This window comes from Caretta caretta, chromosome 12, assembly GCF_965140235.1.
Source record: "Caretta caretta isolate rCarCar2 chromosome 12, rCarCar1.hap1, whole genome shotgun sequence".
NCBI classification, from domain to species: Eukaryota; Metazoa; Chordata; order Testudines; family Cheloniidae; genus Caretta; species Caretta caretta.
The window spans coordinates 2,303,165-2,546,957 of record NC_134217.1 but is presented as its reverse complement, the minus strand read 5'-3'; the positions used below and the strand labels follow the sequence as shown (position 1 = coordinate 2,546,957).

General features: G+C 51.7%; 3 protein-coding genes across 15 annotated transcripts; 2 read left to right on the top strand and 1 right to left on the bottom strand.

Moving 5' to 3' along the window:
* Positions 1 to 5,440: 5,440 nt before the first annotated feature.
* Positions 5,441 to 144,659, top strand: CARMIL2 (capping protein regulator and myosin 1 linker 2). Of its 7 annotated transcripts, none has more exons than XM_075118249.1 (42): positions 5,441 to 5,565; positions 10,028 to 10,119; positions 10,439 to 10,489; positions 15,288 to 15,347; positions 18,507 to 18,628; positions 20,204 to 20,301; positions 21,260 to 21,330; positions 24,002 to 24,075; positions 40,885 to 40,960; positions 41,051 to 41,139; positions 42,773 to 42,867; positions 47,148 to 47,234; positions 52,881 to 52,990; positions 53,926 to 54,003; positions 56,120 to 56,196; positions 63,467 to 63,571; positions 64,779 to 64,848; positions 66,504 to 66,585; positions 69,742 to 69,838; positions 71,093 to 71,150; positions 73,947 to 74,119; positions 85,068 to 85,136; positions 88,600 to 88,693; positions 88,785 to 88,880; positions 89,865 to 89,993; positions 93,412 to 93,525; positions 95,865 to 96,040; positions 100,110 to 100,197; positions 101,151 to 101,282; positions 101,827 to 101,893; positions 109,386 to 109,654; positions 117,889 to 117,992; positions 121,519 to 121,644; positions 121,785 to 121,853; positions 122,055 to 122,460; positions 123,936 to 124,055; positions 131,903 to 131,939; positions 135,745 to 135,816; positions 137,056 to 137,376; positions 140,536 to 140,643; positions 143,122 to 143,238; positions 143,627 to 144,659. In XM_075118249.1, the coding sequence occupies exons 1-42, from the start codon at positions 5,526 to 5,528 to the stop codon at positions 143,779 to 143,781; spliced, it is 4,674 nt and encodes a 1,557-aa protein (XP_074974350.1). In that variant the 5' UTR covers positions 5,441 to 5,525; the 3' UTR covers positions 143,782 to 144,659. The 7 variants fall into 7 exon arrangements, 6 of the variants coding, with proteins under 6 accessions (XP_074974350.1, XP_074974349.1, XP_074974352.1 ...); XM_075118248.1 differs by having other exon boundaries at positions 121,782 to 121,853; XR_012664514.1 differs by lacking the exon at positions 143,627 to 144,659 and having other exon boundaries at positions 121,782 to 121,853; positions 137,213 to 137,376; positions 143,122 to 143,151.
* Positions 144,660 to 145,503: 844 nt separating this feature from the next.
* LOC125620562 (uncharacterized) lies at positions 145,504 to 195,251 on the bottom strand. Of its 7 annotated transcripts, none has more exons than XM_048816430.2 (15): positions 194,893 to 195,166; positions 192,607 to 192,702; positions 190,351 to 190,480; positions 165,224 to 165,339; positions 163,074 to 163,164; positions 157,316 to 157,395; positions 154,305 to 154,349; positions 153,455 to 153,540; positions 151,966 to 152,129; positions 151,460 to 151,547; positions 150,749 to 150,826; positions 150,540 to 150,635; positions 148,402 to 149,261; positions 147,393 to 147,469; positions 145,504 to 146,426 (listed from the first exon to the last, which is right to left on the bottom strand). In XM_048816430.2, the coding sequence occupies exons 1-15, from the start codon at positions 194,958 to 194,960 to the stop codon at positions 146,366 to 146,368; spliced, it is 2,136 nt and encodes a 711-aa protein (XP_048672387.1). In that variant the 5' UTR covers positions 194,961 to 195,166; the 3' UTR covers positions 145,504 to 146,365. The 7 variants fall into 7 exon arrangements, with proteins under 7 accessions (XP_048672387.1, XP_048672389.1, XP_048672390.1 ...); XM_048816432.2 differs by having other exon boundaries at positions 153,455 to 153,489; positions 194,893 to 195,164; XM_048816433.2 differs by lacking the exon at positions 194,893 to 195,166 and adding an exon at positions 194,242 to 194,273.
* On the top strand, positions 181,179 to 183,113 carry LOC125620564 (uncharacterized). Its single transcript, XM_048816439.2, has 2 exons — positions 181,179 to 181,934; positions 182,522 to 183,113. The coding sequence occupies exons 1-2, from the start codon at positions 181,352 to 181,354 to the stop codon at positions 183,040 to 183,042; spliced, it is 1,104 nt and encodes a 367-aa protein (XP_048672396.2). The 5' UTR covers positions 181,179 to 181,351; the 3' UTR covers positions 183,043 to 183,113.
* Positions 195,252 to 243,793: the final 48,542 nt, after the last annotated feature.

Here is a 243,793-nt window from a genome sequence, read left to right as displayed (position 1 = left end):
ATGTGCCACAATAGGGAAATGCAGTTTAACATTTGAACTGACCTGAAATATAATATTCATCTTGATTTTTCCTGATGGAAAATGGAATTTGTTTTGTCAAAATCTAAATTTTTGCACAGAAAAGTTTGATTTTGCAGAAACTGCATTTTCCATTGGCAAATCATTTCTATGAGAAATCCCTGACTAGCTCTGTGCTTATGTTGGCAGCTGGACAGATTCAGAATAAGGAGCCTGTTGGTAACAATTAAGGTAATTAATCACTGGGACAACACCCAGGGATGTGGTGGATTGTCTGTTGCTTGCAGCTCTAAACCCAGACAGGTGCCCTTGTCTAAAGGATCTGTCCTAGCTCAGCCAGAAGTAATGGGCTTGAGGCAAGCATCCCTGGGACAGGGTCTCTGGCCTGTGTGAGGTAGAAGCTCAGACTAGAGGGTCAGAATGTTTCTGTCAGGCTGTAAAATCACTGGATCTTGCTGAGGGTCCAATCCTGCCACCGAGCACTGGGGCCTCTGGGTGCTTTGCACCATGTAAACAGCAGCATGGAAAGCCTGGCTGGAGTCTCCAGCATTGTGACCCTTTAGGGGTAGACACTCTGCTTGGGTTGACATCTGGGGGTTTGTTTGTATTCATGCTGAGTCTGTTTGCTAAGCTTGGTTTGCTCCAGCTGTTTGTCTGGCTGGTTTCTTGGGTAGAAGTGGGATCTGTGAAGGAACCAAATTCCAGAGCCAAGGGCTCCCCACGGCAACGATAGTGCCTGTCTGGCTGTTCCTCCTAGGACTGGCAGCTGGAGGGCCCAGCTGTGCCATGGTGGAACATGGGCATGGTGGAACATGTGCCATGGTGGAACATGGGCAGAGGTAGCTGGGAACCAAAACACACAGGGCTTTTGCACATTGAAGGCACGCGATGTTGCCTGCAGAAGCAGCTAGTACATGTCTGTTTGCTGTGGTAATAACCTACCCACTGCCAGCCAGCAGGCAGGGCGTCAGCTTTGCAGCAGTGTGCCGGGGCTGGAGCCCACTGCAGTGACCCAGTCTGGAAGTCATGGAGGGCTGGTTCTCTTGGGCAAGGTCTGGTGCCAAGCATGCAGGCCCCAGTCACCTCACACTGGAGGTGGCCCAAGGACTGTGAGTAACCAACACTCCCTCGGGCTTGGCGAAGGCGGCTGGCTGAGCTGCAGGGTTAGGATTTGCCCACCCCTTCCTGCCATGAGGGGCAGCAGAGAGTGTTTGCCAGCCCATAGGGTATCACCTGGCCTCTGGCCTGCAGAGGGGACAGGAAAGCCTGCAATAAGCTGCTGCAGCCATAGGCTTGGTGCCAGCTCCAGGGACTCCCCGTGACTGCACAGCCCCAAGGCCCAGGGCAGCTTGGGCCTCTTTGGGCATCAAGGGACGAGGACGTAGGGCAGGGGGCTGCAGAGCTGGTTTGTGGGGCCCTCAAGGTGGGAGGAGACCACGTGCGTCTCTCCAAGCGGGAAGAGCTGCATGCTTAGCTCCTTGAGCGGGGGCTGGGATACCCCCTGTGGAATAACAATGCCCCAGAGGCTGTGGGGGATGCCCCAATGCCCCAGAGGCCCAGGTGGCCTCTCCCAGGGGCTGCGCTGGGCCTTTGCAGCAGTGGGACATGGGCAGAGATGCCTTGGGGTGGGGGTGGGGGCAGAGGGCTCAGGGCCTGCTCCCGGCCCATTGGGATTGCTGGGGACTGCTGGCCGTAGGGGTTGGGTGCCAGGCTGAGCTGGCCCTCGGGAATATGGCATGGCTCCGTTTGAGGCCTCAGTACGTCTGTGAAATCTCAGCTTGCATTTAAAAGAACAATTCCTCTCCTGGTGGGCGTGAAGCCCCCACTCCGCCTGGCTGAGCCTGCAGACGGGGGCCTGCAGGGGAGCCTGGGGCTTCAGGAGCCACCTGAGAGGGGAAGGAGGTTACAGTGCGGCGGGTGGTGACAGGCCTGCCGGGGGAAGCTGGACGGAGAGCCAGGGAGGGTGGCCGCTTGGAGCAGGAAGGGGAGCGCCAACCCCTGACGGGAGACCAGAGGGGAACTGAGAGGCTGGGTGGGCAGGGCACTGGTGCCCAGCGGAGCAGGCCGGGCTGCTCAGTACAGGGCCCTGGGCTGGAATCGGAGTGCTGGAGAGGAGGTTCCCCCATGGCCCCAAGGAAGGGGAGGCACAAGCCTGTCACAAGGGTTATAGAGCCCAGCAGGGGGGTGGCAGGCTGAGGAATAGCCCCCACCAGGGCGGGAGGATTTGGTTTGTGTGAGGGACGGTTGGGGACTTTTAGCTGGGACAGTGGTGACCTGGAAGGGGTGGACGTAAGAGATCGACCTGGCCGGGCAGGGGTTGCTTGTATTGGCGGGAGGCAGGGCGCAGCAGTCCTGGGTCTCTATCCCGGTTTGTCCTAGGTTCCTGTAGCTCATGCTGCAGGGCTTCAGCTGGCCACCATCAGGGGTCAGGAAGGGGTTTTCCACGCCCCACCCCACCCCCAGTGTCTTCTGAGGGGGGGTTCAATCTCCTCCTCCTGAAGCAGCAGGTCTGGCCAGACCTGGAGCTGGCATGCTGGGCGGGGGCAGGGCTCTGCGGTGGCACCCGGTGCTCTCTCCCTCGGGGGCTTGGCTGGCTGGTTCCTGCTCACAGGGTCGGGGCTCACTGTTGGCCATGTGTGGGGGCTGGCCGGAATTTCCCCCAGGTCAGGTTGGCAGGGATGTGGGGGTTTGTTGCCTGGCTTGGCAGCGGGTGGGGGTCACTTGGCAGGATTGTTGGGGTTTAGCTCCCTTTGTTGTTTTCCGGCCATTGTGGGGCCTCGGGCACTGGTGACCCTCACTCCCCATTCTCTGCCTGGCACAGGGCAGTCCTCTCCTGAGGGCTGTAACGCTTGGTCTCAGTCCAGTTGTTGGGGTTATTGCATGAGTGCTGGGGGCCTTTGCTATGCAGGGGGTCAGGCAGGATGCTCTGGTGCTCCCTTCTGGCTTTGAACTCCATGACCACAGTACCAGAGTGATCTTCAGGCAGGCGGGTGCACTAGAGAAGTGAGAGCTGCTAGGCCATACCTGGCCACAAGGAGATGCCTCGCAGTAAGTAAACTCGTTTACAGGGAGAACTGCACCAGTTGGCCCAATGGGGACGTTAACTCTGAAACCTAACAATGCCCTCTTCACTGCTTATCAGGCATGTAGCAATGTCCAGCTATTCTGGGATTGTGGGCATGGCTTGTGGTTGGCGGTGGGGTTTGTGTGGAGCGCCTCCCCATTCTGACCCATGCTAGGTTGATTGCATTACCCAATTTCAGAAACACATTCAAATCCCTTCTAAGAAGGTGCCAGCTCACCATCCCTGCCTTGGCCCTAGCCCCAATTTTCACAGCATCACCAAAGACGTTGCACTGAGATGTCTCACAGCGTGCCCGGGGATGGCAAGGCTGGTGCCCAGCCAGACCCCTGCTGCAGTGGGCTCTGTGCCTTGGGACCTGCTGTTGAGGAAGCCCTGCTGCTGCCCCCACGTGCCATCCTGGGTGTGCAGACAACGCAGCTGAGCCGCAAGGCTCTTGGAAGGAGGGGCAACAGAGACAGCCCCTGCCCATGCAAAGGGCGCTGCATGCCTTCCATGTTGCTGCAGCTGAGCCTCACCCTGGAGGGACTTGTGAGACAGAGTGTGTCCTTCACTGGCCGCAGCCCAGCTGGGGAGGGTTGTGCTTGGTTGATCATCTATGCCATTGCACCATGAGCTGTGGTTTGAGTCTCCGGAGGCAGCAGCCCCTGTGGGAAGATGACTTCCTGCAAAGGTGTATCTGCTGCTTTCACATGTGAAAAGGGTGAGAAAAGGCCACCTTGCCTGCACAGCCCCACCAGCCCTCTGGGGAAGACCCTGACGTCGCTGCAACCTGGCACGGGTGGCCCTTCTCCAGCCGGCCACGTGCTCAGGGCGCTGAGCGGCCAGAATCCTCCTTCCCTTTTCCTTTCAAGATGGCTCAGGCTAGGAAGATTCCTGCCCCTTGCTCGGGTGAGACTGTGACCCATGGAGGGCAGTGAAAAATTCCAGACTCTGCCCTTCTCTTTGCCTCCCACATCTGTGTGTCTAGTGAGGCCCCCTCCCTTGTGTTAGTGACATGCACCCTGAACGCAAGCACCCCCACGCTTCCCAGCTGGTTGCCGCTCCAATGGCTCGGAGCGGGCTGCCCGTCGCTTGGGCTGAGGTTTGCAAAACTTGGCCAGTGACTCTGCATGTCCTGTTCACATGCGTGATGTGGCCCGATAATCAGCAGTGCGTTAATGGCACCTGCAGCCATAGGAGCTGTGGGTGCTCAGCATGCCTGAGGGGCGGGCCCAAAGCCCCTCCCATTGGCTACCCAAAAACCCAGGGTCCCTCTTTGAAACAGCCAGCCTTGGCTTTCTCCTAGTGCAAAGCTGAGGAGAGTGAGGGACTGAGCCTGCCCATGCTCCCCAGGACTCCAGCAGGGCAGGCGAAGGCAAATCAGCCACCATCCCCCTCTCATTCTTGTCCTGTCCGACTCCTGGCTGGCAGGAATCCACCAATAACCAGCTGAGGGGCTGGAGAGGGAGGCACGTGGAGGAGCGGGGAGCAGATATCAGGGTGAACTCCAGGGGAAGAGGCTTGACGCTGGGCCTGTGATGGACAGATGCTGCTCCCCGGCTTGGGAAATGTGTTCCCTGTGCAGACTGTCCCAGCTGCCCTGGGAGATGCAGGTGCCCTTGGCGTGCTGAGCTGAGGCCAAGTCAAGGGGGAGCCGCTTTTTGTGTCCTGAGGTGTGAGCAGCAAAGCAGGAGTTAAGGAAACCCCCTCCACACCCCACTGGAGATCTCAGCCTGGGCTGTGGGGAGGGGGCCCATCAATAGGGGCTTGATATCTGGAAAAAACTCTGCTCAAAAAGCCCCAACGGCTGGAATAGTAGGGAGCTGAGGGTGGGGCTGGAAGGTCACTGACAGAGCTGTGTGTGAGCGGAGCCCGGGAGCTGGGAGAGCCGGGATTCGGGGCAGCGGCAGGGTTATATGTGTGGGGAGCCCTGGAGTGGAATAGCAGGGGGCTGTGGGTCAGGACTGAGGAGCGCTGGCAGAGCTGTGGTGTGGGAGAGCTCAGGGCTGGGACAGCAGGGTGAAGGGGGGAGATGGTGGATTAGGATTAAGGGGAAAGGAGAAATAACTGTTTCCACACTTGTGTTGAGCTCCTCTTCCCTGCCAAGCCAGAGCAGTTTGTGGGCTGCTGTCCCGTGGCGTTTGTCTCCTCGGCAGGGCACTGTTGTTTCGGCGAATGCCGTCGCCGTCTCTGGGCCTGCGTGGGCTGCTAGCTTAGACACTTTCATTTTGCTCCACTTGCTCTCTGGCTGAATCGTGGCTGAGGGGCAGGAAGAGGCAGCTTGGGGGAGGAGGGGTGCAAAGCGGCGACACTACCGGTTGGTAAGTAACCTCATCGTTTCCTCTGAGCAGGGCCAGTTTCATTCTGACTGCAGGCTGGGCTGAAAGATGCTGCTCTGGTAGCCCGTGCAGCTACCTTGGCCAGTCTCCCAGGAGCCCCAGAGATGGCTCTCTCCCCAGTAGGGATCCCATGCCACCTGCAAGGTAAGCAGCACCCTTTTCAGAGCTTCCCAGAGCCACTGAGGCCACGTGGAAGGTGGTGAGGCCTGGCTTGCTCCCTGCGCTCTCTGTGCCTGCTTTGTCTCTGGGGCCAGCTGCACAGGACGGGAGCTGGGTCTTTGTTTCTTTATTTCTCTAGATGTTGTAGAGGGGAGAGCAAGGGGCTGGGACTCAGGACTCCTGGGTTCTCTCCTGGCTCTGATGCTGATGTACTGAGTGAGCTTGGGAAAGTCTCTAGGACCAAAAATTTCCATTCATTTAGGGTGCGCAGCTTGGGACATGCTCTTCAGAGGAGCTGACGATCCTATTGGTGCTAACGTGATTTACCGGTGCATAGCCCCGCTGCAGACTGGGCTCTGAGTCCCAGCAGAGTCCCCACAATCCACCCCTGAAGTGGCCGCTTTGGAAAACCTGGCCTCACCAATATTTGACTGAGCATGTGAGGGTCTCTGTCTGTAACGTGATAACTTTTGAACACCTCATCTGATCCAGGCCAAAGTTTCAGGGAATCTTCTCGGCATCTGTGGGCAGACCCCGACTGGTCCTCACCAAAATCAGAAGAATGGAAGGGGAAAATTAGACATCACAGGGTGGCTGGCCCCTTTAAATGAGCCAGGCCCAGTGCCCCTGTGCCATGCAGCTGCTCCCAGTTTGGCCAGCTGAGGGGACAGGGCAGCACCTGGGGCTCTGAAGGATCAGGGAAGATTGCAGAGGGAGGTGGTCCCTTGCCGAAGCTGTAGGAGGTTCAGGGGGAAGCGAGGAAGAAGATCAGCAAGAGGAGTTTGCTGGCTGACCTCCCCAGGCTGGAGAGCCGGGGCTGAAGGCCAGGGAGCAGCAAAGGGAGCTGCCTGTGAGGGCTGGAGAGGGCAGAGAGCCAGGGGAACAGTGTCAGGGCCACCTGTGGCTTATCTGAGATAAGGCTAATGGACTGGGGGGTGAGGGGTGCTCCCCTGGTGAGAGGCTGGGGGCTTCCCCCTGAGAAGAGTGGGATGGCACTCCAGCTGGGAGGGCAGGGGTAGCTGTCCTGGGGGAAGGTGGATGGGGCTGGAGTACGGTATGTGCTATATCTGCGAAGTAGATGCCATGGGGTGGTAAAGGCTATATGTGCTGGGGATACGTGGACTTGGATTGGGGTTGGCGTGGATTACTTGCACTGCGTTTCTGTAATAAACCCTAACCCCCGTGCTCTGACCCCACTCCCTGGCAGGAGCGCCGGGTGGAGGGAGGGAGGGAGACTGCAGGCCAAAGGGGTGGGGAGAAGCCCCCACTTGCTCTGATACAGAGCCCCATAAACTATAATCCGCCTCTGCCAGGGAGGGGTGTTATGAAGGCAAGGCCTGCCTGAAGGGCCCTGGGATTAGGGAATCTGGGGAGAAGGGGGAATGGCGAACTGTTCACAAGGGGGCGCACGGAGCCCCTGGCATCTAGGTAGCAGACCCAGCTTCTGCTGCTGCCCCCTGGGTAATTGGGTGCAGATCAAAGGGCTAGTTGATAGCAGCCCTTCTTGGTAAGTTACAGACTCCTAGTTCCTGTTCATCTTAAAAAGACTATGAGGAGAGGAGTCCTTGTGGCACCTTAGAGACTAACAAATTTATTTGGGCATAAGCTTTCCTGAGCTACAGCTCACTTCATTGGATGCATGGAGTGAAAATATAGGAGCAGGTATAAATACATGAAAGGATGGGGGGTTGCTTTACCAAGCGTGAGGTCAGTCTAATGAGTTAAATCAATTAACAGCAGGGTACCAAGGGAAGAAAAATAACTTTTGAAGTGGTAAGAGAGTGGCCTATTACAGACAGTTGACAAGAAGGTATGAGTAACAGTAGGGAGAAATTAATAGTGGGGAAATTAAGTTTAGGTTTTGTAATGACCCAATCACTCCCAGTCTCTATCCAGGCCTAATCTGATGGTATCCAGTTTGCAAATTACTGACACCCTAATCTCCCTAGCAGACAGAAAAGAATTATGAATGGTGAGAAGGATGGGTGGGGGTGGGGGAGTGACAAAACCCTGAGCTGGGGGAAAGAGGAACTGGGGAGCCACACAGAGATCTTTGTATGCAGGGGGGAGAACGGGGGACGGGCCATGGGGGACACAGCCCCTGGCATGGGGGAAAGGTGGAATGGGGACACACCCAGCCCCTGGCATGGGGGAGGACATAGAGGGCATGTGGTGGAAGGGAGAATAGGAGGAGAATAGGGCATTGTGGTATGGGGGGGGGGAATGGAGGGCACACACAGAGCTTCTGGCAGCAGGGGTCTGTGCAGTGTGCTCGGATAACGGAAGCTACAAAGCATCCCTCACTCTGGGGTTTCGGATCTGCACAGACAAAGGCCGTGGTTGCAGACAGTCAGTAGCCGGAGGAGCCATAGCTTAGACCAGCAAGAGCAAGACGCTTAAACTCCACTTCCCCCACAGCCACCAAGCCATGTACCTAGAACAGGGACCAGCAGCCAGGAGTCTAACGGCAAGCCAGCCAGATCAGAACAAAAAACTTGTGAACAGAGCCAGGTCTGATGTCTGCTCCTGCCACTGGAGGAGCTGGCTGTGTACCCCATGAGGCAGGGGTGCAATGGGTCTCCCTCTGGGCCGGGTCACAGAGGGCGTGTGTCTGTGTCAGCCCCCAGGCGGGGAGCCTGGCACTCTAGTTCAGCCTGTGGATGTGGGTGGAGGCCCCTGGTTCAATCTCTGGTGTTGGCCAAGATGGCGTCTGTCATAGCTGCAGCCCTTCCAAGTTTTCCTGGCAAAGAGAAATCAGCCAGTTAAGAGAGACCGGGAGGGAGCGGGGAAGGCTGGAAGGAGGGTCCAGAGAAGCCCAGGGTCTCAGAGAGGTGAGATCTCTTCTCCCCCGATCCCCACATGTCTGGGGAGAAGCTAATTCAGACATTGTGGTAATATTAGGGTCACAGTGATCAACTGAGTTTCATGTGAGTGCAGCCAATTGGTACAGGAAGATGTGTCTACACAAGAACATTTTCTTTGTGATGTAAGCCAAGGTCTGACCAGACAGCTCAAAACTCTGCACCGCCAATGTCTCTTCGGGTAGATGTAGTGACCTCCCTCTGGGATTGTCTCAGCATCTGAAGTTGCCAAAGCATCTTGTCCCCGATCTTCGCGTATCTGGATGGAATGGACATAATTGTTGACGATTTAGCAATTGGGGAAAAATGATCACAATGAGAGACTGTGTAGTGATCTGCCGTGTGACAAAGAAAAGGGCTTTAAACTGAACGGGAGCAAACTCCTGGTTGGTCTGAGCAAGATTCCTTACAAAGAACATACAGGGATGAAGGAGGTCGACTGGACACAAGAAAGGTGGGAGGTAATTTCACAAATAGCCCCCAGACAAGGAGGCCTCAAAGCTCCCAGGAGAGTCAGGGGTCCTCAGGCAACATATCTAAGCAATGCATCCTTGCCATGTTACAATGACATTCTGTGCTTGAGCACTGTCCAAAATGGCACTTGGGTGACCAGCAAGGGAAAAGCTTTTGGGAGTGAAAAAAAAATCCTCACAGAGGCACGTTTACGGCAAGTCTGAGATGCAGAGTGAGCCTGAGGGGCTGTCTACCCAGGGTGTTAGCTCCTGGCAAGCCAGGGAGGGACTACAGCACACCAGCTTGCTGAGCAGTAACAGCCTGTGTGGACACTGCTACAATGTACTAACAGTTCTGTAGTGCACTGGGACAAACAGCAATGTCCATGTGGGACATTACTTCATGACAAGCTATTGCTCTGTAGAGCTTCACCCGGGCTTCTCGTATTCTAATGACCCATGTAGACAAGTCCTGAGATCTCCATGAGTTTGAAAACAAGAAGTGGGTGTGTGATCAGAAAGCCCTTGAGGTTCAGTGCTGGAAGGCTATTAATAGATGTCCAAGAAGAGGCAGAATGATCCTCTTGTGTGTCCTGGGTCGGACCATCTCCCCAGACCCCCCCCCGGACATCTTCAGGTGTGTCAGCCATTTGTGGTGGTTATTATTGGTTTTGGAGGGTAAGATGTAACGATAGTCATTGCTATCAGTGGATACCAGCCGCTGTCATGTGACAAGGGAATTAATGTATTTCCATGCCATGTGACTGGCAGCAGGACATGAAGAAAGGGTTCAGATTGATACAATGGTTTAGGGGATTGAGATCCATTAAAATCAGCATGTCTAAATCCCCTAGACTGTTTTGAAAATCTCACCCCGGTCTCTCTTACCTGCACCCCCAGATGTTATCCTCCTGTTACCCCCTCCATGAGCCCCCTGTAGGGGCATGGGGAATTCAGTTGCTGGCCAGACTCTGCTGAGAATGAAAAGCAGGGGTTAGCTAGTGCTGGCTCTGACGTAGATGGCATCTCACAGGGCGCTTTGGGGAGACCCCAGTTTTTTTCACATGGGCCACTGACAGGCTGATCAGCCTCCCTATCTCTGCCAGCTTGTTTGATTGGGTGTTGTCTTTTCAGACAGCATCACCGCCTTGCTGGGGCCGAAGGAAATAATCCTGGTGAAGCCTGTCCAGCTGCAGGTCAAATCCAAGTATGAAGACAACATCTTGGTATGTTCTGGTAACTCAGGAATTGCATCCCAGTGTTCTGGGTCTGAGCCTAGAATTCCCAGGCTTGAGTCTCTGAAATGTGCTGGACACGCAGATGGGCAGCAGCTCTGCAGGTTAATTATGTGCCCACAGATTTGTTCTGATGTCACCTAATGCTCGGTAATTTTACCCTCCTAAGGTAAAAATGTCCAAGCAGGGGGCTAGAATGGAAACAGTTATGTGCCCTGAACTCCTCCTCCAGGGTTGGTAGGGAGTATAAATGCACAGCACTTACCCTTTCAGTAATCATAGCTGTGACTCTGATTTCCCTCCTGTGCAGGTTTTAACCCCCTGGAGGGCATATGTGCTGCAGGTGATGCTCCCGGTCAGGGTAAGTGCTTTCTCTGCGTGCAACACTTTGGAGACTGACATAGAATCATAGAATATCAGGGTTGGAAGGGACCTCAGGAGGTAGTCCAACCCCCTGCTCAAAGCAGGACCAATCCCCAACTAAATCATCCTAGCCAGGGCTTTGTCAAGCCTGACCTTAAAAACCTCTAAGGAAGGAGATTCTACCACCTCCCTAGGTAACCCATTCCAGTGCTTCACCACCCTCCTAGTGAAAAAGTTTTTCATAATATCCAACGTAAACCTCTCCCACTGCAACTTGAGACCATTACTCCTTGTTCTGTCATCTGCTACCACTGAGAACAGTCTAGATCCATCCTCTTTGGAACCCCCTTTCAGGTAGTTGAAAGCAGCTATCAAATCCCCCCTCATTCTTCTCTTCCACAGACTAAACAATCCCAGTTCCCTCAGCCTCTCCTCATAACTCATGTGTTCCAGTCCCCTAATCATTTTTGTTGCCCTCTGCTGGACTCTTTCCAATTTTTCCACATCCTTCTTGTAGTGTGGGGCCCAAAACTGGACACAGTACTCCAGATGAGGCCTCACCAGTGTCGAATAGAGGGGAACGATCACGTCCCTCGATCTGCTGGCAATGCCCATCCTTATACACCCCAAAATGCCATTGGCCTTCTTGGCAACAAGGGCACACTGTTGACTCATATCCAGCTTCTCGTCCACCGTAACTCCTAGGTCCTTTTCTGCAGAATGGCTGCCGAGCCATTCGGTCCCTAGTCTGTAGCGGTGCATGGGATTCTTCCATCCTAAGTGCAGGACTCTGCACTTGTCCTTGTTAAACCTCATCAGATTTCTTTTGGCCCAATCCTCCAATTTGTCTAGGTCCCTCTGTATCCTATCCCTATCCTCCAGCGTATCTACTTCTCCTCCTAGTTTAGTGTCATCTGCAAACTTGCTGAGGGAGCAATCCACACCATCCTCCAGATCATTTATGAAGATATTGAACAAAACCGGCCCCAGGACCGACCCTTGGGGCACTCCACTTGATACCGGCTGCCAACTAGACATAGAACCATTGATCACTACCCGTTGAGCCCGATGATCTAGCCAGCTTTCTATCCACCTTATAGTCCATTCATCCAGCCCATACTTCTTTAACTTGCTGGCAAGAATACTGTGGGAGACCATGTCAAAAGCTTTGCTAAAGTCAAGGAATAGCACGTCCACTGCTTTCCGCTCTTCCACAGAGCCAGTTATCTCATCATAGAAGGCAATTAGGTTAGTCAGGCATGACTTGCCCTTGGTGAATCCATGGTGATTGTTCCTGATCACTTTCCTCTCCTCTAAGTGCTTCAGAATTGATTCCTTGAGCACCTGCTCCATGAGTTTTCCAGGGACTGAGGTGAGGCTGACTGACCAGTAGTTACATGAAAAGCTTAATGCTCCTGGGAAAAGTGCAGCTCATGGATCTGGCATATGACCTTTAAAAGCAAAATGGATGGAAGGTGATCTCTAGTGTGGGGGTGGGTGGGGAAGTAGTGGGGTCATGGGGGGAGTTGGGGAGACAGGTAACCTCTTCCAAAGCTAGGAAACTGCGCAGGTACTAATTTTCCAAGCTACAGCCCAGTCAGCATTCAATCCCACAGGCAGAGTGTGGTGAGAAGGCACCTGGAATATGCACAGTCCATGTCCAGTCCAAACTCCCTCCCCCTGGGGCTTAGCTTTGTTAGGAGTAACACAATAGAAGCCTTGGTCTAAGCTGGGCTGTTCCTAGCATTTCCCTGCAGAACCCTTGATGTCTCTGACCCAGGTCACAGACTCAGAGAATCTCAGGGTTGGAAGGGACCTCAGGAGGTCCCCTAGTCCCACCCCCTGCTCAAAGCAAGACCAATCCCCACCTAAATCATCCCAGCCATGGGTTTGTCGAGCCTGACCTTAAAAACCTCTGAGGATGGAGATTCCACCACCTCCCTAGGTAACCCATTCCAGTGCTTCACCACCCTCCTAGTGAAATAGTTTTTCCTAATATCCAACCTAAACCTTCCCCACTGCAACTTGAGACCATTACTCCTTGTTCTGTCATCTGCCACCACTGAGAACAGTCTAGATCCATCCTCTTTCGAACCCTCTTCAGGTAGTTGAAGGCTGCTATCAAATCCCCCCTCGCTCTTCTCTTCTGCAGACTAAATAACCCTAGTTCCCTCAGCTCTCCTCGTAAGTCATTTGCCCCAGCCCCCTAATCATTTTCATTGCCCTCCGCTGGACTCTCTCCAATTTGTCCACATCCTTTTTGTAGCAGGGGGACCAAAACTGGATGCAATACTCCAGGTATGGCTTCACCAGTGCCGAATTGAAGGGAATAATCACATCCCTTGATCTGCTGGCAATGCTCCTACTAATACGGCCCAATATGCCGCTGGCTTTCTTGGCAACAAGGGCACACTGTTGTCTCATCCAGATTCTCATCCACTGTGATCCCCAGGTCCTTTTCTGCGGAACTGCTGCTTAGCTAGTCGATCCCCAGCCTGTAGCGGAGCATGGGATTCTTCCATCCTAAGTGCAGGACTCTGCACTTGTCCTTGCTGAACCTCATCAGATTTCTTTTGGCCCAATCCTCCAATTTGTTTAGGTCACTCTGGACCCTATCCCTACCCTCCAGCATATTTACCTCTCCCCCAGCTTAGTGTCATCTGCAAACTTGCTAAGGGTGCAATCCACACCATCCTCCAGATCATTAATAAAGATGTTGAACAAAACCAGCCCCAGGACCGACCCCTGGGGCACTCCACTGGATATGAGAATGATTGGGAACAATTTCCAACTTGTCAAGCTCGTTTTGAATTCGAATCCTGTCCTCCAGAGTGTGTGGAACCCCTCCCAGCTTGGTGTCATCTGCTCATGATAAAAGCATACTCCACTCCGCTATCCAAGTCATTGTTGAAAATAGTGACTCATACCAGACCCAGGACGGAGCCCCGTGGGACCCCACTAGAGATGTTATGAGTGGTCAGGAGAAGCTGGTAGCAACAGTTATTGTGTCAAAGGGCTTTGGCCTAGGCCTGTTGAAGTCACTGGGAACTTTGCACAAGCGCATTACCTGAGTAGCCAGGCAGGCTTCTCATAAAGGCCCCCAACGGCTGAACCTTGCCCAGGAGCATGAGTGATATTGCTGGTCTTGCAGTGCATTATGGGCTGGAAAAATCTCACCCTCATTGCTCAGCTGGGCCAAACCCACACTCAAGCCTGCTCCTGGCCCCTCTGTGAACACCCTTCATCCCTTGCCCCTTCCCAGAACCAGCATCCCCATGCCCAGCTCCCGCCTTGTCCCTCCCATGAACTACAGCCCCTTGCAGATCCCAGGGCTTTGTGTAGAACTGACTGCTCCTGTAGTTGCATGACATTCCTGATCTCTGCTGCATCAGCAGGAAGAGCGGGAGTCCCAAGGGCAAGTTCTCAGTAGGAAAGTTCAAGGATTTAGACCCCGGCCTCACCCTTTCAACTGCACCAGCACAATAAGGGTTTCCCAGTGAAAGCTCCATTGAGCCCCCAGAATTTTCCTGCTAAAAGGGAGGAGCGGGGCAGCAGGGGAAGCCACTCTAGGCACTAACACAGCTGGCCTCACATGAAGATGGGAGCTGAGGGAGACGGTCGCTCTCCTTGTCAGCCTGACACATGCTAACAATGTGGCAGTGAGCAACTCCGCAAAGTTAGCTGTCTGTCAAGCAAAGCAGACAAGGAGGAAGTGCCTGCGGAAGCTGCAGCTGGGTATAAACAAGGGGGCCCTGGCCAGGTGGTGCATCTGTGAGCACTCGGCGTAAACTCATATGCGACTGGGGCGTGCAAACACAATCCCCTGTGTCCAAAGGGAGGGGAGCTGGGGCCAGGTTCCTGGAGCACAACACACGCAGAGCATTGTGTGCAGAGAGGGGCTGAAGAAGGATCTCGAGTTTCTTTTTTAAACTTTCCAAGTTTCCCATGCGCCCACTGAAATCTCCATCGCCTTTCCCCCGCGGAGGAAGTGTAGCAGGGAGCATAATGGAAAGCAAATGGCTACAGCCTGAGTGACAGCTCTGAGTGGTGTGAACCGCCTAGGTCAGCTCGCCGGCCAGTGACAGGCAAAGCCGGTCATGCCAATGCTGTTCACTATGTCTCCGCTATCAAAGTGTGTGTGAGGGGGGAGACCTGCTCCTGGCTGGTGTGTGCTCTGGTGGCTCCTTGGCATTGTCTCTGGCCCTCTCTCTGTGATGGGGCACAAAGGCCGGGGAGGAGGTGCTGGCTGGCTGAGGGAACAGAAAGGGCTCAGCATTGCTTGCCCTTGCTGAGATGGGGTTTTTGGGGTGTCCCAGAGGGAAGGTGGGGCATGGACACTGACACTCCGGGGTGTGGTGCACCCACCATGCCCATCAGCTGCAGCTGGATTGGTGGGTGCCTCTGGGAGCTGGGCCCTGGGCTCCAGCACACCACCCTGCATGGGAGACTGGCTCCGTGCTGTTGGGGTGGGTGAGTGGGGAGGGAGCTCAGGCTGGGAATTAGGCGTTCGGTTTGAGGTGACTGGAAGGGGGGTCAGGCTGGGGTTGGGGGCCAGGGTGCAGGGGGCCCAACAGGGAGAGTGGGCTGGTGCTGGGATGGATTTAGGACTGTGGGGGGTAGCTTATGTCCCACTGCTGGCAGGGGCAGGACTGGGTTGGACTCCGGCAGGTCGGGCAGCAGGGGCGCTGTGCCACACTTGGCCCCTGGCAGCCCGTGTGGGTGGCAGCCTGTGTGGGTCACAGCCTGCATGGGGGCTGGGCAGGGGCCTGGCCATGGTCTGACTCTTTTTTCCCCAGGTGTGGAGCAGCTTCAGCTTCCTGGAGGTGAGAGAGATCGTGATCCAGGAGCCCAGCCTGGTGAGTGCAGCCAGGGGCCACCCCTCAGGACCCAAAGTGACAGCCCATCCCCCCCCATCGGGACAGCTCATCCCTCTCTCATCCCTGGCTGTCAGGACAACTCTCCCCCAGCCACCTTACTGGGACACCCACCCCCATCAGGACAGCCCCAGGATACTCTCCTGCACCCATCCTCTTGGAACACCCCCCCCCATCCAATCTTATGGGGACATCCCCAGAGACCCTGGCCTGGCAGGGACCTCCTGGGGAAGCCCCGAGTCCGGGCAGATGGAAGGCGCTGCTGCAGAGGGGGAGATCTGGCACTGGCCCGGTGCCCTCCCCAGGGGAGGGACCTGAGTCTGCCCAGGCCAGCGCCTCCCCTGGTGTCCCAGAGCACTGTGAGTTGAGTAGCGCCCTAGAGCCAGGGATGGGAAGGTGCAAACATCCATCCCAAGAGAGCGTTCTCCCCACTGCTGCAAAAAGAGCCAGTCCCTGCCCATGAGCAGCCCTTGGCAGCACCAGTGAGGAGCAGCCTTCCTTCAGTGCTGGGGAGGCAGGACCCCATGGTACCAGGTGCTGGACAAACGCAGAACACAGAGACAGTGGTGCTGGGGTAGGCTTGAGGTCTCTTGCCAACTGTGATGCTGTGGGTAGTTTCCTGCCTCTCCGTGACTCTGTTTTGGTAACATTAACTGAGCTCTAAGATCTAGACTAAATGTTCATTCCTATTTATTGGCTGGCAAACAAAGCCCCTTACTGAAATGCTATCCTTACATTTCCCAGTACCCTTGCCTCTAGGAGCCAGGGTACAGCCCATATAAATCTAGAATCAGTCTGAACAGACCCGTGAGCTGCGAGGTCTGAGTCGCAAAGAGAGGGCTGGCTTTGTTTGTCTGAGTGATGCTACTTTCCAGTGGGACTGGAAAAGCTTCAGCTCCATTTGTACCTCTAACTTCAGTAGAACAAAAGGGGCTCGTGCATGTTGCAGGTCCATGGCAGTGTAAAATGTTTGGCAGGAAAATAAGAGAGTTCACGTTGTTATCTTTTCTTGCGTCCACAGCTTCTCCTGTGTTGCAGGGTCTTGGTGTGTGTCATGTGTGTCTAGATTATCCAGGCCAATCCAAATTTAGCTGGAGGGTATGTTAAAACCTGGTAAAGCCTCTTACAGAGGAGATTATGTATCTGGCAAACCTGAACGTTGCCTGACCTGTAAAACAGGCAACATAAGAAAACACCATTCTGAATGCTTTGAATGAAGCCCCAGTCAGACCGCAGCCGCTGTTAGCCAGCACAGTTTGCTATTTGTGTGATTGATGTAAATGTTGCTGCGGCTGTGGATAACCATAGTCTAGAAGTTGCTGCTGTTTGTTGGGAGTTACGTAGTCAGTCCCTTCAGCAATCCGGTTATGTGTTTCACTAGAACCTTGTTTGTGGAGTGGGAAATGGGAAGTCTATTACAAGAATCACATGTATCATTAACAAAGACATTGCTAGAGAGGATTTGCAAAGGATGGTCACAGGAGTAAAAGAAGGAAGGACTTGGGTGGACTGGAAATGTATATGAGAACTAGAAGAAGTACGTTAGTCAAACATGAGTTATTGGACTCGGTACAGGAGTAAATGGGTAACATTTTGTGGCCTGTGTAGCACAAGGAGTCAAACTAGTTGATCTAATGGTCCCGTGTGGCTTCACAAAGAATTTACTGGACAAAATTCAGATGCAATCTCAGAGTTCAGAGGCTCTGCTCCCTCTGCTATTGGCCTACTGCCCCTGGTGACCCCCCAGAAAAATAGCAATTGACTTGTCTTACAAAGCTATGGTGAGAATTTGCCAGGCTTAAAATACTCATCATGCTTACCTTGATGACATGTGAAGAACAAATATTTTAGTCATCTGTCAGAAACGTGCGTCCACAGAGCAGCTAGACTTTGGCAAGGCTGGCCTCTGAGAATTGTGCTTTTCCAGATTAAGTGCAAAGTATTCCTTTGTTTTTCATGTAGCTAATAATCCTCTGAAACAGATTAGCTACAGGAAGACTGGCTTGGGCGATTTGCTCCTGGCTTCCGGGGGTTACATTTTCCAGGGGATTTCCCAGGCACTTCCCCTGCCTTTGGAGTTTGCTCCGGTGGGTGAGGTGCTGGAGCTGCGTCTGGAGGCCTGCAGAGAGCAGCAAGAGGTGAATTTATTGGATTTAGTGCAGTCTTGTGAAATCCTCCTGCCCTGCGGGGCCAGTGAGTTATTCTGATGGGCCAATAAAGCATGATTAATTGTTGTCTTTATTCTCATGGCAAGGGATGGGGGCAGAGTGAGAAGATTTTTGTGCCTGGGTTTGTACGTTTTCATGAGAAATTTGCCAAACTGCTGTAGCATAAGGATGATTTAGTTGTTTATTTCCTGATGATATGGCTGCTAGTTTATTTCTGACAGTTTGTTATGGAGGCCCCATTTGGAATCTCACTATTAAGACTGTGTTGAGTTCTCCACTGAAAGCCAGGATTCAGCCAGTTTGTTGTGTATGAAAAATCCTTGTCAAAATTACAGCCCTGGCTTGTTGAGCATGGAATGAATTTTCTCAGAATTTAGTGAATCCATTAATTATGTCAGGAGTTAACATTTAATCTAAAAATGGATCCTTTCATAAATGCGACACCCTGTACCTGACCTTTTTATTTAACCCTAATGCTTTTGGTAACAGGGTAACACTGATTGCAAGTAGTGAAGCCAGGAGGGGGGAAATCAAGTCAGGTGTGTCTTAAAATCAATTTTATCCGGAACCACAAACCAATGGTTATTGCATGGTGTCACAGCAGGGCAGAGTTAAGGTTGTTTGGGTGCCACAGTTGCACATTTCTATCCCTTAACTGGTTTGCATTTCTTTTAAGTTTAGCCTTAACTTAGGATTTCCTGGGTTTATAATACTTTGGTTTTAGAGCACGTACAGTACCTGTAACATATTCTATGCCAAATTGCTGATAATTTTTCTCAAGCTTAGCGCCATTGAAACTTAGTCTTTGTCTGAGAATTATAAGTAATAACACTAGGGATATTTAGCACAGCAAGAGCTCGCCATCTTAGCACACGGCTTCGCTCATTTGCTCCCTTTGTGGTAGCATCTGAGGGGTTTTATGAAATGTATTTTCTGCTTGCTGCCTCAAATGTCATTCATCTCATCCCCTCAGGTTGTCATAGATACAGATACAGCCTCTTACGCCTTCCGGCTTGTGTCGCTGGACGACTTGGAGCAGGTGGTCAGCCATGTCACCATGTCGCTTAAGAAGGTCTTTCCAGACTCTTCCCCTGGGTAAGGCTGTTCCTGAAACGTTTGGTTAGTGGTTATAATGGGACAGCCTGCCTTGTTGCTGGCGGAGCTCTGATGAGATCTCCGAGAGCTCCCCGACCCTATATTTGCTTGTACAGTAACTCCTTGCTTAACGTTGTAGTTATGTTCCTGAAAAATGCTACTTTAAGCGAAACAATGATGAGGAAATTGGATTCACTTAAAAGAATTAATGTAAATGAGGGGGGGGGGTTAGGTTCCAGGGAAATGTTTGTACACAGCAATGATGATTGTGAAGCTTGGTTGAAGTGGTGGAGTAAGAGGGTGGGTTATTTCCCAGGGGATGCCTTACTGCTAAATGATGAACTAGCATTCAGCTGAGCCCTCAAGGATTAACACATTGTTGTTAATGTAGCCTCACACTCTACAAGGCAGCATGAATGGAGGGAGGGGAGACAGCATGGCAGAGAAAGACAGAGACATGTACTGTGTATGTGGGAGAGACGTGCATTGCCCCTTTAAGTATGCTGACACCACTCTAAGTACATTGCCCTTTTAAATAGATCAGCAAGTTGAGATAAAAAGAAAAGGAGTACTTGTGGCACCTTAGAGACTAACAAATTTATCTGAGCATAAGATTTTGTGAGCTACAGCTCACTTGAGATAGCAGCTGCTACCAGCAAGCTCCCTCTGTCCTGAGCCCTGTCCTGAACCAACCCCGGCTCTGTGGAGATGGGCTAAAGGAGCAGGGGGGGCAGGAGCAGGGGGGAGCGGGACACCCTGACATTAGCACCCTTCCCCTCCCAACTTCCACAGCAAGCAGGGGGCTCCCAGGAGTGGCTCCCAGGCAGAGGGCAGGAGCAGCACACAGCGGTGTGGGGAGGGACAGCTGAAGTGCCCGGCAATTGTTAGCCTGCTGGGCGGCTGCCCCACAGGGAACTTAGGGGAGCAGGGAGCTGCTAGGGGGGGCTGCTGGTCCACCCTGTTCCAAGCCTCCGCAGCTCGCTGCAACGGGCTGCTCTTCCTGCCAGCAGTGGACAAAGCAGGCGGCTGCCAAACAACGTTCTAAGGGAGCATAGCGCAACTTTAAACGAGTATGTTCCCGAATTGATCAGCGAGGTAACAATGAAACAGTGTTAACCGGGACAACGTTAAGTGAGGTGTTACTGTACAGAATTTAAATTTGGGGCCAAATGTATGTGTGTTACAATGTTCCTCTAGTACAAAGGCAGTTGGGCTAGTGGACAGAGCCCTGGACTCGGTTCTATTCCTGGCTCCACCACTGGCCTGTTGGGTGATCTTGGGCAACTCACTTCACCACTCTGCGCCTCAGTTTCCCCAACTATAAAATGGGGATAATGATACAGCTCTCCTCTGTAAAGTGCTTTGAGATCTGCTAATGGAAAAGTGCTAGATAGGAGCTAGGGATTATAAAAAAGAACGCATAAAGGGTATGCAGGATTACAAAGTAAATTCATATGAAGTGTTCCTAATAGAGTAAGCTCACCTGTTTCCAGTCAATATAGCCAATATGTAGGATTGAGAATGTTTTCTACCTAGCACCCCATTTCTTTACTTACCCTGGATTATTTTTCATAGAAAACTGCTCAAAAACTATCCCCCCAGTTTGTTCGAGAGAATTCGAAGGATAACAGACTCCCTGGAGGAAATGCTGCAGAATAACCAAGGACCCTGTGGTAATCAGACTGTGCTTTGTGCACGTACATCACAGAAAAGAGAAATACTGTGAAGAGCCCTCACACACCAAGGGTTGCGAGACTTAGTGGCTTGGGGTGGAGTTTTCAAAAGCTCTGTTGACTTCAGTGGAAGCAGAGCTAGGGGAATGCAAAGTGCTTTTGGAAAAATCCCACCTTTGCTATACAGCAATTAACTTCCATCAGGAAGAAAATAAGTGATAGCTAACACTAGTGCCTGCAGCCATCTGCACGTTAGGCACGGTGCATAACCTTGGCAGGAATCTGACCATTTGGAGTAGCTCTGGCCATTGTCATAAGGTGGGAAAAATATTTACATGACATTGGCACCAGTCCTGCAAACACTTCCCTAAATATTGTATTCCCATGAGTAGCCCCACTGAAGTCAGTTGCGTGTCTGAGGTAGGGTTCCTGTGGGGAAAAAATTGTATGTGACCATGTAATTAAAGGTTACCCCATGATTACACACAAGGGGGCATCATTAATGTTGCCTGTGCATTTCCTAACTTTTCCAGACTTAGCTTTGCAATCTTTTTTTTATATATATTGCAATATTTTCTCCTATAATTTATATAAGAAAAAGTTTGTAAATGGAATTCTGTGATCAAAACATTCTGATTTAAAATCTTTTAGCCCGAGAAGTTTGTGTATTACAAATAATGTCTTGGTCCAGTAAAAGAGATTAGATAACAATGAAAGAAAGAATCAAGATAAGTAATTAATGAGTCAGTCAGCACCAAACAGAGAGGCACCCAATCCATGATTCAGCATTGTGCTGGGAGAAGCGAGGGTTTAATTGGACTTTTAATTCTAGCCCTCTCTTTTCTGGATTCCAAACTGTATTAGTTTCTATCCTTCCCCAAATGTCCCTTTTTCTCTTTCTACATTCCCTCCATGAGCTGCTGCTAACGTTTCTGTCAATATAATCTTCCATTTGTAGGTGGGTTTTCGGAGACATATGCTGCTTTATGTGACTACAACAGCTTTACCTTCAGAGAGGAGATCCAGTGGGTAAGCTTGTATGGAAGCAATTTCAACAGGTCATTTTAAGGTCATAATGTTAGGGGAGTTATCAGATGGGTTTTGTACCTATCTGAAACAACACCTGCTGTGTCTCCAGTGGGTTATAAGCTATCCTTTGGGGGGCACAAGGGGGAGAGGGCTATATTTTTGTTTAATTTAGGCAAATTTTGCCCCCTTCGCTTGTAGTGGAGTGTGCTTGCATGATTGTCAAGGAAATCTCAGCAGCAACACCAGTCACTAAATAATCAGCATTGGAAATTACATTGCACTGTTTGCACTGGAGAGATACAGCTGGACAAAGGGAGCCAAGCAGATGAAAATGCTGTATAACAGCATTTGAGAGGATCTCATGAAAACTCCTGAAAATAACTTCATATTAGGTGGGATGTGAGCTCTGTCCAGGGGCTTGGGAACTGGCTGAAGAGCAGTAAATTCCCTGTAAGGAGCTGGGAGGAGGTGCCTAACGACATGGTGCCAAGATCCGTGGGAGGTCGTCTTTTTAGCATCTTTGTTAACTGTCTGGAAGCATGGAACCTTCACCCCACTCGAGATGATACTAAAGACATTGCAAACAGCAATGTGGAAAGAACAATAATTCAAAGGGCTCTGAAATCCAGGAAGAAAATAGGCAAGTGAGATTGAAACCAAGAGAGATTTTTAACTGTTGCCCAAACTATCAAGGGATGCGGTGAACTCTCCATGTCTTGATGTCTTCAGTTCCAGGCTGGCTGCCTCTCTGGAAGATGTGCTTTAGTCCAACACAAAGACTCAATACTGGGGTAGCTGGGTGTTACACGGGGGTCCAAGTAGATGATCTAATGGTCCCTCCTGGCTGTATGCATCATAATAGTTCTGGGGAAGAATTACATGGAACAGATCCTTGTGGGCAGGGAGGTCCATGGAAAAAGAGCTGGGTGTGATCAGGAAGAATCAGGTTAGACCCAGCTTTGTAAGGCAACATGTTGGGTATAAAAGAACTGTGGCATGGCATTTAGGGCTGAGTGCCCTCCATCTAGGAGGAAGATGGCAGCCCTGCCCCTTGCGGTCTGTGTCCGTTTTCAAGCTACTTTGGGCCATCCAGCTAGCAGCAAGCTGATGCTCAGCGAAATGAGAGAACAGATGAAGGGGTTGATTTGATAAGAGATTAAATGAACTCCATCACAGTATTTCATAACGTGCTGACTAAAGACGGAGGGTGAAGCCTTTGGGGTGAAATTGAACAAAGGGAAACTGAGGCTGACTATGAGGGGAAAGTGTCCCAGTGCTGTGAGATCGGTTGAAGTGTGGAGGAGCCATTCGAGGCCAGCAGGCAGCAGTGAGGAGTCCTCAGGCTTCAGCCTTTCTTTTTTGGGAACGTCTTCAGAGACATCTCCTTCTCCTTCTCATCCTTCCAGCCAGTCCAGGCAGCTTTCAGAGCAGCAATGCCCTGCGTGTCGTGGGGATATGGCTGGGCCCAATCCTTGGCAAGGCCCTGTCCCTAAAATGAATCCCCCAGTCACTGGGCATACTCCTACCGTCCCCCTGCCCCAGCCCAGGAGGCTTATGGCCAGGGGTGAAAGTAAAACACAGGACTTACTGGTTTGGGGTCCAGTGCCTCTGGCGGAAGGGGCAGGGGTTGGGGGGTCAGCATTCCCCAGCCAGCCCATCTGCGCTGCCTGGCCCACACCGCCCAGGGCTCCAGCGGCGGTTTAAAGAGCGGTGGCGAGTGTCAATGACGTTAAAGCGCTTCTGTGGTAGTGCTTTAAAGTCAGCTGGGTACGGGCCGGTACCGGTGGCCACTTTTTACTGGTACACCGTACTGGCCCGTACCGGCTTCCTTGCACCCCTGCTTACGGCACAGGCTAGGCCTCAAGTGGGCCTTGAAGAGTTTTATGATGATCAGTGTCTGAGGCCTTCCCTCTTTGTGGCCAAGGCCAAAGAGCTTCATGCCTAGACACCAGCACTTGACCCAGGTCTCCCTCAGCAGCCAGATCTTCTCTTAGAGATTCAGGTGCCCACAAAGAAAGGGGCCCAACCTCACAGAGATCAGATGCCCTCATGTTGGCCAGCTCGACACGGTTGGTCTGTGGCAGGCGCATTCTTCAGACTCCAAGCGGCTGATCTGTGACTTTTTTATGTTGGAGGGAGGTTGGTGGGGATAGTGGGTGTATCAGGGATGGGTTTCCCTTCCTTTGCTGTAACTTCTCACTGCTGGCTGCTTCCCCACTCAGGAGGGTCAGTGGATGGTCTTGTCCCCTGCAGAGAGCTACCTCTTCTCTCTGCTAATTCCTCTTCTCCTAGAAAGCCCAGCAGGTGATCCAGCCGTACTCTGGGACCTCTGCTCTCTTGCTCTGAAATAGCCCCGGTTTTTGTTCTCTCTCCTATGTTCCCATGAGTGTTAAATTCAGCTCTGGATGATGTGATTGTGGAGAGCTCGTGCAGCCTGGTTGATAGCTCTGCTGCTGCCCCCGAGCCTGCTCGGGTGAGGACTCCCCTCTTTCGAGGGGTGCTGGGTCAGCTTTCCAGGAGGAGGTCAAGAATGTCCTGTGGTGTGATGTCTGGCGAATGCAGACCATTCGAAGCTGACGCTCAGCATGTGTCCTGACCAGCGCCATGTTGCGCTGTAATCCTGCCTTGCAGCATTTCTCTGGGCTAATATGCTAACCTGTCTGTCTGTTAGGATGTGGACAATATCTACCATAGCCAAGACTGCCGGGAGTTCAACCTGTTGGACTTCGCTCACCTAGAGAGCAGGTGAGTTGCTGCTGAAATCTGTGATCAAGATCATGCAAGACAAAGACGAGTAGCAAAATATGTTGTACTTGTAGCTACCCTGAGAATATCGTTCTACACAGTGGCCGGCGGCCCTTTTAGCTAAATGTGCCCGCAGAGCAGCATTTCCAAGTGGATTTGTACAGTACTCTGAAAAGTGACTCTCTAAAACTGGCCTCTTCGTACTCCCAGGCTGGCTCCTCATGTGTACTGGAGTCCAGTCAACTGGCTTTAGTGACTGAGGGCTGGTCTACATGCAAACTGGCCTGGAAATAATGAAATGGGGTAATTCACCCCTTTGTATTTTCGCGTGATTCTGTCTGTGCGCACTCTTAGCTCAATCTGTGTGTGTCTTATTTGGATTTAGTTTTGTCAGTGGGGAAAAATAAGATTTAAAATCTTTTGTTTTTTTTCCACTGACAAACTAAATAAAAGGAGGACGCTCGTCAGCTGAACTAAGAATGTCCACATGCAAAATTGCCCCAAAAGAACAAAAGCTGTGAGTTACTTTGAGTTATTCTGGTGACAGTTTGTTTGTAAACAAGCCCTAAGATAAATGTTTGTTGTTCTTTTTACTCTGGTTATCTCTACAGGGCCAGTCCAGCCATGGGAGAGTAGAAGTGTGAATCAGCATCATTAATTTGCCAAGGTGCCTGTTAGATTTTCAAGCGGCAATTTAACAAGCTCTGTTTACTAATTTGATAAATGCTGTGGCCGCTACTGGGATGGAATTGAAAAAGGATAACCCCTTTTCATAATAATAAGAAACGCTATTTCTTTGAGGAGCTCTTTCATTGGCAGGTCTCAAAGTGCTTTACAGAGGACTCAGGGCCACCATACTTATTTTAGCGATGGGGGAAGTCACAGTCTCACAAGGTCACCCAGCAAGCCAATAGCCCAGCCAGGAATAAAACCCAGGTCTCCCACGTCACAGTCCGTTGCTTTACCCATTAGGCAACACTGCTTAGCACAGTACTTTTACTGAGTTCAGGGAGCACTCATTTGCTAATGTTAGGTTCTTTTCTGTGCTACTTTTGATAGTACTTTTCAAATCAGGGCACTTGGTTGCTCTTAGCCAGTCAATAGGATTTTTAATTCACCAAGAATCACTTAGGTCTGCAATTAGTAGGTTTATAGATCAAGTTGATATACATAAAATATTTGAAGCCTGTACCATGTGCAAAATATACATGCACTCTAGTGAGCAATTAACACCGACCGGTGTCGAGGCCCAGGGGCCAGCAGCTATATACAGGAACAATACTAATCACTAGTCTTTCAGTTGTTCTGCTACTTCTGTTGATATCCAGTAGATGGCGCAGGTGTATAGTAGACTCCTTTGATCCTTTTGTTATCAGAGGCTTTTTATGTTTCATTCATCTCAAGGGTTGTATTATGTAAGCGGGGGAATAGTCCCGCTATTGTGGGGAACTTTTCTGTCTTACACGCTACCCCGGTGAAGTGGGCTAGCAAAAGGATCTGAGTCCTCGCTCCCACTCCCTGTACCCAGAAGCCTGCCTGACCTCAAGGGCTCCCCTTCCACTCTCCTGTGTGGCAGAGTCCTCGTAACCCCAACAAGGCTGGGCCCAGGATTCCTGGGGGGCTCGACCCCCAATGTTGTCATGGTCACCTAGGATAGAGGCTAGGGTGTCCCCACTCTGGAGTGCTCTCTCTGCACTGGACACTTCCCTGACCCACTGATCATTACCTACAGTTCAAAGCAAATACCATTTATTAAACAGCAATCAATTAAAAAAAAAAAAGGAAAAACTGGGAAATGTTAAAGGAAAACCCATCACCCTGCTCTTTGGCATGGGGACACCACAACCAGCGTCTCCGGGATGTCAGGGAAGTTCAGTCTGTTCCTCACACGTCCCAGTCTTCCTTCTCAGGCCCTGGCCTTGCTGCAGAGATGCTGCGGGTCGGACGCTTGCTCTGGCAGTGGCCACACACCCTCAGGCTTTAGGTGGCAGGACCCTTCTTCCCAGTGTCAGCACCCCTGTCGGGGTTACGATCCCACTCCGAGTCTGGCCTGCCAGGCCTCTTGGCTGGGCTGTCTCCCTGCACTGAGCCCGCTGCCCAGGGTCCCCCTCGCTCTCCCCAGCTGCTCACCGCACCTGGCTCCAGACTGCTCCAGCCCGAGCCTCAGCTCCACCACTCTGCCTCAGCACAGCTGCTGCTGCTGCTCTGCCTCCAGCTCCCTGGGCTGCTTCTCTGGCCCCTCTGGCTCTGGTTGCTGCAGCCCTGCTCCCAGCACACGTCTGCTCTGTGGGCTGCTTCTGGGACTGCTCCCAGCACTGAATCATAGAATCATGGGCACCACCAAAAAACCCCTGGGCAGGTCACCTCATCCTACCAAACCAAGCAGTGCTGGGTCTCAGAGAGGCTTACATGGAAGACCCCACTCCTTCATGGAGGTAAGATCCATTTACTAATAGACTCATAGAATCATAGACTTTAAGGTCAGAAGGGACCATTATGATCATCTAGTCTGACCTCCTGCACAACATAGGCCACAGAATCTCGCTCACCCATTCCTGTAACAAACTAATCTATGTCTGAGCTATTGAAGTCCTCAAATTGTGGTTTAAAGACTTCAAGGTGCCAGAGAATCCTACAGCAAGCGACACGTGCCCCACACCTCAGCGGAAAGCGAAAACTCCCTGGGGCCTCTGCCAATCTGCCCTGGAGGAAAATTCTTTCCCAACTCCAAATATGGCGATCAGCTAAACCCTGAGCATGTGGGCAACACTCACCAGCCAGACACCCAGGAAAGAATTCTCTGTCGTAACTCAGATCCCACCCATCTAACATCCCATCACAGACCATTGGGCATATCTACCGCTAGTAGTCAAAAATCAATTAATTGCCAAAATTAGGCTATCCCATCATACCATCCCCTCCATAAACTTATCAAGCTTAGTCTTGAAGCCAGATATGTCTTTTGCCCCCACGGCTTCCCTTGGAAGGCTGTTCCAGAACTTCACTCCTCTGATGGTTAGAAACCTTCATCTAATTTCAAGTCTAAACTTCCTGATGGCCAGTTTATATCCATTTGTTCTTGTGTCCACATTGGTACTGAGCTTAAATAATTCTTCTCCCTCCATGGTGTTTATCTCTCTGATATATTTATAGATAGCAATCATATCTCCCCTCAGTCTTCTTTTGGTTAGGCTAAACAAGCCAAGGTCTTTGAGTCTCCTTTCATAAGACAGGTTTTCCATTCCTCGGATCATCCTAGTAGCCCTTCTCTGTACCTGTTCCAGTTTGAATTCATCCTTCTTAAACATGGGAGACCAGAACTGCACACAGTATTCCAGGTGAGGTCTCACCAGTGCCTTGTATAATGGTACTAACACCTCCTTATCTCTACTGGAAATACCTCACCTGATGGATCCCAAGACCGCATTAGCTTTTTTCACGGCCTTATCACATTGGCGGCTCATAGTCATCCTGTGGTCAACCAATACTCCGAGGTCCTTCTCCTCCTCCGTTACTTCTAATTGATGCATCCCCAATTTATAACAAAAATTCTTGTTATTAATCCCTAAATGCATGACCTTGCACTTTTCACTATTAAATTTCATCCTATTACTATTACTCCAGTTTACAAGGTCATCCAGATCTTCCTGTAGGATATCCTGGTCCATCTCTGTATTGGCAATACCTCCCAGCTTCGTGTCATCCGCAAACTTTATTAGCACATTCCCGCTTTTTGTGCCAAGGTCAGTAATAAAAAGATTAAATAAGATTGGTCCCAAAACCGATTCCTGAGGAACTCCACTAGTAATCTCCTTCCAGTCTGACAGTTCACCTTTCAGTGTGACCCCTTGTAGTCTCCCCTTTAACCAGTTCCTTATCCACCTTTCAATTTTCATACTGATCCCCATCTTTTCCAATTTAGCTAATAATTCCCCATGTGGAACCATATCAAATGCCTTACTGAAATTGAGGTAAATTAGATCCACTGCGTTTCCTTTGTCTAAAAAATCTGTTATCTTCTCAAAGAAGGAGATCAGGTTGGTTTGGCACGATCTACCTTTTGTAAAACCATGTTGTATTTTGTCCCAATTACCATTGACCTCAATGTCCTTAACTACTTTCTCGCTCAAATTTTTTTTCAAGACCTTGCATACTACAGATGTCAAACTATCAGGCCTGTAGTTACCTGGATCACTTTTTTTCCCTTTCCTAAAAATAGGAACTACGTTAGCAATTCTCCAGTCGTATGGTACAACCCCTGAGTTTACAGATTTATTAAAAATTCTTGCTAATGGGTTTGCAATTTCATGTGCCAGTTCCTTTAATATTCTTGGATGAAGATTATCTGGGCCCCCCGATTTAGTCCCATTAAGCTGTTCGAGTTTGGCTTCTACCTCAGATGTGGTAATATCTACCTCCATATCCTCATTCCCATTTGTCGCCCTACCATTATCCCTAAGCTCCTCATTAGCCTCATTAAAGACTGAGGCAAAGTATTTGTTTAGATATTGGGCCATGCCTGGATTATCCTTAACCGCCACTCCATCCTCAGTGTTTAGCGGTCCCACTTCTTTCTTTGTTTTATTCTTATTTATATGGCTATAGAACCTTTTACTATTGGTTTTAATTCCCTTTGCAAGGTCCAACTTGTCATGGCTTTTGACCTTTCTCACTTTATCCCTACATGTTCTGGCCTCAATAAGGTAGCTTTCCTTGCTGATCCCTCCCATCTTCCACTCCCTGTATGCTTTCTGCTTTTCCTTAATCACCTCTCTGAGATGCTTGGTCTACAACTCCTGCCTATGAATTTTTTCCCCTTTCTTGGGATGCAGGCTTCCAATAGTTTCTGCAACTTTGATTTGAAATAATTCCAGGCCTTCTCTGCCTTTAAATACACAAGTTCTTCAGTCCAATCCACTTCCCTAACTAATTTCCTTGATTTTTTAAAGTTAGCCCTTTTGAAATCAAAAATCCTAGTCACAGATCTGTTTTTGTTTATCCTTTCATTTTGTTTCAACTGAATTAGCTCATGATTGCTCAAACCAAGGTTGTCCCCTACAACCATTTCTTCTATGAGGTCCTCACTACTCACCAAAACCAAATCTAAAATGGCATCCCCTCTGTTGGTTCAGCAACTACTTGGTGAAAGAATCCATCAGCTACTGCATTCAGGAAAATCTGAGCCTAGTACTTGTCCTCCAGTCTATATCTGGGAAGTTAAAGTTTCCATTGATCACATAATTCCCATTAGTATTTACTTCATTAAAAACATTAAAGAGGTCTCTATCCATATCCAAATTAGATCCTGGCTGTCTGTAGCACACCCCAAGCACTATCCCAGGGCAGGCTCTAGTAGCTTTCTTCCACAATGTGATTTTTGCCCAGACAGATTCTGTCTTATCCTTTCCATCACTTCTGATTTCTTTACCGTCTATCTCATCATTGATATACAATGCTACTCCACCACCTTTGCCTTTATTTCCGTCTTTCCTAAACAGCACATACCCTTCAATACCTGTAGTCCAGTCATGACTCCTATTCCACCATGTTTCTGTTATCCCTATAATATCTGGTTTCACTTCATGCATCAGTAGAATCATAGAATATCAGGGTTGGAAGGGACCCCTGAAGGTCATCTAGTCCAACCCCCGTGCTCGAAGCAGGACCAATTCCCAGTTAAATCATCCCAGCCAGGGCTTTGTCAAGCCTGACCTTAAAAACCTCTAAGGAAGGAGATTCCACCACCTCCCTAGGTAACGCATTCCAGTGTTTAACCACCCTCTTAGTGAAAAAGTTTTTCCGAATATCCAATCTAAACCTCCCCCACTGCAACTTGAGACCATTACTCCTCGTTCTGTCATCTGCTACCATTGAGAACAGTCTAGAGCCATCCTCTTTGGAACCCCCTTTCAGGTAGTTGAAAGCAGCTATCAAATCCCCCCTCATTCTTCTCTTCTGCAGGCTAAACAATCCCAGCTCCCTCAGCCTCTCCTCATAAGTCATGTGTTCTAGACCCCTAATCATTTTTGTTGCCCTTCGCTGGACTCTCTCCAATTTATCCACATCCTTCTTGTAGTGTGGGGCCCAAAACTGGACACAGTACTCCAGATGAGGCCTCACCAATGTCGAATAGAGGGGAACGATCACGTCCCTCGATCTGCTCGCTATGCCCCTACTTATACATCCCAAAATGCCATTGGCCTTCTTGGCAACAAGGGCACACTGTTGACTCCTATCCAGCTTCTCGTCTGCTGTAACCCCTAGGTCCTTTTCTGCAGAACTGCTGCCTAGCCATTTGGTTCCTAGTCTGTAGCGGTGCATGGGATTCTTCCATCCTAAGTGCAGGACTCTGCACTTGTCCTTGTTGAACCTCATCGGATTTCTTTTGGCCCAATCCACCAATTTGTCTAGGTCCCTCTGTATCCTATCCCTACCCTCCAGCGTATCTACCTCTCCTCCCAGTTTAGTGTCATCTGCAAACTTGCTGAGGGTGCAATCCACGCCATCCTCCAGATCATTAATGAAGATATTGAACAAAACCACCCCAGGACCGACCCTTGGGGCACTCCACTTGATACCGGCAGCCAGCTAGACATGGAGCCATTGATCACTACCTGTTGAGCCCGACGATCTATCCACCTTATAGTCCATTCATCCAGGACATACTTCTTTAATTTACTGGCAAGAATACTATGGGAGACCGTGTCAAAAGCTTTGCTAAAGTCAAGGAATAACATGTCCACTGCTTTCCCTTCATCCACAGAGCCAGTTATCTCATCATAGAAGGCAATTAGATTAGTTAGGCATGACTTGCCCTTGGTGAATCCATGCTGACTGTTCCTGATCACTTTCCTCTCATGCAAGTGCTTCAGAATTGATTCCTTGAGGACCTGCTCCATGATTTTTCCAGGGACTGAGGTGAGGCTTACTGGCCTGTAGTTCCCCAGATAACGCCTTCTTCCCTTTTTTAAAAGATGGGCACTATGTTAGCCTTTTTCCAGTTGTCTGGGACCTCCCCCGATCGCCATGAGTTTTCCAAGATAATGGCCAATGGCTCTGCAATCACATCCGCCAACTCCTTTAGCACTCTCGGATGCATTGCATCCGGCCCCATGGATTTGTGCTCGTCCAGCTTTTCTAAATAGTCTTGAGCCACTTCTTTCTCCACAGAGGGCTGGTCACCTCCTCCCCATGCTGTGCTGCCCAGTGCAGCAGTCTGGGAGCTGACCTTGTTTGTGAAGACAGAGGCAAAAAAAGCATTGAGTACATTAGCTTTTTCCACATCCTGTGTCATTAGGTTGCCTCCCTCATTCAGTGGGACAATCAGTGGATTCTTTCTTGCTCCCGTTAGGATCCTCTTCAGCCTTAGGTCCACATCCCGTATCTTAGCACCCAGCAGACAGCACCCCCTTCTGTTCTCTGGATCAGCTCTGGTTACAGGCCTGTATATCCTTCTCAGTAAGGAGTCCCCAGTCACGTAGATCTGCCTTTTCCTGGTGATGGTGTGATTCTCTGGTCTATCCCCTGTTCACTCTGGCTGCAAGTCCTCTTGATTCCTATTCTTCCTTGCAATCCTATGCAACCCATCCCGTATCCTCCTGGGGCTCATATTTGGTGGTGTTATCTCCATTGACTCTTCCCCTCTTCCTATAGGACTAGCTGCTCTTCTCTTCTTCCTTGCCCTCTCACCTTCAGTGACCACCTGCTTCATTTTCCAACTCCACAAACCTGTTCCTGAGTTCTATTTCTCCTTCACTAGCCCTTCTTTTCCTCTGGTTTTCTTAGTCACATGCTTCCGCTGTTCACTTTCCTCACCCAGCAGTCTCCTCTCAGAGTTCTTTGGTCCTGCTTCCATCTGCAAGTCTGAGCTTTTCCCTTCAGCCTCCTCACGTCTTTGCTCCATCATCCCCTTGAACCCCCTTCTAAACTCAACCAGAGTTTCCACCTGCATCTCCAATCCTCGGATCTTCTGTTCCATCAGCTCTATCAGGCGGCACTTCATGCAGACGAAACTCTTTTCAGGTCCCCCCTCCAGGATCATGGACATACCACAGCTTCCACATGCCATCATCTCCATTGTGTCTTCCACTGCCTGGGTACTTCCCACTGCTGCCTCTGTGTCTGTCACAGCCTTCCCACCTAAGTCTTGTTAGTCCGGGAAACACAAACCAAACCAAACCACCACCACCCACAGCAGAACAAACCCCCAATGAGAACCACAACGCTGCCAGATCACCACCCCCCCTTCACTAGCCTGTCTGTTCCTCTGCCTGGCTCTCCTAGTCTTCCCCCCAAACTCCCCTGTTTACAGCTCTGTGTGCTGGCTCCTGGGCTGCTTTTCTGGTTCTCTCTGGCCAGCACGGTTCTGCTCCCCAGACCAGCTTGGGCCCCGGTTCTCTCCTTACCTCAGCCGCACTCTGTCTGGCCCAGGCAATAGCTCACACGGAGGACAGGACCCCCCTGGCCTCCTGACTCCCGCATTAGCCTGCCCACCCTGTCCATCAGGCTGACCTGGAGCACTGGCCTCTCCCTATCACCCTGGGGACTGTCAGTCTCCCGGTCCTGACTTCCCATCGACCCTTCCCCTTTCTTTTGGTACTGGGAGCTAGCAACCAAACCCCCCCACTGAGTTTTAGTAAGGGGACAACAGTCCACTTACAATTAGTGTATTACCCAGAAAATTAATTGGAATTTCTCCCTTCCCTGCCCTATTTTTTAGCAATTTCTTTCCACTGGTTAGATGCACATACCTGTCTGTGTTCCTTTTCCTTCTTGCGCCATACAATTGATGTCATTTGCAGAGCGCCCCAGTTGGTTTAGAAAGAAAAGCAGTTCCTCTGTATTTAGTAGATATGGTCTCTACCTTCTTTACCTATATTGGATACCTTTAATTTCACATCCTTTAGGGCTGACAGCAAAAGGGGACATTATAGTGAAGGAACTGGACAGATTATTTACCTATAGAGAGACAGATCTGATTAATAAGGCAGACAAATATGCAGTTTTTAACCTTTCACATTTGTCTTTTTCGGCTGTCACATCTAAAGGATGTGAAATTAAAGGTGTCTGATATATACACCAATAGTATAGTTCTGCTATACATATATGAATGACTTCTTTGTGGGATCCAGAAGTTTTGACCCCAGAGCCTACAGCTTTCTGGGTCATACAGTGAGCTATTTCTGACTTTCATCCCTCTCTAAAACCTGATGAACTCCTGGAACACAACGGGCCATATGCAGAGGCAAACAGGGCATAGCCGCCTTTGTCATCCTTTGGCTGGTTTTTTGGAGTCTGAGGGAAAGAGGCTATTGCTAGATTTAAAAAACCCACATACAAGAATTAAGGTTCAAGAATAACCTTGAGGTCCAGTTTAAAGGTTACAAGCAAAACAAAAGCATTTGGGGTTAGCACAGAGGAGTTCACAAGCTATAAAGAAATAAAAGGGATAAACCTAATCCCATCTTCCTAAACATTTCCTGATCTACTTATATATCTGGGGGTTTCAAATGAGTAGTCTCTAGGTATGATTTAGATGATTTTTCATACCTGGCCCCAAGTTTCTTACAGCATAGTTCCAGCCCTGTCTCTGCTTCTCTCCGAGAACAACAACAGACAGACAAAGGGGAAGTTTTTTCCCTATTTTAAAAAAAAGGAAAAGGAGTACTTGTGGCACCTTAGAGACTAACCAATTTATTTGAGCATGAGCTTTCGTGAGCTACAGCTCACTTCAAAGCTCATGCTCAAATAAATTGGTTAGTCTCTAAGGTGCCACAAGTACTCCTTTTCTTTTTGCGAATACAGACTAACACGGCTGTTACTCTGAAACCTTTCCCTATTTTAAAAAGTTCTAGCCTTCCCATTGGCTCTTTTGGTCAGGTGCCCACTCCCTTCCTTCTACCTATGCAGGGAGACTTTTTAACCCTTTACAGGTAAAGCAAGTAGTGAACAACTACTAATAGGGATTTTATAGCTAACTGGCTGGCTGCGTGCCATAAAAGGGAGCTACCCCCCTCCCCCCTCGGTCATTTATCACTGCTGTCAAGCGATTAAAAACCTTAAGTGCAATTAATCACGCTCTTAAACAATAATAGGTATACCTTTTATTTAAATATTTTTGAATGTTTTCTACATTTTCAAATATATTGATTTCAATTACAACACAGAATACAAAGTGCACAGTGCTCACTTTATATTTATTTTTTATTACAAATATTTGCACTAAAAAAACCGAAAAATAGTATTTTTCAATTTTGCTAATACAAGTACTGTGGTACAATCTCTTTATCATGAAAGTTGAACTTACAAATGTAGAATTATGTATGAAAAATAACTGCATTCAACAATTAAACAATGTAAAACTTTAGTGCCTACATGGCCACTCAGTCCTACTTCAACCAATCACTCAGACAAACAAGTTTGGTCACAATTTGCAGGAGATAATGCTGACCACGTCTTGTTTACAAAGTCACCTGAAAGTGAGAACAGGCATTCACATAGCGCTTTTATAGCTGGCATTACAAGGTATGTACGTGCCAGATATGCTAAACATTCATATGTTCCTTCAGGCTTCAACCACCATTCCAGAGGATATGTGTCCATGCTGATGACGGGTTCTGCTCAATAACGATCCAAAGCAAAGCGGACCGACGCACATTCATTTTCATCATCTAAGTCAGATGCCACCAGTAGAAGGTTGATTTTCTTTTTCGGTGGTTCGGGTTCTGTAGTTTCCATATCTGAGTGTTGCTCTTTTGAGACTTCTGAAAGTATGCTCCATACTTCGTCCCTCTCAGATTTTGGAGAACACTTCAGATTTTTAAACCTTGGGTCGACTGCTGTAGCTATTTTTAGAAATCTCACATTGGTACTTTCTTTGTGTTTTGTCCAATCTGCTGTGAAAATTCTTAAAATGAACATGTGCTGGGTCATCATCCGGGACGGCTATAACATGAAACCTAGGGCAGAATGCGGGTAAGACCGAGCAGGAGGTACACAGTTCTCCCCCAAGAAGTTCAGTCACAAATTTAATTAACACATTTTTTTTAATGAGCATCATCAGCATGGAAGCATGTCCTCTGAAATGGTGGATGAAGCATGAAGGGGCATATGAATGTTTAGCATATCTGGCACGTAAATACCTTGCAATGCCAGCTATAAAAGTGCCATGCAAATGCCTGTTCTCACTTTCAGGTGACACTGTAAATAAGAAGCAGGCAGCAGTATCTCCCGTATATGTAAATAAACTTGTTTGTCTGAGCGATTGGCTGAACAAGAAGTAGGACTGAGTGGACTTGCAGGCTCCAAAGTTTTACATTGTTTTGGTTTTGAGTGCAGTTATGTAACAAAAAAAATCTACATTTGTAAGTTACACTGTCATGATAAAGAGATTGTATGAGGTGAATTGAAAAGTACTATTTTGTTTATCCTTTTTACAGTGCAGATATTTGTAATAAAAATAATATAAAGTGAGCACTGTACACATTGTATTCTGTAGTAGAAATCAATATATTTGAAAAAGTAGAAAAACATCCAAAAAAATTTAATAAATTTCAATTGGTATTCTGTTGTTTAACAGTGCGATTCATTTTTCTGAGCTAATTGCATGAGTTAACTGCAATTCATCGACAGCCCTAGTATCTAGTTAAGGCATAGTTAAGATCTCTACCTCTCGCAAGGGGGAACTGGGTTCTGTTCCTGTGGGCCCTACAGGGTCAGCCCTGCCTCAGAGCAGGTGCTGGAGTCTGTTCTGGCCAACACATCATCAACGGAGCTGCTTACTAAATTCCCTTGCAAACCTGCTGAAGAGAATGTGGCCACATGGAGTACGTCTACACTGCAATAAAAGACCGGCTGGCCTGGGTCAGTTGACATGTTGTGCGGGGCTATAAAATTGCAGTATAGATATTCGGGCTCCAGCCAGAGCCTGGACTCTGTGACCTACCCCCTTAGGAGGGTCTGAGAGCCTGGATCCCAAACGTTTACACTACTATTTTTAGCCCTGCAGCCTGAGCCCTGTGAGCAGGGGTGAAAGTAAGTCAAGTGACTTACCTGTACACTGAGGCCAGCTCTGGCCCCTGGAAGGGGCGGAGCCTAGCGGAAGGGGCAGGGCTGAGGGGGTCAGAGCCAGCCCCAGCCCACCCTGTAAGGTAAGTGCCCCCTCCCCTCCCACTGGGGTAGCAGCCCGGGGCTCCGGTGGCTATTTAAAGGGCCTGGGGCTCCCCTGCTTCTACTGCCCCGGTCCTTCAAATAGCCGCCGAAGCCCTGGAGTAGTGGCGGTGGGGCTCCAGCAACTCTTTGAAGGGCCGGGACGGTAGAAGTAGGGGCGCCCCGGGCCCTTCAAATAGCCGCCGGAGCCCCGCAGCCGCTACCCCAGGGCTCCAGCAGCGGGGCTCTGGAGGCAATTTAAAGGGCCTGGGGCTCCAGCCACTCCTGGGAGCCCCAGGACCTTTAAATTGCCCCCTGGGGAAGCTGGGCTGCCCCAGTATGGTGCACTAGCTCTTGCCGGTACGCCATACCGGGACGAACAGGCTTACTTTCACCTCTGCCTGTGAGTCAATTGACTGCCCAGTAAATCCTCAGCAGGGCCGGCCCACAACATTTTGGCACCTGAGGTAGGGAGCTCAAATGATGCCCCCTCTTTTGGGCCAAAACTTTGAAAGGTCTCAATTCTGCCTTCTTCCCATTCTACTCCTCTCATGGTGCTGCTCTGCCACCTACCCCAATAAAGGAGAACTCACAACTTAAAATGCCTTGTTCACAACACTTCACTTTCAAACGCCTGAACAGCAAATGTAACCTTTCTTGTCTGGCATGTTTATCTGTTTGAATAATCAAAGTGGGGCTTTCCGTGCCTTCTTGGTTGCAAAGATTTGAACTGCTTCCTGCTGAAGGTCCACAGTCTGGGCCAGCTCATGCTCTGTTGAGATGGTTGCAAGGCCGACCAGCCTCTCCTGTGTCATTGTGGAGCGTAGATATGTTTTTCTTAACTTCAGCTTGGAGAAGCTGCATTCTCCACTGGCAACTGTTACAGGAAGTGTTAGAAGTATGCGCAGAGCAACAAAAGCATTTGGAAAGAGGGTGGTCATCTTATTTGTGCACATATATTCCAGAACAGCCTTTGGAGTTGATCCTGCTGAAATGTATCTTGAAAGGGCTTTCAGTTCATCACCTAAATTACTCGCATCAATATTGCGCATGTCATCATGCGTCTCTAGTGCCCTGCATTGCTGCTGTAGGTCTTCTTCACGTATAGTGAGGAGTTTTGGAATATCCTACAACATCCCAAATATACTGCTGTGTTCCTTGAGCTGCATGAAACGTTCTTCAGCGGACTGTATTGCACAATCTAGCACCTGGTTAAAGAATTCAACTTTGAATTATTGTCTGGAACACATGAGTTATGAGGAGAGGCTGAGGGAGCTGGGATTGTTTAGCCTGCAGAAGAGAAGAATGAGGGGGGATTTGATAGCTGCTTTCAACTACCTGAAAGGGGGTTCCAAAGAGGATGGCTCTAGACTGTTCTCAATGGTAGCAGATGACAGAACGAGGAGTAATGGTCTCAAGTTGCAGTGGGGGAGGTTTAGATTGGATATTCGGAAAAACTTTTTCACTAAGAGGGTGGTGAAACACTGGAATGCGTTACCTAGGGAGGTGGTAGAATCTCCTTCCTTAGAGGTTTTTAAGGTCAGGCTTGACAAAGCCCTGGCTGGGATGATTTAACTGGGAATTGGTCCTGCTTTGAGCAGGGGGTTGGACTAGATGACCTTCTGGGGTCCCTTCCAACCCTAATATTCTATGATTCTATGATTGGGGCCTCTTATGAGGCATGGGATAATCCTATAATCAAAATGTCTTCTTTGGTGACTCTTGTATTCTTGAATGGGTGGGAAAATAGCTTCAGTGTGGAGTTCCTCTGCCAACTTCTGTGCACTCTTCAGAACGTTTTGAAATCCCTCATCTGACCAGTAAGACTGTAGGTATGACTTTGCTTTGTCCAGTTGTTCCATTGCTCCAGATATATCAAGGTCAACACCTTAGAGTCTCTTGCTTACAACATTTATTTCAAACAGTATGTCATGCCACAACACTAAGCCACATAGAAATGTGAAGTTATGTATGTTTCTGGTGATTCCATTTCCCTCTGCCACTGTTCTCCCACGAACAGTTCCTGTCATAGCATTAGCCTCCATAATGGCAACTGTGGCATCATCTATCTTCCCAATTTGGTGTTTGATAGGCTTTATCGCCTCCACTCGACTTTCCCATTGTGTGGCACTCAGTGGTTTTAGTGTCAGGGAGGATGTTCCCAGATGTTCTCTAGAAGCTGATGCTGCATCACTGACCACCAAGTTCAATGAATGAGAACTGCATGGGACAAAAAAAGCTCGAGGGTTTAATTCTCGGATCCGTGTCTGCACTCCTGTTCTTTCCTCTCACGTTGGCACCATTATCGTAGCCCTGACCTCTCATGTCAGCTATCGCAATTCCCGTATCTTCCAGCTTTTTAAGAAGCACATTTGTCATACCAGCTCCGGTAGCATCATCAATGCCAATAAATTCTAGAAAATGCTCTCTGACAGTCACCATTGTAGGGACATTTTCACTAGGTTCTGTTGTTACAAAATGCACCATTAAAGTCATTTGTTCTGTATGGCTGATGTCAGGTGTGCCGTCCAGAATAACAGAGTAATATCTTGCTGGCTTCAGATCTGCCACAATCTTCTGTTTGACTTTTGTTGCCAGTAACTGTATGGTCTCATTTTGAATGGTTTTTCCAAGGTAGTGGTGTGTGTACCACGACTTGGGAGTTGACTCTTCTTAGATGCTCCTGGAGTACAGCATCAAACTCAGCCATCAGCTCTACAGTTTTAAGGATGTTTCCATGGTTTGGCACATACAGCTGATCTGCAGTGCCATGCAGTGCTAGGTTTTGGGTCGCAAGCATTCTCACAATGGCAATGAGCCTTTTCAGAACATTTTGCCAGTAAAGAGACTCTGATGCAATCTTCTCTTGATGCTGATCATCCATGGTGGCCTTTAACCTTAGTAAAAAGAAAAGGAGTACTTGTGGCACCTTAGAGACTAACCAATTTATTTGAGCATGAGCTTTCTCTTTAACCTTAGTCTCATCTCCAGCTCTTTCCAGCTGTGGAATGCTCTCTGGTGATTTGCTGCCTTCTCATGGCATGCCAGATTTCTAGCCAGATTTTTCCAGTCCTTTGTTCCTGTAGAACCCAATGTGGCTGGAACATTAGACTGGAAGAGTTTGCAACAAAACCAGTATGCAGCATTCTGGGTTTTTGAGTACATAAGCCATGGCCTCTCCACTTTGTCACCATTGGGGATTTCACGCCAGTAACGTGTTGGATGGAAACTTCTATTTTCATTGTCTTTAGGGAACATGTAGTTTTTCACTTGCTGTGGCCCATGCAGTAGAAGGAAGTTCCTCAGGCTACTGCTCAAGCGGGTCCACAGTCCTGGATCCTCTGGACTCAAGGAACTAAACTCAGCAGCAGCTGTTTCTTGCACCTCCACCACACTCTTCTCTGATCTACACTTTTCTTCAGGAGTGTGCATGGTTACATCCACTTGAGATGGAGATATGGATGCTGCAGCAGCTGCCAGGTCACCTGCATTCTGACTAACTGGAAGATCAGGCATCTCCTCACCACTCACATCCTCACTGGGGCCAGAAGGCTCTCCGTGAACATTTGTGTCTATGTATCTCAGGAGAGCTCCTTCCTGCTTAGATAGAAAAGCTTCCTTTGCTTTCTTTCTTTTTCTGAATGCTGCCCCAGAGGGGCGTTTTCTTCTTTCACTCATGGCTGCTGTTCTGTGCTAGAGTGGCTCTCAACACTCAGCTGAAGGGGAGAAATAAGCAGGCTGGTAGCAGGGCCTGAGTGAGGGAAGAGATCAGCGTCTTAGGGCCTAACTGGCTGCTACTACTCCAGTTGACGGTCTGTTCTCCTCAAGTGGGTTCAGGGAAGCAGCAGGACACAGGAAGCTCCCTGAGAAGCTGGGGTTAATCAGTCCAGGCTCCTGGGGGGCTAGAGAGGGACATAAGAGGCTCCTCCTCCTCTCTCTCCCTGCAGCTCCTGCTGCTTTCTGTTATTCCTGCTCCCCTTTTCTTCTGCCTGCCTGTTCTGTCTCTTGTGCCCCCCTCCCTCCAGCACAGCACTCCCCCATCTCTGTGCGTCTCGAGCGGAGAGGATACAGATGCACCAGCAGCAGACACCATTTTCTACACTCTGTCCCCGCCCCTCCCGCACAGTCTGGAACCTGAGACTGCTGCCTCAGTTCGCCTCATGGTAAGGCCAGCCCTGATCCTTACCCACCTGGCACAGCAGAGCTTTCCCCCTTTGCCATCCTGGACTGGCACTTTCAGGTCGTGCACTCTCGGGGAGCACAAGCATAGCTGGATGTCCTGGTTGTCCTGAATTGCATACAGCTCCTCTGTGCTTAGCAATGCAGGGGATGTGTCCCACTGTGGATGGCTGGTTCATTAGGGCCATGCCTGGGCTCAACAAACAAACATAGAAGCACTGATGAACTAGAGAAGCACCTAGAGCGGTTGTGATGTGTGGCAGGATTTCACTTGCTTCTCAGCTTGCATAGCCAAGGATGTAGTAGGTCTAGTCCAGCTTTAAAGCAGTGGTCAGAGTGCAGAATACTCCAGCTTCTATGGGTGAGTCATGGCTTTAAAACAACATGTGCAACCTGGCTCAAGGGTTATTCACCATGTCTCCAATCACAGTCAGTCTGTGCCGTAACTCTTGCTAATTGTTTTGTTGTTGTGTCCCACTGCAGAGACGTAGCCCTTAGCATCACGGCGCTCTCGTTTAACCTGTGGTTCACAAAGCTGTACTGCAAGGACTTCAGGCTGGTGAGTACGAAGAGCTGTGGCCAGGACACTAATGAAATGCTGTCCCTTAAGTGATGACACAGCTTTCAAAGAGTCTTTCCTCTCTCCTAGAATCTGGAGATTTCCGAACAGCTTCTGTACATGCTCAGCAAATCGGTGAAACTGGAGGAGCTGGTGCTGGAAAACAGTGGGTTAAAATTGTAAGGAGAGGGCATTTGTACACGTTCTGCCTCTTGTAAAGGATTCTGGGTAGCATCATAAAAGCCTGCACGGGCAGCAGCTTGCTGCATGTTTTCACCAGCTGTTCTGTGCCTTGTCCATCGTCGGCTGGTAGAATAGCGGAAACGCAGGGCTGACGCTGAATTATTGTCTGCATATTAAATTATCAACTGATGCTAAATCACCTGCCCTTGGCTTCTGGTCACCTTTAAGGCAGGGGAGGGCAAACGACAGCCCGCGGCCTGGATCCTGCCTATCAGGACTTTCAGGCTGGCCCGCGGGATTGCCAGTCCTGTGGTGCAGTGGGGCTAGGCTGGCACCACGGGAACGGCTGGCACCACGTCCCAGAAGCAGCCGGCACCATCCGGAGGGCCGGGGGGGGCAGAGAGCTCTGTGCGCTGCCCTTGCCTGCAGGCATTGCACCCCACAGCTCCCATTGGCCAAGAATGGGGAATCGCGGCCAATGGGAGCTTCGGGGGTGGTACCTGCAGGCAAGGGCAGCACGCGGCGGAGTTGCCTGCTGCACCCCACCCCCAGGAGCCATTGCCACACAAGCCCAGAGCAGGGAGGGAGCCTGCCTTAGCCCTGCCCTGAGCCCCCTAACCCCCTGCCTTGAGCCCCCTCCTGCACCCCAACCCCCTGCCCTGAGCCCCTTCCTGCACACCACACCCCCTCCCGCACCCCGCACTCCCTCCCAAACCCCTGCCACAGCCCTACATTCATGGCCCTGCATACAATTTCTCCACCCAGATGTGGCCCTCGGGCCAAAAAGTTTGCCCATCCCAGTTTTAAGGGGATGAATTTAAATATCCAAAAACTGGGAAAGGGAAAAAAATTGTCATAATAGAGTAACAGTAACTTGCACTGTAGGCATGGATGATGGCTAGATTATTATTATAGCTGGGAATTTCAGAGGTACCCAGCTCCCAGCAAAAATCCATGGGATTAGTGATTTAGGAGCATTTTCGAAAGCTATGTATGTGTTTTCGGTAATGTTAGCTCAGCTGTATGTCTGGATCCATCCATAGGGCCGCTTCGCATTGGGAAGAGCTCATGGATGTGACAGGGTGTGGCCCATGAAGGCAAACATCTTTGTTGTGTTCCTGCTGTTGAGTGTTTAAATTTGCAGCCCTGGTTTTGCAGTAATGTGTTTAACTATAATTTTGAGAGAAGAGAGAGGGTTCCCCTCTGCATGACTCAGCCAGGCTCTGAAGTTCACCTGACCAGGGAATGGCCCGAGCAGGGGAATTTCACACTTCTGCTACTCTTTGGCTGGAGACGACTTTCTGCTGTGTTACAGGAGAACTGCAGCCAGCATGGCAGAGAAGTGCCATCTCTGGGATGGCGGCACTGCTGAGAGAGCTGGCTGCCACCTTTGCTGCAGCATGAGCGATCGCTCAGCACCCTAGGGACCGACAGGTGTAATGCATCCGACCTCCACCACTTAGTGCCTCTCCTCCCCCACCCCCAGCCTGGCCCTGCCCCAGAGGCACCATGTGACCCCAGCGCTATTTTCCTGTGACGGGCTGTGAGACGTTTGGTGCCTGGCCCCTGGCCGTGTTGGGAATACTCGAACGCTGGATGTGTTGTAAAGTGAGATCCATTCCCTTGCAGTGAATTTGCCCAAAGGATGGCCCAGGCGTTAAGAGGAAACCCGGACTCAGCTCTAAGCACCATCAGCCTGGCTGGCAACCAGCTGGAGGACAGAGGTACCTTACGCTTCCGTCCCAACAGACACGGCCCCTTCAGAGTGTCCCAGCTGCTTCTGACAGTGTGCAGGGTTTACGGCCCGTCCTTTTCAGCCCCTCTGGTTCCTGTCCCGCCTCTGCCCAGAGGCCATTTGGAGCTGGCTGGGTTTGAGACACACCTCACCCCACATCCAGCCTCCCTCCCACCTTCGCTCTCCTCTTGAAAGCAGCGGCTGCACTTCCCAAGGCAGCGTGTGTGGCCTGTGAATCCCTGATCTCGTCCCCACGTGGAAGCGCTTCCAGCCATGGGCGGCGAGTTCAATGGGCCCATGGTGCTCGGGCACCAGGAATATTCCTGTCCCAGGGGCCCGGCTCCAGCAAAGTTTCCCACCTCCCCTCTCCAACACACACACACACTCCCCCCACGTTTCCCCCGGCCCCACCTACCGCCCCCAGGCAATTTAAAACAGCCCGGGGGCTCCCGCCACCACCCACAGCGCAGCGGGGCTGAGCGGCTTCCTGCGCGCTCGCTCCACGTGGCAGTCGGCAGGTCCTTGCAGCCCGTGTGAGGGGGTGTGGCACTGCGCGCTGCCCCCCCCACACCCCTGCAGCCAATGGGAAGACAGCAGCGTGAGGAGACCCCTCCGGCCTGCCCCGCCTAGGAGCCGCTGCCGGAGGAGGTGCCCCAGGTAAGCATCGAACCCGCCCATCCACTTCCAGAGCCTGCACCCACACCCCCTCCGCAAACACACCCTTCGGCCCCCAAATTTCCTCCTGCACCCCCACCTCCTCTTGCCCCCAAACTCCCTCCCAGAGCCTGCATCCCTCACCCCCTCCTGCACCCTGAACCCCCTCCCCCCTAACTCCCTCTTGCACTCCCACCCCTCCCCTGCACCTACTGTTGTCCCCAAACTCCCTCCCAGAGCCTGCACACCCACCCACCCCCGCCCCCTGCCCAGAGCCTGCACCCAGCACCCAAACTTGTTCCCAGAGCCTGCATTCCAGACCCCCTTCCCACACCAACTCCCTCCCAGAACCCGATCTCTCACCCCTTCTGCACCCAAATTCCCTTCCAGAGCCTGCACCCCTCCTGCACCCCAATCCCCTGCCCCTGCCCCGAGCCTGTACCCAAACTCCATCCCAGAGCCTGCATCCCAGACCCCATCCCCCACCAAACTCCCTCCCAGAACCTGACCTCTCACCCCTTCTGCACCCAAACTCCCTCTCAGAGCCTGCCTCCCCACCCCTTCGTGCACCCCAATCGCCTGAACCCCAGACGCCCCCCCACAAACTCCCTCCCAGAGCCTTAGGCAGGTGTGTGTGGGGAGTTTGGGGGGGGCATGTTTCTGGGCACCACCCAAATTTCTACAAACCTGCCTCCCCTGCTTCCAGCGAAGGGTTGGGTGTGTGGATAAAGCACAGTAGCTATGCCAGCAAGCCTGTAGCTTGGGGCGTGTGGTGAGGAGCACTGGGACACACACTCACCCGCTAATGTCTCGCTCCCTGGCCCGCAGCCTCTTCGCTTGTCCTGGAGAGGGCAGATGTGTGAAGTGCGTCTTGAGAACAGTGGGCAGGCTCAGTCTGTGCTGCCCCGCACAGGGCTCTTGACTTCCTTCTGCTTCCAGCAGGCCCTCAGCTGAGCATCCCTGAACCGGCAGCCGTGGTGCCCATCTTCCCATGGGAGTGCAAGGAGGGAGAGAGCGAGTGCTAAGGCAGGGTCGCTGGGGGGCTGGGAGGTTGATAGATTGTGAGTTTTGTGTATTTAATTAGTGTCACCGCAGGGGAGAGGACCTAAATTCTAACCCTATTTAAAGATAAATCCTAACGACTTGCTAGAAACCAAGAGATTCCTTTCTGGCTAGGCACGAACTCACACGTTCCTTACAACACAACTAGTGCATCTCCGTCTGAACTGTCTCCTCGCCCTCCCACGCTGCAGCCTTTCGGCTGCTTGCTCCATTCCTTTTCAATGTGTGACGCCCCCCCTTCCATCAGGACCAAGGCAGGGGTTTGGCTGGATTAGAGCAGGGCATTACTTCATTGGGTTAGGTACCCTTGCTTTTGGCAAGTGCCTTGTACCTGATGCTTCCTAGGCAGGTAAACCCTCCTGGCGAGCTGCCAGCACTGACCAGCGGGTGGGGGAAGATGCCTTCCCCTCCTTCCCGGCCCTAGCACGAAGGGTAACATCCTTTGGCCTGTTTGACCTCTGGCTCATGTTGCTGCACTTGCATGAATTGACACCAGTTCTTTGCCTGTTACATTTTACTGCCTATTTATCACTTTCTTAGGGCTTGTCTGCATGGGGAATGCAGGGCAAGCTAGTGGGAATTGAAGGCATACTGTCCCCAGCTTTATCCCTCCCTGTGTAGATGAGCCCTTAGTGTTGGCCCCCTAGTTCCACGGTAGCTCTGCTGTTTCCTCGGGAAGAACTCTTTCCCTCTCTCTCAGAGAAGCGGGTGCTGTGAATGGGGGAAGGTGGGAACAAATTGATGAGCATGCCAACGTAACAAATCCCCCAGGTGCTGTGTATATGGGGCAGTCACAGACTGTGTGTTGTGGCAGAGAAGGGGCTGGCAAGTGTCTGTTTAGTATGTACATAGATGGTGCATGGGACACTTCTCTAAGCGCTGCCTGCAGGGAATGCTCATGCCTCGGGTGTGGGAGCTGGTAGGGGTCTGGCAAGCAGCGTACATCGGGGCTCTGCATGCCCCTGCTGTGTCCAAGTGCCTTCCTGCCCCGCCCTAGGAACAGAAGATGACCGTAGCTCTTTCAGCATGTTTTCCGCAGCGCGCAGCACCTGTCCCTGGCCCCGTCAGCCCCTTGCTGGTTGATTTGTGTTTGTCATGCTGCGCGTTACCGTCAGGAGGGCTCGGCTCTCGGTCAGACACCGGCTCGGGAGAGCAACCCTGTGAGCTGTACTGAGGTCTGTACTGGAGGCTGCGTCCCCAGTGCTGGCCGCAGGGCCTACGTGGCAATGCCGGGGGAGCCCCTCGCGGCAGTTGCTGCGGCTCTGTGAGACGACCGCCTGTGTGGATCCACACGATGTGTCTGAGCTCACCGCGGCTTGCGGTGTGGTGATGAGGCCTTGCACCATATGCCCTGCTGTGGGGCAGGAGAGATACAGCCCCAGGTCCCTAGCTCTCCGGGCCCTGGTGTGTCTGTCACCCAGAGATGCCATGGAAGGCAAGTGTTGGTTTTCCTGCAGCATGCGGAGTCGGGGGCAGCACGTGCCTTGGGCTCTAGGCTGCTGTCTGACCTCCTTTGTGTCTGATTTTAGGGCTGGATCCTGCAAACACATAGGCTTGCTCTACACATAAAACTTATACCAGGATAGCTGTGTTGATCAGGGGTGCAGGACCCCCGCCCCAGCAAACCCCCCAGTGCAGATGCAGCTCTGCTGACAGAAGGTGTCTGTCAGTGAAGGTAACGTCGTTTGGGGCAGTTCCTTCGCTGGCAGAGCTCTTCCTCCTGGTGGCGTGTGCTGTGTCTAGACTAGGGACGTGGCAGCTGGGAGCATGTCTAGCTGGGCTGAGAGACAGACTTGTGCTAACTTCGTGCAAGCTCAGGCGCTAACAGGAGCAGTGTGGTGGTAGTGACGTGAGTGGTGGTTCGGGCTCGCAGCCTGAGCCCACCTGACCCTCCTGGCTCTGAGCTCGGGTGCTAGCTAGCCTGAGCTGCCGCCTGCCACAGCACCTGCTCTGCTGTTTGTAGCATGCCAGCTCAGGCGAAGCCAGCCCAGGTCTGCCTAGCCAGGCTGGAGGCTCGCTTCCAGCTGCAGTGTAGCAAACCCTGAGCGGCCATGCTGACATGGGCTCTGCAGTGGAGAAGTGGCCTTACTCCTGGGCCTGAAGTGCCTGGGCCTCGCACAACACCCAGGCCAAGGTGTTTACAGGATTGATCCTTCTCTTAGAGAAGCAATGCTTGGGGGGCCACGCAGAGTCATGTGCCCCTCCAGATTTCTGCTAGCGTTTGCGGGCCAGGGCCCCTCCGTGTGCAGCAGCTCCTGGAGCTGGTGAGCTGCAAGCTGCGGCCGCTGGGAGAGGCGGCAGCAAACAGCTGGGAGCTGCAGGGTGGGGCTGCTGAGGGTAAGGGAGGAGTGTGACTCAAGCTTTAAATTGTGCCCCCCCCATCAGCATGTACCAGTTGTCTCAACTTACAGGCCCCTTGGGATGGGGACTTGTGGCATCAGAGCCGGAAGCATGCAGCTGGTGGCTGACAAGCGATGATGCTCTATGGCTGTGGGTGCAATGGCTGAGCCCCTGTCGCCTGTCTGCTCTCAGGCCCCTCTGCTCTCTCCTCAGGGATAACTGCATTCAGCCAGTACATTGAGAAACGCACCAAGGGCCTGCGCAGCCTCAACTTCTCTAGGACTTCGCTGACTGCCAAAGGTATATACAGATATAGAGAAGCATAGATCATAGAATCATAGAATATCAGGGTTGGAAGGGACCTCAGGAGGTCATCTAGTCCAACCCCCTGCTCAAAGCAGGACCAATCCCCAAATTTTTGCCCCAATCCCTAAATGGCCCCCTCAAGGATTGAACTCACAACCCTGGGTTTAGCAGGCCAAGGCTCAAACCACTGATCTGGAAGGGACCTCGACAGGTCTCTAGTCCAGTCCCCTGCACTCATGGCAGGACTAAGTATGATCTAGACCATCCCTGAGAGGTGTTTGTCCAACCTGATCTTAAAAACCCCAATGATGGAGATTCCACAACCTCCCTAGGAAATTTATCCCAGTGCTTCACCACCCTGACAGTTAAGAAGTTTTTCCTAATGTCCAACCTAAACCTCCCTTGATGCAAAGTAATCCGATTGCTTCTTGTCCTGTCCTCAGAAGAAATTTTTTTCTCCCTCCTCCTTGTAATAACCTTTTAGGTACTTGAAAACTGTTATCATGTCCCCCCTCAGTCTTCTCTTCTCCAGACTAACCAAACCCAGTTTTTTCAGTCTTCCCTCGTAGGTCATGTTTTCTAGACCTTTAATCATTTTTGTTGCTCTTCTCTGGACTTTCTCCAATTTTTCCACATCTTTCCTAAAATGTGGTGCTCAGAACTGGAAATAATATTCCAGCTGAGGCCTAATTACTTCTAGTGTCTTGCTTACAATACTCCTGCTAATGATGTTCGCTTGTTTTTCAACAGCGTTACACTGTTGACTCATATTGAGCTTGTGGTCCACTATGACCCCCAGATCCCTTTCCACAGTACTCCTTCGTAGGCAGTCATTTCCCATTTTGTATGTGTGCAACTGATCATTCCTTCCTGTAGTAAGGTAGACACCCACTCCTGCCCTGAGGGGCTTAAAACAGTCCTGGAGAGGGCTGGGGCTGTGGGCTAGAAGCTGGGCCGATTGGGGAAGTGGCCACAGCTAGGCCATGCCCCAATCAGGTCACAGCTGGCCTGTATAAGAAGGCCAGGGCAGCCAGAAGTAGACTCTCTCTTCCTCCCTTTAGAGGGAGAAAGGCCTGGTTGCTGGGCAGCTTGAGAGAGAGTGTACCTGATGTGGAGCAGGGCTGGGGGAAGGCTGGAGGGGCTGGGGAGCTCCAGCCTGAAAACCCCCCAGGCTGCAGGCCAAGAGTAAGGCCAAATAGGTACTGGGGTTGCAGGGGGCAGTCCACGGGTAGGCAGAGGCAGCAGGTCCAAACCCCTTCCCCTGTGATGAGTGGCTGATACACTGCAGTCTGCCCAGGGAGCGGGGCTAAGTGAGGACTGGCAGTAGCCAAGACTGAGATGAAGTGGGGATAGTGGGTGGGGGGTTCCTCTGGGTGGGGAGACCCTGAGACTGAGGGGTTATTGCCAGAGGGGCAGCACCCCAGACAAAAGGGCACCGGGTCCGGGAGGGATATGGGGGGCCAGTGACAGGTGGGGCACCGACCTGCAGAGAGCGCTCCAGAGGCTGGTGAGCTAATTCCCAAGGACGACCAGCAGGAGGTGCCGCAGGGGTCAGTCCCACCTGCTTAGAAGTGGTGGAGAATGCGGGCAGAGACAGTCCGCCCCTGATATAAGGGAAGGCAAGGACTAGGACTAGGACTAGTGTCTTGAGAGACATTGGGTGGAGAAGATAGAACCCAGACATCCTGGGGTGTATTTTGCGGAGGCCCCAGGGGTTAATGTTGGTTGGAGTCCGGGGTCAGGGCCCGGGCCAAAGGGGGTTGATGACCCACAGGGACTATGGGAGGAGCAGAGGGCCCTCCGTAGACAGTTGGGGCAGCTGGCGAGGGAGCAGCGGGCCCTAGTAAGACTCCTCCGCCAGGAGTTTCAAGGATGGTGGGGGATGCTGAGTGTCCGGGCCAGGAGGCCAGTGGCAGAACAAAGGACGTGTTACGCCTGCAGAAAACAGGGACATTTGAAAAGGGATTGTCCCTACTGGGACAGGGGCAGGGCACCTCGCCTGGAGGAGAGACAGGGACAATTCCTGCGGACAGTCGCTGGGTGAGGGAACGTGGGTAGCTGCCAACCTCTTGGGCCTGTGGGCAGAAGGGCCACTCGCGGTGGGCATGCCCAGGCCAGAGGTACACGGAAAGGTCCAGGGCAGCGAGGAGGCAGAGGGCCTGTTGGGGCTGCCGGACACTGGGCCACATAAGGATGCACTGCCTCAGGGGAACTGAGGAGAGGCTGGAGGAGGTTCATGTGGGCCCGGAAGGACCAAAACTGAAGGAGGTGACAGCCCGGATGGAGGGAACCCTGCAGGAGGTGGGCACCCAGACAATCAAAGGGCCAGTCACCGAGGATGAGACCCAGACCATGTGGGCCCAGTGGGAGGCCAGGACTCAGGTGGGGGGAGCCCATGTAACAGTGGGAACGCAGACCCAGGGGGAAGAGGGTCTGGAAAACCCGGATGTACAGGCATGGCTGGAGGCCGCAGATCGGGCCCGCCGGAGGGTGGAGACCCAGGTCCAGGAGATGTCCCAAGCCTGGGAGGCTGCAGAGAAGAGATGCACAAGCCTGGAGGGGTGACCATGGAAGGCTAATTTTGGGGAGCCCAGGCTGAGGGGCCCCCTTCCCCCAGGGGTGGAGGTTTTGAGGGGGTGTGTGTAGCAGGGTAGACACCCGCTCCTGCCCTGAGGGGCTTACAACAGCACGGGAGAGGCCTGGGGCTGTGGGCTAGAAGCTGGGCCGATTGGGGAAGTGGCCACAGCTGGGCCATACCCCAATCAGGCCACAGCTGGCCTGTATAAGAAGGCCAGGGCAGCCAGGAGTAGAGACTCTGTCTCTCTGTGTCTCTGTCTGCCTTTAGCAGGAGAAGGGCCTGGTTGCTGGGGAGCTTGAGAGAGTACCTGAGGTGGAGCGGGGCTGGGGAGCTCCAGCCTGGGAACCCCCCGCCCCCCAGGCTGCAGGCCAAGAGTAAGGCCAAATAGGTACTGGGGTTGCAGGGGGCAGCCCACGGGTAGGCAGAGGCAGCAGGTCCAAACCCCTTCCCCTGTGATGAGTGGCTGATACACTGCAGTCCACCCAGGGAGCGGGGCTAAGTGAGGACTGGCAGCAGCCAAGACTGAGGTGAAGTGGGGATAGTGGATGGTGGGCTCCCCTGGGTGAGGAGATCCTGAGACTGAGGGGTTACTGCCAGAGGGGCAGCACCCCAGACAAAAGGGCACTGAGTCCAGGAGGGACACGGGGGGGCCAGTGACAGGCAGGACACTGACCTGCAGAGGGTGCTCTGGAGGCTGGTGAGCTAATTCCCAAGGACGACCAGCAGGAGGTGCCGCAGGGGTGAGTCCCACCTGTTTACACTTCTGATGTGGAGGACTTTGCATTTGTCCTTATTGAATTTCATCCTATTTACTTCAGACCGTTTCTCCAGTTTGTCCAGATCATTTTGAATTTTAATCCTGTCCTCCAAAGCACTTGCCACCCCTCGCAGCTTGGTATCGTCTGCAAACTTTATAAGCGTCCTCTCTACGCCATTACTTAAATCATTGATGAAGATATTGAACAGAACCAGAACCGATCCTTGTGGGACCCCACTCGTTATGCCCTTACAGCCTGACTGTGAACCGCTGATAACTACTCTCTGGGAACGATTTTCCAACCAGTTACGCACCCACCTTATAGTAGCTCCATCTAGGTTGTATTTCTAAAGTCAAGATATACCACATCTATCACTTCCCCCCCCACCTCCCCCCACAAGGCTTGTTATCCTGTCAAAGAAAGCTATCAGGTTGGTTTGTCATGATTTGTTCTTGACAAATCCATGCTGACCATTATTTATCACCTTATTATCGTCTAGGTGTTTGCAAATTGATTGCTTAGTTATTTTCTCCATTATCTTTCCTGGTACAGAAGTTAAGCTGGCTGGTCTGTAATTCCCCAGGTTGTCCTTATTTCCCTTTTTATAGATGGGTACTATATTTGCCCTTTTCCAGTCTTCTGGAATGTCTCCCGTCTTCCATGACTTTTTCAAAGATAATTGCTAATGGCTCAGATATCTCTTCAGTCAGCTCCTTGAGTATTCTAGGATGCATTTCATCAGACCCTGATGATTTGAAGACATCTAACTTGCCTAAGTAATTTTTGACTTGTTCTTTCCCTATTTTGGAAATGATCCTACCTCATTTTCACTGGCATTCACTATATTAGACGTTTGGTTTTCACCAAGAAGATTGGTGGTCATGGAAACAAAGAAGTCATTAAGCACTTCTGCCGTTTCCACATTTTCTGTTAATGACTCTCTTCTCCCCCCCCCCAACGCCCATTGAGTAACGGGCCTACTCTGACCTTGGTCTTTCTCTTGCTTCTAATGTATTTGTAGAATGTTTTCTTGTTTCCTTTTATGTCCCTAGCTAGTTTGATTTCATTTTGTGCCTTGGCTTTTCTAATTTTGTCCCTACATACTTGTGTTATTTGTTTATATTCATCCTTTGTATTTTGACTGAGTTTCCACCTTTTGTAGGACTCTTTTTTGAGTTTTAGATCAATGAAGATCTCCTGGTTAAGCCAGGGTGGTCTCTTGCCGTACTTCTTATCTTTCCCACGCAGTGGAATAGTTTGTTCTTGTGCCCATAATAATGTTTCTTTGAAAAACCGCCAACTGTCTTCAATTGTTTTTCCCCTTAGACTTGCTTCCCATGGGATTTTACCTACCAATTCCCTGACTTTGCTAAAGTCTGCCTTCTTGAAATCCATTGTCTTTATTGTGCTGTTATCCCTCCTACCATTTCTTAGAATCATGAACGCCACCATTTCATGATCACTTTCACCCAAGTTGCCTTTCACTTTCAAATTCTCAACCTGTTCCTCCCTATTTGTCAAAATCAAATCTAGAACAGTCTCCCCCGTAGTAGCTTTCTCCACTTCCTGAAATAAAAAATTGTCTCCCATACATTCCAAGAACTCATTGGATGATCTGTGCCCTGCTGTGGTGGTTTCCCAACAGATGTTTGGGTAGTTGAAGTCCCGCATCACCACCAAGTCCTGTGCTTTGGATGTGTCTCGATGGGGTTTGCGTTGGTTTCTGGGATGGGGGCAGGGCTCACAAAACCTCCTCGCTGCCTTTGGGACCCTTTACAGGAGCCAGAGGGCTCCAGGCTAGCATGGGAAACCTTCCCACAAGAGTGTGAAAGAGGGTGGCGGGGCTGCCCTGGCCTGCATTTCCCCTGGAGCCACCATGCTGGGCCCCAGGCCTCTTCGGGCAGTGTCCCTCTGCATTCCTCTTGCCAAGGGGCCAGGCCTCAACAGCCCAGTCTAGCCCTAACTGTGGAATGACTGATCTTGGTCCTAGGCCCTCTTGGCTTGGGCGCTGCCCAAGTGCATGTGCAGGGGGCCCCTTTTCAAAGTCAGGTGGCCAAAGAGCTCTGGTGGGTGCTGTGGACACTATGTGGGAGGGCTGGCTCTCAGAGTCCCAGCGGCTCCCAGGGGGGTTTAAGGAGAGAATTCCGCTGTGGGATGGTCCCTCTTCACCTGCCATGTCTCGGCAGTCTGAACCAAGCAGGGCTCTGGGATTGCAGGGTTTCTAACATGACAATGTCCTTCTCTGCTCTGCATCCACTCTTGGGTCCCCACCATGCTCACCGGCTTCTCCCTTCCCTCGGGCAGGAGCGAGCACTTTATGCCAGTCCCTTGCATCTAATGGAATCTTCAGCGCCTCACTTCAGCACCTGGATCTCTCGGGGAATCCTGGCATCTTTACCACGGACGATGCCAGCGTACGTATAAATAGCTCCCTGCAGGTAGGAAGGTCCAAGCCAGAGAAACGCAACTAAAACCTGAGCAGCGTGTACAGTGAGCTGAGATGTCTCTTCTCTCTCCCTCTCGCTCTGGGCAATGGGAGGCGTGGTGGCAGCTCAGATGTACCTGCTGGGGTGGGGCTAAAAGTAGCAGAGACCCCATGGCAGCACAGGTCAGGGCAGGCTTGCTGCATGTGGGTGTTAACTCAGGTTGCTAGCCCGCTCCGGGGTCCATGCTGCTCTTGGTCCCCAAGCTAGCTAGGCTAACGCTAGTGCAGATAAGCCTCCCCGACCTGCAGTCACATCTCTGATGGGAGTGAAGACTCTTTCTAGCGTGTGTTGCATTTTCTGGAGGTTTAACGATTTAGGTCAGAAGAGTCTGGCCCATCAGCTGGGTCTGTTGTTGGGGTTTGGTCAGATTTTTGGGCTGCCCCCTTTGACATTTGATGCCAAAATGTTCAGAAGGGGCTATTGCTTTTTGGGTGCCCACTTGAGACCGTGCCCAGCCCCCACAGCTCCTGTGGACTCCTGTGGGAGCTCAGTGTCTTCAAAAGCCCCCCAAATCAGAGGCCACTCTTGGCAAATCTATTGCAGGTCACTTTGGCCAAGCAGCCAACTCCATTTCTGCTTCCCCTGGCGCTGCTGCCCAGGGGAAGGGGCTGAGTGGGGAGGAGGAGGTGCTTGGGGGAAGGGGAGTCTGGGTTCACCCCCAGGCTGGTTTGTTTCCTTCTCGCTTTCTTGGGCTGAACGTTAACCCTGCCAAACCCCAGGAGAAAGGCTGTCTGCCTGTGAGCCAGGCTCACTCCTGATTCCTGGGCAGAAATGTCCTGCAGTCAGCCCCAGGTGCGAGGAGATGCTGCCTCTAGAAAAACCCTTCCAGCAGACCCTTAAATCCACGTCTTCTCTCCCCACAGAGCTTGCACAGCTTCCTCAGCCACGCGAACTCGGTGTCTCATCTCAACCTGGCCAACACAGACTGTGCTTTGGATGCAGTAAGTAGCAAGGGGCTGTTCTCCACTCATCTGTGCCGAGGGGACCTTCCTTCTTGCCATCTGCGTCACTGCAGCCCCTGCCGTGTGCCTGGCCCTGCAAACCAGAGTCACTGTGCAGGGTGTGCAGCCCAAGAGGCAGATGAGTATATTTCTGCCTCCCAGGGCTGGCCTTTCCCATCCCTGGGCCTCGGTCCTCCTTAGGCAGAGGCAATTGAGCCGCTGGTGCCTGCGGAACTCCCAGGCCTGGTCCTAGCCCTAGCTGAGGCAGAATGAAATCGTAATTTGCTGTGGTGTACTGGAAGTCTCATGCGTTATTGATCAGGAATGAATGAATGCAGCAGGTACTTCCCCTTTGGATGTAAATCTTGGCACTGGCATCCAAGGTTGGAACAGCCTCGGTGCTGTAATTTATGGCTGGACCTTAAATTACATCAGATATTGGTGCTTTGGGATAGCTCCCTCTGCCAAAGTCATGCTTCCAGATGAGCCTTCCAACTCCTTGTATTTCCCTCACTGTCCCTGATGCATGTAGGTCTGGTTATTTACCTTGGAAAGGGGGCAGGATTGTAAAATGCTGTTCTGCTCTGGAAAGTGGAAAGAAAAGGAGTACTTGTGGCACCTTAGAGACTCTAGTCTTAGTCTCTAAGGTGCCACAAGTCCTCCTTTTCCTTTTGCGAATACAGACTAACATGGCTGCTACTCTGAAATCTGGAAAGTGGGTCTCTGTGATCAGCCAGTGTGCTTATTTAAACAGCCAGCCCTGCAGACTCCTTTGGGGACTCAGTCAGCTGGTCTCATGTGCCTGCCTTCTGCAGGCCAAAACACACCTTGTGGGACCCCTGCCCCACTGTCTCCAGCTGCATTGCACTTTGCAGCCTCTAGGTGCGTAGGGCCTGGTTTTCAGTGGGAGCTGCAGGTGCCGATATCTCTGAAAATCAGACCGTTAATCACCCATTCTGTGGCTGGCTAAGAGGGACTCTGGCTCCGGCTCCCTCTCTCTGGGCTGGACCTGCCCTGTAAGGCCTGCGGAGTAAAAAGCAGCAAACGTGTACCCAACTCACTCGAGTTGGCAGCTCTGCCCCTGAGATGCGCTGGGAGCCATTTTGGACCACTGTCGCTTTCTATAGCAGAGCCGCATGTCCTAGCATGCAGGGACTTGTCTGTGTCAGACAACACAACCAGTGGATTGCAGAGGGTTAGTGACAGAGGAAGGCTGGCCTAGTGGTGAGAGTGCTAGCCTGGGACTTGGGCAACCTGTCTCAATTCCCTCCCCCGCCCCATCCTTCACCTAGGCTCTATGCCACTATTTCCCCCTGTGTACAGTGGGGGTAGTAGCCCTGCCCTACCTCACGGGGTGTGCTCAGATACTGTGGTGATGGGGGGGCTGTATAAATTGCTTAGCTGGATGGATAGAGATCACACATGGCCAGGCCTAGTGGTCAGGGTCCTTATCGCCCATCTGTGGTGTGTGATTGGTGCTGTCCAGTACCCAGAGGCAGCCTCAACCCCCTTGCCATGACAGCAAGGCTTGTGCCCAGCAGCCTGGCTGAGCAGCAAATGGCTCTCTGAGCCAGGTGAGAGGGGAGCTCAGTTCTGCCAGGGCTATTGCAGCATTTCTGCCTTCGGAGAGTTAGCCCTGGTGGCCTTTGTGGGATGGTCTGGGCGGAGAGGGAGGGAGACTTGGTTTGCGTGGGCGAAATGACAGAGGAGGGACAGGGACAGCCAACAGGGGAAAGACTTGAAGGTGGGGGGAGCCAGGTGGCCCTTCCTGGTGTCCCCACTGAAGGGGGAGTAGCTGGGGAAAGGAAGCCCTGTAAACAGGGTAGTGTAGTCAGGGGTGGGGAGGACAGCTCCCAGCTGTGCATGGTGCTTGTCTGCAGGGGGCATGGTCTCAGAAACATGAGGGTGGGGAAAGCTCAGGACGTCCTGTGGGGGGCAGGATGCCCCAGACCTGTTTTTCCCCAATATGTTCCATCACTCTGCTGTGTGATAGGGGTTGTGTCTAATGTGGGGAGGAGGGTTCATGGCCTGTGGAGCTATGCTGAACACTGCCTGGCTTAGAGCCCGCGCACTGGCCCGGCCTGTTGTCTCATACACTTCTAATTTCCATTTCAAGCTGTTTGGTGCATTGGCCCTCGGATGCTGTGCCAACCTCGCCCATCTGGATCTCTCCAAAAACGTGTACTCGCACAAGTAAGCCTCAGATTCACTCCCTCTGTCGTCCGTGTCTAGTGACGTCTGGCCCCAGAGATTTTGTGTGTGTCTGCTGTAAGCCATTGTGTCTATGGCTGAATGCAGTGGCTGCCCAATGCAGTGACCGTGACTTCTTGGAGCAGTTAATCATAGAATATCAGGGTTGGAAGGGACCTCAGGAGATCATCTAGTCCAACCCCCTGCTCAAAGCAGGACCAATCCCCAATTTTTTTTGCCCCAGATCCCTAAATGGCCCCCTCAAGGATTGAACTCACAACTCTGGGTTTAGCAGGCCCGTGCTCAAACAGCTGAGCTATCCCTCCCCCCATGGGGGGGGGAACTCCCTTTCCAGGCTGCTGTGGCCGTGCTTAGTAACCTGTTTGAAAATAGCAGGGGGAAAATAAATCCCATCCCTCCCTCTGCGTGCACAGCAGCATGCGGTCCTGGGAGCAGACATAACATGCTAATGGGTGCAGCAAAATGACTGATTTCAGTTTAGCTTGAGCCTCTTCCTGATCAGTTAAAGCCAAGCCAAAATCAGCCTCGCTAAACTCAAGTAAAAGCGTCCACACGGCCTTTTTGCATCGGCATAACTAAATGGGTTTAGACTCGCCCCTTAAATTAAGCCGATGATGCTTCCTCCTGAAGAGCAGCCCGTAGGTTGCAAGTCCTTTTGGGGGACAGACCCCTGGGAATGTGCTGTAGGAAGAGCAATGTGCAGGACAGAAATGCAAAGGATCTTTGTGAACATTAATTTTGATGACCATCGAAGGGTATTTCAAAAATAATTTACCTATGCATTTTTTTATATTCTAGTTTATATATTTCTCCCCCGCCCCCTCCTCTGGCACCTGCTCGCATTAGAGGGCGGCTTCTCTTGTCATATCGACCTTATTTGTGCCTCAAGAGTTGGAGGTTTTCATGCCGGTCTCAGTGTGGCAGCAGGTGTGGTTTGGGGCTGACCGGTGGGAGATGTAGGTTCATTTCCTACCCGGGCCGCCCACACCCTGAGTACACTGCTGTTTGTAGACACGAATACTTCCCTCCCACGAAAGGTTTGTGCCCTTTTCAGCTTCTTCACAATAGCTCCTTTTTTCCCAGGGGTTTTTTTAATCTTAGAACTATCCTGAGTATCAAGTCTTGTTGTCTGTATCTTTGCTGGAGGGCTCCCTGGATGACCAGAGAACTGGGGTGGGATCTCTCTCAGCCCAATAATGAAGTGACTGGTCTGTTTGAACCTTTCACAAAGATTTTTTTTCTCCCAACAGTTCCGTGGGCATTTTAGTTCAATAGATATTAGCAAAAACGAGCAGAAAACAAAAAGCTCTAATGACTCAATTTCCTTGCCCTGCTCAATAGCTCTGCCTTTAGAGTCATAGAAGATTAGGGTTGCAAGAAACCTCAGGAGGTCATCTAGTCCAACTCCCTGCTCAAAGCAGGACCAACCCCAACTAAATCATCCCAGCCAAGGCTTTGTCAAGTTGGGCCTATAACAGGGTGCAACTCACCACTGCGGCGCCTCCTGCTGGTCATACAGGAATTAGCTCTTTTTACCAGCTCTGGAGACCTCTGCCAGTGTCTCACCGTCACTGGCCACCATGTCTCTCCCAGACCCCGGTGCCCTTTTACCCAGGGTGCTGCCCCTCCAGGCAATACCCTGCAGATCTGGGTCTCCCCACCCCAGGGAACCCCCCACCCTCTATCCCCAACTTGCCTCAGCCTATGCTCTACTGCCAGTCACCATCTAGCCCCCTTTCACTGGGGCTGACTGCAGTCTGTATAAGCTAGTCATTGTAGGCAAAAGGGGTTTGGACCTGCTGCCTCTGCCTACCCTTGGGCTGCCCCGTTGCAACCCCAGTACCCTGTCTTAGGCTGTCTGCCAGGCCTGCAGGCTGGGGCTTTTCCAGTCTGGAGCCTCCCAGCTCCCATGGCCTTCCCCAGCCCCACTTCACCTCAGGTACCCTGGTATGCTCCCCAGCAGCCAAGCCCATCACCCTCCACAGCTAGAGGAGACTCTGTGTGCTCCTAGCCCACTGCCCTCTTATAAGGGCCAGCTGGGCCCTGATTAAGCCAGCTTCGGCCTGATTGTGGCGTGGCCCCCAGCAGAGGCTGCTTCTCCCAATCAACCCCGCTTTTCCTTTCCTGCCACAGCCCTCTCCCCGGGCTGTTTTAAGCCTTTTAAGGCAGGAGCGGGTGACCACCCCACTACAGGGCCTTAAAAATCTCTGAGGATGGAGATTCCACTAGCTCCCTAGGTGACCCATTCCCGTGCTTCACCACCCTCCTAGTGAAATAGTGTTTCCTAATATCCAACCTAAACCTCCCGCACTGCAACTTGAGACCCTTGCTCCTTGTTCTGTCATCTGCCACCACTGAGAACAGCCGAACTCCATCCTCTTTGCAACCCCCCGCTTCAGGCAGTTGAAGGCTGCTATCAAATCTCCCCTCACTCTTCTCTTCTGCAGACTAAATAACCCCAGTTCCCTCAGCCTCTCCTCATAAGTCATGTGCTCCAGCCCCCTGATCATTTTCATTGTCCTCCACTGGACTCTCTCTCCAATTTGTCCACATCCCTTCTGTAGCGGGGGGACCAAAACTGGACGCAATACTCCAGGTGTGGCCTCACCAATGCCGAATAGAGGGGAACGATCACGGCCCTCGATCTGCTGGCAATGCCCCTACTAATACAGCCCAATATGCCGTTGGCCTTCTTGGCAACAAGGGCACGCTGCTGACTCACCCAGCCATAGGCGGAGCTATATGGGCCCCTGGTGCCCCACAAGCAGCTCCCTGTCCCCGGAGTCACCGCCTGCTGTGGAGAGGCCCCAGCGCTGACCGGCTCCCAGCCCCTAGGCCAGGAACCCCCGCCAATGGGAGCTGCAGGGGCCGACGCCAGAGCTGCCTGGCTGTGCCTCCACGGCGTGGGGGGAAGGGAGCCGCAGGCAGAGAGAGCGGCAGGAGTCTGTCACTGTCCGACAGACACAGCCAGGGGGTTGTGGGGACGGATAGATGGAGCCGGGGGTGGGGGAAAGGAGCCTCGATGGGCACCCCGGGCTGGCATAAAATACACAGTACAGAGGGGGCTTCCTGAGGGGGCTATAGCAACACCCCCCCACAGAGCAGATCCAGGCTGTGGCTGGCTCCATCCAAAGACCCCCACAACCCTCTGCCCCCCCTGAGAGGGCCCCAATGGCCTCTGTGCCCCTGTCACCCCTCACCAGAGAGCCTCCCCCTTTTGTGCCAGACAACTCCCCTCCCCCACGGCCTCCCCTGCTCCAGAGCTCCCTACAGTCTCCCCCTTTGCCTCCCCCCCACCTCCAGCCCATTGGCCGGGAGGCTCCCAGTCTATTGGCCAGCGCTGCCAATGGGAGCTGCACCTGAGGCAGGGGGCCTGCTTCATAGGCGTGCACAGCACTTTTCATTAGGGTGCGCACCCAGGGAATTTTATTTATCTATTTATTTTTAAAGGCGAACATTTAGCACACACTTTTCCACACTGAAAAAAACCAGTAACCTAGTTAATAATTATAATAATAATGATATCCACCCATAGAATTAATGAAGAATGTGTGTATACTGTATATGAGATTATTATATGAGAAATGAAAATAAGCTTGCTTTGGGATTCTACAAGGCACTTATTTAACTACTTTTGGTACCCTGAGTAATGATAACACTTATTGCAAATCACATAAACAGGGATCTCATGGTCCCCTTCCTTCACCCCCTTGCAAAGGCACAGGTGTTAGTGCTGGCTGACCTAGGGCTGCCGAAAACCCTATGGGCAAAACATACGGAAAGAAGAGGGTCAATTTATACAGAGGGCTGAGGGGGGACTCCCACAGTGCATTAATTAACACTTAATAAATTCATCAAAATTAAATACATTACTGAGATAAGAACCTGTAATGGCAACTTTACTTCATGAGAAGCTCCAGAGAAAGAAGACCTAGAGGGAGTAATGGTAGGGGGAATCCCAGGGAAACCAAAGGGGCTGGTAGAGAGAGCAGACAGAGAACAAGGCTGGACGCAGAGTGGCTGCAGGGTTGGCCCAGTCTTCTGCATCTCACCTGTGGGTGGAGACACCGATCTCTAGCACTGTAAGAGGGAACAATAGAATGGAATGCCCAGACGAATGAATGACTAGAGTACAATTTCCTAAGGGACCCATACCCTTGCAGAGCTTTTCTAGCTCTGACATTTACATTTCTACATGGTTTGGCCCACAGAAATAAAAATTTGCACATCTTCCATGTGTTTTTGGACCAATGGGAAAAAAACCAGTTAGAATTCAAGTGACTTTTAAAAGATGCAGACCTGCCTGGCCGTGCCTCCAAAGCACCGGCAGAGGGAGTCACAGGTGAGCAAGCCCCAGTCATTATGACCACAGGCCCAGCAATTCTCTGGGTATTTAATTTCACTGAGGCAAGTAATTCAATCTACTCTTCCTTTCCAGACAGTTTGTGGCTTTTTCTGTAAGAAAACTTACAATTTCTTTGCAAAGAAGTCCATTTATAGTTTTTTCACTTGAAGTATATTTTCTGGTTGTTCATAAGCTCATTTATTTTGTTAACTCGGTTTCTTAGACAATTTTAAAAGTCACTTGAATTGTACTTGTTTTTTTCCATTGGTCCAAAAACACATGGAAGATGTGCAGACTTCTCTGTCACTGCCATTTTAAAATGAAGATTGATGTCTTTCTAAGACCTGCTCTCGCTTAGCCAGCTGGTCTGGGCTTGGTGCAGGAGTCACTGGCTAAGGATCTCTGGGCTGGGCTGTGCTGGGCTGTGCTGGAGGGCAGATTGGCTGGTCTTAAGGGTTCTCTCAAGCCCTAGCAGCTCGGAATGCTGCCAGCGTAGCACCGTTTTGCAGATGCTCCAAATAAGGTTGCCAACTTTCTACTTGCACAAAACCAAACACCCTTGCCCCATCCCTCCTCCAAGGCCCCACCCCTTCTCTGAGGCCCTACCTCTGCTCACTCCATCCACCTTCACTAACTCGTTCATTTTCACTGGGCTGTGTGACAGGGTCGGGCTAGATAGCTGTAGGAGAGTAATAGAAGGCAGATATATCAGCCCCAGGTTAAGTATGTCCCTTTTCCCTGTGTAAGGTAAAAGGGAAGGTTCCAGAACAATCAGGAACCTTCTGGAGACCATTAAGATGACAGGCTGATTAGAACACCTGCAGCCAATCAAGAAGTTGCTAGAATCAATTAAGGCAAGTTAATCAGGTCACCTGGCTTTAAAAAGGAACTCACTTCAGGTCCTGTGGTGAGGATAAAGAAGGGGTTGGGAGGAGGCCAGGGGGAAGTAGCCCAGGGAGTTGTAGCTGTCACACAGCTGTTCCAAGAGGCACTCTAGACAGCTGCATCCCACAGGGCCCTGGGCTGGAACCCGGAGTAGAGGGTGGACCCGGGTTCCCCCCAAATCCTCCCAACTCCTGGTCAGACACAGGAGGAGTTGACCTGGACTGTGGGTTCGTGAAAACAGCCAAACTGAGGGCTGCCGTGAAGCTCCAAGGCGAGCAAATCCTTGGCCAATAAGCACAAGACCCACCAAGGTAGAGGAGGAACTTTGTCACAGCTGGGGCAGGGGGTTTGGGTGCGGGAGGGGGTGAGGGCTCCAGCTTGGGGAGCAAGCTCTAGGTTGAGGCCAGAAACGAGGAGTTCAGGGTGTGGGAGGGGGCGCCAGGCTGAGGCTGTGAGTTGGGATGCGGGAGAGGGTGAGGGCTCCAGCTGGGGTTGTGGGCTCTGGGGTGGGGCCAGGGATGAGGGATTTGGGGTGCAGGAGGGGGCTTCAGCTGGGGGGTGGAGCTGAGGGTTTCAGAGTATGGGAGGGGTCTCCAGGCTGAGGCAGGGAGTTGGGGTATGGGAGGGGGTACAGGCTCTAAGCTGGGGGTGTGGGTTCTGGAGTGGGGCCAGAAATGAGAGGTTCAGGGTATGGGAGGGGGATTGGGGCAGGGGGTTGTGGCTTGGGGGTGGGGTGAGGGCTCCAGCTTGGGGTGCAGGCTCTGGGGTGAGACTGGGGATGAGGGATTTGGGGTGCGGGAGGGTGCTCTGGGATGGGACTGAGGGGTTCAGAGGGTGGGAGGGGGATTGGGGCTGGGACAGGGGGTTGGGACATGGGAGGCGGTGAGGGGGACAGGCTCCAGGCAGTGCTTACCTCAGACAGCTCCCAGAAGTAGTTGCATGTCCCCCCTCCGGCTTCTACACAGAGGCACAGCCAGGCACCACTGTGTGCTGCCCTGTCCACAGGCGCCACCTCTGCAGCTCCCATTGGCTGTGGTTCCTGGCCAATGGGTGCTGTGGAGCTGGTGCTTGGGGTGGGGACAGTGCGCAGAGCCCCCTAGCTGCCCCTAGGCATAAGAGCCGCAGGGGAGACATGCCGCTGCTTCTGGGAGCAGCGTGGAGCCACGGCAGGCAGGGAGCCTGCCTTAGCCCTGCTGTGCTCCCAACTGGACTTAGAATCATGGAAAATTAGGGTTGGAAGAGACCTCAGGAGACCTTCATCTAGCCGAACCCCCTGCTCAAATTAGGACCAGGGCCAGGACCAACACCAACTAAACCATCCCAGCCAAGCCTTTATCAAACTGGGCCTTGAAAAGCTCTAAGGATGGAGATTCTACCACCTCTCTAGGTGACCCATTCCAGTGCTTCACCACCTGCCTAGTGAAATAGTGTTTCCTAATATCCAACCTAGAGCTCCCCCACTGCAACTTGAGACTATTGCTCCTTGTTCTGTCATCTGCCACCACTGAGAACATCTGACCTCCATCGTCTTTGGAACCCCGCTTCAGGCAGTTGAAAGCTGCTATCAAATCCCCCCTCACTCTTCTGCAGACTAAATAAGCCCAGTTCCCTCAGCTTCTCCTCATAAGTCATGTGCCACAGCCCCCTGATCATTTTTGTTGCCCTCCCGCTGGACTCTCTCCAATTTGTCCACATCCCTTCTGTAGGGGGCCCCCCAAAACTGGACACAGTACTCCAGATGTGGCCTCACCAATGCCAAATAGAGGGGAATAATCACTTCCCTCGATCTGCTGGCAGCAGTGCTGACCAATGCTGCCAGGGTCCCTTTTCGACCGGGTGTTCCGGTCCAAAACTGGACACCTGGCAACCCTAGCTCCAAACCGACGGACTCTGTGATTTGGGGCTGGTGTCCGGGCTGTGTTACTGTCGACAGAGGCCATGGCCGAGTTGAGGTTAATTGAAATGGCAGAAAGGGGGCTGAGACAATATGCTGGGATCCGATGCCTCTTCTGTTTGTTTTAGAAAGCTGAGAGATGTCCCTCCAGCCATCAAACTGTTTTTCAGCAAGGCGGCTGCCCTCCGATACGTCGGCCTGGCGTGTACCAAGCTGCCGCCAGAGGCCGTAAGGTAAGGGGCCTGTTTTCCAATGCACTTAGGGACAGAATTGCAAGGGTTCGGCACCCGCAACTGGGGACAGATTTACAGCGGTGACTAGCCTCCAACATCTCAGCCCTAGTGATGCTCAGCCTGTACTCTGCAAATTGAACACAGGTGCGAATAGCAAGGTCCTCGAGAGGGCGCCTTCTGGTTGCTGGTTGCACACGTGTATGTACACAGCGGGTGGGAAAACCAAAGCTGCGGGTGTCCTGGGGAGTCTTGCCTGTGGCCATGGCTGGGGGAGCCTTAGAGGATTAAATTGCTGTGGTTTGCAGTCGGGGGGTGCCAGGGCTGGCTCTAGGTTTTTTGCTGCCCCAAGTCTGTGTGGTTTTAAAAAAAAAAAAAAGGGTGGCTGGAATGTTGCCCCTGGAATTGTGCTGCCCCACGGATGTGCTTGCTTTGCTGGTGCCTAGAGCTGGTCCTGGGCGGGGGATGTGTAGGGTCGGAGTTACTTGGGCCAGAGATAACCTGCCTGAAACCACAGTCAGAGGGGTTTAGCCGATAACAGGCTATTGATTTAGTAAATCCCTATTTATTAAGCCCAGCTAATATATCTAGCAGCCTCCTCTGGGGCAGGGAGTTCCCCAGACATCCAAGTGCAGGCCCCGCCTGATTCACCCTCCCCCATCATTCAGCACTGCCTGCCCTTTCCCCAGCCCCTTCAGTCCTGCTGACAATAGGGCGAGTGAGCATGCAGGAGACAAAGGAACAGAACTGTACTTGTGTCAAGGGGCAGCGGGAGCCCGTAGTGTGACCCCAGACAGGAGTGGTGACAGAGACTCCCTGGAGTCCAGCAGGGCCATTGCAGGTGCTGTGGATTAGCCGCAGAAGGCGCTCAGGTGTCATGCTGGTGGATGGCAGGGGAGAACCTAGGATAGCTAGGGCGGCTGGTGGGATGCACCTTTGGCTCTCCTAGCACCACGCACTGTTCCAGAGGGGCTGCAGGGCCAGGGAGCAAGAGCCAGGGCTGCTTCTACCCCCAGCTGCCCCAAGTGACCCCATGTTGTAGCCCCAGTGTGCACCCTGCCCTGCAGGGTGAGTGAGAGGGGAGTCACTGACTGTTCCCGAGGGTGTTTCCATGGGGAGGCTGGCAGCATATCCAGCTCCCTCTGCCTGCTGATGTGAGTGCTGGGTTCACAGCCTCTTGAAACGCTGGTTACTTTCTGGTTCATTGCAGGGCCTTGCTGCAGGGGCTGGCGTATAACTCTCAGATCAGTGACCTGCACCTGGACCTCAGTAGCTGCGAGGTGAGGACATGGCACGTGACCCAGTAAAGCGGAGCGACAGCTGAGTTCCAGCTAAACCATGACACTGCATCTGAGCCCCACAGCCCCGGGTGAAGAACTCCCGGGGCTGGGCAGTAAGTGTAGCTCTCCCACCAGAGCACAGAGGCTGGGCAGAGCAGTAGGACTTCATGGAGTTGTAGCCTTCCACCAAGGCCAAATTTTCAGCCCATTATCGAGTAGTTTAATTGTTACGTGGATGTTACGATCTAGGCATTTACGAGGAGTGCCTGGGCAGAAGCCAAGCCAGGGGGGAGAGCATCATCCTGTGTAAGCCACTGACCTGAAAAGACAGGTTTCAGAGTAACAGCCGTGTTAGTCTGTATTCGCAAAAAGAAAAGGAGGATTTGTGGCACCTTAGAGACTAACCAATTTATTTGAGCATAAGCTTTTGTGAGCTACAGCTCACACGAAAGCTTATGCTCAAATAAATTGGTTAGTCTCTAAGGTGCCACAAATCCTCCTTTTCTTTTTGACCTGAAAAGAGTTAACTGTCTGAAAGGAGCCCCTCCTGCGGTGCCTGTGAGATAGCCAGGGCTGAGCCAGTTTTCTGCTGCTTCTGAGCACTGCCCGGTGCTGGCACCAGGCTGGGGAGCATTGCAGCTACGTATTCTGACTACAAATGGGCACTCCCACGGCAGGTCCTGCAATCCCAAGCCTCTCCCACCTTCCCTCCCATCTGTGGGCCTCTTCCTGAGGGTTTCCTAACACTTCTGCCGTGTTCACGATTTCCCCCCAGCGCCTTCGGAGGCTGATGGGAATGAGGATCCTGGCTGTGCTAACGGGAGTGGGAGTCGGATCGGGGTTAAGGTGGCTGCAGCAGAGCTGAGACATTAGGCCCGTCACACAGGGTCAAAGCTTGAAAAGCACCTAGGTGGTTTAGGCACCCTAATTCCCATGGAAAGTCACTGGGATTTAGGCTCCTGAAGGACTCTTGAAAATGGCTCCTCAGTCGCTCCTAAACTGCTTTTTGGAAAGTTACCGTGAATCTCTCTGGTCCAGCTCCTCAAAGATAGTTAGGCACCTAACTCCCCTGGATTTTCTGGGCCTCTAGGCCTCAGTTTCCCCATCTATAATAATGCCCACCCACCTTTGGCGACAGCTTTGTGCTCCATGGCTGAAAAGTGCAAAGGGTTTTTATTTATTCCTTCCTCCACGTGCTGTGTCTCTGCCCTGTGCCGGCAGCGGTGGCTTTGGTTCTAACCTGAGCCCGGGGCATGCTGTGCGAACAATCTGCAGGCAAAAAGAAAAGGAGTACTTGTGGCACCTTAGAGACTAACCAATTTATTTGAGCATGAGCTTTCGTGAGCTACAGCTCACTTCATCAGATGTAGTGATGATGAAGTGAGCTGTAGCTCACGAAAGCTCATGCTCAAATAAATTGGTTAGTCTCTAAGGTGCCACAAGTACTCCTTTTCTTTTTGCGAATGCAGACTAACACGGCTGTTCCTCTGAAATCTGCAGGCAGTTCATGGTGGGGTTCCGGGTTAGAATGTTTGCTCTTATTGCAGGATGATCCCAGGGGCACTAAGCACTCGACTTTCCCAACTGTCATGTTCTTGGTTGTGAAAATCTGAATGTTCCCTTTACTCTTGTTCTGTTTTGTCTTTCATTTAAAGTTGAGATCGGCAGGTGCCCAGGTGATCCAAGATCTGATTTTTGATGCCAATGCAATTAGGAATTTGGATTTATCAGACAATGGTAGGTACATAGTTTCTTTGACTTACAGTGAGCTTTGTCACCGTGGCTGGAAGTGTCTTTTCCTCTTAACCTTGGCAGGAGGCTGTGTGCTGCCATTCTACAGAAGCCAAGATAAGTCCCCTGCCAGAACAATGACTGAGGAGGTCAAGATCCCATCAATTGTTGTTTAAATAACCATTTAAAAGATGAGACTTGTTTTGATGAGGGGTGACTGAGGCTCTCTGAGGTGCCATGTGTGGTTATATACCAGGGGTGGACAAACTTTTTGGCCCGAGGGCCATATCTCCATATAGGAATTTTATGGCGGGCCATGAATGCTCATGAAATTGGGGTTTGGGTGCAGGAGGGGGTGAGGGCTCTGGGGTGGGGCTAGAAATGTGGAGTTCAGGGTACAGGAGGGGGCTCCGGGCTGGGGCAGGGGCTTGGTGGGGTTGGATGAGGGCTCTGGGGTGGGGCTGGGGGGTTTGGGGTGCAGAAGGGGGCTCCAGACTGGGACTGAGGGGTTTGGAGGGTGGGAGGGGGACCAGGGCTGGGGCAGGGGTTGAGGTGCGGGGGGGGTGGTGAGGGCTCCAGCTGGAGGTGCAGGCTGTGGGGTGGGGATGAGGAGTTTGGGGTGCAGGAGGGTGCTCCAGGCTAGGACTGAGGTTCAGAGGGTTGGAGGAGGATCAGGGCTGGGACAGGGGGTTCAGGTGCGGGAGGGTTCAGGCACAGGCTCCAGGCAGCTCCCGGAAGCAGCGGCATGTCCCCCCTCCGGCTTGTAGCCCAAGGCATGGCCAGGTGGCTCTGCTGCGCATTGCCCCTTCCTCAGGCGCCGTGCCTGCAGCTCCCATTGGCCGCAGTTCCTGGCCAATGGGAGGTGTGGGGATGGCGCTTGGGGCGGGGGCAGCGTGTGGAGCCCCCTGGCTGCCCCTAAACATAGGTGCCAGCGGGGAGACATGCCGCTGCTTCTGGGAGCTGTGCAGAGCTGCCGCATGTGTGCACGGAGCAGCTGCGGACCCTGCTCCCTGGTTGGAGCATGGTGAACCCCAGACCCCGCTCCCCCATGGGAGCTCGAGGGCCAGATTAAATTGGCACGCGGGCTGGATGTGGCCAGTGGGCCGCAGTTTGCACACCCTGTTCTATATGGTATTGCTGCCATCCCTGCCCTTGCTGCTTTGTATCGCTATTCGTAGGCATGCTTCCCCGTTTCCATGGTGTACTTCTTCCATTACTCCAAGACTCCATTGCTTTCATTTGGTGCTTCTCTTCTTGTACCTGTTACTGACAAGTGCTAATGGGGCAGAAGTGGCTGGCTGGCTGGCACGCTGTAGCTGCGTTGTAGCTAGACCTGGTACATTTTGTTCCGGTGGAGCATTTTTCCATCAGAAAATGCCATTTGGCTGAAATAGAAACTATCTGTGGGAACATGTCAAGTTCAATGGAATTTTTGACATTCTCCAAATGCTTTGGGTTTTTTAATGAAATCAAAAGCAAAGGTTTCATTGACCCCCAAGTTCATGTTTTTTTTTTTTTAAATTTCATTTCTCGGCAGATTTCTTAATTCTTCGGTTTTGTTTCAGTTAGGAACAAAAACCATTTTTGACATGGCAGAATTTCTTGTGGTTCCTGCACTGCTCTGGTAGTGTGGCATGTGCCCATTTCTCCTTCTGAGTTTGGGACACAGGAGCAGCTTAGAGAAGAGCAATTCTGTGCTAATGGGGCCGTTGTGTGAAGTAATTTTCCATCTGTCTGGTCAGTGGTGACAGCTGTGTGCAAATGACCGACCTGGTTACCTGGCCCGTTGGCTGCCTGCTGGCCAGACACCAGACTCCTCAACAAGTATATTGGCACTCTCACAGGGCATTGCTCCAGAGTCGCTGGTTGGTTTCTAGTGTGCCCCAGCACCATTCTTTTTTGGGATGGGTTTCCAGTTCTCTCCTCTCCTGGCCTGGTTTGGTTTTGTGTGTGTATTTTGCTCTGGTAGGACTTCACTGGAAATTAGCAATGACAAATCAACTTAAAAAGGGCTTGTGAAGGAGGGAACTCCCTTCTCGAAATTCCCTGTGGCACTTCCCTTTTTATTGTTTCTGATGGAAGATTTCCCAAGTCTCTGCATCTCTTGACCTGCTAATGGGATTTGGGCGAGTAGCGTGGTGACTGGGGCTGACTGGCTTTACCACTCAACATGCCTGTGGAGGGAACGCGTAGAACCCTGCTGGGCTTGTCACAAGGCAGTTGCTTTGGCTGTATTTTCTGTATTTGAATTCTGGCTGGCTGCTATTTGTTGGTGTTTAAGGGACTCTGTTCTGGGCGAGGAGGCAGACAGCTTTCCCCGTGGGCAAGCCCTGCTTCTTGGTTCTGTGAGGGCTCCTGTGCCACCCCGCCATGCTTCTGTTGTCAGAGCCCACCTTGTTGAGCAGACAGCCCTCTCTGAGCTAAGTAACAGTGCGTGTCTGGCGGCCAAGGTGGGGGGCCTGATCTCCTGGGTTGTAGACCCCTTCCCTGCAGTCAGAAGCATCATCTCATTTCACTTCAAGCCAGGAGGGGAAGCACTGGGAGAGAACTGGCACTGTAGGCCCCTCCGTCAGCAGCCAGGAATCCTCCCAGCTGCCAAGCAGCCCCCCCATGCATGATTATGTCCCCCCTCCCCTAGGCTTTATTCCGTCTGTTCAGCCAGGTGCCCTGGGAGGAGCAGAGGCAGGATTGTTCTGCTGGCTCTCTCCACTCCACACAGGAGCTTAACAACCAGCCCTGGAGAAACATGGCCGTCTGAAAGCAGAGCCTGGGATTGGTCAAGCTGCGTGGGGGAATAGCCCACCAGGATCCCCCACAAACCCATCCACTCTGCAAGGGCACTAGCCTCCTCGGGCCAGCGAGTCACCATCTGCCAAGGCTGTGGTGCCCTGAAGGTGGCCAGGGGACAGATTGAGTAGTTTGTCCATCTCCGTGGGCCTGTTCAGGTAGGGATGCGCCCCTCAGCGTAAGGTTTAGCAGCATCTGGTGCTACGATAGCAAAATCTGGGCTTTTCTCACAACTCTCCTGCTGCAGGTGTGGCCGGCAGTTGCCACGTCTAACTCCTCTCCTCCCTGTTCATGCCAAGTGTCCTTGGGGCATTGGCAGTCACTAAGTGTCAGACACTGGTCACGGATTGTCATTGCTGCTTTTGTGTTTTGTAGGCTTTGATGCTGACATGGTCACGTTGGTGCTGGCGATTGGCCGAAGCAAATCCATTAGGCACGTCTCCTTAGGAAAGAATTTTAACATCAAATCCAAGTAAGTGTCGTGTGACTCATGCATGTAATGAAGTGAACTTTAACAGGCCTGGGCCTAATCCCCGATTTTTATACACACTAGGTATGTTGCAGGTAGTCAGATTACATTTATTTACTGCAATGACTGCTCAGACTGTAGCTTTGCATTGTTAATCACCATTTGGCTTTGTGTGTACTGGGCCTTTAAATTATAATGCTCTTGTAAATCAGAGGTATCAAAGCCATGGAATCATCTCCTAGAAATGTGGGGCTGGAACAGACCTGGAAGTCAGCCAGGCCAGCCCCCTGTGCTAAGGCAGGGCCAAGGAAACCTAGACCAGCCCTGAGAGGGCTTTGGCCAATCTGTTCTTAAACACCTCCAGTGACAGGGATTCCACCACCTCCAGTCCAGTCACAGCAGTACTGAATTTCCATGGACTATCATGAGTCCCAAAGGCCTGCGGTGTTTGCCTCAGTACTCAGCCCGATGCAGGTTTAGGGATGAGCTCTTGCTGCCTGAATTCAGACTGGAACAAGTGCAGAGAGAAGCTTCTGGGGTGATCAGGGGACTGGAGAGAGCCTGTTGTGAGAGGAAACTAAAAGAGCTTGGCTTGCTTAGCCATGAGAGATGGGCTGATTGCTCTCTGTAAATAGTGGGAGGGGTGGGACGGGGGAGAAGAGCTGTTTAAGCTAAAGGATAATGTTGGAACCAGGATAAACTGGCCAGGTGTACATTTAGGCTGGAAATTAGAAGGTTTCTTACCATCAGCGGGGAGGCTGTTGCAGCACCTCACCCAGCAGGAGTAGTGGTGCAAAGGACCCAGCTAGTTTGAAGATGGGACCTTGATACATTTATGAAGGGGATGATCTGACGGGGTTGCCTGTGAGTAGCAGGGGACTGGACTCAATGGCCATCCCTGCCAGTCCTTTGTTCTTGGGTTACTGCCCAGTTGACATAATGCAGCAGCGCTGGGGTCTCAGGGGCAGGGACACTGCAGTGTGGTCACCCCCTCTTAGGCCAGCCAACAGGGAGGTGTAATTGAATATCTCTGAGAATGTTGCGGCCTCTCGGGAAAGTGCTCATTGCCACAGGCTGACTGCAACTAGGAAAGGCTGGTGGCTTGCAGGAGAGAGGGAGGTGCATAGGTGAGCCGTGCAGTCAGAGTAATGTCCAGCCGCAATGGAACACTTCCCAGCTTGGTGCTGACTTGAGCCCACATCAGGCTCTGCTGTGCGATGGGGAAACACAGATAACCCCTCTGTATCTCCTCCGCAGGGACAATCTGGCCGATGTTCTCCACCGGATTGTTCAGCTCACGCAGGAAGACGACTGCGTAAGTGCTTGCTGTGGTGCCTGCCCAGAGCCCCATAACTGAATCACTCGCGCCGTTTCCTCTGAATTATTACTATTCATTTCAGAATCCCCAGGCCAGCTGTGAGACAACTGGCCATTTTGTGTTTCAGTTCAGATGCAGAATGTGGGGGAGTTGCTGTCTCTCTCTTCCATGGAGTCTCTCCCTCTGTGGTTGGTGTTAATCTGAAAGGAATGGTTGGACTGAGAAATAAATGCTTTTCTCTCTGTGTTTGGGAGAATATAGGAAAGGAATCAACAGCTGAGGGAGCAGGAGAGATGTGTGTTGTACGTAGGGGGATGGATAACAGCCCAGAACAAAGGTGATGCCCCTCTGCCATGTACATTGGTCAAACTGGACAGTCTCTATGTAAAAGAATAAATGGACACAAATCAGATGTCAAGAATTATAACATTCATAAACCAGTCGGAGAACACTTCAATCTCTCTGGTCATGCAATTACAGACCTAAAAGTTGCAATATTACAACAAAAAGACTTCAAAAACAGACTCCAACGAGAGACTGCTGAATTGGAATTAATTTGCAAACTGGATACAATTAACTTAGGCTTGAATAGAGACTGGGAGTGGATGGGTCATTACACAAAGTAAAACTATTTCCCCATGTTTATCCAACATCCCCCCCCCTCCCCTGGAGGATAGGGATAGGATACAGAGGGCCCTGGACAAATTGGAGGATTGGGCCAAAAGAAATCTGATGAGGTTCAACAAGGACAAGTGCAGAGTCCTGCACTTAGGACAGAAGAACCCCATGCACCGCTACAGACTAGGGACTGAATGGCTAGGCAGCAGTTCTGCAGAAAAGGACCTAGGGTCCTTTGTTCTAGGGGTTACAGTGGACGAGAATCTGGATATGCGTCAACAGTATGCCCTTGTTGCCAAGAAGGCCAATGGCATTTTGGGATGTGTAAGTAGGGGCATTGCCAGTAGATCGAGGGACGTGATCGTTCCCCTCTATTCGACACTGGTGAGGCCTCATCTGGAGTACTGTGTCCGGTTTTGGGCCCCACACTCGCTCCTCTCCCCCGTCACTCGCTGGATCCTCTCAAGGAGCCTTCCTGCAGGTAGGAGGCAGCCCCAGCTGAGCAGGGGCTGATGCGGGTGAATGACCTGGTGTCTCCCCCAACTGGACTTTTGGTTCAGGTGCAAATTAGCATCGAAACCTGGGCACCTGGCAATCCTAAATGGCACCCGAATGCAGAAGCCAAAACCCGGCCTGTCTGGGTGTAACCCGGACAGGTGGCAATGTTAGTGTAGACACTTACACAGGGAGACCGACGTAACCTGCCCTGTGACACCCTCACTCTGTAGTTAGCCCGGCCTCAGCTGCTTAGATTTCATTTCACTTTTGTTACTCCTCCTTGTCAGCCTGCTAGTCCTCTGGGCATCCATAGCGTCTTCCAGGGAATAGAGGCTAGGCCAGACCTGAATTTCTAATTTGAAGAAACCCCTTTCAGGCCTATCCCCTGTGAAAGAGACACAAAAGGGGCAAGGGCACTGATGTTATTTAATCTTTGCAGGTCTCCTTTAAAGGAGAAAACCCACTGGTGCATTACAGAATTGCTGCCACAGGCAGAAAAGGTCTGTGCAGCCCAAATCCCATTAAACAGGCCTTTCCCGTTCATGTGATTACCAGGTCATTAGTAGGTAAACGACAGCTTTATCCTCTAGGATTGCCCCCTCCTCCTGCTGAGGTACAGCAGGATCGAGAGGCCAGGAGTGGCTCAGACCTGCCCTGTGTTGTTGTCTCTGCTTTCTTCCCCCTGGCTCTTGCTGCTTTTCTGCCTGTGGTAGGGCCAAATGATGTCTGTCTATACTTGTCTGGCCCCTATCACAGGAGTATCTGAGTGCCTCACAATCAGTAGTGGGTTCACCCTCACTGTACTCTGGGGAAGCAGGGCATGTCTAGTGCCCCACCTACAGATGGGAACCTGAGACACAGAGAGGCTAAGTGACTCACCCAGGGTCACACATGAGTCAGTGGCAGAGCAGGGCTTACTTCACCATCCTTCTCCCTGGCACAGGGACACTGGAACAGGGAAGAGGGGTGCACAAATTCCCCTCTCCCTGCCCCTCGGTGTCTTTGTCCAAGGGCAGCTCTGCTTTGGCTTTGCCCATTCCCCAAGCATAGAGAACACTGGAGCTCCTGAGCAGGGCAGGGCTACCTGCAGGCCTCTCGCCGGCTCCTGGCCTCATGCAAACCGCTTCCAGGTGCCTCCCTCCATGTCCCACCCCATGTGATCTATGAGCCTTGGCCTGGCCCTAGCTTTGTATTCATTAGCTTGTCCCCTGCACTGACTGGCTGCCAAGGACTACAGGCCACCAGAGCTAGAGCACAGCACACAGACCCAGCCCAGAGAGGGCAAAGAGCTCGTGAGCCGCACAGGGCATTCTAGGGGGCAGGGATTTCCCAGCTGGTCCCATTACGCAGGTGGCCCAGTCTGTGTAGTTAGATGCGGGGGAGGGCGACCTGCTTCCTGGTAAAAAGAAAAGGAGGACTTGTGGCACCTTAGAGAGACTAACAAATTTATTTGAGCATAAGCTTTCGTGAGCTACAGCTCACTTCATCGGATGCAACTCACGAAAGCTTATGCTCAAATAAATTTGTTAGTCTCTCTAAGGTGCCACAAGTCCTCCTTTTCTTTTTGCGAAGACAGACTAACATGGCTGCTACACTGAAACCTGCTTCCTGGTAGAGCCCTAGGGCCCCTGCAGCACCAGCACCTGATCATTTCTCCCTCTGGCATTTGTCTTCCAGCCTCTTCAATCCCTGTCCGTGGCCGAATCGCGACTGAAATTGGGAACCAACGTCCTGCTGAATGCGCTGGGCAGTAACGCCAGCCTCCGCACGCTGGACATCAGTGGGAATACCATTGGCGACTCTGGAGCCAAGATGCTGGCCAAAGCCTTGCAGATCAACACACAACTCAGGTAGTGTGTGTGAGTGTGCACGCGCGTGTGCGAGAGAGAGGCAGGCAGGCGGATGCTGGTAAGTGCTGAGTCTCAGCACAGCATGCCGGCTCTTGTGAGGCGCTGCCGGGCAGTGTTTCCAGAGGAGAGGGGAGGCGTCTGCCTCAGGGGTTTTGCTGAGCAGGAGAAAGGTGCTGTGTAAAGGCCCTAGGAATGCACGGGGCTTCCATTGAATAGAGCAGGTGGCTGGAGAAATTTCTACCACTTGTTTAATGAAAACATACTGAGACTGATCCTTCATGGCAGATCCTGTCTCCTCCCCGACCCCCACTCTGCCTCGTACCCACCCTCTCCTCCCAGCACTGCCTTCCCAGCAAGCTCTCCTAGTTCTCATATGCTCCTTGGCTTTGTTTTCACCTCGCAGAGCTGCTCACCTGTCCACGCGGGCCACTTGGCCTCTCTGTCCCCCCGCATGGCTGTCCTGTGTGCTGGGCACTCCCTGGCTCTGAGCCATTGGCACCTCAGCTGCGCTGGGACGTCTGCCACCGGCAGTGCCTCGAAGTACAGTGAGCTGTGACATGTGGTTTGACATGACGTCCCCCCACCCATCTCTTCTTCACCCCCTTCAATTCCTCCCACCCTCAGTGTACTCTTCCCTCCTCTCCCACTGCCCCAACCCCACTCCCCCGAGGATCCCTATAGCCCCTGTCTGGTCACTGCCTCTGTCTCATCTCCATCTGAGGTGCTTATCCGGTGCCCTTCACTGTAGTCTCTGTGCAGCCTGTAATAGATTTATTCCCCTGAACCCCGGTGCTTTTACCCTCGGAGATAATGGAGAACCGAGGCCTAGAGAAGTTAAGTGACATGCACAGGGTCACTCGGGATGTTTGAGGTGGACCAGGAATTGAACCTGGATAGCTCACAGCTGCTCTATCCCCTGGGCCATCCTTTCCCTCTCAGCCATTGGGTGCCTCTCAGTCTCAATGTCCTGCAAAGCATTCTCGCTCTCCTATTGTGAACAGCTGCATGACGTCTTCTGTATGCACATCAATCCTGTGGAGTGTGGGTCTGATCCGGCTGCCCAGGAAGCACCTGTGAATGCTGCCCTGGGGGCAGCTTTACATGTTTGTAACCATCAGCTGGTGTTAAGAGGGTGCGCTGAGCCCCCTAGTCTATGCCCATTTAGATGGACCGTTTGTACATGCTAATGCAATACAAGTTGATTATTGGCGACGTACTCCATAGGAATGAAGGACCGAGTAAAGGAAACGCCTGGATTATATAATGGCTAAGCCTCCATGCCAGGCGTATGGCAGATCAGCCTTGTGGTGCTCTGCAATTCAATGTCAAGCCAAGTGCCAGTCAGGGCTGATTACTCCATTGCCTGGCAGCGCTCCGCACCCTCAGTGTCACAGTGCGGATGAGGCAAGCTTCAGCAACGTCTCCGAGAAGGAAAAGCCAAGGTGCTGTATCCTGGGCTCGCAGGTGCAGGAAGGAAGCTGCACTGTCCTTGTCCCTCTGCAGCACTGTCCTTGTCCCTCTGCAGCACTGGTGATCTACTGTGGCTGGTAGGGAGGGCATGGCCAGCCGGGCTGGGAGGGGAAAGGGGCACTCACTCTCCCTTCTTGGGGCAGTGGTAACACCCGCTCTAGGGCTTCCCTCACGGCTGAGGAGGCTTGGGGCCAGCCACAGTAGATCCCTGCACTGCCAGGGCAGTGGAGGGACAAGGACAGTGCCTGGCTGATGGGGAGCCTGTGGCTCTGCACTGCCATTTCCATAGATCTTTGACTTACACCAAGAGTCCGGCCACGTCCCTCCCTGCGTCTTCAGGGGGCGTCACATTGACTATATCGCTCTCCCAGCTGCCCAGCTGTTCCTCACCTGTACCGGGGGAGTCTATGACCCCCAGTGCCTGATGGGAGTCAGTGCATGCCCCAGCAATGCCACGGCTTCCTTCCTGCACCTGCGAGCCCGGGATACACAGCCCTGGTTTTCTCTTCTTGGAGGCGTTGCTGAAGCTTGCAGCGAAGAGCCTCATCCACACTATGATGCTGAGGGTGCAGAGCGCTGCCAGGTAATGGAGTAATCAGCAGGGCTGGCCTTACCATGAGATGAACTGAGGCGGCCACCTCAGGTGCCAGACTGGGCTGCAGGGGGGAGGGGGGCGCCACGAGGACCCAGAGTGTGGAAAATGGTGTCTGCTGCTGGTGCATCTGTATCCTCTCTGCTCGAGACGCACAGAGATGGGGGAGTGCTGTGCTGGAGGGAGGGGGGCACAAGAGACGGAACAGGCAGGCAGGAGAAAAGGGGAGCGGGAATAACAGAAAGCAGCAGGAGCTGCAGGGAGAGAGAGGAGGAGGAGCCTCTTATGTCCCTCTCTAGCCCCCCAGGAGCCTGGACTGATTAACCCCAGCTTCTCAGGGAGCTTCCTGTGTCCTGCTGCTTCCCTGAACCCACTTGAGGAGAACAGACTGTCAACTGGAGTAGTAGCAGCCAGTTAGGCCCTAAGACGCTGATCTCTTCCCTCACTCAGGCCCTGCTACCAGCCTGCTTATTTCTCCCCTTCAACTGAGTGTTGAGAGCCACTCTAGCTGGCACAGAACAGCAGCCATGAGTGAAAGAAGAAAACGCCCCCCTGGGGCAGCATTCAGAAAAAGAAAGAAAGCAAAGAAAGCTTTTCTATCTAAGCAGAAAGGAGCTCTCCCGAGATACATAGACACAAATGTTCATGGTGAGCCTTCCGGCCCCAGTGAGGATGTGAGTGGTGAGGAGATGCCTGATCTTCCAGTCAGAGTGCAGGTAACCTGGCAGCTGCTGCAGCATCCATATCTCCATCTCAAGTGGATGTAACCATGCACAGTCCTGAAGAAAAGTGCAGATCAGAGAAGAGTGTGGTGGAGGTGCAAGAAACAGCTGCTGCTGAGTTTAGTTCCTTGAGTCCAGAGGATCCAGGACTGTGGACCCACTTGAGCAGTAGCCTGAGGGACTTCCTTCTACTGCATGGGCCACAGCAAGTGAAAAACTTCATGTTCCCTAAAGACAATGAAAATAGAAGTTTCCATCCAACACGTTACTGGTGTGAAATCCCCAATGGTGACAAAGTGGAGAGGCCATGGCTTATGTACTCAAAAACCCAGAATGCTGCATACTGGTTTTGTTGCAAACTCTTCCAGTCTAATGTTCCAGCCACATTGGGTTCTACAGGAACCAAAGGACTGGAAAAATCTGGCTAGAAATCTGGCATGCCATGAGAAGGCAGCAAATCACCAGAGAGCATTCCACAGCTGGAAAGAGCTGGAGATGAGACTAAGGTTAAAGGCCACCATGGATGATCAGCATCAAGAGAAGATTGCATCAGAGTCTCTTTACTGGCAAAATGTTCTGAAAAGGCTCATTGCCATTGTGACAATGCTTGCAGCCCAAAACCTAGCCCTGCATGGCACTGCAGATCAGCTGTATGTGACAAACAATGGAAACTTCCTTAAAACTGTGGAGCTGGTGGCTCAGTTTGATGCTGTACTCCAGGAGCATCTAAGAAGAGTCAACTCCCAAGTCGTGGTACACACACCACTACCTTGGAAAAACCATTCAAAATGAGACCATACAGTTACTGGCAACAAAAGTCAAACAGAAGATTGTGGCAGATCTGAAGCCAGCAAGATATTACTCTGTTGTTCTGGACGGCACACCTGACATCAGCCATACAGAACAAATGACTTTAATGGTGCATTTTGTAACAACAACAGAACCTAGTGAAAATGTCATAGAATCATAGAACATAAGGGTTGGAAGGGACCCCAGAAGGTCATCTAGTCCAACCCCCTGATCGAAGCAGGACCAATTCCCAGTTAAATCATCCCAGCCAGGGCTTTGTCAAGCCTGACCTTAAAAATCTCTAAGGAAGGAGATTCTACCACCTCCCTAGGTAACGCATTCCAGTGTTTCACCACCCTCCTAGTGAAAAAGTTTTTCCTAATATCCAACCTAAACCTCCCCCACTGCAGCTTGAGACCATTACTCCTCGTTCTGTCATCTGCTACCATTGAGAACAGTCTAGAGCCATCCTCTTTGGAACCCCCTTTCAGGTAGTTGAAAGCAGCTATCAAATCCCCCCTCATTCTTCTCTTCTGCAGGCTAAACAATCCCAGCTCCCTCAGCCTCTCCTCATAACTCATGTGTTCCAGACCCCTAATCATTTTTGTTGCCCTTCGCTGGACTCTCTCCAATTTATCCACATCCTTCTTGAAGTGTGGGGCCCAAAACTGGACACAGTACTCCAGATGAGGCCTCACCAATGTCGAATAGAGGGGAACGATCACGTCCCTCGATCTGCTCGCTATGCCCCTACTTATACATCCCAAAATGCCATTGGCCTTCTTGGCAACAAGGGCACACTGCTGACTCATATCCAGCTTCTTGTCCACTGTCACCCCTAGGTCCTTTTCCGCAGAACTGCTGCCTAGCCATTCGGTCCCTAGTCTGTAGCTGTGCATTGGGTTCTTCCGTCCTAAGTGCAGGACCCTGCACTTATCCTTATTGAACCTCATCAGATTTCTTTTGGCCCAATCCTCCAATTTGTCTAGGTCTTTCTGTATCCTGTCCCTCCCCTCCAGCGTATCTACCACTCCTCCCAGTTTAGTATCATCCGCAAATTTGCTGAGAGTGCAATCCACACCATCCTCCAGATCATTTATGAAGATATTGAACAAAACCGGCCCCAGGACCGACCCTTGGAGTACTCCACTTGATACCGGCTGCCAACTAGATATGGAGCTATTGATCACTACCCGTTGAGCCCGACAATCTAGCCAGCTTTCTACCCACCTTGTAGTGCATTCATCCAGCCCGTACTTCCTTAACTTGCTGACAAGAATACTGTGGGAGACCGTGTCAAAAGCTTTGCTAAAGTCAAGAAACAATACATCCACTGCTTTCCCTTCATCCACAGAACCAGTAATCTCATCATAAAAGGCGATTAGATTAGTCAGGCATGACCTTCCCTTGGTGAATCCATGCTGGCTGTTCCTGATCACTTTCCTCTCATGCAAGTGCTTCAGGATTGATTCTTTGAGGACCTGCTCCATGATTTTTCCAGGGACTGAAGTGAGGCTGACTGGCCTGTAGTTCCCAGGATCCTCCTCCTTCCCTTTTTTAAAGATTGGCACTACATTAGCCTTTTTCCAGTCATCCGGGACTTCCCCGGTGTCCCTGCAATGGTGACTGTCAGAGAGCATTTTCTAGAATTTATTGACATTGATGATACTACAGAAGCTGGTATGACAAATGTGCTTCTTAAAAAGCTGGAAGATACGGGAATTGCGATAGCTGACATGAGAGGTCAGGGCTACGATAATGGTGCCAACGTGAGAGGAAAGAAGAGGAGTGCAGACACGGATCCGAGAGTTAAACCCTCGAGCTTTTTTTGTCCCATGCAGTTCTCATTCATTGAACTTGGTGGTCAGTGATGCAGCATCAGCTTCTAGAGAACATCTGGGAACATCCTCCCTGACACTAAAACCACTGAGTGGCACACAATGGGAAAGTCGAGTGGAGGCGATAAAGCCTATCAAACACCAAATTGGGAAGAAAAGGAGTACTTGTGGCACCTTAGAGACTAACCAATTTATTTGAGCATGAGCTTTCGTGAGTTACATCCGATGAAGTGAGCTGTAGCTCACGAAAGCTCATGCTCAAATAAATTGGTTAGTCTCTAAGGTGCCACAAGTACTCCTTTTCTTTTTGCGAATACAGACTAACACGGCTGTTACTCTGAAACCTGTCAAATTGGGAAGATAGATGTTGCCACAGTTGCCATTATGGAGGCTAATGCTATGACAGGAACTGTTCGTGGGAGAACAGTGGCAGAGGGAAATGGAATCACCAGAAACATGCATAACTTCACATTTCTGTGTGGCTTAGTGTTGTGGCATGACATACTGTTTGAAATAAACGTTGTAGGCAAGAGACTCTAAGGTGTTGACCTTGATATATCTGGAGCAATGGAACAACTGGACAAAGCAAAGTCATACCTACAGTCTTACTGGTCAGATGAAGGATTTGAAAACGTTCTGAAGAGTGCACAGAAGTTGGCAGAGGAACTCCACACTGAAGCTATTTTCCCACCCATTCAAGAATACAAGAGTCACCAAAGAAGACATTTTGATTATAGGATTATCCCATGCCTCATAAGAGACCCCAAACAATAATTCAAAGTTGAATTCTTTAACCAGGTGCTAGATTGTGCAATACAGTCAGCTGAAGAACGTTTCATGCAGTTCAAGGAACACAGCAGTATATTTGGGATGTTGTAGGATATTCCAAAACTCCTCACTATACCTGAAGAAGACCTACAGCAGCAATGCAGGGCACTAGAGACAGTGTTGACACATGATGACATGTGTGATATTGATGCAAGTGATTTAGGTGATGAACTGAAAGCCCTTTCAAGATACATTTCAGCAGAATCAACTCCAAAGGCTGTTCTGGAATATATGTGCACAAATAAGATGACCACCCTCTTTCCAAATGCTTTTGTTGCTCTTCGCGTACTTCTAACACTTCCTGTAACAGTTGCCAGTGGAGAACGCAGCTTCTCCAAGCTGAAGTTAAGAAAAACACATCTACGCTCCACAATGACACAGGAGAGGCTGATTGGCCTTGCAACCATCTCAATAGAGCATGAGCTGGCCCAGACTGTGGACCTTCAGCAGGAAGCAGTTCAAATCTTTGCAACCAAGAAGGCACGGAAAGCCCCACTTTGAATAATCAAACAGATAAACATGCCAGACAAGAAAAGTTACATTTGCTGTTCAGGCGTCTGAAAATGAAGTGGTACTTAAAATTTTTGAACAAGGCATTTTAAGTTGTGAGTTCTCCTTTATCAGGGTTGGTAGCAGAGCAGCACCATGAGAGTAGAAGAACAGGAAGAAGGCAGAATTGAGACCTTTCAAAGTTTTGGCCCAAGCGAGGGGGTGTCATTTGAACTCCCTACCTCAGGTGCCAAAATGTTGTGGGCCGGTCCTGCAGGTGCAGTGTTACTCTCACTGGAGGATGGCTACCAACTTTGGCTCCCCTCTATGCTGCGTGACGGAGGGGAGTGGGCTGGCCAGGTGGTGACGGCCAGGTGGTGACAGCCAGCTTTGCTGCCTTCTCCCTGCTGCTTTGGTGCCTATGGGTCACTGGCTCTCTCACTGCAGGGCCACAGGGCTCCAAATCTCCTGTCCAGTGGAGCTGGGAGGTGGAAGAAGTGCCTTTACCCAACAGTGGGGCAGAGATGGGGAGCCTCCCTGATCCGGAGCACCTGTTAGTGAACTCATTGCATTCATGCCTGCATTTCTTCTCTGAGGAGAGAATTGCAAACCTCTCTGGCTGGGCACGTTCTCCAGGCCCGGCAGAGCAACGTGGGAGCTCGGCCTTATGCGTAGATCCCTCATTAGAGTGAGGCAGCTTAATAACTGGCTTCGCTAGCCACAGCGCGAGGCTGGGACTGCTGATCCCTATCTAGCCACCAATAGTTCTGTGTGCCCATTTCTGGCTCTCCAGTTCTCTGGCATGCAGCTCGCTAGCTGTGCCTCCTGGGCCCCGGCCTCTTGAGCGTTCGCTCCTTGCCCGGCACCGGCTGACAGACATCCTTTGCCGAAGCAATAGGAACGGTGTCCTGAGCTATATAGCCCAGCCTCAGAGGGGTGGAGCTGGAAGACCACAAGCCCTGCAGGCAGGTGGTGGGAGGGGCTAGGTGGCCAGTGGAGAGCCATTTCCCCCCCCAGAGGGGTTCTGGGATTAAGCACCTGGCATTCAGCAGCAGAATGATCTCCCTTGGGGAGCAGGGTCACCTCTCACTGCTGTTGCAAGATGAAGTTTGCACATCAAAACAAGGCAAACCTGGGGCTGGGAGGTCTCTTTGAGCTCATGTGCCGCGCTGTACGTCACTGTCTTGTGACCGGCATGGCCATGTCTGCCTGCCACAGGGGTTAGCCCGGCCCCCAGAACAGCTGACAAAAACTCTCCTGGCTGAATCCTGAGCCCCTGGTGAGGGAAGGGAAAGTCACAGCTCCCTCTGTTCAGATCCTTCCCGAGAAGGAAACTCCTGTGGGGTGCCTGGGGGTTACAGGGAAAAGATCCTTCTTCATCCTGTGATGTTCTTCCCCCCGCTCTGAAATCTGCATTGGGAGCCTGTAGCCAGCCCACAGCTAGGGCTAGGCCATTTGCAAACTGGCAGGAAGAGAACTCCGTGGGGTTTAATTCACACCTGTCACTTCAGGCTCTGTGTGGGCGCGCTCTGATTGCAGTTTTTCTGTTTCCATTTTGCTTAAGGCAGTGAAAAATCCCAGTCTCTCAGCCCTGTTCTTTAACCCTCTGGTGCCTGGAGCTTACTCACTGCAGTATTGCCAAAGACCTGTCAAAATCAGGGGTCAGGCCCCCAGAATCACAAGATTGGCTTTAAAATCATGAGATTTTGAACTTGTGGGTTTGGTTTCTTTGGCGCCTGGTGTCCAGGCCTGTAGGTGGCATGCAGGCCGCGTTTCCATGCTTTTCTCCACAACCACCAATGCTAGAGACTTTTTAAAAAAATGTATTTTTAATGCAAGGTGAGATTGTCTATGTAATCGCATGACTCCAGGAGCTGGGGGCTTTAAGAAAGACACCAAAGCTCACAGGAGTCATGATGCATCCCAAGAATTGGTGACGCTGCTCTTGTGCGATTTGGACTCTCTTCTCTGCAGTGGGCGATTGGTGAAGCTAACAACCCCAGGCCAGGGACACCTGCTTAGCCCATTGCACATGCCAGCTGAAGGGTCAGAGCTTTCAAAAAGCCGCGACCTGAGTTTGGCTTCACTACTTGTGCAGGGCAGCTCATCCGGCCTGTGATACCGTCCCCTGCTTACTGCTTGTGACTGAGCTGCTGGAATCGCCACAGAGTCTGCCACAGGGCAGGCCTCCCTGACCCAGCCCCGCCAGCATGGTGAGTGATCACACCAGAGCCCAACAGGGTCGCCTCCTGGGGACATGCTGCATGGGCCGTTGCAGCAGCTGCCTGGCTCTCCAAGCCCTTGGTGAGATCGTGCTGTGCTGCTGGCATGACAGAGAAGATGCATGTTGCCCCTTCTCACTTCTCACTTTCCCGCCTGGCAGGGCAGCAGTGGTGGCTTCACTGTATCATCCCTTGCTCCCTGGGTGCCTTGTCCTTCTACAGTCGCTGCAGGCGACTGGTGGCGGGTTCTCGCTGGAAATGGACACAGCAGCCACGCGCTGTGGAGCAAAGAGATCTCACTGAGACCCCACTCGGCACCCTGCAGCCAGCATGGATGTTAACTCACCGGAAAGTCCCTGAATGGGTTGGGCTGCTCCATTTCCCAGAATCACTCCACTTTTCATTTTGGAGGTACTGGGATACTGCAGGGAGGGGCCAGATAAGTCCCCAGAGAGAGATTTGCCAAAGGGATGGGTTCAGCCAGTCCAATAACACCATTCTAAACCCCAGCCAAAACCCTGCTCTCAGCCCCCCAAAACTTGAGGGCAGTTCAGGTCTTTAGTGTCCCTCATGCTGGAGAAGAGACAGGCCTGTGCTCTGTATAAGGAGAATTCCTCATTGACTCAGTCAGCCCCTGGAGTTTTCCAGCTCCCAGACTAACACAGCCTATGGGCCATACAGGATCTCCTTAAACCTTGGCCTGGATTTAGCAGCTCAGGAAGGAGCTGCTCATTACACTAGAGCTGTGGTTCTCAGCCAAGGGTACGCATACCCCTTGGGGTACACAGAGGTCATCCAGAGGGTACAGCATCTCATCTAGTGTGACAGGGTCGGGCCAGATGGCTATAGGAGAGTAACAGAAGGCAGATATATTAGCCTCAGGCTAAGTAGGTCCCTTTTCCCTGGGTAAGGTAACAGAGAAGGTTCCAGAACAATCAGGAACCTTCTGGAGACAATTAAGACTGGCTGCAGGTGTTCTAATCAGCCTATTAAGAAGCTGCTAGAATCAATTAAGGCAGGCTAATCAGGGCACCTGGGTTTTAAAAAGGAGCTCACTTCAGTTTGTGGTGTGTGTGTGTGAGGAGCTGGGAGCAAGAGGCGCTAGGAGCTGAGAGTGAGAACGTGGACTGTTGGAGGACTGAGGAGAACAAGCATTATCAGACACCAGGAGGAAGGTCCTGTGGTGAGGATAAAGAAGGTGTTGGGAGGAGGCCAGGGGGAAGTAGCCCATGGAGTTGTAGCTGTCACACAGCTGTTCCAGGAGGCACTCTAGACAGCTGCATTGCACAGGGCCCTGGGCTGGAACCCAGATTCCCCCCAAATCCTCCCAACTCCTGGTCAGACACAGGAGGCGTCGACCTGGACTGTGGGTTCAGAAAAACAGCCAAGCTGAGGGCTGCCGCGAAGCTCCAAGGCGAGCAAATCCGCCAATAAGCGCAAGACCCACCAAGGTAGAGCAGGGACTTTGTCACACTAGATACTTGCCTAGTTTGACAACAGGCGACATAAAAAGCACTAGTTCAATCAGTACAAACTAAAATTTCATACAATGGCTTGTTTATTCTGCTCTATATACTATACGCTGACATGTAAGTACAGTATTTGTATTCCAATCCATTTATAATTATATGGTAACAATAAGAAACTCAGCAATTTGTCAGTAACAGTGTGCTGTGACCCTTTTGTATGTTTATGTCTGATTGTGTAAGCAAGGAGTTTTTAAGTGAGGTGAAACTTGGGGCTACACAAGACAAATCAGCCTGCTGAAAGGCGTATACGGTCTTGAAAGGTTAAGAGCCGCTGGGCTAGAGGATCTGACCCAATCTGTGCAGTGAGCCCCTCTCTCTGGAGTGGGCTGAGCTGCTGAATGTTGGAGAACTTTGTATCTGGAGTGCAACCTCCTGGCTCAGACAAATCTGTACTTCTAATATGCTGAAAGCAAGTGCCTTGCAAGGGGGAATTGTTCACTGGGGTTCATCCTCTTTCTTCTCTTCCCAGGACAGTAATTTGGGACAGAAACAACACCACGGCCCATGGATTCCTTGATGTTGCCCGTGCTTTGGAAAGGTAGGGACGGTGTAAAGCATGTGCTTTAACTCCTCAGTGACATGCAGATTTCATTGCCTAGTAGGGAGTTCTATGTTGGGACCTTGGGATCGTTCACGGAAGGGATTCCCGCTAGCCCCTAACCCTGTGAAACTAGACAGGTGATACTAACAGAACCAGCAGGGCCTAAGTCAGATGCCAGGAGGCTAGAGCACAGGTGGGTTCGCCCTTGGGATGAGGGTTGGCCTGTTGGCTTTTCTACCATCAAGGCAGTGGGGACAGGCTGTGTCGAGCGTGTTGCTTCTGGCAAGCAAGATGCTGGCTGTGGTGGAGTGAAGCCTCGTTAATTGGGCAGGCAGCTGGTTGGATGCAGGACGTGAGCCAGATGCGAGAGGAAACTGAGATGTGCAAGGTGCTATAGCTAGAAGGCAGGCCTGGGAAGAGCCCATGTAACAGAGTGCTATGCTCCACCCTTCTCTACCATCTTGCAGCCACAGATCTCGGAGTGCTGCTTGACCATTAATGAGCTAAGCTTCAGCCCGTCCCCTGTTTGGCAGACAGGATGATCTGAGGGGCTGAGAGTCCGAATTGCTTCATGGCTATTTTTAGCACCACAGTGCAAGCCTGAATCTGTAGGGCTGTACTCTGAGATTGGCAGCCTTGGGGTTTTTGGCAGTGTAGACGTACCCTATGTGTCCGTGTGGACCTGCTGCTGCTTTGCGCTAGATGCTCTGCAGTGCGCTTTGATCTGCCTAGCTTTGAAATGGGCATAGATTAAAGCACACTAGGACATTGTTCGTGTGCGAGGCAGCGTGGTCCACGCTGACAGCTAGTGTGTGACAGGTTAGCACATGGTGGATTTACCTGCCAGCTTGCCGTGAATTAAGTGTTCATGCGGACAAACCCCGAGGTGCTAGTGACGGTGAAGTGCCTCTATCTTTAGATTTCCCCAGACGAGACACCTTAAAAGGTTCTAATTTGCAGCCCTAAAAAGTGGGACCCTTCAAAGTATCACAAGCTGGGTACCCAGTATCACGACTCCACTTGTGAGCATGTGGGCTGACGCGGATGAGGCCTGCAGTCTTGTGCTCCGTGGCTCATGGTGTCAATAACGTGGCTCTGACACAGTGGGCAGGGCACTACTATCCCCATTGCACAGATGGAGAACTCGGGGCTCAGTGACTTGCTGGGGTCACCCTAGCAGTCTGTGATGAGCAGAGACCCTCCGTCTCCCAGGGCCTCGGCTAGTGCGTTACCCACTGGACCAGCCTTCCTGCAAACAATACTGCTGCCCGCATACAGCATGACAGTGAGGCGCCTCCAAAGGCTTTACAGAAAAAATGCCCACTTAGACCGTGAAAGGATTTCTTCTCCCACGAGCACTTTGGTTGTGGTGCAGAGCTGGGAAGTGATAATGCATTGGAGAGTGGGGAGGAAGCAAGATCATACGGGCGCTGGGAATCTGAAGTCCTCTACCTTTTTCCTTTGGATTTCTCTGCCTATTACAGTGGGTTTCAACCTTTTTCATTTACTTCCCCCTAAAAAATTTGGAATGAAGGTGCAGACCCCTCTGGAAATGTTAGACATAGTCTGCAGACCCCTGGGGATCTGCGGATTCCCAGGTTGAAAACCACCGCTCTATTACAATGAATAGCACACACTGGAGATTTCTGATCCAAGCCTGGATCCAAAGTTGTGACCCTAAACCATCTATAACCCAAATGCACACAAAGTTGTGATGCCATCTCATGGCTTCACAGCATAATGTAGCCGGTGCATCCAATCACAGTCTCTCTTTTACATGGGGGAAAGACAGACGTAGTCTGGGTTTGCTTCACTTTCCATTTTTGAGCATTGTGTCCGTGCAATAGAAAATTGGCAGCATTGTGGAGATTTAGGAGAGAGGGGGTCTTGCGGCCAGAGGAGATTCAGGGATGTGTGCACAGTTCTGACGTTGTCAGTGTTCCTTCCCCCCTCTGAACTCTAGGGTACAGATGTGGAAACCCACATGAAAGACCCCCTAAGCTTATTTCTACCAGTTTAGGTTAAAAATTCCCCAAGGCACAAAGTCTTTGCCCTTGGATTAAGTAAATGCTGCCACCACCAAGTGATTTAACAAATAATCAGGGAAAGGACCACTTGGAGTTCCTATTTCCCCAAAATACCCCCCCCAAGCCCTTACACCCCCTTTCCTGGGGAGGCTTGAGAATAAACAAGATGAGCACAAACCAGTCTTGGATTTTTAAGACCCCAAAAACCCAATCAGATTCTTAAACAGAACTTTATTAGAAGAACAAAAAAAGATAAGAGAACAACTCTGTAAGATCCGAATGGAAGATAATCTTACAGGCAGATTTAAAACAGAGAATCCCTCTAGGCAAAACCTTAAGTTATAAAAAGACACGAAACCAGGAATACACATTTCCTCCATCACAGTAAATTTCACAAGCCAAAACAAAGAAAACCTAATGCATTTTCTAGCTAGATTACTTACTAACTTTACAGGAGTTGGAGGGCTTGCGTCCTTTATCTGTTCCCGGCAAAGGTATCACAAAAGCCTTTCCCCCGCCTCAGATTTGAAAGTATCTTGTCCCCTCATTGGTCATTTTGGGTCAGGTGCCAGCCAGGTTACCTGAGCTTCTTAACCCTTTACAGGTAACAGGACTTTGCCTCTGGCCAGGAGGGATTTTCTAGCACTGTGTACAGAAAGGTGGTTACCCTTCCCTCTATAGTTATGACAGATGCTGTGTGAACTCAGGTGTGGCGCTGCCCCTCAGATCTAGTCCTGCGAGATGGGGATAAGAATTTCACTCCACGGTGACATGCTTCCTGTGAGACCTTTGGCAAATCACTGAACCGTCCCCCTCACAGTCCAGTCTGCCAATAACTTTCTCCCTGCAGGGACAACTAGGAGCTAACCGCCTTGTTGAGAGGCACTCAGACCGCCTGGGGATGGTGGCCATTTGGGGACCGAGGCCAATAAAATGGGCAAGCCCCCTGAGAGGGAGAAGGGCTCTGAGCTCCTCAGTGGCCAGGTGCTATAGGAGTGCAGCGTGTCGCTGTTATTTACCCAGGCAATTCTGCAAGACTTCGGAACCAAGTCAGTTTGTTTTCCAGAGGCGAAGTTCACCCTGCATGGGGCTGCAGCTGAAAGGGGCACAGACGGAGCCATTGTGGGTTGGTGGGGAAATCTCTCTGCCCTTAGTACTGGCCCTTCAGGCTGAAGGTTGCCAAGTGGCCTGTAGGTGTCTGCAAAGGTGCTGAGGGCTCTCTGCCTGGTGGGGGATGAATGCAGCAACAACCCCCGTCCCCTGTGGGTGGGACGGCAGCACAAGGTGTTGTGGGGATGCGGTGGGCTCAGAATGGACGGGGGCGGGGTGCCCGCCGGACCCATCCCAGCTCTGTTCTCGTTGTGGAGCTGGGGCAAGCACAGCCAAGTCCAGGTTGTTCCAGTGACGCTAACTCCAGCTGTGTCACCCCCCAGGAATTACACCCTGCGATCCATGCCTTTGCCCATGAGCGACATGACTCAGGCTTATCGGAGCAATCCGGAGAAGACGGAGGAGGCTGTCCACAAGGTAGATCTCTGGGGCCGGCATGGGGTGGGAACTGGTCCTTTCAGCTCAGCCTCCAACCCTTCCTGCTAACTGGGCCTCTTGCCTGCTGCAGATGCAGTCTTTCCTGGCGAGGAATCAGATGCGGCGGACCCTGCCTAAGCAAACCTTCCGGCTGCAGCAGGGAATTGTCACCAGCTCCTCGGAACAGGTCAGAAGGATTCCGGGCCAGCCACGCTTGCCTGCTTCTCTGTAAGGGGTCGGCCAGAGGGCGTGGGCGTTGCCAGCCAAGGCAATGAGCCGTCAAGTCCAGTACCTGCCTGCGCACTGGACATCTGTGTACATGCAGGGCCTGCTGGAAGCCCACGGCAGTGGTGGAAAGCTTCCCCATGGGCTCCAGCGTGCTTTAGACGCTCTGTGTGCATTTCCTTGCAGTCCCTCCGGTGGCAGGGGCTGAGTGCTGTCCCTGCATGCCTGCCATCCTAGTGGCAGTAGTGAGCACACTCCCTGCTGCAGACTTGCCTGGCCAGGGGAGAGTCAGGGACTGGGGTGGGAGGAGGAGGATCGCTGCAGGGTAGTGCGGGGAAAGCGGGCGTGGGACGTGGCACTAAGGAGGGGTGGGGGAAGAAGGCAGACAGGGCTCTAAGGAAGATCAGGGAAGAAGAAGAAGAGTGGCCCATTGGGAGGTATGGAGGGAAGAGAGTCAGGCCAAGGCTGGGTGAGGTATGAAGCAGGGGAGAGCCTGGAGAAGCCAGGCCAGAGGAGGGACAGTATGGTCTGGGAGAACAGGGGAAGAACGAGGGATCCTGGCCGGACAAAGAGAGAACTGTGGAATCCCAGGGGTAACTCACGGACAAACCCCACTGCTGGTTCTGAGCCTGCTTCCTGCCCATATGCTGGGGCCCCAGCCTGTCTGATCCCAGTTGGAGGGTCCATAGGCTGTCCCATCCAGGCTCTCAGCATGCATTGCACACTAACAAAGGACCACTCCCAGCCCCGGGGTGAGTGCCATGAACCCCATTTCCTGATGGGGAAACTGAGGCACGGAGGGGTTAACTGGCCTTGCCAAGGTCACAGAGGTAGGGAGAGTCTGGGTCTGCTTCCGCCCAGCCCTGTGCCCTGCCACCAAGGCTGGCTTTCCTGAGGGCCTGCGGGTGTGCGTGAGTCACACACTGACGCGAGTGCTGTGCTCTAGATGGTGAATGAGATGTGCACCAGCCTGCAGAAGCACGTTGACATCCTGAGTGCCTGTCTGGGCCGAGAGGTGGAAGCCAGCGTCTTCTGTGCAGAAGAAGCAATTCGGAAAGCAACCCTGTCCGTCAGTGTGAGTCTCCACGCTGTGCCTGCTGCTCTGTGTGTTCTGTCCTCCCGCTTCCCAGGCCCAGCCCAGCTGCTCCTTAGCTGCAGGCTGCAGCCAGGCCCAGCCGCGCTATTGTCAGCGGAGTCCAATCCTTCCACGACAAACCCCAAACTGGCTCCTTGGCTCTGGTGCCACAGACAAAGGACCATTGGGACGTTAGCTCTGGGGCGGAGGCTGAGTCATTCTTCCAGCTGTGCCATGACCTGGACCATGGCCACCCTCAAAACAGATTTCAGAGGAACAGCCGCGTTAGTCTGTATTCGCAAAAAGAAAAGGAGGACTTGTGGCACTTTAGAGACTAACCAATTTATTTGAGCATGAGCTTTCGTGAGCTACAGCTCGCTGTAGCTCACGAAAGCTCATGCTCAAATAAATTGGTTAGTCTCTAAAGTGCCTCAAAACAGAGAATTTCTCAAGTCTTTGGCCGCAGCCCAGAACCAGCAAGTAATTACCCTAGCCAAGTTCTCCGCAGGGGGCCAAAAGATTAACTCTGATTTAAAAAGCCAGTAAGATTGTGACCAGTAACATGAGCCTGGCTCACAGCTGGTTCAAATAGGATGGCTGCTGGAGAACAAAACTTTCCTTTGCTTCTAAAGGGAATGGTTAGGGTTAGGGTTAAAGGGAGTGGTTAGAGTTAAAGGGAAGGGGAAGGGTTAGGGTTAAAGGGAAGGGTTTATTGGGTTTTTCCCAGGGGGTGCAGGGCTAGAAATGTGACTGGATCAGGGAGGGGGGTGGCACAAATCGAGCATGAATGATGATTGGGGGCAATCAAGTAAGCTGCTGGTAAATGAGCCCACTGAGATGAAAGTGCTCGCTACCCGTAACCAGGAGGAGGAGAATTTTCTTTGCCAGATCTTAGCCTGGGCATGGAGAGTGGGGAGCAAATCAAGTTAATTGGATTCATGTATTAATGGGGGAGAGGAGCTTCATGGCTCTTGAGCCCCTGAAGGCCCCTGCCAATCTCAGTACCCGCTCTGTTGGGTCTGCTACGGGGCTGCTTTGTGTGGGCTGGAAGCGGAGGAGAGTTTGGGGACAGGGGAAGGACAGATGGGGCGGGGAGGAGCAGAATCCTGGCATTGCACCCCTCCTACCATCCATGCACTGCTCATTATAGACTCTCTGTGACACGGGGTGGGGGGGGGCAAGCCTCCATATCTCTTTGGCGCAGCCCCATGCTTACGGGGAGTGGCAGATCCTGAGGAGCCTACAGGGGGTCATTTGGAGGCTGGCATTCTTCCCAGGCTCGCTGGGTGGCTGGTGGCCCAGGGGGAGGGGCAGCCAGAGAGAGGCTTGTGGGTGGTCCTGGGGTGCACTGGCCTCCTGACTCTCTCACGTGGGGGCCCCACCAGCCTCCCTTTATTGTCAAGGACAGACTGGAGGCTCCAGCAAGCTTCTGAAGGCTCATCAGGCGCCGGGTGCCCTATGCAGGGAGTGCCTGTTTCTGTGCGCCCCCGGGATCTGCAGGGACGGGGCTCCCCTCCCACAAAGAGGCTGCCTGTTTCTGTGTGCCCCCAGGATCTGCAGGGATGGGGCTCCCCTCCCACGAAGGGGCTGCCTGCTTCTGTGCGCCCCTGGGATCTGCAGAGATGGGGATCTTCTCACCTGCACCTCAGGAGAGCCACAGAAAGGGCCAGGGGATGCCTGGTATGTGCTGCTCCCCACGGTCCATCTTCCTGCCTCCCTTCCTGCAGACCTTGTCACATCCCTAGGGAGGGACCTCCTCTCCTGGGCTGGTCCTGAGGAGAGTGACACCACCAGGGGCTTTGCCCCTGCACCCCTTGGGCAGGCAGCTGTGCCCCACAACCCCCCCCCATGTTGAAACTACCGAAAAAATGAAGGAAATTCTCAAACTTTGAAGGCTGATCTCAGCAATGGGTGGCGAAAATCCTTCTAAGAATCTTGCCACTAGTAAAACAAACCCCTTTGCTTGGCCAGGAAACCATCAGCATAACAAACACCACTCAGGACACTCCCATGGCCAGGGCCTTGCCTCTGCCCCCTGCGAGAGGAGTTTGTCAGGGTGGCTGCTCTGGGCCCCTGGCTCCGCAGTGGGGAGCTACCCACCCTGGTTTCCTGGGCTGGAGCAGTGTCCGCACTCTCCTTCAGCTGCACACCGTAATGCAGGAGAGAGGGATCCTAGCTGACATGCTGGCGTGTGTGAACTTTGCTGAGACGGCGCCGTCTGTAGCTTCCCACCTGAGGGGAACTGACGGGGATTGTTCCTAAGAGAGAAACCCTCCACTCCGGCTCAGAGTGAGCACAGGGGTCCGTGCAACTCCTGGGGAAGAGCCCCAGAGGTGTCTTTTGGACCTTGTTCCTTGGAGCCAGTCTCGCTCCTGGATAGGCCCATGCAGCAGCAGCAGCTCCAATTCCTGCCTGCTTTACAGTCAGCCCCTTGAACCGTCTGAGAAACAATTATTGGGAGCTGTAGAAAAAACTCTCGCAGTTCCCGCAGCGAGTCTGACCATCCATTGCTCCAGCAGACACCGGAAGGGGGCCCTGCAGGGAACGGTCCCTGTGTTGGTTCCCACCTGTTTCAGTGGTGGTGATAGTTTTTTCTCTCTGCCTCTCCTGGCACTAAGCCCCCTCTGCTGAGGGCTGGTACTACCCAGGCAGGTTCTCAAACCCCAAGGGATTAATGGCTGTACTCAGTGCCTAGATGTCTCTGCAGTGGGATAATCGCAAGAGGATTCTTGTTGGCTTCCGGGGGCAGGCGGCGGTGAAGGGCTCCAGTGAGATTTAATCCAAGATGATGCTGTCAACGCTGTGAAGAAGCCAGAAGGGATAAGGAGGGGATCAGCATCCAGGGAGCAATGTGGCCTGCCCTCACACTATCTGTTAGGGGAAGAGGAATAGGCAGCAGCCAGGAAATAAAGAGCGATCAGCAAAGAGCCAAGAGGGAGTCAGGGATTAAAGAGAGAGCTCAAGACGCAAGAGAGGCCGGGAGCGTCTGGAGCGGCAGGTTCAGCTCCCAGCTCAGGGTGACAAGTGGAGATTGCAGGGCAGGCCGTGAAGCTGCCCCACCCTTTGACCTTGGGTAGCGCTCCGTGCTTCAGGGAGCCTCACTACCTGGAGCCGTGAGCAGAGCCATGGGAAGCCCAGGGCTGCCACAGCGGAGGCTGGGGGTCAGGAGTGACAGGTGTTGGCAGAGCCGTGGGAAGCCCAGGACTGGGACAGCAGGGCAGGATTGAGGGCATACTCGGAGCCGTGGGGGAGGGGGAGACCCTGGCTAAGGCTTGCTTTATGTGAAGTGGCAAATACTATTGCAGTGAAGGGCTAAGGGTTCAGAGGGTTCTGCTAAATCCCTGATGGGGAAAGCTTCCTGGGGAGAGTGGGGGCTGTCTGTGTCCATTCACCTCTGGGATTTCTCTTCCCATCGCAGCTTTTGCCGCTCCTGTATGAGACCGGGAACACCCCGTACCAGAACTGCCAACTGCAGCACAAGCTGGAATGTCTGACTGAAGCAGCCTTGCAGGCCTGCAGCCGGGAGATCCAGGTAGGTGGCTGGACTGCAGGGGGTGCCGTGGTTCTTGCCGATCAGCCACAAGGTGGTGCATTGGGTGATGCCACCTGCCTTGGCGTGATCAGATGCAACAGGCTGAGCAATGCTTGTAAAGCGGGAGGACGGCAGCGCGGCTGGTTCCTGGTGCCTCTGCTAGGCTGGAGGAGCGCCTGTCGGGAGGGACAATCTCCCTCACTTCACCCCCTTCTCGCACCTTTTGCCCATGCAGAGGGGTGCTGAGCAGTCGTCTTTTGCCTCCACGTCACTGCTCACTTCCCTTCTCCGGGGTGCCCTGAATTAGCCGTGCAGTGAAGGGGGTGAGGCCAGGTGTGAGGGCAGCTGAGTCCATCGGTCTGCCCCTGACTGGGTGCTCAGTGGTGCAGCTGGCAGGCAGAGCTGTGAACACATAGGGGAGCGAGGCTGGGAGCCTGAGGCGGGAACACTTGCCAGTGCTGGGGGTGACGATGCATTTACTTGGTGCCGTCGCCCACATCCCCTCAGGGTGAAGGGGTTTAGCTCCAGGCTTTTCCTTTATTTTTCTAGCTCCCCCCAGACTTTGTGCTGTATCTGTTGTTCTTCCTGTGCCTCCCACCTGCTGTGCGATTGATTCCATTTCGCCAGCTCCCTGGATCTACGGTGCTGTGAACTCCTGGGCATGAATCTGAAATAATCCGACCGCCCTCCGTAGAGGCTTGTGGATTTACCTGGGCTTTTCACTGGCATAACAGAGAGAAGAGCCTGGCCCAGGAGGCGTGCAAGGGCAATTCTTGAGCTAGCCAGAACAGGGCAGGCTCTCAGCCAGCGCTCCCTTCTGCAAGGCTATCCTGCTGTAGAGGCCGCTGGCTGCCCGCTTCTGCCCTAGGGCTCAGCTCTGGCTAAAAGCACTGAGAGGTGCTATGTAGCAGGGGCTTACCCAGCTGGGGATCAGGCCTGTCTGCTGCCTCTGTTTCTCCTGCTTAAGATCCCCAAGAACCTCACCTAGGCTCATGTGTCCAATAACATCTCCCTAGGGGCTGGTGTATTAACACAGTTCAAAATGAAACACACAAACTCACCCCCGTTTGGCTGCAGCTCTCCACGGGCACTCAGCCAGGGAGCCTAGAGAGAGTCTCTGATCAAACTCCCCAGCAGGCCTGGCTGTGAGTCGCATGCTCCCATCACATGACCCCTGGACTCGCACCCTGCATATGGGAGGTGGGCTACAGCTTGTACAGGTGAGGCTGAGCTCCAGCCTGTGTTGTGACGCCCTATACATTTTACAGAGCCTTTGGCATTGAGGGAAGTGTTGGTTCCGGCTCAAACGGACCTGCTGCTATGCAATCAAATCCACTTTTGCAGCTGTAGGTGCGGAAGAGCTGACAGAGGGCACATCTGGGGGGGATTTCTTCCTGCAGTAGAAGTGCAAAGTGTGCAAAAATGTATTGTTCAGGGGTTAAAGCCAGGCCTGCAGTACCCATCTGAGGGCACCCTTAGCTTTCCCCCAACACCCAGGAAAGGAATGAAATGACTCATTCTTTTAAATTCTGAGATTTTGGGCATGGGGGGGGGGGCATGAGGAAGTTGCCTGTTGCAAGGGAACAGCCATGAGCTGCAGATACATTTCCTGCACCACGACCTGTTTTATTTAAAAAACCCGCCCCTCTTCGGTGGGCAGGGGATCCACCCATGCTTTGGTCAGCTTGGGGCCATGTGGCAACTTGTTAGCCCAAGGACCACCTTTGGCTCCCTTGGAATGGAGATTTCCCCCTCCTCTTTAGGGGTCATTGTGCTTGGGCCCTTTTTGATTGGCTCCTTTATGGCACAGGAAGATGGATTTCTTTCTCTTTAAAGGAGGGTTTTTTGAGCTGTGATGTCATAAACCACCTAGTTCTCCAGACCTCCAGAGAGTCCTCCAGGATAAACAGGAGGACAAGACCTGAATTTCAAACAAACAAAAACCCTTCCATTCTGCCCTCAGCCATCAGAAAGAAGGCACAAGCTCTGTTTGTTTCCTTTGCAGGTCACCTGTAATACAGCAGTATGGAGGGTAGAGGGTACGGGTCCAGCATGCATTGTTCTGTCTTGGACTTGCTGGGAGGCCATTCAAATCAAGATGGAGCATTGCATGATGGGGCATGTGGTCTCCATATTAAAAATGAGGAGAGCCCACAATTCAGAACTCAGCAGCTCCTCTGGCTGCTCTTGACACGTTTGCTGTAGAGGGCTATTCCTTCGTGGAGTAATATTTGCGTGCGGTGGGTTAAGCACATAGCAGGTGCATAGGCCATTGACCAAGCTGTGTTCGAGAGTGACCCTCCTTCAGTGCTGCTCCTCTGCTTTGATTTATGGCCCAGGCTATTATGCAGGCCGTGCTGGATACCACCCAGAATCTGTGTCCTACAATTCTGCGGAAGAGTGGCCTTCGGGACCGGCTGGTCCACACGATCTGTGAGCGAATCATCCTTCAGGACCACCTCAGCCTGAGCGCTGTCCTGGACCAGCTGGTCACTGATGTGTTCAGCAAGCTAACGTGAGTGAGAGAATCTCTGGCTTTTGTCACGCATTTGAAATATCACCACAAAACCAGCCAGGTAGCCAGGTGCAGCGGCTGCTCCGCCATTGCTTGGGAGCAGCTATGGCACGTAGCTGAGATAAATTATTTCAGCTGGCGCCTGGCCTTGCTTCACTTCTATCCTAGATAGCCGCACCAGAGGAACAAGCTGATACGAGGCATTTCTGGCGTGCTGTGAATTTATGCAGCACTTTACAAAGGTAGATCCGGCCAGCCCCTTGCAGCGTGGGCTTACAACTCCGCGTTGGCACAGCTCTGCTGCCGAAGTGCTTTAATGAAGACGCTCTGTGCCGACCGGCTCAAGGGGGCAGATTTCTCACAGCCCTGAGTGACGTCGTTATGCCAGAGTAATTCGTAGTGTAGACCTGCCCTAAATAAGGCCAGCCAAGGGTGTGGGGACTGCTGAAGAGGCAGAGGGAGAGGGCAGGGAAGAGCAGGGAGGGTGTTGGTGCATGCCCTGAAGAGGGAAAAGGAGGCAGAAGGCCAGTCTCTACGCTCGCGTGCCTGTGTAAACCCAGAGTAGCTCCCTTGTCCTAACTGGGCGCAGGATCTGTCCCCAAAGGGATCGTTGAGTGAGGAGCCTGGGAAGCGCGTGGGGCCAGAGCGGAGCTGTAGAGCGGGCAGGTGATGAGGCGGGGCGAGGAGATGGGTGGGAAAGCCGTGGAGTTTAATAGTGATTCCCTGGGTGTGCTGCCACCTCTGCTTTTCTCCGGCTGCCTGTGGCCTGGCAGCCGCCCCGAGCCCAGGGAGCCTCCTCCGCCAGAATAACAGCAGGGCGGGCAGGGGCAGCTCCTGCTGCTGCTGAGCTGTAACTAGCCAGGGCTGCTCCCCGGGGCCAGCCTGGCAGCTGGCAGCACAGCGAGCGGGCCGCCAGCCAAGCTGTGGCTCTAGGACCTTCCTTTCCGTGGGATTCCCGTCCGGCCCTGTGCTGTCCAGAGCCCTGCCCATTCTGACTCGGCTCTGCACCAGGTGTCACCCAGCGCTGTCCTGTCTCGCCTCCCCAGGGACACTGGGAGCAGTGACCCGGCTGGCGGGGCGAGTTGGCACTCGCATGGGTAACGTTTCATCACAGTTTTATGTCAGCCTGGCCAAACAGTAGTAGCCCGTGCCTCCAATCTGCTTGCCCGCCTTCCCCCAGGAAGAGAGGGGAGCTGGTGTTTTATTTGTCTGGCAGAAGCGCAGGCTCGCTCCGCAGTGTAGTGAGCAAATCCAGTGTAGCAGGGACCTCCATGCAGCTCCCTGCCTGGGCCAGCATTCGTTGGCCTCCACTGGGATTTGCAGCTGAAGTCACAGCTGGCTGCCGAGGTAGCATGTTGTATTGGGCAGGCTGCTCCCTGGCACCAGTCTCTCCCCTCTCCGCATGTCAGGGCGTGGGCATCACAGAGGCTCTGCACCGTGCATGTGGGGCAGTCTGTGACATAGGACTAGTCCCGTCTTCGCACCCCCCACCCCAGCCTCCTGGCCTCGGGACTAGCCTGGTCAGCACCCATCAGAGCAGAGTTCTCAGGCTGGGGCTGCTGCTTCACGGATGAGGTAGCAGGGAAACTGGGTGCGTGAATTCTGTCTGGGAGTCAGACTCCATCAGGCCCTGTGTGGTTGATAATTCGCTTCCACCGTAACCTTGAGGGTGGGGGAGAGGGTCGTCTGTTTGTAGGACTAAATCGCTCGGCAGCAGTTCTCGGCTACAGTGATTGGCTCCCCAGCGCCTACAGGGAGGCTGGGCTGCCCTCTCTAGTTTGCTGTCTCTGAGCAAATGTATTTCATGTCCCCTGTGCAAATTAAAATGCCGGCCCATTCCCCTCTAGCAGATGTTCCCGGGCATCCTTCTTACAGGATAGCTGGGCCAGGGCCAGGCCTGGGCTTCGCACTCACGCCAGCCTTTGATCTCCCTTTAAGGAACTAGGGGCTTGCTCCTGAAAGGAGCAAAGCATCTACCCCTCAGCACCCTGCAGGGTCGCATCTCGGATCCAAACAGAGAATAACAGCATCTCTCATGGGGCAGATGTAGCTTCCCAATTCAAGGGGTGCATTATACCACATCTAGCCCTGCTTCCTCCCTCCCCAGTGTCTGTAGGGGGAAACTGCCCTGGTTGGGATGATTTAGTTGGGGTTGGTCCTGCTTTGAGCAGGGGGTTGGACTAGCTGACTCCCGAGGTCCCTTCCAGCCCTGATATTCTGTGATCGCAGCCCAGAGTGGGCAAAGCAAGTGGACGGGGCATCCCTGCCCAAGTGGCACAGGCTCCTTGTCCCTCCCCTTGCACCACAGCTCCCTGCCAGATGGACCAGAGCAGCCTGGCTTCCACTTCCCCGCCCTGCCCAAATCCTTACCCCTCCCTGCTGGCTCAAGGCTTCCTGCCAGGCTCCCAGTGCAGATTCTGGATCTGGGCTCCCAGCCACTTGTGATGCATGTGTGGGAGTTTCCAGGTGAGTGCTAACCAGTCGAATAATCCTTGGCGCTCACAATCCTCTCTCCTTGGCAATCCATACCTGTGTTTCAAAAACTGCTGGAGCTGAGCCCCTGACAAAGGAGTGCAGCATCATTGTCCCCATTTTATAGAAGGGGAAACAGAGGCAGGGAGGTGCAGTCACATGGTGAGCGTGTGGCAGAGTTGGGCCTAGAACCTGGGACTCATAGGTCCCAGTCCTCTGCTCAATGCCCTAGACCAGACCAGGCCAGGGTCAAGGTGTCTAGGCCTCAGTTACGATGTCAGATTGAGACAAGATTGACGCTGGGCCCGCAGTTCACGTTCCCTCCTTGGTTTATTTGCACGGAGGGTCTTGTGGGAGCTGCTTCCTGGGAACCCATCCCTTCACTTTCCTGCTGTACAGAAGGCTAAGCTGTTCCTCTGCCACAGGGCCCAGGCTGTGGGAGGTGACTCTGATTTCCCCCCTTTTTGCCTGTGCCCCATTGCCTAGGAACCAAGTGCAGGTGATGTGAGGGCGGCAGCTTTGGCACGAGCAGATTGTGTTCAGGCAGCCTCTGCGTGGGTCTGCCCACTCCCTGCAGCTCGGCGGAGCGGTGCCTGGTACCACTTTCCCTTTGGCGGGGCTGGGGGTCTGTGCTCGGGCCGTGTCCTGGTCTTGTGGGTGCCTGTTGCACAGACCACATGCCCTTGGGTTGCCTGGCGAATCTGCAAGCTGCTGGAATGGTCTGTTAGCTCTGCTGCTCCTGGCTCACTATCAAAGGTATTTGGGTCTGGAGAGCAGCTGTCGCCCCCGCAGCCCAGCTCAGCCCAGCTTGAGCTTGCATATGGGGCAGTACAAGGTCTAGGGCCCTCAGTCCCCTGGCCACCCAAGCGAGGGCAGGATGCGGCGGGGCTCTGGCCTTGTCAGATTAGCCCACAGTGCAGGGCTCCCCTTTGGATGGGGTCATAAACCTTCCTCCTCCGGTGCCCCAGGGGCTCCCTCAGGGTGATGCACCGCCCCCAGCATGGCTGGGGAGCTCTGACCCCTCCTGTGGGGCTGCCCAGGCAAGGGACTCTGGGCCCCTTGGAGTAATTAGTGCATGCAGAAGAGGCTGGTCTCGCTATCCCCATGATGGGGAGGCTGAGAGGTGCGGGGAGTCTACGGCGGGGCTGGGGACTGATCCTAGGGGCCATGTTCAGCCTGTCAGGGCATTTCCTCTCTGCTTTCCTGGCTTCCTGTCCCGTGCCCTCGCCCCAGCGCCAGCCTTGCCCTCCACGCTGCCTGGCAGGCTCTCTCCCAGCACCAGCTGCAGTGGCTAGAGGCTAGCTTGGCTTGTACTTCGATGTGAGCTCTGCGGGGCAGGGGCTGTATGTGCAACACCTGGTACCATGGGGCCCGGCTCACGATTCCGGCTCCTTAGCATGAGTGCGATGCGGGTGGGGGCCTGGTTAGCCCTGCTTCCTGGCCTGTTCTCTTGCATCTTCCCTGGCTGCAGCACTGGCTTACTGGGATGGGAACTGGCTTCTGTGGCCTTCCCTCTCCCCTCCACTGCTCCCATGGGATGGGGGGCTCAGCCCCCCCCCTCCCCGCCACGCACTAACCGCCCTGTCTCTTCTCGCAGCGAAATCAGGCTGTCTGTCATTGCGGCTGTGGCCGACGGGCTGATCCACGAGGTGCTGGAGGACCTGACAAGTGCTCAGTGCAGGCTGGTGAGTAGCTATGTTTGTTCTCTCCTTCCTCCGGGGCTCTGCCAGGCAGAGAGGTGCCAGCTTGAGCACACAGCCTCTCCCTTCTGCTCCTAGTGCCGGCGGCCACATGGATGGCCCACTTCCTGGTGCGGCCCAGGGGTCTCAGGGTGCCCGCTGTACTGGTGGGGCTAGACTGGGCTTTGCCCGGCACGGGGCAGCTGACTGCAAAGACTCTCCCCTGCTGCAGTCCTAGGCAGCTGCCAGGGCTAGCACCCGCAGCTGAGCCAGCCTTCAAAGAGGGCAAGACTGGAGCTGTGGCTCTTGCCTCCTCTCCAGGGTCTGCACAGGGTGAGGCAGCTGCACCCTTCCAAGGGCCCCGGAGGCACCGGGCCTGCCTCCGACCTGAGTCACTGCTCCACCACACTCCTCACCAAGGGCTCTGACTTAAAGCCACGATTAATCCCTGGCGTGCCAAGGCCATTGACCTCGGGCATTGCCCAGTCTAGTGACGGGGAGCAGCTGTTGTGCAGCCCCTGTTCAGAACTTCCTCTCGCTGCTTTTCTCCTAGGCCGGCTTCTCCCCCAGGTATTCCCCCTCCCCAGCAGAGCAGCTGGGCTTGTTGCCCTCCCCTTGCTATGGCACCATCCTGGGATTGACTCTTTGGTGCTATTTGTCTCCTGCCCCTTTCAGTGCAGGGCCAGGAGCCACCCTGTGGCTGAGAGCGGTAAGGAATTGCCAGGGGAAAACCAACACCAGCTGGATTTTTTGTGCCAGGTCTCTGTGTCTGAAGTGGGCTCTGCTGGCACCACACCTGGGCTGTGAGGGGGAAGTTTTGGCAGGCCAGAAGCCTGCTAGCAATAGAAACATGGATGGCACGTTACTGGAGCTCATAAGGAGCAGGGCATTATTATACATAAATTATTCCCCCGATGAAGCACGGCAGGGCACATTCAAGGGCTACTTAATGGTTTTAGGCAGAAGATCTCGCCAAGCAACCTCCAGATCTTCATGTGCTACAGGCAGACAATATTGAGGAAGACGATTTTCAGCTAAAGAAGAGCAGGAATCTGCTGGATGTTGCTGAGAAAAGCTTTGCAGCTGAGGAGGTATGGCTTGGGATCCTTCTCTCCCCTTCATGCTAATGTCCAGGCTGACACAGTGGGTTAAAGATATTAAATCAAGATCCAATAGAAGGAGATGTTAAACCTTTCCCTGAGCTCTGAGCAATATTAATTGTGCTCAAGGGGTGCTGATCTGTCCAGACAAAGACAATTAAAATAATTGCCGGTACAATCGTTCATAGATTTGGGTGGTTCTCTGGGAGTGTTTGGATTTCTATAGCCTTCCTGATTTAGTTGGGGTTGGTCCTGCTCTGAGCAGGGGGTTGGACTAGATGACCTCCTGAGGTCCCTTCCAACCCTGAGATTCTATGATTTGGAGCCCATTTTAAAATGCAAATGTATCAGGCCCAAAGCCTGTAATGCAGCTGCCAGATTTTGTTTTGTAATCTTGGCTTTTGCCATCTCAGCCCCTCCAAGGCCCGGTTATTCAAGAAAGGCGAATGGAATTGCTCTCCACTTGCAATTAGCCCTGTGTACGTTTTGCAGAGCACTGCATGCTGAAAAGCAACATCTCCCCCTCTCTCTGCAGTATAAGATGGCTCTGAGGAGGAAGAACAAGCACTTCAGGAGCATCCGGCCCATGCCTGCCATGAGAAGTAAGGCTGATGCAGAGATGTTCTCTGCTTACAACTGTGAGTCAGTGGCTACTCTGACATCTGCAGGGTTGGTCATTTTTAGGTGTCTATTGTGGCATCACAGATGACATCCAGGTGTCTATCATCAATCCCTGGTAGTGCAGGTGTCAGATGACTTAAATTCTGGGATGGGGGTGGAGGGAGGGGCTACAGAACCTATGAGGACAGGAGACAGACCCTCTTCAAAGAGGGATGCAGGTCAGATGGTCAAAATACAGGGACGCTGAGCAGAGAGGCCTGGAGAGTGCCAGCTGCGCTAAGTAGGAGTCCCAGGGGGCAGTGAACTTTGCCCAGCGAAACTCTGCCAGGGTATGCACATGGGAACGAGACAAGGTCCCAGCCCCTGGCCAGCCGCGGAGCAGTCCTAAGGTGGTGGTGACAGTCCTCCCACCCAGTGTGGCTAGTATTCAGCTCTCCTGTCTCCTCGGTGGGGTTCGTGGTGGTGCGTTTCAGTTATGGACTCTAGAGACTGGCCTAAGACTGCAGGTTTGTTTCCCGCGGGCAGCCAAATAGATATGGGGTGGGCCTGACTTTTGATGTAGTCTGGTTGGCGCAGACGTTGCCCGGCCCCTGAACTGGACACAGGCTGCCTCTCCATTGAAGAGCTTTATGGTGACTTACTGCATCTGGAGCGAACCCTTCTCCAATAGAAGTCAATTGTAAAACTCTCATTGACTCCAATAGGAGCAGTGCTAAGCCCTCTACCCTGGCCATCTTGGGGCTTTGGCATTACCGGTTTCACTGATCGCCTCACACCAGGTGTTGCTTTTGAGTCACGTTGCTATAAGTCAGCCAGGCGATGTCAGAATTACCCACAAGGCTGCTGGCACCGTGTGGATGCAGATCTGGGAAGGGATCTCGCTTGAAATTTGCCTTTCCAACAGCTTGCACAGCTCGCCTGGTTCCAGAGAGCCAAACTCCAGAGCTTCTGCGGGACAGAGTGAACCTGGTATCTCTCTTTTATGAGAACAAACGCAGCAGATCAAAGCCATGCTTCTGTGACTGATATACAAACATCTTGTTGCCTGGATATATTCGTCTGCATTGTCCCCAAAGTCTTCCTCCTTCTCTAGTGGTTTTAGCACCCTGTGGCCACAGCCCCATATTTTAGCATGGTTTAGCTTCCAGGCCTCCGGATCAGCAGCAGGCTTGGTGCCAGTCAGCCTGGGACAGTGCTGGTATCACCCCTCATGTGGGGTCGCTGGCCCAGTTGGTTCACCTGTTTCATGTTGTGAGGCATGGTTTTAAGTTCCCCTTGAGTCCATGGGGAGGCGTAATAGGAAGTGCCGGCCCCTTGTTTAGCATAAAATGCCTGGGGCCAGTGACTGGAGCCATTGTAAGGAATTGTGACATGAAATGAAATGACTCCTTTCCCAAGATGCCCTGGGGCAGCCCCATGAATATCTGTTTAGAAAGGCGCACATGCAGTTTTTAGCTCTCTCTGAGTAATAACCCTGTGTGAGGCATCTGTGACTCATGGCTCTGCTCTGGGGTGAGGAGAGCGACTTCTCGAGCCACTCAGCCCTACTGCTGAGCCCCAGATCGATTTAGGGCTTGTGGGAATCTGAAAATCATTGCTAGTGCTTTGTCCCATGGGGGGAGCATTTCCCATTGTCTGGGTCTGTAGAAATAAGCTTTATCTGATTTAGTCCACAGGCAGTTGCAGGGAGATGTTACTACTTCCCTGCTCCGAGGGGAAGGTCTGTCCGGTGCGCAGCGTAGATCAGGCAGATGAGTATCAAACGATGGTGGAACACACCCCGAGAATCTGCAGTGCTCGGGAGAGGCGGGCGCGGCTGCCATCTCTCCATGGTGACGCTGGCAGAGCAGCTTTTGTCAGCTCCAGGTGTCACCCTCCGACTGCAGCACAGAGAGGGCACAGGGAGGTTTGTAGCAGGTCGGCCCCAGGCGTTCTTGTCACAGAATCTGGCCAGTTGGAAAAATGGATTTGCTTAAAGGGAAGCTTTCAACAGGCAAAACATCCTGTACGAATATCCATACCCAACAGCTTTGTGTGCTGGAGTCGCCGTCTGCTACAATGGAACAGGAGCAGAACCTCCCCCAAGGGCTCTTAGATCTAGAGGGAGGAAGGACTGGGCTGGGCTCCCCTATGAAGCTCTGATACGTTGCTTTGCAGTGAAAGGAGGTTTGTCTGTGCCAGGATTGCAAACATCTAGGGCTCGAGCTGCATGTTTCCCTCTCCAAGGAGTGGAATCCCCTGTGTGTGAAGGGCTCTCTGCAGCCTATGCCCCAAGCTGCTGGTCCTTCAGGATCCTGCCGCCCCCAGCTCCCTGATGTGGGCCTGATGGGGGAGGGGAGTTAACCCTGAGCCCCGGTTATTGGTGTCCTGCCCACAGGACAGTGTCCATCATTTATTCTGCCCATGTGGTGGAATAAATGAGCCAACAGGGAGGTTGGGTGCATGTGAATCTCTCACACTCACACACCTTAGTGAACTCAAGGGGTTTCATTGCAAATCCAGCAGCTGGGAATATGCCCTGCGTATGGGACCATTCCTGGGGCTATCCGCTGAGTGTGTGGCACTCTGTCTTTTGGGGCAGCTGTCAAACAGCTGTGGTTCCTTGTTTCGTGGTGACGCAAGGATAAATCCAGGAATTGTTTGTAGAAGATTCCACGTTCTGCCTTCACTCCAGCGGTTTACCGCGCTTGTATGGGCGAGCAAACCCAGTGGAGACGGCTTCTGAAAATGTCAGCGAAGGAGGCACTGTCTGATGGCATTTGGCCTGCCTTTCCCTTCCCTGCATGCTGTGCCTTGCCATGGGATGCTTCAGGTCTTACAGTCTGTGCTGGGAAGCCAGCCTCCTGGTGACAGTATCGCTTGACAGGAGCTCACTGGAGGAATGAGGGGGAGGATGTGGGCTGTTTCACATTAACCAGCGGGACCTGGGTGTTCGGCAGAAGCAGGGTCTGATCCTGGTGTGATTCCGAGTCCAGCTCTGGAGGGATTCGCTGGCCATGTATCACCGAGCCCAGTGACAGCGTCATGGGCCCCACCTTGGGAGAGAGTGTTGACCATGGGGGCCCTGAATAGGCCCCAGCGCACAGTGAGGAAATCCAGAGCCAGCAGCAGCCTCTGTAATGCAAATAAAAGTAGCCGGAATGCTGCCTAGCCCGCGCTGCTCTAACAGGCACCGACTCTGGCAAAAATAAAAGCAGCCGCTGGATTTCCACTCCGCTTTATGCCTGGGTCTCTGCGGTAATGCAGTCATGCTGCAGGGTGTTTATTCCCATTCCGGCTCGGGCGTTTTCATGTCAGATTTCCAAGGTTTCTGCTCGCATTTTTTTCCCCCAAACCTTTTGTTACTTGAGTTACTTTGGGCTGTGAGAGGGAAAACTCTGCAAAGGACCAGATCATTCCATATCTGTTAGCATTGCCCCTGGAGCTGCGGGCCATATCCAGGGCTGGCCAGTTGGCTAACAAGCTTCCTTGCAGTACACGTGGGTCTAACCCCTTCCGCTCCAGAGTGGGGGGCTGTGCTTGGGGAGTGGGGTTGGCTGCCCCGACAGCTTGTAGACTCCTAGGGTATGTGCTGCAATGGGGCAGCATAGCTAGGCCATGTACCATTTCTAGTGCGTGGGGTCTTGGTGTTACCACAACCAGCTAGAGGACAGCAGTCATGGAGGAGCACCGGTGGCTTCTCTGACTGCCCACTTACCTGGGAGACCGGGGTCTGGTGTTCAAGCATTCACAGTTACAAGTACTGGGTATAATCCTGCCTCTAAAAACAAGGAGCTGACAAAGCTCACTGCACCTTCTGTTCTCTCCCAAAGGGCAGAGGGTGCCTTTCGCCGGTGAGTGGGACACAATGGGGCGCAGGAGTTAAACTCATCTCAGTAGGGCTGCTGGGTGGGGGTGCTGGTCCCTGCTCTGTGGGGAATGGGGTTCTTTTTGCATCTCCCTGCTTGGGCTGGTAAAGGTTGGGAGCAGTCGTGGAGGCAGCGTGCCCAGTCTGCAGGAGAGGGAGTGAACAGAGGCCCTTGCCATTTGGGAAGATGCAACCTGCCAACTGGAGGGTGGAACCTGGGATGTTAAAGGAGCAAATAGAGGTCGCTTGGGCCTGTGAGCTCCATGAGCCCCTTAAATGTACACCTGCCAGTTCTAGGGAGTATTAGAACGGCTGCACTGGGTCAGATCAATGGTCCGTCTAGCCCAGTGTCCTGTCTTCCCATGCCAGGTGCTTCAGGGGGCATGAACAGAACAGGCAACACGTAGTGATCCATCCGCTGTTGTCTGCCCCCAGTTTCTGGCAGTTGCAGGCTAGGGACATCCAGAGCATGGGGTAGCATCCCTGACCATCTTTGCTCATGGCCACTGATCCTCCATGAACTTACTTAATTCTTTTTAGAACCCAGTTATACTTTTGGCCTTTACAACATCCCCACAAGTTCCACAAGTTGGCGCTGCGATGTGTGAAGAGGAACTTCCCTTTGTTTGTTTTAAATCTGCTGCCTGTTAATTTCAGTGGGTGACCCCTGGGTTCTTGTGTTGTGTGAAGGGGTAAATAACACTTCCTGATCCACTTTCTCCACACCAGTCATGATTTTATAGACCTCTCTCATCCCCCCCCTTAGTTGTCTCGTTTCCAAGATGAACATTCCCAGTCTTATTAATCTCTCCTCCTACTGAGGCTGTTCTGTACACTGAATCATTTTTGTTGCCCTTCTCTGTATCTTTTCCAATTCTAATATAGCTCTTTTGAGATGGGGTGACCAGAACTGCATGCGGTATCAAGATATGGGTATACCACGGATTTATATATCAGCATTATGATATTTTCTGTCTGTCTTATCTATCCCTTTCTTAATGGTTCCTCACATTCTGTTCGTTTTTTTGACTGCCGCTGCACATTGAGTGGATGTTTTCAGAGAACTACCCACAATGACGCCAAGATCTCTTTTGAGTGCTAATAGCTAATTCAGACCCCATCATTTTAAATGTATAGTTGGGATTGTTTTCCAATGTGCATCACTTTTCATTTATCAACATTGAATTTCATCTGCCATTTTGTTGCCCAGTCACTCAGTTTTGTGAGATCCTTTTGTAGCTCTTCAGTCTGCCTGGGACTTAACTCTCTTGTAGTTTTGCATCATCTGCAAACTTTGTCACCTCCCTGTTTACCCTTTTTTCCAGGTCATTTATGAATATGTTGAATAGGACTGGTACCAGAATACACCTTGGGGGATACCACTATTTACCTCTGTCCATTCTGAAACCTGACCATTTATTCCTACCCCTTGTTTTCTGTCTTTTAACCAGTTACAGATCCATGCAAGGACCTTCCCTCTTATCCCCGTCTTGTGCCAGAATCCATCGCTCCACGTTCCTAGCCCCGAGGGGCTCTTTGTACATAATGTACCACGTGGGACTGCAGGTTCAGGCAGGGGGAGGTGGCCGCTGGGGCAGAGAAGGTTCTTCCCACATGGAGCATTCTCAGTGTAGCATCAGCCACTCAACAGCGAACCGTTCCCACTGGGGGACCCAGACATGCACTCTGTTCCTGCCAGTGCTGGGCCCCGGAACGGGCTGCCCTAAGGCAGCAGGCCGGTCTGTGGTGTTGCTGGAGCCCCCACAGGTGGCACTGGATTAGAAGATGTGTCCTGTACCCCAGGGCCTGCAGTGCTAGCTCTTTGCACTGGCATGGCAGCCGCGTCGGGCACGGCCCCTCTCTGCCCTGCTCATGAGAGCTGCTGGCTCATTTGGGAATGGTTCTGATGGCCCCAGCAGCGGGATTTGGAGGGAGTCCAACCCCAGCTCCTGCTCCTCTCCTGGAAACGGTCTCTCTCTCCTTCCCCACCAGCTGGCTACGGGTGAGGAAGGGACTGACTTAAGAAAGCAAACGCCGTTGAGCCCAGCGAGGAAATGCCCTGCCTGCTAGTAGCGCCCCCTTCTAGCTGCACTAGGCCCTGATCTCCTGCTTAGCGCTGCATCAGCACAGAGCTGATCGCGGACAGCCACACGTCGGTGTTTAACTGCATGTAGCAAGGAGGGCCAAGCAGGAGAGTCTGAGCAATGCGGACTCTCTGGAACCCACTGTGTGGTCAGGTCAGTAGAAATACTAGCCTTTGTGCAGCCACCCTCCTGAGGTCTGTCGGTCGGTCTGCATGTGATGGGGGTGTGTAATGCGCAGCACTCCAGGTTGGTTGCCTGTTGCCTCTCAGAGAGACACTCACCCTGGTACCTTGCTTATGCTGCTGAACAGACGCAGGCCCTGATCCTGCAGTTGGATCAGTGTAGTGGGCCCCAGCACTGCATGGGGTCTGATCGGAGTCATTGGTCTCTTTGTGGGCACAGGGTTTGCCCTTGTGGCTCCGATGGCTGGTTCCGGAGCAGCCGTTTTTGAGTGGTATCGATCCTACCCGGGCCACTGCCAGCTGCAAGGGTGATGGGAACCTCTTCACTGCCAGCAGGCATACAGGCTCCAGAGAGAAGGTGCTGGTCCAGGCCGCCAAAGGACAGTGCTGACCTGACCCGCCCTCTGCTATAGAAGGTCCTTGGTGGGAGCATAACCATTGCATCTCCCCAACAGAACCCCTAGGGGTGGGAGGCAGGGGCATCCCCTCTAGCCCTTCCGGGGGTGAATTCCCCTCGAGCACAGGCAGGTGAGTGGGAGCAGGGAAGTGGGACTTGGCTGATCTGCCCCACCCATTGTAGCTCCCCCCTTGGGTACTCTGCTGGGATGTGATTAATCTCTATTGGCGTGTGTGCTGTTTCAGGGTAATACAGTATCACAGATAAAACTATTGTTAATTATTATTTTATTATCGGTTGTGTTTGTCAGAGTGCCTGGGAGCCCTAGCCAGGACCCCACTGTGCCAGGCGCTGTACAGCCACAGAACAAGGAAACAGCCCCTGCCCCAAGACCTTATGTCTAACACACTAGCCTGTTAGACCAAGCTTATTGGGACTGAATGCATGATCTCGGTTATCAGTCCAAGTGCCACCTGGCTAAACTGGGCTCTGTTTGTTTGAATCGATTCTTGCTAGTTTTGTCCACTTAAAAGTTAAAAGGAGAGCAGCAATTTCTCCCCTGGCAGCTCTTCAGCTGCCTGTGCCCAGAGCAGGAGCGAGCCCTGACCAGTGCCCTACTGACATGCACGAAAGTCTGCCCAGATGCTGGCAGCCCTCTGTGCACGAGCTCCCACCGATCCCCAGGGAAATTCTGTGCATGGAAGGCCATGCCCCAAGTCCGTTCCAAGAGATTGATGCACAAGCTACTCCCACTGTCTGTGGCATTTTTGCAAATTGTGGCAAGGGTTATTTTTCCCCTGTGGTGCTGGGAGCACTGAACGTGCTAGCCATGATCTGCAAGGCTGTCTGAGCTGCTTGTGTAATAATCTCCCTGTGGCAGGAACCCCTGCGCAGGGACAGCATTCTGCCTGTGCCAGATTTTCAAAGGTTTTCTCCACCTTCTTCCCCCCCCCCGCCCCCCAGGTCTGTCGGAGCTCGATCTTCAGGCAGAGGCAGAAGATAACAAGATTGGAACTCACCAGGCTCTGCTGTCAGTCAGCTGTGCCTCTCTGAAGTCACGCCCTGCCTCCACAAAGGATGCTGAGACTGGAAGCAGTTTGCTTCCTTTCCCGGAGCCTGCACCCATACAATCCCTCATGGACCTGCCAACTGAGGGAGAGAAACTGGAGCACTACACCCGAGCTAGGCCCCGACCCAACCGCAGGAACAAGCGGCCTCCAAGCAAGCCGAGTGTAAGCCTGCTTTTCATTCTTCAGTCAGGCAGGGCTTAATTATGTCACGGGGAAATATCTTTAATCAGCAGTTATTCCAGCCCTGAAAGATGAAAGATACCGAGCAGCAGCTGTTTTATTATGCAGTCATCAGCTGGACTTCGGCTGCTGCTGGTTTTTACCTTAGAGGAGAAGGTTTTAGCTGAGGGTATGTGGTGGTTTTATATTGCCGGTGGATTGCTAAAATCTTGAGATGCTGCAGCAATGTTGTAGATGTGACACAAGCAGAGAAGCTGCAGTTTGCATGCAGGGGCTTTGCCCATTTGCAGTGTCGTTTTCTATCTGACTATATTGATTTGAAACCTTTTTGGCTGGGTTGAAGGTCTCTGGTGGGGGGTGTATTTCCTACCATCCGGAGCCTTCAGCAAAACTGGGAAATTTGCTTTAACTCTTAGATGCTTGTTTGCCCCAAGGATGCACTGGCCTGATGAGACGGCCCTTATCCTTTTGAACAGATTTGGAATTAACCGTGTATCTTTTCCACAGTAAAAAAGCTCACTGACTGTTATATGGCTCTCTGATACTTCTGACTCATTTGATTAGTTTCAAAAGTGACAGGATCTGCCCCCTTTCTGTCAATCAGTTCATTTATAACTCAGCCTCAGGCCTCGGGGGAAGGCAACATAACTTTGGGGGGCTGTGAAGTTAGAGCCTAAATAAAGCGAGCGATCACCATTCCTGGGGGAGGTGGGTAGTCATTTAGGCCAGACTAGCCCATCTCATGGCGGGATGGTTTTAAAAAGCTGAGGAGCAGAGTTTGGTTCCCTTGTCAAGCTGTTTCTGTTAATTGATCATTGGCTGGCTTCGTTTTCAAAGCAGGGGATTCTGTTTCCATGCAGAATGAACCCAGGGTTTGCCCAGCACACAGGGAGAGTCTGGTGCTCCCCAGCCCCTCCTGGGAGTAAGCATCCGCTCTCGGTGCAGGCAGGCTGCAGCTCCCCTATGCTGATGTGGCAGGGCTCAGACTCCCATACGTGGGCTTTGTTCTGAGCAAGGGTAATGGGGGTGTTGCCCCCCCAGGCTCCCAGTGGTAGAGGTCTGGCCCACTCCAGGCTCATGTCCGAGGAGGTGCGGCCCACCCTCCGAACCCCACTCGGCACCAGTTCTGCCTCCCTGGCATGTAGGGAGCACAGAGGCTCCCTTTGCGCAGCCTACCCTCTGCCAAGGGTGAATTCCGCCCTGGCACCTGCATGTCATCAAACCTGGCACCTGCATTCCAAGCTCTGCGGAGCTGCCACCTGGCAGGGGCATTGGGAGAGTCCCTGGCTGAGGACCACGTCGTGCACTGGGAGTCGCACTGGGCTGGCCTCTCATAGCATGCTTGCATCTACCCCCTTGTTTAGGCATCTCCTGTGGGCCAAAGGGGTTTGATGAGATTTTACCAGAGGGCTCAGCAGGCTGCCGCTGATTTTGCGTCTCTCCAGCGTCAGGGTTAGCGACTGTGTCCCTGTTCCGCAGCTGAGACAGGGTGCCCCTCTGACCTCACGTCTCGCCTTCCCTCTCTTCCACTGGGGCCCAGCAGACGCAGCCAGAGGGAGGTAACTCTGGCATCAAGCAGGGGCTGTGTGTTTACACACAGTGCAGGGGGGTGGTCAGCCAGGCATCCAAGGTCTAACACCATGAACTGGAAGGGAGAATTGCTTTGTTTGGAGAGAAACCATTCCTGCTCCTTATTGAGCCTGAGATGATAAGTCTTAACGGCCTCTTCCCAGCAACACAGTTCCTTGGGTCGATGAGAGCAGGGTAACCTCCAGCCTCCAAAGAGGAAAGGCTCTTTAGGGTCTCTCCTTTCTCCCTGCACCACCGAGACCCAGGAACCTCCCCTGGCGCGTCCCCCCAAGATTTCACTGGGCTCAGACCTGGCATGTGCAGAACATTGCCGCTGCTGTGCTGGCATCCAGGACTGGCAGTAAGAGAGCTGCAGCCTGTACCGGTGCTCACCCCTTAGGGGACTGGGGCTTGCCAGCCCTGATTATAGAGTGAGGCACCCCTGGGGTGGCTCAGGGGATTCCCTAGAAAGGGCAGCAGGGCGCTGCACAAAGGGCAACGCTCCAGAAGCTGTGGTTGAATCTGCAGAATGAGGAATGGCTCCTGCGGGGAAGACAGGAGACCAGGGAAGTTGCCCTAGGCAGGGAGGCCTGGGAGAGACCCTGACCCAGGGAAGAGCCTGCAAAGGCCCCAGCCAGGAAGGCCTGGGAGGAGAAAGAGGAAGCTTGGGTTGGGTGGCCTTAGGACTAGACTTGGTCTGAGGAGTGGAGGGTTTTGAGGGCTTATTTTACATTAATAAGCCCAGGCCCTAGGGAGGGGTATTTTTGCCCAAGAAAAAACTTGAAGGGAAGTTTTATTTGAAAAGTCCAAGAGGGGAAACGGAGGCAGGCTGCCTCTAGCGTGAGCCCAGGCCACGGGGGTGCATGGGAGGCAGCCGGCCTGATTCCATTGCCTCACTAACTAGCAAGCTATATTAGCGGTACAGTCAGGCCCCAGGTTTGCACGGCTGCTGAGAGTATGAGGGTGATCGTCTTGACACATCTCCTCTACACGAGAGAGGATGAGTTCCCTCCCATGTTGGCCAGTCTAGTAGCAAGTTGCTCCTACAGACAGGGACAGGCCCAAGGGACTGGCATGGCACTGCCTTTGGACTGTGGGGTTTTCTAGTCCGATCCAGGCAGGAAGAGTCCTTACGGGTTAGTATTGCCTGAGCGTTTGGCTAGGGCCGTATCTGACAGAGGTGATGTGCAAGTGGATGCTTAATACTGGCATTGCTCTCCAGAGACACAAATAATGGTGGAATGAAAAGCTGGTATGGATTTAAATGCCAGCAAAGAAGAAATAGCCTTGCGCTTGTCAATTGCAAGCCATCAGCCCTGTGCAGCTCATGGGACCAGACCAGGGTCGGACTCTTGAGGGGAATACCTAGTGCTGATGTAGCTTGTTTCTCTCTGTCCCTTGGAGATGGTGGGCCAAGGTCTGCACTTGGAGCGGTAGGCACCCTTCTAACGGAGTCACTGCAGCTCGTCTGAGTGTGCCAGGGATTTGACCTAACTTTGGGGCAAACACTGTTCATCCTTTCCCAGGCTGCCCACCCTCGCCTTGGCTCCGGGACGAGGTGCTTCGGCATCTGCCCCTTGCAACGTCTGGTTTTGTTGTGCAGTGCTCTCCTTGCTCTGCAGCTGCTGCTCACTAGTCGGGTTCTCTGCATGGTGCCTTCAACATCTGGGGCTGCTCAGACATGCCTGAAATGGTTAGCAGAGAACCCCAGCATGCTAAGGGCACCTTTGTGCCCCACGGCCGTTGCTCGGGTGCCTCGGGCTGGTTGTAGGTAGCCACTGAGGTAGCGCACTCTATCAGGAGCCAGTCCCAGTTCGCTTTACTGGCTATGGCCCAAAGGTCAGCTTTTACAGGTGCGTATTTAAGGTTTATACACCTGCTTAAGTACTTTGCTGAGTCGGAGAATGAGCATCCCAAGGATAATTAAGCCACTGAACTGTGGCTACCTCTGGGATGCAGAGCGGTGGCTAGCAGGTGTACAGGCATTCTTCAAAAGACACACTCTGTGGCAAACACTTAGCAGTGAAGAAGGAGAGACCCTGGTTGGTTTGGCCCAGTAGGAAGAGAAATCAAAATGTTGGCTCCATCCCAGCCAACGCTTGTAGTTCCTGTGAGCTCGCAGGGCTTGGGAGTGCTGCAGAGCTGCTGCAATTTGAAAGTACTTTTTAATTCATGGCATTGATGGGACAAAACGTCTGAGTTAACTGACCTAGAACTAGGGACGAATATGAGCCAGACACCCCCAGACGCTGGGGCAGTTTGCATCTGCAGACAATGCTGGGAAAGAATCCTGACTACTCCACACAGGCCCATGCGAAGGGCTCTGCAAAAGTTTTGCCTCGTGAGAGGCCTGTGCATCTGCATGGTGGGAACAGAAGCAGATGGCTCTGAGAAGATAGGACTGTGCTTAAAGCTTTTGCCACCTCCTGTAAGTAACCCCATTAGAAGGGGCTTTGTAGCCCAGTCCTCCCTTTGTGCATTGTATTTAGACTGGGGGTGGTAGGGGGCTCCTGTGGCTTTTGATGGAGCCGTGGAAAATCCCCAGAAGGGAGCATTCAGTTCACAAGGCAACAGATCCCATTTTAGCGCTCAGTAACTCCAGCCCTCCATAAGCATGCTTGAATTCTGCCAGAGCGGGCTGCTGCAGGTGAGTGGGGAGGAGGAAGTGTGGAAGGATGAGAGCCCTTCCAGGTGTTTAGCTGGGATTATTACAACCTAGCAGCTGCTCTGTGTCTGACTGCACCCCCAGGGAGTCCGTGGCCCTCCTAGCAGTCGGGGAGGAGGCTCAGGGGGGCAATGTTCCATTCCACTGCCCTGTCGATAGGACTAAACATATAGAATTATGATAACACTTTGCACTTGGTGCTTTTACATTTTCTTTCCAAAGGGCCTTCCACACAGTAACTAGTTCATCCCTGCAGCCTTCCAGGGAGTTGGGTAACCCCATGTGACTAACCCCATCTTCAGCTGGGGAAACTGAGGCACTCAGCAGGCTGCACCCAGATCTAGGGGAAAAGGGTGCAGTTCTCCTGGGCCAAAGTGAATGGGGCTGTAAATGGTGATGTAAGTTGCTTATTGCATATACATGCCCCTGAAAATGGGGCTCGTGGTACTAGTGCTTTGGCCGTAGCCTTGGTTGGACAGTGCTGTTGTTGCACCATGTTGGCATTCAGTGTGTGTGCGCAAAATGAGCACGAGATGTGCCGGCTCAGCAGGCGGGGGTTGCACAGGGGTGAAGATCGCATAGCTCTCCTGCCCTGCTTTATGTTACACCCCACTGGTTAGCTGTTCATCTGGCTAGTACCCCTTCTGCCTGAGCAACAGTGAGCTGTAGCTCACGAAAGCTTATGCTCAAATAAATTGGTTAGTCTCTAAGGTGCCACAAGTCCTCCTTTTCTTTTTGCGAATACAGACTAACACGGTTGTTACTCTGAAACCTGCTGGCAAGCAGTTACCCGACTGGCACTGTGAAGGGGCAGGAGGGTATAGGCTCCTGTATGCCAGGCTTGGTCTGAGCGTTGGCCTCCCCCTGCCTTTTTAGTTCCTTGAAAAGCTCCTGTCCGCTCCCTGTCTCTGGAGGCGGGAGCTGGCTGGGGTCTGCAGCCCTCAATAACGGAGTGTCGCTTGCTTGTTGATGTCCCCTATTCCGCTCGCCAGTCTCCACTCCGCCCCTCGAGGGGTGGCTAGAGCTGGTCGCCACCCAGAGGCAGTTGGATGCTCTGAGCTCACCTCCCTCGCTCTGGGAGGCAGTTACCTGGCTGGTTTCCAGCCCCCGCCCTCCCCATTGGAGCCCTTGAGCACACTTGCCCCGGCCTTGTTGCTCAAACTGCTAAGCCATAGAGACCTTCTGCAAGAGCAGAGATCATGTTGGGTGGGGGAATCAGAGGGGTCCCATTCTGAGAACCGCAAGTGATTATCCTCCGAGTGCACACATCCTGCTGGGTTCCTCTCTTGTAGTTGCTGAGGGCTTTTGTCTGCCATGCAAAATGCTCCCTAGACTCGGAAAACAGCCTCTAGAAATCGACTCAGCGGAGAGCTGTGTGTGCTGCAGGCATTGCTCTGCACAGGGGCGCAGGCCTATAGCACCGCCTTGGTACGACACAAACACCGCCTGGGTTGGGAGTGAACCTCCAAGGCTTCCCGCCAGGGGAATATCCCAAGCACCCTGGAGTTCCTCAGAAGGCCGGTCTTTTGTGTTTCTCCTGTCAATCAAAGCACATGGTTGGGCTTGGGTGTGAATGCGACCCCAGGGTTGAAAAGGAACTGCTGGATGGCACAGGCCAATGCCCCATGTGTTTAGCTGGGGGAGCCTCCTTCTGATTGGTCACACTTAACCCAGTCCTCACCTTTGCAGGCGAGGCTGCACGGGGGGAGGTGGGAGTGAGACGAGCAGGAAGGGCAGAGAAACCCTAGAGAGACCAGTGGGATCCAACACAGGAGTGGAGAATAGCAAATTGGACCTGGGAGAACAAGCGGTGTTTGTCTGGGGGAACCTCTCCGGTTCCTATGGCCGTGGGGGGAGCAGCCAGCCAGTCAGATGCACACGTGTGAGGGGAATGTGGTTTGGGGGTGGACCCAGGCCTGTTACGAGATAGCGGGTCGTGGCCCAGGCTGTTGAGTGACTGACACATTTGGGCCACGATGCTCGGATCTGGGCTCTGCCATAAAGTAAAGATAGAGGCTCACTGGAGCAGCGTGTGAGGAGAGCGGTGAAGGGGCCAGACATGGAAGAGGTGAGGAGTCCTTCATGGGATGAAATGAAGAAGCTTGGGCAGGAGATCTGGGCTAGCAGCTGGCCAGCAGGGGCCTGCTCCCACACACAGGAGTAGTGGTGTTTCCAGGGGGACAGGATCAGACCCATAGCACGTGGAATAGTTTCCTAAGGGAAATGATGAAATTCCTTCCCCCAACCCTGGCTGCATAGATCATTTAGAAACCACTGGGGCAAAACACTGGCAATCTGGCACCAGGGCAAGTACCTGGAGTGAGGGTTGGGTTTTGCTGACCAGAAATTGGAGACTATACGGCATACAAATGATCTGACTCCTCACAGCTCTGATGTCACCCAGTTTTGGCCTAGAATATTCCCCATATTTGCAATCTGTATTCGGTGGGGTGTTTTCTTAGGGTGTTAAAAACTGGGCGCCTTGTCCTGGAGCTTTTCCAGTAAGTCAAAAGTGAAATGGAACACATGCAGTCTCCCGCTGTCCAGGCGAAAGCGATTATGAGGCCGCTCCTGAGTCTGTCACTTGGGACACGTGCCCCAAGGATGTTGCTGGGAAGAGGAAGACTGGGCTGCTCTTGGCCATCTCTCTGGAACCGGGTGCAATTTCTTTACTTGGTAACATCACCAAGCATGAGCTGGCAACAAGTTCTAAAAGCACCACATGGGCAATTTTCAGACCTAGGGCCGAGCAGCTGGAAATGCTGCACAGTAATGGCAGGGGGAGCTTAGCCATTACACAGGCTTTGGCTTCAAGCATCAGCTCTTGGGAAGGCGCAGAAGAAAACACACTGGTGCAAAGTACACTGGGGAAGCTAGGCATCACCCCAGCCCGGCCAGGCTGTTTCTTGGAGCTGGGTGTATGTCTGAGCTTGTCTCTGAGCCTGCAGGCAGCGTTGTTTGGGGACAGCCGGGAGGTGCTCCAAGGCTGTGGAGGGTTTGAACTGACTGTCAGGCCTGCAGCTGTGCGCCCTATAACAGGGAAGAAACCGTTTAGATGATGGAAGCAGCGCTTGGCTTGTGATCTTATTCTGGAGTGGTTTTTTCTTTGTCCCTTCTGATGCACAGCCACGTGGCATTGAAGGGAGGCCTTGTGAGCTACTGCAATGGCCCTTGACCTTTCCAGACCACAGTACTCCTTTCAGGAGGCTGATTTGTCTTGTGTACCCCAAGTTTCACCTCACTTAAAAACTCCTTGATTCCCGAATCATACATAAAAATACAGAAGTGTCACAGCACAGTAATACTGACAAATCACTGACTTTCTCATTGTTACCATATAATTAAAAATAAATCCATTGGAATATAAATACTGTACTCACATTTCAGTGTATAGTATAGGGAGCAGGATAAACAAGCCATTGTTTGTATGACATTTTAGTGTGTACTGACTTTGCTAGTGCTTTTATGTCACCTGTTGGCAAAGTGGGCAAATATCTAGATGAGTTGATGTGCCCCCTGGAAGAGCTCTGCTACCCCCGGGTACACATACCCCTGGCTGAGAACCACTGCACTAGTGGATAGAGCGCTGTCCTGGGATTCAGGAGACCAGGGTTATATTCCCGCCTCTGCCACTGGCCTGCTGAGAGACCTTGGGCAAGTCTCTGTGCCTCAGTTTCCCGCTCTGTGAAACAGGGATAGTGTTGCCCTCCTTTAGAGCTTTGAGATCTGCTGATGACGAGTGCTAGGTAAGAGCTGGTTGCTAGTACTGTTATTTTATTATTATTCAACAGCAAATTCATACAAAGGTGTGTACGTGCGCGTGCAATTAAAAAGCAGCTGCATCAGTAGGAACGTCAGGGAGTGATTTCTCACTTTCTCCTGGGGGCGTCCCCCTGAATTCAGCTTCTCCCCTGGCGTCTCGCCTCCCCTCTTCCCTGCTTCTGCAGCACTGAGCTCTTCTGACTGTGGCACTTGCTCGTAGGTCCAGCCAGCCCCGACTGAGAATGACGAGGACAGAAGCATTACTTGCGTGGATGAAGGGCTAGAGGAGTTCTTTACCAAGAAGCTGATCCAAGAGGAGCCGCTGTAAGTAAACGAGGTGTATTCAGTACTGTAGCTGCTACTGGGCCATGCCCGCTGTGTGTCCGCTCTCTGGCAACACAAGCCCTGCCTTCTGGATCTCGTGGGCCTCGCTGTCTGTGTACAGGCAGTGACGCACATGTACCAACCCACAAGTCCTCGGAGCGTCCAGTCCCTGATCCACTGACCATGCACAGAATTACCTGCCGTTCCCACAGGGACGGGACTCCGCAGCTCATGAGTTACACCTTAGAACACAGCTCTGCTAAACATAACATCACGCTCGCATGATCCCAGAACACTGGAGAATTGGGGTCATGCCGGAGGGGGCAAAGCGGCGTGCCCTTCATAAAGGGCATCCTCTGTCCGCTACCAGACAGAGCCACATCTGGTTTGTCCCTGTACCAGATGGGGGACAAACCACCCCAACAGAGGACTGTCCATGCCAAAACTGGACAAGGGACCCCCTTAGCTTAAACACACAGCACTTTGGTCTAGTTATAGTGAAAACAAGAATCAGTTTATTATCAGAGATTCAAGTGAGTGTGAATAAGAATATTGGAAATGGTTACAAATAAAATCAATAACACACTTTCTAGAGACCGAACTTAGTTCACAAGTTCTCCTCCTGTCTAAAGAAGCTTGTCTTACCCAAAGATTTCTTCAGTGTTTTCAACCAAGCCTGGCTGGAATCCCTTTTCATGAAGCAAACTTCCTGCCCATTCACTTCCTTGCTGAAGGAGTCCTCTTTGCACCCCCAAACTAGACAAAAACAAGCCTTTGATATTTACATCAAGACAGGATTCCTCTCCCCCATCCTGCCCCACATCTATCTCTTCCTGCTACTTTCCTTCTAAAGTCCCCTCTGCTCTTCATTAGCTTAGAATGCCAGTGACTGCTCCTTGTGAACCAGACAATGCTCAATTTACATGTAAACAGATTAGATGAACAAACCGCTCCTGTCTGACAGCTAACCTGCTTTTCACATTTGATGCAGGCTTAAGAATGTAATTGTCAGTGTATATACAGAACTCCTTACATGACAGCTGTACATGCATTTCACAACAGTATCGATGACCAGTGTGACACAGGCTTTGAGCCCTCACGTGGCATTCTTTGAACTAGAATGTGCATACTAAGCCCAGGGGAGTCCTGTAACCCTTAGGCCATGTGCCAGTTGGCATCAAGAGGTGCCTGGGTCACAAGCTAGTGCTAAACTGGGGAATCGCCCTCAGTCATTCCTTGGGGCAAAATTACCTTGCATGGTTTGAAATTCAGGTCACTACTAATTAATAGTCATCAATGCTTTTAAACACCATTCATCTAGCACTCCGAGTGCCTTGTGAACATATTAGCAAATTCTCACAATACACTATCTGTGTTTGGGTGTGGGATCTTATAGGGATCATTTCACCCACTGCAGAAATGCACTCATGTCTGGGGTGCTACACAGCAACTCTTTAACAGCACCCAGAAATGATACACCGCAGTTTTGGTCAGGGGCTGAGTAAGAATCTGGTTCAGAGCTTTAGCTGGTCTGACTTCAGTGGCACTCACCATCTGATGCCAGCTGAGGACCTGGCCCACCAAGTCCAACTGGAAGTGCAAGGGGGCATTTAGGATGTTAGAATGCCATTCCCTGAACTGGAATGAGCCCAGGACACTGGGGTTCGCACCATTACACTTAACAATGAGTGTAGTGGGCTCTGCAGCTAGTGGGCATCTCCCTTTGGGGTCCCGGCCAGAAGGTGGCCTTTGAGAAGTGAGGCAAGGTCGGCTGATGCACCAGACTGGGCGCTGGGATTTGAAACTAGCCCTTCCAAGCCCATGGCCCTTTGGGAGGAAATCGGTGTACAAGGACAGTGGGAGCTAATGCAGTCAGTTGGGACCTGGAAGCCAAAAGCGTGTGGGTTGTCCTTCCAGACTCGCTGTGTGTCCTCGGGCAGCTCACTCCCAGCATCCGTTTCCACCTCCACAAAGGCTCTGGGAGGGCTCGTTCACTGGGGCTGGGAAGGCAGGAAGCACTGAATGTGGGCTGAACATTGCTAGGGGCGGATCTTAGAAACCAGGCAGCATGGCCTGTGCAGGGCTTAGCTCAGGTGTGTTCGCAAACAAAACTCTGCCCCCGCCCCTCCCTGCACAGGAGGAGTCAAAATTGAGCTAGATTTTCTCTCCTTTGCTCCCTCTCCTTTCTTATGCTTCTCCGGTCTCTGTTTTCCTCATTGTCCCTTGCTCTGTCACCCCTCCCACAAGCAGCCTCCTGCTGAGCAGGACTCTCTTCCCTGTCGTTGTGTCGATCTATATTTCCTACCACTTGTCACTTGGGCTTTCCATCCAGCTAGCGATAGTGATCCCTGTTGATGAAACTAGTGTTGAGATCTGCCCCCCCCCCCCCGCCCCCATCTCGGTGTAAAACTCTACTCGTGCATCCTGCTGCACTGGGAGCCGGAGGTGCTCCCTGATCGAGACATCCCCTGAACTTGGCAGAAGCCCGGCTCTGAAATGCACGACCCTTCATGGTAAGAACGAGAGCCAGGCACAGCCTCATGCAGTGTAGTAGTTAGGTTTTCATACCCAGCCAGCTGTTGTCCTGGCCAACTGAAGTTGTCCCCATCCTGGGGGAAGAGAGCACAAGGGTTACTGGGTGGAACCTGCCCTGCAGGGAAGAGGGGAATTGTAAAGGGCTGGGCTGTATCTAGCAGCCTGTGCTGGGGAAGGAGAGAAGGATGTCTTCTACGATCTGGGCACTCATCATGAACAGTGATGCTGAAAGCAGCAGTGCCCAGAGGGGAGCTGGCGGGGTTCTTACAGAACCAGCTGTCGGCCCTTGCACCTGAGGCTATGTAAAGCCGAGGAAGAGCCAGCTTGTGTCTGCTACTAGCTGGAGTAATGGTGTGGCCACCCCAGGCTACCTTCACGGGCCGCCTAGACACACCCCTACTTACTGCTGGCTTCTAGGGAGTGTGGCCATCTCTACACTCTGGGACCATGTCAGCCATGGAGGAAAATTGCCATCACGCCTGCCCAAGTGGGAGGCCTTGGGAAGTCCCCTCCGTGTTCCCGGCCAGGAGAGGAGGGTACCACTGAGCTTGCGTCCTGGTGCAGGTTGAGACGGGACACTGGGGCTGACGCTGGTACAGCCTGGATCTCCACCCAGGGCTGCTGCGGTCAGTGACGGCTCCTGGTTCTCCACCTCCCTCTCGCGCGGTCCCTGGGACTTGGCAGCCCCTGTGGCGCAGGGAATGGTGGTGTCAGGAGCCGGGCCTAGTCAGGGTGGTTCTGGGACTGGCCGTGTCTCTCGAAGCCGCCTGACCTACTGTGTATGAAACGTCTTCAATTATTGACTTGCTAGGGCAGAAATCCTGGCCGATTAGTGTGAGACTGCAGAGCGGCGCAGCCCCGGGGAGTGGCTGAGTGCTGGGGGGACGTCCGGCCCGTCCTCGTGGGGGGACGGCTGCTCGGTGTGGGCCGGGAAAGTGTTGGCACAGGAACCTTTGCGCTGGAGAATGCTAACGGCACAGGTTGTCCCCAGGGCCAGGGACCCCGACCTGCCTAGCTACGGTCCAGAGCTGAGAGGCGGCTGCACCTCTGCGGCTGAAGCTCCTGGAGGGGAGACGGTGAAATGTGCAGCTAAGTGTGTCTGCAATGAATCTCCCAGGTGGGGATCCTGCCGTGCCAACCCCCATTTCCCAGCCCCTTCCCAGAGCCCTGCATCCTGCTGCCCACTGGGCACCCTCCAAGGGCTAGGACTGGGGCTAGGCATGCCTCCCCCCCCACTGATTTTTCTAATCCCAGTAGCCAGGGGGAAGTTCAAAGACAAGGAAACAGTCAAGAGGCCACCGAGCCAGCTGCCTTTCCAAGGGTGTGGTGAGTCCCCTCTGCTGTGGAGATGTTCCTTTCCTGCCCCTTCCCTGTGGACTGGCTCCCCAGGCTGCAGGCTGGCAGCAGAGAAGTGCTTGACACAGTTCTTGGCATTGGGGGCACAGTGATTCTGGTACCTGCTCTCAGTTCATGTCTCCGATCAGCACCTGTGCTAACTCTTTTCCTGGCTTCCTCCTCTTGCTCCAGCCCAGCTCCCCGGGGGATCTCTCCTGGCTCAGCCCGCCTCGTGCCGTCTGGCACCCGGACCTTCAAAAAGAAAATAGGAAACTTCTTTGCATTCAAGAAGCCGAAGTCCAGCAGGGGCTGGAAGTGCGAGAAGGAGCCAGAGGGCAGCCCCTCTGCAGCCAAGGGCAGGAAGTCCGCTCGCAGTGACATTTCAAAGCCTCCCAGTAAGGCAGGGGAGCCTGGGAAGGCACTGAGCAAATCCGAAGAGGGTGGGCTTGCTGTGGAGCCCAGGGCCAATGCAGAGCCCAGCCAGACCCCCGATGCCGCCCACAGGATCAGGCCCAAGTATTCCCGAGAGGGCAAGTCACAGTCCCTCGTACTCCTGTCTGGTGAGGATGAAGAGGTTCTAGGAGCGAAACACGAAAAGGTAACAGCCCCCTTCCCCCACCGCCCCAATCCTAGCCCCCGGGAGCCTGTGCTCCTGGCATTTGCCCCAGTTTAGGGGTGTCCTGAGTGTAAGGGCCCAGTTCATCCCTGGAGTCAGCACAGGGGAACTTGCTAAGTAGCTGCGCAGCAGAGAGCAGGAGCCCGGAGGCTCTGTGTTGTGTGAGGTTTGTATCCCCCCTGGCTGGCCTGAGCTGCAGCCAATGTAAAGGGGACTGTTCATGGAGGCTGGTTCTCCAGCTCTCAGACTGCCTGGCCCAGCCTGTGTGGGCTGGTGTCTCCAGCCAGGGGAACCCTAAGAGTGATCCAGGGTTCACAGGGATCTGTGGGATGACTCCCATAGACCTCAGGCGGGTTTGGATCAGGCCCCAAATCCTGGCCTGTCCTAGCCAGTCTTGGCTGCTGGCTGCACTACAGATGGGTTTGGGCGTGGGGCTGTCTCCCTGCTCCGTGCCTGGGAAGCGGCAGGGGACTTTGGGGGCACGGATGGCACCAACCAATCTAGCACTGTGGGGCCTATTGTTGTTGGGCCCCTCCCTGCTCCTGCCCACGTCCCTGGGGGATGATTGGGGGAATTTGAGGCCTGCCCCAGTAACGGAGGATCAGAAAGAGCCCAGAGCAGCCAAGGACCGGGAATAGCTGCTGTGATACAGCTGGGTGGGGGAACTGATCTTAGGCAAACACGCGCCAGAGGGAGCTCCAAGGGTCGGGTGACCAGATGTCCCGATTTTATAGGGACAGTCTCGATGTTCGGGGCTTTGTCTTATAGGCACCCGTTACCCCCCCATTCTCGTCCTGATTTTTCACACTTGCTGTCTGGTCACCCTATCCGGGGGGGCTGTAGCACCTGCTGCAGTTCTGGGGCCGGAGATCGGGAAGAGGACTCTGGCTGCAGCCCAGCAGCGAAGTACAAACATTGTGTCCCGAGCCAGACTCGCCTGGTGCCGTCAGTTACTGCCAGGGGGCAGGCGTGTCTCTTGGCAAACCTGCCCTCGGCCTGGGCAACGTGAGGGGAGGGATGGATCTTGCTTCGCCCCCTGGGGTACGCTCTCCCCCTCCCGCTGGCCCTTGTACCCAGGTGGAAGGGGCTGAGTGTCATAAAGGAGCCTGGTTCTGGACGGGGGAGGATCCCTGGAGCAGGCCTTGCAGAAGGCTGCAGTGGGGTTGGGGGCAAGGCACAAGGCCATGCAGCAGTCGGGGCAGGCATGGCATATGGGACAGAGCTGCAGCATGCAGCACCATGGGGAACTCTCGCAGGACAGCCTGCCAAGGTGCCATGGCATAGCCCGGCTCCCCACGGCTCTACAGGGCTGCTGGGGGCCGGGAAGCCGCCCATACCTGGGCGGGCTCAAAGGTGAAAGCCATGGGGCCTGCCCAGCACAACGGGTGTGGGGGGCCCTGGTGACTGTAATGCAGCCACCTGGGCATGCCCCCGGCTTTGTCCTGTTTACCCTTCAGAGGCAGCCCTTTGAGAAGAGTGACGGGGAGATCCCCAACTCCTTTGAGCAGCGCGTCCATGTTATGCTGCACCGGATCGGGGTCACCAAAGTCCTGTCCTCTGAGGGGAAGAAGAAGCAGGTGAGAGGAGACACATACACCCCCACCCTGGTTTTGCTGAGTCACCTTCCCCCCCCCCGCTCCTTGTCCTGCCCCACGGAGGATGGCTCTTGAGGTTTGTGTTCCTCGCCTACAGACGAAGAGTCGGCATTGCATGGAATAACCAGCAGGAAGGTGCTGCTCGGAACCGAGTCCCCATCCCCCCAGCCTTATTGCTGCCCCCCCTCCCCATTTACGTGAGGGGAATGGGCCCCCAATAGGCAAATATCACCAGTATGCTGAACCCTTCACACCCCAGCATTAGAATTTAAACTATGGCAGACTGGCCAAGTGCTCAGAGTACTGCAATGGCCTGGCACGTGTGCGTACACTGCTGCCTTCTATTGGGTGTAATTGGAACTACAGCTGTGTGACATAGGCCCTCCACTGCCAACAGCTAGTGGTGATTCTCCATTAAGTGAGATGGTAGGCAAGCAGGAAGGTGTGAGTTCTGTGCCCTCTGTCACAGCGATGTGGTTACATGCAGTGTAGGGTTAGCTGTTTGCTACAGCATACTCTCTTCTCAGTGCAAAGGCTTAACGCGCCCATTCACCATTCGTGAAAACAAAAGTGTGGGGACACTGAGAAAGGGATGTGCCAGCAGTGTGACAACTGCTCCAGCTAGCAAAATAATCTAGTGATCCTTTCTGGTCTGAACAAAAACAATGAGGAGTCCTTGTGGCACCTTGGAGACTAACAAATTTATTTGGGCATAAGCTTTCATGGGCTAAAACCCACTTCATCAGATGCATGGAGTGAAAAATACAGTAAGCTGGTATAAATATACAGCACATTAAAAGATGGGAGTTTTTCAGTAAGTGGGGGGTCAGTGCTAATGAGGCCAATTCAATTAGGGTGGAAGTGGCCCATTCTCCATAGTTGACAAGAAGGTGTGAGTATCAAGAGAGGGGAAATTATTTTTTGTAGTGACCCAGCCACTCCCAGTCTCTGCTCCTTCCGAGATGAGCCCTTGACATGAGCAGTAAATCTCCCAGAGCGTGGTGTGTCCCAGGCAGGCATGAACTCACTGTTTCAGGTAGTAAGTTTGACAGCATTTGCTCCATGGCGAAGCTGTGGCGTGTTAACAGGTGGGGACGTTGATTCAGCAGAACTGTCTGTAGGACTGATACAGCATCGAGTGCAGAGAGCTGGCACGGGTAAAGCGTTCTGCCGTGGAACGCGTAACCCTGATGGCTGGCTGTGAGGCTCTGGGGGCTCACCCAGCCCAGTGAGGGGTTGCCACCCCCTGCCCTGGAGCCCGGGGCGTGTCTGTGCTGGGAAGCTTTGGTTCGGAGCCCCACAGCCAGCAGCATGCTCGCAGCACAGTGGGGTCCCCTGGGCTTCCACCAGCCTGGTCGCTCCTTGTAGGGTGACCCCAACAGCCCTTCTGGTCCCAAGTGCCCCCAAAACTGACTCCCCTGCCGTGGCCCATCCCTCTGACTGGACGCTGTCATGGACTCCCAGGACTTGTGCGCTCTCTCGGCTCCGTACAGTCCCTGGGAGGAACCCCCTTCAGTGCGACAGCCCTTCTCAGAGGTCCACTCTCTCTTGGGGTTAAGCCGTAGGCTCCTCCACCTTCTGGAACCGCACCTCTCTGAGCCCTCGGCATGCCTGTCTCTGCCCTGGGCCCCCTCAGGGAGTCCACTCACTCTGGAACTCTGGGGCCTCCAAACCCAGAGGAAATAATGCGACCCCGATCTCTAGACCGGAGTGACTCTCAGCCAGTGTAAAACAGGAGGGTTTATTGAGCGTCTGAACATAGCCTAGGAGACTCTCAGGGCCTCAGGCCTAGCAATACTCAGGACAGTATATCTAGATCTCTCCAGCCTCCAGGTGGGCTCTAGCTGCTCTCTGCTCCCAGCCCTGAGACCCCCTCCTTCCAGCTGGGCATCTGATATCACCATCCCCCAAGTCCTGCTTCTGTCCCAGGTAAACAGGATGCCTGGGCCTCCTCTCCTCTCATCCGACCTTTGTTTTCCCTCTGGCTGGAACCGTCTGGTCAGGTCACCAGGGTTCTCTCTCCGCAGCCCATTGTCTTCACACTAGCTGTGATTCCCAAGCGGGGTCTCCCGGTCACTAGTTGCTGGGGTATCCATTCTCCGGCCCATTTGCTGGCCCTCTATAACAACAAATTCCCACTCCCACCATCTCATTAAACCAGTAACACACAGGGAAACGGAGTCCCATGCCCTCTTCATGCAAACCATTGAAAACAACAAGAAAACTCCCTGCTTCGTCACACACTCTGAGCTGATCCCAAGCTCGCTGCCTCCAAAGAGCCAGTGCACAGACCAGCTAGGTAGCTCAGCTGAGCATGTAACTCCAGCTTGGAGATGGCTTGTAATCAAACGAATATGTATGTTTAACAGAGACCCTAGATTGAAGTGATTTCTGGCTTCGAAAGGGTTATAAACAAAACAGAACACCACACTTTCTAGGGTCTAAAACTGAATTCAGTAAGATGTAGCTTTGCCTAACATTGTTTCTTCCTTACCCCAAGTTGTCAGCAGTCTCCAGTTTGATGGGATTTTCCAGCCAGGACCCAGCCCTCACAGAATCCATGTACTGGTTTCTTTGTTCCCTCAGGAGATGAATGACTTGAACGTCCCTTTGCCCCTGCTCCTATTACCCCAATGTCTCTGTTTCAAGAGCCAGGATGGCGTCTTGGGGTGCAGACTCCAGCCCCTGTCATGATCATTAAGCAGTCATCTCCCCCACTTGCTCGCTTTGTTTACCTTCTATGTAAATGTACCTTTCATTGTTCTATGTGGTCAAGCTGGTCAGACAAGTAAATCCCTCTTCCTTTTGTCTAGGGCAAGCTGGGCTTTCTGAACGTATTCCCAGCATGCATCTCTAGCTGTTTGTACGCAGCCTGTCCATACATTGCACAGTGATTATCAGGACCAGCGTGTCACCAGTCAGTGTATGAGACTTCACACGACACCTTTTAAGTACAGATGATGACAATGTGCAGGGCAATGAGTGGGTCAGGCCTGATGTGTCAAGGGATGGTGTGCCCTTTGCCACTTTGCACTGAGGGGTCTGGGGGTGACGCTTGTGTTTAACATACATGGCTAGTGGCTCCAGGTGAGTAAGGTGATATGTAGCTTGAAGCAGGGCCTGTTAGAGTAGAATTCCTGTGGGCTCTTTTTTTAGAGAATTAAGGGGCAGTTTGAGAATCTACTAGGACTCCAGAACCTTGCTTTGTTGTAATGCAGCTGCCCTGATTTTCAGCAATATCCTCTCATTTTGTAAGCATGAATAACTGTGTTTTGCAGCTGCTAATGGCAGGTGTCCAGGTGGATAGCTGAGTGCTGCCTTTTATGTGTGCGGTTTGTTATGGGCATGGGTTACCTAGGGAGGTGGTGGAATCTCCATCATTCAAGGTTTATAAGATCCAGCTTGACAAACACATGTGGGATGATTTAGCTGGGGTTGGTCCTGCTTTGAGCAGGGGGTGGGACTAGATGACCTCCTGAGGTCTCTTCGAACCCTAATCTTCTATAATTCTATGAGTCTGTGACCTGTGAGCACAAATTGAGAGGCTGCATCTCCACTTTGTCCCATGAAAATCTGCAACACCATGTGCCGATATTGACAAGGAAGGTGCCAGCCTACAGGGTTGCCTTGAAAGGCCACAGGGGCCAAGAGCAAAAGGTGAATGGAAGCCTTCTGTGAGCAGAGCCGGTGGGCATCCCCTTGGAAAGGAAATATCCTGTGAGGAGGAGCAGAGAAGCTGTGGGAGCTATGGGGACTCGGCATTGCATTGGCTCAAATGCACAGAATGCTTAATGTGGTTTTTCCCCAGCTCTTCCGTGAATATTTCCAACTCTGCTGCGAAAGGCAGGGGATTGTGGGAACGGCTCTCCCTTCCTCCCTCTGGAATTGAGAGAAGCCCTTCATTAAGCATCTGCATTGCTGCTCCTCATTACCACCAAGTACGTATGTGTTGGACAGCCCTATAGGGGATGGAGTGGGGCTGCTTGCTGCAGAGTCATGAGGGCATAAGTGCACAAAATTACAGCTGTGTTCTTTGATGTGAGGTCTTTGGGCAGAGAGGGTGTCTCCCTGCGTGCATCCAGCATGGTGATGCCAATGGGGACCCGTGGGTGCTGCCCCAATATACATGTTAAATGGCAGGTCAGCAGCATGTCCTGACACTGCCCCCAAGCAGGAAGAATGAGTGCATCTTGTGCAGGTTCCATGAGGCAGATTCACATCAGACCTGCTCTCTGCACTGGCTTCCCATAGGAAAAAGAATCTGATTCGAGGTCAGTCCTTATCTTCAAGTGGTCCATGCCCAGGATATCTGCTAACATTGTGGGATGAAGATGTCATGGTCAACAACCCTGCTCCTCAGGCACAGTGGAACTCTCTGCCACAAGGGGGAAGCTTGGCTGTGCAGGAGGCAGAACTTTCTTGGGCTTGGTCCTGGAACTCCCCCAGGAGCTAAGGGTCATCACAAATCTTCCCACCTTCTCCTCCAGTGCCAGCCATGTTTCTTGAACCTTGCCTTTGCCAACATAAACTCAGAGCAACGTATAACATCAAAATGGCCCGACTGAAACAAGGCCCTCCAATGGTGCACCTGCCACAGGCCGAGGCTGAGAGAACGAACATGGGACCGATCATAGTCATGTTGCTCAATGCACTACTGGAAGGTGCTCAGGTACCCCTGTGTAGAATGTGAATGCTGTTTTGCATATGATGCTTAGGAAACACACGTTTGATCAGCCTAGGACCAGCAGGTAGAAGTGACCAGTCAGATCTCTGTCCTGGAGCCCATCTAGACCGGTCTGCTGAGGTGTCACGTCTTTGTCTAACCCTTGTATGTGCCCAGGATTTTCCTGAGAGTCTTTAGAGCAACAGTAGGTCGTCCTGCTAGCTAACTGCCTCCCATGGCTGGCTTCCTCTTTAATATGGCAGCACAGCCATGGTCCTGCTGAGATCATGCATGAATGCCACCGGTGCCATGCCGACTGCCTTGATCACATTCAGGTTCAGCCATAGGCGCCAACTTCCCCTCTGCCCCTGTCCATCCCTGCACCACCCTTGCCCCGCCCCAATTCCACCCCCTTCCCCCAAGTCCCTGCCCCTGCCCCACCTCTTTTCTGCCTCCTCCCCCGAGCGTGCCACATCCCCACTCCTCCCCCTCCCTCCCGGAAAGTCCTAAGTGCCGCCAAACAACTGGTAGGCGGTGGGCGGGAGGCGCTGAGAGGGGGAGGAGCAGGGATGCAGCGCGCTTGTGGGAGGAGGAGGAGATGGGGGCTGGGGGAGCTCGGCTGACGGTGGGTGCGGTGCACCTGCTAATTTTTCCCCATAGGTGCTGCAGCCCTGCAGCACCCATGGAGTCGGCACCCATGGGTTCAGCCCTCAGCCTCCTGGCACGTTGGCAGCATGGCCTGTGGCTGGGGAGAGGTTAGGCAACCCTGACTCATCATGAGCTGATGATCTGCTGGAGGGGCAGGGAGCAGCAGGGGCTACTCTTCCCTCCTTTCCTGTGTGCCCAGGGGGAGGCAGGCCCCGGCGCTGGTTGCTTGAACGTTCCCAAGGCTGATCTTTCCGGATGCCTGATTCCCATAAGCGCATCAGCTGCCTTTCTGTAGAGATACCTGCACCTCCCCGAGAGCTGCCCCTGTGTTTTTGCTATGGAATTCCCTCTTCGGGAGCACTAGTATTGCCCTTGTGGCGGAAGGCCTCGTTATGTAGCATGGGCTGCCACAGGGCCAATGCCCATAGAGTAGATGGTCCCATGAGAACACACAGACAGCTGGGAAAGGCTAGTCCATGCCAGCAGCCAGGGTAGAATTGTTCCCTGTGGGCCATTCTCCGGGTCTTTGCGCTACCCAGTTCTAGATGACTCAAGCAATGGAGTTTCCACCTCTCCTCGTAGGAGATCATTTCACAGCTTGTTTTTCCTTTGCTCCATCTCATGCCCTCACTCTCTGCAGTGCCCCCTCGGGCCAGCCCATGAACTCCTCTGCTGTCGTGGGGCCTGATTCAGAGCTGGAGGAAGTTGGCAGGAAGAATCCCATTGAGATGAGTGGGTTCCCGGTGTAGAAATGCCTCTCATGGGCAGTTCTTAGGCCCTCCCACTCACAGCTATAGTCAGTGACTTTACAGTGATGGTTGTTCCTTCACCTTGCCTCCTCCCTCACTCCCCTTTCTTGGCTGCTTAGCTCTTTGGGATTGCCTGGTGGCGTGACCAAGGCCAGTATTCTCAGAGCAGCCTCACCAGTGTCCCATGCTGACAGACTGTCGCCTCACTGCTCCTGGGTGGCGATGCCCCTGCACTGGGTTTTGATGTTACCCTGAGCACATTGCAAACCTGCCTCTGCCCACAGTCACTGCCAATCTCATGGGCTGTGGCTGCTGCCCCGCTCTGTGCATCAGCCTGTCCCCTCACTGTGGGTTGAACTGCACTGGCCCAGACTGGCCTCTTTTATTTCCTACTTGTGTTTCTAATCCCTCTAAATCCCTCCGCACTATTTCGGCCCTACCCCCAGTCAAGTGGTACTGTCTGCAGGTGTCATTGATGGGCTGTTGGGTCACTCTAATGGTAGCACTTCCCCCGTCTCAGTGCCTTGCACCATCCTCCTCTGGTTCCCAGTCCATGGGCCCGGTCTCTTCTCCACCACTCTCTGACGTCACATTCTCGTAAGCACTCGCCAGGTGATGCAGCAAATGCTCAGTTCCTTCTTGCTGCCCGTGAAGGTGCGTTGGAACTGTGCTGCTCCAGCTTTGCTGTAGCTCGTCCCCAGAACTTTTCGTTCGTTCAGTGCTAGTACCTGTCGTTAGTTCGCTGTTAGTTAGTTCATTTAGTTAGAGTACCCAGGCCGGGGCATGCCCTATGCCCCGGCTTTTAAGGCGGGCGACACTTGTAGGCGATCTGTGCCAAGGAGTGATCCACACGCAGACTGTTTACGCTGTTTGCTGAGATATTTGCAAGTTGTTTAAACCTCGGACTAAGAGAGAAAGAGACATTGGGCTCCGGGCCGTTCTCATGGAGTTGGCGCTGACCCCGGCTCCGGCGCGCCGCTCCGAGTCGGCACAACGGCATCGGTGTGCGGCGACCTCCCGGTGCCTTTGACTAGTCAGCACCGCTCCTCATCTACGGGGCAGAAGAAGGTTAAGAAAGTGCCTTCTTCGCAGCAGCACCAAGGTAAACCAGGGGCAGAGACTAGACCCAGGTCAGGCAGTCCTTGATCCCCTCTGGCCTCTAGGCCTCTGATTCATCTAGTCCAGCCCCCTGCTCAAAGCAGGACCAATCCCCAACTAAATCATCCCAGCCAGGGCTTTGTCAAGCTTTAAAAATATCTAAGGAAGGAGATTCCACCAGCTGCCTAGGTGACGCATTCCAGCGCTTCCCCACTCCCTGGAAAGTCGCTGCCTCCTGCATGCTCGGCTGCTGGGCCAGATGCTTACACCCGGACTGAGTGGAGTTGGGGGAGGCCGTGGCTGGATGGAGAGTTTGGCTTCTTCCATCCCAACAACATTTCAGGTGAAGATCATGGAAATGAGCTGCTGGGGAAAGTTTCCCCTGGTCCCATCCGGCCTGCATCCCCAGGCTCAGGAAGGATGGTTTCCTAGCATGGGTTTGCTGATGCTTTAGCCGGTTCCGTTGGAAATGTCCCAGCCAGTGTGGTGTCCAAGAAGTCTCTGCTACAGCCATGGGGGATTTCCATCCCGTTCAGCCTCAGCTGTCCCTTTCTTCGTTTTCTCCCTGTAGTTCAGACCCCGGTTAGCAGTATCAGTAGTCCCGGGCGGGAGGGCGTGTTTTAGCAGGAGGTTCTGCCTGTGATGGGGTTTTCTTTCCGTTTGTTTTGCAGAGCAAAGAAGGAGAGATCAAAAAAGCTGGTTCAGATGGTAAGTGACATCGGATGCATCCTACCTCTTGCCAGTCTTCATCAGGGCCACTGGGCCTCAGGCCAAGGCTATAGGAGCCCAGAGAAGGCTTCAGGGCCCGGACAGTCTCTGGCAGGGGTTGGTGCAGAGAAATGCTAAGCACTCTGCAAAGACATTAAAACATATGCAAGCAGCATTTCTCTCACTGGGGAAGAGCTGCCATTATTTGCCTTGCCTGGCATTGCAAGCCCTTTTTCCTGCAAGGTCTTGGCCAGTTGAATATCCTAGGGCAGAGTTGGGCAAACTAGGGCCTGTGGACCACATCCGGCCCGCAGGACCCTCCTGCCCAGCCCCTGAGCTCCTGGCCCGGGAGGCTGGCCCCCTCCCCCTCCCCCGCTGTTCCCCCTCCCCCACCGCCAGCGCGGTGCTGTGGGCAGCCGGGCAGCGCAGTTGCAGAGCCGCGGCCTGACTCGGTGCTCTGGGCGGTGTGACTGTAGCACCTCCAGGCATGGGGGTTGGACAGAGGGCAGGGGATTTGGAGCGGTGGTCAGGGGCGTGGATAGAGGGCGGGGCAGTCAGAGGGCGGGGAACAGGGGGGTGGATGGGTCAGGGGTTCTGGGGGGGCAGTCAGGAAGGAGAAGGGGGGTTGGATAGGGCAGCAGGGGGCACTGGTGCCCAGGGGGCCCTGGTGCGGTAGCCCCCGCCTTGGGTAGCCCTCCTCTACGACAACCTGCTGCTTCAAACAGCAGTGGTGGCCTGTGCTAGCTTTCTGGGGAGTGCACAGTGGAGTAGCAGAGATGAAACGGGGGAGATCCCTTCTCTAAGCGCTACTCCTGCCAGCTACGCTGCGCTCTCTAGTCCCAGCACAGAAGCAGGCTAGGTCCATAGGTGCGTCCTCTGCCAATACTGTGGGGGTCTAGCTCTGCAGGCGATTCCTGTAGAGGTCTAGGCTCAGGCTCACTCTCCCTGTCCCGCGGCCATCAGCCTCGCTGCAGTCCGCCTGCGTAGTGCTGGGCAGATCAGATCTCCAGCTGGAGACAGGCCGGAATTCCCCCTTCTCTACAATAGGCCTGGGGCTTCCACTTCCTGACCTCTCCAGTACTGGCCAGAGCCAGCGTGGCAGACTCTGGTCCCAGGGCAACACAAATTTAGGTTCAAAACTTTTTTTTTATTTTTTTTGGACAATTAATTTTTTTGGAAATGATTGCAAACGCTTTTGTGTTGGTCAAAAATGCATTTTCCACCTCGAGCCAGGGCTGGAAAAATGACCAGCTCTCTGGCGAATTGTGTCCTGGGCCTCAGAATTTACAAACAGCCGGAAAGAACGTGAGATCCTGAAGGGCCACTGCCAGCTAAGGGCCAGAGCCTGCTCCCTCTGAAGCCAGGGGCAGAACTCCTCTTGACCTGCCCAGCAACAGGAGCGGGCCCTGAGCAGTCATTTCACGCCCCCCCCTCTCCCGAGCCTCAGTTCACTAACTTCAAAATGGAGCTAATGATACTGAGCTCCTGTGTAAATGTGCTTTGAGAGCAAACGCTGAGAAGTGCCTGGGGTAGAGTGACCGGAAGTCCTGATTTGATAGGGACAGTCCCGATTTGTGGGTGTTTTTCTTATATGGGCTCTTATTACCCCCCCCACCCCCGTCCTGACTTTTCACACTTGATGTCTGGTCACCCTAGCTTAAAAGTGCCAGAGACGAGCCCGTGCCCGTAACTTTGTGCTCAGCCAGGGTAAGCCCTAGGGGCCAGCTGGGGACAACCCAGTACGCCGGCCCCTAGGGCATCCCACGGGAAGAAGCGCACACCGGCTATCTCAACGTTCCCAAGCTGAGCAGCTGCTAGCTCCCCTGCTGCAGGAGGAGGCAAGAGTGCACATAAGACTATGGAGGCGAATTTCACAAGTAGCCCGTCCCCCAGAGGCGGGAGGGTTCACATGCCACACTCCAGCAGTGCCAGCCAGGCGGGGGGAAATCCCTGGCTCTGCACCAAGGCTTGATGTCATGAGTCTGAAGTACCAGCCGGGAGAGCGTGCAGCCAGGTGCGACCAGTCGTGTCACATGGGACTAGCTCGAGTGCTGTTGCACCAGTTGAATGGCCCGTGTGGACACACTTACACCAGCATAAGGCTTGGGTTTGGTGTGGCTTTTCCAAGTGCCATAAACTAAACCAACAAAAAGGCCCCTTACACCAGACTGTGTCCCCGCGGGGGTGGAGGGTGGTTATACCGCGTAACTGAAGTGGTTTCAAGTCACTGTGTAGCATATGCCCATGCAAGGGCCCAGTGCAGGCCTCAGCCGAACTATGAGGCGCTTGCAGGGGGCCAGTTCCACGCTCCCCATGGCGGCTCCGGTGCCTGATCACATCAGACCCCTGAGCACACACAGCTCCAACCAAAGCCAGTGAACACTGGGCTGCTCAGGGCTTCTGAAAACCAGGCCCCAAGTTTCCCCCCACCCCAGTATCTAAGGTCAATGTTTCCCTGCAGCTAGGTAAACCCGTTTCTCAGTTATCCCCCTGCGCTCAGGCTCCTAGGCTCAGGAGGGGCACTGCCTCCTGGGTTGATTTTCCAGGGGGTCCGGCACCTGAGCGCTCCTATAGGCAGCATGGCTGTGGTGCTGCATTATTGGGGCCAGCCCCCGGCCCTTGCTAAGAAGCAGGGTAGGGTTGGAAGGGAAGGGTTTGCAATCCATGGAGTGGGGGTTCTCAAACTGGGGGTCAGGATTCCTCGGGGTCACAAGGCTATTACGGGGATGGGGGGTGTCACAAGCTGTCAGCCTCCACCCCAAACCCTGCTTTGCCTCCAGCATTTATAATGGTGTTAAATATAGTAAAAAGTGTTTCTAATTGGAGGGGGTCACCCTCAGAGGCGTGCTGTGTAAAAGGGGTTGCCAGTAAAAAATGTTTGAGTACCACTGCCATAGAGTGTGTAAAGTGCAGTTCTGCTTTCAGCAATGCCTGTGTTTGAAAACCCCCAGAGCTCTTCCTTACAACCCAGATCTGCTCCCCCAGGTCCCAGTCCCAGCTGCTGTGTCTAAGGGCTTGTCTGCATGGGAAGTTTGTGAGCAGCAAGCAAGGGTGTGTCCACGGGAGATTGGGCGGGGGGTCAGCTCACGCTAGTGGGGCGTAGCTAGTGGCTGTCTAGCGACATCAGAGCTTGCTGCCCCAACTGCTCAAGTGCTCAGATTACGTGTGTCAGCCCAGCCAAGGGAGGCCATTTCCTTTCATGCAGCAAGAACAGAATTGTTTGTTACCCTGCAGTTACCCCTTTGCACATCCACTGAAGACCAAGGGTGGGGGGGTGTAGAGAGAGTGAGTGCGTGCGCGCAGAGTGGGGGGGCACTGCAGGATCTTTGTTACTGGGAACAATGTGTGAGAGGCAAGAGCCTGGCTTGGCTCACATCTAGGGTTGCCAACTCTGACAAACTAGTACAGGAGATTTTTTTTTTTCCCCCAACATAACAGAATATCATTTTCTTAAACTATCCTATTAAAACCTCCCAGATTGCTTTCAATAGTCACCGGGAGATCAATGCCGATTCCAGGAGACTCCAGGCCAAACCCTACTCGCACCCCAGGGGAGCCTGCAGGGCTGGCAGCAAAGGGACCCTCACATCTTACCTATAAACAGGCTGCGGGGCTCCTGGTGGCCATTAAGCACAGAGCCCATTTCTGGAGGCCCTGTCAGAGCAGGGCAGTCAGTTGCTTTCAGCCCAGCGGCTTCACAGCTCCTTCCTTGGGCTCAACCCTACAATTGTGTGGTTGGGGGCGAAGGGAAGGTCCCCTGAGCGTTCAGTGCTGCTCCCTGAATGCAGATGTTTGTGTTTTTCAGGAGACATCATGGACAGCTCGGCAGGCTCCCCTCCCCTCGCCTTGAAATCTCGCGCACACTCCATGTCCACAGGTAGGTCTCTCCTCTCAGGCACCTTAGAATCATAGAATATCAGGGTTGGAAGGGACCTCAGGAGGTCATCTAGTCCAACCCCCTGCTCAAAGCAGGACCGATCCCCAATTAAATCATCCCAGCCAGGGCTTCCGGAGCTGGATGGGGGTGGCCATGGGGACCTCAAGGGGAGAGCTGTGTGGGCCGAGCAGGGGCAGCATGCTCAGTGCCAGCCATCCCAGTGGTAGCACCAGATGGGGGGATGTGGGGGAGCCTGCCCTGCCCTGCCAGGCGCAGACAGGTCCTTGGGCACAACGTGACCTGTTCTGCCGGGACAGGCTGGAAGCCGAGCCTTGCTCCTGTCCTGCACAGCTACCTGGGACTGTACCCACAGCTCCCACGGGCTGGGGGATGAGAGGCTAAAGCCACCTTTTGGAAAATAGGGCCCTCCCATTGCCCCTCCCCAGCCATGCACCGTGGGGCTGTGCGTGGACTGCAGCCCAGCCCTACAGGACATGCCCAGCCACATTAGTTGGGGGCGCTCGGCTGATTGCCCCCAGGCCAGAGTACTTAGCTTGTGGCACAGGGGTTGGTGTCCGTCCCGTGGGGACGCCTTCTCTGCCTCCCAGACCAACTTGGCTGTAGTGATGGTGCATGAAACCCAGGAAGGCCAGTTCACTCCTCACTAGCACTAGAGGCCACAATACTGAAATCTCTCCTCCCAGTAAAGAGACGTTAAAGGACAGGTCCTGTGTAGAATGGGCTTGTGAGATGTTGGGGGGGGGGGGCGAGGGGCGAGGTGTGGGCAGGACTTGGCCCAGGCTATGCCCCTTGGCGCGTGTCCCTTCTCTCGGCAAGCACAGCCTGCTGGGCCCTGTGGGTGGAGCGTGTGCTGCCGTCGTGCTGGGCACAGCAGGGTAACGACTTCAAGTGGTGACTGGGTGCTAGAAGGGGGCTGGGTTTTCCAATGGCTCGAGACACCTGGGTCTCCCTCCAGCCTCTCGGGAAGAATCATGCACTGGTTCCGTCAGGCTGGGATGACATGCTCCAAGGCTCCTCCTGGAGGAGTGTATTCCTCCCGATGGGTTGTGAGGGGTAGTGCTTTGAAGATGTGAGGCTGGTGTTACTGGGATGACGGCCTGTACTACAGTCAGGGCTGGAACTGGGCCAGGGCATGAAAAGCAGGGCCTGCCTCCCTCTGCTGATCCACTGAGCCAGGAGTGGGGCCAACTTACCTCTCTCCCTTGCTTTCCCATTCAGACCCATCTGCGCGAAGTGGCCCTGCTGACGCAGCGGGCCGAGCAGCGGCCGAGCCCAGCCGCGGGCCCAGCGACGTGCGGCTCTCCTGGAAGGCCCTGGGGAAGCAGCTGAATGCCGAGCTCAAGGGCAAGTGTTCTGAACTCCATTCTTCCCCCAGGCGCTCCTTTGTCGTTCAAGAGCAGAGCAGCCCCACGGAGCAGCAGGTCCGAGAGAGCTGGAGCAGCAGCTTGCCCAGGACTGGGAGGAGCACGCCTGCCCCTGCACCAAGGAGAACGAGCAACGCGGGCGCTAGCAGGGACACCGTAGATGCAGTCGCTGCCGGTATGGGATGTGGGAGCGTCTTGGGGCTCAGTGAAGGATGTAATTCTGCATCTGTTGTGGGCCCGAGTTAAGAAGTTCAGGGAGTGGGAAGTTTCAGAGGAACAGCCGTGTTAGTCTGTATTCGCAAAAAGAAAAGGAGGACTTGTGGCACCTTAGAGACTAACCAATTTATTTGAGCATGAGCTTTCGTGAGCTACAGCTCACTTCGTCGGATGCATACTGTGGAAACTGCAGCAGACTTTATATACACACAGAGATCATGAAACAATACCTCCTCCCACCCCACTCTCCTGCTGGTAATAGCTTATCTAAAGTGATCATCAAGTTGGGCCATTTCCAGCACAAATCCAGGTTTTCTCACATAAATTGGTTAGTCTCTAAGGTGCCACAAGTCCTCCTTTTCTTTTTAGGGAGTGGGAGCTGGCTGGGGTACCAGAGCAGGCAGCACCATCCTGGGATTTTCCTAGGTCCTGCCCACGCTGCAGGTCGAGGGCTGCACTGAAGCAGAGCCCGAGGCAGAGTGGGACCGAGCAAGCCCTTGGACAGCTGTGGGGGTGAATAAAAAGTGCGTGGTTCTCGTGTCTGAGATCTCGCTCTTGGGCTTCCAGACCCTGGAAAAGGGTTTTCCAGAGTTCCTGCCCCTGAGCAGCACAGAGCTGAGGGCTCCCCCGGGGGGGCCCTGTCGCAGGTCCGGTTCAGGATAGCCCCACAACCTCTGGCTTCGCTCTCGCTCGCTCAGTAAACACACAAACTGAGATGTTGACGCACGGACCCCCAGCTGTGTCCAGCAGCCAGCGGGGAGAGGCTGACACAGGGTTGGGGCGCGCCGTGTGGCTGACTAGTGTTGGGGGGCACAGTGAGACTGACAGAGGGGAAGCCCACACTCAAAGGAACGTGAGTGCTGGGTGCGTTTGGTGAGGAGGGAGGTGCCTGGGCTGGGAGGGGGAGAGTTCCTGTCAACCCGGCATTCCAGACACTCCCTGGCTGACGTGCCACTGGACCCCACGGTGGGACTGTGGCCCGTCCTGCTCTGCTTTCAGTCAGTGCTTCTAGTGGGCAGGTAACCATCACTGCTTTTGTTCCAGCTGGGCAAGCAAATGACTTTCCAGCAATAACGGCCCCTGTAAATTCTTCCCTCGGCGTGACCGTGGAAATTTCACCACCAGCAAATTGGATCCAGATTCCTCCTGGTCACAGTTCTCTTCTCCCATCGGCCTCCCAAGAGGCAGAATAGCTTGGGGCTAGGACATGGGATTGAATACTCCTCTTTCCCTGTACCCCCCTCCCCTGGGCTGTGTCTGGTTCTCTCGCTTGTGCCAGGCCTCGGGTTGGCCAAGGACAGAGCCCCGTGACTAAAAGGGGAAAAGGTTTCGCCCTGCTCCTGCTCCCCCCCACCCCCCCCCCCCCCCCCGCCATTCGAACAGTGCCATGCAGTGCCTATAGGATGCTTATTCCCTTCCCTGGCTGTACTCTGGGGCCTGTAGCAGTAACTCCCCTAGTGCAGAGATAGCTTATGGCTCTGGAGAGCCATCGCCTCGGGCAATGGTAGTGAGGCTGACAGACGCAATCGCCCATCAACCTCGCATGCAGAGTGTTCTCACCCCGAGCCAGGTAGCTCTCCAGCCAGTGCAACTTGCCTCAGCCTTGGCATCGAAACAGGGGAGTTCAGTGCTGCTCTGGGCTGCTGGGCTTGGTGGGGCATTGGGTCCAGGGCCCGGGTGCTCAGTTAATAAGGAGAATGATGGGTTTGGTGACTGCTGGCCCATCAGCTGCAGCGTGGGAGCAGAGAGTCCAGTTCCCTCTGTGTCCCTAGTGATACCCCAGCCAGTCCCATTGACCGTCAGTGACGCTATAGACTCTAGTTCCCTCGGCTGGGACTGGGTGGGCCCTGCAGAGACCGTGGACGGACGTGAAAAGCAGCAACCCCTGCTTGTAGGCCCTGCCCACGCACAGTGCTGGCACTGGTTCCAGTGATGTTGGATATAGGGCAGGGGCGGGCAAACTTCTTGGCCCGAGGGCCACATCGGGGTTGTGAAACGGTATGGAGGGCCGGGTAGGGAAGGCTGTGTCCCCCCAAACAGCCTGGCCCCTGCCCCCTAACCACCTTCTCCCACTTACTGCCTCCCTCAGAACCCCCGACCCATCCAACCCCCCCGACCCCCCTCTCCCGGGACCCCCACACCCCTATCCGCGCCCCTGGGATCCCAACCCATCCAACCTCCCTGTCCCCTGACTACCCCGACACCTATCCACACACCTGCCCCCTGACGGGACCCTATCCACACACTTGCCCCCTGACGGGACCCCACCCCCAATCCAACCCCCCCGTCTCCTGACCGCCCCCCCGAACCTCTGCCCCATCCAACTACCCCCCCTGACTGCCCCCCTCTCCCTTACCATGCCACTCAGAGCGGCAGGACAGGCTTATTGGAAAGCCTGGGAGGTGGGTGGGCACAAGCCCCATGGCTGGCGCAGCGGCGGAGAAGGAGAGACAGCGGGGGAGGGGCCGGGGGCTAGCCTCCCTGGCCGGGAGCTCAGGGGCTGGGCAGGATGGTCCCACGGGCCGTAGTTCGCCCACCTCTGATATAGGGCAAGCCCCTGTGTGGCCACTTCTACTCCTGTTAAGTGAAGTCCGGTAAATTAACCGGAAACCTGATTTACCTGGTGCCAGTGGGGTGTGTGGAGCAGCTGCTAGGTCCTGCAGGCAGCAGGGCTGGGCTCCGTCCCTGGCTGTGTGCAGAGTAGCTGAGAGCCACGTGTTGCCAGCAGGGACATTCCAAACCCTTTCGCAGTGGGTGCCTGGGGACTGGCTGGTGGCAGGGCGGCTCCGGCTGTGTCCTGGTTGTTTCTCCCTTTGCATTGGTCCCAGAAAGGCCTCAGCAGCAGCCCTGCAAGCTGGATTCAGTTCTGCTTTGCAGGCATTGGAGTGGGCGGGTTCCCTAGTTGCTCCCACCCCTGCGCAGGGGCGGCTTGTTCATGCAGCTGGAGTGGGCTCAGAAGGGGTTAATGTTTGTGGCACAGCAAAAGGAAGGCCAGGATGCCAGGTTAGCGTGACCCAGGCGGTGAATCCCCCCGAGGGTGGACTGGCAGCAGCAGAGTGACTGAGCAGGCTCCGCTCGAGGCAGCCGCTTCTCTGAGACAGTCTCCTCTTCTTTTCAGACAATCGCCTGAAACCCAAGCCTCGGCTGAAAAACGTGGCCACCAGGCGCGCCGTTTCCGTTCACGAAGAACAGCTCAGGGAGCAGGGCTGCGCGGCTTCTCTGGAGAGTAAGTGTGGGGAGCGCCCTGGGGCCCGAGCTTCTCCTGGTGCGGGTGTGTCCAGGGCATGCAAGCACCACCTGCGAGCGGCTGATCAGCCAGCTCCCTACATGAGGGCAGGACAAGAAGCAGTGGGGTTAGATCGCAGCAAGGGCTGGGCATCCCGTCAGGGCGGTTCAGCACTGGAACAAATTGCCTAGGGAGGTTGTGGCATCTCCTTCATTGGAGATTTTTAGGAGCAGGTTAGACAAACCGCTGTCAGGGATGGTCTAGGGGGGTAATGAAGTCCTGCCAGGAGGGCAGGGGCCTGGACTAGAGCCCTCTCGAGGTCCCTTCCAGTCCTACGAGTCTATGGTTCTGACCTGGTGTAATTCCTGCGCACCTAAATGAAATGCTCCTGATCTGGCAGAGGCCTGCTGGGCCTGAAACAACAGGGGCTGATTTTCCCACAGGGTAGCAGTGCCCATGGGTACCTAGCTGTGCGAATGCAAACTGGGTAGCTGGGTGCCCCATGACCCAGCAGCGCACGCATTTACCCCGCTCCCCCCGGGTACAGTGACAGTCACTAGCGCAGCAGAGCTGCTTCCCAAGCGTCTGTGGCTTTGTGCCCTGAGCCAGCATCCGCCAGCGCAAACAGCTCTGAAACCAGTGCCGTTTCTGTTGCTGGGTTTTTTAAAAAGGCAGGTCACTCAGCGGAGCTCAGAAACGCGCCAGATAAGGTGGCCAGCCTAGGGGACGTTTTGCTTGTGCCCAGCAGCGACACTCACTTGGTTTGTAACTAGTATCAGAGGGGCAGCCGTGTTAGTCTGGATCTGTAAAAGCCACAGAGACTCCTATGGCACCTAATAGACTAACAGACGTACTGGAGCATAAGCTTTCAGGGGTGAACACCCACTTTGTCAGATAAAGTCTATAAGGTGCCCTAGGCCTCTTTGTTGGTTTGTAACTGCGCTCTGAAACCTTGTGTGTGTAACCCATGGGCCTAATAGGGCGATATCTCTTTACGAGACCCATTGTGGAAGGCAGGAGTGAGCTGTGTCTGGGTCATTGTTGCTAGGCAGATTGAGCATGCCACATCCAGAAGCTTCTGGAATTGGGGGTGGTAGTTTTGGGTCTGGTCCCATAGGGTTCCTGTTGTGGGGTCAGACTCCCTGCGAGCGAGCGATTTGTAACCTTTGGTGGGCTAGAGTTCACTTCATTACCCTCCTCCAGTGCCAACAAAAACCCCCACTCCCCCAGAAAGTAGCTGGAGCCCCAGAGGTCAGTCTAGAAGGATTTTCAGCAAGGACTGCACAGGGTCAACCTCCCCACGTTCAAGTCCCAAAAGGAACTAAAGAGGAATTTAATTAAGTAACTTTATAAAATCTTATGATAAACAAATCTATTTTTTATGACATGACATGGCTGTTATAACCCACAGACATTACCTTCACAGTTATACATAAATAAAAACAACAAATTAAAATCTGAACAGTTTAGTCCCCACAGAAATACAGCGAGAAGAACCTGAAAGTTCCCAAAAGCTTAGGTTTTGTTCACCTAAGCCTCAGAGTCTTTGATAACCAAATCTAGACAGTTTGCTGAGTCTAAAACATCTTCCCTCCCCTTGCTTGTAGGAATCTTCAGTTGGAATCCAGGCAGACTCGTCCCCCGCAGAAAGCACTGCGAGCCAGTCAGCTGACTGTTTAAATCTAGACACGTAACTGAGTGGTTGGTTAAGGAAAACCCTGTTACAAGAAAATACAAAGCTGAGAATAGCAAAATAGAAATGACTCTTTCCCCCATCACATTTAAAGAAAAGCTGGTGCCTCAGACTAGTTGAGACAAGTTAACGGGAACAGTTTGACTAAAATCAAAACAACATTCCACACGGACAATTAAAACAGAAGTGATTTTTCCCTCCCAGTTTCCCTGGCTATAATGTGCCTTGCCCAGGCTTCCCTGTTAGAGGGGTCACAAGACCACGAACCGGCTACAAAACGCTTCAGCGTTTGGGACACCAGCCTGCTTCCTGCTCAGCTTCTCCCAACTCACCCGGGGCCCGTGGCCTTCTGCAAAGCCGCCGTCCTGACCGCTCGCCCGCAGGGAGCCTGACCCTGCACCAGGGACCCTGGGGGAGCAGACCCAAAACTACCACCCCCCATTCCAGAAGCTTCTGGATGTGGCATGCTTAATCTGCCTAGCAACAGTGACCCAGACACAGCTCACGCCTGCCTCCCCCAATGGGTCTCGTAAAGAGAGATCGCCCTATTAGGCCCATGGGTTACATGTGCGCGCACACACCCCGTGCACCCCTTCAAGCCTGCCAGACCCCAGCTGCGAGCTCCAAGAAGAAAGGGGCCAGAGCCCACTTCAAATCTGCTTTAGTGCTGTTGACATTGGTGCTGCAACAGCAGGAATAGAGGTGGCCTAGGCTCCTGCACGGGCCCCGTGCCCCGCCAGTGGGCCCCCCCAGCTGGTAACATCACACTGCTGTATTTCCTCCAGGTGTAAAAATCCCCCTGCGCCTGCAGCGCTCGCCAGTCCTGAAACGGAAACCTCAACCCAACTCCCTGGTGGATGTGGCAGGGAGCAGCACACCCAGCCCCCCGGCAGCACTGAAGGGTAAGGATGGGCTAGCCCTACAGCATGGGCACAGGGCATGGCACCCGCACCAACTCAGAGCCCTTTCCCCTTCCGCATTGCCCCCGCACCTCCTGCTGGTGCTTGCCTGGCCTCCCCCCAGGCCCGGTCCACTCCTCTTCCCTACACCTGCGTGCTCTCCCCCTGACTAATGTGAGGTGGGAGTGGCCACCCTGAGGCCAGTGCAGTTACACTGGTGTAAAGGGGAGAATCTGGCCCTGTGGGGACAGGTGCACAGAGGCTAAAGCAGCCAGACAGGCCTCTCCCCTCCTACTGAGCTGCAGCTCCCAGCTCCCTTTGTTGCTCTACGGAGGCACCGTTAGTAATGTTGTGACCCTCGCTCATGCTGTGTTTGTGGCCCCTTCCCCAGATTCTCTGCCACAGGACGAGCACAGGGCCACAGCCGAACTGCAGGGGGAGTGGCCGCAAGCCGTGGAACAACTGGTTGAAAATGCACAGAACAGCCATACACCAAAGAGCAGTGGCTCCAGACCTGCCAGCAGCCCCCCAGGGACAATGAGTTAGTGGGGGCTGCCACCCGCTGTCATTTCCAATAAACCACTGCGACCGAGTGCAAGCTGAAGGGTTATAATTTGCAATAGCAGCTTAAGCACCTGTGCAGTGTGGGGCACCATGGCCCAGGCAGCGGGGAGATGGGGGAGGAGGCCCCCAGCCTGCTCCCCATCCCTTCGTGCTCCCAGGTGTAGATCATCAGCGCTGCCTATGGAAATGGGGACAGACCAGAGCCTGGCCCCACTGGGGGGGCTGCTAACAATTCCTGAATGATCTACAGGAGAACCCCCTTTCCAGCTCCCACTACCCTCTGCTAGTCTCATACTGCACACAGCTGGCTTTACACAAGCTCCAGCTGCCTAAAACGGAGATGCCAAAAGCCAGTAGCTGAGTTTGCCACCAGCCTAAGCTTTTCCTGGAGCATCTGGCTCTGTGGATGCATGCACAGCTATGGGCCAGTGACTTGTGTGTGCGTGCCATACATGGGAACTTGCCTTGTATTATACAGCCCCAGAACAACAGGGCTGTGCAATGCTGTGTTAGGTGGTTTTCAGGCAGCGTGTGATACTCACATCCAAACCTACTCAATACAGAGCAATCGGTCTCTTCTGGGGCCCAGAACGGGTCGTTCCCCTCCAACCATTAGTCTGGGTGCATGCTGTCAGTTTGATTTAACCTGTATACACAATCCTGCCATTCTTACTCAAGCAGATCCTCCACTTCCAGCAACAGGGGTTTGGGCTGAAGGCACAGCCCATGTGCTCTGTACATGCTGGTTCTGCGTTCTGCTCTGCTCCACCATGGCAGGCTGGAAATTCTGGGGCACTGCTCAGTCAGTCAAAAAAACAAACCTGGAGGGTTTGATTAAAATGTGAACATGACTAATCCCACATGTGTAGCTCCCTGTGTGTTTCTCCTGCTGGTGCATTTATTTCAGGTGCCCCATCATTTCAGCATACTGCAGAATTAGACACAGAAACTGAGCAACTGCTCTGAAGCAGCAGCAGGTTTAGGCAGCTGGGAGGGTGGGGGGGGGTTGATAAGCACAGGAACTCAGGGTCTGCAAAGATGAGCTGCTGCGAGGAATGGAGCTCTTCAGACCTGTCCTGCTCTTGGTTCCAGCTAGCTGCAGGCTTGACACGTCAGTCACATCTGGGTCTTGGCTAAGGTTTTTGTCACCAGCACAAGGGCTAGAATTTATTTAATTTAGAGTCTGGATCAAAATTCGGCAGCCAAAAATACAAGTAATTCTGTCCCCAGGCTCACAGCCTCAGGCAGTGGTCCCCAAATGTTTTACATCAGCCCCCTCCCCCCCATCTGTGTTGTCCCCAGAGCCAGGGTCAGAGCTGGGGGTGGGGCTGGCAATCAGGGCTGCTGCCAGGAGCTAAGACCAGAGCTGCAGCTGGGGCACGCCCTCTCTGCATCTCCCCCCCCCCCATGTTCCTCCACACCTCTCCCCCCACCCCCCTCCCTATTTAGGAACCGCTATCTTAAGGCAACAAAACTTCCTTAGCCCTGCTATTTCACATACACAGCTGTTCCCACTCCTCTGACAGACAGTACCTGCCTGTAGCTCAACTAGGCCCACAGCCTCCACCAGCACAAAGCAGAGCAAAGGATGCTGTATTTGTGTTGTGAACAGGTCCCTTTGCTTCCCCCTCCAGCTGCGCAGCATGCCCCTTGCTGCACCTGATGTGTGTGAGGGGGATGAGGATATTCTATCAGAGCCATGTATTTAAAAACAGACAACTTTTTATTTTTCATTTCCAAAGCATAAACCATGTGAAATATTTTGTAACAAACAAAGCATTAAAAGACCACACTACTGCATTGACTCCAGAGCTGCAACTGGTAGAGGGGTGCACTGCTGCGGATAAGGAACGCTACCAGTGCTTTCCTAACCTCTGCTACAACATGGGAACTCCTCTGGCTGGAGCCTAGGGCTGGGGCATTAGCCCAGTTAAGGGATGCTGGAGGTTGTAAGGAGATGTAGCAAGCCCCTTGCTCATAGGTGCTCTGCGTGTGCTTTTGAGATGCCTGCTCCTATCCTCGCTCATTGCATTCCTTGACAAATAACAGACCGGGCAGGTGTGCGGGACAGGCAGAGCGCTGAAGGGCATTGCTTTCCAGCTGGGGTTTAACATGCTGAAGAGGTGATTGTAGGGAGGAGGGAGAGCAGAATATCCCACAGCAAGGTATCCTGTCTACCTGACTTGCCCTACACCAGCCCTTCTCCGTGGAGCACAGGAAGAAAACCAGTTGCCCCTCCCAGCCATAGCTAAGCCTGAAATTCAGCAGTGTCACACCATGCCAGCAAAGGGTCACGCATGCTGCTTCCCTGCAGCAGCCACAGCCCTTCAGCTGCCCCCACTGTGGCAGGGGACTCCCAGCATACAGCACAGTAGCTATTCCAAGAGTCTGGGCTGGAGTTGTGGGGATTGGAGTGCCTTTTGGGTAACTTGAGTGCCAACGGACCTTCCTTTTGGCCCCAGAGAGCCTACTCTGTAGGGATATCGAGTCATGCTCTTCCCTTTGGGTAAGCCGTGAACAAGAACAGGAGAACCTCTGAATAGCACGTTGGAACTCCACCAGGGCCTCAGGGCTGCTCAGCTTTGGTGATCACCCAGCAGGCCCACCGCAGCATCGCCTTCGAGATCCTGTCAACCAAAACATGAGCACGAGTGAGAATGGGACGGCTGCTGTGCAGCTGCCGTGCTTATCTACCGCAGGGCTCGGCTGCCATCCAGAATAATGCTGTACTCTGCCGAGGGAGCCCCTGAGCGAGACCCCAGAGCAGCTGTGCCCAAGCTGTGCTCCACACAGCAGTGACTGGTAATCCCCAAAGAGGCTGGTCACATGGCGCCACGGCTTCTCTTCAGCTGCTTTGACAAGGGTCCAAGCACTCATTGCCAAGGACTGTAAGAGCAGCTCAAACCAGGAGTCAGCCTGGCTGCCTTTACTAGAGCTGGCCAAGAGCTGGGACTGCCAGCTGCCCATGAGGGGAGAAAGGAACAAGGTACTGACAGTATGTCCAGGGTGGAAGGGAACCAGTGGGCAGGGGAACACTGCAGGTGAGAGGAATTAAGCTGTGTAATGAAGAGACAAATCAAGTGCGATTAGTGTTCTCAGAGAGGGAACATGGGTTAGCGCTCCAGTTCTACGCCCCACAGGCGAGAACTGCCATACTTACCACCCACATGTTGATAACCGCAACTGGGAGGGGAGAGGGCCATGAGTCAATCTCTGTATTACAGTGTGAACCACACTGGCTTGGTTTGAGAGCCCACCGCCTAGTGAAGCAGTGGGGACCCAGCTCACAGCAGTGTCAGTCACTGCATGGCCAGAGACCCACAGGTTGGGTTCATAGGGGCTATGCAAGTGCAGCTCCCCGACAGCAGCATGGCACTGCGGCCCAAGCTGTTGTCAGAGGGAGCTGGTGGATGGGAGTGAAATCTAAGGGGGACCGGCGCAGCTCTCGCCTCAGCTGTACCGGCAATAGGGTCTCTGGAGCCGTGCCAGCTGCTTTGGACAGGATGCAGAGCAGCTTATGAGGTGCAAAGGGAATTTGAGAAGCCCACTTAGCTGGTGTGTGCCCGTCTGGGAGACCCACGCACCGCACTCACCTGGTGGAGTTCACTCGGGCACAGAGATCTGGTGTTGGTGCCTTGTAGGTGTATTGAAACGGGGTTGTTTTCACATACTTGTGGAGGGAAGGGAGACAATTTGGTTCAATCTATGTTAAACATCACAGCTCAAAAATATCCCCAGCCCATGCAGAGCTCCAGGCATAGCTTTCTTCCCCACCAGCTCTCCTGGCTCAGGAGCTGGTTTCATGCACGTTTACCCCGTGGAACCAGGACACTAGATGTCCCCAGGGAAAGACAAGAGTTCTGGGCAAGCCAGCATGCAGGAGCAGGGGATTCTCTTGGAAATCTGAGTTACCCTGAGTGCTTGGCGCAGCCCTGGAGTGAAAGCCTCTCGAAACAGACACCAACCTTAAGGAGAGGTCCCCTGAAACAATGACTGATCCCCTCCAAGGAGGGGGCCTTGTGCTGTAAGATTGAGCCTACTTCAGCATGTGCAGCATGGCAGGGCCTCTTTCACACGTTACTGAGTTAATTACTTAGAGAGCTGGAGGATTTCCTTGGTTGTTTAGGACCCCGTCTCCATCTGGGAGCCCAGGAGGTGACTTGTAGCAAGTGCTGGAGTGTGTTCTCTGTACTCTCACCCCTGCGCTCTGACTAGCTCCTCCAAATCCCGCTGCATGTGGCTTCTGCCTCCCCCTTCCCCAACCACATGGTCACAACAGGCTTTTCCCACCTTCCCACCATGGACATGGCTGTCTACTGTCTGGCACAGGAGCAATGGCTACTATTGGGAATGCCTGGCAGAGGGCAGTTCCCTGGCAGACGTGGGCTGACACAGACCCCTTGCTCCTGGAGCAGGACTCTTGCAGGGGAAGAAAGCTCAGACCCAGCAAGGGAGAGGCAGACAGCCTCAGAGGGAGCCCTTCCCTTTTCTTCTCAGCTGGAAGGCTGGTGGCTACAAGGCAGGGCCTTGGGGCTGGGAGACAGGAGACTGTGGGACACTAAGACAAAACTAAGAAGTGACAATGAGCCTCTCAATCTTTACCTGTTGCTGGCCTGGCCTGGATGTAGCCATGCTCCCGACTGCAGCTGTCTCATTCCCCCTTCCTGGCAGCCCCTCCGGGTCCCCAGGCAGTGCAGGCTCCTGAGCTGGCCCGGCCTGCTCCTGCCTGCTCTTCTTGGCTCTCTGAGCACTCACCAACTCCATACCTGGGTTCTGGCCCACTATCTTCCTGTCCATGCAGCGCATGTCCCCCATGGGCACATCCGCATGGGGAGGTTTCCTCTGTGCTCTCTGATGGGTTTTGCCTGGGCTGGGCAAAACCTGGCCATGGACCTTACCGTCATCCACCAGCAGCTTTCTCTTAGTCACCCTGTGCTGCCTGCTCCTGCACAGATCTTTTCCCCCAGCTCCACTCCCTAGCTCAGTGTCCCCTTCAGAGCTTGTCAGACCACTGTTCCCCACATCTGGGAGGGAAGCCACGCCACCACGATCAGCCTGCCCTCCATTTGCAGGGGGTGCTGCTCTGCTGTTGATGCTGCCCAAAATAGGAAGAGCAGGAGAGAAAGGGCACAGATTGGTTTGGAAAGCCCCAGATGGCTGGCCGCAGGGAATGTCATGGCTGGCATCACGGTTTTTGTCCACATGTGGTGCCCTCTGGAATGTGGCAGCAGCTGTTCCTTGACTGGCAACCTCTGGGGCACGTGTACTGCTGTAGGACAGCAGTGATGGGGATACAGTCTTCACTGGTTCACCCTGGGATAAGGTAGAAGGGGACTTCTGGCTGGAAGGCTCCAAGAAATCTGGGGTGTTGCTGTCAGGCTGCGTGATAGCCGCTTCCTCTGCAGAGCTGGCCAGCTGGGCCTCTTGTGTGCTTGGCAGGCTGGGCTGGATAATGGACTTCTCTGACAAAAGAGAACAAAAGAGAACAAAACAGAACTTTCTCTGTGGACGAGGGCAGGAGACAGCAGCATGGGCAGAGCCTGTCCCACCTCTCTGGGGCTGGGAAGGCAGCTGGAGAAGGACAATTCCAAAGGGGAACTATCCACAGGGGCCAGTGATGGCAAAGTTGGCAGGAGAAGGTTAGGCCTGAATAAAGACTGAGAGTGGATGGGTTATTACAAAAACTAAATTTCCCCCTACTGTTACTCGCACCTTCTTGTCAGCTGTTTGAAATTGGCCACCCTCATTACCACTACAAAAGTGATTTTTTCCTCCCTTGGTATTCTACTGTTAATTGAATTGTCTTGTTAGACTGACCCCCGACTTGGTAAGGCAACTCCCATCTTTTCATGTAGTATGTATATATACCGGCTACTGTCTTTTCCACTCCATGCATCTGATGAAGTGGGTTCTAACCCATGAAAGCTTATGCCCACATAAACGTGTTAGTCTCTAAGGTGCCACAAGGACTCCTCGTTGGTTCTGCTACAGCAACTCTTGGCTACCGGAGGTGTCCTTCAAGTGTCTTATCCAGGTTCTATTGGGCATTTTCTCCTCCGTGCTGATTGGCTGTTTGCACCAACATCCTCCCTCACAGAGTCTCTCCCTGCTGTACAGGCTGCCCCGCCCCGACTCATTCCACATCCCCTCTCCCTTCTGGTGTTTTTCCGTTTAGCTGATCCTGTCCCAGCTTCTGTCACTGATCCCGCTGCTCACTCCGCCCGCTATCCTCCGCCCCCAGCCTGTGTCTGTCTTGTTGAGTTAGTCTATTACTCTGTGTCTGTACAGCACCTAGCACAATGGGGTGTTGATCTCCGGTGGTCCCTAAGCACTACCATGATACAGGTACCACCAATATTGTGCAAGGGCATCAGCCATTTATGGGGGGAGATAAAGTCTATCACCCTTGGTGCATGCAGATGGGTGGACTGGCAAACGCTATCACACACACAAACAGGCACCTGAATACATCAAAGAGATTCAGGCTGCACCTTCCTGAAAACCATCCTCATCCCCTGCATGTGCACACATCATGGGCCACATTTTAAGAACTGCGTATGCAGAAGTGAGTGTGCAATTTCAAGTGTAATGGTGGTAACAAGGCTTATAAATTGCGTGCGCGTGCACGTGAGCACACAATTCTTCCTGTCTGACCCTGTATCTCCAGAAGGTGTAGAGAGAGAAGGAAAGACGCTCTCCACTTGCAACAGGAGATGCTGTAGGGAAATGTGTGCACTCACCTTCCAAGGAGGATGACAGAGTCACGGACACTGACTGAAGCTTGTCCCAGGGATTATCCAGGGATACGTCCAAACTTCGGGACATCGCACTAGGGTCTGCCAAAAGCGAGAATGAAATTAGACTGCGGCCCTACAGATTGGAGAACTGCAGGCCAGGCGAAAGGCCTCAGCAAGGAACAGTGGCCACTGGCTCAGGTTCCTCTACTCACCATTGGGGCATGACACTATGGTACTGTCATCCGGGTCCCTGTCAAGGCAGCTACTCCCAGGAACAGTGTGAGGAGCTCCTGCAGGAAAAGGGGGGTTGCCGTCACACTCTGGGTGCCTCTCGCTGACTCAGCTCATTCCCCGAGAGCAGCCTAAAGCCCCCCCCCCCCCCCTCAGAACCACAAGGACCCCTCAGGGCAGAGCTCCACTGCAGCCCCCCAGTCTCCACTGGGGATGATTACAGGGTTTGCAAATCCCCTGGCTAGAGGCAGCATCTCATTCTAGCTGCATCTGTGAAGGACCAGGCCAGGGACTGGAATACCAGTTGCCATTCCACGCCACGTGGACCAATATCCCCAGAGAGCGCAGCCCTGCAGGCAGGGCCTGACTGAACCATGCGGCTCGGGAGCCCTGCCCCCATTCCAGAGCCACCCCTGAGAGGCAGACCCAGTTGGTGCAGAAAGCTCTTGGTGCAGAAAGCTCATGAGGGATGGGAGCGGAGAGAGTGTCAGGCAGAGGGTGCCTCACTGAGACCTGGGCACGCTTCTGGAGAGCCCCAGCCAGCGGGGAGCCTGCTAACATGCAGGGAGCTCTGACTGAGAGCCTGCAGCTCTCAAAATCAGGTCTGCAAGGCGCTCAGGCAGAGCCCAAGCCCAGAAACAGCAGACTGTTGTGCACAGTCTGCGTCCTGTAGGTATGGCTGTGGCACTGACCTGCCAGGCAGGCATCACGAATCGCCTCCTTCTCCTCTGAGCTGATCACCAGGACGTTGGCTGGTACTGTAAAGACGTCCTTACTCAGCTGAAAAGAGAACTGTTAGCCAGCTTCTATTCCACAGACAGATGGACAGGGAGTCCAGGCAGCCCGGCACACTGACCCATCCCTGGGGCTCCTAGCATCACTGGGAAAACCAGCAGCTCTTCCCCAGACCAGGAGAGTGAGCCCGGAAGAGCTGATTTTAACTCTTAGGTCTGAGCATCCCGCGTGAGCTCTGGGAACCCGACGCAATGCATCACTATCCCAAGAAATGCCAAAAGCCCGTATGCCACAGCAAGAGCCACCCTCACTCCCTCCAACTGGGTCCCTCCCTCCCAAGGTCGAAGGATTTACCTCTTCCTTCTGCGAGAAGAGCCCCATCATCGCCCCTCAACCCCGCCTGGCCCCGAACCAGATCACTGGACACACGCACAGCCAGGACAGGCTGGCAGCCAGGACTGACCTCCTCTCTCTTGCGCTCTGCCTCCCAGTTGGTGACAGGGAGCCTCTCCCCTATGGCTGGCACCTCACTTGCGTCCAGTAAATCCAGGCAATCCTCGACATTCTGCTTCAAAACCTTGAGCCGTCTCTGCCCTATGTCGATCATTAACTGAGACACCGAGGTCCCTATAGGGAGACAGACGTGCCCACGTCAACAGGCCCGAGGCCGCGAGCCCAGAGCCTAGCTGTGACACACACAGAGAGCCTGGAGAAGCTATTTTGTACCAACAGCTCTCAGTACTTCCTTTCTGCTCCTAGCAACAAACTTGTCTTACATTCCCACAGCACCTTCCATCACACAGGATCACCAAAGCACTTTGCAAAGGATGTACCGCTCAAGAATTACTGAGCACGAAATGCCGCCAGCTCTGGGGCAGAAGGGGGCAACCCAAAGGCACTGGGGAAGGCAAGAAGAGTTTGGATGGGGTCTGCTCCGAGCCCTCAGCTGTGTGTTAGTTTTGGCTCCAGGAAGACCCAGGACTGGAACAGCAAGGGTGCTAAGAGCCAGGATGGGGGCGTCTCAGTGCAGTTCCTGATGGACAGGCGCCCACAGCACACCACGGCCTCGTGCCAGCCGCTTTGCTGCCTGTCACGGAGAGGCAAGGGGCTGATTCATTAGAATGCAGACGAGTCAGAGGCTGCCCAACAGGAGCAGAGTTATAATCAGTGCAGTGACGTGGCACTCCTGTGTAGGAGCGAGGTAGAAGGGGGCACTGCCCATGCTCTGTGAAGGCACACAGGATGGCCAGTGCCAGGGCTGTTGATCAGGCCCCTTTCACCAGCAAGGACATCACTTCTGGGCCGGGGGAGTTAATATGAATCTGGGCTGTTTATTAACCAAACTCTTAAGACCATTTCGTGCTGCTGAGAGTTCCAGAGGCAGCCACCCAGTGCCAGAGGGAAGGCTGGGCAGAGCAGGCTGACCTCAGGGAAAACACACCTCCTTTGGATACCAGTGTAGTGTGGCCAAATGCGGCAAGCAAATCCTCAGGCCGAACTCCCTGCGCTTAGTGAAGACTAAGGGCCTCCCCCTGGCCTGACTGGGTTTACAGCCCTTTGCTCCAGAGTGGTTCTCTGACTGCAGCACAGATGAGGGCAAGGATCCCGGGCTCCGTGTTTTCAGTGGGTTTAGTAGCTGCACTGACATCCCCAAAGCCCTCAGTCCTGTTTATCCACCGAGAGCCCTGGCAGCATCAGGGAGCACTGCCCATGCCGTTCAGCCAGCACGCCTCAGCCCCGCCCAGAGCAGACAGCTCCGGAGCACAGGTCAGTCTTTAAACCACATCCAACTCCTTGCTGGGATGGCTGACGAGGCGGGCAGTTAGTGCCATTGTGGCAGAGGTCTGTGTAAGGTGGACTGAGAACTGAGATCCACCAACTAATTTCACACAGGTCAACAACACCGCCCCCCCCGCACCCTCCAGCCTCTCCGATCACCATGCCCACCATACCTGAGGAGGAAATGGTCTTCAGGGTGAGGCCTCTCCTGCAACAGTCAAACACCACAGATCCCAGGGTCAGGTTCCAGACATCTTCCCTGGCCAGCACATGACAGAAAACCTTACAAAGCTCATGCAGTGCCCCCCGGCCCAACAGGGAAACCAGAGCCAGGGGGAGTGCCCCAAGACTGAGCCCCTGTGGGAATCAGAGCCAGTCCCTGGCCTCTCTCCCTCTGAGCAATTTCACTCTGGCAGGCTCACTATACCAATTTGCTACAAGCAAAGCAGTGCACTTCGAGGAGATGGGCCTTTCCAGGAATGCACTAGCCCTACTCTTCCGGGTGCGATTCTTGCACTGAGACACAGGGGAGCTAACCCTATTGTTTCAGCCCAACTCCCTCCTCGGGGATATGAAGCAGGGAGCATGCTGCTCTTCAGCAACAAACCCCAAACAGGAGGTGAGCAGTGGAAGTTGTAAGGCATGGTCTCAGCAGAGCAGGAGCTGCCTTCCTGCGCCCTAAGGGAGCCATTCACAAGCAAGGCAATGGTCCCTCTACCCTTCCGAGCCACTGCTCACTCAGGAGGAATACATGGCCAGTAGGGGAAGTTTCCTCACGCCCTGAAGCACGAGGGCTCACACCTTAACATTTCATCCCAACTATGAACACGCTCAGCGATGAAAACCAGCTTTTTTTTGGTGACTCCTGCCAAGCTCAATCACAGCCTGTAACACAGGAGTCCCACACACTGGAAGCTGTGTAAACATGCACTTCCTTTCACTAGTCAGCACTACCCATGCCCTGATCTAGCACAGATCTCGGCAAGTCGGGAAAATGGCGCCATAACTGGGCCATGTACTCACTGCCACAGTTCCTTTATCTTCTGGAGGATCGAGGGCTCCTGATTACTGGAACAACAAAGAGTCTTGATTACCGGTGCAGCAGCCTACCCCACACGCCCACACAAGGCACTGCCCTCGCTATAGCAAGCAGCGCTATTTCCTTGAAGGCTTCATCTCCCCCTTCCCTCATCCCCTCCCCAAAAGAGCAGATGAGCTAGAACACATGGGATGGTCATAAAGACAACCACATCTAACTTGCACAGTATCTCCCTCTGGCAGACTGGCTCATATCAGTGCAGTTCCTCCAAGGGTGATGTGATTAAAGCCAGGGGGAGAACAGCAGTTTAGAGCTGCAGAGAGCCCCCAGGGAAAAACAGGGACACGGAGCATATAAGGGGTTTAGAGAACCATCACACAGGGGGCTAGTGAAAGCCTCAATGACTGACTACATGCCTTCAACCTCTGCAGTGCCCAAGCAGCTGGGCCAGAGAAGTACTAAGGGGTTCTGCAGGGAGCGCAGAATGGCCAGCCCTGCAGGTTCAAAGCCCATGAGTCAGACACCCCAAAAAGGGTTAGAACACCTGGCCTGTGAGGAAAGGTTAAAACAACTAGGCATCTTTAGCCTGGAGAAAAGACTGAGTGAGGCCCTCATTACAGTCTTCATGATGTTAAGGAGTGTTATAAAGAGGATGGTGATCAATTGCTCTCCATGCCCAGTGAAGTGATGGGCTTAATCTGCAGCCAGGGAGATGTAGGTTAGATATTAGAAAAACTTTCTAAGTCTCAGGGTAGTTAAATTCTGCAATATGCCCAAGGGAGGTTGTGCAATCCCTGTCGCTGGAGGTTTAAGAACAGGTTGGACTAGGTTTGCTTGGTCCTGCCTCAGGGCAGGGGGCTGGCCTAGGTGATCCCCTTGAAGTCCCTTCCAGCCTGTTTCTATGATTCTATAAAATTAGCCCCAAAATCATGAGTTTTAAGATTCAATTGTGATTTTTAGTCTGTCTTCTAAATTCTGCCCTCTGTGCGCACCCCACTGTGTGCGAGCGCTCCACCCTATGGCCAACTCTCTCAAATAGCGAATGAGGCGGTTTTAGCCTCTTGGGCGGGAGCTCGCAATAGAGAACCCAACTGAGATCAGAGCCCCGTTGGGCTGGGCACTGTACAGCCACAGAGTAAGACTCAGCGCCTGCCCTGAAGAGCTAACAAGCTACGGACCGGCCCATCACATATTGCTAGCGGGTACATAAATCATAATGTTCTGGAGTTCAAAGCCAGAGGGGAGCATCTTCTAGTCCCATCTCCTCTCTAGCATAGGCCACCGAAACACTCAGCCACTTGCACAGGAAATCCAACAACCATAATTCCATCGAAGTATTACAGTCATCAGGAGATTAAACTACTGGGGGCCACAGGCAGAGAACAGGATGGACCTAGGTGAATCAATATCTGAGGCCCCGGCAGCGGCAGGAGATTGATTAAGTGAGATATGACCAGATGATCTCCACTTCTCATGCTGCAGAGGAAGTTAAAAAGACCGCAGCCCAAGTCTGACTCCAAGTATTTGAGGGACGCAAGGGGACACTAGGCATTCAGGTGGAGATCCCCAAAAGGTATTTAGGTGCCTAACTCCCATTGAAATAAATGGATGTTCGGTGCCTAAAAACACTTTGAGAACCTGGCCCTAGGATTCTAAGTTTCTATTTCCAGCTCAGAGAACATTGTGGTGAGAGAGCCCAGCCCAGCGCCACTGCTCATTCTGTGAGGAATGGACCTGGGATCGCTGGATGTAAAAATAAGAGGCTCACCCACTTGACCTGAAGGACCACATCTCTTAGCATGGAAGTAGTAGTAGACTCAGACCTCTGTACATGGTCTACTTGCTAAAGGGTGACCCATCCCTGTACTGTCACATCCCATCCCTCACTGGAGAAGTTCCTTATGGAAGGTTGTGTGGCAAAGTGGTTGAAACTTAACTCCGCTCTGTTAGAGACTTGGGCTCTATGCCCCGCTCTGCCTAAAGTGATCTTCTGCAAGCATGTAGCTTATCTGTGAAAATGGTGAATGATAGTTACTCCTTTCAAGACCATAGCAAAGGCACAAAAATATCATCCCTGGAAGAGCTAGGAGTTTGAGCATGCAGTTTAGCAAACCTGCCATCCAGCCAGAGCCTTGTCTGGGAAGAGTTTCTCATATATTTATTTTGCTTTCCAAAAAGCATATGATGGGTGAAGCTTTTCACAGCATCTGCAGCCAGGGCCTCAATTCCATGACCCACCATAAATTTGCAAGAAATGGCCATGCCGTGAGCTGCATGGAGACTGAGTGAGGTGCGCTGCCGCAGGGCCTCTGAGGGGTAAAGAGGCAGATGGGATCCCAGACCCACCAACTCTATGCAGTTCCCACACAGAGGGTGGTTTTCTGTCTCTGTGACAGGCCTGCAGGGAAGAACCCTGCTCTCCAGGGAAATCCCCAGCTATCAGCTGCTCTCCCCCATTCCCTGTCTCCTGCAGGCAGGAGAAGAAGAGAGTCAATCCGAGCTGCTGGATATGCTGCGAACAACCTGATCCCTCAGCACAAGCAAGAGGCCGAACCTCTTCCCCTGTAAGCAGATGGCTGGTGCACCCCTGCAGCTCTCACCCCAGTGCAACGAGAGCTGCGCTACCCCTCTGGGGTGTGTGTGTGTGTGTGTGTGTGTGTGTGTGTGTGTGTGTGTGTGTGTGTGTGTGTGTGTGTGTGTGTGTGTGTGTGTGTGTGTGTGTGTGTGTGTGTAGAAGCTGGCTGCTGCTAACCCCACAAGCTCCTAGAGGTGGGGGGGGTGATAAAATTAGAAGTTGGAGGGTGCGATACTAGGGTCTTTCTGGCATCAACCCCGTGCACAACCATGCAACACACAGGCCAGTTGATGCACTGTTTGCAATCTCTTGGCTTTGCCTTGGGGGTGTGGGATCCCCCTGGGGTCCCCATCCTCAGCTGCAAACTCAGCGAGGGGGGAAGTGCACGCTGGCAGGTGCCGCACAAGCAGAGGGCCTTACCAGTTCAGCGCCTCCATCCTCTGCCTCTGCAAGGGCAACACGATGAACTGATGGACGGACAGGTAGAACTCGCACTCCTCCTGGAAAGGACGGACAGGCAGTGTCAGGCGTGGGGTGCACAGCAAAGCCACCTGCTCCCCCCGGCACTGGCTCTGGGCTCCTCCTCAGCCCCCCCCGGGCACTGGAGGGTAGGAGCCTAGGGAGCAATGGGAGTGTCTCCACCAGGCCCCTCAGCAAATGAGGGGTACGCGAAGGGTGGGGGGCCGTGGCCGCTGCAGGTCACAGGCTGGAGCGAGCAGGAGAGGGGGCCCTCTCGCCTCAGTCCTCTCTGGGGCTCCCCCTCGCTATGCGGGATAACAGCCTGCCCCCAGTGGATGGCCGTCCCACAGCCCCGGCCCAGCCGCCCCCGGCCTGGTTGCCAGGGCGCCTGATGGCACAGAGACCTCTAGTGGCTGAACAACATACCGAAAGCTAGCACCCCCCGCCCCGTATCTGAATAGCGTGCCACAAAGACAAACCCCAGTGCCGGAATAACGTACGGCAAGCTAACACACACCAGTGTCTAAACAGCATATGCACACGCACACATCTAGCGTCTGAATACATGTACCACAACCAACCACACACCCCTGACACTAGTGGCTGAATAATACACTGCAAGCAAACACATCCACGCACCCCTTCCCTCCCCTCGGCTCTAGCTGGGGCATCCACAAACCTCCCCGCTGTGTTATTTGGAGCGTGAAAGGCTTGGGCTGCTCAGGCTCAAGTCACAAACCTCTGAGCACGGGGGAGACAGGCCAAGGAGTGCCTAGAAAGCTCTTGGGCAACTGCTGCAAAGGATTCTGGGAAAGCTCCTGGGCTGCAAGTGCAGGAGCAGAGGACAAGCAGTCACCTCATCATGGGACGGGCATTATGACACAGTCACCAAGGAACTGAGGGTGTAATGGGATTGGGAGTGCCTGCTTCCTCCAGCCACCACATCCTCCCTCCCCTCACAAACCCCATTTTCTGAGGGGCAGTTCTCCAGAGCCTGGCACTGCCCCTACCTATTGGGGGAGGGTTAGCTCAGTGGTTTAAGCATTGGCCTGCTAAAGCCAGGGTTGTGAGTTCAATCCTTGAGGGGGCCATTTAGGGATTTGGGGCAAAAATTGGGGATTGGTCCTGCTTTGAGCAGGGGGTTGGACTAGATGACCTCCTGAGGTCCCTTCCAACCCTGATATTCTATGATTCTATGATACCCTAAGTCACTGGACCCTTGCCTTTCATCCCCACAAGTAAGGCATGGGTATGCATGGGGAGCTTGGAGTCAGGCTCCTGTGACACCAGGACGCAGACCTCTCCAGAGATCTCAACCCTCCCAGGTACCCAGTCCCTCAGGTCTGGAATGCACAAAAAGTTTCCGTAAAACAGATGAAGGACCCCCCCCCCAATCCCCAACATGCCATGCCCCACCTGCCGATCCCCCATGTGACCTGCCCCATCCTGTCCCCCACCCCCACGCCATCCCCCCACATTCCGTGCCCCATCCCCCACGTTCCATACCTTATCCCACCACATCCATAATGATCTATGCCGTCTCCTCATTCCAAATGTTCTCTGATACTCACTGGTTCTTTCCCACATCCATCCATAATGTAACACACTCATGGGCCGCCACTGTCTCTCCACATCCCATCGAGGCCCGCTCCATATCAGACATGCTGCGTTGCCATGCCCTCCACCCCCCTCACCCTTCCCAGGACATTCTGTGCCCAGGTGGCACCCCAGAACAGTCTACGTGAGGAAGCCCCTACTCCCATCCAGAACGGTCAGCAACTGGGGGCTGCACTCCCATCTCCATCCCATGCCCTCCAGAATATTCCATACCAGGTGGTGCATCCACAACAAACTGTCCCCATGCCTACGCCCGGGGCATAGGAGGGCCTCATTTGCATCCCGGCATGTCAGCAGAGGCTGTTTTGCATAAGAGATGTTTGACAGGCCCCAGGGACCCATAGCAGACGTGGCCCTCTGGGCAGCAAAGAAGACATCTGGGGAGCAAAGACCCAGACCAGGAGCAGGCGTGGGCCTGAAGATCTGGAGGCAGCCTGGGGAGAGGCAACGCAGGGCTGCAGTGCCAGGCGCCGACCACACATAAGGAAGAGGGGTAGGGTGTAGGACTGGAGGCACCATGAGAGGTGAGTCCCGGCTGAAAGGCAGAGCCAGAGTGACAGCAGTGTGGTGCTGAGCCAGGCCCAAGGAAGGGCCTGCTGCTGAAGGACACGGAGCTGGGGAGGGTTGTATTCCCTTGGGAAGGTGGGGGACCCTTCAGGAGGAAGACACTCAGGGGGTGGGGTGGGGGGGAGCTCTCCACAGTACCTCAGCCATCAGCTCAGTGAGCCTCACAAGGCTGGCTGCCCAGAGCAAGCTGGAAGAGGAGGCCCAGCAGGCGATGAAATATCAGGAGGCTGCTTGCCTGCATGTCGAGAGAGCGGTGGCCATTGTTGACCACACAGCTAGGAGCTGGTTCCCTAGCGAAGGAGCACCAGGAGACAATGACCTTCAGGAGAGGTCATACTGGGAAGGCCCACACCATCCGCCTGCCCACGCAGGGGCTGCATTGGAGGCACTAGTTCTGGAGCTCCATCTAGTGCTCCTAGGCAAAAAGAGTCATGGCTTAAGGCACCAGCTCCGCTCTCTAGCCCGGGGTGGCCAACCTGAGCCTGAAGAGGAGCCAGGATTTACCAATGTACATTGCCAAAGAGCCATTGTCAGCAGCCACCAATCCGCTCCCAGCGCCTCCCACCCACCGGCAGCCCCGCCGATCAACACCTCCCAATCAGCTGTTTTGTGGTGTGCAGGAGGCTCAGTGGAAGAGGGGGGAGGAGCGAGCGCGTGGCAGCCTCAGGGAAGGGGGCGGGAAGGGGTGGAATGGTGGTAGGGCCTGTGGCAGAGCCAGGAGTTGAACAGTGAGCCCCGCACAGGCACATTGGAAAGTTGACGTCTGTCGCTCCAGCCCAGGAGTCGGTGTCTATACAAGGAGCCACATATTAACTTCTGAAGAGCTGCATGTGGCTCCGGAGCCACAGGTAGGCCACCCCTCTTCTAGCCCAAAGCAAGGGTTCAGCCTTGTAAACATGGCTGGAGACCCTGGCAGGCAGCAGCTACTGGGGGTCACTCAACGTGTTGCTTGAGCAGAATGAGTTTACATGTGCACCATCCATCTCTGCTGTGAACATGGGGTGAACCAGAGGCTGTGTGTGGATGTGTGGAGAGGCTCATGTTCCCTCCCTTGAGGATCCAGATTCCATTCCTTTCCCAGATAGCTCAATTCCCCTCCTCAAGATCCCCTTCTTCCCCCAAGCATTCTCCTCCTCACTATTTTGCTATCAGGTCTATGACACCCTGGCACCCCAGTGCGTTCCTTAGGAACTGGGAGGTGCCTTAGCTTTGCCTTCCCATAGAATCATAGAATATCAGGGTTGGAAGGGACCTCAGGAGGTCATCTAGTCCCACCCCCGGCTCAAAGAAGGACTGATCCCCGACTAAATCATCCCAGCCAGGGCTTTGTCAAGCCTGACCTTAAAAACTTCTAGGGAAGGAGATTCCACCACCTCCCTAGGTAACGCATTCCAGTGTTTCACTACCCTCCTAGTGAAAAAGTTTTTCCTAATATCCAACCTAAACCTCCCCCAGTGCAACTTGAGACCATTACTCCTTGTTCTGTCATCTGCTACCACTGAAAACCATCCTAGAGCCATCCTCTTTGGAACCCCCTTTCAGGTAGTTGAAAGCAGCTATCAAATCCCCCCTCATTCTTCTCTTCTGAAGACTAAACATCCCCAGTTCCCTCAGCCTCTCCTCATAAGTCATGTGTTCCAGTCCCCTAATCATTTTTGTTGCCCTCCGCTGGACTCTCTCCAATTTTTCCACATCCTTCTTGTAGTGTAGGGCCCAAAACTGGACACAGTACTCCAGATGAGGCCTCACCAATGTCGAATAGAGGGGAACGATCACATCCCTCGATCTGCTGGCAAATGCCCCTACTTATACATCCCAAAATGCCATTGGCCTTCTTGGCAACAAGGGCACACTGTTGACTCATATCCAACTTCTCGTCCACTGTAACCCCTAGGTCCTTTTCTGCAGAACTGCTGTCGAGCCATTCGGTCCCTAGTCTGTAGCGGTGCATTGGATTCTTCCGTCCTAAGTGCAGGACTCTGCACTTGTCCTTGTTGAACCTCATCAGATTTCTTTTGGCCCAATCCTCCAATTTGTCTAGGGCCCTCTGTATCCTATCCCTACCCTCCAGCGTATCCACCACTCCTCCCAGTTTAGTGTCATCTGCAAACTTGCTGAGAGTGCAATCCACACCATCCTCCAGATCATTTATGAAGATATTGAACAAAACCGGCCCCAGGACCGACCCCTGGGACACTCCACTTGATACCAGCTGCCAACTAGACATGGAGCCATTGATCACTACCCGTTGAGCCCGACAACCTAGCCAGCTTTCTATCCACCTTATAGTCCATTCATCCAGCCCATACTTCTTTAACTTGCTGGCAAGAATACTGTGGGAGTCCGTGTCTAAAGCTTTGCTAAAGTCAAGGAACAACACGTCCACCGCTTTCCCTTCATCCACAGAGCCAGTTATCTCGTCATAGAAGGCAATTAGATTAGTCAGGCATGACTTGCCCTTGGTGAATCCATGCTGACTGTTCCTGATCACTTTCCTCTCCTCTAAGTGCTTCAGAATTGATTCCTTGAGGACCTGCTCCATGATTTTTCCAGGGACTGAGGTGAGGCTGACTGGCCTGTAGTTCCCAGGATCCTCCTTCTTCCCTTTTTTAAAGATGGGCACTGCATTAGCCTTTTTCCAGTCATCTGGGACCTCCCCCGATCGCCATGAGTTTTCAAAGATAATGGCCAATGGCTCTGCAATCACATCCGCTAACTCCTTTAGCGCTCTCGGATGCAGCGCATCCAGCCCCATGGACTTGTGCTCGTCCAGCTTTTCTAAATAGTCCCGAACCACTTCTTTCTCCACGGGGGGCTGGTCACCTCCTCCCCATGCTGTGCTGCCCAGTGCAGTAGTCTGGGAGCTGACCTTGTTCGTGAAGACAGAGGCAAAAAAAGCATGGAGTACATTAGCTTTTTCCACATCCTCTGTCACTAGGTTGCCTCCCTCCTTCAGTAAGGGGCCCACACTTTCCTTGACTTTCTTCTTGTTGCCAACATACCTGAAGAAACCCTTCTTGTTACTCTTGACATCTCTCGCTAGCTGCAACTCCACGTGTGATTTGGCCTTCCTGATTTCACTCCTGCAAGGGCTGGCTAAAGATCCTGTGTGTGTAGTGCTGCAGTTGAGTGTATCCCTACTTGCATGCACGCTGGAGGGGGCTTGAGAGCTTGTCACAGCAGTACAATGTAAAGTGAGCCCAGGCTGGTGGGTCAGGTGGGCTCAATGGTACCCTATTCCAGGCGGCACCCCGGAGGGAACCCATCACAATGTTGTAATATTTACTGAACACCTCAGCCACACAACAAAGCGAGTTAAATGGTTTCTAGCTGCACAAGGGGAGCTACGCCCAGCTTACGTTTGATTCTGGACCCTTGATGAGGGCAGCTGCCTGTTCAACACAAGGCATCTCAACGGGATCCAAGAGCATTAGAATATCCAGAGAGCAGGGCAGAGCGTCAGCCCTAGAATATGACCCTCATCACTTTGCTCAGCTGATGGATCCCATGGCTGCTGAGATAGACAGAGCCTTACCGCTTTGATCTCCTCCTGGAAGCACACCATGTATTTCTGCAAGATGATAATCCTGCCAATGATGTTGGAGAACCCGGACTGCAGTTGAACACTAGAAAACAGAGCAGCAAAACAAGTTTTTGAGTGACAAATGGTCTCAAACATGCATGACCAGTCAGGTGATGGCCTGCGAGAGGACTCGAACCGCTGCTCCAACTCAGTGGCGCTGTTAGAAATCGGCCTGTTGGGCGACCATCGAACAAAGCGATCCCAAGCGCAGCACCACAGTGCTTAGAGCTGCGTGGCCTGCATGCTATTCGCGACTCTGCTACTGACAACAGGCATGGCATTCTTCCCATCTGTAAAATGGGGCATTATAATACGTACCCACCTTTGATGGGGAAGCTGAGGCAGACAGGTTAAGTAACTTGGCTCAAGGCCGTGGCATGACTCCATGGTGGAGCCAGGATTAAAATGTGCATGTTCCAGTCCCATGTTTGGAACAGGAGGCTTTGCTCCCAAGAGTTTTCTAACAGTCACTGCTGCAGAGCTCAGCCTGGTGCATGCCTGAAAAGAGGGAGGCTGAGCAGTGATTCATCGGCAGCAACAGAGTCGGGACACAGAACTGGCAGGCACTGACTGATGATGCGAGAGGCAGAATCCTGCAGTAGATGAGCTGCTTTATATCAGCAAGGGATGAATTGCTGCCTGCATGACTGAGGAGTTCAGGCTAAGCCACAGTGGCAGCCTCAAGTCTGACCCTAACACAAACCTGTGGTTTGCCCCAGTGCTGTTAGCTAATGTCCAGCACACAGATGCACTTATATAGCCAGGCAACACCCAGTGTCACAGGAGCAATCATCCTTCGTGCTTACATAAAGCTTTTCCTGCCTTGCTCTCAAACCCCTTTACCAAGGCTGGTAGTATCCTCATTTTACAGATGAGGAGATGAAGGTTTGGAGGGGAAGTAACCTGCCCCAGGACACAGAGAGACAGGGACAGAATTGGAACCAGAACTCAAATCTTGCACTCAAATGTCTAGCGACTGGCTGCTGCTGCCTCCCTGCGAGGAGATTGCAGGGAAGGCGGGACTGGGAGACAGAGATGCCAGTGGGAGACTCCATCAACTGTGAGAAAGGGAACTACGGGGGAAACCCTATTGGAAGACAGCAAGGGACACTCCAGCGGAGCCTCAGAAGCACCACTAGCTCTGATGAGTGTATTTCGGACTAAGGCTTCTAACAGGAGGCTCATAAATGTTCACTTAATTCCACCTACGCTCACAGAGATCTTCTGCTGGCTGGGGAAGCGAGTATTTCTGGCATGAACACCCAGTTCTCCAAGCGAGGAGGAACCCCTGGCTTGGAAAATGATCATGAGGGGCAATGTCTGTCTCTGGAAGCGAGACACTGAGAACATCAGCAGGACGTTTGCTGCCATGTCTTCTCTTCCACCAGCAGACAGACATTTAGCTTAGAGCTAGTGGATAAGTAGAAAGGAAACATTGCAGAAATGGCAGAAGTGTTTTCCTTCCATTTTTTTTCCTAACGGTCCAATTCCCAAATTTTTCCACACACAAAAATTTTAATTCCGCCTTTGAAAATGAAATTGAAGAATGGGGCAACTTTCAAACCTTCTGCTGAGCAAAATGAACCCAGCTCCTTACACCTCATACCAGCTTGTAGCCAGCAGAGTCCCAAGGAGGGTTATAGACCAATATAATCCCTTTACCCACATTGGGGGTGGCACATACAGCAGCCCTACACAGACTGTTTAGGACAGGAAGTGAAGGACACCAGATCCAACTGAAACCGCAGAGGGAAGTTAGAGAGGCAGAATGGAACCCCCCGAAGTTACCATTAGCCTTGGTGTCCTAGCCAAACTTTGTGACTCCTGTGTAAAGTGCCACTGGACCTTTAACGATTCCAAACAAGCGGGACCTCAGTCGAAATCTCAACTCAAAGGCAACACAGTTTGCACCACAGCACCTCCAGGCATCGTGCTGGGAAAGTAGATAAGTTACTTCCAGCAGCACATGGGCTTTCCACATAGGCCTCCCACCCAGCTACTGATTTAGCCCAACCCAACTTTCATTGAAATCTGCTGAGAGCCTGGCCAGCAGCTGCAATGCAGTTACCCCAGCAGGGGTCGACAGACGAGGTGAAACCCACCATTCCGCCATCTGCATGGCTTCCAGGGAAACAACCACCCGGATGTAGTAGGACCCATCTGAGATGTGCAGGACGGCGGCACTGCCTTGGTCTGCAGCCTTCAAGTCACTCACAACCTATCGAGAGATTGGGGAGAAAACAAACATGGGCTTGACTCTTCCATCATCCCTGAGGAACAGAGCTAGTGTTCAACACCCCTCCCAGAAAGACAGCCAGGGCAGGGGATGCTGCAGACACTCGGGCCTCCTTTACGATCACTCACCATAGAATCATAGAATATCAGGGTTGGAAGGGACCTCAGGAGGTCATCTAGTCCAACCCCCTGCTCAAAGCAGGACCAATCCCCAATTAAATCATCCCAGCCAGGGCTTTGTCAAGCCTGACCTTAAAAACTTTTAAGGAAGGAGATTCTACCACCTCCCTAGGTAACGCATTCCAGTGTTTCACCACCCTCCTAGTGAAAAAGTTTTTCCTAATATCCAACCTAAACCTCCCCCACTGCAACGTGAGACCATTACTCCTTGTCCTGTCCTCTTCTACCACTGAGAATAGTCTAGAACCATCCTCTCTGGAACCACCTCTCAGGTAGTTGAGAGCAGCTATCAAATCCCCCCTCATTCTTCTCTTCTGCAGACTAAACAATCCCAGTTCCCTCAGCCTCTCCTCATAAGTCATGTGTTCCAGACACCTAATCATTTTTGTTGCCCTTCGCTGGACTCTCTCCAATTTATCCACATCCTTCTTGTAGTGTGGGGCCCAAAACTGGACACAGTACTCCAGATGACGCCTCACCAATGCCGAATAGAGGGGGACGATCACGTCCCTCGATCTGCTCGCTATGCCCCTACTTATACATCCCAAAATGCCATTGGCCTTCTTGGCAACAAGGGCACACTGCTGACTCATATCCAGCTTCTCGTCCACTGTAACCCCTAGGTCCTTTTCCGCAGAACTGCTGCCTAGCCATTCGGTCCCTAGTCTGTAGCGGTTCATTGGGTTCTTCCGTCCTAAGTGCAGGACCCTGCACTTATCCTTATTGAACCTCATCAGATTTCTTTTGGCCCAATCCTCCAATTTGTCTAGGTCCCTCTGTATCCTATCCCTGCCCTCCAGCGTATCTACCACTCCTCCTAGTTTAGTATCATCCGCAAATTTGCTGAGAGTGCAATCCACACCATCCTCCAGATCATTTATGAAGGTATTGAACAAAACCGCCCCAGGACTGACCCCAGGGCACTCCATGAAGTCAGTGAATTAAATTCACCCTTGAAGTCACAGGAACTCTGCATCTGCCCATGCCTTCCCGTCAGGGAATCACACTTAGGAGGAGCAGCAGGTGGAAACAGCGGGGGTCATGTGAGTGCTACTCCATAGGCTGGGTAACAGCAGGAGCTTCCAGCAGGGAGGAGAGAGAACCAGGCGAGGGACAAAGGAGGGATGGCCCCACCACCCAGAGACTTGGAGAACGTTGGCAGCAGGAAGCCAGACAGGAGGGGGCCAGGGAAGGCTGTGGGCAGGAGCCCTGCAGGGAAGCAGAGTGAGACACAAGGCAGCCTTGGGGCAGGGCTGCTGCCCTGGCTCTAAGGAAGTTCGCGATGCTTTGCCATGGTCACATGACACAAACCCTACCCCCTGCAAGTCCCAGGTTGGGTCAGAAAGGCCCCTTGAGAGGAAGCAGCCAGAGCTGGGAAGTATTGCACGGAGGCCTGTACTCTAAACTGTCCAGGGTTACAAGGATCCAGCGAGGCCTGTTACATGAAATTGTTTATAAAAGTCAGCAAACGTTAAAGACTGCCAGACTGGGTTAGCATACACACAGAGGTCTGATACCGCAGGGACTGTGTTACGGTAATGACTGGTAAACGCAAGAACAGAATCGGAAATTAACAGACCAAAATTGGTATGTTGGAAAATAAACCTCACCAGTAGTCAAAGTAATGAGGGGATAGGCTATTGTGCACCACTCCCTTTTGGGGTCCCTAACAATAGGCTTTGGAGGGGATCAGAGCACCAAAGATGGCTAGACTGGAAGGAGCACGCTTTACCCTCCTGGCTGGGACCTTGGGATCTGCTATGACACCAATGGGCCTTCATCATCCTGGTCCTGAAAGGCATTCTGACCAGCCCGGGCCAGAGAGAGGGAACTGGCAAAGTCAGGCTCCAGCTAAACCCTGAACAGCACCTGGAATGGGAGACTTGGGTTTCTGTTCTCACCCCCACCCTTAAGTGTCTTTTTCCTTCCCATCTCTCACTTTTTCTATCTTCTGTCTAGAGTCAGGCTTAAACACCATTTTTTGCAACACTGCTCTGAGACTGCGACCAGAAAGGCAGCTGAAAGCAAGTCCTAAACAGACCGACATTGGTATGAGTTTGCCAGGTCTCAGTGTGGCTGATCAGACCACGTGCCGGGCCCATGTTTTTCCAACAATAAGGTTGCAAGTGAAAGTCAGCACCAAAGACAGAGCTGCATCTTCTATCTTTGCTGTTCTCGTCACCATCTTTTGTCTTGTTTTATCTTAAGGAAGCAAGACTGAACTTCCACCAAAACAGCTGCAGCTCATCTCAACTCATCTTTTTAATTTTTCCCAAAAAGGACACCTATCATCTTGAACATGATTTAAAAACTGTCAGGTCGTCTTCCCTATAAGAAACTTTCTACAGCTAAAGGGAAAGGGAGTAAGAGATACTGTTAAAATGAAAGCCTTACTTCATACACTCCTTTCTAAATGCGCTCGCTGTTTTTCCTTCTTTTTCTGTATCTTTAATAAAAGGTTTAAAACAATTTACTGGTTGTTGTTGTTGCCCTGGGACTAAGCAGGTGTCTGTGCTCAAAACCCCAAGCCATTCTTAATGTTTAGTGTCGGACAGTGACAGTCATGTTAATGCCTTTGACTTGCTGGGCTCATTTATTCCATCGAAATTAACACAGCAGAAGGAAGACTGGTTGTAGAGGAAAAGAGGGAGTGCAGAAGACAGGCAGGGGAATGGGGGTCCCATTCAGGAGAGGAAAGGAGGCTAATTCAGGACAGATGGCAAGAGGGAGCAGCTGACTGGCGCAAGTGAAGAAAAAGATGTTTGGAATTTCTAAGGCAGGCGGCAAACTCCCCTACAATCAGTTTGCATGAGAGCAGCTCAGGGGTGTACATAGGCAGGTGAAGGGGGGGTCACTCGAGCTGGGAAGGAAACAGTTTTTCATCCGACAAACAATTTTGAGATTACCACCCTTCAGTAATAATGACCACAGTGGAATTAAATTTAACATCCCTGTAGAGGGGAATATACCAAAGAAACCCACCACAGTTCACCCTTAACTTCAAAAAGGGGAACTACACACAAATGAGGAAGCTAATTAAATGGCAGTTAAAAGGTACAGTCACAGGAGTGAAATGCCTGCAAGCCGCATGGAGACAACATAATAGAGGCGCAAACTAAATGAACATCACAAATAAAGAAAACAAAAACAGCAAGACCACCAAAAGAAATGCCACCATGGCTAAACAACAGAATAAAAGAGGCAGTTAGAGACAAAAAGACATTGCTTAAAAATTGGAAGTTAAAGCCTACTGAGGAAAATAGAAAGGAGCATAAAATCTGGCAAGTCAAGTTTAAAAGTATAACTAGGCAGGCCAAAAAAAGAATTAAGAACAACTAGCAAGAGACACACACACACAAAAAGAGGAAAAAAATATTTAAGTACATCAGAAGCAGGAAGCTTGCCAAACAGTCAGTGGGGCCACTGGATGATCGAGATGCTAAAAGGAGCACTCAGGGAAAACAAGGCCATTGTGGAGAAATTAAATAAATTATTTTCATCTGAAGAGTATGGGACGGAGATTCCCACACCTGAGCCATTCTTTTGTGGTGACAAATCTAAGGGTATGTCTACACTACGAAATTAGGTCGATTTTTAGGAAGCGATTTTATACAGTCGGTTGTGTGTGTCCCCACTAAGCGCATTCAGTTGGCAGAGTGCGTCCACAGTACTGTGGCTAGCGTCGACTTTTGGAGTGTTGCACTGTAGGTAGCTATCCCACAGTTCCTGCAGTCTCCACTGCCCACTGGAATTCTGGGTTGAGCTCCCAATGCCTGCTGGGGCAAAAACATTGTCACAGGTGGTTTTGGGTACATGTCATCAGTTGCCCCTCCCTCCGTGAAAGCAATGGCAAACAATCGTTTCGCGCCTTTCTTCCGTGCAGATGCCATACTGCTGTCAGCAGATAGTGCAGTAGGACTGATAACCATCGTCATCCATTGCTTCCGCTGCAACTCTGCTCTCCTGGTGCCATGAATCCACCTTGCAGGTCCTCTCATCGTTCTGTATAAATATCTATTCTCGTGGCATCCATCATCATCCACCACTTCCACTGCAACTCTGCTCTCCTGCAGACGCCATGCCATGGCAAGCATGGAGCCCACTCAGCTCACCGCGGGTGTTGTGAGCATCGTAAACACCTCGTGCATTATCCTGACATATGTGCAAAACCTGCAAAAGCAGGCAAGGAGGCGACGGCAGCACAGTGACGAGAGTGATGAGGACATGGACACAGACTTCTCTCAAAGTAAGGGCCCTGGCAATTTGGACATCATGGGGCAGGTTCCTGTCGTGGAACGCCGATTCTGGCCCCGGGAAACAAGCACAGACTGGTGGGATCGCATAGTGTTGCGGGTCTGGGATGATTCCCAGTGGCTGCGAAACTTTCATATGCGTAAGGGCACTTTCATGGAACTTTGACTTGCTTTCCCCTGCCCTGAAGCGCAAGAATACCAAGATGAGAGCAGCCCTCACAGTTCACAAACGAGTGGCAATAGCCCTCTTGAAGCTTGCAAAGCCAGACAGCTACCGGTCAGTTGGGAATCAATTTGGAGTGGGCAAATCTACTGTGGAGGCTGCTGTGGGCCAAGTAGCCAACGCAATCACTGAGCTGCTGCTATCAAGAGTAGTGACTCTGGGAAACGTGCAGGTCATAGTGGTTGGCTTTCCTGCAATGGGGTTCCCTAACTGTGGTGTGGTGATAGACGGAACGCATATCCCTATCTTGGGACCGGACCACCTTGGCAGCCGGTACGTAAACCGCAAGGGGTACTTTTCAATGGTGCTGCAAGCACTGGTGGATCACAAGGGACGTTTCACAGACATCAATGTGGGATGGCCGGGAAAGGTACATGACGCTCGCATCTTCAGGAACTCTGGTCTGTTTGAACAGCTGCAGGAAGGAACTTACTTTCCAGACCAGAAAATTACCATTGGGGATGTTGAAATGCCAATAGTTATCCTTGGGGACCCAGCCTACCCCTTAATGCCATGGCTCATGAAGCTGTACACAGGAACCCTGGACAGTAGCAAGGAGCAGTTCAACTATAGGCTGAGCAAGTGCAGAATGGTGGTAGAATGTGCATTTGGACATTTAAAAGCACGCTGGCGCAGTTAACTGACTAGGTTAGACCTCAGCGAAACCAATATTCCCATTGTTATTGCTGCTTGCTGTGTGCTCCACAATATTGGTGAGAGTAAGGGGGAGATGTTTATGGTGGTGTGGGAGGTTGAGGCAAATCGCCTGGCAGCCGATTATGCACAGCCAGACACCAGGGCGATTAGAAGAGCACAGCTGGGTACCCTGCGCATCAGAGAAGCTTTGAAAACCAGTTTTCATGACTGGTCAGGCTATGGTGTGATAGTTCTGTTTGTTTCTCCTTGATGAAAACCCGCCCCCTTGGTTGACTCTACTTCCCTGTAAGCCAACTGACCTCCCTGCTTCGATCACTGCTTTCAGAGGCAATATAGTCATTATTGTTTCAAAATCACGCATTCTTTATTAATTCATCACACAAAGAGGGGGAAAACTCGCAAGGTAATCCGGGACGGGTGGGTGAGGAGGGAAGCACCGGGTGGGGTGGTGGATGAGGGAAGGACAAGGCCACACTACAGTTCAAAACTTACTGAATACCAGCCTTCTGTTGCTTGGGCAATCCTCTGGGGTGGAGTGGCTGGGTGCCCGTAGTCTCCCCACCTGCGTCCTTGGGTGTCTGGGTGAGGAGGATATGGAACTTGGGGAGGAGGGCAGGCAGTTATATAGGGGTTGCAGCAGCGGTCTGTGAATCATAGAATCATAGAATCATAGAATATAAGGGTTGGAAGGGACCCCAGAAGGTCATCTAGTCCAACCCCCTGCTCGAAGCAGGACCAATTCCCAGTTAAATCATCCCAGCCAGGGCTTTGTCAAGCCTGACCTTAAAAACCTCTAAGGAAGGAGATTCTACCACCTCCCTAGGTAACGCATTCCAGTGTTTCACCACCCTCATAGTGAAAAAGTTTTTCCTAATATCCAATCTAAACCTCCCCCACTGTAACTTGAGACCATTACTCCTCGTTCTGTCATCTGATACCATTGAGAACAGTCTAGAGCCATCCTCTTTGGAACCCCCTTTCAGGTAGTTGAAAACAGCTATCAAATCCCCCCTCATTCTTCTCTTCTGCAGGCTAAACAATCCCAGCTCCCTCAGCCTCTCCTCATAACTCATATGTTCCAGACCCCTAATCATTTTTGTTGCCCTTCGCTGGACTCTCTCCAATTTATCCACATCCTTCTTGAAGTGTGGGGCCCAAAACTGGACACAGTACTCCAGATGAGGCCTCACCAATGTCGAATAGAGGGGAACGATCACGTCCCTCGATCTGCTCGCTATGCCCCTACTTATACATCCCAAAATGCCATTGGCCTTCTTGGCAACAAGGGCACACTGCTGACTCATATCCAGCTTCTCGTCCACTGTCACCCCTTGGTCCTTTTCCGCAGAACTGCTGCCTAGCCATTCGGTCCCTAGTCTGTAGCTGTGCATTGGGTTCTTCCGTCCTAAGTGCAGGACCCTGCACTTATCCTTATTGAACCTCATCAGATTTCTTTTGGCCCAATCCTCCAATTTGTCTAGGTCCTTCTGTATCCTATCCCTCCCCTCCAGCGTATCTACCACTCCTCCCAGTTTAGTATCATCCGCAAATTTGCTGAGAGTGCAATCCACACCATCCTCCAGATCATTTATGAAGATATTGAACAAAACCGGCCCCAGGACCGACCCTTGGGGCACACCACTTGATACCGGCTGCCAACTAGACATGGAGCCATTGAGCTCCTGCTGTCTTTCCTGCAGCTCCACCAGATGCCTGAGCATGTCAGTTTGCTCCCGCATTAAGCTCAGCATTGCATCCTGCTTCCTCTCAGAGTGCTCCTCCCTCCTCTCATCGCATTCATTTAACACTTTCCTGGACTCTGCAATTGTTTGCCTCTACGCATTCTGCTGAGCTCTTTCAGTGTGGGAGGACTGCATGAGCTCTGAGAACAGGTCATCGCAAGTGTGTTTTTTTCGCCTTCTAATCTGCGCTAGCCTCTGGGATGGAGATGGTAGGAGAAGAGTAGAAACATTTGCAACTGTGGGAGGAAAAAAAGGGAGAGTAGTATTTAAAAAGATGCATTTGAGAGAACAAAGGGAAGACTATTTCACACTGAATCAAGCAATTAACATTACATAGCACATGTGCTTCACCGCCCCCCACCCATGGCTAGTATCAGGGAAGATCCCTCTCAACCAAACGCAAACAGCTCAGCATGAATGGGCCTCCCCCAACCACGTGCCAAAGGCTTTTAGAGTACCTCCAGGAGAGAATCATAGAATATCAGGGTTGGAAGGGACCTCAGAAGGACATCTAGTCCAACCCCCTGCTCAAAGCAGGACTAATCCCCAATTTTTGCCCCAGATCCCTAAATGGCCCCGTCAAGGATTGAACTCACAACCCTGAGTTTAGCAGGCTAATGCTCAAACCACTGAGCTATCCCTCCCCACCCTAATTTCCCTAGAGGATTTCCGCTCCATCCCCGGACATTTTAACAGACTTTTCCAGTAGCTATACTGGCTGCAAATGCATCTCAAATCTTCAGGGCAAATTAATCATTAAACACACTTGCTTTTAAACCCTGTATATTTAAAAAGGTACACTCACCAGAGGTGCCTTCTCCGGCTTCATGGTCTGGGAGCCCGTCTTGGGAGGGTATTGGCTCCAGGGTGATGAACAGTTCCTGGCTGCCGGGGAGAAGGGATTCCCCGCTTGCCTTCTGTGTGCTATCCTCAACTTCCTCCTCATCCAAAAAATCCTCATCCCTGTTGCATGAGACTCCCCCCTTGCAGGTGCCCACGGACAGTGATGGGGTAGTGGTAGGGGCCCCCCCCTAGAATTGCATGCAGCTCATTATAGAAGCAGCATATATGGGACTCTGACCCAGAGTGACCGTTTGCATCCTTTGTTCTTTGGTAGGCTTGCTTCAGCTCCTTAACTTTCATGCGACACTGCTGTGTGTCCCTGTTGTAGCCTCTGTCCGTTACGCCCTTGGAGATTTTGGCAAATATATTGGCATTTTGTCTTTTGGAATGGAGTTCTGCCTGCACGGATTCTTCTCCCCATACAGCGATCAGATCCAGTACCTCCCGTTCGGTCCATGCTGGAGCTCTTTTGCGATTCTGGGACTCCATGGTCACCTGTGCTGATGAGCTCTGCATGGTAACCCGTGCCGATCAGCTTGCCACGCTGGCCAAACAGGAAATGAAATTCAAAAGTCCCCGGGGCTTTTCCTGTCTACCTGGCCAGTGCATCTGAGCAGAGAGTGCTGTCCAGAGCGGTCACAATGGAGCACTGTGGGATAGCTCCTGGAGGCCAATACCATCGCATTGTGTCCACACTACCCGAAACTCGACCCAGTGAGGTCGATTTTAGTGCTAAACCCCTTGCCGGAGAGAAGTACAGAAATCAATTTTAAGAGCCCTTTAAGTCGACAAAACAGGCTTGGTCGTGTGGACGGGTGCAGGGTTAAATCAACCTAACGCTGTTAAATTCGACCTAAACTCGTAGTGTAGACCAGGGCTAAGAAACTGTCCAGAATGAGGTGTCAGAGGAGATTTTGGAACAAAACCATTAAACAAATAGTAGTAAGGGACCATGACCAGATGATATTCACCCAAGAGTTCCCAAAGAATTCAAATATAAAATTGTAGAACTACTAACTATGGTATGTAATCTGTTGCTTAAATAAGCCTCTGTACCTGATGACTGGAGGGTAGCTAATGTAATGCTGATTTCTTAAAAAAATCTTCAGAGGCAACCCTGGCAATTACAAGCTGCTTCGCGTAACTTCAATACCAGGCAAACTGGTTACAGTAAAGAACAGAATGACCAGACACAGAGATGAACAGCATATGCTGGGGAATAGTCAACATGGCTTTTGTGAAGGAAAATTATGTCTCGCAAATTGGTTAGAATGCTTTGAGGTATCAACACACAGGTGGACAAGGCTGATCTAGCCCAGCGCTTCTCAAGCTATCTGATGTGGGGGACCAGCCATTTGTTTTTCCAATGTGCACGCAGACCGACAGCCGATGGCTCTGGACAACCACTTTGAGTAGCACTGCTCTAGCGGATATAGTGTACTTGGACTTTCAGAACGCCTTTGACAAGGTCCCTCCCCAAAGGCTCGTAAGCAAAGTAAGCTGTCATGGGATCATAGAATATCAGGGTTGGAAGGGACCTCAGGAAGTCATCTAGTCCCTCCCCTTGCTCAAAGCAGGACCAATCCCCAACTAAATCATCCCAGCCAGGGCTTTGTCAAGCCTGACCTTAAAAACCTCTAACAAAGGAGATTCCACCACCTCCCTAGGTAACCCATTCCAGTGCTTCACCACCTTCCTAGTGGAAAAGTTTTTCCTAATATCCAACCTAAACCTCCTCCACTGCAACTTGAGACCATTACTCCTTATTCTGTCATCTGCTACCACTGAGAACAGTCTAGAGCCATCCTCTTTGGAACCCCTTCAGGTAGTTGAAAGCAGCTATCAAATCCCCCCTCATTCTTCTCTTCCGCAGACTAAACAATCCCAGTTCCCTCAGCCTCTCCTCATAAGTCATGTTTTCCAGTCCCCTAATCATTTTTGTTGCCCTCCGCTGGACTCTTTCCAATTTATCCACATCCTTCTTGTAGTGTAGGGCCCAAAACTGGACACAGTACTCCAGATGAGGCCTCACCAATGTTGAATAGAGGGGAACGATCACATCCCTCGATCTGCTGGCAATTGAACTCACAACCCTGGGTTTAGCAGGCCAATGCTCAAACCACTGAGCTATCCCCCCCCCCCAAGATACATAACTGCACTCAAAAACAAAACAATGTAAAACTTTGGAGCCTACAAGTCCACTCAGTCCTACTTCTTGTTCAGCCAATCACTAAGACAAACACATTTGATTACATTTACAGGAGATGCCGCTGCCTGCTCCTTATTTACAATATCACCTGAAAGTGAGAACGGGAGTTTGCATGGCGTTGCAAGGTATTTACATGCCAGATATATTAAACATTTGTATGCCCCTTCATGCTTTGGCCACCATTCCAGAGGACATGCTTCCATGCTGATGATGCTCCTTAAAAAATAATGCATTAATTAAATTTGTGACTGAACTCCTTGGGGGAGAACTGTTATGTCTCCTGCTCTGTTTTACCCACATTCTGCCATATTTCATGTTCTAGCAGTCTCAGATGATGACCCAGCACATGTTCGTTTTAAGAACACTTTCACAGCAGATTTCACAGAACGCAAAGAAGGTACCAATGTGAGATTTCTAAAAATAGCTACAGCACTCGACCCAAGGTTTAAGAATCTGAAGTGCCGTCCAAAATCTGAGAGGGACGAGGTGTGGAGCATGCTTTCAGAAGTCTTAAAAGAGCAACACGCCAATGTGAAAACTATAGAACCCGAACCACCAAAAAAGAAAATCAGCCTTCTGCTGGAGACATTTGACTCAGATGATGAAAATGAACATCCGTCAGTCCGCACTGTTTTGGATCGTTATCCAGCAGAGCCCATTATCAGCATGGATGCATGTCCTATAGAATGGTGGTTGAAGTTGAAGGGACATGAGAATTTTTAGAGCATCTGGCATGTAAATATGCCATGTGAACACCAGTTCTCACTTTCAGGTGACTTTGTAAACAAGAAGCGGGCACAGTATCTCCTGTAAATTGGAACCAAATTTGGTTGTCTGAGCAATTGGCTGAAGGAGGACTGAATGGGCTTGTAGGCTCTAAAGTTTTACATTGAAAAAATAAAACAATGCAGTCATTTTTTATATATAATTCTACATTTGTTAAGTTCAACTTTCATGATAAAGAGATTGTATTATAGTACTTGTATGAGGTGAATTGAAAAATATTATTTTGTTTTTTACAGTGCAAATAATTGTAATTAAAAATAAATATGAAGTGAACTCTATACATTTTGTATTCTGAGTTGTAATTGTAATCTATATATTTGAAAATGTAGAAAACATCCAAAAATATTTAAATAAATGGTATTCCATGATTGTTTAATCATGTGATTAATCTTTTTAATTGCTTGACAACCCTAATTAGAATTGGAAAAAGTACAGAGAAGGGCAACAAAAATTACTAGAGAGATTAAAAAGCCTGGGACTGTTCAGCTTAGAAAAGAGACAACTGAGGGCAGATATACTGGAGGTCTACGAAATCACAAATGGTCAGGAGAGAGCAAATTGGGTAAATAAAACTTCTTTTTCATATAACACAAGAACCAGCAGTCACCATATGAAATGAATATGCACCAGGTTTAAAACAAACAAAATAAGTACTTATTCACACAGTCAACCTGTGGAACTTTGCCAAAGGATGCTGTGAAGGCCAAAGTATAAGTGGTTTCAAAAAATAATGAGGTAAGTTCATTGGGGATAAGTCCATCAATGGCTATTAGCAAGATGGTCAGGGATGCAACCCCATGCTCTGGGTGTCCCTAAGCCTCTGACTGCCAGAGGCTGGGAAGGGGCAACAAAGGATGGATCATTTGATAATTGCTCTGTTCTGTTCATTCCCTCTGTTAGGATATAGATATTCAGGCCTGTCTATAAAGGCCTAGACTCTAAGAATTTAGGTGAATTCTTATCACTTGGCTAGTTATAGAGGTATAAAAGAAAGAATCAAAATCACTGTCTGCTGGTGTAAGGGCCTTCTCTTACTGTGACAGTCTGAGGCGCTGTTCTCAGGCTAAGGCCTTTGGCTAAGCAGCAGAGGCAGCCATAAACTGGGACGCGAACGGTCCCATCCTCACATTCCAACCTACTCACATTGAAATAAGGTGCTATTGGGCTGTTAGGATACAATCCTGTCCTGATAATGCCTATCGCCTCCAGAGAAAGGGAAGTGCCTAGAAGATGTAAAAGGAAACTTAGTTTGATAGCATCCTGTCTGGCAAGAACTCACTTATCTATAGCTGGGATGTGAAATCCGCATTTCTGTGTTTGTTCTATTACTGTAGTCCCCATTTCCCTATTGTTTGTCTGTATAATCTCTGTCTGGTTCTGTGATCGTTCCCGTCTGCTGTATAATTAATTTTGCTGGGTGTAAACTAATTAAGGTGGTGGGATATAAATGGTTAAATAATCATGTTACAATATGTTAGGATAGGTTAGTTAAATTTCAGTAAAATGATTGGTTAAGGTATAGCTAAGCAGAACTCAAGTTTTACTATGTAGTCTGCAGTCAATCAGGAAGTAAGTGCGGGGGGAATGGGAACAGGGAATGGGGGTGGGGAAATTGGAATCATGTTTTGCTAAGGGGGGGGAATGGGAACAGGGTCACAGGTAAGGCTCTGTGGTGTGAGAGCTGGGAAGGGGGACACTAACGAAAGAAACTGGAATCATGCTTGCTGGAAGTTCACCCCAATAAACATTGAATTGTTTGCACCTTTGGACTTCAAGTATTGTTGCTCTCTGTTTATGCGAGAAGGACCAGGGAAGTAAGCGGGTGAAGGAATAAGCCCCTAACATCTTGGTGCCGTGACTCGGATGCATCGCATCAGATAGGTGAGTGGCAGGCTGTAAGTCCCCCTCCCCAACAGTCCGCGCAGCTGCTTGGAGGGGGTATAGCAAACTCTCATGATGGTAGTTGCGGGTTCTGGCAAGCTAGGGTAACGGATTTTTTGGATAAATGGATAAGGAAGAAACAGGGCCCACACCAGGTGCAGGGGTCAACCTGGGGTGAGATTAAAAAGGAAATGGAGGAAGTGTTAGGGGATGAGGAGGGGATGGGGGGCGGCTGAGGAGCCCACCCTCCTTTGGTATATGGGCAGTGGAAGAAGGTCCCTGCCCACTGGGACTGAATGCCTTGCAGGGAAAAGAGACACTTCAGTCCACTTATGAGAGGTTTGAAGTAAGGGCAGCATTATGGGAAGCTGCCAGGAATCTTTCAAGTTTGGTGCTGTTTCAGCAAGGGCTGCTGAAGAGTTGTAAATTAGTTAGGGGTTGTTAAAGATGATTTGGCACAATAGGGTTTAAAGTCAAAAGCAGAGTTAACTGACTACCTTTAGAGACTGGAGCTGGGACTTGGTCCTGGGGGAGTGGAGAGAAAGAAGGGGAGGAAAAAAATGTTTCAAAGTGCAAAATGGCAGGGTTTGCAGGAGCAGGTAACAACCCCCACTCTTCTCCCAGAGCCAGAATGAGAAGCTGGGGATAAGGGTTCCCAACTGTTTCAACCCAGGTAGCCTACTCTTGGCTCAGAGCTAGGTATGTCCTTTTCTTCTTTTCCTCGGTTTACTCAATTTGCTGTTGGTAGCCTATACTTTAAACTGACCGGACAGGCTTAATTGGTTTCTTTCCACCTCTTCCCCCTGCATTTCCACACACTTTTGTTTTTCTGAAGTTTTAATGGAGGGTACTTTCGATACTTATGTGAAATGTTTTTGGCTATTTTGGACAAAGTATGAGGGAGGTCTGCTGTATTCCACTAGAATTTTTGGAGTAAAAGATCCATGGGCATCCATGGAGACAAATGTTTTACTGCCTCTTTGAACAGTCTCAAGGTAAAGACAGCACAGGTTAAGGCAGCTGTGTGGCAATAATTGTGGTTGGTGGCTAAGTTGTTACAGACAAATTGTGCTACCTTAAAGAACTAAATGTAGGAGTAAGTGATTTAAAGAAGTGAGTGAAAAGTTACCAATAGCTTTTGCAGGAATTGATAATACAGGGTTTGGAGGAAAGTAAACATTTGGGAGTTGTGGAAAGGGTAAAAGGTAACTGTGAAGATGTTAAAAGAGTAACAGTTGTGGTGTTACAAGAAGGAAGTTTTTGTTTAATGATCAAACCCAGTTATATAAATGTCACTGTATGTGCAACTCTGTGCAGTCACATTGGATGGAAGCTTGGTAATTAAATTATCCAAGGGGGTCAGGTAGAGTGGCTACTACTACCACTATGCTTCTGTCCCCAGAAGCCTTTACAGCTATTCTGAGGGAAAATGGGTCCTTTTCCCACAGAAATGGTCTATAAGGGACTGCTGCAGGCAGCAGGAGGAGAGATAATCTGATCAAAATTATTTGACTATTGGGTAATGTAATCAAAATCACTAGAGAAATGTAAGGGGTTTCTATTGGAACGTAACTTGGCTGCCCCTGGTTGTGTCTAGTTATACAAGATGGAAGTGTAATCGAGTACCATTGTGTAAAATAGTAATCACAGTGCAAGAAATGTTAGGCAAAAGAGAATTTTGTGTGCACGCACAGGTAAAAGAAAAGGAAAAGGGGAGGAATGATGGGAACACTGAGCCTTGGGGAGGCTCTGGGGGATCAGACTGTCGTTTTGGTGGGTGTGCATGAAAACTCTGCGGGCACGGAGAAGGCAGTTACACCTTGTGTAAAATTAATATGGCTAATATAATGTTATGGAGGTTAAACTATGGAAGGAATGTGCATTTTCCCAGGACGTGTACAGTGTATATTGGAGAAGGGAAAAAAAATGCAAACAAAACATGGTACTTAATTAAAATCCTGTTAGGGCTCCAAACAGGGCCACAATAGGTTGTGCTTTCTTTTTCAGACATGTGTGTGTTTTGAAGCAGGAGATGAAAGTGGAAAGTAATCAGAACTCTAGTGGAAGTGGAATGTGTCCCTTTTAAGACAGTCTCTGAGCTGCTAATAGCTTTGGATCCAAAAGCAAGCTAGAAAGTCTCTGTGTAAATGCAAATTACCTAGCTGATGGGCACAAAGAAGCTGCAAATAATGAATACATCTGGTCAGCAAACAAGTTACTAGAAGACTCAGATTATGGCCCTCCAGGAAAGGGAGGTGAAAAAACCAAGTCACGCTTGAAAATAAGGGGAACAGGTTAACCCTAAGGGGTGTGTGTGTGTGCACGCGTACAGTGCTAAAATCTAAAGCTGTCTCTCAGCTATTACCTGAGAATAAACTTAATGCTTGGTACAGCAAAGAAACTATTGCAAACATGGTCTGTTGTACAAGAGGGGAAACTGAGGTACACCACCTCATGAATTTCATAAATGACCAGTGAGTGGGGTAATTCGCTAGCCTGACTATAGAACAAAATAAGGACAGCCTGAAGGTAATTCTTCTGTTTTTCCTACAATTAGCAAGGAAATTTGTAAAAGGAAGTGGTATTATTATTAAGCAATAATCTGTCCCCACTAGGGGGTGGTGGAAATTGTTTCTTTTGTTCTTCAGACACTCTACAAGCAAGATGGCGTCAGCGGAAGAATAACCCACAATACCATGAATCTATGTTTTGTGTTGTTTGTCTGTGGTGTTTGTCTTGTTGCTAGCATTGTTGTGTATCAATGAACAGAAAACCTCATGACATGGGTGGGGGATGGCTTCAAAAGGCTGACCAAGGGTGGGGGGGGGGAGAGAATGTGTATGGGAATGCAAAATTCTCAACTAGGCCCTGGTCTACACTAGGACTTTAGGTCGAATTTAGCAGCGTTAAATCGATTTAAACCTGCACCCGTCCACACAATGAAGCCCTTTATTTCGACTTAAAGGGCTCTTAAAATCGATTTCCTTACTCCACCCCTGACAAGTGGATTAGCGCTTAAATCGACGTTGCTGGCTCGAATTTGGGGTACTGTGGACACAATTCGATGGTATTGGCCTCCGGGAGCTATCCCAGAGTGCTCCATTGTGACCGCTCTGGACAGCGCTCTCAACTCAGATGCACTGGCCAGGTAGACAGGAAAAGAACCGTGAACTTTTGAATCTCATTTCCTGTTTGGCCAGCGTGGCAAGCTGCAGGTGACCATGCAGAGCTCATCAGCACAGGTGACCATGATGGAGTCCCAGAATCGCAAAAGAGCTCCAGCATGGACCGAACGGGAGGTACGGGATCTGATCGCTGTTTGGGGAGAGGAATCCGTGCTATCAGAACTCCGTTCCAGTTTTCGAAATGCCAAAACCTTTCTGAAAATCTCCCAGGGCATGAAGGACAGAGGCCATAACAGGGACCCGAAGCAGTGCCGCGTGAAACTGAAGGAGCTGAGGCAAGCCTACCAGAAAACCAGAGAGGCGAACAGCCGCTCTGGGTCAGAGCCCCAAACATGCCGCTTCTATGATGAGCTGCATGCCATTTTAGGGGGTTCAGCCACCACTACCCTAGCCGTGTTGTTTGACTCCTTCAATGGAGATGGAGGCAATACGGAAGTAGGTTTTGGGGACGAAGAAGATGATGATGAGGAGGAGGTTGTAGATAGCTCACAGCAAGCAAGTGGAGAAACCGGTTTTCCCGACAGCCAGGAACTGTTTCTCACCCTGGACCTGGAGCCAGTACCCCCCAAACCCACCCAAGGCTGCCTCCTGGACCCAGCAGGCGGAGAAGGGACCTCTGGTGAGTGTACCTTTTAAAATGCTATACATGGTTTAAAAGCAAGCATGTGAAAGGATTACTTTGCCCTGGCTTTTGCGGTTCTCCTAGATGTAGTCCTAAAGCCTTTGCAAAAGGTTTCTGGGGAGGGCAGCCTTATTTCGTCCTTCATGGTAGGACACTTTACCACTCCAGGCCAGTAACACGTACTCGGGAATCACTGTAGAACAAAGCATTGCAGTGTATGTTTGCTGGCATTCAACCAAAATCCGTTCTTTATCTCTCTGTGTTATCCTCAGGAGAGTGAGATATAATTCATGGTCACCTGGTTGAAATAGAGTGCTTTTCTTCAGGGGACACTCAGAGGAGCCCATTCCTGCTGGTCTGTTTCCCATGGCTAAACAGAAATGTTCCCCGCTGTTAGCCACAGGGAGGGGAGAAGGTTGAGGGGGTAGTCACGCGGTGGGAGGAGGCAAAATGCGACCTTGTAACGAAAGCACATGTGCTATGTATGTAATGTTAACAGCAAGGTTTACCCTGAAAGAGTGTAGCCACTATTTTATAAAATGTGTCTTTTTAAATACCGCTGTCCCTTTTTTTTTCTCCACCAGCTGCATGTGTTTCAATGATCACAGGATCTTCTCCTTCCCAGAGGCTAGTGAAGCTTAGAAAGAAAAAAAAACGCACTCGCGATGAAATGTTCTCCGAGCTCATGCTGTCCTCCCACACTGACAGAGCACAGACGAATGCGTGGAGGCAAATAATGTCAGAGTGCAGGAAAGCACAAAATGACCGGGAGGAGAGGTGGAGGGCTGAAGAGAGTAAGTGGCGGGCTGAAGAGAGGGCTGAAGCTCAAATGTGGCGGCAGCGTGATGAGAGGAGGCAGGATTCAATGCTGAGGCTGCTGCAGGACCAAACCAGTATGCTCCAGTGTATGGTTGAGCTGCAGCAAAGGCAGCTGGAGCACAGACTGCCACTGCTGCCCCTCTGTAACCAACCGCCCTCCTCCCCAAGTTCCATAGTCTCCACACCCAGACGCCCAAGAACGCGGTGGGGGGGCCTCCGGCCAACCAGCCACTCCACCACAGAGGATTGCCCAAAAAAAAGAAGGCTGTCATTCAATAAATTTTAAAGTTGTAAACTTTTAAAGTGCTGTGCTTAAAGTGCTGTGTGGCATTTTCCTTCCCTCCTCCACCACCCCTCCTGGGATACCTTGGTAGTCATCCCCCTATTTGTGTGATGAATGAATAACGAATGCATGACTGTGAAGCAGAAATGACTTTATTGCCTCTGCAAGCAATGATTAAAGGGAGGAGGGGAGGGTGGTTAGCTTACAGGGAACCAAGGGGCGGGGGGTTTCATCAAGGAGAAACAAACAGAACTTTCACACCGTAGCCTGGCCAGTCATGAAACTGGTTTTCAAAGCTTCTCTGATGCGTACCGCGCCCTCCTGTGCTCTTCTAACAGCCCTGGTGTCTGGCTGCGCGTAACCAGCAGCTAGGCGATTTGCCTCAACCTCCCACCCCGCCATAAACGTCTCCCCCTTACTCTCACAGATATTGTGGAGCACACAGCAAGCAGTAATAACAGTGGGAATATTGGTTTCGCTGAGGTCTAAGCGAGTCAGTAAACTGCGCCAGCGCGCCTTTAAACGTCCAAATGCACATTCTACCACCATTCTGCACTTGCTCAGCCTGTAGTTGAACAGCTCCTGACTACTGTCCAGGCTGCCTGTATACGGCTTCATGAGCCATGGCATTAAGGGGTAGGCTGGGTCCCCAAGGATACATATAGGCATTTCAACATCCCCAACAGTTATTTTCTGGTCTGGGAATAAAGTCCCTTCCTGCAGCTTTTGAAACAGACCAGAGTTCCTGAAGATGCGAGCATCATGCACCTTTCCCGGCCATCCCACGTTGATGTTGGTGAAACGTCCCTTGTGATCCACCAGAGCTTGCAGCACTATCGAAAAGTACCCCTTGCGGTTTATGTACTCGGCGGCTTGGTGCTCCGGTGCCAAGATAGGGATATGGGTTCCATCTATGGCCCCACCACAGTTAGGGAATCCCATTGCAGCAAAGCCATCCACTATGACCTGCACATTTCCCAGGGTCACTACCCTTGATAGCAGCAGCTCAGTGATCATGTTGGCTACTTGCATCACAGCAGCCCCCACAGTAGATTTGCCCACTCCAAATTGATTCCCAACTGACCGGTAGCTGTCTGGCGTTGCAAGCTTCCACAGAGCTATCGCCACTCGCTTCTCAACTGTGAGGGCTGCTCTCATCTTGGTATTCATGCGCTTCAGGGCAGGGGAAAGCAAGTCACAAAGTTCCATGAAAGTGCCCCTACGCATGCGAAAGTTTTGCAGCCACTGGGAATCGTCCCAGACCTGCAACACTATGCGATCCCACCAGTCTGTGCTTGTTTCCCGAGCCCAGAATCGGCGTTCCACAGCATGAACCTGCCCCATTAGCACCATGATGCATGCATTGTCAGGGCCCATGCTTTCAGAGAAATCTGTGTCCATGTCCTGATCACTCACGGGACCGCGCTGACGTCGCCTCCTCGCCCGGTATCGCGTTGCCATGTTCTGGTGCTGCATATACTGCTGGATAATGCGTGTGGTGGTTAATGTGCTCCTAATTGCCAAAGTGAGCTGAGCGGCCTCCATGCTTGCCTTGGTATGGCGTCCGCACAGAAAAAAGGCGCGGAACGATTGTCTGCCGTTGCTCTGACAGAGGGAGGGGCGACTGACGACATGGCTTACAGGGTTGGCTTCAGGGAGCTAAAATCAACGAAGGGTGTGCCTGTACATCAAGGAGTATTTCAGGCAGGACTGCACGGAGGGTTCCAATAAGAAATGGTGCACCTAAGTTATCGTTGTTATTGGAACAAGGAGGTTAGCCTGGCCTCTGATTGATACATGGCTAGATTTACCTCGCTGCACCTTCTCTGTGAGTGACTGCAGTGTGACCTAGAGGAATGAGTCCCCTAGACAGGGGAGGAGGCAAATGAGTACAAAACAAATCTGGTCTATTTCTTGTTTTGACCCACTCCATCTATCTTTTACATCTTTGGCTGGCAGCAGACGGTGCAGAAGGACTGCATGCCATCCACATCTCATGGCTGCTCGGCAGAAGATGGTATAGTACGACTGCTAGCCATCCCCATCTCTTGCCTGCCTGGCAGAAGATGGTACAGTACGACTGCTAGCAGTCCGTATCGCCTGCCCGCACACCATAAGATGGTTCAATTGGACTGACTGCAGGACTAAAGAGAATGACCTGGTCAAGTCACTCCAAATTTAGTCCCTGCGCCCATGTCTGCCCAGGCGCTCCCAGCCGACGTGGCCAGGAGCACCTCGGACACGACGAGGACGACTACCAATCGTATTGCACCGTCTGCTGCCAGAAGGCAATGGGTTGCTGCTATTGTGCAGCAAAGCCGTACCGCGTCTGCCAGCACCCAGGAGACATAGGGTGACGGTTACCTGAGCGGGCTCCATGCTTGCTGTGGTATGGCGTCTGCAAAGGTAACTCAGGAAAAAAGGCGCAAAATGATTGTCTGCCCTTGCTTTCACGGAGGGAGGGAGGGAACGGGGGCCTGACGACACGTACCCAGAACCACCCACGACAATGTTTTAGCCCCATCAGAGTGCTCCATTGTGACTGCTCTGGACAGCACTCTCAGATGCCCGATTGTTTGCCATTGCTCTGACGCTGGAAGGGGCGCTTACAGGGTTGGCTTCAGGGAGCTAAAATCAACAAAGGGGGTGGCTTTACATCAAGGAGTATTTCAGGCAGGACTTCACGGAGGGTTCCAATAAGAAATGGTGCACCTAAGTTATTGTCCTTATTGGAACAAGAAGGTTAGCCTGGCCTCTGATTGATACATGGCTAGATTTACCTCGCTGCACCTTCTCTGTAAGTGACTGCAGTGTGATCTAGAAGAATGAGTCCCCTAGACAGGGGAGGGGGGGAAGCAAATGAGTACAAAACAAATCTGGTCTATTTCTTGTTTTGATCCACTCCATCTATCTTTTACATCTTTGGCTGGCAGCAGACGGTGCAGAAGGACTGCATGCCATCCACATCTCATGGCTGCTCGGCAGAAGATGGTACAGTACGACTGCTAGTAGTCCGTATCGCCTGCCCGCTCACCATAAGACGGTTCAATAGGACTGACTGCAGGACTAAAGAGAATGACCTGGTCAAGTCACTCCAAATTTAGTCCCTGTGCCCATGTCTGCCCAGGCGCTCCTGATCGACCTCACAGAGGCGACCAGGAGCACCTCAGACATGACGATGACGGCTACCAGTCGTACTGTACCGTCTGCTGCCACAAGGCAAGGGGTTGCTGCTACTGTGTAGCAATGCCGTACCGCGTCTGCCAGCACCCAGGAGACATAGGGTGACGGTTACCTGAGGGGGCTCCATGCTTGCCATGGTATGGCGTCTGCACAGGTAACTCAGGAAAAAAGGCGCGAAATGATTGTCTGCCCTTGCTTTCACGGGGGGAGGGAGGGAACGGGGGGCTGATGATATGTACCCAGAACCACCCGCGACAATGTTTTAGCCCCATCAGGCATTGGGATCTCAACCCAGAATTCCAATGGGCAGCGGAGACTGCGGGAACTGTGGGATAGCTACCCACAGTGCAACGCTCCGGAAGTCGACGCTTGCCTCAGTACTGTGGAAGCGCTCCGCCGAGTTAATGCACTTAATGCACTTAGAGCATTTTCTGTGGGGACACACACACTCGAATCTATAAAACCGATTTCTAAAAAACCGACTTCTATAAATTCGACCTAATTTCGTAGTGTAGACATACCCTAGGAGGCCAGCACCTGTGTAATAGCTACCATGGTACCTGGAAATGGAATGGCAACTAAGGTGGTCCCCACAAGCCCTATGGAAATAATGAGAAGGGGAGAAGCTCACTGGGAATCAATGGAGGCGTGTGTAAAATAGTGTAAATCAACAGAAGATGTTTGGATGTGCCCCTCTGCTATGACTATGGAGAAGCAGGATCAATGGTCTATGCAAGGGGTGGACAATTGGGTGTTCTGTGTATAAGGTGTTTTGCTGGGAATGTACATATTACTGGGGGCACAATTACAACAGCTCATTACCAAACTACACCCATCTACATGCTTATATCTGGACTTTGGTGCACAAATGGATCTATGAATCTTATTGCTGTAAATAACCAAACCAGGGCATACGGCCTGATTCCAAACCAAGTGGTTAAGCTTGTTTGGACAATAACCCATTTCTCTGTGAACGTTCAATGGACTTATGATATGGACAAAAGCACACAAAACCTGCAGGGGCAGCTTGTTGCAACACTGGACACATAAGATTGTGACCCTGTCGAAGGAGGAGAGGCAGTGTTTTGGTGGTGGCTCGGCTGTTGGATGATACTGCAGTGGTCAGGACTCGGTGTTGCTGTGGATTTTGTATTGTTAACTGTACTTGTATTACGTTGCATAGGGAGATAACCTATAAGTAATGTAATAAGCCCTCCAAACTCTCCAGTGTACTAGACAACCCGAACCCAAACTTCTCGGGTCCACTATAATGGGAAGTCTGGAACACTAATTGGAATAGGTGTGGTATGCCCGTACGAGAGAAGGTGCAGGGCACTATACTACACAAGGGGCAGTGGGACAAATGGAATATCGACTCCTTCCACCTTGATGCCCGGCCCTATCAGGAAATGTGTCACCACATGTCCTATACTTTTCCAGGGATACCTGGGCAGGAGGATCCCAAAAGAAAAGGAAAAAAAAGGGGTGGAGTGTTAGGATATAGATATTCAGGCCTGTCTGTAAAGGCCTAGACTCTAAGAATTTAGGTGTATTCTTATCACTTGGCTAGTTATAGAGGTATGAAAGAAAGAATCAAAATCACTGTCTGCCAGTGTAAGGACCTTTTCTTACTGTGACAGTCTGAGGCCCCGTTCTTAGGCTAAGGCCTTTGGCTAAGCAGCAAAGGCAGCCGTAAGCTGGGAAGCAAACGGTCAGATCCTCACATTCCAACCTACTCACAATGAAATAAGGTGCTATTGGGCAGTTAGGAATACAATCCTGTCCTGATAATGCCTATCGCCTCCAGAGAAAGGGAAGTGCCTAGAAGATGTAAAAGGAAACTTAGTTTGATAGCATCCTGTCTGGCAAGAACTCACTTATCTATAACTGGGATGTGAAATCCGCATTTCTGTGTTTGTTCTATTACTGTAGTCCCCATTTCCCTATTTGTCTGTATAATCTCTGTCTGGTTCTGTGATCGTTCCCGTCTGCTGTATAATTAATTTTGCTGGGTGTAAACTAATTAAGGTGGTGGGATATAAATGGTTAAATAATCATGTTACAATATGTTAGGATAGGTTAGTTAAATTTCAGTAAAATGATTGGTTAAGGTATAGCTAAGCAGAACTCAAGTTTTACTATGTAGTCTGCAGTCAATCAGGAAGTAAGGGCGGGGGGAATGGAACAGGGAATGGGGGTGGGGAAATTGGAATCATGTTTTGCTAAGGGGGGGAATGGGAACAGGGACACAGATAAGGCTCTGTGGTGTCAGAGCTGGGAAGGGGGACACTAAGGAAGGAAACTGGAATCATGCTTGCTGGAAGTTCACCCCAATAAACATTGAATTGTTAGCACCTTTGGACTTCGGGTATTGTTGCTCTCTGTTCATGCGAGAAGGACCAGGGAAGTAAGCGGGTGAAGGAATAAGCCCCTAATACCCTCTGAAGCACCTGGCATTGGCTGCTATCAGAAGACAGAACACTAGGCTACAAGGACATTGGTCTGACCCAATACAGCCGTTCCTATGTTGATTTAAAAAGTCAAAATCTCAAAAATATTCGTAAACTGAGCATCCAAAAATAATAAATCAGTTTGGGTCAATTCACAGAATCATAGAATATCAGGGTTGGAAGGGACCTCAGGAGGTCATCTAGTCCAACCCCCTGCTCAAAGCAGGACAACCCCAACTAAATCATCCCAGCCAGGGCTTTGTGGCTTCTAACTGAAAAACTGAACTTTGTTTCGAAAATGTCAAAATGAAACATGAGAGAAGGTGGGTGAAGTTTTATTGGACCAATGTCTGTTGGTGAGAGACAAGCTTTTGATCTTATGCAGAGCCCATCTTCAGGTCTGTGGGACTCAAAAGCTTGTCTCTTTCACCAACTGAAGTTGGTCCAATGAAAGATATTCCCTTGCCCACCTTGTCTCTGATACCCTGGGACCAACAGAGCTACGACAATCCTGTATAAAACAAAACGTGGACAAATCTGAAACTTTTTTCTGAAATGAGATCTTTGTCAAAAATGACCCTTTCCCACAACAAGTTTTGGTTTAGATGAACTGACGTTTTCCAAAGAAAAAAGTTTTATCAAAAAATTCCCAACCAGCCTCAGACATCACAGCTTCCATCTTCCCTTATGACATTAATGACACAAACTACACTCACCTCACACACTCTTTCTCTGGTCTTACTGAGGCCAAGGCACTGCCTTCCTGCCCCATTCTGCACCAGCTATGCCTCTGTAGGCTGTGGGTATGTCTACACTGTGGCTGCAGCCTGTGTAGACATACCCAAGTTAAGCTAGCTCTTCAAGTAACAATAGCAATGAAGCCACAGCAGCACGGGAGGCAGCCACTCAGGGTCCCACCATGACTTCACTGCTCTTCTTACTAGAGCTAGCTTTGATCTAGCTGGGTACATCTACATGTGTTGCGATCATACTCCTGATTGCAAGAGAGACATACCCTGCAAGCCCATCAGGGCAGGGACCGGTCTCTATCCTGTGTTCAAACAGCAACAGAGTGGGACAAGACCCAGGTCCAGGAAGGGAAGTGGCAGCACCCCAGAGGCCATCCCATTGCAGCAGGCGTGGGAGTGCTGTGGAGAAGGGCTGCCTTGCCCAGCTGTCTAGCGACCAACTCAGGCTTATGGAAAGAGCAGCAGCATCATAGGCTTCAGGGCTTAGACACGGGGGGGGGAATGGTGGGGGGTCATGTGATATGTTGCCCACTAGGGGCAAAGAGAGAGCTCTCAGCCCACCCCCACCCAACAAAGCCGAGAGAGAAACACCACAGGGGCGGGGAGAGAACCAGACAAAGAACTGGCAGGCAAGTGGGTTCTACGGAGAGAAAACTGCACAACATCCCAGGAGGGGAGTTCAATTTTAGAGCGAGAGGGTATGTAGGGAGTTGGAAAGACCAGCCCTCTAATGGGTCTCAGTTCCCAACCCTTTCCAGGGGAGGGGCACTGAACCTGCACTGTGCCCTCCGAGTTAGCCCTCAGGGAGCAGAGTGAGTGGAGTCCTGCAGAAACACTCCAGCCACGGGGGCATCCCGCAGCAGAGGGTCCCCCGCCCAGCAGGGCGCTGGGAAGGGGCAAGTGGCGCACAGCAAGCCCCAGTCACTTACGTTCAGGATGTGCCCAGGCACCTGTGTATTTCTGGGTTCCACCTGTTCGTATTTCATCAAAAGGTTCAAAATCCAAGGCTGGAGGACGTAGACTTTAGGGACAGCCAGCCACCTCCGCTCATCCTCCAACCTGAGAGAGGAGAGGCAGGGGTCAGTTCTGAAGACAGGGAAGTGTGAAGTCTGCAGCTTCAGCCCAGAGTTCAGAGACATGTTCCAAGCAGCAGAAAGGCCAGCAGCTGCCTCCAGCGCTCACTGGCAAACAGCTCAGTGCCCATTAGGAAAGATGGATCAGGTCCCTTCCCTGGGCAGGATGCTCCACGTGGATCTCACCAGCATTCCTTCTCTGGCTGTCCGGGCAAGTCATTTCCCTGTTGTATCTTTAATGCATACAGCTATTTGCATGGCTGCTATTTAAATCCCACCATAAAGATCTGGTGACCCCTTGCAGTATAGCCGAACAGAAACAGCTACCCATGCTTACCCCAAAGTGTCCATCCTTCTAATAGGGAAGGCCATAGATCTCGCCCAGCTGAAGAAAACATCTGACCTTGAGACTGTATCTCAAAAGCTGTGTTTTTTGACTGAGAATAGGTATCCTGCAGTAATTGACTGTAATGGGAGTGTATTAATTCCTCATTGTTTATGATGAATTAATTTATTATTGGTATTGGCACAGCACCTGGGAGCCCTAGCCATGGCCCCAGACCCTGCTGTGCCAGGCATTGGGCAGGCACAGAACAAAATGAGCTTACAGTTTCAACGTTAAAAATAAAGTAACTCTTCTAGAGCTGCTGTGGCAATTCTCTCCTTCAGGGACTGATCCACAACTTCCCACGCCTTGCCCAACAGGCCCGGTTCTGGGCTCCAGGCAGGCTGGAGACCTACTGGAGGGGATTTGCAGAGTTTCCTGCTAGAAGAAAGGGGATTTGCAGGTAAGCATAGATGACTTCCCTGTGTCTAAGCCCCTTTTTATTCTACAGTAAGTATTTCTGTGGCCCCCATTCTATGGTATTGGAGTACTTCCCAGGCTTTGATGTATTTCTTCCCCCAATACCCCTGTGAGACAGGGCGCAGCTACTATCCACAATGGACAGAAACTGCAGCACCAAGAGGCTGGCCCATGGGAAGTCTGTGCAGGAGAAGAGAACTCAAGCCAGGTCTCCCAAGACCCAGTCTAGAGCCGACTAGGCCATCTTTCCTGTCACGTTTTACGGCAATCACAGCGTGCAGCCTTATGACCGGCTGCATCACTCAGCAACTGGACTGCATCACCCAGCAACGGGCAGTGCTGTGGGTCTTTCATTGTGCGGCTTCAAGGGACAGTACCACACTGAGATCCCTCCCCTCCTTCTCCCAGACACCCCTTCCCAGAACGCGGCAGCCATAACCCAGGCTATCACAGCCCAGCTGTTCCACAGCACAGCCTGAAGGAAAAGGTTGCTAGCAGCTGCCATAGGGGCTTGTGACCGCTCTCCCATTCCCCACCTCCAGTCTCTACTGAAAGGCATTTACTCAGAAACGACAAGCGCCACACACCAACGTGCCTCCCCTAGGTTCCTTGCTCAGGGAGAAGTGTCGTGCTCCTATCTGATGGAGGTACCTCAGTACTGCCCCTTTGACAGGAATTCCTGTCCAGCTGGTCCCCTCTTTGCAGGGCAGCACTAGTCTGAGACTCCCATGAGTCCCTACAGGGCTACTCTGCCCAAAGTGCCATTCAAAGCCCCTCAGCCCCACCCTGAGGGCAGAAATGCAGGATTTTCAGCCCTTTGCTCCCTGGGCTCTAAGCTGAGCTGGGTTTGAGAGCCTGGAGTGAGAGGAGGGACAGAAAGAGACCAAATCCCAATGTCATTCGCATGGATAACAGGTGAGCAAGTAGCTCAGGTCGGCCCACTGTTTGTCCTGCACACAAAAGGCCATTTACCCTACTCCCCATTCAGGGCCTGAGCCTACCTGGCGCTACAGGCATTCCACACCTCCTAGGATCAGGCCTCGCAATCCCACGGAGTAGCCAGTTCTCCACATGCAGCAGACACAGAGCCAGCGTGTCTTTGTAGGTAAACGTCACCGGCTGAGATTGTGAGGGGAGAGCTCCTTGTGAAGGAAGGCCAGCATGGCGATAAAGCAGCACGCTCAGTAGCGGAGACATGGGCATACAGCACACATGTTCTGCACGCAAAGGCAGGAAGTGGGAGCTGACCTCTCTACAAGGGCATGGGGGAGATAGCTGGGTGCCTGGGATGGGATGTACAATCTTACCGCTGCATTCCTTCGCACTCTGGAATTCGGTCGGAGTTCTTTGCTTGGAAGATCGTAGGCCTCTGAAGGTAACACACACTCAAACCGCTGACCTGCCTGCAACCACAACAAGAGAGACAAAGTGGGTAAAGCAATGTCGGTTATGAATCGACTTGTGTTGGAGGAAAGGACAGCTTTTGAGCTTCAGGGAGCTCTCCTCTTCAGGTCTGGGAAAGGTAGCCAGAGTGTCCAAGCTAAATACATGGTGGGATAGCATGTCTGAACCACTTATGTTTAACAATCTGTCTCACCATGTATTTAACTTGGACACTCTGGTCACCTTCCCAAGACGTGAAGACAACTCAAAAGATTGCCTCTTCCACCAACAGAAGTTGTCCCAATAAGAGGTATCACCTCCCCCACCTTGTCTCTTTAATATCCTGGGACCAACATGGCTACAACAACCCTGCAATTAACCATGTCACCCCGTTAGCTGTGTGGGGGAATTTCCTTCATTTCCCCACACCCTGTTGGAGAACAGCCCGATTCCTGTAACCCGCCCTAGGAGGCCCACAAGAGGGAAGGCCTGCTCTAGCACACCATAGGGAGCATGACTGGGGGAGAAATGAGTTAATTAATGCAAAGATACCAAGATGTTGGGATAACATGCAACACTCTGAACCATTTTATATGTTCCCACAAACTTGGTCACCTGAAGGCTGGCATTTGGGGGGATAGAAAAGGAAAGGACGTAGAGATATTCCAGCCGCAGATGAAGATTTCTTCAAATGCCTTGAAAAGGAAAATGTACTCTAAAGCTGCTAGCTCAGAAGTTCTCAGACTTTTCTACTGGTGACCCCTTTCACACAGCAAGCCTCTGAGTGCGACCCCCCCCCCTTATACATTCAAAACACTTTTATATATTTAACACCATTATAAATGCTGGAGGCAAAGAGGGGTTTGGGATGGAGGCTGACAGCTTGTAACCCCCCATGTAATAACCTCACAACCCCCTGAGGAGTCCCAACCCCCAGTTTGAGAACCCCTGTGCTAGCTGGTTTATCTAATTGCAGTGTACAGGAATTAGGTAGAATATTTTACAGCAGCTTGTGAATCTTCTAGTGGCGCTAACTGTGTTCTTTGTGTTAGATTTGAGCTTAGCATTAAGTGCTAAGCCTCAAACATTAAGCCAGAGCATTAAGCTAGGTCTTGGGTGTTTGTCTCTAGGTAATTAACATTGTTATTTGAGAGCTTGCTGTGCCCAATTTTTGTTGTGTTCAGAGAAAAAGACAAGACTAATCATAACAAATATTTTTATATCTGTGACAATTAAACACAGTTAGCCATTTGTCCTGTTCTTAATCAGTCGAAGAACAAGCCTGGCTTGCCAGAGAGAGACTTGGCAGAATCTGCCGTTTTTCCCCTTATAATTTCAACAGATAATATTGATGTTGATTTTTAAGCATTGTTTTAGATTTTTATCTATTTAAATTCTGCTGGTTATGGGAAATTACTGCGGGTGTGTGTGTCACTTATTTAATGACACCAGATGTTGAGATTCAGAAAGTTAAAGCTATATAAACCGTTAAACCACAAATTGTCAATTTCGCCCATGAAAATACACAAAGTAAATATCCTTAAATCAACAAACCCTACCTGTTTTTACAATTCATTCTCTAGTCCATTTGGGACAAGCCTAAATCACTGGATTTGGTCTCTTAGTTCTCAAGAAGCATTTTTCTCACGTTGCCTATCTGTAAATTTCATTGATTATCGATGGAAATATTTTTTCATGGGTTTGTGCGTGTCCGGTGAAATCGACATTTCCTGGTAAAACCCTAACCGCTCCAAGCCAGGCGAGGACTTGCTGTGAAAGGGTCGCAGCCGGGTTGGGCTGAGCGGAGGCTCCCGAACAACGCGCAGGGAGAGAGCGGGGGACGCCGCGCGGGGCCCAAGGGAAGGCTCCAGCGCCGACTGGCCGCCGGGACTCCGGGCTCTGGCCGGGCCCTGGGAGCGCAGGCAGAGAGTCCTGCGCCTCCAGGAGGCGGCTGTAAAATCGGGGTGACACTTCTACCCACATCCCGGCTTAAATCGCTGACTGACTGCGAAGATCCCCCCGAAAGACAGGCCCCAGGGCCGGGTACGCGGGGGGGGAGCCCAGGGCCGGGTACGCGGGGGGGGGGGGGAGCCCCAGGGCCGGGTACGCGGGGGGGGGGGGAGCCCCAGGGCCGGGTACGCGGGGGGGCCCGGGGGGGCCCAGCGCTGCCTCCCCCCCCCAGCAGCCCCCGTTTCATTCGCTCGCTTCACCTTCCAGCCAGTCCGGGGGGTGCCAAATCGCGCGGCGGCGGCTTTTCCTGGCCCTCGGCCTCTCGCATCCTGGCGGCGGGGGCCCGGGGCGCTCAGTGGGGCTTCGCGGCGGGGCGCGGGGGCCGGGAGGCCGGGTGCCCTCGGCCGCCGGGAGCAGCAGGCAGGGCGTGCGCGGCGCTGCGCATGGCCGGAGAGGTTAGCGGGGGACGCTGCACAGCCCCCAGCTTACCACAGCTGCAAAGCCCTCTGCGAAAACGCGCCCGCCCGCCCGCCTGGGGAGGGGGTGGAGCTGGGGCGACAGGAAGGAAACGGCCGGGAGCCCGCCCACAAGAAAGATGTCGGAGCGGGCGGGGGGCGGCCATCGCTGTGTGGGGATGGGGGGGCGGCCATCGCTGTGTGGGGATGGGGCCCGGCGGCGCCGGCCCTGCCCTGGGGGGGGGGGCGGCCATCGCTGTGTGGGGATGGGGCCCGGCGGCGCCGGCCGCGCCCTGTGGGGGGCGGCCATCGCTGTGTGGGGATGGGGCCCGGCGGCGCCGGCCCTGCCCTGGGGGGGGGGCGGCCATCGCTGTGTGGGGATGGGGCCCGGCGGCGCCGGCCGCGCCCTGTGGGGGGCGGCCATCGCTGTGTGGGGATGGGGCCCGGCGGCGGCGCGGGGTTCCCGGCGCTCCCCGCGGGCCGAGCCAGGAGCGTTTCCCGCCCGCGGGCTCTGGGATGCCCCAGCCGGGGGCGCTCACTGGGCGCGGGGCGAGCGTTGACCGGCCGCAGGCGGTGGGTGGGGGACCCGGGCGCGACCCCCGGGCTGCCCGGGGCTCTCGCAGTGCGGTCACCCCCGCCCAGGGCGTCGCTCCCAGCGCCGTCTTCCCTGCTCCGTACAGCGCCGAGCTCGCACGGCCCCCGAGCGCGCAGCGTTTCCGCGCCTAAGCGGCCGTGTGGACAAGGCCCAACAGGTGTCACTCCCTCGGAGACCTTCCCTAGGTTACCCGCACTGCTTCTGCCCAAAGCAGGGGTGGGCAAACTAGGCCCGCGGGCGGATCGCCAGCCCTGTGGCGCCGCGGGGCTAAGGCAGGCTCCCTGCCTGCCCTGGCCCCACGCCGCTCCTGGCCAGCACCGGATCCCTGCGGCCGGCTGCCCTCCCCTGAGGGTACCTCCCCTGGGCCATGGTTCCCTACTCCCAGCCCCTAGGAGCTGTAGGGGGAAGCGGCTGCAGGAAGGGCAGCATGCAGAGCCCTGTGCCCGCCTGCCCACACACACCCTCTCCCCTGAGGGGCGTGGTGCTGGCTGCTTCCAGGAGCAGTGTGGGGCCAGGGCAGGCTACAGCCTGGACCCCAAACACCTGCACCCCAACCCCCTACCACACCTTGCCCCAGCCTTACATTCATGGCCCTGCATGCAATTTCCCCACCCAGATGTAGCCTTTGAGCCAAAATGTTTGCCCACCCCTGCTCTAAGGTCAGTCTATCCATACACCTGGCAGGTAGGAACTGAAACAAGTCTCCCAACAAACAAACTGTTGCTTTCTCCATACAGTTGTTTACCCTGAGTTAATTCAATCAAATCACTTCCACACCCATCAGCTGCAGCAAACTGCTTGCAAAAACTACCATGAAGATTTTTGTCTTCAGGACTTTGGCTATGTTTGGTATCTCTTTAAAACAGAATCCAGTCTCCAAGTTGGTGGTGGTGGTAGATCCAAAAGCAGGTATCCAGAACAGTGTCTGTGCAGAGGCTCATAGGGCAGAGGGGCTGCAGTTGGTGGACACACCTAGGCAGCAAAGGGAGTCCTGTAAGCAAGGAGGTTCAGATTGCAACCCTCTAGGAGAAAGGAGTGGGGGAAAGGGGACCAGATCCTGCTGATGGGAAGAATGAGTGTCCAGCCTTGAAATTGGTAGCAGATGAAAATTTGAAAGCTAGTGTCTGGGTTGATACAATCTACCTGGCTGACAAGGGAGGGGGAATATTTGCCCATAGCTGTTAGCACAGAGGACACACCTGGCCAGCTAAAAGATTCAAGTGAAACAAGAGGCATGATATAACCAAGATACTTATAAACATTCACATTTGTAACAAATTTGGTGTTACTGTTAAGGTTAAGCCCTCTGAGGTATTTGATTCTGATGTTAACCCTGGTAAAAAGGTACAATGTGTATGACTGATAAAAAGCCTGTAAACATATTGGGAATAATACCTAAAAATACACTGTATGCTAGAGAGCTTAATGATAGTGAAATGTTACAACTGATACCTGTAAGCAATTTTGGACCTTGGCACAGCAGAGAAACCTTAACAAATCCAGTCTGCTGTATAGAAAGGGAAGCTGAGGCACACCACCACATTGCTCTCATGGCTAAATGCCAAGGTGATTATGTTGTACCAATAAAATAAAAACCAGCAGGATCTTATTAAAGGGAAAAAGGCAAAATACCACATTTATTGTGAATACAGAAAGAATCATAGTAAGCAGTTAGTTCTAGTTATAACATTCCATTCAATCTCATATTCATTCACACATTCATTCATACAAACACACACACACACACAGAGGTTCTGCAAGGTTGTTATTATAGTTACCAGCCTTAGAGTTGCTCATGCCAAAGGTGGCCTGGACATGAGGAGGGAGCAGGGCCTTGTCAGATGCTCATCTGATGCTCCTGGAAGTTGGTTTGCAGAATCAGGCCCCAAAGTTCTCACTTTTTAGAGTCTATTTTTATAGGAATTTCTTCCTATGCCAGTCTATGGGAATTGCTTCATCATGCTGTTGCTGAATCAATCAGCAGATAGCACATTCCTGACGGCTCCAAGATGTTATCTTGTTCTTTGGTTCTCCCATTCTTGAGGCTGTTGGGTGGATTCCAGTCTGCCCTCCGGGGGGGGGTCCTCTGGTTATTTCCACTTGACGCCTTCTTCAGCCGATGGACACTGGATTCTTAGGCTGGCACCTCCCTGATCATTCAGTTATTATCCACACCAAGCATCCATCCACATACATCCTCTATCTCTATTTTAATCACAATTGTTAATACAACAAAAGGGTGGGGAGTCTCTGGGTGTTGTTTCTGTTGTTAGAGTATTGCTTTGAGTCTCTCTCTCTGTGAATTGCTTTGAGAACAGACTCTGTCTTAGAATGTACTAACACAATTAGCAGCTTGCAAGTTTCACACATAGAGGGAGAGAAACAGTACCAAAAACCAAGAGACTTCTTAATTAGTAATACCCTGGAATTTAAACTATGGGGAATCAAACTCATTTGTGATTTTAATACAGAACTTCTTTAATATGATCCAACATAATCCCCCTTTTGACACTAAGATTTATAATCGTCAGTGTCACTTTCTATGTAGCCTATTCAAGAGAAAGTACTGTGAGGCAATTTGAGTTTGTGATTCCGATTCATGCCACATACATGATCCTAGTGATGTATCTTTACTACAAGGTTCTGGGGCAACAGGCAAGATGAGGCACACCCACTTTTGAGGAGTCCATTCGGTACAACCTCTAGTGTCGAATAGCTTCCCTCCCTCCCCAGCCCACTGGCTCAAGGTCCAGGGTAGCCAAAAGGATCCCATGTGTAATATGGGGAGTGGGTTAACCTTCAATACCTTTGCCTCCAGGGACTATTGGTGTGCAATTTTGACAACAATTTCTCCCATTAACAAGTCTGGTTTACAGTACTGGAAACATATTGCATCCATTCATATTGATAAGTGTCAAACAATGATCTCTTTCTTTTTTAACAAATGCATCAAACCCTTAATATTTCCCAATATGACCCAGAACATTTTGTGTTCCAAAGTAGCTAGTGCAGGTATCTGCATTTCAGTGCATCCCATAGCTATGGCTGTGTAGTTTCCTATTTCTAATATTTTTTTTTTCTTATGGATAAGCCATGTGGTAGTATTAAGCCATTACTAAAGATTCCATCGGCCTTTTAGGTTACCCAGACCAATTTGGACCAAGTCTACATTGGCATGTACTTGTTTTTGTATCAGGCTGTCCTGTAGCTGGGACAGAAAGCTTAATTTATTTTTAAGTTCCTGCAGGTCTTCAGTATTTTTTTTTTTTTTTAAACACACAACAGTGCTAGCAACAAGACAAAACACAAGACAAAACATAGAACACAGAACACAATTTCTATTGTGACAGTAGATTCATGGTATTGGGTTGCTTTTCAGCTGGCATCAGCTTTTCCTGATTTTCTGAAAGACAAAAAGAACATGTTTCTACCCCTTTTGGGGTCGCAGATTATTGCTTAAAATATTTCTTTTACAAATACCCTGGCTGATTGCAGGCAAAACAGAGAAATTGCCCCCATATTTTCCTGCTTTTGTTCTATAGGCAGGCCAGGTTTCAATGGCTTTTATCTTTTAAGGGTTATGGGGAAATTATCCCACTGTTTAGTCATTAAATCCCTGAGTTTTCCTTCTTATACAGCAGACCAAGTTTATAATGTTTTTCCTGCTGTGTTAAGCTTTAAGTTTTATTTACAGGTAATAACTGAGAAGCATCATTACCATACGACCTTAAAGGATTTTTCCAAAAATCATACACACTATACGTTGTTACAGGGATACTTATTATCATTAAATTTATTAAAATTATCTTGTTATCCCATGCCTTTTATTTAGACAATTTGTTTGCTGACCAGGTATGTCCTTTATCTGCAGCTCCTTTGTGCTGCTAGTTCTTTCCTTCATCATTTAGGTAATTTGCATTTTCACAGAAACTTCCTGCTTTTGGATTTAAACCCATCAGCAGCTCAGAGAGTCTATCTTAAAAGGGACACAATCAACTTTAACCAGAGTTTTGATTACTTTTAACTTCTGCTTCCAAAACACACAGCAATCTGAAAAAGAAAACCCAACCTATTGTGGCTCCCTTTGGAGCCCTAATAGCATTTTAATTAAGTAGCATGGTATGTTTGCATTTCTTTTGCCCCTTCTACAATATACCCTGCACATGTTCTGGGGCAAATGCACATTCCTTCCATAGTTTAACTTCTATAACATTATCCAGATCCATTTTTACATAAGGTGTCACTATTTCTTTTTTTGCTTACAGAGTTTTCATGCACCTTTATCAAAGTGACAGTCTGATTACTCAGAGCCATTTTAAGACTCAGTGTTTCTAACATTGCTTCTTTTTGTTTTGTGCACCTCACCCCTGCTGTTGCTTCAGAGAGGCACTGTCTTTTTTTAATTTTTTTTTTACTATAACTCTCATCTGCTATTTTGTTACAAAAACAAACAAACAAAAAACAAACAAACAAAAAGAATCCAAAAATTTTTTTTTATATTCTCCTGATTTTGACTGCCCTGCTGCAGCCACAACTTAAAAACATTTTAAATTTTGTAAAGCATTGAGTTACCTTTTAAGGGTTAAATGCCAAATCCCAAAGCCAAACAACACTAATTACCTGTGTCTAGCAAAAAGGTCTGTCAGTTTTGCAACTTTGAATTAAAGAGTCAAATGGATTTTTAGTGGCATTATTTAAAACAAAAACAAAACTAACTGGTCCTTAGAACTTTACATATTTACACACACACAGACAGATACATACACGTTTTCTTTTCCTTAACATCCCTTCCACACTGCTCTGTTTTTTACATCTTACATTCCCTTTATACATTTGAGGCAGTTAAGTTCCAATAGAACCCTCTTATGTTCTTTTATCAAATTTGACTAAATTGTCCAGTCAAATGATTTTAATCAGATAGTTTATTTTTGCCTGGCTAATTTACAGACATTCCTTTGGAAAAGGGCCCATTTTTCTTTCAGAATGGCTGCAAAGAAACCAAGAATGCTCTTTCTCTAACACTTTTCCTTTTTAACATTTTCGGTTAAAAGTTGTTTGGGTGAAATACAAAGTTTAACTGCTTAATTCCCTCCAGCCTCTGCAGAGTTAACTTTTTTTTTTTTACTCTCTTTTCTCTTTGTAATTATGCCTGGGGGTGCCGTACATAGGACCTTCTCCCCCTTTACCTGCCTCCCTCCAGCCTCTGCAGTTAACTTTTTCACTCTTTTTGTATTCCTGGAGTGCCTCTTTCACTATTTTCAGCTGGCTTTGGGTATTTGTAGCCAGCACCTTCCAATTGTCTGCTCCCTTTTCCGTTTGTGCCTTTTCCTCTTTACATGAGGACAAGCGGAGGGAAGAATCCTTACATGCCTCCCACAACAACCAAATTGCTGCTGCATCTCTTTTGGCAGCACTAGAAGGTTTGTATATGAGGATATACTGAGCCAATCTATCCTCTAGGTCCGAAATAGTGCAGACATCAGCTAGGGCTTGTTTAGTCCAAGGACTGTGCCCACATTTTTGAAGGATTTGTTTAAAAGGTGTAATTTCTTTAACAAAAGGTGAGGTTGGAGTTCCTTCTGACTCCATTCCTCCCTCTGGTACTGGCTTACCCTGTTTTCTTTTAAACATCTTAACATGGATATTTCAATCTCTTTGTCACTGCTGGTATTACTTAGCAAGTGACACAGCCTAGATTCTGAAATCATAGCTTAATCTATGCGTTTTTCCCCTGCTACCTTCCCGGAGGCCAGCAGGTCCCCTGCTACCTTCTCGGAGGCCAGCAGGTCCAGTTAACCTATTTCTCCCTGCTACCTTCTCGGAGGCCAGCAGGTCCGGTTAACCTATTTCTCCCTGCTACCTTCTCGGAGGCCAGCAGGTCCGGTTAACCTATTTCTCCCTGCTACCTTCTCGGAGGCCAGCAGGTCCGGTTAACCTGTTCTTTCCTGCTACCTTCTCGGAGGCCAGCAGGTCCCCTGCTACCTTCCCAGAGGCCAGCAGGTCCAGTTAACCTATTTCTCCCTGCTACCTTCTCGGAGGCCAGCAGGTCCGGTTAACCTGTTCTTCCCTGCTACCTTCTCGGAGGCCAGCAGGTCCCCTGCTACCTTCCCGGAGGCCAGCAGGTCTAGTTTAATCTGTTTTCCCTGCTACCTTCTCGGAGGCCAGCAGGTCCCCTGCTACCTTCTCGGAGGCCAGCAGGTCTGGTTTAATCTGTTTTTTCCTGCTACCTTCTCGGAGGCCAGCAGGTCCCCTGCTACCTTCTCGGAGGCCAGCAGGTCTGGTTTAATCTAATAGAAATGCCTAGCTCACTAGAGCTGGCGGTGTGCACACCAATATTTACAATAACTGAGGTTTTTTACCAATATTCCCCCTTTCGCAATTCTCCACCAAAATGTGGTAGTATTAAAATAAAAACCAGCAGGATCTTATTAAAGGGAAAAAGGCAAAATACCACATTTATTGTGAATACAGAAAGAATCATAGTAAGCAGTTAGTTCTAGTTATAACATTCCATTCAATCTCATATTCATTCACACATTCATTCATACAAACACACACACACACACACACACACAGAGGTTCTGCAAGGTTGTTATTATAGTTACCAGCCTTAGAGTTGCTCATGCCAAAGGTGGCCTGGACATGAGGAGGGAGCAGGGCCTTGTCAGATGCTCATCTGATGCTCCTGGAAGTTGGTTTGCAGAATCAGACCCCAAAGTTCTCACTTTTTAGAGTCTATTTTTATAGGAATTTCTTCCTATGCCAGTCTATGGGAATTGCTTCATCATGCTGTTGCTGAATCAATCAGCAGATAGCACATTCCTGACGGCTCCAAGATGTTATCTTGTTCTTTGGTTCTCCCATTCTTGAGGCTGTTGGGTGGATTCCAGTCTGCCCTCCGGGGGGGGGTCCTCTGGTTATTTCCACTTGACGCCTTCTTCAGCCGATGGACACTGGATTCTTAGGCTGGCACCTCCCTGATCATTCAGTTATTATCCACACCAAGCATCCATCCACATACATCCTCTATCTCTATTTTAATCACAATTGTTAATACAACAAAAGGGTGGGGAGTCTCTGGGTGTTGTTTCTGTTGTTAGAGTATTGCTTTGAGTCTCTCTCTCTGTGAATTGCTTTGAGAACAGACTCTGTCTTAGAATGTACTAACACAATTAGCAGCTTGCAAGTTTCACACATAGAGGGAGAGAAACAGTACCAAAAACCAAGAGACTTCTTAATTAGTAATACCCTGGAATTTAAACTATGGGGAATCAAACTCATTTGTGATTTTAATACAGAACTTCTTTAATATGATCCAACAATTACACCATTGAAAGCATTAGTGTCTATATTAGAGTAACATCAGATGAAAAATAACTTCAGAAAATTAAGGAAATGTTAATAAAAAGCCTGATTTAGACCTGATTTTGATAAACCATTTCTGCTGTACACTAATACTTGTTTCAGAGTAACAGCCGTGTTAGTCTGTATTCGCAAAAAGAAAAGGAGGATGTGTGGCACCTTAGAGACAAATTTATTTGAGCATAAGCTTTCGTGAGCTACAGTTCACTTCATCAGATGCATACAGTGGAAAATACAGTGGGGAGATTTATATACACAGAGAACATGAAACAATGGGTGTTACCATACACACTGTAATGAGAGTGATCAGGTAAGGTGAGCTATTTCCAGCAGTTGACAAGAACGTCTGAGGAACGTCGGGGGGGACAAGGGGAAATAGTTTTACTTTCTGTAATGACACATCCACTCCCAGTCTTTATTCAAGCCTAAGTTAATTATATCCAGTTTGCAAATTAATTCCAATTCAGCAGTCTCTCATTGGAGTCTGTTTTTGAAGTTTTTTTGTTGAAGAATTGCCACTTTTACGTCTGTAATGGAATGACCAAGGAGATTGAAGTGTTCTCCGACTGGTTTTTGAATGTTATAATTCTTGACGTCTGATTTGTTCCATTTATTGTTTTATGTAGAGACTGTCCAGTTTGGCCAATGTACATGGCAGAGGGGCATTGCTGGCACATGATGGCATATATCACATTGTTAGATTTGCAGGTGAATGAGCCTCTGATAGTGTGGCTGATGTGATTAGGCCCTATGATTGTGTCCCCTGAATAGATATGTGGACACAGTTGGCAACGGGCTTTGTTGCAAGGAAATGGCCCACCTTGATTATCATTACAAAAGTTTCCCCCCCGCCCTCTGCTCTCCTGCTGGTAATCTTACCTGATCACTCTTGTTGCTGTGTGTATGGTAACACTCATTATTTCATGTTCTCTGTGTATATAAATCTCCCTACAGTATTTTCCACTGCATGCATCCGATGAAGTGAGCTGTAGCTCATGAAAGCTTATGCTCAAATAAATTTGTTAGTCTCTGTCAAGGTTCCTTCCCCACTCTGAACCCTAGGGTACAGATGTGGGGACCTGCATGAAACCCCCCTAAGCTTATTTTTACCAGTTTAGGTTAAAACTTCCCCAAGGTACAAACTATTTTACCTTTTGCCGTTGTACTTTATCGCTGCCACCACCAAACGTCTAACAGATATATAACCGGGAAAGAGCCCGCTTGGAAACGTCTTTCCCCCCAAAATCCTCCCACATCCCTATACCCCCTTTCCTGGGGAAGGCTTGATAAAAATCCTCACCAATTTGCATAGGTGAACACAGACCCAAACCCTTGGATCTTAAGAACAATGAAAAAGCAATCAGGTTCTTAAAAGAAGAATTTTAATAGAAGAAAAAGTAAAAGAATCACCTCTGTAAAATCAGGATGGTAAATACCTTACAGGGTAATCAGATTCAAAACATAGAGAATCCCTCTAAGCAAAACCATAAGTTACAAAAAGACACAAAATCAGGAATCTACGTTCCATTCAGCACAGCTTATTTACTCAGCCATTTAAAAAAACAGAATCTAACGCATATCTAGCTAGATTACTTACTAAGTTCTAAGACTCCATTCCTTTTCTGTTCCCAGCAAAAGCATCACACAGACAGAGAGAGCCTTTGTTTCTCCCCCCTCCAGCTTTTGAAAGTATCTTGTCTCCTCATTGGTCAGGTGCCACCGAGGTTATCCTAGCTTCTTAACCCTTTACAGGTGAAAGGGTTTTATCTCTGGCCAGGAGAGATTTTAAAGGTGTTTACCCTTCCCTTTATATTTATGATCGTCTCTAAGGTGCCACAAGTACTCTTTTTCTTTTTGCGGAAATGTTGTAGTTTCCCAAGTATGATAATCTTGTTTATATGTTTGTATCATCTTTGTAAAACGAATTATAGATTTGTAGGGTATGTCTGTATTTCCAAACTTGTGCTGTGTTTCTGGGTGGCACCCCCAGACAGATTGGCATTAGTACTAGGCCTGCTTGATGGCCCATCAAGGGACACCAACTGTACAATGAACTCATTGAACTCTAACCCGTGCCTGCTTTCTAGCCGAGGGGCTCTCTGCCACTATTTTTACTGATTCTTGGTATGCCTTTGGGGTTGTGCATGACTTTGGCACCCTCTGGCAGGCTCGAGGTTTTCTTACCTCTACTGGTACCCCTATCAAGAATGGCCCCTACATTGCCGCTCTCCTGTATGCAGTTTTACTACCATCTGCCTTGGCAATTGTTAAGTGTACTGGCCACTCAGCGGCAGACACCGAGGTGTCAAAAGGTAATGCACTTGCTGATGCTGCTGCAAAACATGCCGCCACTATAAAACCTTCACCAGAAGCGTTTCTTGGTCCCCTCTCTGTCTCTGTAATGCCACCATCCCTGTCTCATCTCGCTCAGCTCCAGGATTCTGCCCCAGAAACAGAGAAAGACTCCTGGAGTGCTTTGGGTTGCTCTTTGCATTCTGATTCCCTTTGGCGATCGCCCACAGGTACCTTTGTAGCCCCCCTCTCAGTCAACCCATCTCTAGCCGCCCTGCTACATGGTGTTTCGCAAGTCGGCAAGGAGGGGATGGTCTCTGCTATGAGTAAGGCGGGGTGGTGGGCTCCCCATTTCAGCTCCTTTGCAACCCGCCACTGTGCCGCTTGTGTTACTTGTCAAAGCCACAATGTAGGCAAATCTGTAAAAGTAACACAAGGGTTCCGGGGTTTGCCTCAAGCACCTTTCCTACACTGGCAACTTGATTTTGTACAAATGCCAAAGTGTCAGAAATATGAATTCATTTTAGTTATAATATGTCCGTTTTCAGGTTGGATTGAAGCCTTTCCCTGTCGCAAAGCTGATTCATTGTCCGTTGCAAAATGTCTGTTAAACCACATTATCCCTACCAAGGGAATTCCTGCCACTTTGTCTAGTGACCGGGGAACACATTTTACTGGAAAAATTGTTCAACATCTAAACCAGGTATTACATGTCACCCACCTGTTGCACTGCCCTTACCATCCACAGAGTGCAGGGGCAGTTGAAATGGTGTGCTTAAAAATAAGCTGGCAAAAATCTGTAGTTCCACAGAGTTAAACTGGCCAGCTGCTTTACCACTGGCCCTTATGGAAATTTGGTCATCCCCATCCCAGAGACACAAATTGAGTCCATTTGAAATCATCATGGGACGCCCTATGCGAACAATGGCTACTATTACCCCAGCCCCAGACCTAAACCTAACTCACAGCACGCTCCTCCAGTACTGCAAAGGGTTAATGCAAGCTGTGAGCTCCTTCCATTGGCAGGTGGGAGCAGCTTGGCCGAGGGAACCCACCTCTGCTGCCTGTCACACCCCTGAGCCTGGTGATTGGGTCTGCCTGCGGCACCACCTTCAGAAGCACGCCTTGGAACCCCGGTGGGAGGGTCCATACCAGGTACTGCTCACCACCCAGACAGCAGTGAAATTATCCGGCATCGCTGCATGGATCCACGCCTCACAGTGTAAGCCAGCGCCACCTCAAGGGGACCAAGCACCTCTGCAAGACCACGCAGAACCAGCTTCAACCCCAGAAGACAAAGAGGAACAGCCTGCAATACCTTACAATCTGCGCTCTCGTAAGGGTTGCCAGAAGCAGAGGGTAAGCAGACAGCAGGACCCAACAAACAAGAAGCAGTAGTGAGCCTAGCGCCTGCTGCCTGGTGGACGTAAAAGCGTGACTGTGGTTCCCTCGAAAGGGGTTGTCGGAACCAGAAAGGGTCCTGCTTCCAACATGTGTCCTTAGAGAAGCTTAATCCTCAGCTCCTGTGTCCTGAGGGTTTGGGGAATCCAGAGTGACAGTGACAATTCTTTCATCCAACAACAGGTGCAGATAGCCCAGATCCTGAATATTTCTAATTGCTGGGTCTGCAGCCACATCCCAGCTCACTCACAAGCTAGTATCCCCACCATGGCAATCCCTTTGAATTCCTCAGAGCTTGCTGGAGAACCCTATCCACTTAAAAGGACATGGAAGGAAAATGACACTTGGGGGCTGGGAAAAACATATGTTCCTAAACGTATAAGTGTGGTGAAAGGAAAGGGCCACTGGTGCTGGGTGTGTAATGGGACAGGGCTGAATCTAGGGAGGAGCAGCTGTCTCTAATACATCGTGTCCCATGGTGTATGGGACTATTCAAACAAGGTTGGAGAATGGTGAACCGGGTATGGAAAGATAAACTTCCTCTCAACCTGGGATCAAACCAAAGGTTCAATCTCTTGCTCCCCCTACAGCCTCCCTGAGAAAAACAGCACCATCTACAAATGTCATGTGAATGCTACCTCTTCTCCCAGTGAAAATCATCCTGTGCCCTTTGGGGGATACTATTCCTCCTTTGTAAATTCGTACATGTCAAAGGGTTGCAGTCAACCCTTCCCAGCTTTAATGGGACATCATTGGGTTTGTGGGGAAAATGCTTACACTGTGTTACCAGGTCAGGTATCTGTTATCCTGCTCAGCTTTTCCCACAATTCCGGGTGCTTCAATCCCTCCCACAAAATCGCCTCCGTAATTTCAGGCGAAAAAGGAGGGACTTGCCAGATGCTAAATGGTTTGTGGATAACATAAGCCCCCTAACTTGGGAAGAAGCTGTTGGCATTTCTTTAGTCCCAGTAGGGGGGGGTAATCCACCATGCAAAAAGGCTTTTAAGGTTACAAGCGGTGGTTGAGATCATGACCAATGAAACAGGAGAGAGCTTAAAAGCTCTAGCCAAAGAAGCAGGAGCGGTCCGACAAGTGGCCCTCCAAAACCGTCGGGCATTAGATATAATACTGGCAGCCAAAGGAGGGACCTGTGCTCTAATTGGAACAGAATGCTGTGTATACATACCTGATAATACTAATGAGGTAATAAATCGTGCTAGCCATCTGGAGCAAATTGCATACCTTCCCCACGAAGAACCAAGTTCCTTGTGGAAATGGATAAGTAACTTATTCAATTTCTCTAGTCTGGGAAACTGGTTGTTTCAAGGAATCCTGACTATCCTATTTGGAATTCTAATAATCTTTGTGTGTTTTCAATTGATTTCTTGTTGTATCCAAAACTGCACAAGACACACCATCCATCAGGTTACCCCGAACCAGAGTGCTAATCTAATGTTGTTAAATGTCACCAGTGAAAGTAATGAAAAAGAATGATTGATGTATGGAATCCAGTAAGTCATTGGTCATGGGCGTAGCCTTGACCAAAAGGGGGGATTGTGAAAGTATAACATTGTATAAGGGGACATGCTGGATACATTGTATATGAGAGGGCATGCCAAAACATGGTACAAAGTATCTGAGGGAGCACACGTAGGGACCGTTAGCTTTTGAATGGAGAAGCAAATTAAGATAGAGCCAGCACGTCTAAGAAGCAGGCATCAGAATGGAAGGTGTGAAGGGCAATTAGTTAAGTTAACTGGAAGCTGTTAAAGGAGATTGTTAAGGGTGGCAGGTAATTGAAGATACGTGACTGGTCTCAGGGATCTCGAAGGGTGGTGACTAAAATCTTTTTCTTCTTTTGTCTGTAACTTCTCTGTAACTTGTTCTCCAAAAAACTGTATAAATTAAAAGACACAAGCCCCACTTGGGGGGCTCACTTCTAAATGTATTAGCAGAGCAGCTTTGCTAATAAAACAGAGTGGTCTGATAAATTGTGAGTCTGAGTCAAACTTTGACTCCCCAAAGATAATAAACACACTAACCCATCCTAAAGATAACGTCAGGACGACAGCATGACGGATAGAAATGTTTTGATCAAACCACCAGGTACAAGGTAATGGGTGGTGGTTAGCTACATCAGAGAGGTGATACGTAATTTGTTTGTATCAATGTATAAAGATGTATCTCAGAGGCAATGTCTTTGTCTGGCTGAGAGGAGAATGGAAAGTCCCGCCATTCACTGAGCTGGTGCATTCTCATGAGCATACATCTGTTAGTGTACCTGTAACCATTGAGCCAGGACATTAACACCGTGCTTTGTCAGCAATAAACCTGACCAAGTTCCTTCGGTGAAAATTGATTCTGTGGATTTATTGGGCAGTTCGATCGGAGCCTGCTGTACGGGCTATCTGGCCAGAGTCAGTACAGCATGCAGAGAGAACACACACACACAGCCAAACATCCAAAACTTATTTTGTCAATCAATTTCTCAGTCAGGGGTCCATGATTAACATTGCATTTGAAAAGGGGTCCATCAACAAAAGAAGTTTTGAGAACCTCTGATCTATCAAGTTTCAGAGTGGTAGTTGTGTTTAGTCTGAGTCAGCAAAAACAATGAGAAGTTCTTGTGGCACCTTAGAAACTAACAAATTTATTTTGGCATAAGCTTTCATGGGCTAAAACCCACTTCGTCAGATGCATGGAGTGGAAAGTACAGTAGGAAGATATATATACACAGTTCATGAAAAGATGGGAGTTGCCTTACCAAGTGGGGGGGTCAGTGCTAACGAGGCCAATTCAATCAAGGTGGAAGTGGCCCATTCCCAACAGTTGACAAGAAGGGGTGAATATCAATAGAAGGAAAATTACTTTTTGTAGTGACCCAGTCATTCCTAGTCTTTATTCAGGCCTAATTTGGTGGCATCAAGTTTTCAAATTAATTTCAGTTCTGCAGTTTCTCACTGAAGACTTTTTGTTGTTGAAGAATGGTGACTTTTAAGTCTGTTATTGAGTGTCCAGGGAGGTTGAAGTACTCTCCTACTGGTTTTTGAATGTTACAATTCTTGATGTCTGATTTGTGCCCATTTATTCTTTTGTGGAGAGACTGTCCGGTTTGGCCAATATACATGGCAGAAGGGCATTGCTGACTCATGATGGCATATATCACATTGGTAGATGTGCAGGTGAATGAGCCTCTGATAGTGTGGCTGATGTGATTAGGTCCTATGATGGTGTCCCCTGAATAGAGATATGTGGACACAGTTGTCAACGGGCTTTATTGCAAGGATAGGTTCCTGGGTTAGTGTTTTTGTTGTATGGTGAGTATTTGCTTCAGGTTGGGTGGGGGGCTGTCTGTAATCGAGGACTGGCCTGTCTCCCGAGGTCTGTGAGAGTGATGGGTCATCCTTCAGGGTAGGTTGTAGATCCTCGATGATGCATTGGAGAGGTTTTAGTTGGGGGCTAAAGGTGATGGCTAGTGGCATTCTGTTATTTTCTTTGTTGGGCCTATCCTGCAGGTGACTTCTGGGTACTCTTCTGGCTCTGTCAATCTGTTTCTTCACTTCAGCAGGTGGGTATTATAGTTGTAAGAATGCTTGATAGAGATCCTATAGATGTTTGTCTCTGAGGGATTGGAGCAAATGTGGTTGTATCGTAGAGCTTGGCTGTAGATGATGGATCGTGTGGTGTGGTCTGGGTGAAAGCTGGAGGCATGTAGGTAGGAATAGCGGTCAGTAGGTTTCCGGTATAGGGTGGTGTTTATGTGACCATTGTTTGTTAGCACTGTAGTGTCCCGGAAGTGGATCTCTTGTGTGGACTGGTCCAGGCTGAGGTTGATGGTGGGGTGGAAATTGTTGAAATCATGGTGGAATTCCTCAAGAGCTTCTTTTCCATGGGTCCAGATGATAAAGATGTCATCAATGTAGCGCAAGTAGAGTAGGGGCATTAGGGGACGAGAGCTGAGGAAGCGTTGTTCTAAGTCAGCCATAAAAATGTTGGCATACTGTGGGCCACGCGGGTACCCATAGCAGTGCCACTGGTTTGAAGGTATACGTTGTCCCCAAATGTGAAATAGTTATGGTGAGGACAAAGTTCAGCCACGAGGAACAGTGTCCCCGATAATGTCACAGCGAACCTGGTGGCTGAACTTTGTCCTCACCCCGAACCATTTCACACTCATGAGTCAGACTCACCAAAAATCATGCGATTGGCTTAAAAATGAGATTATGTAAAAATAACGGATGGGGGGGGCTCTTTTCATTTGCCTTCTGCGTTTTGAGCTTTAAGGGGACACTGGGGTCACATTTTAAAACTTTCTCCAAAGCCACGAGGGCTGGAAACCTGACATTTTTCTTTCAGAAGGAAGGCTGAAATCATCACATCTCCACTTGACTCCAGGAGCTGGGGATTTAAGGAAAACAATAATTATCATGAGACTCCTGACAAAATGATGACAGTTGGCAGCACGGCTTCACTCCTGTTTAAAGGCTCGTTCCTTTCCAGAAGGGGCTTAAACACAACACTCCAGCAACTGAGTTGCAGATCTCACAGGAGAATATTTAAAACCAAACACCAAGAAAATTCCACATCTTAAAGCTGAAAAAAAATGGAGTCTTCTGAGGTCTCTCAGGGCCACTGCAGGCAGTAAAGGAAAATAAACAGGCACAGGAGCTCTGGGCAGCTCTTCTTCTTGAAAAAAAGTTAGAGGGTCAAATTTTCCAGTCCTTAATCATGTAAAACTTCTATTGCTGACAGTGCCTCCACTCATAGATATTAACATGTGCTCAATAACTATGCACCTCATACTTAACTATCTGAGCCATCTTATCCAGGGCTACATGTTTTATACACATTGGCTCAGGGAGTATATTTTCTGGCATCTTGTGAACAGTGCTGAGCACACGGAGGGTGCCCAGTGAATAATACAAATCATGACGGTAACCATCTACTTTATGGACTCTATGGATGCAATTTCTGTTCTTTTGTTTGGAATTGGCCTGGATACAGCTGAAACCCTAAGAATTTGAGGCATAAACACATCTGATCCTCAGACGACACTTTCTCATTCTTTCCTTTTCTCAGACTCAGAACAAAAAATGACAAAAGATGGTTTTCAGTTAAAATGTAAAACTCTACAACCCAGCATGGGGCAGAACCTGCCATCCCTTGGGGGTTAGGTGATCTTCTCTCAGCTGACTCTCATTCTCTCTCATTCTTCATCTACCTGACCTCTGTGCTGCTTTGCATGCTGTCAGCCCTGACATCCTTCCCAAGTGCCTGGGACCGCTTGCTGGCATCTCAGAGAACTGGCCACCTTGGTTTTACTCCCATCTAGCGGAGTTCCCTTTTTTTTTTTTTTTTTTTGCAGCAGAGAGAGGCAGATCCAGTAGATAGGGTGCTAACCCTGAGAGACCTGGGTTCATTTCCCTACTTCCCCCATGGACTTCCAGTATGAGCTCAGGCCAGTGCCTTAGAGACAGTTTCAATGGTTTTTAGGCACCCAAAGATGCAGCTATGCATCCAGTGGGGTTTACAAAGCACCTAACCTTCTAAGCAGTTTTGAAAATCTCGCTAGGTGCTTAAATACCTTTGAAAATCTGGCCTTTTAGTCTCTCTGGGTCTCAGTGCCCCATCTGTATAATGGGGATAACAGCCCTGTTCTACCTCACAGGGGGGCTATGAAGAGAAATAGATTAGACACTGTGAGGCGCTCAGATACTGCGGTGATGGGGCCACATAAGTACCACAGGTAGAGTGGGAACTTTTTTTGTACCACTGCTAGCCCTTCCCTTGGTTTTGGCCCCTTCTTTTCCCCCTGACATCTCCCTCTTTTTTTAATGTAACCTTGGCTGTATTTCTGCTATGTTGATGACACTGCTCATCCCCTGTGGTATCTTTTCAACATCCCCATGCAGAGGGATTCCTGTATTACAGATCTAGGAACTGGAGTGCCTGGCAATGCTTTCAGGCTCATCTAAGGACTTCCAGATCCTTTATTTGGTTTAATTACCAGCCCTTTCTAACACCCCGCCTCTGTTTTAAACAAATTACTGACTCCCTGCAGAAAAGGACCTAGGGGTTACAGTGGACGAGAAGCTGGATATGAGTCAACAGTGTGCCCTTGGTGCCAAGAAGGCCAATGGCATTTTGGGATGTATAAGTAGGGGCATTGCCAGCAGATCGAGGGACATGATCGTTCCCCTCTATTTGACACTGGTGAGGCCTCATCTGGAGTACTGTGTCCAGTTTTGGGCCCCACACTACAAGAAGGATGTGGATAAATTGGAGAGAGTCCAGCGAAGGGCAACAAAAATGATGAGGGGACTGGAACACATGAGTTATGAGGAGAGGCTGAGGGAACTGGGGATGTTTAGTCTGCGGAAGAGAAGAATGAGGGGGGATATGATAGCTGTTTGGAACCCCCTTTCAGGTAGTTGAAAAGAGGATGGCTCTAGACTGTTCTCAGTGGTAGCAGATGACAGAATAAGGAGTAATGGTCTCAAGTTGCAGTGGGGAGGTTTAGGTTGGATATTAGGAAAAACTTTTTCACTAGGAGGGTGATGAAACACTGGAATGCGTTACCTAGGGAGGTGGTAGAATCTCCTTCCTTAGAAGTTTTTAAGGTCAGGCTTGACAAAGCCCTGGCTGGGATGATTTAACTGGGGATTGGTACTGCTTTGAGCAGGGGGTTGGATTAGATGACCTCCCGAGGTCCCTTCCAACCCTGATATTCTATGAATCCCTGCTCCTGGGAAACAGGCTGGGAGCAGCACCTCTCCTTTGCAGAACTCACTACATTCCACACTCAGGCTGCACGGCAGATAAGAACTGGGCCTGCAGCTTGGGCATGTGCTGGGCAGATCTGTCTGAAATTTAGAGGATGGGCAGGAGCCCTTTGCCACCCCCTAAATGGCACCCCTAAATGTTCAGGCTGACTGTTCGTAGCTAACAGGGCTGTGTTTACCTCAACACAAAATTTAAACCACAACCTAGTTTGTGACTTTCCCTGCAACTTTTAAAGAGATAGAGTGCCTTGTTTGTTTTAGGATTAAACATATTTTGAAACCTCTTTGGGATTAATTTTATTTCCAGTTTGATGTATGAGCTCAGTATCATAGCTTCAGAGGAGGAGTTTAAGGAAAGAGGAAGGGGAAAGGGGATGAATTACCCTTCTTAGAAGTGGAATGTGGTAAGGTGTCAATAGGGACTCCATTGACACTCTTGCCCTTCAACTATGTTTCTCTTTGACAGAGCTTGTAACACATTGGAAGATGATTCTTGCCTTTAGCTTGGCTCAGTGCATGATCCCAAGTAATCTATTTCCTAATGGCATTACTTTGTAACTTCTAAGTAAAAGAATATCAAAATTCCATATTCACAGGTCCAATCTGACCCTTTAGGCTCCCCAAAGTTCCCAGTGACTCTGACTGCAGTTTCCAACAGCGCAGGTATTTTTGTTTTCACTTTTCTGTTGAACAAAATGTCAGCAGGTGACAGCCTATGCTTCATTGGGGCTGTTCTGTAGTTTAACAGTGCTAAATACGGATCAGAGTCCGACTCTGCATTCTTTTTCATAGGCATGTTATTATTCTGACATAGTTTCCCACCAGCCTGTTCAATTGGAAAAATAGGGACTAGCGGTTGCACGTCTAAACCACTGCGAACTGCTTAAATTCATGCCCACTAAACTGTGGCCATTGTCCCCTACAACCATGTCTTGTAATGTCTGACAACCTTGGTTCGAGCGATCATGAGCTAATTCAGTTCAAACTAAATGGAAGGATAAACAAAAATAGATCTGTGACGAAGGTTTTTTATTTCAAAAGGGCTAACTTTAAAAAAATCAAGGAAATTAGTTAGGGAAGTGGATTGGACTGAAGAACTTGTGGATCTAAAGGCGGAGAAGGCCTGGAATTACTTCAAGTCAAAGTTGCAGAAGCTATCGGAAGCCTGCATCCCAAGAAAGGGGAAAAAATTCATAGGCAGGAGTTCGCAAAAAGAAAAGGAGTACTTGTGGCACCTTAGAGACTAACCAATTTATTTGAGCATGAGCTTTCGCGAGCCACAGCCCACCCCATCGGATGCACACCGCGGAAACTGCAGCAGACTTTATATACACACAGAGAATATGAAACAATACCTCCTCCCACCTCGCTTTGGATGGGCTATCACCAGCAGGAGAGTGAATTTGTGTGGGGGGGTGGAGGGTGAGAAAACCTGGATTTGTGCTGGAAATGGCCCAACTTGATGATCACTTTGGATAGGCTATTGCCAGCGGGACAGTGGGGTGGGAGGAGGTATTGTTTCATATTCTCTGTGTGTATATAAAGTCTGCTGCAGTTTCCGCGGTGTGCATCAGATGGGGTGGGTTGTGGCTCGCGAAAGCTCATGCTCAAATAAATTGGTTAGTCTCTAAGGTGCCACAAGTACTCCTTTTCTTTTTGCGAATACAGACTAACACAGCTGTTACTCTGAAACCTGTCATAGGCAGGAGTTGTAGACCAAGCTGGATGAGCAAGCATCTCAGAGAGATGATTAAGAAAAAGCAGAAAGCCTACAAGGAGTGGAAGATGGGAGGGATTATCAAGGAAAGCTACCTTATTGAGGTCAGAACATGTAGGGATAAAGTGAGACAGGCTAAAAGTCAAGTAGAGTTGGACCTTGCAAAGGGAATTAAAACCAATAGTAAAAGGTTCTATAGCCATATAAATAAGAAGAAAACAAAGAAAGAAGTGGGACCGCTAAACTCTGAGGATGGAGTGGTGGTTAAGGATAATCTAGGCATGGCCCAATATCTAAACAAATACTTTGCCTCAGTCTTTAATGAGGCTAATGAGGAGCTTAGGGATAATGGTAGGGCGACAAATGGGAATGAGGATATGGAGGTAGATATTACCACATCCGAGGTAGAAACCAAACTCGGACAGCTTAATGGGACTAAATCGGGGGGCCCAGATAATCTTCATCCAAGAATATTAAAGGAACTGGCATTGTAAACCCATTAGCAAAAAATTTTAATGAATCTGTAAACTCAGGGGTTGTACCATACAACTGGAGAATTGCTAATATAGTTCCTATTTTTAAGAAAGGAAAAAAATGTGATCCGGGTAACTACAGGCCTGTTTGACATCTGTAGTATGCAAGGTCTTGGAAAAAATTTTGAAGGAAAAAGTAGTTAAGGACATTGAGGTCAATGGTAATTGGGACAAAATACAACATGGTTTTACAAAAGGTAGATCGTGCCAAACCAACCTGATCTCCTTCTTTGAGAAAGTAACAGATTTTTTAGACAAAGGAAACGCAGTGGATCTAATTTACCTCGATTTCAGTAAGGCATCTGATATGGTTCCACATGGGGAATTATAAGGTAAATTGGAAAAGATGGGGATCAATATGAAAGTTGAAAAGTGGATAAGGAACTGGTTAAAGGGGACACTACAAGGGGTCACACTGAAAGGTGAACTGTCAGGATGGAAGGAGATTACTAGTGGAGTTCCTCAGGGATCGGTTCTGGGACCAATCTTATTTCATCTTTTTATTACTGACCTTGGCACAAAAAGCGGGAATGTGCTAATAAAGTTTGCGGATGACACGAAGCTGGGAGGTATTGCCAATATAGAGAAGAACCGGGATATCATACAGGAAGATCTGGATGACCTTGTAAACTGGAGTAATTGTAACAGGATGAAATTTAATAGTGAAAAGTGCAAGGTCATGCATTTAGGGATTAATAACAAGAATTTTTGTTATAAACTGGGGATGCATCAGTTGGAACTAACAGAGGAGGAGGAGGACCTCGGAGTATTGTTTGACCACAGGATGACTATGAGCCGCCAATGTGATATGGCCATGAAAAAAGCTAATGCGGTCTTGGGATCCATCAGGCGAGGTATTTCCAGTAGAGATAAGGAGGTGTTAGTACCATTATACAAGGCACTGGTGAGACCTCACCTGGAATACTGTGTGCAGTTCTGGTCTCCCATGTTTAAGAATCATAGAATAGAATATAAGGGTTGGAAGGGACCCCAGAAGGTCATCTAGTCCAACCCCCTGCTCGAAGCAGGACCAATTCCCAGTTAAATCATCCCAGCCAGGGCTTTGTCAAGCCTGACCTTAAAAACCTCTAAGGAAGGAGATTCTACCACCTCCCTAGGTAACGCATTCCAGTGTTTCACCACCCTCTTAGTGAAAAAGTTTTTCCTAATATCCAATCTAAACCTCCCCCACTGCAGCTTGAGACCATTACTCCTCGTTCTGTCATCTGATACCATTGAGAACAGTCTAGAGCCATCCTCTTTGGAACCCCCTTTCAGGTAGTTGAAAGCAGCTATCAAATCCCCCCTCATTCTTCTCTTCTGCAGGCTAAACAATCCCAGCTCCCTCAGCCTCTCCTCATAACTCATGTGTTCCAGACCCCTAATCATTTTTGTTGCCCTTCGCTGGACTCTCTCCAATTTATCCACATCCTTCTTGAAGTGTGGGGCCCAAAACTGGACACAGTACTCCAGATGAGGCCTCACCAATGTCGAATAGAGGGGAACGATCACGTCCCTCGATCTGCTCGCTATGCCCCTACTTATACATCCCAAAATGCCATTGGCCTTCTTGGCAACAAGGGCACACTGCTGACTCATATCCAGCTTCTCGTCCACTGTCACCCCTAGGTCCTTTTCCGCAGAACTGCTGCCTAGCCATTCGGTCCCTAGTCTGTAGCTGTGCATTGGGTTCTTCCGTCCTAAGTGCAGGACCCTGCACTTATCCTTATTGAACCTCATCAGATTTCTTTTGGCCCAATCCTCCAATTTGTCTAGGTCCTTCTGTATCCTATCTCTCCCCTCCAGCGTATCTACCACTCCTCCCAGTTTAGTATCATCCGCAAATTTGCTGAGAGTGCAATCCACACCATCCTCCAGATCATTTATGAAGATATTGAACAAAACCGGCCCCAGGACCGACCCTTGGGGCACTCCACTTGATACCGGCTGCCAACTAGACATGGAGCCATTGATAACTACCCGTTGAGCCCGACAATCTAGCCAGCTTTCTACCCACCTTGTAGTGCATTCATCCAGCCCATACTTCCTTAACTTGCTGACAAGAATACTGTGGGAGACCGTGTCAAAAGCTTTGCTAAAGTCAAGAAACAGCTTTGCTAAAGTCAAGAAACAAGAAGGATGAATTCAAACTGGAACAGGTACAGAGAAGGGCTACTAGGATGATCCGAGGAATGGAAAACTTGTCTTATGAAAGGAGACTCAAAGAGCTTGGCTTGTTTAGCCTAACCAAAAGAAGACTGAGGGGAGATATGATTGCTATCTATAAATATATCAAAGGGATAAATACCAGGGAGGGAGAGGAATTATTTAAGCTCAGTACCAATGTGGACACAAGAACAAATGGATATAAACTGGCCATCAGGAAGTTTAGACTTGAAATTAGACGAAGGTTTCTAACCATCAGAGGAGTGAAGTTCTGGAACAGCCTTCCAAGGGAAGCAGTTGGGGCAAAAGACATATCTGGCTTCAAGACTAAGCTTGATAAGTTTATGGAGGGGATGGTATGATGGGATAGCCTAATTTTGGCAATTAATTGATTTTTGACTGTTAGCGGTAGATATGCCCAATGGCCTGTGATGGGATGTTAGATGGGGTGGGATCTGAGTTACTACAGAGAATTCTTTCCTGGGTGTCTGGCTGGTGAGTGTTGCCCACATGCTCAGGGTTTAGCTGATCACCATATTTGGGGTTGGGAAGGAATTTTCCTCCAGGGCAGATTGGCAGGGGCCCTGGAGGTTTTTCACCTTCCTCTGCAGCATGGGACATGGGTCAGTTGCTGGAGGATTCTCTGCACCTTGAAGTCTTTAAACCACGATTTGAAGACTTCAATAGCTCTGACATAGGTTAGAGGTTTGTTACAGGAGTGGGTGGGTGAGATTCTGTGGCCTGCGTTGTGCAGGAGATCAGACTAGGTGATCATAATTGTCCCTTCTGACCTTAAAGTCTATGATTCTATGACAGGTTTCAGAGTAGCAGCCGTGTTAGTCTGTATCCGCAAAAAGAACAGGAGGACTTGTGGCACCTTAGAGACTAACCAATTTATTTAAGCATAAGCTTTCGTGAGCTACAGCATCCGATGAAGTGAGCTGTAGCTCACGAAAGCTTATGCTCAAATAAATTGGTTAGCCTCTAAGGTGCCACTAGTACTCCTTTTCTTTTTATGATTCTATGAGTCTATTAGTAAATGGATCTTACCTCCACGAAGGAGTGGGGTTCCTCCCATGTAAGCCTCTCTGAGACCCAGCACCGCTTGGTTTGGTAGGATGAAGTGACCTGCCCAGGGGTGGCAGGTTTGTATAATTTGTGTGATTTTTGGTGGTGCCCAGAACAGGTCTAAGGCTCTGGGAAGGAGTTTGGTTGCGGGAGTGGGTTTGGGGTGCAGGCTCTGGGATTGAACTTGGGTGCTGGATGCAGGCTCTGGGCTGGGACAGAGTGTTGGGGTGCAGCAGGCAGGCTGCCCTGGGGCTGGGGACCAGAGAGGACTCCCGCCAGCCCTCTCTCCGCTGGCAGCAGCGACCTCTGGGGGGGGGCCCTTCCAGCACAACACTCACCCAAGCCCCCCAGGCTGCTTCTCAGGAGCTCCAGCCAGAATACCCACCCCGCCCCGGAGTCGACTTGGAGTCACCTGCCATGGGGGGGTGGGGTGGGCTGCCATGTCCCCCCTCCCTCCACTGGCGCAGCAGCCGCCTCAGCCGGCCCCTGGAGCTGCTCCCTTGTAGCCGGCAGCGGCCAGTGAGGGAGTGCAGCCCATTGCTCAGGGCAGGCAGGGACGCTCGGGAAGGAGGTGCATGGAGGCAGCGGCCGGGGGACGCTCCAGGGGAGGAACGCAGGGGTGGCAGACAGGGCTGGGAAGAGACCCAGCACCAAACACTGGTGGAGCCAGGCCCCCTGGGCCCTGAATTTGCTGAAGCCAGGCACCACAGGCCCATACAACTCGCAGCCCCTGGATCTGTCCCCAGTGCTCTCTGAGGTGGCTCAGCTGCAGGCTGCGCCCGTCTGGGAGGCTGTGACAGATCCCAGGGCCTGGAAGACAGCTGGGGAGGAGGATCTGAGATCTTGGCTCAAGTGCCAGATGATGCAGAGTTGGCGCATCACATTGGCCGTGACGTCCTCCTGCTGCAAGGGAACGAGAACCTGTCAGAGACTCAGATGCCCCCAGGAATCAGGGGGGATTAACGGCACCTGGAACCAGCAGCATTTCCACCCAGCCCCTGCCCACCTCTGAGGGATGGATTCACCCTCCTGACCCCAGGATGGAGTCTTGTCCCCTGTAGTGACCTCCAGTGCCAACCCTGCTCCTTGTCGGGTGAGGGTGTAAAGGGTTGGTGGTCATTCGGTGTCGGGTGTCCTGTCACCTCCCCCTCAGTGCCTCTGACAGCTGTTCCACCTCCAACCCACCTGGGGACACAGCTCAAGTTTTCAGGGCAGGGAGGGGACTCTAGCGGGTGGGACAGAAGGGATGCTGGCAGCAGTGAAGTGGGTTGCGGGGAGGTTGACCTTTCCCCAAGTCACCCCAGTGACTAAAGCTGAAGCCACAGGATGGCAGCCCTGGTGAATGGGGCAGAGCCGCAGCCCCTGCTGACTGAATCCTCCCGTTCTCTCTAGAGCGGGTCCAGCCCTGCCAGCAGTGGGACATGCTTCCCCCGCCCATGTGCCTCAGCCCTGCCTGGTCAGTCGCCATCACCGGTCAGTCCTTGGCCTCCCAGGCTGCCAGTAATGGGAGCAGCTCTGGATGGTCATGCGGGGGACATGGACACAAGGCCACTGGGAACTGTGGGGCAGGAAAGGCTCACAGAGGGCACTTAGGGGACTCTCCTGCCCTTCCCAGGAGCCATAGTACTGTCCTGTAACCCTTCTGCCTGTCAGAGTTGGCAGCAACAAGGGCCGGGTTCAATATCTAAGGGATCCATTCCACTAACACAATGCAAAACCGGCTCGAGCCCCCACCCAGTGACCTGGGACAAATACATACCACCCCCGCTGGGCGCCTCCAAGAGGCAATACTTCCCCTCTCGCAAGCACAGAGTCTGAGTGTAGCAAAAAGCCTTTTCATAACAGAGAGAAACAATGTGGCATTATGTTGGGGAAACACCACCAACAGGATTCATAACATAGCCCATGAGCAAAAAACCCACCCCAAGCAAATTGAGGCATGCCCCTTTCCCTTTGGTTCTTGAGTCCAGCAACCCAAAATCACCCAAAGTCCCAAAAGTCTCTGTCTCTGGTCAGGGCAGCCCCAGAGTTCGAAAGTTCATCTGCAGGGTTTTACCTCCCAACCTGGGTGGAGATGGGGGGGGGGCGGGTTTAAGGGGCACCTTATGTGGTCCAAAGCTGATGGCCCCATCTCTCCATGGGACTTCGCTCTGCCAGCCACCCCCATGAGCTGCTCTAGGCATCCAACAAACCGCTCTGCTCCACAAGCTGCTCTGTTCACCATCCCGCAAGCCGCAATGCTCTGCTCCACAAGCCACTCTGCTCTGCTCGCCATCCCGCAAACTGCTCTGCAAGCCGCTCTGCTCGCCATCCCGCAAACTGCTCTGCAAGCCGCTCTGCTCGCCATCCCACAAACTGCTCCACCATATAGCCTCAGGCTCCCCCACTACTTAACACAACACTCAGTGATTTCAGCTCTTAGTAAGTTTAGCTCTTTGGTGAATTCAGCTTGTAGTAGGGGAGCCTCAGTGCTGGTGCACCATTAGCCCAAAGTGAATTCAGCTCAGCAGCCTGCAATTAGACTCCTAATAGAATCAAAATTAGCTCTGATATTCCACAGTGGAGAGAGGGAAAAGTGCAATTAGCATGTAAGGCCCTCACAAGGGAGCCCATACCACCAAGTATTAATACCTATCCTCAGCTTCTCTCAATTCACAGAGTTTTGGAACCCATGTCCCTTGCCTAGCGAGTGCTACTTAGTTGATGGTGAGTCCCTCCATCATAACAAAAGGCCAAGTACAGTTCCACTGTCCTTGATTCCCATAATCAGGGTAATAACAATTTATTCTTCCTGCCCCAATAACAGAGATACTGGAGATCCCACAGCAGCCAAAGTGACCATTTGGGCAACTATGGCCTCATTCTAGGCAGGGTGGGTGTGTCTAGGCAAATGAGATCAGCCCCTGAAGTTCTTTTCCACAACTTGCCACACCTCACCCCCAGATGTCAGGGTGGAGCTCATCCTGACTCTGCTTACATCCTCCCCCCAGCCAAGAATTTGTCATCCCAACAAATCACACTTCCTTTATACCAACTCATTGGTTTCCTCCAAAGGGCCTCAAGAAGCCCTCTTTAGCTTCCACAAGCCTGTGTGCTAAATGTATTGGCTCCTCACTAGTCACCCCAGGTGCATCATAAGTTAACCGTTTTACTGGTCTTATCACCCTGTCACGTCTATTGAGACTCTCTGTTGCCATGGTAGGGGAAACATCCTCTTGAGTGATGGATGGAGAGGCTTCCTTTGAGGGTCCCTTGGCTACTGGCGTAGGCCCCTGCACTTCTAGTTCTAACACTGGAGGGTCCAAGGTGCCCAGGACATCCTCTACCTGTGTGTCCCCATTGTCCAATAACCTGTGTGTGTCATCACATGGGGGTCCCATCAGCGGCACAGGGGTGTCAGAAATGGGCCTAAATAATTCCGCCATGGGGTTTAGGGCCGAAGAGGGGAACCTCTTGTTTGGTTCAGCTGATCGAGACTGAAATCTTGTCTCCATTCCAGGATACACCAAAGTTGTGTCTTCTCCTCAGACTCACTCTCGGATGTGTTGCATGGGGGTAGGTTAGCTGCAGGGGGCCGGCTGTCCATGTTGGATGGTGGCTTTGGTCTCGCACCTTTATCCTGCCCAGTTGCCCTGTTGTAGCCCAGCTCATAAGGGGTACTTACTAATTCCCCCACAGGGAGCAAAAGGTTTCTATGCACAGTCTTTATTTGCCCTGGACCCTCTTCAGGTTTGATCTTGTAGACCGGCAGGTCTCCCAGCTTTTCCATCACCAGGTAAGGTATTGCCTTCCATCTGTCAGCTATCTTGTGTTTGCCAGCAATACCCAAATTTCGCAGCAGGACTCTGTCCCTCGGCTGGAGCTCCTGCGAATGCACTCTAGCATCATATCAATGTTTGTTGCGGTCTGCGTTCTTCCGAGCCGCAGCAGTAGCTAAGTAATAAGCATCCCGCAGCTTTTCTATTAGTCGGGATACATATTGCTGATGAGTTTCATAGCTATCTCCATCCTCTGCAACACCAAAGCACAAGTCTATGGGTAATCTTGGTTCTCGCCCAAACATCAAGAGATATGGGGTGACTCCCGTAGCATCGTTCTTTGTTTCATTGTAGGCATGCACCAGAAATGCGACATGCTGGCTCCAGGTTGCCTTCTGCTCTGGTCGCAAAGTTCCCAACATATCTAATAGGGTTCGGTTTACCCTCTCTGGCTGAGGATCACCTTGTCCTAGATTTTTTAATTCCTGCTATCTTTAGCACATCCTTCAGAAGATGACTCTCAAAATCCCGCCCCTGATCAGAGTGTATCCGAGCCAGGAATCCATAGACTGAGAAATATTTGTCCCACAATACTCGAGCGATGGTGGTGGCCCTCTGATCACGTGTGGGATATGCCTGTGCATACCGTGTAAAATGGTCAGTCACTACTAGAATGTTCCCAGCATTCCTCGTCTACCTCTACAGACAAGAAATCAATGCATACCAGTTCCAAAGGTTTGGTGCTGGTGATGTTCTTGAGATATGCAGCCCTCGTGGGCAGAGTTTTCCTTTGAACACATCGAACGCAAGTCTCCCATTTCCTGCGAACATCTTCAGCCATTCTGGGCCAATAGAACCTACTACGAATAAGTTCCAGGGTCCTCTGCATCCCTAAATGCCCAAAGTCATCATGCAGGGCCCTCATGGCCAGGGCTCTGTACTCTTTTGGCAGTACTAGTTGGGCTCGTTGTTTTTGTAAAGGGTCGGTGGTCATTCGGTGTAGCACTCCCTGAATCAGTTTTAGTTTGGTCCATTCTCTCAATAGTAGTTTACCCTCCGGGTTAGGTGGGACAACCGCAGCTGGGCTTCGCCCCTCCATTTTGGCAAGTAGTGTATCACGAATGTCAATATCTTGCCGCTGGGCTTCTTGCCAGTCAGCCGCATTGAGCATGGGCAAGGGAGATTGGTCTAATGCAATATAGTTCACTGAAGCAGAGGCATGTATTCAGGGGGCAGGCCCAAAGCCTCTGCAACACATCCCTGAAGGCTCTCATGGGCCTCTGGCTCTCGGCGACTCACACTGCAAATAGCTCTCACTCCATCTGTGGGTATCACAGCAACTTCTGGAGCCTGCGGACGCCTGGACAAGGTGTGACAAAGTGGGACTGTTCTTAATGTTTCCTCTGAATAGTGTGGGGGTGCCTCAGTTTCCCCGAGGCAGTTCTTAAGTATCTAGGGGGTGGGGTAAGGGTGTATGATAATTGCTGAGCCCTAGAAGGCAGGTGTGTGCAGGAGTCTGGACACAGAGAATGGCCGACACCCTGTTTCCTGGCAACTGATGGCCTGGGCCCTTCCCCCCTGCAAGGTGAGAGCTGAAGGGTTGGAGAACAAAGGAATCAGGTGACCACCTGGCCCGGGAAAGGAACAAAGCCCAGAGGAGGAGGGGCTGGAGGGGGTTTTCAGTTTGGGGCTGGCTGGGACATGGAGTGAAGTGCAGACGTGGTTGTCTGGCTCACTGCCCCCCCCAAAATGGACCCAGCTGAGGGGTCCCGTTCTCTGCACCTGCAAGCTTTGTTTTAGACCATGTTCCTGTCGTCTAATAAACCTTCTGTTTTACTGGCTGGCTGAGAGTCACGTCTGACTGCGAAGTTGGGGTGCAGGACCCTCTGGCTTCCCCAGGAGCCCCGCCTGAGCGGACTCGCTGGGGGGAAGCGCCCGGAGGGGCAGAGGATGCTGAATGCTCCGAGGTCAGACCCAGGAAGGTGGAAGCTGGGTGAGCTGTGTGTCCTGAAGACAGGCTGCTCACAGAAAGGCGACTGCCCCAGAGTCCTGACTGGCTTCATGGGGAGCAGTTCCAGAGCATCGCCCAGGGACTCCGTGACAACTGGTGGCAGCGGTGGGATGTACTGCACCCCGTGGATGGCGCTTCTTGCAGTAAGTGACTGGGGAGCAGTAACACGAATGGGGATTGCCGAGGACCAGGCCTGCTGAAGGCTCAGAGAGGAGCGGTTTCGGGGGGCGGTTAACCCCTGGGAGTGTGTGACTAGCAAGAAGGACTGTGCAGTAATGGGGTCCCCCTGGGGACTGCAGTGAGCAGTCTCAGGGGCGGAGGAGCCTGAAGCTTGGCCCGGGGAGAGAGAAGGACTTTTGCAGTAACAGGGTTCCCCTGGGAATTGCAGCGAGCAGTCCAAGGGGCGGAGGAGTCTGCAGCTCGACCCTGGCAAAGAGGTGGTGACCTCGAGAAGGGCTGGCACACTAGGGGTTCTCCCTGGAAACCGTGGGGAGCTGAGAGCACACGGGCCTGTGAGTCCACCACAACTTGGGAAGAGCGGAGTGATGGCCTGTCACCGTCTCCTTAAGAAGGACATTGTAACCCTGTGCAAAAAGAGAGGGTTGAGCGTTGGAAAGTTCACCAAAGCAGAGTTAATCGTGCAGCTGGAGGAGGATGACCGCTCTAAGGAACAGATTCCTGACCCCAACTGGGGCTATAGCAGGATCTGGGAGCAGCTGGAGCGGGAGCCAGGCATCCCCAAGACTCCTGTCCCTGACCAGACGGGGGTCTTCACGATCGGGTTCCCCATCGGGGGATCGAGACGGACGGGACTGGAGCTGAGTCTGAGAGAGCAAGAGGACCCTGGGAGACAGCGAGAGCCCGAGAAAGAGCTGCAGAAGCAGCAGCAGGATGAACTGGCGGTGGTGGGGCGGAGAGGCCTAGGGGACCTCCCCGGGGTGAGTGGGGATAGATCCCGGGGGGCCAGTTCCGCAGGGAACCTCGAGACTAAATTGCTGCCCCTGGTTAAGGAGGGGGGGGGGGTGTGGATGCCCACCTCACTGCCTTTGAGCAGGCTGGTGATTTGAACCAGGGGGACCCTGCGGAAAAGCCCCGGTGTCTAGCTCCCTTGCTGGGTCCCAAGGCCATAGACTCCGTCAGCCAGATGGGTGGGGATGTGGACAGGCTCCCACTCCTGACCCCAAACTATATGTCTGTGTGGAGTTTCCTGGGGCCAGGCCCCTCGGACCTCCAGTGGGAGCAGAAGGTGATGGTCAATTGGGAGACATTCTTGGGGTGGCCAAAGGGCATGGGCTGCATAAACCTTCCCACATGCGGCTATCGACCACCCCTGACCTAAGGGAGGGCGTGAAACTGGAAGGGCCTGGTGTAACTCCTACCAAGGAATGGGAGAGATGCTGGGGCATCCATGGGAACGTTGGTGGCTTTGAACTTCCCCAGGTCACCGGCTAAAGTGACCCCGCTCAGTTCGATCTCGAAGGGGGGAGAGATGTGACGAAGTGGGACTGTTCTTAATGTTTCCTCTGAATAGTGTGGGGGTGCCTCAGTTTCCCCTAGGCAGTTCTTAAGTATCTAGGGGGTGGGGTAAGGGTGTATGATCATTGCTGAGCCCTAGAGGGCACGTGTGTGCAGGAGTCTGGACACAGAGAATGGCCGACACCCTGTTTCCTGGCAACTGATGGCCTGGGCCCTTCCCCCCTGCAAGGTGAGAGCTGAAGGGTTGGAGAACAAAGGAATCAGGTGACCTCCTGGCCCGGGAAAGGAACAAAGCCCAGAGGAGGAGGGGCTGGAGGGAGTTTCAGTTTGGGGCTGGCTGGGACATGGAGTGAAGTGCAGACGTGGTGGTCTGGCTCACTGCCCCCCAAAATGGACCCAGCTGAGGGGTCCCGTTCTCTGCACCTGCAAGCTCTGTTTTAGACCATGTTCCTGTCGTCTAATAAACCTTCTGTTTTACTGGCTCGCTGAGAGTCACGTCTGACTGCGAAGTTGGGGTGCGGGACCCTCTGGCTTCCCCAGGAGCCCCGCCTGAGCGGACTCGCTGGGGGGAAGCGCCCGGAGGGGCAGAGGATGATGAATGCTCCGAGGTCAGACCCAGGAAGGTGGAAGCTGGGTGAGCTGTGTGTCCTGCAGACAGGCTGCTCACAGAAAGGCGACTGCCCCAGAGTCCTGACTGGCTTCATGGGGAGCAGTTCCAGAGCATCGCCCAGGGACTCCATGACACAAGGCATCTGCATCTACATTGCTACTCCCTGATCGGTATTGAATGCTGAACTCATAGCTAGCCAAGGCGGCCACCCATCTCTGCCCTGTAGCATCCAGCTTAGCACTTGTTAACACATAAGTCAGTGGATTGTTGTCTGTCCATACCTGGAACTGAGCACCATACAAGTAGTCTTGAAATTTCTCAGTGATGGCCCATTTCAAGGCCAGGAATTCCAGCTTGTGGGTGGGATAGCGAGTTTCACTATCAGACAATCCTCGGCTGGCAAAGGCTACAGGTTTACATTTGCCTTCCACTTCCTGGTACAGGACGGCTCCCAAACCCTCCAAACTGGCATCAGTATGCAGGATAAATGGTTCGCTTGGGTCAGCAAAAACTAGGACTGGAGCGTGAGTTAGGCAAGTAATGATTTCTCGAAAAGCCCTTTTCACATCTCTCATCCCACCGTGGCCCAAATGGTTCGAAGGGGCCATAGTGTCTCTGCACAGGAGGCTTTGGGGACCTCCCCTTTTTCTTGGTCTTAGATTTGTTCTTGCTGGACTGGTGTCCCCTGGTAAGATCATTCAGAGGCTTTACAATCGTAGCATAGTTTTTCACAAATCTGCGGTAGTAGCCACTAAATCCAAGAAAGGTCTTGAGTTCTCTGTAGTTACTTGGACATGGCCATGTAGTGAGTGCTTCTATTTTATCGGGATCAGTACTCACACCCTCTTGGGACACAATGTGACCCACATACTTCACTGAGGTTCTGCAGAACTGGCATTTGTCAATTGAAAGCTTCAGACCATAATCCTCCAACCTATTAAGCTCTTTAAGAAGTCTTTCTTCATGCTCCTCTAATGTTCTTCCAAACACAATCAGGTCATCCAAATAAACTAACACTTTCTTAAATTCATGTCTCCCACAACTTTCTCCATGAGACATTGAAAGGTGGCAGGTGCTCCAGAAATCCCTTGGGGCATGCATTCAAACTGATAAAACCCTAATGGGCAGATGAAGGCTGTCTTCTCCTTATCTTCTTCTCCCAGAGGGATCTGGTAGTATCCACTTCGAAGATCCAACACAGAGAACCACTGGTTTCCCAGTAAACAGCCTAAGGCATCTTGGACTCGAGGCATAGTGTACTGGTCAACCACAGTACAGCTGTTTAGGGTGCAGTAGTCAATACACATCCGGATTTTCCCATTCTTTTTACCGACTACCACAATGGGTGAGGCGTATGGGCTGCAGGACTCTGTAATGATGCCATTTGCAGCCAGCTCCTGAAGATGATGTCACACATCTTCCATCTCAGAGAGAGCAATCTTCCTAGATCTCTCCCTGAAAGATCGAGAGTCATGTAGTCTGATATTGTGCTCTACTCCTTTTGCATATCCCACATCCCACTCATGCAGTGAGAACACCTTGGATCTTTCACAAAGTTTCTTCCTCAGGCGATCTTTCCACTCCTCGGACACTGGTGAATCTCCAAAGTCAAACTTTGCTGGGTCTATTGTCGGAACTTGAGTTTCACACTGGGGTTTTACAATTGACTCAGGCTCAAAGACGTCTGCTATCTTTTGTCCTTGCTTCACAACAACATAACGACTCGTTTCATTAGCAATCAGTATAGTCATGCTTTCCTGGGCTTCAGCAGATAGGGTTATGATTCCACTGGGGACCAGCACTCCTTCAGGGAGCTCTCCTCCCATCGGCTGCTCTATCATTGCTAACGTCCGTTTACTGCCTTTCAGCCAGGTACTCATGACAAGCACTTCTTGCTCTGTCCTTGCAGGCACTACGAAGGGGGTCGTGCCCACGTACTTCAGTGCCCCAAGCGGTAGCTCAGATGTGTCCCTTTTAGCACTCTCAATTTTCCTATAGGCTTCAGCACAAAGCGTATGGATCAACAGGGTATTCAGGTATTGGTCCCCAGCCCGCCTTCTGCAGTAATCCGCGAGTACCTTGAAGAGACTGGAGTTGGTCCCTATCAGCACAGACACATCAGAGGTCCCTTTAGGGTCAGGGCATATTAAGGCAGCTGTGTCTACCTCTTCTCTTACCCAGCAACCTCCTCTGGGAATTCCAGGTGCACGATGACATACCCTTGGTAGGGGTACTCATCCATGCTGAGGCCACACAGGCCAAGGCCACTCAGTGGCTGTATAGGCAGGTGCCTAAGCATCTGTTGGTAGAATGACTGAAATATAATAAAAAGAAAAGGAGTACTTGTGGCACCTTAGAGACTAACCAATTTATTTGAGCATGAGCTTTCGTGAGCTACAGCTCACTTCATCAGATGTATACCGTGGAAACTGCATGGTATACATCTGATGAAGTGAGCTGTAGCTCACGAAAGCTCATGCTCAAATAAATTGGTTAGTCTCTAAGGTGCCACAAGTACTCCTTTTCTTTTTGCGAATACAGACTAACACGGCTGTTCCTCTGAAACCTGAAATATAATAGTCACTTGAGATCCAGTGTCAAGCACTGCTTTACACTCCACCCCTTCGATCCTCACCATGACCTCTGCTCGAGGCCCTATCAGTCCTGCAGGGATCCCAGCTGGACAGTCTTTTCTGGGGGAATTTTCAAATCCTGCAGACCTGGGGGGTCCCCGTCCCCAGACCCTCTGGCAGCTACCGGATCTCTCCCAACTGATCCTCAGCTTTCCATACACTAAGGAGGGATTTTCTTCATTACGGCACTTGGCAGCACTGTGTCCATCCTGACCACATCGTTAGCAGAAGAATTGACCTTTCCCCCCTCGCCTGGGTGGGATGGTGGCTCTAAGTGCGGGCTTCTCAATCGCCACAGTTTGAGGCTCCTTATTCCTGGAAGTCTTAACTTGGTCAACAGTGCTTTGCAGCTCAGCTATCCATTCCATCAGGACCTGCATTTGTTGGGCAAGTTCCTCTCTGGTGCTCACCGTCAGTACACTGGCCATTTGCAGTGGTGTTGTGCTGGCTGGCTCCGATGTCTGGGCTTCCCAAAACTCACTGGCAGCCTGCCTTTCTTCCTCCTCTCTGACCTCTTTTATCAGCTGGGAGTAACTTGGGGGATGTTCCTGTCGTTCTCTTAGCTGGAAATGAAATAGAATCGGGTTCTGATACTGAGTTCCTCTTACAATTTGAGCCAGTCTGGTCTGATCCATCTGCTCAGCAGTCACTGCTCCCCTCATGACAGCTCTCTGAAGCAGTCTCTCCAGTCTTTGTATGTAGGCTGAAGCCTTCTTGCCCTTTTGCTGTCGGGAATTAAGGAACTTACAGTAGCTGTCTTCAGGGCCCTCTACGCTACCAAAGGTGTGATCAAGGGCCTCTAGGTAGTCCTTCACACTGACCCCAGGGTCCATGAGCTTCAGGGTGCGAATCACATCTAATGCTGGGCTGCCAAGGTTCTCTATGAGGCATCTTCGCTTTTCTGCATCTGGTACGGCCCACTCTTGCAGCATTTCAGTGGTATGCTCCAACCAGGGTTCAAACTCCTCCTCCCCAGCAAATAACCTTAACTTGCGACAAGAGCTTGATGCAGCATGGGACAGCACAACCTTTTCCAATGTTTGCCCCAGAGCTTTTGTCCAATCATCGGCCGAGGCTGCAGCCTCTGAGCTAGAAGCTGCTGAGCCAGGGCCCAACAAACCTGACATATTAGCCATTATACAAACAGTAATTTCCTCACAATATAAGCACAAACAAACAAAATATAAATTGTTTCCCAATGTAGTGGATCACTCAACAGGTGCTTGTGAGGGGTACTGACCCATGGATCCCGGACGAGCCCCCAAAAATGTAACCCTTCTGCCCATCAGAGTTGGAAGCAACAAGGGCCGGGTTCAGTATCTAGGGGATCCATTCCACTAACACAATGCAAAACCGGCTCGAGCCCCCACCCAGTGACCTGGGACAAATATATACCACCCCCGCTGGGCGCCTCCAAGAGGCAATACTTCCCCTCTCGCAAGCACAGAGTCTGAGTGTAGCAAAAAGCCTTTTCATAACAGAAACAATGTGGCATTATGTTGGGGAAACACCACCAACAGAATTCATAACACAGCCCATGAGCAAAACCCACCCCAAGCAAATTGGGGCATGTCCTTTCCCTTTGGTTCTTGAGTCCAGCAACCCAAAATCACCCAAAGTCCCAAAAGTCCAACGACGCAAAAGTCTCTGTCCCTGGTCAGGGCAGCCCCAGAGTTCGAAAGTTCATCTGCAGAGTTTTACCTCCCAACCTGGGTGGAGATTGGGGGAGGGCGTCATCAGGACGCGCGCATTAACAGGTTGCCCAGCTCCAGGCTCCTGGGGCTGGGACGGCATCACCCTCTAGTGGCCCAGGGGCACACCTGCTGCAGCGCAGGCAGCTCATTCCCTGGAGGGGCTCAGGGGCCCCTGGCTCAGGGAAGCCCCCTTAGTAAAAGGTGGCCGGCACATAGGGATCCAAAGCCTGTAGTGGTTCTTTGTGGAGGGCAATTTATCGCAGGGGCAGGGCTGGGTTAGAAATGGCTCTCGGTGCATGGGAACAGACACATTCTGGTGTGCAGCTCACAGCAATGACAGGGGACCCTGCATTGCTCCAGCAGGGAGATCTCCTGCACCTCAGTGGCTAGAGGCATGGGGCAGAGGGGTTGGAGCTGGCAGAACAAAGGTCTAGTCCCCCCAATTTAGTGATTTCTCTAGTAGCTGGGTCTGGTGTCTACAGCTCCTGGGCTTCTTCCGAGGGGAATCCAAACTACAACATGACACAGACAAGGAGACTCAGGCCCCTGTTCCCACCACACAGATGTGCCTATGAACCTTTTGTTCTGGGGCAGCAATTCAGTTTGTGGGAGAGGGGACAAGCTCACAGTCTCTCTCATGTCAAGTCTGCAGAGCAAGTCTGTAGACGCTCTTGTAGGTCCAGGAGCCATTCCTAGGCCTCCTCCATGACTTTGTGCAGATCCCCCATTTCACCTTGGACTCCAATTCCGGAACACTGTGTTATGGGGTGTTCGAGGGTTCGGATGTTCTCACTGCAGTCGTGTGAAGGGGAGGCTTTGATTTTCTACCTGTGCATCAAGTAGTTGCAACACGGGTCAGTGACAGTGGGCTTCTTTGGAATGGTGGCTGAGGTCCAGACACTCTGCCATTCCCTGGACAGGTTCGGAGATGTGAGGTGGGCGCATGTGATCTATAGTGGTTTTGGAGCTCACTGAGTCTCCTACCCAGTTCCCAGGCTGGGGCACTCTGCTTTGTGATAAATTAAGGGGGGGGGGGCGCGGGGTAGCCCCCGCTTATGAACACCCAGCCAACCAGTTAGCTGTAAAATCCCTCTTGGTGTCTGTTCTCTGCTTGCTTTACCTGTCAAGGTTAACAAGCCCACAGGTAAAAGAAAATGAGTGGGTACCTGACCAAAAGAGCCAATGGGAAGGTAGAACTTAAATTTGGGAAAGAAACTTTCCCTTTGTCTGTTGTTCTCTGGAGAAGGAAATACGGGGCAGCAATGGTGTGTAAGGCTTGAACCAGGTATGAAAATTCATCTTTCATAGTGTGATACAGCATAGCCAGGGAGCAGCAGGAGAGTGTTAGAAGGGAGCCTTATTCCCTGTAGAGGGAAGAAAGTTTTCTCATTTGACCCCCTTTATATAAGATTTGGTGCCACTACAGGACCTGGTTGCAACGATGATCTGTACGGTCCCAGATTATGTCAATAATGTCACAATAGGGAATGTTTAATTAGACACAATCAGGTTTATTTTTTATTTTGGCTTGTGGATCTCCTCTGTGCTACCCCCGATGCTTTTGTTTGCTTGTAACCTTTAAGCTGAACCCCCAAGAAAGCTATTTTGGGTGCTTAATTTTTGGAATTGCTCTTTTAAAATCTAGCAAAAGCCTAAGTTCCAGATGGATTTTCTTCCTTTTTGTTTTTTAATAAAATTTACTTTTAAAGAACCTGATTGGTTTTGTGTCTTAAAAGATCTGTGCACATGTTTTTCAATTAGCTGCTGGCAAAAGCTGGGTTTCCCTTTTGTTGTTTTCTTTCTCAGCTTCCCCAAAAGAGGGGTGGAAAAGCCAAGGGGGCCTCAGGGAAAACTTCCCAAGTGAGTTTTTTCCAGGATTTGCGAGAGGCAGTTTTTCACTTGGGTGGTGGCAGCATTTACCAAGGCAAGCTCAGAGTAAAGCTGTAAACTTGGGAATTTAATACAAGCCTGGAGTGGCCAGTATTAATTTTTGGAATCCTTGTGGGCCTCCACCTTCTGCACTCGAAGTGCCAGAGTAGGGAATCAGCCTTGACATGCTTCCTGACTGGTGATCGCATAGAGCAAACCCCACCTCCTTTCTCTGCTTCTCCAGGGAGCAGGGAATCTAACAAGGGTCTGGCCAGCCAATAGTGACTCGCTGACCCAGTCCTCTCCTCTTAGACCCTTGGGTATCAGCCAGGAAGACACAGAGTGGAGGGACACCCAGAGCCATAATCCTACATTAACTCACCCACCCAGGGATTCTCCTTATGCCACTAGCAATGGATCCATGTCAGACACACAAATCATTGCAACTAGCAAGGTTCCAGCGTGGGACCTTTCGTATCAGCCTCTCCCACTGGGGGCTGGATAGGGAACTCTGAGCTGGAAATAAGGAGTGGGCTCTTTTAGGAGGCAGACACTGCAGGGAACCCAGCCAGCCCCACTCCCTAAGCTGTGTCATGCCCTGACATGGTCCTGGTGCCAGTCCCAGCATCACAGATCTTCCACCTCATGGATGGTCAGCCCTGGGAGCTAGAGAGACACACACATTTGTCATTCTAGCTGCATTCTAGTCTGTGTCCTTCCAATCCCATTGCTGGCTGCACAGAGGGCAGAGTCCTTGCTGCATGCCTGGCCCAATAGAATTGCAGGGTGTGTGGGGGGGGGGGTGGAGAAGAACAGAGAACAAGACAGAGAGAGACTTGTCTTCCAGCTGGGGTCAGTCTCAGAGAAATTGGCTGGGGTCTCATTACCCAGCTGGGTTCCTTACCCCTCTTGTGCAGCAGCAACTGGTAGAGCTGGTAAATCCCCTCCCTGGCCCACTGGCTGATGTCCTTGGCTGGGTCACTGACGAATAGACCCAGCTGTGCCACATGGTGACCGATCCTAGGGAACTCTGCTGAATTCTAATGGAAGGGAGAAGAGAGGGGACTCCATCAGCATTTTCCTGACAGTTCCCCATCTCCCCTGGGCCAGGAGTCTCCTTCCCCTTGGCCCCTCTGCAGGAGATGCTGGGGGAGAGAAACTAGAGATAGACCCTTAATTTTCTCCATTGCCAAAGGAGCCTAGAGCTGCTCCAGGATGCCAAGAAGGGACCCAAGGCCATGCACGAACCTGGCTGAAGCAGGGGCTGGAGCATGGTCCCCTTAAAGGCCCAGGATCACCACCAACCAGGAAAAGAAGAACTTGACTCAAGCTTAGCTCCTTCCCTGCTCTGACTCTGCCGCCCCAAGGGGAACACTCCTAATTCACATCCCCTACAGCAGCAGATCCTACAGCCCATCAGAGCCAGCTCGCCTATGCCGGGAGTCAGGAAGCTGGGGTCAGAGGTCACTTACTTCAAACTCAGGGAGGGTGATGGTGAATCTGAGCAGGGCCGTGCTGCTCCTTATGGCCCTGTCTCTCTCCTGGGACATCCTGGACATGATCCAGAAGTTGATGGCTGTGGGGGAAGGAGGCAGGTCAAGATCAATGAGTTGTGCCAATGAGCCCCTCCCCATCCCCAGGGGGCTGAGACATTGTGCTTAGGGGGGAATATCTGAGTCATTGATTGCAGAGCTTTAGAAGGGGATTATTGCCCCCAGGACGATGCTGGTATCCCACAGGTCACAACGTGTCATTGTCTCTCTAGATCGGGACAATGTTCGGTGTTGGGGCTGGTCCCATCCTCCCTGAAATCCTGATTCCTGAACAGCTCACCGGGAAAGAGACAGACCCCTTGCCCCTCCCCAGCTCTCAAGTCCTTGGTGGGATGAAGGGCCTGAATGTGAGCACAATCCCCGCAGAAATCTCAGGGCCCGTCGCAGAGAAGGGCTGATTTCCTGGGGTCCTCCTGTTTCTATAGGGAGTAGCCTGTGCCTCTTTTCGGCGGACCATATTCTGGATCTCACAGGGGGAAGGGAGGGTTCAGACTTTCACTCCCCGAACCAGCCAGGGGCCCTGTGGTTAGTGCTCAACAGAACCAGGCAGAGTTCTGGCTTGAAGTCCCAGCTCCTTCCTCTGTCCTTTCAAGGAGGAAGGGCCTGAGGCTGCATTGAACCAACTGCCCCAAACAAGGGCAGCTCACTGGGACCCAGCTAGGAGGACAGACTGGAAAATGGATCTTCCAGTCTCTCCTTACCAGTCCTCCTACGAGTTAAGGTAAAATTGCCCCCTGCGCCTCCTCCTCAGGCTCACCTTCAAGCTGTAGTGGAGTCTGTCTGGGGACTCTGCCAGCAGGTTCCCCAGCATGGCATCCAGGAGCTCTGGCATGACCTTGTGCAGAGGCTGCAAAGCAAGGGAGAGCCATGGGTCAGACTGAGGAAAATTGGAGAGTCATCAGGCAGCTCCTCAATGAGCTCCTGTGAGACCCGAAGGAAACAAAGGAGCATGTGAGATTCGGGCCCAACTGACACTTCCCAATTCAGAGATTACACAGCCAGCGCCCCACAGAGCCAGCAGGATCCCCCCACCTGCCTCCTCCACTCCTCCGATTCCTTCCTGCCCATCAAACTTGGCCCCCTCCCAGGATTCCTGCCCAGCTCGGTCCTACTCCCCTTCTTCCCTCCTCCCTGTCAAAACCCACATCCAACACCATCCCAAGTACTGAGCTGAGACCATCTGATTCCTTGTCCCCCCAGCCTCAGCTGCCCCTCCAGCCCCATGATTCCCTCACTCCCCACGAGTGACCAATCTCAAAATTTCTCCCAAACCTCAGTCCCAGCAATCCCTGCCATCAGCTGCCCCTACAGCACCACCCAGCCCCCATCCATTGGCCCGGGGAGACCCCCTGCCCTTCCCATGTCTCTCTCCTCCCTCCAGCCGCTGGGCACCGTGTCTCGCTCACCACAGTCCTCTCCACCACAGCCACCTTGCAGCAGGGCGGCTCCAGTGTGTCCTGCCCTCTCTGCTGTGCAGCAAGACATGCGGGGTGGATGGCAGGCAGGACCTGAGCTGCTGGGCCTCATCCTGCACCCACCAGGAGTGGGGTTAGGGGAGAGAGAGCCAGTTAGCCACGGACCCCCCTGCCCCAGCCACACCAGCTGCAGGGCTCAGGCCCCAGTGAGGCATATTGGGGATCCGCCCATTGTCCAAATCACCCACTACTCTGACACAAGCAGGGTCAGAACTGGGACACTGCCTATGGGGGGAGGAGACCCCCCGGCTGGTGTGTGACAAACACCCCCATCTTGGGGGGTCTCAGATCATGAAGGAGAAAGGTCCCCATTGGGGTGGTGGATCATCAGGGACAAGACCCTCTGCAGGGGGATGAGATTCTGGGAAGGGGCAGGACAATCTCGGTTTCAGCCCAGCTGGGGAATATTTGTACCTTTCCTCTGCACTGGAGCTGCTCTCAGATGATCTTGAGAGCAGCCTCCTGTGGCCATGTCTACCTATTCCTCCTCCTCCTCTGAATCCCTGTGGGTCCCTGCACCAGGGAGAGGAGGGGACAGGATGACCCCAGCTGCCACTTGGGGGAAGGAAGGGGTGTGGTGGGGACAGCAGGGTTAATGTCCTCCCTCAGGGACCCAGGACAGATCAGGCCCTGTACTCCCCCCTCTCAGGGATGCCTTCAGCCCCCAGCAGCTTCAGGAGCCCCTAGCAGATAGTCCCCCCCTCCACTGTCTTGGACTCCCTGGAAGGTGCCTGCCCCCCTGGAGCATCAGGGCCCAAATTGGAAGCAGCTCCCTCTACCCCACCCCTCCAGCTTCCCTTGCTGCTGCTGGTGTCAGTAGGGTTCACATGGCTCAGACCAGACACCTGGGCTGGGGACCCAACCCGCATAGCATTGGTAGAGCGCCTGAACCCAGGGTGCTCACAGTCCTGTCCTCACCCCTGCCTGAGCTCAGCCTGGTTCCTCACCTGGCACAAAGCAGCAGCGCCCATCGGCCTCCCTGCTGCCAGAGTCCCAGGAGCTGCTGGGACTGGGACAGGGATCCTCCACCTCCTGCCCTGGGGAGGCTGGAAGGTCTTCAGTGATTGGGCACGACGATGCCTCCTGCTGGAAATCGGGGCTTGGCTCCTGGGGCTGGTGCTTCCCACACAAGAAGCCCCAGAGCCACCCTGCCCAGCCGCATCCTGGGCCAGCTCCACTGGGCCCTGAGCTGCCTGCACCGCGAGCGGGTTTCCTCTGCCAGAAGGCTGGGCACTTCCACCTCCTGGCCTGGCCGGGAGCTGCTTCGCCGCCAGCGGGGATGGAGGGGCCCCTCTGCTCCTGGGGAAAATGGCAGCTGCTTCCCTCAGGCTCTGGGGCCACCTGCAGAGCCTTCTTCCTGAACATCCTCAGGATCCTGGCCATCCTGGACCCGAGCGGGGAGCAGGCGTGAGTCTGGGGTCAAGGCAGCCTCTCACTAATGGCCCTTTTTGGTCCCTCCCCATCCCTGCCCCAGCCAGAGCAGCTCCTCCTCCCCCCACAGGGGTGCAGGGAATGCAAGCTACACACACTGGCAGGAGTTCATTGCACAATCTGCTCCCAACGTTCCCCCTCATCATCCCTGGTGCTGCAATGCCCGGGGAGTCTCCTCCTTTTAGAGCAGTGGGGTCAGTCACAAAGACCATCCATCACTTTGGACAAGCAGACCCCTCTTGCCATCCCAGGCTATTATCCTGCCCAGGCTAGAGAAGGACCAGATCCCAGGAGTCCGGACTTCTCCAGGAAACCATTCCCAAAGTCAAGGTCACAAAGTCCCTAGGCATAGGAAGCCCAGGACCCCCTCGTTTCCCATTGATTCCCATGCTCAGCTGCTCACAGGGTCTGGCCCAGCTCAGAGACTGTCAGTCTGGGGAGCAGTCTCCCACAAGGGAAGGGCTGGGCACCCCATGGCTGGAACATTTCCAAACACACTGGAGATGGCTCTGGAGAAGCCCCTGCTCGGTCTGAAGGCGAGGGGCTCCTGGGGGCTGTTTGCAAATCCAATCTCCTTTGGGAGAGATTCTCTCCCCCTGTTTCTGCCTCTCCCCAGACAGACAGAGGACGCCACCGAGGAACCCTAATGCCACTCACTTGCTCTAGGTGATGGAGAGATGGATGGCAGATGTTCAGGGTTGCCAGCTGTCCTCTGCTCACCCTCCTCTGCACTCCCCAAGCCCAAGGCAGGCTGGAGAGGGTGGTGACCTGAAGAGTTATCCTGCCCAGCCAGCAGGCAGGGTGATGACACTGGGCGATCAACTGGTTGTGAAAAGAAGAGTCTGTCTGATTGCCACGGGACGGAGAAACTTGGCCAGCAGCAGGGGGTGCAGAACACTGCCCTCATGCGGGGGTGACAGTGCCTCCCAGCTCCTGCCATCCTGCCACTTTACACACCTGCATGAAGCCTCCCACCCCCCCGGGCTGTGGGGACTGGGACCCCAACCCTACTGATGGGAAACAGGCCTTGGGAGGGGAAGCTCCTGGCTCAGGGTCACCACATGTGTCAGAGCCAGGAATGGGAGCCAGCAGTCCTTACTTCCAGGCCCCTTCACTAGCCACTGCTGCACACTGCCTCCCACAGCTGGCAATTACAACCAGGCCCTCATGTCCGGTTCCCCCTGCCTTTGAGAGGGACAGTGCTTTGCTGCAGTGACCGGACCAGGGCATTGGGAGGCAGGACTCCTGGGTTCCATTGCTGGTTTTCCTACTGACCTGTGGGACTTTGGGCAAATTGCTCCCCCTCTCTATGGCTCAGTGGGACTCACATCCCTGGATGGGCTTTAAAAAAAGACAATGGTTAAAATTTGGCTCCGACCATTTCTTGTTTTCATTTTAGCAAAATTTAGAATTCCTTGGTGCTCAACACCTTGAAACATCCCTATCTCCTTCGCAGAGGGCTTTAACGCCCCTTATCTCACCCAGGCTCACCACTGCCCGGAGTTAGAGAATTGTCCCTCTTCCTATTGGACAGATGGGATCCTGAGGTACAGAGAAGGGAGGTGACCTACCCAAGGTCCCCCACACAAGGCGGTGGCAGAGCCAGAAAGAGAAGCCACCAGTCCTGACTCCTGTTCTAACTAACAGACAACAAACCCACAAGAGGCAGGGAGAGAGCCCAGTAAACCAGATGCGGGGAAAATTTTCATGGAAACAGTTTTCTGTCAGAAAAGCCAATTGAGGCTAAACTGGTTTGTTTCTTGAAATCATAACAAGTTGGAAGAAAATTTTTTTGCAAAAATATGTAGTTGCAAAACAAAAGCATCCCCTGTTTGTCACAGTGTGTTAAATTGTCTCGTCGTACACAAAGAGGAGACACTGTGATCTAGAAAATTAGATGAGGTGCGTCAGTCTGAGCTAAGTAGCTGCTGCTCTTAGCAATTTCAAAATAATAAAATACAAATAAAATAGAATCTTTCAGCTATTATATTATGTCATAATCTGATACAACTCAATGTGATAAAACACCTCATATTCTGCACTGCGACTAGTGACACTCTCCAATGGATCCCCATCCTCCACCCCCTGTGAGGTAGGGAGGAGAGGATTGTTATCCCTACTTGACAGCGGGAGAAACCAAGGCTGAGTAAGGAAAATTGACTTGTCTTAGGTCATACAGCCAGTGAGTACCAGAGTTGGGAACAGGACCCAGGAGTTCTGACTTTCAAACTAACCATCACAGCTTGACTTTCATACATTGAATGATGAGAAGAAAATGCTCTCAAATGAGTTATAGACCAACAACGGTTCATAGTAATTATTCAGCAAGTATTGTAGGTGAACTCAAATGGTAGAGAGAATCATGAACTGCTCAGAGACAATGATTGGAGAAAAGAATGAAAATTAGTCAAACATATCATTGGTTATGACTTATTTGCTTGGTCTAAAAAGAGAACAACAAGGACCTGTCTCCTCCATGTCAATAGCCCCCTGCTCAGCCAATCAGGGATAGCTCAGTGGTTTGAGCTTTGGCCTGCTAAACCTAGGGTTGTGAGTTCAATCCTTGAGGGGGCCATTTAGGGATATGGGGCAAAAATTGGGAATTGGTCCTGCTTTGAGCAGGGGGTTGGACTAGATGACCTCGTGAGGTCCCTTCCAACCCTGATATTCTATGATTCTATGATTGAGACTTTAAGGGTCAGGAAGCTGAGGGTTCTCAAATAGCTCAAAGAATGTCCCAGGTCATTGGAGGGGATCTCTCAGAGCCAGCCACACCTCTTTGTGAGTTGGAGAGGACACCCCCCCATACACCCCTTCCTGGTGGTGGGAGGGAAGCAGGAGAAAAGAACAAAAGAAGCAAGAAAAGAAGAGAAAGGCGGGCAGGACAGAGGACAAGGGAAAACTAAAAGGAGAAACCCCAATGTCCTCAGTGATTCTAAGGGACAAAGTCCTAGGTGGGGAATAAAATTCTGCCACCTCAGTCTAGTGTTTTCCATGCCTAGAATTCAGCTGGCACGAGACGGATCACACTAAACAGGTTCCAAACCTCTCGGAGGCTCTTACCTTCTAAACAGGGACATCTGTTTTCTAGTAAAATCAGTAAAAGGAAAGGAGAAAACGTCAAAGAGTTTCCTCCTCACGCTCATGTACGTGAAAGTGAATTCTCTCTCAGGCCTCAAGGAGAGACCTCGAGAAGGAGACTTGCTGCGGCAGAGCCACAGGGGTCTCTGAGGTTGCCCCTGTCCTGCACCCCTGTCCTGCCTGGCTGATGTCAGGGTCTCGTGTGAGGTCATCACCTCCCCACCACCTTTGACCAATAGGCTGAGGTCCTGCCAAAGGCCCTTGTGATGTCACTGCCACACCCACCCTTCCCCTGCAGGGCTGATGTCCTGCCCCTGGCCAGCCCGTTTGGATGTTTGAGCTGCTCCCACTGGATCACCCCCCTCAATGACTGTTCATTCTGGGGATCAAGCAGGCTACACAGTAAAACATCAGAGGCTGCTCCCCAGGCCACACTCAGTTTTTCATATATTCGTCGACCTTATTGCCAGAAGGGACCATTACAGCATCTAATCTGACCCCTGCATATCCTAGGCCTCCTGTATGTCAGAATAGCTGTTTTCTTGACTAAAGCATCTTCCAGAAAGGCATGTAGTCTTCATTAGGAGACACCAGGAGATGGTGGAGAATCCATCAGTTCTCTTGGTAGTTTGTTCCAATGATGAATCACCCACTTACAAATCTGGATCTTATTCAAATGAGAATTTTTCTTATTTCTGCTTTCAGCTATAGGGTCTTGTTATTGCCTCTCTCTGCTTGACAAAAGACCCCTTTCCTACTCAACATTTTCTCTCCATGACGTCAAGCAACTCACCTCTCAATCTTCTTTTGTATAAACTAACCAGATTGAGCTTTTTCAATGTCTCACTATAAGGCAGCATCTCCATCACTCAAAGATGAATCTTTTCATAGATTCATAGATACTAAGGTCAGAAGGGACCATTATGATCATCTAGTCTGACCTCCTGCACAACGCAGGCCACAGAATCTCACCCACCCTGCGAAAATCTCACCCACCTCATCCATCCTGCGAAAAACCTCTCACCTATGTCTGAGCTACTGAAGTCCTCAAGTCGTGGTTTAAAGACTTCAAGGACCAGAGAATCCTCCAGCAAGTGACCTGTGCCCCATGCTACAGAGGTAGGTGAAAAACCTCCAGGGCCTCTTCCAATCTGCCCCAGAGGAAAATTCCTTCCCGACCCCAAATATGGCGATCAGCTAAACCCTGAGCATATGGGCAAGATTCACCAGCCAGATACCCAGGAAAGAATTTTCTGTAGTAACTCAGATCCCACCCCATCTAACATCCCATCACAGGCCATTGGGCCTATTTATCATGAATATTTAAAGATCAATTAATTACCAATATCATGTTATTCCATCATACCATCTCCTCCATAAACTTATCGAGTTTAATCTTAAAGCCAAATAGGTCTTTTGCCCCCACTACTTCCCTTTTCTGTACCCTCTCCAGTTTTCTAACTTAATTTTCAAAATGTGGACACAAGAACTGGATTCAATATTCCAGTATCAGTTTCACCAATGCTGGATCACCTCCCTTTCCATTCTCACTACTCTATCCATCCAAGGATGGCTTTAACTTTTTACCACAGCTTCTCACTGACAGCTCCTGTTGAGCGACTTATCCACTATGGCCCCTAAATCCTTTTGAAAGTAGGGTGACCAGTCAGCAAGTGTGAAAAATCGGGTTGGGGTGGGGGGTACTAGGCACCTATATAAGACAAAGCCCCCAAAAATCAGGACTGTCCCTATAAAATCGGGACATCTGGTAACCCTATTTGAAAGTCACTGCTTTCCAGGGCAGAGTCCCCCATTCTGTAAGTGCGGCCTGACTCCTTTGTTCCCAGATGTATGGGTGTGCATATGGCTTTATTAACACCTAATTATTTAGTAAGTATTTTAGAAGAACTAGACCATTAGAGAAAGAATCATAAACTGCTCAGAGACAATGAATGGAGAGAAGCAGCAAGAGTAATCAAATACATGCTTGGTTATGACTTATTTCCTTGGTCTTAAAAGAGAAAAAAAGGACTTGAGTCTCCTCCCTGTCAATAGAATCATAGAATCATAGAATATCAGGGTTGGAAGGGACCCCAGAAGGTCATCTAGTCCAACCCCCTGCTCGAAGCAGGACCAATTCCCAGTTAAATCATCCCAGCCAGGGCTTTGTCAAGCCTGACCTTAAAAACCTCTAAGGAAGGAGATTCTACCACCTCCCTAGGTAACGCATTCCAGTGTTTCACCACCCTCTTAGTGAAAAAGTTTTTCCTAATATCCAATCTAAACCTCCCCCACTGCAACTTGAGACCATTACTCCTCGTTCTGTCATCTGCTACCATTGAGAACAGTCTAGAGCCATCCTCTTTGGAACCCCCTTTCAGGTAGTTGAAAGCAGCTATCAAATCCCCCCTCATTCTTCTCTTCTGCAGGCTAAACAATCCCAGCTCCCTCAGCCTCTCCTCATAACTCATGTGTTCCAGACCCCTAATCATTTTTGTTGCCCTTCGCTGGACTCTCTCCAATTTATCCACATCCTTCTTGAAGTGTGGGGCCCAAAACTGGACACAGTACTCCAGATGAGGCCTCACCAATGTCGAATAGAGGGGAATGATCACGTCCCTCGATCTGCTCGCTATGCCCCTACTTATACAGCCCCGTGCTCACCCATCAGCGATGAGACTCTGAGAGGGGGAGGCTGAGGATTCTCACCATATGCCCCAAAAGATGGCGCAGGTCAGCATCGGAGGGGATAAACCTCTCCGAGACTCTTACCTTCTGAACAGGGATGGCTGTTTTTTAATGAAATCAGTAAAAAGAAAGGAAAAAACTCCGAAGAGGGTCCTCCTCATGCTCATGTACGTGAAAGTGAATTCTCTCTCAGTCCTCAAGGAGAGACCTCGAGAAGGAGACTTGCTGAGGCAAAACCACAGGGGTCTCCGAGGTTGCCCTCGTCCTGCACCCCTGTCCTGCCTGGCTGATGTCAGAGTCTCTCTGTGAGGTCATCACCTCCCCACCACCTTTGACCAATAGGCTGAGGTCCTGTCAAAGGCCCTTGTGATGTCACTGCCACACCCACCCCTCCCTGGCAGGGCTGATGTCCTGCCCCTGGCTAGCCACTTTGGATGCTTGAGCTACTCCCTGTGGATCAACCCACTTAATGACTGTTTGTTCTAGGAAATAAGCCGGCTACACAGTAAAA

Coding starts and splice junctions, on each gene's coding strand:
- CARMIL2 (XM_075118248.1), top strand. CDS start 5,526: ATGGCTCTCTCCCCAGTAGGGATCCCATGCCACCTGCAAG. Junction 101,283..101,826: donor AAAGCTTTGCAGCTGAGGAG/GTATGGCTTGGG, acceptor CTCTCTCTGCAG/TATAAGATGGCTCTGAGGAG. Junction 143,239..143,626: donor CCCCCCGGCAGCACTGAAGG/GTAAGGATGGGC, acceptor CCCCTTCCCCAG/ATTCTCTGCCACAGGACGAG.
- LOC125620564 (XM_048816439.2), top strand. CDS start 181,352: ATGCAGAGCTCATCAGCACAGGTGACCATGATGGAGTCCCAGAATCGC. Junction 181,935..182,521: donor AGGCGGAGAAGGGACCTCTG/GTGAGTGTACCT, acceptor TTTCTCCACCAG/CTGCATGTGTTTCAATGATC.
- LOC125620562 (XM_048816430.2), bottom strand. CDS start 194,960: ATGCGAGAGGCCGAGGGCCAGGAAAAGCCGCCGCCGCGCGATTTGGCA. Junction 192,703..194,892: donor CCCCCCGGACTGGCTGGAAG/GTGAAGCGAGCG, acceptor TTGTGGTTGCAG/GCAGGTCAGCGGTTTGAGTG. Junction 157,396..163,073: donor TCCAGGAGGAGATCAAAGCG/GTAAGGCTCTGT, acceptor CGTCCTTTCCAG/GAGGAGTGCGAGTTCTACCT.